At 40.6% G+C, this 243,793-nt stretch overlaps 3 protein-coding genes and 1 long non-coding RNA gene across 18 annotated transcripts in view; 2 read left to right on the forward strand and 2 right to left on the reverse strand.

The window, feature by feature from the left end:
- Window positions 1-16,559, forward strand: part of LOC138745913 (proline-rich protein 5-like) — a 362,551-nt gene extending 345,992 nt beyond the window's left edge. For all 6 annotated transcript variants that reach the window (XM_069903427.1, XM_069903428.1, XM_069903429.1 and 3 more), the window contains 2 exons: window positions 11,384-11,522; window positions 15,125-16,559. In XM_069903427.1, coding sequence (XP_069759528.1) covers window positions 11,384-11,522; window positions 15,125-15,684 — 699 coding nt within the window. In that variant the 3' untranslated portion in view covers window positions 15,685-16,559. The remainder of the gene's footprint in view (window positions 1-11,383; window positions 11,523-15,124) is intronic.
- Window positions 16,560-28,771: 12,212 nt separating this feature from the next.
- LOC138745922 (uncharacterized) lies at window positions 28,772-54,689 on the reverse strand. Of its 2 annotated transcripts, none has more exons than XR_011346589.1 (3): window positions 54,008-54,689; window positions 35,184-35,275; window positions 28,772-29,090 (listed from the first exon to the last, which is right to left on the reverse strand). It is a non-coding gene; the product is annotated as an uncharacterized lncRNA (long non-coding RNA). The 2 variants fall into 2 exon arrangements; XR_011346590.1 differs by lacking the exon at window positions 54,008-54,689 and adding an exon at window positions 44,277-44,343.
- A 4,750-nt stretch (window positions 54,690-59,439) lies between these two features.
- Window positions 59,440-131,422, forward strand: LOC138745914 (rho GTPase-activating protein 8-like). 3 transcript variants are annotated; one of them, XR_011346581.1, is made up of 15 exons: window positions 59,440-59,528; window positions 78,704-78,801; window positions 79,776-79,847; window positions 84,605-84,692; window positions 91,647-91,778; window positions 92,951-93,037; window positions 94,036-94,134; window positions 104,060-104,170; window positions 107,894-107,967; window positions 110,053-110,130; window positions 110,956-111,084; window positions 123,624-123,727; window positions 130,012-130,238; window positions 130,332-130,406; window positions 131,260-131,422. XR_011346581.1 is itself a non-coding variant. In XM_069903432.1 (14 exons), the coding sequence occupies exons 2-13, from the start codon at window positions 78,774-78,776 to the stop codon at window positions 130,207-130,209; spliced, it is 1,200 nt and encodes a 399-aa protein (XP_069759533.1). In that variant the 5' UTR covers window positions 59,440-59,528; window positions 78,704-78,773; the 3' UTR covers window positions 130,210-130,238; window positions 130,332-131,422. The 3 variants fall into 3 exon arrangements, 2 of the variants coding, with proteins under 2 accessions (XP_069759533.1, XP_069759535.1); XM_069903432.1 differs by having other exon boundaries at window positions 130,332-131,422; XM_069903434.1 differs by lacking the exon at window positions 91,647-91,778 and having other exon boundaries at window positions 130,332-131,422.
- A 596-nt stretch (window positions 131,423-132,018) lies between these two features.
- On the reverse strand, window positions 132,019-242,831 carry phf21b (PHD finger protein 21B). Of its 7 annotated transcripts, none has more exons than XM_069903423.1 (15): window positions 242,531-242,831; window positions 241,344-241,376; window positions 241,067-241,132; window positions 206,260-206,517; window positions 189,296-189,388; window positions 182,313-182,657; window positions 177,469-177,591; window positions 166,326-166,377; window positions 162,147-162,223; window positions 156,059-156,113; window positions 151,908-151,930; window positions 145,089-145,244; window positions 141,090-141,165; window positions 139,785-139,888; window positions 132,019-137,376 (listed from the first exon to the last, which is right to left on the reverse strand). In XM_069903423.1, the coding sequence occupies exons 2-15, from the start codon at window positions 241,359-241,361 to the stop codon at window positions 137,137-137,139; spliced, it is 1,686 nt and encodes a 561-aa protein (XP_069759524.1). In that variant the 5' UTR covers window positions 241,362-241,376; window positions 242,531-242,831; the 3' UTR covers window positions 132,019-137,136. The 7 variants fall into 7 exon arrangements, with proteins under 7 accessions (XP_069759524.1, XP_069759520.1, XP_069759523.1 ...); XM_069903419.1 differs by lacking the exon at window positions 242,531-242,831 and adding an exon at window positions 241,769-242,361 and having other exon boundaries at window positions 206,260-206,514; XM_069903422.1 differs by lacking the exon at window positions 242,531-242,831 and adding an exon at window positions 242,099-242,358.
- Between the last annotated feature and the right edge of the window lie 962 nt (window positions 242,832-243,793).

A 243,793-nucleotide genomic window follows, 5' to 3' on the forward strand; every position in this document is an offset into this window, starting at 1 on the left:
CATTTGGGTGAAATTCTATGCATGAAGCATAGATCAGAACCTTTAGAGAATAAACAAAACTGCAATGGTAAGGAATAAAGGATTGTGTATAATGGCAAATCCATGCCCAGCTAAAATGGAGACGATTGGGTAAATGTTATATAAACATGCCTGAGGCCACCTCACTGTTGGTGACGGGGATTTATCTTCACACACTATACTTCTCCACATAATGTCCAGCTTTTCTCTGAAGATTTTGCCCAGAGTTTTAGTGAGAATTCTACTTGTTATAGCTCAGCGAATCAAATTCTGTGCAGAATGTTTAATAGTGTGTGCTATTTGATCATACTTTGACTCAGCAATCTAATGAGTGTGATGGATGGTCACACATCAACAAATTTCTTCTTAGGTCAAGCTGGAAATAGTCTGTGCCCGTACTTACAGCAATCTCATCAAACTCATTCCCTCACTTATTTCCCTGAAGCCTGGTCTTTCATGCAAGTCTATGAACATCCCTTTAATTCTCCCAGTTGTCACCCATGCTTGAGGTAATCTGAAGTGGCCAATTAACTCTCTGGGCCACCATGTCTTTGGAATAGGGTGGAAACTGGAGCTCCGAGAGAGCATGCAAACTCCACACAGTCAGAAGCCCGAATCGAGCCTGGAGCTCTGGAGTTCTTAAGACATCTGCAAAATCTGCAGTGTCATGTTTGGACATGGGCAGCTCCCTGCAAACTTCAGTAGCATGGTGCGTAGGACCAAAAGGGCAGCATTGTGATGCTGCAGGTGGTATTTTGTTCAAAGATCTTTCTCCCTGGTCTGAAGCCAGTGTTCAGAAAGGGCCAGCAGATTTGGATCCAGTTGAAGCCTTGTGATAGTTAAGTGAAAAGAAAGAAGAGAAAGAAAGAATGCAATTTGTCTCAGTAATATGTTTGTAGAAGGCGCAAACAATTGAAGTCGGCACAGACGACATCGCAGTTGGCATAGGCGAGGAGGGCCAAGGAGAGTGCTATTGGCCAAGGGTAGCCTTAATACTGGTGGAGTTATGAGAGGATGGGTTGAAAGAGCAGCAGTGTGTATCAAGTGGGGGGTTAGTGAAAAAAATCAAGGGAAAATGAAGATTTGGGGAGATGCTTTGGAAGATGATTAAATGGAGGGAGTTCATTAGATAAAGTAGAATAATAAAGTATGGAGCTAGGATTGAAGAGAGCTGATTTTTGTCTTGGGAATGAGCAACATTTTCTAATTATGGTGCTCCAAAATGGCACTGAACGTGAAATAACATTAATGTGTGTCAGGCACAAGAAACACAATTCAATGCGTGGAAATATCCTACGGATTTTCTGAAGTGACACAGTGACCAAAAATGGTAATTATCATATTACATTTTCTAGTAACTATTTTAAATAATATAACAGTTTTTTAAAAAAAGCTGTTAATCCAATTATGAGCACATCTTTTTTTTTAATCCTTCCACATTAGCTTGCACAATGCAACTCGCTAGTCACCACAACCAGGTCAATGGACACTCTGGGAATAAATGTAGTTTCTTAAGGAAACTTTCTCTGTTCTCATAGAGTATTGATGATTGACATTCACACCTGAATTGATACTGTTCAATCTAATTACACATTCACTGACTGCAAGGTTTGTCTTAATTTTGGATTAATCAAAAGGCTTTATAAATAATGTTTCTCATTAGACAGCATATCGAAGTAACTGCTCTGCTCAGTGCCAGACCATCTACTTCACAGACAGCTATGCCCAGAGAAACACTTCTTATTATTGGAATCCCTTCTGTAAAGTTACACTGCACAACATGAACACCCACGTGTACAGCTGTGCAGTTAGCAATAAATGTTCACAGTTCTAAAAAATCAACATAAAGCAGTGAGTTAAGAAAGGATCAATTAAATAGCTTTGTTGTGGGCTTCAATTTACACCCAACATGCTGATTTCAATGTGCTGAGTTCAGGCCGAAACCATATTTTGCTTTGGTGTTGCAATTCTGCATTACCTACAATTTAGTTCAAAGCTAACTGATAATTATTTATGTGCAGCAAGTTCCCAGGTTTATTCTTGAGAGCTGTTACCTGAGATGTTTGTAAGGAGGAAATGAATCATAGCCATGCTTGGGAGAGCTTCACAGGAACAACTGTGAGGGGAGAGCAAGCAGGGATGGGAAGAGTGACCACCAGCCAGGCTCACTGACTCAGTGAGTGAGTCTACTGACTTGCTGACGTATTATGGCCCAGATTGCCTTGACTTGGGCAGCCCAAGCCCATGAATGTTGTGGGCAGGTGTGCAGTACTGCCAGAGCTCACCAGAGCGCCGCTCTAGGCAACTCATGGGGCGGCTCCAGTACCCCCCCCCCCCCCCGTCGTAGTTTTTGATGAACTCCGGCACCTAAAAATTTAGCACTACACCCCAGATTGTGGGGGAGAGAAGGAGTACAAAAATGCTCCATTCCCACCCAGAAGAAGATCCCACCAGCAGCTGGAAAGTCCATCCCTGTCCATTCATCCTGATGGTCTCTTAAATGTTCATACATATGCATAGGCACTGGGGAGCTGCATAAACATGGATGGTACATGCTGCACTTTTATTGGATTATGATGAGAATGAAATGGGCAATCATATTGTCATCCAATGACTGCAGATCATTAATCACGTGTGAATTCTTCCCCTGACCTTTCTTTTATACGTATCACATTTGGAACTCTGAGGCTACCATGACCTCTGGTGCAGTTTGGACATTCTCCATGTGATCCCACTGATTCCCTCCCACATCTCAAACACCAAGGTTCATAGATAATTTGGCCACTGTAAGTTGCCCCAATGTGTAGATGAGTGGTGGAATCTGGGAGTAATTGATGGGAATGTGGAAAGAATAGAGTATGAGGGACAAAGGACTTTCACGCTGCATGAATCTGTCCATGAAATTTTGGTGATCGGCATGGCATTAACTCTGTGCTAATCCATGTGAATTTACTCACCAAGTCATCTGGGTGCAGACTTCTTTCAACAAAAGAGGGAGGGAGATGAATTTTTTATTTCTCATTCCTGTCATAAGAATTAGCTGCTCCGATTCTGCTTGTATGTTATTGTTTCATTCCAACTTGCACTGTTCTCAGGAGACCCTTCCATCATTGTTCTCACACAGGTGTCCCTGTAGTCCAAGCTGGGCAGCAAAAACTGAATCAAACTCCAAATTGCACTTGTGCTCCGGAGTTTCCATTAGTTTTCAGTGAATGCAGTTCTTTGTTCCCCTGGCACAGTTTGCTAGCTTGCATCACGATCTGCAGGAACTGGTTTTGTATGCCCGATGCACTGTTCACATTGGGATTCTGATGCCCCTCCCTAGTCAACAGTACTGAGAACAGCACATAGAGTGAAGCAGGCAAAAGAGGCAGCCTTTAACAATAGCTATAAGTTAGACTTTATTTTACTGCTGCTAATCAGTATCGGAAGTGTTGACTCGGGTTGAGGGAAAGTTTTCAGGCCCCTGCCTGTTCTGTCACATGAGGTTCACATTGCCTATGGACAGCTCAGGAAATTGGGCTCTTTAATGCTTCCTCTTCTCTCCAGTTCAGTTTTTTATTCTTTATGTGCAAAGGCTTTATGTGCAAATGAGATTTGCTACTGTTTCTATGGTGAAATTGTCTTGACTGAAAGGAATGAAGCTATAAAGGCCATGTACACTCAATATCTATTTAATCTCAACACAGAGTGACTGCACTTCTCACAACTGTGATCAAAAGCAGGACAGTGCATGCATCAGATCAAATCTGTGATGTTTGGAAGAAGCAGATGTATTTCTTTATCCTACATTTTCTGTCCTGCTGGTTAGTATTGGTTTTATTGAAGCTGGATATCAAGTGAAGCATTTGTGAATATGTTGAGGATATGCTAGAAATTTTAACATGAGTTTATTGTTATATATGTACAATGTACAGTTGTCAGCCACAAACGAGCCTGCAGCTGACGTGGACATTTACCCCCTCCATAAATCTTCGTCCGCGAAGCCAAGCCAAAGAAGACAGTTGCATAGAAAAATCTTTTATTTACTGCAGCCACACAGGAACATGAAAGAGAGAGAGAGAGAGAGAGAGAGAGAGAGAGAGAATAAGCAGTTGATGTTCATGCAAAGAAAAAAAATTCAGTTGTGTAGACAGATAATTTAAGTTCAGTGTAGTCACTGGGTAGTTTGTGGTTAGGATTAGGAGCGTATGGGAGGAGTGGGAGTTGGTGAGGAGTTCAAGAGCCTGAAAGTTGTTCGATTAAGAACAGTTCTTGAACCTGGAGGTGCTGGATTTCAGGCTTCTGTACTTTCTGCATGAAGGGAGCAGCAATAAGAGGTTGTGACCAGGGTGATGGGGGTCCTTTATGATGTTGGGTGCCTTCTTGAGCCAGTGCCTCACATACATGTCTGCAATGGATGGGAAGTTGGTGCCCATGATGGACTTGGCTGGGTTTGGCATATTCTGCAGCTTCTGTGTTCCTGGGTACGCAAGTTTCCAACCAGGATGTGATTCAAACAATCGGTATACTTTCCACCGTACACCAGTAAATGTTCGAGATTTTTATTAAAGTGCGAAATCTCCTCAGAAAGTAGAGAGTTGTGCTCCTCGCCATTCTCCCTCCCTTCCCTTTCCCCTTGTCTTCTTTCCCTTAGCTCTCCACCCCTTCCCTCTCTATTCACTGAGCCATCTCCCCTCCCCCTGCTTGCAGCTGTGCCCTCCCTTCCTTATCTATTACCTCTTGCCTCTGGGAGCGTGGTCCTCCTCCTCCCCCCCCCCCCCCACCATTTTGTTCAGACAACTGCTGATATTTTTCCATATCTTGATGAAGGGCTCAAGCCCAAAACATTGGTTATGTATCTTTATCTTTACTACATAAATTACACTGTTTGACGAGCTGTGTTTCTCCAGCATTGTTTTTACTTAAGCCACGGTGTCTGCAGACTTTTACTGTTGTGCCTTCTTCATAGTTGCCTCAATGTGATGGCTCCAGGACACAGTTCTTGCAACGTCTGGCCTTCCAGGAACATTTGAAGATACTAACCATCTGTGGAGACGAGTGTGCAGTCCCTCAGCTTCCCCTTCATAAACTCAACAATAAGCTCCTAGGTCTTGATGACATTGAGAGCAAGATATTTGTTCTGCCACCACACATTCTGCTTCTCTATCAATATACTATACTGTGACTCATCACTTCCTGTCCAACAGTAGTGGTGTAGTCAGCGAATTTAAAGATTGCATAATGATGAGTGCATGGGGAATAGAGCAGGAAACTAAGCATGCAGCCTTGCGTTGTTGGTGGTCAGTGAGGAAGAGCTGCAGAGGCTGTGGGAGTGCTGGAAACAAATCCACAGGCACTCAGTGCATCTGAAGGGAATCTCTTTTGCTTCTCTTTCTTATTGTTCAGGGTGCTGGGCTATCGTCATGATGACTCTTTGCCTTGCAGCAGACAAATGTTAAAGTATATCATGTATATTGTTACATGACAATAAAAAGGGATCCAATCCAGGAAAGTGTGAAGTAATGCACTTTTGAAGGTTAAACTTGAACGTGGTGTACATGGTCAATGGCAGGATTTTTAACCGTGAGGAAGAGGGGAATCTTGGGGTTCAATGCCACACATCGATCCCTCAAAGTTGCCGGGCAAGTTATTAGGATGGTTAGGAAGGCGAATGGTGGGCTGGCCTTCATGAGTTGGGGGATTGAGGTCATGAGCTGTGAGGTAATGATGCAGCACTGTACAACTCTGGTTAGTCCACGTGTTCAGTCTGGTCACCTCATTATAAAGAAGATGTGTATGTAAACTTTAGAGAGCGCGCAGAGGAGAATTACCAGAATGTTGCCTGGTTTGGAGAAAATGCCTTATGAAACAAGATTGACAGAGCAAGGGTTTTTCTTTTTGGAGTGATGGAGGATGAGAAGTGATTTAATAGAGGAATATAAGATTATGAGAGGCATAGACAAGGCAGACAGCCAGCACCATTTTCCCAGAGTGCTAATAGCAAGTTCCAGAGGACACCAGTTTAAGGTGAGTGGAGGGGTTTAGGGGAAACATTAGAGGTATTTTTTTTTTAAACAGAGCGGTGGATGCCTGGAATGCATTGTTGTGGGGTGGCGGAAGCAAGTACGTAGGGGCTTTTAAAAGACACTTAGGATGTACAAAAAATTAGGGTTATGGGTGTGAAGTGGGGAAAGATTAGGTTGGAGTGGAGTAGGTTTATATAGGTCAGCATAACAATGAGGGCTGAAGGGCCCCATAGTTTGCTGTACTATTCTACAGTCTATGGGGTAGTTCATAAATGTCTGGCAAGATATTTAACCTTTCGCCAGAATGTTGAAATATGGATGGCTACTTGGGTAGGGTGGGGAGGAATTTAGAGAAATGGAGTAGGCAGATATAGCTGTTATTGTAGATTATATTAATAATCTATAAAAATCTAACAGGAAATGCCATCCTTGCTGGGGACATGGGAAATAATGCTTTAATTTTGTGGAAACGCGTTTTAATAGCAGATGGAACAGAGTGCATGCATCACATCCAGTTGTAACCTGCTCAATGTCTATATATGGGATCGTTTGGAATACAGAGGGCTTTCACCCAACAAAGGATTAGACAGCTGATGTCACAAGAGTGACCGACTCTTGTCAAGTATAAATTCCACACTGCTGCTGATATGGATGTAAAGCAGGATGGAGTTATGACCACTGGATACCAGGAACCCCTCTGACAAGAGGAAGGGAAGCAATTTCAGAGAATCTTAGGATATTGCGCTGTGATAAGTCTGAAGAAATATTGGCCGCCTTTGAATCTAATGGAAACCCCAGAACAGAAACTTTATTGGAAGTTTGATTTGCTCTTTCATTACAGCAACTCATCTCACCCAACTGAAATGACGTGTGTGATTGAAAAGGGTCTCCTACGAACCATGTGACTTGTCTTGAGACAGTACTGTATATGCAGAGGTGGAGAAGCTAAATGATACTTTTTTTTAATTGCAAATAGAAAGCAAGAGCTTGTGCAAGCTGATCATTGATCTGAAACATAATAGAGTGGAGTAAGGCTGTAACAGTAAAAGTGTGGTGGGGAGGGGCCTTTTTGGTTGGGAAAGGTGCAAGCACTCGGAAATATTTTACTCAACTGTTTGAGGAGCCCATGATGAATTAACAGAAAAATAAATAAACAGTATTTGCACTATATACTGATTATTATTAGTGGTTAAACTTTGTTATCTCCAATCATGGGAGTTTTCTTGGCTTGTGTAATATTCTGAGTCAATATTATTTTACAAATATTTGTAATAAAGCACATTTAAAGTGTATCCATTGATACCATGTGAAGATCATTTAAAGCAGCACTTTCATTTTTAATTGGAGTTCAAATTTCTCTCTCGCTGTAAAATTTATTTATCTCTGAATATGTTCTCCTTGAGGATTGTCCCAGTTGTTTTCAGAATATCCCTTAATGCCACGGTTTCAGTAGCTATCTTCTTTTTGCTCTGCACAGGCTTCTATTTTAACCATTGCCTAAAAACATATGGTTAATGTTCCTTCACTGTTTTCAAGATACAGGGGTAGCAGCATTTTTATTTAATTTTGCTTCTAATATTACATGTTAAATACTCTTCTTCCCATTCAAAGTTCCAAGTTTTCAGCTACTGTGTTCTGGTAGGATAGTTTACAGTACCTCACAAGCATTTATTTGATCCATAAAGTGCAATGTCATATTTTAATTACCAAGTTATTGCAAATGCTGTCATTGCTCCCAATAATGAACAGAATTTGCTTAGAATAAAATTGAAATATTGCAGTAACACCACCGTTTACATTACAGTAAGGTTCCGATTAACCGAAAACCGATCAACCAAAATTCCGAATTTCCAAAAGTTTTTCGGGTGATGTATCACAATTTGAAAAAAAAATGTTGGGGTTTACAGGGAATCAGTTTTATAAAAGGAGGCAATTTGTCCACAGGTCACAATGTTGGAGGAAAGGATTATTTATAAATTGTCTTTTTTTTTGCCATGAGTCATTGCAACTTTGCGATAAATTGCATTGTGGCATTCGCTATGCTCTCTTTCTCCCGCTTGTCTGCCCAAGCTGCGTTGCTGCTCTCTCCCCGCTCACCCTCTCCGCTCCCTCTCCGCTCGCCCGAGCTGCTCCCTCGTCAAATCCCCTTTCAGCAGGGGTTGTTGAAATTCTGCTAGAGGACAATCCCTGTGCAATTTCCTACCACTTACAGGTGAGGTGAGACCTCGGGCTTCCGGGCAGGAGTGGGGACCTTAGGCTCCTGGGCAGGATTTGCGATGGTGGTGAGGTGGTGCCAGAGATTGATGACTGTGGGGGGGTGTCTGGGATCAAGTATTATCCTGATGCTACTGGGTTGCTTTAGAAAAAATTCCCGAATATCCGAAAAATTGCTTAACTGAGACATTTCGGATAATCGGAAACTTAAATATAAGCATTCTTCAAATACAGTACTTGTACATGGTGTTCTGTTCTTTCACTCATCTGTCTTTGAACTTGATCACAAAATATTTACAGTAAAATCCCCATTATCTGTCAACTACGGGATCACAGATGCTGGAAATGTGATTTATCTAGTTGACTGAGACTTGCTCTTACAATACCTAACTAATACATCTGCATTAAGAATACATCGGTTAAAAGACAAAAGATGATACAAAATGGAAAAGTAACTTGAAAAAAAAATTAGGATTGTAGTCTTTAATTGTGTAAAGTTCACTTTAATCAAGTAATTCCCGTAACCTACAAAATTTAAATTCGAACCCCAGTCACTGGTGTTGCAACAGTGTTGTGGTAGCCGCTTGCCACTCTCTTAATTAACCCACTCCCCCAAGTTTACAGATAAAGCCTTACTAATAATATACAATACTAATAAAAATAAAGACACATGGCAGGGATAGGCTGCCATTTTGGGAGAGTCGCCCAGCAACGAGCAGCATTGACTGGCTCTTCATCCTGGGTATGGCCATTTCATTCCAACGCAACTTTATTCAAACAGCTGCTGCAGGCAGGGCACGGCCGGATTGCTCCACTGGCTGAATGTTTGTTCCCATCATCACCAAGGCAACCTGGTCAGGCCCTCAGCGCAACCCAACACACCTCCACGCAATGGCGACAGCAAAAAAGATGCACGTGCATTGAGGGGCATTGCTAGTTCAGTGGGGGCAAACCTGCGCGTGTCCAATAAAATCTTAGCGCTCCCCTGCGGGGTCCATCCGCCCAGTCGTATTGATCAGACTTATTTGCCGGTTGTTTTAATTTCTGTTTGATTGAATTCCAGGTAGTTTGAAATGTAGTTATGTAGCCATTTCCAAGTGCATGCACGAGGACGTAGTAATTGCTTTGAGCAGCAAGCAAAGTGATGAAGGTTCGAGTTAGCAGTTAACAATCGTTCATATTTTGTAACATATTTTCATTTGTCAGTGATTACAGAGATCTACTGAGAATTTTTTGCTGTGACCTTTGCAATGTTGAGAACAAAAAGATAATGTATTGCAAAGTATATTTTAACTTTTGTGATTTTGCAGCAAGATTCTTCAAATGTTTGTGGAATCAGAGCTAATTTTTAGAAATACTAGCTTAAAAATACTAATGCCTTATGTCATCTTTGCCTCTGGTATCAGGCCATGGATGGGAGAAAGTCAAAAGGACTGAGGTCCACGGTGTCATTCCTCGCCTGTAACACTTTGAAGAGACTGATCTTTCACATACTCTCTGAGCAGGTGTTTGGCCAATTAGAAAAAATGCTGCAAGGAACTGTGTGACTGAGATGGAACTCCACCCATCGTTTCAAGAGAACTTAATTTTGTTTGAAATGTTCCTCGGTAGTTGAAGTCCACAATGAAAGTTCCTTATTGTTCAGTGGTAATACTCTTTAAACTACAAAGAGCCGAAATCTAAGGTTGGCCACTGTGGAAAAGTTACAGTCATTTAGTACTGTGTACATTCGTAACTCAGGATGTTGCATGTTGGAGTAGAACTTCCAGAGTCTCGTTCAACGGAATGTCAGTTTTGAAGAATTGATATAAAAGAGAATTATTTCACAAATACAAAAAAAAAGCCCTATCACTTAATCAGATGTTGCCTTGAGGGACATTTTTGTTTTTTCAACTTTATTTAAGATCATAACTTGACAACTATTTCTTTGAGTATGTTTGGAACAGACTACTAATGGTGCATTTGAAGGAGATGTTGAAAGCATATGAAATGGAAAGCTAAGATGATAGATTTACACAAGGAAAGATGGGAGCGGGGCAGAGTGGAGCATAAACACCTACATGGGGCTTGGATGGCTTGTTTTTATATCACGTGTTGTCTTTTTTGACGAAACAAACAGTCAACAATTCGGGCTTACGTTGATCACGAGATGTTGCCGATGATTACACTTTGTTGCACATTTATAATCAGCCTTAACTTTCTTCAGCACATGAAAGATGTTATAAGGCTGAAGAGATGAACCACAAAGTGAGTACAATGCTGTAAACACTGATGGGAGTAAAGAAATATAATTTGGTTTCAGCAGTGAAAGGTGTAGTTTATCATCTACGTTTCTAGCAGAAGAAAAGGGGCAAGGACAGGTGAGAGGCTCTTTTATCTGTCGTGAGCACTTCAAATAGTGAACAATTGTTCTTAAATCCAAAGTGGAAACCTTACTCTAACCCAGTCGGATTCAGATGGAATTCTTCCTACAAAATTGGAATCTGTTGAAGCATCCAGGCATTCTGGATTTTGTATGTCAGGCGAGTATACGCCATCGCGGTGATTGACTGTTGAAATCAAAGGAGTTTTGGTTTTTCAGTAACCTCGGTTTTCTTAGTTGGGTAGAGTAGATAACTTAATTTGATTTTTTTCATCTTCTCTCGAATCCTGAGAATGTTCTTCTTTGATACAAACCATCCCAAGTTTTGTCTGATCATTCAGGATATAAACATATAGTCAAAAGGTGGAATCAATTTCCACCATCCCAACAATGTGCATAAGCATTGAAAAGAACTAATACAAGCTAGACCTTCATCCATTCCAGTCATTCACTCCAGAATGTATTGTCCTTGGTTGAAATGAATTCAACATTCACTACTGGTTTCAATGAGCTATTCATAAACTCCACAAACCAGATTACATTCTACATTCTTGTATGTCTGTATTGCTTACCCACAAACTAGGATGAAGTTAAGAGTGACTTTTGTGAAAGTTAATGATTTTGAATGGAACAGGAACCCAGGACATTGGTCTTCAAAAATGAATGTTCCAGACTTGACAATGAAAGTTAGTTCATTTACGCTCATTGGAAAGCCTACTATTCAAGTAGCAATCTTCAGTTTACGACCAAGCCAGTGAACTGACTTCTGTTTAAATTTCAGGGAGTTCATGAATCGAAGGGTGTGTCAGGGGATTACCTGCGGTTAGAGTTGCTGATACAGAAGGTGGTGTCTCCATACCTGGGAACATATGGACTGCACATGGGAAATGAACAAGTAACACATTCAGCATGTTTTCTGGGTAAGAACAAGTAACCAGGTCTCAATTGTTAACTATAAATCATTGAGAAATTAAGCCAGCTTTGGTAAAGTTGATATCTTAATGCCCAAGGTCCTAACACCACTGGAAATTAAAATTTTTGAAAATCACCCCAAATGTATTCTTTCTTCTTATTTGGCTTCTGTCGGTCGTGGTCGACCATGGGTACCGTGCCTCTGGTAGTCACTGTGGAGTGGCACAAGCCAGGGCAGAGTTGATATGGAGATCTGTCTGTTACACATGCAGTAGGACCCCGCTTCTCCATGCTAATAACAGGTCCAAAGGAACGACGAAGGGTGGTGCCAGCAGCATCACAGAAGTTGCTGAGCTGATGCCAAGTACAGCATTCAGCCGCCTTCGACTCCAGATTCCCCCCCCCCCCCCAACCCCCCGGGATTCACTCCCAAAGCAGGCATAGCCACAGCAGCAGAGGGTTGAAATCAGAGTTTCCCCGCTCATAGATGAGTTACCATCCATGGTTAACGATCCGCATCTCCCCGGTGCAACTGGTTACAAGGCACCAATGGTCCGCCTTTGCCCCTTCTCCTGTCAGTGACAACAGCTCTGCCGGGCATAAAAACTATGCCAGGAGTTTGACTTGGTTGACAGGCTGTTTGAGTCACATGCTGTGAAGAGCATTTGTGCAGCAGTGGGAGCTCGTCCCCACTACCACCCTTCGGTTATAACAACCTTTAGAGCCAAAGTTTACGCAAATGTGTACAATGCTGAATTATATTCATGGCTCTTTTTAGTAGGCTGCAATAGAGCAACTCACTTTAGACTTGAAGCCATTTGTTGTATGAACAAATGTAACAGTACGAGTATGATAAGCTTGTCAACTTTAACCACTTTGCTGCTAACTTTCACCTGACCTCAAATTCACTTGGTCCATCTCAGGAGACAAACTCTCTACAGATATTTTCTACAAACCTACTAATTCCTAGGTACCTCGACTACACTTCTTCACATCCTTGGTCTCTGTTGCATTTGCTCTCAGGATTAAGTCTTCTATTTCACATCATCCGAGAAGTCCTCCTTCAAAAAAAAAGTGGGTTCCCCTCTACCACCATCAACTCAGCACTTACCCACATCTCCTCTGTTTCACACACATCTGCCGTGGCCCCCACTGCCCCCAAGTGCAATGACAGGATTCCTCTGGTCTTCACCTAATAACCCACCCATCTCCACATCCAACATGTTATCCTCCACAACTTCTGCCACTCACCATCCCACACCAGACATCTTCCCCTCACCTCCTTCCACAGGAAACCCTCTCCCCATTCCTCCCTCATTCACTCGTTCTTTCCCACTAATCACCTCCTTGGTACCTACTAGTCAGTTCATGAAAGAATCATTATGTGGTGCTCTGATTTCCTCAAAAATAAAGTGAACCAATGCCTTGTATCATCTTGTGCTATACTAACTTCCAAAAAGAATCGGTTATTTTCTTTCCTCTTACATTGAACTTAACTGTTCAAAAGGAGCTGGACATCACTGACTGAGTTTCCCCAAAAGACATTAGATTAGGAATGTATGCAGTTTTGGGAATGACTATGTGTCAAATGTGCAGTTGTTACAGGAGATGGAACATTACCACACAGTACAGACACTTCAGCCTACAATATTGTGCCAACCAATGTAAACCTACTTCAAAACAATCCAATTTTTTCCTACCTCACATCAATAACCCTTCATTTTTCCTACATGCATGTAATTACCTTAGAATCATTTGAATGTCCTTATTGTACCAGACTCCACCATCTCCCTTGGCAATGCATTCCAGGCACCACCACAGCTCCCTAAACTTTCCTCCACTCACTTTAAACAGATGTCTTCTAATATTTGCTACGGCTGTGCACCCCAATTAAGAACAATGGCCTTCATCAGTCTGAGTATCAAAGTTAGGAAGTAGTGTTGCAGTTGTACAAGGCCATAGTGAGGCCCAATTTGTGTTCAGTTTTGCTCAGGGAAAGGTGTCAACAAGCTGGAGAGGCTGCAGAAAAAAAATTGAGAATGTAGCTAGGACTCGGGGTGGGGGGCTGTGCTATAGGGAGAGGTTGAACAGATGGGGCTTTATTCCTTGGAGGGGTGATCTCAAAATCATGAGAGAAATAGATTGGGTGAACTTGTACCTGGAGTCTTTTACCCAGAGTAACCAGAGGACATAAATGAGCAGGAGAGATTTATCAGGAATTTGAAGGGTAACTTTTCTTACACACAGTGTGGTGGGCATAAGGAATGGGCTGCCAGAGGAGGTGGTTGAAACAGGTGCTATTGCAATGGCAAGTTGAGCCAAAGCACGCTGTATGACTGAGCTCCTCAGAGGTCTTGACAGGATGGAGGTGGAGAGAATATTTCATCTTGGGGGAGAATGTAGAATGAAAGTCACTGCTTCAAACAAATGAATTAAGACAACAAAAATTATTTCAGAGGGTGATGAGTATTTGGATCTCTCTCTTTCTCTAAGACACAGATGTCTATAGATACGTGGTCTTTATCAGGCAGACAGTTGTGTGCACAGACATGCATATACTGTCTCACAGGCACATTCATGAAGATGCACACTTGCAGTCACCCAACAGTTATGTACAAACTCACGTGAAGACAGGCTGAAATATGCACAGAGATACAGGAAGGCTGATAATACTGTCATTCATACAGACAAATACAAAGACACGCACATGCAGGTGTACAGATGCACAGTTGCACATACACACATGTAAACACCAACAATGATGCACATACACAAATGCAAGAACACACATGCATAGAAGCACAGGTACCAATGCATAGGCACCAATGCAGATGTGCACAGATATAGATAGACACAAATGCATGGAATGGACATGTAGATCAACACGAACATGCTCAAAGACACGAGCATGCTAAAGTTGCACACAAAAACTGACAGGCACATGTTTGACTGTGCATTCACACATTTTAAGCTTCCTCCATCCCTTGAGGAAGACTCATCAGGCCACTTGGTCCCTCAAGCCCACTTTACCATTTACTTTACATACTCGTGTAATAGTCAATCCCATGTAAAAATCAACCACCCTTTTTTCTGTATACCCCATGCAAAGGTTGACCACCCCCCCTCCATTTTTTGGGCCCAGCTACAACTTCGAACTTCCGATGCCCCGACCATGGACCCTCACCTCAGCCACCCGCCCATATGAGCTCCCAATGCCCTAACCCAGATCCTTGCTTTGACCACCCATCCACCGGAGCTCCAAATGCCCTGACTGTGGATCCTCGCCGTGCCCACCAGCCCACCCTAGCTCCCAATGCCCCAAATGCAGACTTACCACCCAGTCCTGCCCATCCAAGCTCCTGACGCCTTGAACGATGCAGGTACTTACCAGTCAAAAATAGTATCCTTGTAAAAGTCTACACCCCCAAATTTGAACCAAAACATTGGTCCCCAAAGCTCAACTGTTACACAAGTATATACAGTAAATTTTGGTTGTCAGAAGTGACCTCTTCCAGTGGATGTAACTGTGTGAATTTGCCAGCAGGTCACAACCTCAGTCTTGGCCTTGTTGTGACATTATTTCTTACAATAATTTTTTTTTCTTTTTTAGAAAAAAAGTTACTTCCACGTTGCTCCAAGTCAAGTGAACTTTTGACCAAAAATCCTGTTGTGCGCTCGAAGAGCTACAACAATCCAATGCTAACACCTGTTGCAGAATACGAGTGTGAAGGAACTCTGGTCAACGGCACAGGCATCAGAAGGCATTCTGTATCAGAAATGACAACTTGCAATGAGCCTGAAGGCTTCTTAAATCTTAGTCCCTGTGCTACAACTCCCACTTTAGATTCCATGGCTAGCACAGCAACAAGAAATCACTCTCCAGGAGAGCAAGAGCGGACCAGCACAAAAGCCATAAGTGAACTTCTACAGTGCAAGACTTTGAGTGAACCAATCATCAGCCAACCGCAGGACCTGTTCCATGTTGAGGATCCAAGTGATGCCCAAGATAATGACTTATCAAACAGCTCCTCAATGATGCCGGCAACACCCAGTCCCGAAAGCACAGTGGACAACATGTTGGAATCAGAGGGCATTTTTCTCAACTTTGGTCATAGATGTTCAGAGACACCAACATACAGCAGAGAGATGAGCAGACAAAGTGTGGTGTGAAAGCAAGACCAGGCAAAGCCAGGAACATAATAATGCAATAAATAAAAGAATCGACAATTGCAGTCACTGTTGCACTTCTGGTTATTTCATGGTCAACTGTTATTTAGTTCGTTAAATAGAAGAGGAAGAAAGCACTTAGAATAGCTCATCGGAATTTGAAATAGGATTCCTAGAATCCATTGCGAAGTCCAGTGACACATATGACCTGAAACAAATTCATTTGAGCCTGAGACACTAGTTACATTTATACTCAACATCATCATCATCTCCAGCCCGGACGGACCAAGACAGACCATGTCTGTGTGTGCAAAGTTCTTGCTTCCTCCCTACACCATTAGCTTGTCTTCACTGCAAAGGCAGATTAATCAATGGGAACTGTAGATGCATTTCTCTAGTGTACAAACTCCAAAGGTATTGTTTTAGTTTATTCTGAGTTAATACTCACATACAATTTGTTCCTTGCTCCAATTCCAGTTGATGGCAGAGTTGTGGAGAATACGTTTGGTAGCACTAAGTGCCAGAAATAGATTATTTTAATGAAATTGTTTTTAAAATAATTAGGATTTGGTGTTTAGTTTCAAACTCCACAATATTGTTAGCAATATTGAGTAGGACATCAAGCTCATCTTTTGATTTAAAAGCCAGATGCTGTTAACCAGTTTAGACATAAGGTGCATGCACTAATCACCAATCTTTACCTACTGTAAAGAACAAAATATCATCAAATCATTTCAGTCTGATAACTGATCATGTCTAATATTTGTATCTTTTTTAATTCCTCATGTTAAATTTAAACAGTCTCACATATCTAATTTGTATCTTTTGAAAAGAATAATTTTTGTGATAAAATTTATTGAACTACTGATTTACCAGAACTTGGGATAATATAGTTATTGTATTTCTTTACCTTTGAATGGAACCCAACAGAAGTTACCTACAGAGAATTCCATTCCGTTACAAAGCCAATTGAATATTGGCATGTGCACATATATTTCTCTTTAAAAGACAAATCAGTAGAATTATTTTTTTTAGTAATGCTGCTTGGTGGAACTACAGAATAATTTCTAAGGCATCCATTATAGAATACCCCAGGAAAATGCATTTTGTCATTCATGTAACTTAAGGGTAGGAAAAGTGAATCTTACCACAGATTTTACCCAAGGTATTTTGAAATAAATTAAAAATTAATCCTCTCAGACAATAAAATTGCTCAATGCAAATTTGAAACCACTGCTAAAGATAGAATCTGTGTACCTTTTACTTAAGGAGAACAACAGAGAAGAGCCTGGTTAACAGCCAAGATAGTCGAGTCAGTGGTCAGGAAATTTATTGGAAAATGTTTTAAGGTACAGGACTAATTAAACTTAAACAGGCAGAGATTGATTGGGGGTAATCAACATGGATTTTTTTCATGGTGGAAGATCCTTTATTTAAAAAAAAGGGCATGGACAGGATCTCGCACGGAAATGTTGGACCAAAGGTTTAGAGCATGGAATCAAGGCAAAATTTAAAAATGGTCTTGGTGATAGATGAAAGGGTGATCATGGGCGACTCATTTTTGTGATAGAATGCCTGTGACTAGAGGTATAACCAGAGGATCATTGTCATGGTGCCTGCTGTTTGCCATGTGCTTGGATGTCAACGTCAGAGGTACGAATAGGACCTTTTCCAGTTGACACGAATTGATGGTGTTGTTGATAGTGAGGAGGGCAAGCTTAGGCTACAGAATGGCAATGATCAGCAGGAAAATTTGACAGAGCAATGACAGATGTAATCCTGTAAGTGTGAGAGGATGCACTTGGTTGGTGGGGGGGACGACAACAAATGAAGTTAGAACAAAGACCATGAATTGTAGGGCTATAGGGATTGTTGGGGGAACAAAGGGACTTTCTTGAACAAGTCCAAAGAGTTCTAATAGTGGTGGCATAGTTAGATAGGGTAGTGAGGAAGCCATACAGGATGTTTGCCTTCATAGAAAATAGAGCAAAATTTTGATATAACTGTTGGTTTATAACGGTGGTTGTAACACCATAGGAAAAGCACATCTCTACTCAATTGGATGCAGAGGAAAATGTTGCCTAGATTGAGGATAGGCAGAGATTCTTGATCTTGGAGCAGAGGAGGCTGAGGGGGAATCTGATGCAAGTATACAGAACTGAGAATGCAAGTGGAAAGAAACTTTCTCCCATGCCAGCCAGTGCTGTCCAAGATCAGAAGACATAGGTTTAAGGTGAGGAGTAGAAGGTTTAGGGGGGATTTGAGGATGGGGATTGCAACCTGGAACACTGCCTGAGAGGATACTCTCAAAACCTTTAAGATACATCTAGATGAGCATTTAAAATGCCAGTGTACAATGGATGGGCTACAGCTCAAGTGTTAATAAATGCAATTAATACATTTCTGTCAAACAAAGTTTGCAGATGCTGTGATTCTAATTTAATACAGAAAAGTGCTGGAGAAACTCAGCAGATCATACAGCGTTTTTCTATGTACCGAAGATTCACAATCAATGTTTTGAGCACGAGAGAAAAACAGGTAGGCTCAGGCCTGAAATTTTGGTTTGTAATGTAAAGATGCTGCACGACCTGCCGAGCTTCTCCAGCACTTTTGTGTATTAGAGTATATTTCAGTGTGCTTGGCTCTGTGACAATGAGCAGTTATTAAAACAGTAACTGGATTCTGCACAAGGGGGGGGGGGGGGGAATGATTTGATGTGGAGATAAAGCAATTTAACATCTCATCCTTTCTTTTGAAGATTCTGTATTCAGAATTATTGTGAAGCAAGCCGAATTGTCACTTTTGTTTGCTGATACATGAATATAATTCTTTGAGATTTCTGTTATATCCTTTACAGTTTCATTCTTTGTTAATCACTTTTGTTCGATGAACAAACAAAAGGGCAGAACGGTCAGCGCAATGCTATTACAGCGCCAGCCACCTGGATTTGAATCTGGCGCTGTCTGTAAGGAGTTTGTGTGTTCTCCCTTGGTCTGCGAGGGTCCATCCGGGTGCTCCGGTTTCCTCCCACCCTTCAAAACAAAGGGGTGGGGGGGGTAGGTCTGTCGGTTGATTAGGGTATTTGGGCGGCACAGGCTCGTGGGCCAAAAGGGCCTGTTACTTGCTGTAGGTCTAAATTTAAATTTTATTTGACAATGGAAGCATTTCCACCAATTCTACTAGGAGTAGCTGGCAATCCAGATTGAGAACTACTAACCCCAATTACAATAACCTCATCATCGCTGATTAAAACAACGTAGACTGGAATTCAAATTAGAAACAAATTTGACTAAACCACATGGGTCAAAACGGCTTCAGTCCATTACTGTCACTACTGAGCCCAGATTGTATTGGTGTACAGCCAGATGCTGGGATTCCAGCCTGTCATTATTTTACTGTATTAAAAATGCATAAACATCACGCACCAGGGTAGAGATATGGTAAAATAAATAAGTGTGAGCGACTAGTCAACAGATATTATTAATGAAAAGGTTATTTTGGAAAAAAAAGAAAAATAAATTACATCGCAGGCTGCATTATTTGCTTATTGGAATCCTGGGCTCTGCACTCTCTGCTTTTCTTACGACAAATGTTCTCCTTTCTGTGACTGACAATTTACAATTGTAAACTACTGTGCAAAATTGGTAAAATATCACAATAATTGATGAACAGTAAATCTCAACTGTGTTGATTTAACAACTGTCTAGTTCATAAATTGATGAACAGATGATCATTTGAAATGCAGTGGAAAACTACCTGCATTATTTATGTTGTTTCTTCATTACAAGAATGAGAGCTTGATTTCAATTGTTATATTTAACAATGCTTGCACTGATTGCTGCACTAATTTGGTGTCATGTAATTTTTATCCTCCATGGCAGTCCACGCAAGTGCATACATTTCTGTTGACATATGTTTCTCGCTGCCATTAACTCAAGTGATCATTCTTCAGAGTGAAGTTTTGCAGTTGAGGAATCCTCATGTAGAACTTAGAACATTACAGCAAAGTACAGGCCCTTCAGCCCATGATGTTCTGGCGACCTATTTCAACATAATAATCTAAGCCTTCTCTATCTCACACCCATAATCCTTTATTTTCTTGCATCCATGTGCCTATTTAAAATACTTCTAATTATCTCTATTGTACCAACCTTCACTAGTACCCCTAGCAATGTCTTCCCTACAATTTCCTTCCCTCACCTTGTACAGATGTCCTCTTACTCTCGCCCCAGGAAAAAGGTGCTGGCTGTCCACCCTATCTAGGCTTCTCATAATCTTGTAGACCCCCAAGTCACCTCTCATCCTTTCTTGCCCTAGCCACATTACCCTTGCCTCCCAAGACAATGTATGCCGATAATTTCCTGCATAGCAAGAAAATAACACATAATAGGAACAGGAGCAGGCCCAGGTCCACACACTAACAGTTCCATTTCACAAGGCCAAGGCTATTGTCACGATATCACTTTGATCTTCAATCTTCATATACTCAGTCGGCCTAGAAACTAAAAACTCAATTTAATTCTCAAATCTGCTCAATAACTAAACATTCAGTTTCTAACTTACACATAGTAATTAAAACTGAATTAGGCACATCACTTCATTCTCCAGTTTTCGATTGTTCCTGATTGCATGTTTCTGGATGCAGCCATTCTAACCAGGCACATACACAGTTAAATGTGGTATCAATTTACTATTTGCAAAAATGGACCGTCCTTTCCACGAAGAATTGTTTCTCAACTTAATCTTTTAAAGTCAGACTCTAATGTTTAGACTGTGTACTGGACCCAAACTGCCTAACCTTTGAAAACACACAGCAAGTATAAAGGATGTCTCAGTTGAATACCAATGAGGAGTGGGAACACTGAACATTTCTGAGCACAAGGGAACTGGAATTAATTAATGAATCAGCATGACAGAGAAGGTGTTAATTAAACACTCCAAGAATTCTTAGCGACTTCTACTTAATGCATGTTTTGTTGATTTTAATTTTTGATTTTGTGAAGACTGATGAATAATAGCCTGGAAAAATGTGATCATGGGGTAGGGGTGGGAGTGGGGGGTGGGTGGTAGAGGGAAGTAGTTAATCAGTTTGAAATACCATTTATTCTTAAAGCACTCTTGAAAGGGGTTTAGTAATCACAGCACATTTGTGTGTGCAGCACAAATAGACCAGTGAAAAGTTCAGGAATTGTATAAAGTCTGGGATGAACGTACAGAGGACTGAGGCTGACTGACAGCTCAATGCAAACAACACAGGCTTCAATGGATGACGTGCCAATAATTTCCACTGCACCCATGAGACCTACCTTGTCTTTATTTGGACCTCCTGGCCAGTCATTCAACTTGGGCAAGTCTCCTTTGAGTTCTGTGCTGAATTTTTTTTCCCGCTCTGGTTTCCCCAATTTCTTTGAACTTTGACAATCATCTCAGGACCTTGGCTAACCTCCTCCTCAATTGTCAGTCTTACCAAATGCCAACCTCATTATTCCCTCTCCCATCTACCAATACAATTTTGAATTCTGGAGTAGTTTCTTTAATATCTAACTTTTATCACCTTGATTAGTTTCCACAAAATCACCCATTTCTCATAACAAGAACATGCCATTTGATGCCCCGTGCATGTAGCCACTTCAAAAGAACAATCAGATTTGTCTCCTTTCCCAGCTCTTTCCTCTCTAGATTGTAACATTTTCCTTTTCATTAGATATGCCATTCTGCTCTGGGCCATCTGGTTACCAGTTCTCGCATCACTTCAAATAATTTCTCACCCCAGATTGAGATTGCTGCAAAGACCTTTCACTGCATGTGATGACTTCTTCACAGACAAACACATTTCTATAAATTACAGAATAGCAGTGCACTCTTAGTGCAGCCCAATGACATGGTTTTATCATGGACTAAGGCAGACTTTAAATATACTATTTTTTTTCAAATGAGCATTCATTTATTTTAAATTGGCTAATATGGTTTTGACAAGTGAAAAAGAAACTGGAGGAACTCAGTAGGTCAGGCAGCATTCATGGATACCAATGGCCTGGCAACATTGCAAATTGGGCCTCTTATCAGGAAGAAAGTAATAACAGCAAGTTGGGGGTGGGGGTGAGAGAGAGAGAAGATGGTGAAGGAAGAAGCTAGGGAGGGCTAAGAGATAACAGGGTATTGGATAGAAGGTGGGAGGGTAGAAGTAGGCATCTGCCTAAATTGATCACTCTAGTTGAGTGTACACTGGGCAGATCTTTACTTCCATAGGAGAGGTTAAGAGACAGTAGAGGGAGAGAACACTGGGAGGGGGTAAGGGTTAGCAAGAAAAAGAAGAACAAGAGTAGGTAAAGAAGAAAATGGGAACAGTGGAACTAGCTAGATGTGGGGGTAACCTAAAATTGGAAATATCAATGTTCAAGGCTGTCCAAGAGGAATATGATGCATTGTTTAAGCTTACATTTAACCTCATGAGGGCCATAGATAAGGCAGAAGACAGGCGTGTTGGTGTGGGAATGGCAGGGGGAATTAAATTGTTTAGCCACAGACTGAGCACACGTGTTGAGTGAAGTGGTTGCCCATTGAAGGTTCTAATCAGATAAATCTCGATCTTATTAAATTATGAAATAGACTCAAGTGACCTACTTCTGATCTGTATTTGTATGTGCCTGCTTGGAATAGCTGCATCCAGAAACATGCAATCAGGAACAATCGAAAACTGGAGAATGAAGTGATGTGCCTAATTCAGTTTTCATCAAAGCTCTTTAATCATTGCCATTCATATACAGATCATCACACATCTCAAAACTGGAAAATTCACACCAATACCCAGGTTGTAAACACGAAGATCCTGCAACTATATAGACAAACAGAGGGACCACAGATGTGAGAACCTGAGGCTAAAGACGATCTTCAAGAAGAAGATCAGTGGGTCGAATGAACAGGTGGGAGAAAAAGAATGATTGACATTTCGGGCAGAAGACTGGATGTGGAGAAGAGAAGCTCATGTGAAAAGGACACAATGGGAAGGATAGGACGTACAACTGCATGGTGATGGAATTTCATTTGTATTGAAACTTGATTTTTAAAAATTATCCTTATTACCTGGACCTGCACTGTATTTTCTGAATACTTAACTAGGTTTTTAAAATGATGTTGTTCCTATTGTATATGAATGACAATTAAGCCAGTTAAGAATCGATACTAGTATTCTTGGGTTAGGTGATTTTCCCTTGCCTGTTCGAATATTCATCACTGAGCAACCATGTTATTAGTCTGGGGAACATATTGGGAAACTTAACACTAGAGTCTTGAAATTAGAGTCACATTAGAGGAAACCGCAGCTCTTTCAAAGCAATGTTTTGCACAGGTGTCTCAACCACTGAAGTTTGTAAATCTGCATGCTAAACCGAATCCCTATAAATAAAGAACCATGAAACAACCAATAAAAACCAAGCTATCTGTATAAAGTCAGCCTGCTGTCATTTTTTTTTCATCTCATGCACACTGTTCAGCATTTTCCATTTAGAACTCCAAACCTATAAACATGCATACTCTTCTGACACCTGAGGCTTACCTCTCTCATTGCCATAAATGTATGTTGAAATGACCTGTCAGATGGTCTCACCACCAAGGAGTTGAATTTCTGACCAGGATATTACTTAAATTTTTTTGTGCCATCACTTATTTACATGAAGCAGCAATGTCGAAGAAGTCAGGCAGAGATGATTTAGCAGGAGGGTAAGAACAAAGAGCACAAGATGGAAGGGAGACTGAAGGTTCCCTTTCAGAAAGCAGGATGGACAGATGGAATTCAGTGTAATGAGGCAGTATACCCTACTGCTCTGTGAAAACCAGCAGCCATACCCTTGGAGTGATGCACTGCATTGTTGCCAGGGTCTTGGTGACCAAATGGCCAGTGCCTTTCACAGACTTAAGTCAGAAGATACTGCAGTTGCTGGAAGCTGAGATACAAAACTGAACATTGGAACAAGCAGTATCTACTGAGTTAAAGGGTACAAGTCCAAGTTTCAAGTTGAGACTCTGCAGGAGTCCTACATTGCTGTTCTCAGTATCAAATATCATCAACTTTTCACTACATCTGAAGGATTTGGAATCCCAATCATATCATTCAAATTCTTAATGCAAAGCTCCTAGAAAACCATGAACACTAAATTACTGGAGAAAAATCAGCATCCACAGCCATAAAGTGCTCAGGCCCGAAACATCAACTGCCTTTTGCTTTCCATGGATGCTGCATGACCTGCTGAGTTTCTTCAGCACTTTTGTGTACTGCACTGGACCCCAATGTCTGCAGATTTTTCATTTACCTGAAAAATGCTGAATCTGGCTAATAGGAGAATTGGGTTTAAACAAATGCACAATGTAATATATACAATCTGAAAAGCATTTGCAAGGTATTGAATTCCCCTTTGTTTAAATGCAGATTATATCTATAAACCTATGTCTTAATGTTGTTATCTTGCTACAGGAAACCACAATCTTTGCATTTTGTAAGAGCCTGACTTCACACTTAAATTCCATTTAAACTACCAGAATTTTCTGAACTTTGCATTCCGAGTAGGTTCTTCACTATTCCCCCTTGCAGCTCTCAGGTTGCTGAGATGCAGTCCCACCCTACTCTACTCATATCTCCAACAGATTGTTTGAGGGAAATTATTAGAGTCCAAGTGCTACATTGCACCAGGCTGCTCTAGACTTTATTATTAAAAATTAAAAATACAGGTATCCCCCACCCCTTTTTGAAAGTTTGCTTTACGCCACTTTGCTTTTACAAAAGACCTACATTAGTACCTGTTTTTGCTAAAGGAAAGAAATATAAAGAGGATTTTCGCTTTTACGAAAAAAAGGCTGAAAGCGAAAATAGCATTCCACGTTTATTTTGCAGCAAGCCGGTTATAGAGGGAGAGCGCACCCCGAGAATTGAGAGTGACGCCACCAAGCTCCTTCCCCAGGAACTACACCCAGCCTTCCAGTGTGCTTGCTGTCTTCCCATTTCTGGTAAGTGAATTATTTCTACTTTATATAGGGTATGGTACACCATTTCATCAGATGCAAGGATCGACAACGAGATAGACAACAGACTCGCCAAGGCAAATAGCGCCTTTGGAAGACTACACAAAAGAGTCTGGAAAAACAACCAACTGAAAAACCTCACAAAGATAAGCGTATACAAAGACGTCGTCATATCCACACTCCTGTTCGGCTCCGAATCATGGGTCCTCTACCAGCATTACCTACGGCTCCTAGAACGCTTCCACCAGCGTTGTCTCCGCTCCATCCTCAACATTCATTGGAGCGCTTTCATCCCTAACGTCGAAGTACTCGAGATGGCAGAGGTCGACAGCATCGAGTCCACGCTGCTGAAGATCCAGCTGCGCTGGGTGGGTCACGTCTCCAGAATGGAGGACCATCGCCTTCCCAAGATCGTATTATATGGTGAGCTCTCCACTGGCCACCATGACAGAGGTGCACCAAAGAAAAGGTACAAGGACTGCCTAAAGAAATCTCTTGGTGCCTGCCACATTGACCACCGCCAGTGGGCTGATATCGCCTCAAACCGTGCATCTTGGCGCCTCACAGTTTGACGGGCAGCAACCTCCTTTGAAGAAGACCGCAGAGCCCACCTCACTGACAAAAAGCAAAGGAGGAAAAACCCAACAGCCCACCCCAACCAACCAATTTTCCCCTGCAACCGCTGCAACCGTGTCTGCCTGTCCCGCATCGGACTTGTCAGCCACAAACGAGCCTGCAGCTGACGAGGACATTTACCCCCTCCATAAATCTTCGTCCGCGAAGCCAAGCCAAAGAGAAAGAAAAAGATATAGGGTATGTACTTATTATATAATTCCTACTTTTACTACATTAATGTTATTTTATTTTTGTGTGTTATTTAGTATGATTTGGTAGGCTTTGGGAACCCTCAAACATGTTTCCCATATAAATTAATGATGATTGCTTCTTTACTTTATGCCATTTCAGCTTACAGAAGGTTTCATAGGAACGCTCTACTTTTGGATAGTGAGGGGAACCTGTATAAATTTCACTGAAATACAGAATGAGTAATGTATCGTCCTGCTCCAATGCTGATCAAATAGTTAGAATAATATTCACATGGGTCAGAGACAAATAATTTTGGCTTTCAGCCAGGGTTTCTTCACAAGTTGATGGAAGTTTAAGCTACGAAGGCCATCTAGTGCAAATCGAAATTTTCTTCCACTGAAGCAGGACCACAAAAGTGATGGCCAAGCCTGACATCTAGCGTTCAGCATTGGTATTGTTATCGACCTTTGAGAGAGAGGATCCTATTTTTAAAAAGTGGTCTTAAGCACCCCCCCCCCCCCCACCAAAAAAAAAGATTCATCATTCTGCTATCATCACTCACACAGAAAGTGTTCCATGCACACTGGATATCCTCTGGCACCATATTGAAATAATCATCATTCATATGCCAATCTTCATTCTCTGTGCTGGAAACTGTGAATGTATTTAGAGGTGGTTTGGGAGGAATTGTTAGAGCAGCTTGTGCACACACACATTTTAAAACCGAATATTTGCAGGACTTTTGCAGAATGCTTTTAGCAGGAAGCAACAAAGTATTGACAGCAGCTTGCCTGGGAGAGCATGTGATCTTTGCAGGCAGAGTTTTGCTCTCAGAGAGGGAGGGTGTGAAACAGAGAGGAGAGAGACAGAATCTGTTCCAGAGGGACAAGCTGGCAAAGTTTGGAAGGCTGCCTGGTCAAAGGAGAAGACTGGCGATGTGAAAGGTGACCTGAAAGAAAGAGGATCATCTGAAGAGGGCAAGTTTCGTCAGCAAGACTGATTGAGAAGGAATCAGTTGTGGATGTCCTAGAAAAGGAATCTCTCTCTGAATCTCTCTGAAAACTAGCAAGAACCCTCCTGAGTGGTAATCATTTGCCTGTTAAGCACCAAAGACTGGTGAACTTTGTTCATGGTAACTTCTGTCCACAGTACAAGAATTGCCTGCAACCAGTGAGATTGGAGTGTGATCCAAAGAACTTTTCTAATCTTAAATATACATTACACACAAAATCCTGCGCTTAGTATTAGAGGGGGGATTAGGTAGTTAAGTAGGTTAAGTAATAAGTTAAAGTTTAATTCTGTTTTCTTGTTCAAATATAATTAAAAACAACTTTTGTTTAAGTAACCCTGTGTTGTGGTGCATATCTATTACTGCTGGTTTTTGGGGTCCTCTGGACTCCGTAACAAAATCAATTCAACTGGGAGGGTATCAAAGCCACATCCACATGTATCTACACAGGTGTTATCCACATGTATATATTTTTAAATTACCCACTACTATTGGAAAAAAATGGCAGCCCTGCTATAACAGCAGCACTGCCGCTGGAGCAAACATGGGAGAGCAGAGACACAGCGCTACACCTAAAGGTTCAACTGGTCCGTACAGACGCCAAACAGCCTGCTAAAGGAGCTGATGGTGTAAGTAAAATCATGCAACCACAGGATCTGTGCCCAAGACTGCGCCGCCTGTGCTCAGCAGTGGCCACAAAGGGTTGCAGACACCAGGGAAGCAGCAGACAGGTACAGAGCACCAGAAATAGGAAGAGCACCCTCCCCCCACCCACCCCCACATTGAGGAGGAGAAGCAGAGGTGATGACCCTACAGAACGGTGACTGCAGCAGTGAACTAGAGAGGAGCTCAGCAGCTGAAGGGCCCACACAAGATATGGCGACGTATAGTTGGGGGAGCTGCATGGGTTGCGCAAGACTGGCTCACTGGAATTAGGTATTGGAGCTGGGATCTGAGAAGTCAATAAGGAGTCCTGAAGGGCCTTGGCCACTGAAGGCTTCTTGATTTTGTCAGATGTTTGAATCTGGAGCTGAGGTTGCCGTTAGATGTGTGTGCCTGCAGATTGTGGGAGCACTGGAGACAAATTCATGGAAACTCAGTGACTCTAAATTAGTGATTCCCACAGTTGGCAGTGTCACCCCTAGGGCCGGTGGAAAGGTCCAAGGGGGCAATGAGGAACAAAAGGGCAGTCTGAACATTTCCAGCAAACTCAGACCACAACACTCATCATGCACTGTCAGGTGAGGAGGGGGTGGGGGTGACTGATTGACTGGCATGGGACCACTCGGGATGGCAACCTCTCGGGGCAGGACTACTTGGGATGGGACTGATTGGGAAGGGACCACACGAGACAGACCGCTTGGACAGTGACCACTCGGGATGATGACTGACCAGGACAGGACCACTTGAATAGTGACTGCCCACGTTATTTCAGGTGAGATGATGACTGATCCTCGTGTTGAAAAACAGCAACTACAAACTCCAACTGTGATCAAAAGCTTAGAAGCAAGCCTAGCTCTCTTCGATCTGCACCAATTAAACAGACCAGAGTAAACACAAACACCCATGAAGCCAATGTCCCAAACATTATGATGCCCTGAAATGGGGGAACTATGTACAAAAAGTGCTGTTATTTCTACATTATCAAACAAAATACAAATAACCCTGAATAAAATCTAGAATGTGTACTTTAATCAAGTGAATTTGTTAAAATTATAAATTAAAACTGTGGAGCACAAGGGCAAATAAAGGGGGGGGAAGTTTCTTAGTTTCTCTTTGGAGTGTAGAAGGATGAGAAGAGTTTTGGTAGATGTCTACAAGATTAAGAGAGGCATAGATAGGGTGGACAGCCAGCACCTGTTTCAGAATAAAATCACCAAACACTAGAGGACATATTGTTATATCATGGACCAGTACCAATAGAAATTCACCAATGCTATCTTCAAATCAATATTTTTATTAATAACTATTAATGATACAATATCTTAAATCTAAACTTAACCCTAACTATGCACAAATGTATATGTATGTGTGTGGACTACCCATACCATTACAGCTTAGGCACAATTCTGAAAAGTTATTTTCAAAGTTCAGTCTTAGAAATCTTGTGTTGAAACTCAGAATCTTTAAACTGATGTTCAGAAGTGATTATGCAGTAGGAGAGACACCAAGTCAGATTTCTCAAAACTCATGAATTCTTGATGAGTTTATTTCAGAGAAATGTTTCTTCATACAAATGATTTTTTTCACAATTCCCCTCTTCCTTGTGTAGAGCTTACACAACTTGTGATGCCCAATGTTTCCACGAACCCAGACAAGGGTTCAACAAAATAACCATCAAAATGATCACAATCCAAATGCTTTCAAAAGTGAGCATGACAATGGCCACAGCAAGTCATGGTCTCCTCTGAGAAGAAGTAGTAGAAGTGATCATCTTCCAAAGTCACTTAATTCTGTCTCTCCAAATGACTTTTTGATTAAAACTGCTTTTCAAGTGTCTCAAATCATCTGACTTGCTTCATCAACACTGGTTTCCAGTTTCAATTTCCCAAAAGCCACTCATTTAGCAGATGGCCTCCTGTTTGCAAAGATATTGTCTTGAGTAAACATTCATTGTTCAAGTATTTCATTTGAAAACAATAAAAAAGTTGTTATCTGTGAGTGTCTTTTCCTGATCCAACCCCCAAAGTAACCTTACTTAAAAAAACATGACAGAAGCCTGCAACATTATGTACAAAGTTAAGGGAGGGAAGTTTAAGGGAGACATCAGGGGCAAGTTTTTTTTTAAAAAATACACAGACAGTTGTAGGTGCCTGGAATGCCTTGCCAGGGAAGGTGGTGGAGGCTGCAATACTGGGGCATTTAAAAGACTCTTCGACAGACACATGGATGAAAGAAAAAGAGGGTTATGAGGTAGGGGAGGATTAGTGCTTTTTTTTAAATAAGGAAGAAATATATGGTTGGCACAACAGAGGGCTGAAGGGTCTGTACTGTATTGTTCTATGTTCTATTATGGAGGGCACTGTAAACACTTCCTCTCATCTGGTTACACCTGCTCCGCCTCCTTGCTCTTGACCAGAGCCTGCATTTTTCCTCATTATCCAAGCTTCCTTGCATGTCTGACCCTTCACTCTCGCAGCACTCTTGTCACTTGTACTCATCTTTGTCTGCCTTCAAAATTTATTCTATTGCCTCTGCTGTGACCCATATTTAATAGCCAATAGAGATAAATTTTCAGACAGAGACTAAAGGCGTTCAGATAATTATGAATGTCAATAACTGTAGATTATTTATCACATTAAAACTCCATTTTTGAGTACGAGTTTCCACTAACATAAGAGAAACCTCAGGGAACTCCAGACAGTGGAAATCTGCTAGAGGAAAATAATATCACATTTGAGAGGACAAGAAGCAGCAGCACCAAGGAGATCGTGATGATTAGATCAGTAGTTCTCAACCTTTTTCTTTCCACCCACATATCATTAAGCAATCCCTGTGCCATTGGTGCTCTGTAAGGGATTGCTTAAGGTGGTATGTGGGTGGAAAGAAAAAGTTCGAAAGCCACTGTTTTACCCAATTGACTCGTTGTGCGCACGGCTTCATAACTCCAAAGGAAATGGGCAAAATGACAATTTTTCTCAAGCAAAATATTTCAGTAACAGTAACTGCATCAAATTCTACTCTCTGAAACATGTCTGCCATCTCTTTTTCACTCGTTATAATTTCCCCAGCTTCAATTTCAATCGGTCCTATGCGTGTCTCTTTTACTCTTTATATATTTTTTAAAACTCTTAGTATCTTTTTTTTATATTGTTTTCCAATTTCTTTTCATAATTCATCTTTTCTCTCCTAATGACTTTCTTTGTCTCCTTCTGCACATTTCTAAAAGATCCTCAGTCTGATTTTCCCACTAAATTTAGCTTCCTTGTTTACCCTACCCTTTTATCTTAGTCTTCACCTCTTTTGTTAGCCACATTAGTGCTATCTTTCCATTGACAAATTTCCTTTTCCTTGGTATACATCTATCCTACATATTTTTAATTGCAAAAATAGCTTCCAATTCTGCTCTGCCATCCCTCCAAATAGTTTGCTTTTCCAGTCAACTTGAGCCAGATCCTTTCTCATGCCACCGTAATTTCCTTTATTCCACTGATAACATCTTTTCCTTTTCAAATTTTTGTAAATATTTTTTTATTTTTCACACTGTGAACCACATCAACTAAAATATGTACAAACGTATCTCATTAAATTTACACAGTGGTCTTTTCTCCCCTTTTTTCCCCCCTCTCCCTCCCTCCCCTCTACCCACCCCCCTCCAATACCCATAAATATTCAACATATACAATACAATAAAACCATAAAACAATATTTTCACACAAAGGAAAACAACAAGAAAAATGTGTCATCTATTCATTACACACTGAATCCAGTCATTTTGTCTTCTTATCATTTTCATTCTCATTTTAGGGGATGGAGGTTGTAGGCAAGCTCTCTCTGATATGTTCCATGTATGGTTCCCAAATTTGTTCAAACATTGTGACATTATTTCTTAAATTATATGTTATTTTTTCCAATGGAATACATTTATTCATTTCCATGTACCATTGCTGTATACTCATGTTCTCTTCCATTTTCTAAGTTGACATTATACATTTTTTTGCTATCGCTAAGGCTATCATAATTAATTTTTTTTTGCACTTTATCCAATTTGAGGCCTAATTCTCTACTTCTTATGTTACTTAAAAGAAATATCTCTTTTTTTGTATGTTATTTTTTGTAATTTTATTTAGTATCTGATTTAATTCTTCCCATAAAGTTCTTGCATACATCTCTTTTCCACTTCTTTACCACCTCCATCCCCCTTTTCATCTTAGTTTTCTCTTATTACACTTAATATACGACAACACATTTAAGACATAAAGTACCCCCGCTGTTCCCACATCCACTAATACCTTAACCCCAAAGTTCCCCCCCTCTCTGAGTTGCCCTACACCTCTTGCTGGGCAACCACAACTCCCCTTTTCATTTGGGTTGCAATCTTGTTCGCAACCTCAACTGATTTTGCAGTGACGGTTATTTCCCCCTCCACTCAGCCCTCTCCAGAAAACACAAAAAAAACATATAATAAAGCTCTCTCTCTTCTTTTTTCCCCCCTTACTCCCTTCCTTCCCTTCTCTTTTCTCTCTTGAGTTCTTTACATATAAATTGTTTTTACATCTTTATAAATACTTTACCGCCGTTCTTCATTCTTTTTTAAAAATTTTTATTTTTCACACTATGAACCATACTGACCAAAATACGCACAAACATTTCCCTCTTGAATATACAGTGTCATTTTCTCCCCTTCCCCCCCTCCCTCCTTCACCCCCCTCCCCACCCACTCAACGTTCAACATATATGATATATTAAACCCATTAAATAATGTCATCACACAATGGCCGTTTTTCATTCTTGTTACATCTCTTCCCCTGTCCTGCAAACATTCTGCGAATTCTTGCACTTTCTCTGGATCCTAGAATAGTCTGTTTTGCTCCCCGGGTATAAATATTTTAAGCACAGCTGGATGTCTTAATATGAATTTGTAACCTTTTTTCCATAAAATTGATTTCGCTGTATTAAATTCCTTCCTCCTCTAAGAGTTCAAACCTCATCTCTGGGTAAAAAAAATATTTTTTTGACCCTTGTATTCCAATGGTTCATTATTTTCTCTAATTTTATTCCTTGCCCGTTCCAGTATATTTTCTCTTGTCATATATCTCAAGAATTTTATTAAGATGGATTTTGGTTTTTGCTTTGCCTGTGGTTTTGGAGCTAATGCTCTGTGTGCCCTTTCTATTTCCATTTCTTCCTGCATTTCTGTCGTTCCCAGGACTTTCGGGATCCATCCTTCGATAAATTCCTTCATATCTGTGCCTTCTACACCCTACTTCAGGACCACTATTTTTATGTTGTTTTGCCTACTATAATTTTCCAACATATCAATTTTCTGAGATAACAACTCATGTCTCTAATTTTTTTTGTCACTTTCTTCCAATTTTTCTCTTAAGTCATTTACTTCCATTTCTACAGCCGTTTCCCACTCGTCCACCCTCTCTACTCTTTTCTCTATTTCTGTCATTACCAGTTCTAACCTTTGCATTTTATCTTCTGCTCTTTTCATTTTCCTTTTAATTGCATTAAACTCTAATGGTAACCATTCTTTTAGTGATCTCATTTGTTATTCAAAAAAGTCTATCTATATTCTGTTTATCAGTTTTATCTTTTATTTCTCTGTGAAGATCTTAGTCTTCTTCTTCCTCTTCTTCTGTCTGTATCTGTGTTTGTGTCTTCTTCTCTTTGTGTCTGTGTCTCTTCTGTTTTTCCTGATGAGCTGCTTGTATCTTTGTCGGGCCTCTTGTTCCTGGGCCTCCCCTCTTGGGCTGCTCGTCTGTTGTGCTTCTTGACGTTGGTCTTCTTGTCAATCTTTCCTCCGTCTGTCTTCGACATCTGTTTCGTCTCACCCTCTTCTGCTGCCTTCCTTGTCCTCCAGCTGAGCGCCCAGGTGTCGGGCGTCCCTCAACTGTTCGCTCTGTGACAGCCCGCTTCTCTGCTGAGCCCCCCTCCCATCGGTGTCCTCTTTCTCCTTTGATTGTGCTCTTTTGTTTGGCTCCGAGAACCATTTTTGTATGTACCGGCTGGTGGGTTTCGACTCTGTAGGGCAGATACTGACCTCGAGGGTCGGGCGCTCCTCGTCACCACAGCGTCCTGATCCTTCCTGCAGGTAAGGCCTTCTTCCTTCTTCTCCGGCGACTTTTTTTACTTCTTTTTTCCAGCAGTTCTTACTTTCTCCTTCTGGGAAGCCATCTTCTTTCTCTTCTCTGTATCTTTATCTTCTATTTCTTGTACTTTATTTCTGATATGCTTTGCTTTTTCCTGACTTTTTTTTCTATTTTCATGGAGAGGGCTGGTTTTCCCGACAGGCCACTACTCCATCACGTGATTCCCCCCTCCTTTTCAAATTTGAAACTAAATTCAACCATGTTATGATCGCTACTTCCTCGAAGCTCTAATACCTTTAATTCCCCAATGACCTCAGGTTCATTGCACATCACTTAATCCAGAACTGCAGATCCCCTGGTGGACTTAACAACAAGCTGTTCAAAAAAGCCATCCTTTAAGCTTTCTGCAAACTCTCTCCTGTCCTGCCCTTCCCGATCCCATCGTGTTAAAATCTCCCTTAATTATTTTGACATTATTGTTGTAACATGCGCTTTCTATTTCCAGCTGTAACTCTTAGTCCACTTCCCGACTGCTGTTTGGGGACCTGTATATAACTGCTAATATGGTCTCTTTACCCAATTCATCCCATAATGATTATACAGCTGCTGACCCTATGTCCCTTCTTTCTAATTATTTAATGTCTTTACTTATATCAGAGCCATGCCTCCACCTCTGCCTACCTTTCCTATACCCCGTGTACCCTTGGATATGGAGCTCCCAATTGTATGCCTCATTGAGCCATGTTTCACTAATGGCCACAATGTCATATTTTCTAAGCTAAATCTATGCAATCAGGTCATCTACTTTCTTTCTAATGCTACATACATTTAAGTTCAGTGCCCTTAGACCTGCTACTGATATCATTTTTTACTGTATTCCTGTTGAACAGCACTTTCTCCTACCTGCACTTTCTTTTCGTTATCATTGACTCTTTTCTATTTTCCTCTTTCTCTGTCGTAGCTCCCTGTCTCCCTACTCCCCTAATCTCTTCACTCTCAACTAGTTTGCCAAACTAGTTTAAACCTTCCCCAACTGCTTTAGCAAACCCTCCTGCCAGGATATTGGTCCCCTTCCAGTTCAGGTGCAGCCCATCCCTTTTATAGGTCTGACTTCCCCACAAATGATCCCAATGATCAAAGAATCTGAAGTCCTGCTCCCTGCACCAACTTGTCAGCCACAACTTCCTATTTGTACCCTGTCTAGCGCATGGCACTGGCAGCAAACCCGAGATAACCACCTTTGAGGTCCTACCTTTTAACTTCCTTCCTAACTCTCCAAAATTCTCTCGAAGACCTCATCTCTACTCCTATCTATGTCATTGGTCCCCACGTGGACCACGACATCCAGTTGCTTTCCCTGTCCCTTCCAGAATGCTGTGGAGTCTAACCCTGGCCCTGGTACCTAGGAGGAAACATACCAACCTGGAGTCTCAATACATTCCAACAAACCCTGTCTGCCTTCCTCACCAATATCCCCTATTACTAAGGCTTTCCTCTTCTCAGCCCTTCTCTTCTGAGCCAAGGTGCCAGCCTCTGTGCCAGAGACTTGACAACCTTGACTTGTCCTTGGTAGATTGTCACCACCAACAATATCCAAAACAGCATACCTATTGTCAGTGGGATCATCCATGGGGGTACTCTGCACTACCTGTGTCTTCCTTTTTCCTTTCCGGATAGTCACCCAGCTATCTGTGTCCTGTCTGTTTGGGGTGACTATCTCCCTGTAATTCTTCTCTCATCCTCCTGAATGATCCACAGTTCATCCAACTCCGGCTCCAGTTGCTGAACTTGGTCTGTAAGTAGCCAGAGCTGAATGCACGTTCTGCAGCTGTAGTTGTGTGGGACATTTATACCATCCCAGATCTCCCACATCCCAAGCTGACTCCATTAACTTGTACGACAAACTTCCTTACCTGGTCTTACCTCCCCAGTTTGAAGCAAGCAGATCTCCTCAGGCGCCGAGAGACAAAGGCCCTTTCATGCCAGGCCTCCACCTGGGGGCCAGCTACAAGTGTGGAGGAAAAACATAAAACTTTCATTTCCGTATTCATGTCAAGCAGTACCTCATAGCGCCGCTCCGTCATAAATATGCAAGCAGATCAATGGCCATCTTCCCTACCCATAATCCCTCAAGCAGGTGGAACCACTCTGTGTTTCCCAGAACAGTTCCAGCTGGGTGGGGGATTATGGGTAGGGAAGACAGTCATTGCTCTATTATGTTTTGAGCTCCAGAGAGCAGCCCAAAGCCAGAAGCAGCTCGGTGAGGTGTCGGAGCGACTGGCGGGGATGTCACAGCCCGCACCTGCCGCCCCCCGCCTCGACAGCTCCCGCCGGCCGCCCCTCCCCGCCCCGACAGCTCCCGCCGGCCGCCCCTCCCCGCCCCGACAGCTCCCGCCGGCCACCCCTCCCCGCCCCGACAGCTCCCGCCGGCCGCCCCTCCCCGCCCCGACAGCTCCCGCCGGCCGCCCCTCCCCGCCCCGACAGCTCCCGCCGGCCGCCCCTCCCCGCCCCGACAGCTCCCGCCGGCCGCCCCTCCCCGCCCCGACAGCTCCCGCCGGCCGCCCCTCCCCGCCCCGACAGCCGCCCCTCCCCGCTCCGACAGCTCCCGCCGGCTGCCCCTCCCCGCCCCGACAGCTCCCGCCGGCTGCCCCTGCCTTGAGGGGTCATGGAGGGAGTCAAGGGTGAGTGGGGTCACAGGTTGATGGTGGGCAGTGCTCAAAAATTATCCTTCCCAGAGAGGGATTGCAGTGAGCACCTTGCACCCAGTTACGCCTCATTCATAGAGATAAATCTCCCAACGTAAGGGCAGAGAATCTGCACCTTTACAGTCAGGCTTTTTTTTTTGCATGAAAGGACCTAAAGGCACAACTTCAATGTCCCTGCACCTCTCTAGCCACTACCAGGTCTGTTCCTCCTTTTCTGTCACCTTAAGTTTATCCACACAACTACTGTGCAGCCATAAACAATTGTCACAATTTCTCACACCTGTATTCAACTATCCAATCACAGCCTCAACACGTAACAGCAATAAGTCACTTAACTGTTTTAATTGTTCCAAAACCAGCTGAAAATGTCAGCTGCCCTACCTTTTTAAATCTGCTGCCTGACTGACATCATGCACCTGTGCAGTAGTCCCCAACCTTAGCCTTGACAATTTAAAATAAAAAATCAAACACTTCACTACTTAACAGTTTTCGCAGTGACTGTCCCTTCATTCTCCTTGGTCCACACCAGAAACTCTGGAGAATCAATAGGCTTTAATTCATTTGAGAACATAGCACATCCTTACTGTTCAGTTGTCCTGCACTGAGTAACAGGGGGCTATGGAACAGTCACTTTTATACAGGAGCCTGTGAGGAGGGGCCACAGGTTCAACCAGCCAATAGGGATGCTTGACCAGATAATTATACATTATAGTCACCCCTTGTTTTTAAAAAGAGTCCTGCAGCGTGAAATGGAACTGACAAAGTTACATGTCACAATTTAAAAGTCATCAGTTCAACCTATCAGGCAGACTGGTCGTTTGCTGGGACCGGTGTAGAACCTGTTGCGGTGCAACAGCGAAGTCTTGGACAGTCTGGGGTGCCTGTTCGTATCCATGCTGACAGGTAGGCGCCATGCCTGGTGTACTCTCCCTCAGGACGGAGACAGGATACAAAAGGTCGGTGCATCGTGTGCGTTCAATGGTGAAGAGAGTGTGGGGTGATTAGCAGCAGTCTCCAGGGCCCCAGGGCCCCAGAGGGAGCCAAGTCCCTGATGGAAATGGTGTGTCCATCCAGATATGCTATGAAGGCATATTTGGGGTTGACATGGAGGAAGTGGACCCTTTTGACCAATGGATCAGACTTGTGGTTCCTCACAAGCCTCTGGAGAAGGATGGGCCCCAGGGACATCAGCCATACCAGTAGTGTGGTCCCTGTTGCAGATTTCCTGGGGAAGAAAAACATACATTTGTATGGCGTAGCGTTAGTGGCGGTTCACAGCAGGGACCTGATAGAGTGGAGGGCCTCTGGGAGAACGTCCTGCCAACAGGAGACTGGGAGGACCTTTGGCCGCAAGGCCAGGAGGACTGTCTTCCAGACCATAACATTCTCCCTCTCCACTTGCCCGTTACCTGGGAGTTGTAACCAGTGGTCCTGCTCGTGGCAATGCCTCTGGCCAACAGGTACTGGCGCAGCTCATCACTCATAAAGGAAGGCACCCAGTTGCTGTGGATATAACTGGGGAAGCCAAATAGAATGAAAAGGTTACGCAGGGCCTTGATGACTGGCAGCAGTCATGTCTGAGCAGAGGGTGGCAAATGGAAAGCGGGAGTATTTGTCAATGATGTTCATAAAATTCCTTAAAATTTTCATTAATCTCTGTTGGATTATATGTAATTTGTTTGTCCTTTTTCCTTGATGCCAGTATCATTCTTTTAGCTTGTTCTGTTTTGTTGCCAGGCTAATATTTTATGTGTTTTTTCTCCCAGTTCGTAATACTTTTGCCTTGTTTTCATTATTTTCTTCTCCACCTTGTACGTTTGTAATGTTTCGTATTTTATTTTTTTGTCCAATTCTCTCCTTTTCGTTATATTATCCCTTTTTACTAATTCCTTTTCTGTATTTACTATCTCCCTTTCCAACTCCTCTATTTCCCGATTGTAATCCTTTTTCATCTTAGTCACAAAACTTATTATCTGCCCTCTACTGAAGGCTTTCATTGCGACCCATAATATAAATTTGTCTTTCACTGATCCTGAATTTATTTCAAAATTTGTTTTAATTTGGCGTTCAAGAAACTCCCTAAATTCCTGTCTTTTAAGTAGCATGGAGTTTAACCTCCATCTATGTGTTCTTGGTGGGATGTCCTCCAGTTCTATTGCTAATAATAGGGGTGAATGATCTGAGTCTAGCTTTATACTCAGTTTTCCTAACTCTCCCATGAATATGGGCTGACAACAAAAACATATCAATCCTTGAGTGTAAGTTTTGTGCTTACTCGAATAATATGAAAATTCCTTCTCTCTTGGGTGTTGCCTCCTCCATATATCCATAAGTTTCATTTCCTGCACTGATTTAACCATAAATTTAGCTACTTTATTCTTTTTACTTGTCTTTTGTCCAGTTTTATCCAACATTGGGTCCAAATTAAGGTTAAAATCCCCTCCTATCAATATATTTCCTTGTGTGTCTGCAATCTTCAAAAAAATATCCTCTTTTGATCCTCCTCGTGAGGCGCATATATATTGAGCAAATTCCAAAATTCTAAGATTATCTGACACTTTATCATTGCATACCTCCCTGCCAGATCTATTATTTCCTCCTCTATTTTGATAGGTACATTTTTGTTAACTAGTATGGCTACACCTCTAGCTTTTGAATTATAGGATGCTGCCGTTACGTGTCCTACCCAGTCTCTCTTTAATTTGTTATGTTTCGCTTCAGTTAGATGAGTTTCTTACACAAATGCTATATCTATTTTTTCCTTCTTCAATAAATTTAGTAGCCTCTTCCTTTTAATTTGGTTATGTATTCCATTAATGTTTATAGTAATATAGTTCAACATGGTCATCTTATATCTTGCATACACCTCTTTTCCACCTCTTCACCATCTCCATCCCCCTTTTCCCCATTTTCATCTCTTAGTTTTCTCTTATTGCACTTAATGTACGACAACACATTTAAGACATAAAGTACCCCCGCAGGTCCCACATCCACTAATACCTTAACCCCAAAAGTTCGCCCCCTCTCTGAGTTGCCCCATATCCCTTGCCGGGCAACAACAACTCCCCTTTTCATTTGGATTGCGATCTTGTTCGCAGCGTCAACTTATTTTGTAGTGACGGTTATTCCCCCTCTTCCCAGCCCTCTCCAGAAAACACTTTTTTTTAAACACCGATAACAAAGCTCTCTCTCTTCTTTCCCCCGCATTCCCTTCCTTCCCTTCTCAGGGTCCTGCAGGGTGCGTTTAAAAAATAAAAAAAATTTAAAAAAAATTTTAAAAAAAAAGTGACAGGCTGATTAAGGGTGGCTTCCGGGGTGAAGTCTGATGTATCGCTTTCCACCCAAAAAGGGTTGTATTCGCCCACAGCATGCATCGTGGCCTTGGCGATGTCAGACGATGCAGTTGAAGGTTGCACAAGCCATCTCTGCTAGAGGGAAGGACGTAGATTTGATAAGGGGGCGGGCCTTGTCTCCATAATTGGAGACTCACTGAGCATAATAGGAGAAAAACCCAAGGCACCTCTTCAGGCCCTTGAGGCTGTGTGGGAGGGGAAATTCCAGGAGTGGTCGCATATGGTCTGGGTTCGGGCCAATAATGCCATTCTCCACGACACAGCCAAGGATGCAAAACACACATTTGGCCTTGTTGTACATCAGATTAAGGAGCTTGGTTGTCTCGAGAAGTCTCTGGAGATTAGCATCATCATCCTGCAGGTCGTGGCCACAGATGGTGATGTTGTCAAGATATGGGAAAGTGGCCTCCAACTCGTACTGATCCACCAAATGGTCCATCTCCTGCTGGAAAACCGAGACGCCCTTTGGGACACCAAAGGGGATCCACAGGAAATGATAGAGGCAGCCATCCGCCTCGAATGCCAATATACTGGCAGTCCTCTGGGTAAATATGTAGTTGGTGATATGCCAACTTTAGGTCGATGGTCGAGAAAACATGATACTTGCCAATTTGGTTGACCATGTCGGTGATTCATGGAAGGGGGTGTGTGTCCAGTTGAGTGTATCTATTGATGGTCTGACTGTATTCGATAACCATTCTATTCTTTTCACCGTTCTGCACTACCACTACTGCATTCTCCAAGGGATATTGCTGGCTTCAATAACCCCTTCTTTAAGTAAGCACTGTACCTCCGCCCGGATCAAGGCCCTGTCCCCGGAGCTGTACCATGTGCTTTTAGTGGCGATGGATTTTCAGTCAGGGGTGAGGATGGTGAATAGTGACAGAGGGGAGCTTTAAGTGTGGAGAGCCCGCAAGTCATGCATGGTGAGTAGTTAGGTTGTTGGACGTATACGGCAGGGGGTTGCTGGCTATCGAATTGCTGATTATGAGTGGTGAGGGGTGGATGGGGCCCAATCATCATACTTTTAAGTTGATATTGAAAATCAAGCCCCAACAGTACAGCAACGCAGAGCTGCGACATTACCACCAGTCTAAAGTTGGTCATATACAGTACCCCGCACCATTAAAGTCACAATACAGAAACCCCGAACAACCTCTGTAAATGACTTAGATGCTAGGGAGACCTTCTGGTTCACTGGCAATACTGTGAGGGAGAGGCATCGCACTATGCCAGATGTATAAAACTCTCCGTGCTCCCGCTAACGATCAAGTAAACGTGGCCATTTACCTTGATGTCCATCATCGACCTGGCGAGTTGGTGCGGACTGTCCTGGTTGAGGGTGATGGAGACTAGGGTCGGGTCGCTGCACATCGCTGCAGTAGAAGTGGCGGCATCCAAGACAGCAGCCCCCAGGGCCTGCACGTGGTGTTGCCAGATCCATAAGATGGCGGCCTTCGCAGCCTGCATGCAGTACAGCTGTCTTGAAGGTGGTGTCCAAGATAGCAGCTGCCACAGATTGTACATGGCGCTGCTGGCCCCACATGATGGCAATGTTGCAGAAGACAGTCCCCATGATACACATGTGGCGCTGCTAGGAATGGGTTTGGACTTGCACACTTTGGTGTAGTGATCCTTCTTTCCACAGCTGGAGCAGATTGAATCCTTTGCTGGGCAGTGTTTCCTCTGATGCTTGCCCAGACCGCAGAAGTAGTACTTTGGGGGTTCCCGGAACGCCGCAGCTATGGTTGGGTTGTTATCGGAGCCGGTCGAGAGCGTCGGGAGGGTTTCACAGAGCACTGCTGTTTTAGTCTGGTTGTTATTGGAGCAGAGGGATGGTAGGGCATCCCAGGATGGCTGCAACCAGGGTAACCATGAGGTGGCTGCGTTATTGGTCGAGTAGGTCTCCATGTTCTGGAGAGCTGGCATACCTGCCAGCTCGACTGCTCTCTACAGGCTGAGTTCCCCTGGCTCCAAAAGTCTCTGTCTTATGTAATTTGACCTGATTCCTGCAAAATAGTGTCCCAGATCAGGTCCTCTGTATACTCTGTGGCAGAAATGGCTTTGCATTCAAAGGCCACAGGAAACTGAAACCTTCAAAGTCCTAACACTTCCCTAATATCCCTTGTTACAGCTCTAAAGAATTTCTCAGGTGGATGCAAATCAAAAATGCAAATACTAGAAACTGGTTTTATTCTTTCCACAGTTCTGACAAAGGGCCTTTGACTTGAAACAGTTTTATTTCTCCACAGATGATGGCTGACATGCATTGTATTTCCAGCATTTTCTGATTTTGTTAAATAGTTTGTAAGCCACAGAGAAAGCATTTACAAGGACACGGGAATTAAAAAGAAATATTGAGCAAGCTATGTATTTACTCCTCTCTAAAAAAAGCAATTTGAATTTTTTTAAATAATTATGAAGGGCCGATTTGGAGAAAAGATGCAGAATCCAGAATATATATAAATAGATCAAATTAAGGATTCAGGTGATTGTTCTGTGTTCATCGTTAGTACTGTCTCCAAGGGTGGTCAGAGGAAAAGTGTGGTGATATGTAAATTACACCACTAGAGGTCATCCCAGTGACCTTGTATATAAAGCAGTCCAGAGCTACAGTCTAGCCTTCCAGTTTCATCTTGCAGAGAGACAAGACCTCTTAGTGTACATATTAGTTTATTAAAGCTGTCTTATACTCGCACTGCTGGTGTGGTTATTGTCAGTACAATTTAATAAACTAATATCATGGCTATTAGGATGGAAGCTGCTTTTGCTTCAACGCGCATTCCCGACCACCTGGAGACTCTTCTTGAGGAATGGAATCCAGGGACGACCAGCATGCACGTGCATCTGAGGACAGAAATGGCGAGGGACCACTGTACTGGAATCATGATGGAATGCGGGGAGGACCACAGAAGTACGATAGGGCAGGTAAGAAATGGCCAAGAGCCCTGCCTGCCCGTGGGTTCGCTAGTACAGGTGCCGCCGACCCTAAACCCCGGTCTGATCAGAAAGGGACCACTACAAGTGCAGGTGGAAGGATCTCCACAAGTCGTGGTCCCGATTGCCACATATGTGCAGAATTTCCGACCACTCCAGAGCCAGGGAAAGCAGACACCCCTACCGTCACTCCTGCAGCAGCAGTTTCCCCAGTACCACTGGGATTCCCCCTAAGCCCGCTGCAAATTTCCCAAAGCCAGAGACTCAGCCAACAGCCCCAAGCACCCAGGTTACTCCTCCAGCAGACACAGGCCCTACAGAGGCTCTACCAGCAGCTCCCAGTACCCCAAGGTCCACCCTTGCTACACCTAAGGGACGAAAGACTGCGGCTTAGCCATGTGCTGCGACCAGACAGGCTGGAGCTCGACCCCAGAAATCCTGGAACCAGCACGCACTTCGGCCGCTGGCAGAGATGCTTTCTGAATTACGTGGAGGGTGCTGAGGATTCGGATAAAGAGCTATTAATGCTGCTGTTAGCTGAGCTGGGAGACTACCCTTAGTCCCTTATACAGGATGCCAGGTCCTACCAAGAGGCAATGAGCATTTTACAGAGGCATTACAGTGAGGGGCATAGTGAACTCCACTCCCGGTACAGACTCATGACCAGGTCACAACAAGTAGGGGAGTCTGCCAGAGACTTTATACTCTCTCTGAAAGACCTGGCGAGAGGCTGCAACTTTAAAGCAGTATCAGCTCAGGAGTATGCGGAGGACCTTATTAGAGACAGAATTGTTGTGGGCATATGGTCCACTGAGATGAGACATCGATTGCTGGAGAAAGGAATGGCGGGGCTAGATGAGGCAGAGACTATTGCAGAAGCTTGAGAAAGCACCAGGAAAGAATTGGAGGAGTACTCACAGGACCCTGGGGCTGGGACAAACATCACACTGCTGGACTCTCTAGCCCCACGATAAGAAAAGTATGGTGCCTCACAGGAATCCACAGCAGCAGCAGCACAACTTGAGGGTCCCAAGTGCTTTTTCTGTGGACAAAGAAAGGACCCCCAGAGCCCTCTGCCCTGCCAGAGAAAATGTCTGTTCCAACTGTGGAAAATGTGGGCATTATGCAAAAGTCTGCTGAAGCCACAAGGCCACAGCCAAGGCCCATTCTCATGCTAATGAGAGGCAGGAAAGCTCTTCTTTCTCCACAGACAAACAGAAGAAGAATAATGCCATGTGCAGCTGGCCATGTTGGACAAATGGTACAAAGCAGAGGACACAGTCTTCAGGAGATGAATATGACGCCGAGTACTATCGGATCGAAGGACACCCCAGATTTGTTTCCGTATGCATGGATCAGGCGAGACCACACAATTTATCTGATGCCACTGTGTGCATCAAAATTAATGATGTTAGGGTAAATTGCTTAATAGATAGTGGAAGACCTGAAAGTTTTATTGACCAGGGGTTAGTCAACCGCCTTGCCCTCCCCACACACCCAAGTGAGCACCAGATCCTGTTAGCAGCCAGCAGCCAGCAGCCTTGAGGCTGAGGTAAAACAGTTTTGCAGAGTTACTCTAGAAATCTAGGGCACAAAATACAAAGGGTTCAAATTACTAGTACTCCCTCACCTCTGTGCCCCGGTACTATTGGGGTTAGATTTTCAGTGCCAGTTAGAAAGCATTACAATAGTGCACAACGGGCCTCACCCCCCGCTACACCTTACGAAGAAACAACACTGCAGCCTGTCTGTCCTGAACATAGAACCCCCTCCGCTGTTCACGCACCTGACCCCAGAATGCACACCAATAGCCACAAAGAGCAGGAGGTACAGTCCGTGGGACAGAGACTTCATTAGGACAGAGGTCCGCAGGCTACTACAAGAGGGCATCATTGAGCAGACCACCAGCCCCTGGAGAGCCCAGGTAGATGTAGTAAAGTCAGGAGAAAAACTGCACATGGTAGTTGATTACAGCCAGACAATCAACAAATTTACACAATGAGATACCTACCCACTGCCACGCACAGCAGACATGGTCAACAATATTGCGCAGTATAGTGTGTTCTCCACCATAGACTGAAGGCAGCATACCACCAACTGCCCATTAGAAACAGCGATCGCATTTACACGGCATTTGAGGCAGATGGCAGGCTGTATCAATTTCTGCGACTCCCCTTCAGTGTCACCAATGCAGTGTCCCTGTTTCAGAGAAAAATGGACCGAATAGTAGATGAGTTCCAACTGAAAGTGGTGTTCCCATACTTAGACAACGTGACAATCTGTGGCCACACTCAGCAGGATCATGACACGAATTTAAAACACTTCTTCCAGGCAGCCGAGGAAAGGAACCTAACATACAACAGGGACAAATGCGTCTTTAGCGCCAGGAAGTTGCCAATCCTAGGCTACATAGTGCAGAATGAGGAAATCAACCCAGACCCAGTCTGTATGTGCCCTCTCCTAGACCTCCCAGTGCCACACACGCTGAAAGCACTAAAAAGGTGTTTGGGACTGTTCACTTAAACCCAACACCCAACCCCAACCAACCAATTTTCCCCTGCAGCCTCTGCAACCGTGTCTGCCTGTCCCGCATCGGACTTGTCAGCCACAAACGAGCCTGCAGCTGACGTGGACTTTTACCCCCTCCATAAATCTTCGTCCGCGAAGCCAAGCCAAAGAAAGAAGAGACTTACTATGCCCAATGGGTCCTCAACTACGCCAACAGGGCCCGCCCTGTTAGTTTTCCCACTGTGCCCAGCAGCCACCAGAACATTTAGGGACATTAGGGACCATACTGCTAAAGCTACCATGCGGTCCATGAGTTGATCTCGTTTCAAGTAGAAACGGATGCATCCGATGTGGCTCTGGCAGCCACCCTAAACCAAGACGGTCGTCTTTTTCTTGCGAACCCTACAGGGGTCAGAAGTAAGACACTCAGCAGTAGAGAAGGAGGCCCTAGCTATTGTGGAAGCACTGGCGACATTATCTGGTGTGCAAACACTTCACCCTCGTCACAGACCAACAGTCTGTGGCTTTTATATTCGATAACCAGAACAGGGGGAGAATTAAGAACAACAAAATCCTGCGCTGGCAGATAGAATGTCTACATTTAACTACAACATTCTATACCACCCCGGGAGGCTCAGCGAGCCCCCGGACGCGCTGTCCAGAGGTACTTGTGCCATCTTTAATCACATGTTCCAGTTGCAGAACTTGCACAATGAGCTGGGTCACCCGGGGGTTGCTAGACTGTTTCACTTCATTAAAACCCAAAACCTCCCATTTTCGGTCGAGGAAGTGAGGTCAGTGATCAAGAGCTGCCCCATCTGTGCGGAATGCAAACCACAATTTTACCAGCCAGACAAAGCCACCCTGATAAAAGTTACCAAACCTTTTGAGTGCCTCAGCTTTGATTTTAAAGGCCCGCTCCCGTCCAATAATAGAAATGTCTAATTCCTAAACGTAATAGATGAATATTCCCGTTTCCCCTTCGCAATCCCGTGTTCTGATGTATCAGCAGCCACTGTTATAAAATGCCTCCAACCCATCTTCAGCATATTTGGGTACCCGAACTACATACACACAGACAGGGGTGCTGCATTCATGAGCACAAAAGTACAGCAGTACCTGCACGAGAGAGGGATTGCTACCAGCCGCACTACAAGTTACAATCCCAGGGGGAATGGACAAGTCAAAAGGGAAAACGCCACTATCTGGAAAATGGTCCTCTTGACCTAAAAAGCAAAAGACCTGCCTGTTACTAGATGGCAAGAAGTGTTGCCAGAAGCCCTACACTCTATATGTTCTTTGTTGTGTACTCCCACTAACATGACCCCACATGACCGTATCTTTTCTTTCACAAGAAAAGCCACGACGGGCACAGTGCTGCCTAAATGGATGATGACACCGGGACTTGTTCTCCTCCAGAAGCACTGTAGACCCCACAAAGTGGACCCGCTGGTGGATCAAGTGGAGTTGAGGCACGTGAACCCTCAGTACACCTTCGTCACATTCCCAGATGGAAGAGAAGACTCGGTGGCCACCAGGAACTCGCGCCGGCTGGATGTGTGAACAACGCGAGGAAACACAGATGTCTACGGATCAGCAAGGAGCATAGCAGCAGTCACTAGAACAGTCGTCCATCGAGTCACCCCAGAGGACTAAACCACCCACCCCGGAAATCAGGACCCTGTGTATGCCCGCCCCACAAAATATCACCACCTTAGACTTGATGGCAGGATCTCATCCCATACAAGAGGATCCCCAGCCCACACAGCCACATGACCAACCAGTACTTCCCTGTCCCACACCTCCACCAAGAAAGGCCGAAAGGCAGACCGCACTCCCCATCTCTATACCACTACCGAGGAGGTCCAGAAGGCAACAGAAGCCACGAAAAATTTTGGACTCATGAACTTACAATCAAGGGAAGGAGGGCGGGGGGGGGGGGGGGGAAATAACAATTTTTTAAAGGGGGGGTGAATGTGATGATATGTAATTACACCACTAGGTCACCAGGGGTCATCCTGGTGACCTTGTATATAAAGCAGTCCAGAGCTACAGTCTTGCCTTCCAGGATGGTCTTGCAGAGAGACAAGACCTCTTAGTGTACATATTAGTTTATTAAAGCTGTCTTAGACTCGCACTGCTGGTGTGGTTATTGTCAGTACAAAAAGTACTGGCACATTTAATGGGAAACTGCATGTAGGAAGAGGTCTTTATTGAATATTAATGTCAGAATAGATCACCAGCTGGGTGGCCTATTTTTTGTTGTGGAGTCAATACAAATACGTAATGTTGAAATGGATAGAGAAAGTGAAAGATTTCACTGAACCATTTTTGTTTCCTTTACAACATTTTATATGCTGCATTGATCATGGACACTAACTAATGAACTGGATCGCAACCCACATACATTGCTTTTATTTTTCTTATTTCTACCTAACCAATAAGCTCCAAATGCACAGCTTTATAATATTTAAAGATATTAAGCATCTAAATGGCTCAAAATTTAACACCAGAATCATAAAATATTATGTTAATCATGTCCAAATTGTGATAATCTGAGCCTAAATACAATGCATTGAATACTTTTAGTAAAGGAAGGAATTTTGTTCCTTCACCCATTAGAGGGAAAAAGGTACAAATATTGGAGGTTGAATCAGGAGAGAAAATTATTAAAACATCAAGTGTCAAATCAAATCTGAGTATTGGGGGGGGGGGGTGGCAGTTCCATAAACAGAATGAAAATAATCAATCCAAAATCCCAAGGAGGCTCAGACTTTAAGTCACAGTTGCGGACTCACAGGTAGAATGGCTCTTTGGGGGGAAGATGTTGCCTTACAGATGAATGGTTCTTATTTCCAAGCATTTGGAAATGATTCCCAGTCAGATGAATGCCACTCTCTTGCATTTCAAATGTAGGTCACATCCTCCATGAAAATTCAGGCTCCAGCCTGATGAGATCACGTTTTATAGCCATTATCATAATTTACAGATGTGTAACAATGAAGTCTTGGGGGCAGTTTGTTCATCCAGGTTCATTTAATGAAGAGTGGGCAGGGGACCCGAGGGTGAATACTGTGAATCCAGAGGTTCCCAGCTTTGTTGCGATTTGCACAGATCTCAGCTGGACCTGCAGCAAGGCACCAGGATCAAAGGGTGGGAAAATCAATCAGCCAGTGTTTCTGCTCCAGCCTGCTCTGAAAAGTGATGTGCTGATGTCATGGAAATGGACTAAAGACAGGATGAGGCTTTGGTTATTATAAACTGCAGCCCGCAAACACCATCTGAACTTGAAAATGAAGAAAAACAACTTGCTTGCTGGTGCCCATGGAAACTATACCCCCCAACTGTGATTTCTTGACACAGGAATTGAAAATTTGAAAGAATAAAAAGAATGTTCATGTTTTAAGCAGTTCCAAATTGAAGTCTGTCCTTGTCGCAGACTATTTTTTAGTCATTTGTTCCTGAGGCAAGAAGTAGTGTATTGCTTCTGCACACAAAAACAAAAGAATATATTTATGGCATTTCATTATAATGCCTGATAAATACCTACTAACTGAGGCAGCATTGCAATTTTACAGACCATAAGTTAAAATGAATGTGTAACTGGGATTGCAATTACATTCTGGGAAGGGAGCCAATATCTAACTGCACAAATATTTTACTCCATGAATATTTAATTAGAATGTTTTTAGACAGCATTAAAAGTGTCTTAATGTTTCTACAAAATAAAACTATGCTTGATGGGAAAGTGCACTGTTTGACTCTACACTTCGTACAGTGCACAATCTAGACAATCTTGCTAGGTGAGTCATCAAGTCCATGAACCAGAAATTCCAGGTAAAATTTTTAAACTAAAGCTTGCTTGTTGATGTTAACTAGGGCAAAACTTCATTTTAAGAAAACATCCTCAGTCACTTTAGGCTGGTAAAGGGGGAAATCATACTCTCTTCTAATTTAAGAGCCCATTTCAGTCCATTGAGTCTACAATGGCTTGTAGGGCAGCCTCCTCATCTTTCAGCTGCTCCCATCGAGGAAGAGATACAGGATTTTCAGAGCCGGCACCTCCAGGCTGAGGAACAGCTTGCTCCCACGGACTGCGAGAATGCTGAACGACCAAAGGAACTGCTCACACTAACCGTATGAGAGTCTGGGATTCTTGAAACAATATTTATTTGTATATATGAATGCATATCCTGAATATGTACTGTTCGTCTGCAGGTGTGCTATGTCTGGCTATGCGCCTCCATGTTTTGCACACTGGAGAACACTGTTTAAATCGGGTTGTAATTGTGCAATCAGATGACAGTAAACTTGACTTGACTCATCTTCCATCAATTCTCCTTACTATCTTGTTTCCCCACAGGTCTATCCCTCAGGTTCCAACACTAATACAAAGAAGAATTTACAGAGGCTATAGTAATTAACCAACTCACACATCTTTGGAAGGCAGGGTGAAATTTGAGCCACTGCTGCAAGCCTAAGTAGTCACAGGAAGAATGTACAAAATCCACACAGAGAGCAGAAGTCAGGAACGAAACTGGGGTTCTGGGGGTGTAAGACACTCTACTAGCTGCACCACTCTGCTGCTTTTTACTCCTTAATTAGGCTCAGGTCATGCTCAATTTCCTTCTCGAACCCTGCTGAAAGGTTCTGGAAGGATTAAAGCTGCTCAGCCAGAGCTGAAAATGCTAGCGGCTCTCACCACTTGTTTGATAGGCTTCAAGCAACAATTTAGATGAGCTACTTTTACAGGAGTTGGTATCTTTCAAAAATGAGGGCAGAAGCTCTAAAAGAAAAAAATTCAAATCCAGTTAACAGAAGTTATAGAATTCTCCAAATGATTATCTGCATTTCTCATCTTAAATGCTTGCAGTTTCAGGGCCAAGGTTCTACAGTATCTTTGATATCTCCTCAATGTAACATGGTGTGGGCTATCAGAAATAGAGTGGAACCATACTTCCACAGATTTAGCAATTTAAGCTTCCCAAGGATAAACCATTGACACTGAGAACTCATCACCAACCAAGAATAATAATATGTAAATATTTGAATTGGGGACTTAGTCTGACAATTCCAGGCCCAGGTCATATCTGAGGGGAGCACCTGCTGGCTATTCACTTGAAGAGTAGACTACATTATAATTATTTCCGGGGCCTCTGTTAAATTCTGTAAAGAATTTGTTTTAAATGAGATTTCCTCCCAGAAGGGGGAAAAAAACAAATCAGCCCAAGTGAAACAATAGCCCCTTTTACATTGGCAATCTGCTAAATTGACGTGTGAACACCCCATTTTGAAATACCAGTAGGGCCATTCACACTGGACCGAGAAAACCCGGTTCCATGTGCTGTTTCATATTGCCTACCCAGTATCGCGGATCTAAGGGGGGGGACCCAGCCTCCAGCGGTGATGTCCTGAGTGACATATTACATTCTCACAAGCAGTGAATGCTTTATTCTATAGACCTCACTCCAGCCTTTCAATCTCGAGGGTTGGAAACAGAGGAGTGGAAATACAGGGGTGGAAACACAGGGGAGTAATCAGAGGAGTGGTAACCAAGGGATGGACACAGAGGTGGGGGAAACAGAGGGTGGGAAACAGAAGGGTGGAAACAGGGGGGGGGAGAAACAGAAGGGTAGAAACATAGAAGGGGGTACTAGATATCAGAACCAAGAAATGAGAGGGTTCCGAGGGCTTCTTGATCGTAAGAAGTTTGGATCTGGAGATTGGGTTGTCAATGGTTCAGACTGAAGGCTGTGTGGCTGTGAAGGATTTGTGAGTGCTGAAGGCAAATGCATGGACTCTGGATAGGGGGGGTGTAGAGGAGGGGGTGGAGATGGGTCTTTTTTGCTTCTTTTTCCCTGACTGTAAAGAGCGGTGGGAAATTTCTGCTGCTGATTAATCTTTGTCTGCCCTATGGTAGTCAAAAGGAAATTTCATGCAATATTATATTTTCTGTTATTATTACATGATAATAAAAGAATTTATATGCCCAGTCAGCTTATCTTTCTCATCCTGCCATCCCAGGAGTCAGTAACTTCATTAACTCTTCTTTGATTGAAAGTTTCTTTCCTAAGGAAGATCATATTGGTGCAAATATTCCAACTGTAGCATTGCCAGGACTCTATCTTAAGATGGTTTGAGTTCACTGCTGCAACAGGACTCTGCAAAGAGTCTAGACAGTGGAGGAGAGAACAGCCTATTATTGCCAGTGGCATTGTCAGTACTGTGCTACAAGGATGCCATGGCTCTGGATCTCACCTTCCAAGATAAGGGGCACATTCCTACCCAAAAGTAATGGTGAGAGGGGATTGGCAGGGGAGTGGCCTGATCTGCCAGCCTTGATCCCTTCCCCCCCTTTCGCTTTTCCAAAAAATATGAAATTGTTATTCCTATTAGGGAAACACTTTGTCCCCAATGCTGCAGATGTATCAAGAAATAAAAGTGCCAAAATACTTGGCACAATGTTTCCCAAACAACTAAGTGGAAACAAGAAGATGTAATGAAAGCAAATCATAGCAGACAGTTTACATGTGAAGGTAAAAAAAATTGTATTGTGTTGGCAGAAACTCAAATTTGAGGGCATATTCCAAGCCTAACTTTATCTCTATATAAAAGCAAAACCAGACCATAAGTTTGGATAGTGCAAGAAGTAGAAAGAAACTTAGGCAAGATATTCTGCCTTTTCAAAAATAAACTATTGTGACAACTTCATGGACAAAATAAGCAGGAAATTTAGATTTGTAGAAACAATTTTTGGAAGGGTTAGGTTCAGTTCATGTTGAAATTGTTTTCTTTAGCTCGCTAAATAAATATTGCCTTCCTGCATGTAATTGTTTGAGCTTATAAACCATTTATGGATTTTTTTTGGAACAAAATGTTCCCTTATTTATGCCCAAATTTAAAGAGTGCAACTGTAAAGTTTTTACCGCAAAAGGACTTTCTTTGGATGACTTTGTGGTTAAATAGATGTATTGCTCTCTGTGCACAAACCTAGAGAAATGGGAGTTTGTCAATCTGCTTTGACCTCAGCCAGAGTGACAGCACAATTCTCATGCATGTCCTTGGCCTTGCTTCCAACAAATGTTTATGGCATGTTTTCAGGGTGGTTCATTCATCCCCTCAAAGTTGCTTCACCATTCACTTGGGTCACAACTAGTCTAGATGTGACTTCAGAAATCATAGTACAAAGGAAGGGGAAGCTATTCAGCCAATTATGTCAGGGGGGGAAAAAAATCCACCTAACCCCACCATCTGGGCATGAGATCTTTACCTCTGCCAGTCACAGTTCAAGTACACAGTCATGCACATTTTAAACATTATAAGAGTTTTTGCCTCAAACTCCTCTTAAGTAGCAAGTTCCAAACTAGGACAACCTACTGGGTAAAAATGGTTTTCTTTATTTCCCTTGATTCCTTAATAATCTTTGTTCCAATTCACTGACATGTGGAAGAATTTTATTTTCACGTTCCCAAAAATAAGTGGCACTCCTGTTGTTGAATATCAATTGCATTTGGTGAGATGAATTTTGAAGTTACATTTGCTCCCCCCACTGTGTTTGTTTTTGTTCTGACACAGGTGTGAGTTAGCCACCAATGGAGATCTCTAGTATTAAATATTGCCTCACGCGGTTTAGCAAACACCTTCTTTTGGTCAACATGGATATCGATTTTGGAAATCCAAAATTAAATAGGCATCGAACAAACAAGGTTCAGTTTGGAAGTTTCAAGCAAGACAACTGGTCACTCCACCTTCACCAGATCTGCATCAGTTCATCCACCAATTAACTTGCAATAAGCCAGAAACTATAAATCAGAACCAATTCCATTCACTTGCCTGATATACACATGCTAAACTGATTTATCTACAAATATACTTTCAAACAAAAGTATATTTTGGGAATATGATGATTCTTAATCACCAAAAACAAACTACTTGGCAATGAAAATATAATAAATATGGAGATTCAGTCCTTCAGATTATTAGTGACGGTAATAAAAAAAAACATTTTTTAAATCTTTCTCTTAATCCATTCCTCCTTTCCTTCGAGCCTAGACTTTGTTTTCTGCACACAATTTGACAATTGAATTAAATGGATTTAATAGTTCCTAGTTCGGATTCATCAATCTGATTGAGTAATAATATTATAGCAGTTTTCTCACATAAAAGGTCCCAGAAAGCCTTTGGGCAAACAACTGTAGAGCATGGATAATGTGTTTCATTCTCTGCTCATAGAAAAAGTCTGACTCTTCACCTTTTATTTTTCATTAGCAGATAAAGTATTACTTTTTTTTGTAAAGGATATGCTTTGTAATAACAATTTTCTTTTATAGCAGTTGAAGTAACATCATTATTCTTAATTTTAAAAAAATGTATTTCATATTAAAAAATATCTGGGCAATTATTTTTACTGATCATTTGGCATTGAATACAGCCACTGTCTACTATTCTATGCAAAATAATAAAGCCATAATTAATTTTATGTACTTGCCTTTTGGTTATAAAAGTGAAGGACTACAAGATGGTATGCAAGATATACAAGATGGACTGATATTTTGTAAAGTGGCGAAAGAATGGATTTCAAAGACATCTCAGCTTTAAGGTAATGATCCAAATGGATCATTCAAAATAAACAAATAGCAAAACAATTTTACTGATCGAAAATGAAGTTTGTTTGAACTTTTAAGTGTTTGTGCCATGACACTTTAATTCCACAACTACATAGAACTGATCAGCACAGTTTTATTTAATTATCTTCACTGTTATTCCTGAATTTATAATTTGTAAATATCATTTCACCTGCACACTTCACATCATCACTGGACCCTAAATTCTCCTTTTAGTTTTCTCTATTGCCTCTAGATCCCAACTTTAAAACAAAATCTGATTCCCTCCACATTTCATTTCTCTCCAGAATTTTTTTCCCTAATGTTGTCATATCTTGGGCCACCTACTTTTATCACACATTTTTCTCAAGTTCTCCTTTTAGATTTGGCTTCTTCCTAATGCACCCTTTTAACAAAGATTCTTTATATTTGATCTCTGTTCAGATCCATTGTTCCTGTTCCAATTTATTTGCAAAAGTTATTGATCATCAATATAATTACCCTTTTGATTAACATTTGCTCTTTTAACTAATTTGATGCTAATTGTTCATGAGATTTCTCAAGTTTTGGAGAGTGGAACTGTTTATTCTGTTCCTTTGACTGTTAGTTTTCAATGAAGTGTTTTACCCACCTTTATTTACTCTTCTGTGTTCAACAGATGGTTTGGATCTTTTATTAGAATTGTCGTCTTCTTTATTATTCCCTTTGGATTGAGATGGCTTCCATTCTGGATTTTGAGTTGTGATGGGACAGCAGGTAACTGTCAGGGTCAGTGGGTGGTTGGTTTCTAAGATGATGCACTCCATCTGCCATTCATTCAGGTCTTCGGTGTGCTCAACATATGACCTCAGGTTCTCAATAACATCACAAATGCTCTTTCTCCACTTTGAATGCTCATGAGTGAGGGCGTTTCCAACAGACAGTGAGGACTTTGAACTTCTTTGAGGAAATCTTCATCATTTATTTGGGTTTTTTTTTGCTCTCACCAAGACTTCAGTTTCAGGAGTTTGGCGTCACGCTGCACAAGGCAGACTGAAGATAACTTTCGGTCTCGTGAAGGAGAATTTAGGAAATGACATTGACACATGTTCATTACTTCTTCTAGTAAGCTCAGAGGATTTTGTAGTGAGGATATAAATGGTATCTTTCTAATCCCATAAAATACCAATTGTAAGCAGTTCCAGTCTAAGAGACACATAAGCAAGGATAGTTACTGCCAGGTATTCCTTCAAATACTCTTTTCTTTAATTGAACAAAGGCAGCACCGGCACATTGAAAGCTGTAGCAAATATATGAAAAGTGATCCTGGTCTTTTCAAGCATTTTTGTTCAGCATGAACTCTTTATCGTTCAAGGGAACATGGGTGGGAACGTTGGTGAAGAATTTTGTGGATGCTGTGCACAAACCCAATCCTCTTTTACGCTTCATTGAACAAGTTGATAATTTCTCTGAACTCAACTTGTTCAAATGCAAACATCATCTGCAAACTTCAACTCGTGAAGACTCCAGAGTGGAGTCCCCACTTACTGAACAGATTTCCATTGATTCTGGAGATCTGATCTATGACCACAGAATATGCATTAGAGATTAAGTGAAATGTTGCAGCACAAATAGTGTGAAAAGAGTTGGAGCAGCCTTGTTTGATAGCTGTCTTCAGCAAGATTGGTTCTCTTGTAAACCTGTGGATCAGTATTCTGTCTTGCATATCAAAATGAAGCAAACAATGAAGCATGAATTCCTGTGGCTGCTGAAATTGTGGATGTTCCCCAATCCCTCTTAACTGATGGTGTCAAAGATTTGGAGAGGGAGTAGGTCACATATCATGGATGGTGTTGCTTCCGACATTTTTCACCGAGTTATTGCACAGTGAAGATCTCATCCACCATATCTGTAGGATGGACAGAATACAGGAGAAGATCTTTGGCCACTAACGAGGATACAGCCAAGCAGCAGAAAGATTGCCTGTAGTTAACACAGTTGGACTTGCCTTCTTTCTTGAAGATGTTTTGAGTTGCCAGGGCCTTTCTGAAACCCCCAACAGCACATCTGTAAAATAAAATTTAGGGCTTTTAAAATTAGGCTCTAATTACATCACAAAGATAGACAAGTTATTTTTAGGCTTTGCCTGCAGTGAAATCAAACTTTTGCCTCGAGTAAATATAATCACTAAAACTGCATCATCTCCTCCAATCAAAATAATTTTAATGGTAGTCTAAAAACAGAAAAAAAATTCTGATCTCATCAGAAGGGGAATTCTCTCAAATCTCGTTCTTTCCTTAGCTGCGTGGAACGAGTTCCACTGCAAGAATCAAATGATCAGGACTAGGACAAGATCAAACTAGGTTCCCAATTATAGAATATATTTGTTGCTGTTGTGATTAGGCGTTTTGCCTGCCTCCTTGTTCCCAAGGAAGGCTACGATTATATACCCTATGTCAACATCATTTTACATATTACATGAACTAAATTATATCTTTCCTCTTTGATACTGAGGAGAACTTCTATTTCCAGTAAGTCCCTTAATTCCAATGTTATTAAAATTCTTCAGTCGACTCTAGCATTACGCTATATGGATACATTCATTGCAAGAAGATACAAAACTTAATAGCTCAATGTTATTTCTTTCTTCACTGTTTTATGCTTTTGAAAGTTTTCATCTGCCATCAAGTCTCCATGATCATACAGAGTAACCCACGAGCAAAAGTGAGGTTTACAGCAGGAATTACAGTCCTGAAGGATGAGATCAAAGTCATTTCCTTGTTTAACAAATTGAAAAGTCTTCTATTATCACCAAAGAATTGATAACTAATGAAATGTTGAGAAAACTATAACAAAACCCATTAAAATTCCAAACCTCATATGCTGGAGTTTATATTCACTTAAAGGAAGCAACATTTCCTGTGCATAGCATCTTTAAACACTTATCACAACTTGCATCTTGCTTGCACATATAACCAGCCAAATTCACAGCATGAAAATATATTGCTTAATACTCAATGGCATGCCTTGTTCTCAGAACAGGGCAGGGCAGATTTACCTCTGGGACTTGCAAACAAAATGAAAGCAGGCTTCCACAGCATCTTCACCTCTTCATTCCCAGCAGAAATGAAGCTGGGCATAATTGCAATAGCCATTACACAGTCTCTGACCACTGGCTTGGGGCAGAGCTGAGACCATTGAAGTTGTCAGCTCTTAAAGGAGAAAACTGATGGGAATACACGACTGAATTGTCAGAAAGCTCAAGATCAACAACAAGCATCAAGGAGAAGCCTAGCAGCAACATTGCATTAGACTTTGCAGAGTTTCATGACCATCTTTCTCTACAGGGAACTGATAACCAACTGGCAGGTCCAAAATGTTATGTAGCATCTTATGGCTGATCTCTGTTTCTCTTTCAGTGGAAAGTTCAGAAGAGTAGAGTGCCAGCTCAAATTTCTATCCTGCAAGTTCATCTTGATGCCATGTGAAGGATCTGTCATACGTAGCATATACTGTGGAGGCAGAAACCGAGAAAGGGGAATGTTGCTCGAGATGGACAAAGTGATCTAAAGTTTCTTCTGTTAGACATCCCCCTGCCCCCACTCTCCCCATGCCTATTTCTCATTTTAATTAGTTCTCTCTCTCTTTCCTTTTCTCCTCTAGCTCTGCCATCCCTCTCCTGACCCTGTTCTATCCATGCCCAATTATCACCTGTCGGCTTGTGCTCTTTCTCCTGCCCTTTCTTCACATATCGAAGGCCTTTTTTACTAAGGCACCTGCCTACTTTTTGCTTCTATCCTGAAGGGCTCAGGCCTGAAATATTGGTTACATATCTTTACCTCCTTTGGACGCTGTGAAACCTGCTGACTTCCTCCAGCATTTTTGTGTTTTTACATTCAAGGACAGTTCCATTCTTGTTGTTATTAGACTCTTATATGGCCCTCTGAAAGATGATGCCCTTGTACTTTCCTCTATACCCTGCTCTCTGATTTACTGCAACATGTCATACTGCACTTTTAATTATTGCTCACCTGCCATACTCAAGAATGGTCTGAATTGTCTGGATACCATACAAAACAAAGCTTCTCACTGTATCTCAGTATACATGATCATAAACAATTCACATTTGTAGATCAAAACCAATTTCAATATTTAATGCAGTGTTTTTAAAATATTTATATTACACGTGATATTTTGTATACCAGACGAGGTCAAAACTGACTATTTAACTGGTTTTCAGATTTCAGATTTATTGTCAGAGTACATACATGACATCACATACAACCCTGCGATTCCTTTCTCCTGCAGGCACAATTACCCCTAAGTGGTAGTGCGAAAATTAACTGCACACCTTGTGTATATGTAAACAATCAAAAGGACTGTAAACAGGTAACAAATGCAAAGAAACTGACTGTGCAATAGAGGGAGAGCAAAGAAAATCAATAAAGTGCACAAGTAAAAGACCCTAAATTAGATTCTGATTGAGTTTGTTGTTGAGGACTCTGGTGGTAGAGGGGAAGCAGTTGTTCCTGGACCTGGTGGTGTGAGTCTTGTGGTGCCTATCTTTTTCCTGATGGCAGCAGCAGGAACAGAGTGTGTGCTGGATGGTGAGGGTCTTTGATGATTGCTGCTGCTCTCTGATGGCAGCATTCCCTGTAGATGTACTCAATAGTGGGGAGGGTTTCACCTGTAATGTCCTGGGCTGTGTCCACTACCTTTTGTAGGGCTTTATGCTCAGGGGTATTGGTGTCCCCATACTAGACAGTGATGCACCACTCATCCGTAGAAATTTTCCAGTGTTTCTGATGTCTTGTGAAACCTCTGCAAATTCCTGAGGAAGTAGAGGCTCGTCATGCTTTCTTCACGATGCTATTTGAGTGTTGTGTCCATGAAAGATCCTCTGAGATAGTGACTACCAAGAACATAACTGTGTTCACCCTCTCCACCTTTGATTTCCCCCAGTGATCACTGGATTGTATACCTCTGGCTTTCCTTTCCAGAAGCTCCTTAATTTTGGTGACATTTTGAGTGCAAGGTTGTTTTTGGTGCACCCATTCAGCTAAGTTTTCAATCTCCATCCTGTACACTGACTCACCCCCTTCCTTGATACAACCCACCATCGTGGCATTGTTGGCAAATTTCTAAATGGTGTTATTGTGGTACCGAGCATCACAGTCGTAGGTGTATAGTGAATAGAGCAGGGGGCCCTGTGTGGTGATCCCATACTGATGGAGATGGTGGAGGATAAGTTCTGACCAAGCTTCACTGGTTGTGGTCTATGGTTCAATCATGACTTTTGTATTTTCAGTGTGCATTTCAGAGCTTGAACCAAATCTACTTTTGAAGTGAAATTCTACCTAATTTTACGTAGAAATAAAAAAACGAAAACAGGAACGATCATTTCACTATGTGAACGTAATTATTCACATTATGCAAACATGCATGACAAATCATCCTTCAAAACGTGCATCACATTAGAAGAAACTGTGCAATCATGCACTCCAGTGTAACTAACTTTACTACACATGCATAAACAAAATGCTTCATCGGTTTTAAATGGATTCATACCATTTCATGCATTTCAAGAAACAAAGGTCCATAACCGGCACTTTACTAAATTGTGTATGAAGTGCAAACAAGATAAAATCGAGTCCCAACAGACACAGGGAGGTGCAAGTCGCCGAGTTTCTTTTCACACAATAGTCAGTAAATCAGATTTCGTTCCCTCTTGTACTTAACTTCAAATCGATTTTTTTAAAATCCTTGCAATGATTGCAGACGGAAACCAATCAATTCTGCACGACTGAGAGGGGAAAACAATCTTGCAGAGGGACCTGATTTGTGGAGTCTGGGTGAACACTGTGCAACGGCATCCCTTCTGTCCAGCTCCAACGGGCGGGCGGGCGGGCGCGCGCTTCGCCCACTTCCCCACGCGCTCATTGAGGAAGACCTCCTTCGCGAAAGGGGTGGGGAGGGCGCATGCGTTGGTCCGAGCTGCTCCTGAGCCGAAGTTTTGGTTGGAGTCACCTGGAGAGAGCGAGCGCGCGCGGACCAGGGCGAGCGTCCCTCACGCGACAGGAGCCAAGGGCGAGGCGCCCTCTGTCGGGAAGGTGACCGGCCCTTGGAGTCGGTGGTTGTTCGCCGGTCAAGGGAAGGAACGAAGCGGAATCCAGGTGAGTTGCGAGCAGAACGGCAACTCTCTCCCCAACCCCCCCCCCCCCCCCCACTCTCTCTTACAGGTGCTTTCTCGGCATTTTCTCTTTGATTCAGCAGAATGGGGGGGGGGGGGGGGGGAGAGACAGAGCCGGTTCCAAGTTCGGGGACACAGTCTTGCAGTGGCGACGAGTGATGGGAGACCCAGGCCCGTGAACGGAGGCGGGCGGGCGACCTTCCTTGGCACGGGCATCTTGTCATCCCACCCTCTCCCTCCGCCCGGGGCCCATCAGGGGCAGCCTATTCCCAACCAAGAACGTCCGCAGAGTCCGGGGCGAGGGGCAAACGTGCCCGAGCAACTCGGCGGCGTCAATGGGAATGAAGGCGTTAAAGCGACGTTTCCAAAGAAATGTTATGGGGGGGGGGGTTGGGGAGGGGGGGGGAGGGAGGGGGAAGGGGGGAGGTTTAAAAAAAAGGCGAACTGAAAACTTTGCAAGTGGGACGGCAATGTGAACACGACAGAAGTTGAGCAGCCGCCGAGGTCGGGCTAAATACTGTATTCTGTGTGATCTTTTATTTTTGTTGCACGCATTGCTTTCTCTTTCCGTTTCTGAGAAGGCTGGCTGGAAAGATCAGGTACCGACCCCTAAACTGCATCACCTCTCCCCCCCCCCAAAAAAAAAACAACCCTCTCCCTCGCAACCCTCCGCTGCTCTTTGCTGTGTCAGCGGCCTGAGAGTTAGCTGGTTCAATGCAAAGGGAAGGATTCAGCTGGGTGTGTGAAACACCTATCCGTGGAATTTCTGAGTGGCGTGATCCGCCCGCCTGCCAGTCTAGACGTTTTGTCCGAATAATGGCCAACTTATTTAAATTGGACAAGGAAAGATGTTCTCCTCTTGTTTGCACTCTTTGTTTCTTTATCTCTGCATTGCAAGTCAGTTTATTAGCATTTCTTTCTTGGTTCGCACTTTTCTCTTTTGTGTGCATCTCTTCCTGAGTACAGTTTGGCCCTCCAGGTACTGACTGATCAGTCGATATTCTGCCTGGCCCGCAGGGAAAAAAAAGTATCTCCGGGTTGTATGTTACGTCATGAATGTCCTCTGACAATAAATCTGAACTTTGAACTTCCAAAATACTTGCCAGTTCCAGAAAGTTTTGGGAGCAAAATCACAATGAAATCGTTTTACAATTGTTGCAATACAAATAAGATGATTAAGCAAGAAACCAGTGGCTTGACTCGATTAGGTTTTGAAATATTACTTACAAATAAGATTAGTTTCATATTGGCTGGTAGGAATTTATGTCCCTCTCCCTTGCAGATAAAAGGATAGGAAATTGGTCCTCCAAATGTTAAGGGGGGGGGGGGCACAGTTGTTGTCACGGTTAGCACAATGCCTTTACAGCTCCAGCAATCGGGACCTGGGTTTGAATCCTGTGCTGTCTGTCAGGGATTCTCCCTGTACCTGTGTGGGGGTTCTTCGGGGGGGCTCCTGTTTCCCACCGTTCCAAATGTGCTGGGGGTAGAGGTTAATTGGATGTAAATTGGGTGGCACGGACTCATGGGCCGGAATGGCCTGTTATCGTGCTGCATTCTAAATTTCTAAAAAAAAATTTAAATGTTTGCACATTTAAATCCGGGAATAAGCATGTATTTTTTTGGTCATTTGTAAAACTGTTTATGGAAACAGTTGACATTTCAAGTAATTTTGCAATAGCTAAACAATATCCATAAATCAGAATGATATGACACTGCTCGTATTAAACTGTTTTCTAAATAAAAAATTGGTTGACTATGACCTATTTTTGCCTAATTTAATTAATATTGTTGCCAAGTTGTAACAAGTCTGTGAATAATAAAGAAACCAAGCCCTTCCCTCTTGATTCCTCCTAACCAACAAAAAGTATGAGGAATTCCTGGTTTTCCATGTCTGCAAGACTGAATTCAAGGGATGACTTGCTTTTGCCACTCCCTCCCTTTTTCCACCCTATTAGATCAAATCTTTAAAGAATATTCCACTCTCTGTTCCAGCCCTGAACTCTCACTTGTCTCTCTTCATTTGTTTGCCCTTTCTGCTCATTTTGACAAGCCACCTGCTTCTCTTTTTGGCCCTATGACACTCTTAGTGGTTCTTTTCTCCACCCTGCTGTAAATCACCACTCCTCCTAGAAAGAGTAGCCATTGATTCTCTCCATCTTTACAAATATCTGCCCTATCTCGAACCTACCTTTCCACGTTCCTTCCACTTGCTGCAGTCTCCTGGGTTTTGAAACGGAATCCGAATGTATTGTCACAAACATGTTACAAAGTTCGTTGTTTTGCAGCAGCATCATGGATGCAAATTTTACAATAAATGGCATCTTTTTAAAATAGTGGAAAAGGTGACGCAATTAACATGCCGGTTAGCGCAATGCTATTACAGTGCCAGTGATACAGGTTCGAATCCAGCACTGTCTGTAAGGAGTTTGTAAGCTCTCTCTGTGTCTGTGTGGGTTTGTCTGGGTGCTCTGGTTTTTTTCCCGCCCTTCAAAACATACTGGGGTCATAAAGTTAATTGGTGTATTTCGGAGCCACAGGCTTGTGGTCCAGAAAGGCCTGTTACCGTGCTATATGTCTACATTTTTTTTAAACTAAAAAAAAATGTAAGCTAGTGTCTATGGTTCATTGCCCATTCAGAAATCTGATGGCTGAGGGGAATAAGCTGCTTTTGTACCGTTGGGTGTTCGTCTTCAGGCTCCTGTACTTCCTTCCTGATGGTAGCAGTGAGAAGAGGGTATGGCCTGGGTGGTGATAGTCCTTGAGGTTAGAGGCTGCTTTCTTAAGACACAGCCTCTTACCAAATTCAGGTTGTGAAGGTTGCCTTGATGGTAACCAGGAAATGTATGGCGGTCACGTGGAAGTCCGACCCCCAACTAAATATGGCATGGTGGAATATGGAAGAGCAGAGTTGCATTCCCTTGGAGAAGGCCACATACGATTTTTAAGGACAAAATATGACACTATAGCAGCAGCCCCCATGGAGGTCTGGCACTGCGTGCAGCTCCTCACCATTTGCGCTACCTCCTTCCTGAGCCTGTGCCACACAAACCGCTCTGCCACCATGTGCACTGATGTCTTGACCGAGGGATGTGCTAGATTGTGAACCATGCTGAAGGCTTGCGACCTCCATGTGCCTGGACTACCAGGCGCAGCGATCCGATGGAAACATCGCAGAGCAGCATGTCTGGGCTGCCCGGCAAACGGATGTTTCGGAGGCAGAGCTCTGTAATGGCGGTGTGGAGTACCTGTGTCTCTGTGTCCTCCCTCTGGGTCTGCACCAGCTGGGTGTAGTTTAGGCCGGGGGCGAGGCTGTGGATTGCGGGTCATGAAAGCGCGTCCACGACATTGTCTCTACGTGCCCTTTGCCAGATGTCTGTGGTGAACTCTGACACATAGGATAGGTGCCGCTGCTGGCGAGCCGACCAGGGATCTTTGGCCATCACAAGGGCCTGCGTGAGCAGCTTGTGAACGGCCTGCTCTCCAGGAAGTAACAGGTGTTTGATAGCTAGATACAGGGCCAGGAGCTCCCTGGCGAACGCGCTGTACTTGAGTTCTGGGGGTCGGAGGTGCCTGCTGAAGAAGGCCAGCGGGCGCCACTGGCCAGCGCATCCTTTGTTGCTGCTAAGGCACCCTCCGCCTCTTCCGAACAAACCAGGACCTTGTTCTTCGAGGCGATCATTGAGAATAACGGCCACATGATGCGGGCCACCTCAGGAATGAAGCGATGGTAAAAATTCACCATGCCGACAATCTCTTGCAGGTCTTTGAGGGTGGTGGGTTTCGGGAACTGACGCACGGTGGCGACCTTCTCTGGTGCTGGAGCGGCTCCGGCTGCTGAGATGGTGTGTCCCAGGAATTGCAGCGTCTGCTTGCCGAATTGGCACTTGGCCAAATTGACCGTGAGGCCAAATGGACAAACAGGGTGCGGAGATGGACCTTGTGCTTATCATAGTCCCAGCTGGGAATGAGAATGTCATCGAGGTATATGAACACAAAGTCCAGGTCCTTGCTCACTGCATCCATCAGGCACTGGAATGTCTGGGCCGTGTTTTTTAGTCTGAAAATCAACCGCAAGAATTCAAACAGCCCGAACAGGGTGACGATTGCTGTCTTACCGATGTCGTTGTCAGGGTGGACCGGGATCTGACGGTAGCCCTGAACCAGGACGACTTTCAAGAAGACCTGGGCGTCGTGCAAGTTTGCTGTGAAGTCTTGAATATGCGGGATGGGATATTCATCCGGCGTAGTCGCATCGTTCAGGCGCCGATAATTCCCTCAGGGTTGCCAGGCCCCGGAAGTCTTGGGGACCATGTGGAGAGGGGAGGCCCAGGGACTATCGGACCTGTGGACAATACCTAACTCCTGTAGGCGGGAGAACTCTTCCTTGGCCAGCTGTAGCTTCTCGGGAGGTAGTCGCCTGGCCTTGGCGTGCAGCAGGGGGCCCTGAGTGGAGATGTGGTGATAGACCCCGTGCTGGGGCATTGCAGCGGTGAACTGCGGCTGCAGGATGGTGTGGAACTCATCAAGTATTCTGGAATACTCGTCCCTGGGAGTGGTGATGGAGGCTATCTCAGGCTTACAGGCTTTGGCATTGAGGGGGACGGACTGAAAAGTGTGAGTGTTGACTAGTCATTTGCCCTTAACATCCACCAGCAGGCCATGCGCTCTGAGGAAATCGGCACCCAACAGTGCAGTGCCCACTGATGCTAGCACGAACCACCAGCGGAACTTGTCCTTCCCGATCTCAGCTGGCCAAGTCGTTACCCTGAAAGGAACAGGGCTGCCTGCACTTATGGGCTTGAGCCCCCAGCGTTGGTGGTAGAAGCACCAGGTGGAGTTGTGTTCTTCCGGCTTGTGCCGGGGTGGGGGGCGGGCCTGGGGCCGACTCGGTCCTGGTTGAGTGACCTGGCTGAGGGCGGCTTCGTTCTCCCACTTGGTTCGCCAGAGGGTGTCTGCACGGGTCGTAACTTGCCTTGGATCAGAGAAGTCTTGTCTGCCAGCAGGAGCTGAATGTCTTCAGGCATCTGCTCAAGGAAGATCTGGCGGAACAAGAAGCAGGGCTTGTGATCGTCCACCAGCGCCAGCATGTCGTCCATCAGGGCCAACGGTGTTCTGTCTCCTATCCCATCCACATGCAGGAGTCTGGAGGCATGTTGTTGTGAGGAGAGACCGGAAGTGCCGAGGAGGAGGTTCTTGAGGGCAGGGTATTTACCATCGTCCACTGGGTTGTGGATGAGGTCGTCCACCCTGGCCGCGGTCTCCTTGTCGAGTACGCTCATGACATGGTAAAACATCGTGGTGCCTGAAGAAATGTTTGAGGCGAAACTGCGCTTCCGCCTTCTGCCCGAACCACGCATGTGGGCAATGTGTCCAGAAGGGGGCCAGTTTCACTGCGTCAGCTTTGATCTCTGCGGGACCCGTGCTGGGAGTCCAGAAAAATGTCTGGACTTGTCAGCAACAATGAAGAAGACTCACAACCACCATGTTGGAGGTTCTCAAAAACCGTTTATTTCAAAACTCACGCGCTCCCCTTTAAGGGCAGCATGAGCAACGCCCCCGCGCGGATGATGATGTCATCATGTCTGCCTGAGGCACGTGCTGGAATAAAGCCACGAGGCAAGGAGGTCCCCTGACGGCGCCATCTTCACGTGGCTGCCCCGCCATGTGGCAGTACAAGCGGGGCTGGTTCACCACAACACATTTGTAGAGTGCAGACACCTTATCTGAAGTATATTGGTATGCAGATATCACTACTCCCCTTCAGAACAAGGGTATTGAAAAAATCTATCCCAACAGAGAAACAATTAGGATCAAGGAACTAGGATGTGGCGCAGTCGATGTGCTCTGTTAGTCATTTTTTCTTTCTATTCCTTTCCTTTGGTACTGTTTTTTCTCTTAGGCTTTTTGCTACTTTTCTGTAGGGGTCGTTGATCCCACTGGTATTTGTGTTTTTTCCATATCTGTACAATTTATGACTTTATTTGTATCAGGGCAAGGGGTAGGTGTGGTGGGAAAGGGGTAAGTTAGGAAGTGGGGGGATAAAAATGCACCTGTATGTTATATTGATGTTGGAAGAGATTGTATTGTGTATTTGAATTTGAGTTGGTGAAAAGCAAAAATAAAATGTTCAAAAAAAGACACCGCCTCTTGTAGGTATCCTTGATGGAGAGAAGACTGATGCCCATGATGGCACTGGCTGAGTTCTCAACTGTCTTTAATCTTTTCTGTCCTGTGCATTTGCAACTCCATACTGGACAGTAATGCAACCAGTCAGAATGCACAAGCGGTTAGCGCCGCGCTGTTACAGCCGCAGCGAACCAGTTTCAAATCTGGCGCTATCAATAAGGAGTTTGTACATTCTCTACGTTTCTGCGTGGGTTTCCTCTGGGAGCTCGGGCTTCAAAATGAATCAGAGATTGTAAGTTAATTGGGCAGCATGGGCCGAAAGGGCTTATAATTGAGCTGTATGTCTAAATTAAATTAAAATGAAAATGCTCTCCATGGTAAACCTGTAGAAATTTGCAAATGTCTTTAGTGATGTACCAAATGTCCTCAGACTCCAAATAGTATAGCCATTGGTGAGCTGCCTTCATGATTGCATCAACATGGAGGCCCCAGGATAGATGTTCAGAGATGTTGACACCCAGGAATTTGAAGTTATTAACCCTTTCCACAGCTGACCCCTTGATGAGAACTGTTTGTGTTTTCCTGATTTCCCTCTCCTGAAGTCCACAATCAGTTCCTTAATTTTGCTCCATCTTTCCCAGAACTCTGTTCAGTTCTCCCTGTCAAAGTTTTGGACCTAATTCAATCCTGAAACAATTATCAAAATCTCTATCAACTTTCATTAAACTTTTTCTTCTGCTAGACCTGTCGGTAGCTTTTGATGTGCTCAATGTTTCTTGGTATCTCGTAGGATAATACAGCTCAAAGAAATCACTGAAATAGAATGGTGGAAGTCCTCCAGTTAATTTGGTTTAATATTTATTTGTCCAAGCAAAGCCGGTGCTTTCATTTCCTGCACCTCCACAAATTATTCTGATATTCCCCTACTGGGTATATCCCTACCTCAACATTATGGAGAAACCCGGTGTCTGCTTCCATGGGTACATTGAAAACATTCAGCTCTTCCTACCTAACCATTTCCTTTCTTGAACCAGTGTATCATGCAAATAGTATGCTTTTTTTTCCCACAAAGTCCCAGGATTTTGACCCATCAATAATGAAGACACACCTATTTGCCAAGTTAAAAAAAGTGTGCGATTTGAACTTGGCAATGTCCACTTGCACTTTCTTTCCAGATGGATGAGATTGTGGGTTTGTGAGACAGCTGGGTGAGTTGCTACAATGCATTAAAGCACTGTTAAATCAAGTGTTGTTGATTAAGTTTTTAAGTCTTCACCGTTGAAGAAGGGTGACGGGTACGCGACATAATTGGCTGATGTTGATCTTCTGGAATTGTATTCGATGTATCTGTTTAAACCAGTGAAGTGAATTCCTGATTTGTGCCAAGTAGATGGTGCAAAAGCTTTGGGAGGTCACAAAATTGTACAAGGTAGGCAGGAACTCCAGTAGGTAGTGGATTGTTGAAAGGCAATTGCCTACCATCTATAGGGAATGATGTTTGGGCAGCTAATACTTTTCTCATTGTGTCTGATATCATTCATCCTGCTTCTTTGTATTGCACGTTGGTGTGCTTTTCCTTTGTGAATTTGACTATACTAAGTGCAAATAGTTGTGATTTTTTTTAAGCATCATCTTGAATAAAAAAACTTCAGGCGGTCGTTGGCAGCTTTGCTGATGCGACAGTGTCCCTGGTCTCCACTAAGTTGTATTTTGTTTCTGTTAGATGCTGGGAAACGGGATCTAAAACCAACATGATCCTCCAGTTTTATTCCCAATGGAAAACCTGCATAAAAATTGGTCGATGATCTGCCTTGCAAAAAATGTTCAAATCTGGATTAAGGGGGAGGGGGGTTTATAATGTGCATTAATTGGTCCAAAAATTTGGGTTTTAAAAGGAGAGGGAAAGGTGTGGGATTGTGGGGACCTTTGGTTGGCGTGGGGAGGTTGAGTTTGTTTCACACTCTGTGAATGGAGGATGGGACAGTTTCGCAGTGATCCTTTCAAAGAAGGTTTTAAAGTTAACACATTCATGAGAACTAGATAATTAATGAGGATGATTCATGAACCATCCAAAACATCTGTGTGTTGTCCCACCTCCAACTATAGTACAAACTTTACATTTAAAAGAGCTCAATTCTCCAGGCGTGAAATCAATTTTCTAAAAAAAATGCGCAAAGGAGTAGTACATAGATATTAAAACTTGATAAACTTTCCTGAGAATGGCGCATTATTTTTGCCTAGAAACAGTAATTGTATGAATGTAATGTAATTTTATGGAGAAAACTGCCGTGGAAATTGCTGCCATCCATTGAACTGCGAATTGAGATTGCTTTTTGTCTTTTGAATGCTTAAGCTAGGGATCAATCAGTGCTGGTTTTCGATTTTATCCTGAGTTTTTAAGGGTGAAATGTTTGGTTTTCTCCTCTTTCAGGCTACCCTGAGCATTGTTGCCTCATTATTAACTTTTTGTTGGAGTCTTATAACTCTGCTTTATACCCTGCAGTATTTATCTTACACTCTTTAATATCTGGGGAAATAAGGACCCCACATTATCAATACCTGCAAATGAATGAGTGAAAAAGAAAGATGACAGCTTCTTGTAGTTACTAATCTTGATGCTGCATTTCATGTCACTTATGCTCCATTGCATTGAGTAATACCATTATAAGAACTGGGAATTGGTAGCATTGCTTATATGGAAATAAGCATCTCAAAAAAAAAATTGTAGGCCTGGAAAAATGTCGTCTTTGTTGATTATGTAAGAGTTATAAAATGGGTAAAATGAGTCTGGTTGATTTATTGGCAAGACTGTTTAGATCAGAATATGGCGTTATGAAGTGCATGAAATTGAGCTATCATGTCCAACCTAAGAATGTTTGTAATGTATTACTTGCAATTTTTAAAAATCTTATTGTGAACTGTAGTTTCAATGAAAACTAAGAATTTGACAAGATATCACAAGGCACATTCAACTCATAAAAGGCAAATTTCACAAAATGAAATGTCTATTTTTTAGTGGGACAAAATATTAAATCAATTTTCCCTTTTACTTACAATTCAGTTAGTACACCTGTATTAAAAACAATGCTAGAAATACTCAACAACTCAAAGTTCAGATGTATTGTCAGATTACATACATGACATCATATTCAACCCTGAGATTCTTTATTCTGCAGGCCAGGCAAAATTTCTACTTTCCGGTAGTGTAAATGTACTCATGAAAAGATGTGTACACAAGAAAGAGAAATGTGAATTGTGCAATTTAGAAGTAAATATTCAGTAATAACTCAAAGGAAAAGTCCCTAAATTAGTCTCTGAGCTTGTTGCTTCGGAGTCTGAGTTTGTTGTTCCTGGCGAAAAATTAACTCACGACTCCCTGGTTTACAAGACAAGTGCTCTAACCGCTGAGTTATTGAAGCCTCTTGTACACCAACATCCCTGTGCTTACAAGACTGCCCCCTGCCTCCACCTTGGATAATTGCTGGCAAAACCAACTATGCCAGTTGCAGGGTGATCAGGACATGGCTTGGGGAGGTGGGGGGGGGGGGGGGCACCAAACCAGCTTTACAGTGCTGTTTTGAAACCACAGACTGGAGATGTTTCAGGGAGGGTCCACCTACACAGTCATACAAATATAGAGGAGTACATGAGCTCAGTGGCTACATCAGCGAGTGCATCGAGGGTGTCACCAGACCAAGTCCTTCACAATCAGGGGCTAAGGAGAAACCATAGTTGGATGAAAATATCCTGGGACTTCTCAGAGCTCCTGATGCTGCATTTAGGACAAGAGTCAAGATGGACTAAGATTAGCCAGGTCTGAACTCTCCTGTGCAATCTGGAAGGCAAAGTGTGGGTACATACCAAAGATCCATAGACAGCTGTGCAACACCAGTGATATGAAGCGCATGTGGCAAAGGATCAAGAATATAATGGATCACAAGACAACCTTGCAAGTTAAGGATAACGCCTCCCTTCCAGATGGACTGAACATCTATGCACAGTCGATGAGGAATAGACTGACACTAAAGAAAGCTCTTTTCTCTTCCCCACCCCCCCACACCCCAAACGCGATGAACGGGGTCCCTGCATAGCCGCAGCTGAGGTGACGAGGTCATGAGGTGAACTCACATGAAGCAGCAGATCCAGACAATATATGGAACCTAGTTGGGTACTGAAGGACTTTTCAGACCAATTAGGAGATCTTCACAGACAGCGGATGCAATTTGAGAAGACTGAGGCAGACAAGAGAAAACCAAAAAATGAGGGAGATGATTCAAACCAGGGCAAAGAGTGAAGGTGGGGTGTTGCAGTATCAACCAGCACCAAAACCGCCACACAGACCCCTGTCGCTGGGTTTTCCACGAAGACTCCTGCATCCTGGCAAGGCCTCAGGGAAGTGACTGCCATCCTATGTAAACACTGTTGGGACTAACTCTGCCCCGGGGCATTGGCAAGTGAACTGGCGTGGACTTGAAGGGCCGACATGGCCTGTTTCCACGCCGTAAACAGTTATATGGTTATAAGGCTACTGACCCCCATTCTGACAACTTTACAAAGAGTGCCTGGGCAACTGTACAGTTTAGTAAAGTTTCAGTAGGGCATTGGGTCGGAGGTCAATCCACAGGACCATAAAAGTGGAAAAGATGATAACTTGGATCTCCCTCCTCACCATTGCCCCCCCACCTCCCCCCACCGATGTGATCTACTGGGATTGTTGTGTGAAGAGGGCACACAAAATCATTGAGGACCCCTACCACCCCGCACACAGCTATTTTCATCAGGAAAGAGACACAGGAGTATCAGAGCCAGAAGCACCAGGCTGAGAAACAGGATCTTCCCCCTAGCAGTGAGACTGCCAAGTGACTGAATGAACTGCTCAGACTAACCTTCTGACATTCTACTATTTATTCAACAATATCTATTTATTTTTGTGTATAAATGTACTGCATATGTATCATTTGTATGTGTGGTTGTGTGTTTGCATGTTTTTACATTGAGGACTGGAGAACGCTATTTTGCGTGTTATACTTGAACAGTTTGATGATGATGAACTTTAACTTGAAGTCTTGAAACAGCTGGGAACCAGACCTACTGGAGTGAGATGTTGATCCGTGAATATATTGGCAAGTTTTCAGTACAGCCTTTCAGTACTCTGCCGGGTACTCCAGCTAGACCGGATGCTTTCCTTTGATTCACTCTCCTAAAGTCAGCTCCCTTGTCATCCTCTAATACTGACTGTAGAGCAGTGGTTCTCAACCTTTTTCTTTCCACTCACATACCACTTTAAGTAATCCCTATGCCATAAGTGCTCTGTGATTAGCAAGGGATTGCTTAAGGTGGTATGTGAGTGGGAAGGGAAGGTTGCCAACCACTGCTCTAGACCCAATTGTTACTGAAATATTTTGCTTGAGAAAAATTGTCATTGATCCATTTCCTTTTGGAGATATGAAACCGTGCACATAACGAGTCAATTAGGTACAATTAAAACAGTAAGTTTCCGGGAATGTGGTGGTGCTCAGTGGTACTTTCTTGTTCTGGTGGACAAATAGGATGTAACTCCGGTCATAACTTGGCAGAGAGAAATAGATAATATTTGAAGTTGGCGACCATTCAATCGATCTTGCATGTCCAAGCCATTGTTTTCTGGAAGCTTCCACTGGGGCTCCCTATTGTGCAGGATCATAGAAAGCTGTGGTTTACACTGCAGTCAATTTTGTATATATGTAAAACATCAAGTAAATATAAAAGAAGACCAAATTCAACATGGAACTTTTGAAATGGTGCAAGTAGGAGAGGGGAAAGTAGAATTGAATCTGGCCTTTATTGACTCATTAACCACTGATTTTTGTTTTTTTTTAGGGGGGGGATTTATTGAAGATGGTAATATTCATTTGGTTTTATTATCCCACTATTCAGAACATTTTTAACTGCTAAATAAGTAGATCATTAAAAAAAAATGAGTATTGCATAATTAGTTACAAAATATATATTTTTCAGTGCATTTATTTAATGCCAAACATGTGGTTCTATTTCTGATTTTTTTTTTCCATTTCAATATTAATGCTGTAGTTTTCTCTTATTTAGTGGTATACAATTTATTTATCTTCCGTGTTTCATAAAATTCATTTAAGGAGTGATTAATTTGTAAGCTAACTGTATTTTATTTCTGACAGTCTAGTTTTAAAAGAAATACTTCAAGGTAAATATCAAAAGGCTCAATTCTGTGGAACATTGCACTTTCATTCTGTTCAGGCAAGATAATTTAATGAAAGGCTTGTGATCGGGTATGTATATTATAAGTAAAATGTAGCATTATTAGTGAGCATCAGAAATTTTTGAAGAGGCTGTGGCGGCACGCCGTTAGGCAGGTGAACCGGCCCCGCTTGTAACACACGCGGCGAGGCAGCCAGCCAAAATGGCAAAGTCGGGGGTTTCCCCTTCAACCTTGGCACCGGGCTCAGAAGCCCGCTTTTGGGGACCCACATGACACCCTGGTGACATCAGCGCCCCCAGCGCGGTTCTCAGCCAGGTCTGGGCTGGGAATACAAGGCCAGCCAGGCAGCCTGCAATAAATCAGTTCTGCTCACTGAGCTTAACCCGTCTGGTTGTGAATTATTTCAGTTAGCAGTGTAGCTGCCGCTACAAGGCAATCGATTTGTTATGTCAGTTGAAGTAAAATCTTTTCTTGGCTTTAACTTTCTGGATATTCTTAATATTATTCTCCATATCTTGCATACCAGACAATGTCTTTGGTTCTGTCAAGATACTGGAGAATCTATAATAAATTTGCTGCTGTTTTGAGGAGTATTTTTTTTATTTCTACTATTACCCAGTATCAAGGATGATATCATAATTCAATTTTTCTTTTATTATTACGTGCCTAACCTTTCATCCGGGATCATCGGGACCAGACACCTGCCATTGTTCGGAATCTTCCGGATTTCGGAATCATTTTAAAAGGGGTGTAAAGCTCCCTTTAAACATGGTTTCAAAATTGCACAGAACATGGGGTGTGAGGTGTAAAATAAATATAGATAAATAAAGACCATAAAATACCATAATATTACTAGCGACGGATGGACAGCTGGGGAGGGGAAGAGAGCAACGAATGAATGGCTGGGGTGGGGGGGGGGGGGAGAAGGCAACTGATGGACCCAGCTGGGTGGGGGGAGGAGGAATGGTACTAGGAACGGGGCCATCAGGCATTTTCTTTACTGAAAAAGTGCTTGTTTTTGGAATTTGCAGGTGTTCGGAATCCCGGATAAAAGGATAGACACCTGTATTACAATGGAACCCCATTATAATGTGATATTTTGGGTCCAGAAAATTGCATCATGATAAAAGCAGGGTCGTGCTAAATTGGGGTTTCAATAAATCTTTGTAGTTAAGTTGAAATTAAAACAAATTAATTTTTAGTAAACTGACTATCCCTGCTGCTCGCGGCAGCCCTGGGCCCCCATGAGTCCCAAGCACCTGTACTCCAAGCGGCAGTCGGACGCCTGTGTCCAATAAACAATTCCTTGTGTTATATCTGAACTCACATTAAATCGGGTCGCGTTAAATTGGGGATCTGCTGTACTTGGATCCAATTATGTTTTTAATCTCGTCACAATGCTGAGTTAGTGGGTTAGTGACGGAGCTGTAATATTGCCTCCATAATTAAATCTGCCACAACACCTCCAACATCCAGGTTGTTGTTACTCAATGGTAATGCATTCTTCATAATATTACTGTTGAGTTAGGAGATTGGGACCAGTTTCAGAGGCTGAAGGGAGTTGAAGGCTTTCATGATTCAGCAATAATAGGAATGAAAGTGTTTAGAAGAACCAGATAGATGTACCTGTACCACATGTATATAGGTGAATTACTGAATCAAGGCTCTGAAAATGCAGATTGATGGGCACTGGGGGTAAGCTTGTTTATAATGAGATGGTAGAAGCAGAGTATGTGAAAGAGGTAGACCGATAAGAACAAGAAACCAGTTTTGGAAAAAGATCTTCAAAACAGAAGCCCTGAGGATAAACAGGCAGTTAATTAAAAAAACCTTCAATACAATATATTACAAACTTGCTGAATGGAAAAGGCGACTATGAGAACTAAACAAAGATATTATGAGTTGGGTGAGCATTCTCACAAAGTTTTAGCATGGCAATTGAAAGCCGAATAGATATCAAGAACAATTAATACAATTAAAAATGATTCTATTGTTTTCAGTTAAAAGCCCCAAGAAATAAATGAATCCTTTATGAAATTCTATTACAAATTATATAGGTCAGAGTTTTTAAAAGATGAGAACAAAATAGATAGATATTTGCTTCTGATTCACTTACCCTGATTCAGTATGATAGAACAAATGCTAATTTTGCACAATTAGAAGGAGGTAATTAATTCATTTCAAAGAATCAGAGTACCAAGAGAAGATGGTTTTCCACCTGAATTTTATAAAGAATTTAAATATTTGTTGATCCCTCTTTATGTAAATGCTTCATAAGCATTAACAACCTATACTCTCCCAGAATCATTTTCAACAGCAATAATTAGCATGATATCAAAAAAGATAGTGATCCTTTGAAACCTTCATCATACAGACCTATTTCATAATTGAATGTAGATTACAAGATTCTTGCTAAAATACTGGCAAATAGGATGACTAAATTATTACCAAAATTAATAAATAAGGACCAGACAGGCTTTGTTTAAAAAGAGATAATCAGTGGATAACATGGCTAGACTACTCAGTATTCTACATTTGGCACAAAAAAAAGAAAAGATTTAAGTGTTACTGTGGCCTTAGATGCAGAAAAAGCTTTTGATCGATTGGAATGGGATTTTTTTTTATTTAAGGTCCTGGACAAATTTGGATTTGGTCAAACTTTTATAAACAGGATCAAGGCCTTGTATAATAATCCCAAAGATAAAATAGTAACTAATGGACATATATCTGCTTCATTCCAGATGATGAGATCAAGCAGATAAGGATGTCCTTTATCTCTATCCTTGTTTACATTAACTCTATAGCCACTAGCAGAAATAATTAGAAGCGATTTGGAAATTAAGGGATTTAAGTTGGCCAAGAAGAGCACAAAATTAGTTTATTTGCACATGATGTTTTAATATACTTGAGGGAATATGAGACTTCCCTGCGGAAATTACACCTCATTTTGGAGGAATGTGGTAAGGTTTCTGGGTACAAAATAAATTGGGATAAAAGTGAAATTATGCCTCTTACAGAAGGAGATTATAGCTAATGTCAAATAAATACTCAATTTAAATGGCCAAAAAATGGGATTAAATATTTGGGTATTTGCGTAGATAACAATTTTAAAACATTTATATGTTTAATTATTTGCCATTACTTGAAGATTTAAAAAGATGGATGACTTTACCCATAACATTAATAGGAAGGGTTAACTGTGTTAAGATGCATATATTGCCAAGAATTCAGTATATTTTTTCAAACTTTATCCATACTATTGCCACAAAAGATTTTTTTCAAGAATTAAATAATTAAGTAAGGAGATCCCTTTGGAAAGGTAAAATATCAGGAGTTACTATTGAAAGATTAATGTGGAAGTCTGATCTGGGAGGCTTACAACTTCCTCATTTTAATTATTACCAAGCCACTCAAATGAGATTTCTTACTTCGCTTTATGAAGGAGTAGAAAAACCAGCATGAGCTAGAATAGAGCTGCATAAAATAGCAGGAGAATTTGTATATAAATGGGATTCAAAATTGATGGTTGGTGTTAAAGGAACATTATTTTTGAAACATTTAATTAAATAAGATTAATGATGAAATTTGAATAAAGAGAAGTATATCATCTAAGATCCCTTCAACTCAAAATCAACTTGAGCCTTTTTCAAAGAACAATTGGTTTTTAATTATCTGGTTTAGTAAGGTTATTAAAGATATTGACAATTTTTACAAACAATTGATGTAATTTGAACAATTGAGGAATAAATATGGAATACCTAGTAATACTCTTGGTATTTTCAATTGAGGGCAAAAATTGAATAGAATGAAATCAGACATGTCTAACCAATGTTTCAGGTGTGGTGAGGAGATGGGTACTTTTCTGCAATGAACTTGGTCATGCTCCAAAGTAAGGCCTTTTTGGGAGGATTTAATGTTTTTTAGAACAGGTATTTTTTTTACAGGTATTGTATTTCCTCTAAATCCAGATATACTTATTGGGGAATATTTCCTCTAAATCCAGATATACATTGGGGAATATAGAAGACCTAAGTTGAAATTATCAATATATCAAATGAATTTTTAAAAATAGCATAAAGCAGTACCAAGAAAATGTATTACAGTGACTTTGAAATCAGATTCGTGTTTAGGCATGTGCAGATGGATTGCAGAAACTCAAAGCTGCATCACTTTAGAGAAATTTATATATAATTTGAGAAATAAATACTCTGTATTTTTTGCAAATTTGGAACTCGTATATGCAAATTTCATGTATAAATACATAGAAATACTCTTCCAACCTCTTAAGACCTGTGTTAACCATCTTTTGCCTTAAAATTACTACATAAACTCTTGTTGAATTCCAGTCTGTTGAGGGGTGATACTCCTCAATGTTTTTGGCCATGATGTTTTTCTTTCCTATTTTATATTGCTAGATACATCTTTATACAGTGTAAGAGAAGATTTATATAAATAGAAAATCTTGAGGGTGAGGGGTTATAACCATGTAATGGTTGAAATTCTATTCAGCTTATACTTTTATTGTATTGCATAATGGTTTTATTAGTTACATGTATGGAAAAAAAATTAAATTAAATATTAAAAGAGATGGTAGAAGCAAATAGCACTATCTACACTTTCCATAAACAATCGTGGTGCAAGAGTAAGTTAAGAAATCAGCAAGAGTGCTCCTGATACATCTTTCCAGTAAGTGTCTCTTAATGCTTAGTCTTGAGGCAGAGTTTTGAGCTGAAATATTGATTGTCCATTTCCCTTCAAGAATTTGCCTAAACTGCTGAGTTCAACTAACAGTTTCTGTCTTTTTTCTATGGTGTAGATACCAGCATCTGCAGGAATCTTGTCCCCTGTTGTTCAATGAATATTTAGTTGCACATGTCTGATAAAATGCCAGTTGCTGATGTAGTAACTTTCAATGCAGCAAGAAGAATCCAGTAATTTGTGTTAAATGAGGCACAAGTGGTCGTGAACGAAGTGGGGTGGGGGGGGGGAGTGGTGTGGTGAAAGGGAGGGGTGGGGGGGGAGAGAGTGAATCATCTCATCCATAAAGGTAGAGATGGGTGAAAGAAATATCTTGTGGCAGCATCTATATCTCAAGGCTCCTTTTTTCCAAAGGTCTATGAACTTGTGTTCAAATGGTGAAGGGATTTTCCAAGCATAAAAATAGCATGTGGGGTTGAGACGCACTTGAGCTCTACATTGTAATCTGTAGGAAAATTAAACAAATGATAATCCAGTTGGTTGTACTGCATTTAAGAAACTAAAAGAGGATTCGTATAAACCAGAAGTTAAAATAAGGTTGATAAAAGGGGAGCAGCAAAGACTTTACTGAATTGAGTATACCACCTATGAGATGATCACCAGTGTTATTTTGCCTTTAGAAAGTAGTGGGACCATAAATGGCTTCTTCACCCATGGCAATATAAAATCAATGTGAAAGTGAGCTGATAAAATGTTTTGAAGGATTGACAATCTGTCCTGTTCCAAACTTTAAAACTCTTCATATTCCTTAATGGTTCGATTCATCTGGCAAGTCCTAATTATAGTTGTATGGGAATTTATGGAGAACTGAAGCAAACACATCTTTTTAAAAGTCTGAGTCTTGAATTTTTGCTCTATTATGAAGGTGGATTTGAAACTAAAGACATTGTGTCTCATTTGGGAATGAGATAAGAAGAAATTCCTTGTCATCTAATTTCAGGCAACTGCTATTGAGAAAAGTTTCCTGCTACACATTTTATATGAGCCTCTCATAATCTTGAAATCATTTATCAGGTTTCCCTTCGGCCCTTTCCATGGAAAACCTCGTCTGTTTGCACTTGCTCATAAATTATAATTCAGTGCACATTGCCAGTGTAATCACACGTTTTCTGCAGTGAGGCAACCAGAACTGTCCACAGTTCTGGAGCGGCAGCTGAACCCATGTTTTATGAAGTTCTGCCATACCCTCACTGTTCTTGCATTCCATATTCTGGCCAATAGAAGCAAGTCTCTCCTAATCTGCCTTCACCACATTAACTAGTTGTGTAGCTACCGTCAGGGATCCTTTGACTTGTTCACCGAGTTAGCTCAGTTCCTCCATATTCCCTTAGTCCAATCATTCATTGTGTATGTCCTAGCCTTGTTTGTCCTCACAATGTATATGCCCCTTGCACTTGTCGGGATTAAATTGCATTCACTATTTTTCTGACCATTTTAACAATTGATTAATGTTGTCTTTTTGCCTAATTTTTAATCTTCCTTTCTCTCAACAACATGACCAACTTGTGTATCATCTGCCCACTAATTATACTCTGGCATTTAAATCCAAGTCCTTGACGTACATAACAAACAAAAAGGGTCCTGGCATCAATCCCTGCTTCTGATCATAAACCTCTTTTTCTCCTATTACCAAAAATATTTTGGATCAATTTTGCCAAATCAAAGGCCTTACTGAAGTCTCTACAAGCTACGTCAACTGGATTACCTTCTTACCTTTCCTAGATTAACCTGTTTTGTGTGTTAATTTCTTTCCCACTGATGTTGGACTTGCAGATCCGAAATTATTGGTTTATCTCTCTGCTGCCCTTGAATAGGTACCACCTTTGTTGTACTCCTGCCATTGGCACCTCACCAGTGGCCAGTGAAGTTTTAAAATCTCTTGTCAGTTTCCGCTTGAAGCAACTCATAAGCAATGATGAGATGAGTTTGTTGCAACTGACTCCCTACTTGCGAGTCAAGGTTTCTGAATTGTGACTCGGCATGTGTCTGCTGTAGGAAAGGGGGTGGGGGGGGGGGTGGAAATCACTGCTAATAATAATTTTAAAATGCATTCTTTTCAGTTTTTAATTTAGCCAAAAGTGTGGCCCTTCCTTGGAGGAAAATATCTGAACAATATTCCAAGAATCTGACATGAATTTGGAGAAGCTAGCTGACCGGGGTAAATGTACATTTTGAAAACTATATCCAATTGTGATTGCTGGAATTTGACAGGAGCTTTAGAAAACTTTTCTGTAAATGTACAAGTTGCAAAACAATTTAATAATTTTTGGAAGCAGGCAGTTTTGCCATTAGAAAGTACACAGCTTTCAGAATAAGTGGTCCTAGTATTTATGATGTATGTTTTTATGGAGATGCTGGGGTATCAAGCCTTTTTCTTTGGTGTTGTGTTAAAGTCATATTAAAGGATATAAAGCTCTGCACAAGATGAATTCCCTCATTTACTTTGTTTCCCCTCACTTGCCTGCCATCACATTTTTTTAATTGTTAGAGAAAACTTGTTATAGTCGGATTGAAACATTTGCTCAATTCTAGCTACCTTTATGTATTGTTCTGCTATTTGTAAACCTAAAAGGTTTACTCATAAGAGTAATTTCACTTCGTGCGATGGGGGTGGGGGGGGATAAAAAATTCTTGGTAGCATCCTGTCCTAATTTCCAAAGGTGTAATATCTCTGCCTTTGAAACAAAGAAGCAGCTGCAGAAAATGCATGCCTATTCACTTCTAAAAAATTTTTTTGAGGTACAGCATCGTAACCGGGCTTTTCCAGTTAAATACTCCCATATGATCAATTACTCTAATAACCCCATATACCTTTGGAATGTGAGAGGAAACACAACACAGGGAAAACATACAAACTCCTTACAGACGGTGCCATATTTGAACCTGAGTTGCTCGTGCTGTATTGCGCTAACCACTACTCTCCCCCTGCTGACTCTTCTAGTAGATGGGGACTTGCGTATATGCAGTCTGATAAATGTTGCACCAGAATCTTTTCACAAGGAACAGAACATGCGTGGAGTGTGAATGAGACTTTAAAACAAAAATTAACAGGTGGGTTTTTTTACTGAAATGATAGGAAAGAGGATTTTGGGTGATGAAAGGTTTTTTTTGTCTCTTTCTTTACTCCATCAGATGATGAAGTTCCTTTGGATCTCAATCATCCATTTTACGATGTGGCAAGGCATGGAATAGTCCAAGTAGCAGGTGAGAAATAAAGCTTTAAGCTGTCCAAACTCCTTCAATCGCATTATTTCTACGAAACAGTTATTGCAGTCACCTTGATGAGATAAAATGTAAACTAGCAGATGGATAACGGGATTATATATTCATAAAACAAAAAAATACGTTACAAGCGAACTCCCTTTGAGATGGTCAGTGATCCTGTTATCTAGCAGCGAATTGTTAAGATCAACTTCTGGATTTCCTTGGAGGACATTATACACGGGAGTTGCTGCCAGTTCTGCAAGATAATGACAGCAAATACAACAAGCTTCACTGATGATGGCCTGAATTTTGTGTACCAAGAATTGTCCTCACTGTTCTATTCAATAGTAATGAGCTTGGAAATTACTCAGACAACTTGTGTATTAGTAGTTCCCAATTTGCGACCATCCGGACATACGACTGAAATTTTAAAAAATATATATAGAATTTACAGTTTACATTGTATTTGACAAACTATAGCAGGGATACAGGGCATGTAAGAGCTAAAATGTTCATACTTACCTTGTTAGTTGGGATTCCGGGATCCTTAGGCTGGGCACGGCCATCTTGAATCCTGTGCGCATGTGAGAGTCTCCGGTTAGTGCATGCACGTCTAAAAGTTTGGTTGGCGCATGTGCGAGTGTTAAGTGCCCTAACAGAACTCCACTCTGTGACCCACTGCGCACGTGCCAACCGAAGACTTGCACATGCGCACAGGAATCAAGCTGGCCGCCCCCCAGCGGATGGACCCCAGGACACTGACTAACAAGGTAAGTATGCACATTTTGGCTCTTAAAATACCAGTCCCAAGTGTCACCAGTAAAGAGCCTCACCAAGTCTCCAAATGGCTTTTGTGGATAATAGTCCCTACAGGGCAAATCTGACATGCATCCATTCCGAGATACAACCGGGAGTTGGAGGGAGTTAGCTAATGAATACTATTCTTTAAGTAAAAAGGCATCCCCAACAAATTCCATTTTAATCATAAGGGAGCATTTTAAGCTTTTTTTTCTTATCAGCGTGATGCTTGATCTTGAAACAAATCAAAATGCTCATTGAACAGCCAGCTGTGAAGCTTCTAGTGGGGACTGCAGCAGAGTGAAAAATTTTTAAAAATAGAGACCGAGAAAACACCTTGTCTACTTTTGAACCACCAGCTGAATTGAAACAATTTCAATCAAAAAAGAGCCTGCAACCATGGATTGACCCCAAGATTGGATAAATAGTCGGAACCTATGCCATAAGTAAAATGAATCTCAAAGGTGACATTATCAATTTGTTTTGCCTTGGTTTTGATAACTTATTTTGGAATACAATATGTTAACTCTTATCTCTACATTTCCTGACCTGACTGGCTTCATCCATTATAAATTCCTTGCCCGTATTTATAAAGGGCATCGCCGTTGAAATCTTGACACCCGGAACTTGCCGCATTATGAAGGGAAGCTATTAATGTGGTGTGAGATTTGTGGGAAGTTTTATTTGAGTTGTAAGCACAAGAACCTGGAATGGAAGGAAGACCAATGCAGCATGTATACAATTCTGACAGCCCAAGAAATCAGGTCCATCTGTTGTTTTGAATTGCTTTGTACATATAATCCTAATGATGTTGCTCAAGGTGAGAGAGAAAAGGTGTAGTATCTACTGCGTGGCATCAGGGATCTACTTGAGCACCAGACCTCCCCTTCAATAAGATTTGAAAGCAATCAGAATGCAACCAATTCAGGTGCTTCATTCAATAAAGAGGGAACAAATGGATTGAATGATGTATTTTGCCATTTTCCAGAAACTTGAAGGTAATTAAAAATCAGAATGCAAAAATTTCATGATATGAATGTTCAGTTTTTAATACCAAAGAGCTTGGTTGGATATGAAAAGAGATGAGGGATAAATGTGTCCACACAGATGATGGTGAATATTTTAAACATGCTAGCTACCAGAGGTGGTAGTGGAGGTAGATGCTTGTTTTAAAAAAAATTCCAAAGTGATTTGAACTGGTACTTGGATAGGAAAGAAGTAGAGGTATAAGAGCCTAATGCTGGAAAATAGGATTAATAAATATAGACCTCATGGTTGGCAAGGACATGGTGGACTATAAGAGTTTATTTCTGTGCTGTATATTTTTAATGATTCAATGACAATTTAAACTTCCATGGAATTTTATTTGTCCTGAAGACCCAAACTACAGTAACTACATATGTCAAAAAATTTGGAGATAGACAGTAGGAAACTTTTGCAATGAGTAAGAGAGTATCTGACAGTAAATTTTGAATTCCTACATGGAAGAATAAATATAAAATTTTGTAAAATGCCAGCCTTTAGATGTGATATTGAACCAATTTACTCACTCAAAATTTCAGAATAAGTCTTATGACTTTGAAAAAGAGGAGGGGAACTGTGAAACTGATTATTTATCCATCTTCAGCATATTAGAATAATGAATAATTCACTGTCTTTTTGTTTTACTGGGGACTGAATTCATTTATATGAGTGGTTCCATAAACTGCGGCCAGCCTTCCATTACTTAAAATAATGTAAGAGAAGTGTTTCAGTCAGCACTGACCTAACGGGCAGTGAGAGGATATTTTGTGGAATTCCACAAAATCAACAGCATGTCGAACTAAATGTTCTTGTTTTCATCATTTAAAATTATTCGGATATGTATGTTCATTCATATATGTTTCTTGTCACATAATAATACAAATGTAAAATTTTGTCTACCATAAGGCAAAAAAGGGGTTGCCATGAGGTTTCAAGTTTTACTGGTGTAGTCCTTTCCATTTTTTGTTGGGATTGTCAATGTGAAGTTCACCAAAGGTCAAGGAATGGAATTTGTGGTGAGAATATTTTCTGAAGAAGATAGTATAATTTTGATTGTTCTTGGAACTCTCTCACTTAGTGCTGTTTATTGGTAGTTGCCCTATTTTTATGCTAACACTACAGTACAACAAATTTTTTTCAAAGTGTTTGCTTCTTGAAAAAAAATGGGGATTATGATAGACAACTTCAAGCTGAATACAAAGATAGTTTCAAGTTTGCTGTACCATGCAAGAAGTTGGAGAAACATTAAATTAACTTTTATTAAATTTAGCATGTTTAATCCAATAATGAGGTTAGTTCAACTGACCTAAAAATGTTTTGCCACTGATTTTCATTTGTACTTAACATCTGATGTCTCTTGTGCCAGTGTCCAACAATAGTCAGCCAGTATTCATGGATTTCAGTTGTCCTGACACCGTTTTTCCATGGTCACAATATCCTAGTGAAAGCTTTCACCCTGTTTGTCACTGACTGCACCAAGATCAGCAGGGAAGAAGTCCAAGTGCGAATGCAGAAAATGAATTTTCAATGACATTGCACCATGGTTTTATATGCTTCAACTCGACTTAAAATATGACAGGGAATCACAAAAATGGCTTAGGGTACAGTACATGATAGGAAATTTTTAAGGCAACCTTAGTGATTGGCAGCCCAAAATCCATAAAATATACCCAAAAGCGTTCTGGAGGTAAAATTTTTGTTGTCCAGTGCAATAGATGGTCTGGATATGTTTTACTTTTGTAATCTTCTGAAGATTAAGAGCATCTCATTTTTGTCATGGCTACACTCTTCTGCTTTTTTTTTAAATAAAACTGACAACATTAAAAATAGGAAATTATTTTTTTGTATCAGTAAGTCATTTATTTTAAATGTTAATGGAATGTGGCAGTAAGAGGCCCAAGAGGGCCCTAATCAATTAATTGTTTTGGTGTACTGAAGAGTGGAGTGTTTCATTTTACTGTGAGTATTTGGCTGGGTGAGTTGAAGTGTTTACAATGGGAATTCTTCCTCCATTCACCACTTTCTAAACTCGTTATTTTTTTTGTCAAGTTTGGCAGTCAGCACTTTATAAATGAGTTCATGATAAAAGCGCTAGAACTACAAGGAGTACTATTCCTTTTTTTCTTTATAGCGACTACCACCACCACAGAAATACCTTTATATAATAGAGTGGCATGGTTAGCACAACGCTATTACAGTGCCAGCGACCTGGGTTCGAATCTGGTGCAGTCTGTAAGGAATTTGTACATTCTCCCTATATTTGTGTGGGAAAAGGTAGGGGAGGAGAAGGAGCAGTTGGGGGGGGTGGTGGCACAGGCCAGCAGCCAAGAGGCCCTAGGTGGACAAGGATAGGAGAGCAGGAGAGAAAAGCTGAGAATTGATTGGGGGAGGGGAGTTGGAGGAAAGGAGACTGGGAGAAGAAAAGAGAGAGCCATTGAGAATGGCTGATCTAGAGTACCACGACACCCCATTCCAGCTGATCAATGTGTACTCCTCACCCCTGTGGAGGGAGAGGTTTGTAGTGGGCAGCACAGGTTTAAATGTCTGGGATCGTCTTCTACTGTGCTGTAAATTTTTTTAGATTTTTTTTGTCTGTTGCTGAGGAAGTCGTCTATGAATAATCAATGAAATAATAAATTTGTTCAAATTCCCTCAGAAACCATGATTTTTCACTTGAGCTTGCTTCACAAAGTTGTAGTTTTTATCTTAAACCTGCTCAGTGGTGGGTTGTCGTAGCACCAAATTATTTCTCATCCTACTGTCGCCAGCACTGGTATATTTAGCATTAAAGCAAAGTTCTTCATGGCTCAGGAATTTTAAGTGGCATTATATTCTGATGACCTAATGCATCTGAGCTAAAATCTTCCTTTTGGATGTTGGGGTATGTATCCATTGTTTATATTTAAGTATGAAAATTGTTTTATCTTTCCAATCAGGTGATGATAATTGTGGAAGGAAACTGGTTATTTTTAGCTGCTGTCGAATGCCTCCTTCCCATCAACTAAACCACCAGAAGTTGCTTGAGTAAGTTCATTTATTTTTTGTTACAAAATCATTCATGGGTGACAATTCTGCACTCTCCTTATCAATCTATGTCATTCATAGTAAATTTTGACTTGAAATGTAAAATTTTAACCATAGAGATAATTTCATGCTGGATTTTAAATTCTGTATATACTGAAGTTATGGACGTGTCTGCACATGTTCACCCCAAAACCATTAAAAGTGCATGTGGAAATTTAAATTGTGTGAAATAACGCCAGCAGGTGCTGTGAAGGTAATAAGCAGCAGAAACAGGTCCTGCAGCATGCATAGGAGGCAAAGATGTATATAGAACCAATTTTTGGCCCTGAGCCCTTCATCAAGGTATGAGCGAGGCAGGCAACTGAATAAAAAGATAGGGAGGAGGAGGGAAGAGGGTGGGGGGTGGGCACAGGCAGCAGGCAAGAGGCCCTAGGTGGACATGTATAGAAGAACAGGAGAGAAATGCTGAGAATTGATTGGGGGAGGGGAGTTGGTTATGTCAATACCAAGCTGGAAGAAAGGAGAGTGGGAGAAGAAAAGAGAGAGCCATTAAGAATGGCTGATCTAAAGTACCACGACAGCCCCGTTCCAGCAAATCAGTGTGAATGCCTCACCCCTGTGGAGGGAGAGGGTGGTCATCTTTCAGCAGCTCCCACTCCTGCTGGTGATGTCCAGGCCAGTGACTTCAACCGCATCATCGATACGATCTGGTGGGCCTGACAGTGGATTAGACAGCCCCTTCGGACTCCTGATGGGTACTGTAAAGGACACACAGCTGTGTGAAGCCTTCAGCAACCCTGCAGGTGGAGCATAGCCAGAGCCCTCCTGGTCAAGATCTGATTGCTCAATCTGGTCACGGATAAACTTTGTCTTTTGTGTTGAAGCTCATCGCGGTCAGAACTACTGCCTGCTTTGCGCCCTCTGTCATCTGCAGGAGGACCAGAAGGTAGGCAGGGGAACGTGGAAGCTAAATTTAAAGTTGCTAAGTCCAGAGAATGGAGAAAAACTAAAGGAGTACTCTGGTTGGAGAACCATGAAATGCTTCTTTGACTCCTCAGTGAACTGGTGGGAATGACCAAGGAGAACATCAAAAGTTTCAGTATCCTCAAGGGTGTTCGGAGTGCAAGACTGCAGCAGAGGGAACTGAGTTATCTTCAGACTGACCTGCAGTAAATCATCCTTCTGGAGTCAAGAGAGGTGGAGCCGGTAAGCTATGCTATTCACCTCTAAGTCCTCCAAGATAATTTTCCAGTCCAGAGTCCACACAGTGGAGCAGGAATAGACGTGCTTACATTTCTTCAAAGAAATCTCTGTGATCCACAGCCTTGAGGAAGGGAACTGTTCAATCACATCCTTGCATATAGAGGATCAGCAGATACTTTTGTGCCGAACTGTAGGATTCTAAGGCTACCGTAAAATGGCCTCCCAAAACTTCCTATCCTCTATCATGTAGGTTTTGCACGACAGCAAGTGGGAGAGTCTGGACCAGCCAATTACTCTGGTGGAATTAATGGACTCCATCTGTTCCTTTGGATTGTATAAATCTCCTGGAAGCGATGGCTTACCAGCTGAGTTGTTCGTGGCTCTGTGGGACTGTGTGGGTCTGAACCTGGTAAAAGTGTACAACGCTATGCTTCTGGCAGGCACCTTGTCAGACTCCATAAGGAAGGATGTCATCTTCAAGAAGAAGGGGGAGAAGGAGGATATCAGGAATTGGAGACCCATACTGTCGTTAAAGGTTGACTACAAAATCGTGTCCAAATCCATTTGGATTTGAAATGACACAGAGTCTGCTGTGGGACAGGTGATCCACCTTGACCAAACCTACAGTTTCTGGCAGGCAAATCTCTGGCAGTCTCTCAGTGCTCAGAGATACCACTGCCAGGTTGGAGGTGGTGGGGGGGCGGGGGGGGCGGGGAGGCGCGGGCGGGGTGAGGTGGACACCAGCCTAATATTGCAAACATATATGATGGATGTGCTCTCCAAAATAGAGTTATGGGAAAGAATTCTAAATTGGATTAAACTGCTCAAGAATTATAGAACACTACAGCACAGAAACAGGCCCCTTCAGCCCTTCTTAGTCTGTGCCGAACCTTTTTTTTGCCTAGTCCCACTGACCAATCCATAGTACTCAATATCTTCCATGTACCTGTCAAAATTCTTCATAAAAGTTAAAATTGAGCCTGCATTCACCACTCCCACCATTCTGTGTGAAGAAGTTCCCCCTAAACCTTTCCACTTTCACTCCTAAACCATGTCCTCTGGTTTGTATCTCACCTACCCTCAGTGAGCCTATCTACATTTACTTTGTCTAATCCCCTCATAATTATAAATACCTCTATCAAATCTCCCCTCATTCTTCTTTGCTCCAGGGAATAAAGTCTTAACATTTCCTTGGAACTCAGTGCCTGAAGTCCAGACAACATCCTAGTAAATCTTCTCTGCACTTTTTCTATCTTGATATCTTTCCTGTAGCTTTGTGTCGAAAACTGCACACAGTTTTACCATAACATCCCAGATTCTATATTCAATACTTTGATTTAGAATCAGAATCAGGATTTATTGTCATGAACAAGTCATGAAGTGCGGTGTTTTACAACAGCGTCATAGAGCAAACATTCGTATTATAACCATTTTGCGTTACTATAATAATAATGGTACTGCATAAAAAGTAAGGCAGTGTCTTTGGTTCATTGATTATTTAGGAATCTGATAACAGTGGGGAAGGAGCTGACCTTGTGCTGCTAAGTGCTCAACTTTCCCGATAGTAGCAGAGTGAAGAAGGCATAATCTGGGTGATGGGGGTCTTTGGAGATAGAGGCTGCTTTTTTAAGACACACCTCATGTAGGTGTCCTCGATGGAATGACGTCTGGTGCCTGTGATGTTGCAGGCTGAGTTAACAACCCTCTGGAGTTTATTCTTGTCCTGAGAGTTGGGGCCTCCATACCAGGCAGTGATGCAACCAGCCAGAATGCTGTCCATGGTACACCTGTATAAGCTTACGAGAGTCTTCGGTGACGTACTGAATCTCCTCAGACACTTCATAAAGTATTAGCCGTTGGCGAGCCGCCTTTGTGATTGCATCAATGTGCATCAGTTGTCTGCCTTTCCTGCATTTCTCCTTGCATTGAAATAGAGGCACCTGAGAATATTTCCACCATGTACAGCCCACTGACTTGTAACAATCCATGCAATTTTGACATCATATTTTCCCTCCACTCTTTTATCTGCACTGGCACTCTGGTTCCCATCCCCCTACAAATCTAGCTTAAACCTACAGCTGAAGCACTAGCAAATCTTAAGATAGTAGTTCCCCTCCAGTTCAGATGCAAACTGTCCTGTTGGAACAGGTCTCACCTTCCCTGGAAGAGCCCAATGATCCCGAAACCTGAAGCCCTACAGCACAGAAACAGGCCCCTTCGGCACCATGTCTTTAGCCATGTGTTAAGCTGCATCATCCTCCTATTTATAAGCTCACTAGCACGTGGCACGGGTAGAAATCCGGAGAGCACCACCCTGGAGGTCCTGTCCTTCAACTTAGCACTTAACTCCCTGAACTCTCCTTTCAGGACCTCCTCACCTTTCCTACCCACATCATTGGTCTTTGAATGGACCATGACATCTGTCTGTTCACCCTCCCTCTTGATAATGCCGTGAATGCGATCTGAGATATATCAGACCCTGGCACCAGGGAGGCAACATACCAGCCAGGATACTCGATCGCTTCCACAAAACCTCTTATCTGTCCCCTAACTATGGAATCCCCTATCACTACAGCTCTCCTCTTCCCTTCTTAGCTACAGGACCAGACTTGATGCCAGAGACCTGATCGCTATGGCTTGAGCCTGGTAGGTTGTTTCACCTCAAACCCCCCACCCCCCTTCAAATGGTATCCAAAATGGTATACTTTTTATTGAGGGGAACAGCCACAGCGATGCCCTGCACTGCCTACCTGTTCCCTTTCCCTTATGGACATCCATAGTGCAATCCAAATTAGTGGTTGGGAAATGAATAGCTTCCACCTCAAGTCTGGAGTTGGACAGTGTTGCCTGCTCTCTCCAGTATTATTTGTGGGCTGCATAGAGCCGATGTTGCCAGACAGTGGATGCCCTCGGGTCAAGGCCTCCCTATTACTGGTCGACATCACCGATCAGTCCACAGACTGATCAGCATCTGTGGCCATTTTTGAGACTGCATCAGACCCTGGGATTAACTGGAAGAAGAGCGAGGCAATGCTCTTCAGTAACTGGTCTGGCTGGTCTGCCATCTCCTTCAGTCAGATCTGATTACATTAAGCTGTTGGAGATCTGGTTCGAAGAGACCGAGGTGTGCTACAAATATTGGTCGCAGTGGAACACAAAGATCCACCAGAAATTTGGTCTGTGGTTGCAACAGTCCCTTTCAATAACAGAAGAATATGATCATCAGGTGCAATGTTCTTTGTACTGCTGTATATGGTCCAGGTCTGGCCCATCCCCACAATACCGCTCTGGAAGTCACAAAAGTAGTCTTCCATGTCATTTTGGGATCCAAGTTGGAACAAGTACCAAGGGTCACCATGTTCAAGTCACCAGAAAACCAGGAGCAAGGGCAATCTCAATGTGGTCCTCATCCTGATGACCACCTTCGTATGTGGAGGCATCAGGCCAGGCATGGAATCAAAGTACAAAGTATCTCTGAGCTGTGGTTCTACCTGTCCCAGCTGTTATGAAGGATGGGCCTGGCCCCCATTGCCCAGACAGTTGGACTTTTCCACAGTAGACCAATACCTTTGAGCACAAGTTCATCAGACTGTGTTCAGTATAGAACTTCCTGCAGACGCTGAGAGATGAGGAACTCAATGGACACTGGAGTGGTTTTCAGAGCAGACCGTCCAGGTCTCATCACCAGTCCTCACAAACAAGCACCAGGACTTGGCCTGGATGGCAGTGAGAGGAGGTCTCCCAGTAAGATTGTTCCCATATATCCGGAAAATCGCCCACAACACACGTTGTCCCCAAGGTGACCGCAGCAGAGTGGAGAAAGTCGCCTACCTCTTTGCAGAATGCAGATTTGCTCTGTGTGTGGAGAAGTATGCAAGGGGTCTTTGTCTCTGTTCATCCCCAGCAGCAGTGTTACAGAAGATTCTTTGATTTAAGGGCGGTTCCTGGAAACACACCCAGTCAGATGACCAGAAATGTTAGAAGATCATCAACCTGCTTGAAACCTTTTGGTCTTTCAGAACGTGGTGAGGGAGGGTTGCCGACTGGCACATTCCAAGCTGCACATGTACGTGCTGAGAGACGCAATGGGGCTTGGTGCAGTGGGGAAGGTCAATGAGGGGCTGAGACTGAGGGGAAGGCCCTCAAACGACAGAGGGTGGAGTAACAACAAGATGCCTCATTGGTAGTAATGGTGTAAATCGAAATGTAACAACATACAGTGATGGAAATGTACAGGTATAAAACTGAGAGTGGGAGAGCTTTTGAATGGTTTTCCTCTTGGAAATAATTAATTGTGAATAAAGTATTTTTGGTTTTTAAAAAAAAGTTGTTTATATATTTTTTGCCTCCTATGGACGCTGCAGGGTCTGCTGTTTTTTTTCCAACACTTTTGTGCAAATTTAAATTCCTAGACACAGTCCTGCATCACTGCAATGCACTGATTCATGTGATTATCACTGTTCCAATTGTGAGGAATTGAACTATTGACCAAGTTCTTTATTGTTAAGGTTGCAAAGTTAAAGACTGGTCTGACAGTGCCATCTTGTGGAATGTTACAAATGAGATATCAGTGTTCTCATAATATTTAATCCTCATTGATTGATTGTAATTGGTAGTTTTCCTCCTTTTGTCCACCAGGTGGCATTTTTTTTTCCCCTTTCAATTAGACTGATGGACAGATTTGACCATTTGCGGCCTTTTGAACCCAAGTGCACGTTTAGGTGTCCAGGTTGTCCATTCACTCAGACCAGATTAGTGTAGCCATGTTAGTTTCTGCTCAGAGGAAATTTCCATGAGATTTTTCATTGGCTAATCTGTACAGTATTATAAATGCTTCTCAAGAATAATGAAGGTAAGATCCCTTTTCCTTCAGACTTGTTTCATCAATAGGTTATCCACAGTTTGATTAACTTTGCTCTAAAGTTGGTTACTTGAATTTCACCATGCAAAACATTCAACAGCTTTGCCACATTTAGTGCTGGGGAAGTCGGTGGCATTTTTGCAGAATTTGTTTTTAAATTCAAGATCTTTGCATATGTATTTACTTGAAATCAGTGATTATCTGTGGCTTTTATTGAAATTGGCAGATGGAGATTGTTGGCTGTGGACAAGTGGGTGGGTATAAGCTGGCCAGGTAGTGGACCTCATCAATTTTGTACTGTTCCTTAATGATGTACAGCTATTGAATAAAGAGAAGCTTCAGCGCTGCAATAAATCTGCTCCCCCTTGTCCTCATGGGTAAATAAGCATGGTGTCAAGGCTCAAGGTTTTGATTGTCCATTAGATTGAATATCCCCAACATATCCCAAATGCAGGCATTTGTGGCTAGCACACTATGCCAACTTGGTTGGCATGGGTGAGTTGGGCTGATGGGCCTGTTCTATGCTGCATTACTCTTATCTCACATCAAGAGAAAATATAATCTGAATTCTGCAGGTATTATTGCCAACTGTTTGTATCAGAGATTCAAGCAACATGCCTAACCATTCCCAATATATTCAACTGTGATTGAAATCTTACCAATTTCCCCCCCCCCCCCCCCCACCACCTCTTGGTAAATTCTTTCTAAGTTGATCCTTGTCATATTTTGTCAAGGTGTCTGATACTGTATGTGCTCTATTCTGATCAATATAAATTTCTGCCTGTAATCATAATGGGCTTTGGACAAGTTTAAGAAAACTTGTGCTTCAGAAATCACCCAATTTCATAGGAAATAATTTTGTAATAACTTTACTTCTCTACCCCGTCTAGATATTTGAAGTACACACTGGATCAGTATGTTGAGAGTGATTATATTCTAGTTTACTTTCACTACGGCCTGAAGAGCAGCAACAAGCCATCTTTAAGCTGGTTACAGAAAGCCTACAAGGAATTTGACAGAAAGTAAGGCAAATTCATCCAAGTCTGTCAACCTGTGCTTGCTAGCAAATGACTTATTAAGAATCCAGCTGATTTCTATGTACATTAAAATGTGCACCATTTCCCCTTGGACAATGAGAAAGACTTAATAAAGTTATACAGAAGGGAAATGGGAACTTTGCCCCAACTTGCCAAGTCATTCAAGTTCCCCATCTAAGCTAAATGCAGTGTGCTGAAGGAACTCAGCAGATCGAGTAGCATCAGTGGGAGAAAAGGAATTATCGATGCTTCAAACTGGAGCCTTTCATCAAGACTGTAGATTTCTGGATATGCAGTCTCCTGTATGCCCCATCTGAGCTTGTTCCATTCGCCTGCACTTGATGCACACACCTCTAATCCTTTCCTATCCGTGTGCCTGACCAAATGTTTTTAAATGTTATAATTGCACCCACCTGTACTGCTTCCCCTGATAGCTTGTAAGAATTGGAGCAGAAACAATCTTCTATTCTGTTGAACTACCCAATAAGAGGATTTGGTGATGCCAAAGTTTGTCTGTAGTGGCAATTTGTTAAATTGTGTGACTTCCCAAGCTTATTTGGCAAATTAACTCTAATAATTAAGGGGCCCATATAGCCAAGTAAAGTGTCTGGTTTTACTTGTGGCTAAATTACTAGGAATGAACACTCTTTAGGTAACTGAAAACAGGTTTTAAGGTGAAAGAGATTAAATAGGAAAGGAGTGGAGCATGGGGCAATGAAGAACATTAAAGACTAATCTGGAGGGGAAGAAAATTACAACCAAGTGTTGGAAAAGGGAAGTTCTGGAATTTGTAGTTGCCAAATCATTGTTGAATCCAAGTTTGTAAAGCATTCAGTCAGATGAGTTTTTTTTCCATTGAGGTGGTATTTTGTGTCCTTGAAAGTATAAGGAGAGCAAAGACAGGAATGAAATTGTAATAACAGGATTAGATAAGATTGGGATGCTTGTGGACAAACAGATGTTTCTCAAAGTGATCACTCAGTCTGCATTTGGGCACTCTTGTTGAGGGACTCCACACAGTGAGGTGTAAATATTGTGCACAATATTGGAAGAAGTGCAAGTAAATCATTGCATCACCACAAAAGTGCTTAATAAGAAGCAGCTCATAAGGTAGACATTTTCAACATCTTTTCTTGAAGATTTTTTTTCTTTTCTAGATACAAGAAAAATCTCAAAGCTCTTTTTGTTGTACATCCAACAAACTTTATCAGAGTTCTCTGGAATATTTTTAAGCCAATTATAAGGTATGTTTTGTGAAATGGCATGTAACTGCATTACTCAAAGCCATAAGAGCAAAGTGAAAAATGTAATGGTGAGATACTTTGGCTTGGACATTTTGACTCAAAGGATATGCCCCCCTTTCTCTGCAATATCTACTTTGGGTTACTGAAATGGCTAGATTGCTTTGGCTTTGAATACATTCTGGTGCTTCTCTGTGTCTTTTTTGAAATGGGAAGCAGAAAAACCATTGGAAAATTTTACATGACTGTGTGGTTGATGCTCTTTTGGCCTTCACAATTAGTTCTGAATGGGATATTATAAGTTTGACAAACTTGGGTGGTTTTCTCTGAAGGATATAGGCTGAGGGGAGATCTGAAAGAAGTTTATAAAAATTGTAAGAGGCATTGATAAAGTGGACAGTCAAATTTTTTTTTTTCCCCAGGATAAAAATGTTACATAATAGTGATCATTCATTCAAAGTGAGGGGGGTGGGGGGCGTGATGTACAGGGCAAGTTTTACTTTATAGAGAGATTGCATGGTAGGTGCCTAGAACAGACTGCCAGGAGTAGCAGTGGAAACTGCCACAATGGTGGCATTTGGAGGCTTCTACATCAATCATTCTCAATGGGAGCCATATAGCCACCACCCCCCCCCCCCCCAACCACTGCCCCATGTTGAGGCAACGGCACATTAAAGGGGGGAACAGACTGAAATCATAAAGTACTTTTTATGTAATCAGTGGGAGAGAAGTACAGAAGAAACAAACTAAACTTGACTGCTTCACAGGGAAGAGGTCTGTAAACTTTGAGCAGACTCCTAAGGGGGCCATAGCCAAAAAAAGGTTGAGAATGGCTGCTCTAGATATTCAGGGAATTGAAGGATGTGGAAAAAATGTGCAAACAGTAGAATTTTAATGTTGTTATCCTGTTTGGCACAGATATTATGGGCAAAAAGGTTTTTTCTTGTGCTCTATTGTGCTATGCTGTGTTTACATTCGTCTGTTGTTGAATTTTCTTTCAGTCATAAATTTGGAAAGAAGGTCATTTATGTAAATTATTTAAGTGAACTAAGGGAACATCTTAACTATGATCAACTTATCATTGCCCCAGAAGTGATCAGGTATGTTTTAAGATTATTTTTAGCTCTAGATTTTCTTTGGTTGTATGTGGAAATCTTTTGGTTTTTCCTCGTGTATATCTTGTAAGGATAAACAATTGATTTTTGTCACGGTTGCTACATTTTGGATAATCAGGAATGCTCTATGCTGCTATCATCTGTTCAGAATTGCTGGGGTGCAATTCGGTTTATGTTGAACCAAGACTGGGCTAAAATTTAAGACTATCAAGTTCAAAGTGATAGGATTCCCAATCTGTGTGGTGTCCTGTGGCAACTCGTTTGTTGATAGGGATGAAATGCAGAAAATCAGCATTATTCTGATCATTTTTTTTCTCTCTTCTCACAGTTAGTCATAGAGATCCAACAGGTTCTATGACCCAGCAAATCCATGCCAAACATCAACCATCCTTTCATGTTAATCCTATATTAATCCCATTCTCCCTGCATTCTATCAACTTCTCCCCCTTGCTGACACAAGGATAGTTTACAACATCCATTTAACAGAGCCTCATATCTTTAGGTCATGGGATGAAACCAGAGCACTGGGGGGGGGGGCGGGGGAGGGGAGGGGGGGTCACAGCGAACATACAAACTCTATGGACAGCACACGAGGTGAGGATTAAGGCTGAATCTCTGCAGTGAAGCGCCAGAGTCTCTACTAGCTGCAATACTGTACCATCAATGTTTTCCAGTGATTAAACTAATTCATATGAATGTTTAATTACCGTGACCTTTCCTTCACTGTTTCTGCATTTCTCATGAGGCATCCTATGATGTCCAGGTCATTTCTTCAGAGTTCTCCAGTAGTAAACTAATTTTTATACACTTATGTAATTACTCTGATCCTTCCTTCATTATATTTTCATTCCCCTTCAAGCACGCAATAATGTCCAGGTCACTACTTCAGGTCATGTGAAACAGTCTTATTTTTCTTGGAATAAATTGTGATATGGTGAGCTGATGACAGGTTCATAAATTCTTGATCTTGCCAGAGCATGTGGCCCTTCTTTCACTGTCACTACCACAGAGGACCTGTCTGTTTGAAACACCATTAAAAATGGCTTGTTGGCCCATCATGTTTTTACCAACCATCATTCCTGTCTATTCTAATCCCACATGTCTGCGTTAATTCAAATCTCTCTGTCTTGTTTATTTAAGCTACCATTCTCTCGCGCTGCCCCTCCCCCTGCGCTGCCCCTCCCCCTGCGCTGCCCCTCCCCCTGCGCTGCCCCTCCCCCTGCGCTGCCCCTCCCCCTGCGCTGCCCCTCCCCCTGCGCTGCCCCTCCCCCTGCGCTGCCCCTCCCCCTGCGCTGCCCCTCCCCCTGCGCTGCCCCTCCCCCTGCGCTGCCCCTCCCCCTGCGCTGCCCCTCCCCCTGCGCTGCCCCTCCCCCTGCGCTGCCCCTCCCCCTGCGCTGCCCCTCCCCCTGCGCTGCCCCTCCCCCTGCGCTGCCCCTCCCCCTGCGCTGCCCCTCCCCCTGCGCTGCCCCTCCCCCTGCGCTGCCCCTCCCCCTGCGCTGCCCCTCCCCCTGCGCTGCCCCTCCCCCTGCGCTGCCCCTCCCCCTGCGCTGCCCCTCCCCCTGCGCTGCAGATGCAATTAAATATAGAGGTGTCAGATATCTGAACGAGTTATTTGAACAGCTAAGAAAAACCTGGGATTGTCATCTTTGAAGTTCAATGAAGAATGTTAAAAGGGTTTTTGGTGAAAATAGTCAGAAATTGTGGGGGGGGCTTCAATAGAATGGCAGAAGCATCAGTAATAAGATTATATATACATTTAATTGGGAGAAAAAAAGAGGGGGCCAATGAGAACATCTCTTTTTCAACCATAAAATTCTGACTGGTCTGTACTGCCTGAAGGAGAGGTGGAAGTGGATCCAATAACAATAAACCTCAACAAAATTTAATAACCTCTTACTCTCATATTCTGATTTTTCTTTGCTCTCCCTGTATTGCACAGTTAGTTTGTTTGCATTTGTTATCTGTTTACAGTTCTTTTGATTGTTTACATGTTCATGTTGTGTTCAGTGAATTTTTGCACTACCAATTAGTGGTAATTCTGCTGTGACAGAATTTTAAGTGATGTCAAGTATGTACTCTGAAATAATACCTTTCAAAAAATGTATGGGTTAAACACTTGCAGAGGTTAGGGGGAGGGAGGATCCAGGGCTATAATGTGTTCTCTCTTATAAGTGTAGACTATTGATTTCTTTTTAAAATATTTTTATTGATATTCATACAATAGATTAAAAAATGAACTATTTGTGCTACAGACTAGTAAAAAAAGTTACAATAATGAACATATGTTTAAAAAAAATTAGAAGCACAAACTTAAAGTTGCAATGGAACCTAACATAAAAGAAATTCTAAACCCTTCCTCTAAACAAGGTTGAAGGTTGACATTTTTAAAAAAAATCCAAGTGGCATAATCTTGGAGAGAGAGAGCTCCAGGCCAAAATTCACTAACTCTTAAGGATATGATGGTAGTCCATAAACGAGTTCCATATCATTTGGAATTTGATATTTGAATTAATGACAGCATATCTAATTTTTTTTCCATTTAAACGAGACATAATATCCCTTAGCTATTGTGCATTTGTAGGTGAAATGTTGCCGTTCCAGTTAATCAAAATTGCACGTCTGGCCATGAATGAAGAAAAGGATAAAATGTAACATTGAATTGGTTAATATAACATCATCATCACACAGTATCCCAAAAAGTGCTATTAAAGGGCTAGGTTCCCATTTTAATTTAGAAATAACTGATAAGAGTTTGAAAAAACCTCTAAAAAATTTTTCTAAGCTCGGGCAGGTCCAGAAAATGTGAATTAAGGAGGTATCACCTGTTTTACATTTGTCACGTTGGGGATTTGTGTCCAAATAAAAATGAGACAGTTTAACTTTAAATGTATGGTCTATGAACCATGCAGCAGACAAAGATGTGCACAAAAGGAGGTAGTGATAATCAATTTAAGAAAAGCATTCCACACCTCATTGGACATTAAAAAGTTCAAATCTTGCTCGCAGGTGTTCTTGATTTTAATTAATGAGGCCTTTCTTAAATTAGCCACTTCGTTGTAAATAAGAGATATTAAGCCTTGATAGGGAGGTTGTGGTTCAAAAAAATTATTCAAGAATGTTCACCTTGGGAATTCCAGGAAAATTAGAAATTTGGATTGAACAAAATGCCTAAAGTCTACAAGAATAATCTTTAAATAAATTGAAGTTCGCAACCAATTGTTCAAAGGATGCAAAATTGTTGTCAGTAAAAACATGTGGTCTTTAAAAGATTTAATACCCAATCAATGCCACTCATTAAAAGCTGCATCTTGCAAAGAAGGTTGGAAAAGATTATTGGGTGTAATTGGGCTAATAAGAGAAAAACTATGTGTAGACTATTGAAAAGGGAATGTTATAATTTGATTTAAATGTGCTCTTCCTGAAACTGTACCTTGTTTATAGTCAGTGCAGTATGGAATTGGCAAGCACAACAAGAAGGACATCAAACAATGTAAAACTAAATTGCTGAATTCTATTACGAAATATGACTAACGTTAATAAACTAGACCCTATTATTTCAGCGTACAAGTTGAGTCTTGAAACCCTCAAAAATTAGGGGTCAACTTGTAAGTCAGATTTTTAAAAAAGCAACCTTAAATTCAATTTAAAAAAAACACTCAATGTAGATTTGGCATACAAGACTACCCCACCGTCGGGCGCCGCTATAACCAACCCAGGCATTTTGCAGTTGTAGAGCCCAAGGTCCCTGCTTCTGCCTGGAGCTAACATGTAGCTGTGGTTCCTGCACCAAGCGCGCTGGACAATGAGGAGACTTCTTCAATGCAGACGGCACCCTACCCGAAGTTGAAAAGGGAGTCGCCAGCTCCAGCTGCAGCCAAAGCTGACCCAGCACTGTTTGGCATCTTCCCAGTCAGAAGCAAAGTTTTTGTTTTAAAACTTTTTTAAATTTGCTTAATTACAGAGTTTTTTTACTTGGTGATTAGTGTTATAACAAAGTTTGGGTTGCTGCTGGGAGGCCCAGTCTCTGGCATATTCCTTGCAGAAAATTGGGTTGGGGGGGGTGGTCAACTTTATATGCCTGATATATGATTAAAACCATGAAAATGGGGACTCAACTTGTCTGAAGGTTGACTTAAATGCCAAAATATACAGTCTATAAACTTGCACTGCATTTTATTGCTCTTTCTACTGGGCCTTGAAATAAACACCAAAAGGCAATAATATATTGTATGCACAAATAGAAATTATTTGTTAGTACTGATTTTGGAATAATGAAATCTTAATTTTTAATTCCATTCCATTAATGTAGCCACATGGTCACAGCTCTCATTGAGCCTGCTGTTGAAATAAATGCACTTTTTAAAATTTAGTGTTTTGAAGATAACTATAGAAGCCGCCATCTGTATAATCAAATTACAGCTCATAATTGTGGCTGTAATACTATTCTTTGGTTTGCTTTTATAAATTCAAACATCATTTCAGATTGCATCAGTATTGGTGCCTATTGAACAAAATTGTATATTTAACATTTGGAAAAGAGATGTGTACATAAAATAATCCTACAGGCTTTGACCTCCAACTTTCTTGCATGGTTCTTGGTCTGAGGCTATAGGCCATTTCAGATAGCCCAAAAGTCGGGATGTAAAGGCGGGGAAACTCCCTCAAAATCCATAATCACCTACCTTTCTGAATGTGTGGAGGCAGTCTCCAAGCCGCATATTCCAACCCCTTGCTGAGAGGGATAATCTCCACAGCGCAGCCCTCCTCCGATCAATCTGAATGTACAGCCGCGCTAAGTGGTTAATTAGGGGCGGGCTGATGATGCCATCAGCCTGCGACCCATACCCCCACTCACCCCTCTGCCTCAAGTCTGGGGCAGTGGGGAGCCCTTGGGGCAGCGGGAGATGGCAGTGTGGACTGTCGGGGCAGTGGAGACTGTCAGGGGGTAGCTGGTGTGGGCTGGGACAGCCACACTGGGCTGCTTCGGCCTTCGGGGCTGCTCTCTGTGGCTCAAAATGTGGCAGAGCAATGGTCGCCTTCCCTACCCATAATCCCCCTACGCAGCTGGAACAGTTCTGGGAACCATAGAGTGGTTTCAGCTGCATGGGGGATTATGGGTAGGGAATATGGCCATTGCTCTGTCACGTATATTATGATGGGTAGCCCTATGGCACCAGTTGTCACACCTCTGTCAGATCTGGAGGATGCTATGAGGCACCTCTGGATAAGAATGGGATGCTATCTGAAAGTTCCCATTTTTTCATCCGCTCCAAAGCCAGACTCAAGGCGGAGGCCTTATGTGAGAGTTGGAAATGTGGTAGAGAACTTTTTCTTCCAACCTGCTAATTCCTTTATTATACATGGAAAATTTTTTTTCTCATTCACCGCATTTTGAAAGTTCTACTGTTTTGCACCTAGCCGTCAGAGTATTTACTCGCTGATGCCCACCCAGAGCATGTGGTTTGTGAACTGTTGATGAACAGGCAAAGGAGAATCAATCCAAACTTGTATTCATTTCGTTAAAAGACCAGGTTTGGAGAATAAGGAATGGTCCTGGGCGCCCAACAAGAAGGATGCCAATACTGTGGATATAAGGCAGAAAGAAGTGGCAGAGAAGAGTGGATTGTAGTGTCATGTATCATGGAAACAGCCTCTTTTTATGATTACAAGGGCATTTGAGAACTTCAATGTTTTTTTACCCCAATAAAGAAGCAGAGATCAGGGAGAAAGTAAGGATGGATAATCACTTCTGCTGGTTGGCCATTTGTGTGTGTGAAAGTGCAGAGTTGAGAATGTCATTGAAATGTAGATACCATTTGAAGAATGGAACAGCAGATTAGAAGAACCCTTTCTTCTGCCACCCTCCCCCAGCACACATGATACCACAAGACATCCTCCCCCAGCACACATGATACCACAAGACATCCTCCCCCAGCACACATGATACCACAAGACATCCTCCCCCAGCACACATGATACCACAAGACATCCTCCCCAGCACACATGATACCACAAGACATCCTCCCCCAGCACACATGATACCACAAGACATGATACCACAAGACATCCTCCCCCAGCACACATGATACCACAAGACATCCTCCCCCAGCACACATGATACCACAAGACATCCTCCCCCAGCACACATGATACCACAAGACATCCTCCCCAGCACACATGATACCACAAGACATCCTCCCCCAGCACACATGATACCACAAGACATCCTCCCCCAGCACACATGATACCACAAGACATCCTCCCCCAGCACACATGATACCACAAGACATCCTCCCCCAGCACACATGATACCACAAGACATCCTCCCCCAGCACACATGATACCACAAGACATCCTCCACCAGCACACATGATACCACAAGACATCCTCCCCAGCACACATGATACCACAAGACATCCTCCCCCAGCACACATGATACCACAAGACATCCTCCCCCAGCACACATGATACCACAAGACATCCTCCCCAGCACACATGATACCACAAGACATCCTCCCCCAGCACACATGATACCACAAGACATCCTCCCCCAGCACACATGATACCACAAGACATCCTCCCCAGCACACATGATACCACAAGACATCCTCCCCCAGCACACATGATACCACAAGACATCCTCCCCCAGCACACATGATACCACAAGACATCCTCCCCCAGCACACATGATACCACAAGACATCCTCCCCCAGCACACGATACCACAAGACATCCTCCCCCAGCACACATGATACCACAAGACATCCTCCCCAGCGCACATGATACCACAAGACATCCTCCCCAGCGCACATGATACCACAAGACATCCTCCCCAGCGCACATGATACCACAAGACATCCTCCCCAGCGCACATGATACCACAAGACATCCTCCCCAGCGCACATGATACCACAAGACATCCTCCCCAGCGCACATGATACCACAAGACATCCTACCCAGCGCACATGATACCACAAGACATCCTCCCCAGCGCACATGATACCACAAGACATCCTCCCCAGCGCACATGATACCACAAGACATCCTCCCCAGCACACATGATACCACAAGACATCCTCCCCCAGCACACATGATACCACAAGACATCCTCCCCCAGCACACATGATACCACAAGACATCCTCCCCCAGCACACATGATACCACAAGACATCCTCCCCAGCACACATGATACCACAAGACATCCTCCCCAGCACACATGATACCACAAGACATCCTCCCCCAGCACACATGATACCACAAGACATCCTCCCCCAGCACACATGATACCACAAGACATCCTCCCCCAGCACACATGATACCACAAGACATCCTCCACCAGCACACATGATACCACAAGACATCCTCCCCAGCACACATGATACCACAAGACATCCTCCCCCAGCACACATGATACCACAAGACATCCTCCCCCAGCACACATGATACCACAAGACATCCTCCCCAGCACACATGATACCACAAGACATCCTCCCCCAGCACACATGATACCACAAGACATCCTCCCCCAGCACACATGATACCACAAGACATCCTCCCCAGCACACATGATACCACAAGACATCCTCCCCCAGCACACATGATACCACAAGACATCCTCCCCCAGCACACATGATACCACAGGACATCCTCCCCCAGCACACATGATACCACAAGACATCCTCCCCCAGCACACGATACCACAAGACATCCTCCCCCAGCACACATGATACCACAAGACATCCTCCCCAGCGCACATGATACCACAAGACATCCTCCCCAGCGCACATGATACCACAAGACATCCTCCCCAGCGCACATGATACCACAAGACATCCTCCCCAGCGCACATGATACCACAAGACATCCTCCCCAGCGCACATGATACCACAAGACATCCTCCCCAGCGCACATGATACCACAAGACATCCTCCCCAGCGCACATGATACCACAAGACATCCTCCCCAGCGCACATGATACCACAAGACATCCTCCCCAGCGCACATGATACCACAAGACATCCTCCCCAGCGCACATGATACCACAAGACATCCTCCCCAGCGCACATGATACCACAAGACATCCTCCCCAGCGCACATGATACCACAAGACATCCTCCCCCAGCGCACATGATACCACAAGACATCCTCCCCCGGCGCACATGATACCACAAGACATCCTCCCCCGGCACACATGATACCACAAGACATCCTCCCCCGGCACACATGATACCACAAGACATCCTCCCCCGGCACACATGATACCACAAGACATCCTCCCCCGGCACACATGATACCACAAGACATCCTCCCCCGGCACACATGATACCACAAGACATCCTCCCCCGGCACACATGATACCACAAGACATCCTCCCCCGGCACACATGATACCACAAGACATCCTCCCCCGGCACACATGATACCACAAGACATCCTCCCCCGGCACACATGATACCACAAGACATCCTCCCCCGGCACACATGATACCACAAGACATCCTCCCCCGGCACACATGATACCACAAGACATCCTCCCCCGGCACACATGATACCACAAGACATCCTCCCCCGGCACACATGATACCACAAGACATCCTCCCCCGGCACACATGATACCACAAGACATCCTCCCCCGGCACACATGATACCACAAGACATCCTCCCCCGGCACACATGATACCACAAGACATCCTCCCCCGGCACACATGATACCACAAGACATCCTCCCCCGGCACACATGATACCACAAGACATGGGTGCAGAAATTCAGCCCTTCGAGTCTACCCTGAGCTGATTCATTTTCCCACTCAGTCCCACTGCCCGGCCTTTTCCCCATAACCTCTGATGCCCTGGCTAATCAAGAACTTCTCAATCTCTGCCTTAAATACACCCAATTACCTTGACCATGAAATATTATCATAAGTTCAAAAAGAGGTTGGAACATTTTAAGTGTGTTTCCATTTCCTTTTATAAATGTAGAATACAAAGAAAGATGGTCAGGTGACTACAGTGAGAGTGAGGCTGGATACAGTAAAAAGACTGTTATTGAGTGGGGATGATTGAAATATTTTTCATTGTTTTAACAAGATTAGATTTATGCACATAATCTATCTGCAACTTTTCTCCATTTACCATGGATTTTTGCTAAAGTTAAATTGTTTTTATTTGGAGGCTCAACAGTTATTTCTACCATAATCTCTGTTAACTACTAATAAAAATACTCTCTTCTGAGTAAATTAACTTTGCTTGGTGTTCAATTTGACTCTTCTCTCTAAGCCCAACCTGCCTCTAAATAATAATTGGAATTGTTAATAGCTATCCTGTTTAACTGCTCCAGTTGAGTTAACATTGCCACAAGCATGATGAGTTTTATGTTGCCAGTAATTTCCCACCATTTAAAACACAAGCGACATGAAAATTCATTCCAAAGAATGAATCCCTGTCATATCATGGTTTTTTTTTGTCTTGAAGCACTGTTTCTTTTCCCCAGCTGTGCCAACAGAAGTATAATTTATTGTATTTAATGTACCCACTGTGCTTTGCAATGCTCCCTAAGGCATTAATTCCTAAGGTTTGTGCTTTCAGTCCTTTTTTTAAAATTACCCGGCAGTTCATAGATTATTGCCTTTATGCAGTTCACTGGAAATTTTGAGGTTAATTTCAAAACATAAAATATTCTGGAAAATTGTTACGATATTGTGATATCCCACTGACCTTATTTGGTAATAATGCCCATCACATTGCTTCTGGACTTATTAAGATTGTTTGTTTAATGGCAATATATTGGTGTTCTCCATCACCAAAGAAGTTGAATGGCCATAGGAGTATGCTATTCAGAGAGTGATCAAATAGCATGTTTAGCATTGTCCTTGAGTACATTTGTTTAAAGTGATAATGATATCTTTCTGTCAGATATGATGAAAAACTGACAGCTTCCCAAAAGGAAGGACTGCCCCAACCAAAAAGGATTCCTCCACCCCGACCTCCCCTTCCACAACAGCAGTTTGGAGTTAGTCTGCAGTAGTAAGTATCTACATTTTTTTGTCCTAGATTTATTAGAATTACTTCTTTGTAATTTCATATTTAACATAATACTCAGCTTGGGTAAATTGCTGAGATTATTTATTAAGCAGTGAATTTCAAGTCAGATCCAGTAAGTGTACATTTTGATGCCTCTAGTGTACATTTTGATGCCTCTAAATATTATTAAGAATTCTGTCACTCCCACTTTGGAATGGTCAGCTCCTCTGTTACCTGCTGAAAATTGATGGCATGTATGTGCACTCCCACCTTGGAATTTGCCATTGATACCAAAATTCATGGTGCAGAGAACAGTGAGGAATATTGTGTTAAGTTAAGACACCATATTGATCAGCTGGAAAAGGAAGATTAAATTTGAATTAGACAAGAGCGAAGGGTTGCATTTTGGGAGGTCAAACCTGGGCATGGCATATACAGTGAATGGCAGAGGCCAGGGGAGTATGATTGAACAGAGAGAGACCTTGGGGTGCAAGAGCAGAGTTCCCTGCAAATAGGAACAGAGAAAATCTGGTTGATGAAGAAGACAGATGATATCCTTGCCTTTGTCGGCCAAGAGTTATAATAGTTGAGATCTCGTGTTGCAAACAGTGGAACACACGGGGAGTATGTGCGCAGTCCTCATTACCACATTGTAGGAAGAGTGTGGATAAATTGGAGGACGCAGAAAGATTCTCAAGGATATTGGACGGTTTGAGTTATCAGCAGAGAGTGGATGGGGTCGGGTGGGGTTTCCCTGGAACAAAGGAGATTTTGTTCCTTAAAGGTGACACAACAGAGATGTATAAAACTATCAGCGGCATGGACAAGAGAGAAAGCCAGAGTCTGTTTCCATGGCAATAATATTGAAACCTAGAGGGCACAGGTTTAAGAAGTAGTTTGTGTATGGAATGAGCTATCAGTGGAGGTAGCAACTACATTTAAGTGGGCAGGGCATAAAAGAATATGGAATTAATGCAAGCATGATGGGTGGCATAGAAAAGGCGGGCTGAAAGTCCTGTAATATTATGACTATGAATTTCATATTTTAAGTCTGATTTTTTTTGGTGAGAATTCAGGATACGTGTTGAATTCCTAACTTCTTAAAAGATCCCATTTTCCTCTCAAATCTATAATTGAATACTAGTTTGCTCGTGGGAGTTTGAGCTGGCTATTGTTCTCTCTGATGCAAGGTGCATAGGATATCTGCAGTATTTCTTTAATGAGCTAATTCAGGACCGATCTGAGATGGATTGGATTATTTGGTAACTTTTCAGTTTCAAAGGGGCAGAGAAAATAACTTCTGGCCTCTTGGAATGTCTGTTTAAAGGAAGGGTACAGAAAAGTTCACTAACCGATACACATGAAGTACGATCAGTAATCCTGAACTGTGAAATCTGGCCGTGATGATTTGTTGTTTGTATTTGCTGTATTTCCTTTCATCGAAGAAGCTGCCATTTGTCCCAGTTCTTTCTAGCAATCCCATCAATTCCACTCCCCCACCTATTTCCCTGAAATATGTTTTTTTTCCAAATACCTACAATCTCTCCTCCCTGATTCTCCTACAGTATATCACACCAACACCAAGGGCTGTTTTCGCTATCCTATTAGCCTACCAGTGTGTCCTTGGGAAATGAGAGTAAACCAATGCAGTCAAGCATAGAACCAGCAGACTCCACATGCACCACTCCTCATTTGGGATCAAAGCTGGAGCTGTGAACCAACATGCAATATGTTGTGTGCCTGTCTATGTGCAATCTCTTTAGTGCATCAGATTGAGGGATGTTTCAGCAAAAAACAATCTTCTTTGGAGCTTAATTCCATGAAAATTGTTTAATTTTTCAGTATCCTTGGTGTACATGCATTGCACAATAATGAACCTTAATGGATAGAATGTTTTCTTGCTTTCAGAGTGTAGTTACTCTGTGAATGTTAAAGATGACAGACTTCTGATGCAAATAAATGCCTGTCACATTGGAGCCATTACTTCAATAGCACAGTGAGTTTTTTTAAAGAAAGAAAATACATTAAAAAATCCTTATTCACTAAGACAGGGCCATTGTACCTTAGTGAATGGCTTTTGATAATATTCCTCCTCAAGATTTTCGCCACATTTACACATTGTCCTTTGCATCAGCCATTTTCTGGAAAAGAGGATTTTGCATGTAATTAGAGGTCCCCAGCTCTATTTCACCACCTGAATCCACTGCCTTGTTGCAACTTGTTAGCCATCCAGCTGCAAATGAGCTAAAAATTTCCATGATCTCTAGACCAATTTTAGAGATTCAAGGTGAATTCTCATTGCTGTCACCTTTTAGGAGATTGTAATGGGAAGTAAATGCTTGACAGCAACACACTTGTGCAATAGAAGACAGAAAATTGGGATAAATGGGTTCTTCTCTGTTTGACAATCAGTAGTGAGCAGAATGTGGCAGGAATTGCTACTGATCCTGCAACTGGTCATGATGTACATTAACAATTTGAAAGAGGGAGCTAAGTGTAGTGTATCAAAGTTTGCTGATGGCACCAGATTGAGAGGAAATTTAAATTACATAGAGGATGAAGAGAGTTTGCAGAGAGATAGAGATAAGTTAAATGAGTGGGTAATGGACTGGGGAGTACATGTTGGTAAATGTGAGGTCATCCACTTTGGTAGGAAAAACAAGATCAGATTTTTAAATTTAAATGGTGAAAGATTGCAATGCACTATTGTGCAGGGGGACTTGGGAATGTGCAAGACAACTGAATGTTGGCCTTCATTACAAGAAGGATTGCATTTAAGAGCAGGGAGGTTCTGCTGCTACCCTGCAGGGTACTGGCAAGGTCACGCCTGGAATACTGCATCACTTCTTCTCTCCTTATTTGAGGAAAGATTTACTGGCTTAGGAGGCTTTGGAGAGGAGGCTCACTAGGTTGAATCCAGAATTGAGGGGGTTAACCTATGAGGAGAGGTTAATTTCTTTGGTCTATACTTACTGAAATTCAGAAGAATGAGTGGGGATCTTCTAGAAACATTAGAAATAATGAAAGAGATAGGTGAGATAGAGGCAACTAGAACTAGGGGACATAACCTCAAGATTCAGAGGAGTAGATTTTTAAATTTAGACATAGAGCACTGTAACAAGAAATTCGGCCTACGAGTCTGTACCACCCAATTAACACCCAATTAATCAATACCCAGGTACATTTTTGAAGGGTGGGAGGAAACCGGAGCTGCTGGAGAAAACCCATGCAGACATGGGAAGAGCGTGCAAACTCCTTATGGATGGCGCAGGATTAGAACCCAGGTCCAATCCCAATCGCTGTAAAGACGTTGCGCTAACTGAGAGAACAGCCTTTCCCAGAGAGTAGTGAATCTCTGGAATTCTCTACCCAAGGAAGCAATAGAGGCAGCCTTATTAAATGTTTTTAAGACAGAGTTAAATAGTTTTTTGCATAATAGAGGAATCATGGGTTATGGGGAAAAGACAGGTAGGTGGAGCCCATTCCACAGCTCAGTGATTATCTTATTGAATGGCAAAGCAGGCTCTGAGTGAGATGGTCTACTTCCTTGACAAAGATTTTGTTCATCAAACATCTTGTTGGTTTGATGTCAGTGCTTAAAAACACTCTTGCAAAGTTCCGTCAGATATTTTATAAAATAGTGTGTGTAGTTTTTTTTTAAACTTTCATTTTGAGGCAGCAAAGTTCCTGAATTATCAAAATCTATTCTTTTTTTGAAAACCCTAGTCTCCGAGAAAAAGGGAATGGAGAATTTATTCCTCTGGTGATGAGACAGACAGTGCAATTCCTGAAACAAAATGGTATGTTGTATTCTCTCTGTGTTAAGAATGTTTACATCTCAAATAACTATCTGTGGAAAGTTGTAACACTTTCAGTGGTGTAATTAAAGCCATCTACTTGTTTTTTCTAATTTTGAACAAAAGTTTCCAGCTCTTTGAATTGCTCTTTATCCTTTAGTCACAAATTTTCTTGGCCTTTTCCTGTGGCCTCGAGTGGAATTTGTATATTCTCCACTACTCCTGCCACAAATAAGCTCTTTTGTACATCCTGCACCTGGGGAGATTCCCACATTGCGAACCGTATTGCAGAAGAAAAATTGTAATCTCATGTATAGTTGTGTGTCTTGCACATGGCCACTATTCATGTCTCTGGTTTGTTGATAGTATAATGGATATTGTACCTCTGTACCTTGATCTTTTATTCCTTCTATACCAAATTAAAGTCTTCTTTTTCCTCTGTTGGTCATTGACATGGCTTTAAGTTTCTGCTCTGGCACCTCAAGATTGTAAAGCTTATTATCTCATTTAATCTTCCTTCTAGGGCTTTAACTTTGAAGCCATAGTTTTAGATCACTTAATTGTTATTTTGTCATTTACTGATTACATTAATCTCTTGCTTGCAGCTTTATATTCATCATAAGTTTGAAGTTTAAGCGATCATGGCCAATGTGATTTTAGACCAGCTGTGCTGTGTAACTCTTCTGCACAGATGAGTGGGTTATCCTGTGAGGGGAGGTTAGGTATGTACCCACTTTGAAGCAGTGAAAGGAGACTTGAGTGAGATGTGCAAGAAAGATATCAAAGCATCTTAATAGTGTAGATGTGATGTTTCTTCTTGTGGAAGAATCCAAATTAAGGCCAATGTTTCAAACTAAGACATTGCCCATGTAAAACAGATTTTAGGCACTTTTCTGTTCTGAGGGATGTGTGTCTTTGGAACTTTGTTCCTTAAAACGTGGTGGCATGGGAAGTGGATGGAGCCTTGTTAAGAATGGGGATGAAGTCTTCCCATGGGTAGATGGGAACATGGATTGCAGTCAGATCACTCATCATTAGCGGGCTTGAAGATCCAAAGTAGCCTCTACCTCCTGCTCATTTGTTTGTACAACGTACCAAGGAAGAAATTAATCTTTGTAGGAGGCCCATTGTACCCTCTTTCCAGAATTCATTTCCATCAATTTCAGTGGAACAAGATGCCGAGGGGAGTTCAAAGGCAGCCTGATATTACAGTACTATGTTTACCTGACTCGAGTAGGAAAGATGACATGTGCACAAGCACGCATCCACTATGGCTGCAAGTTCAGTGAAATGCTACTCCAAATGCTTTTGGGGATACAGTTTAAACATTTTTAATATTTAAATGACATTTTACACCATTTTCAGCCTGTCATGGTTCATGCATCTAAAATGCTGGAAGGCACGAACAGAATAGATGTAGAAAAGTTGTTTCCCATGGTAGGAGAGTCCAGGGCAAGAGGGCACCACCTCAGGGAACAGAGATGCTTAAGAATTTCTTAAGCCGGAGGTGGAATTGGTTGTCAGAGGCAGTTGTGGAGGTCAGGTCATTGAGTGTATTTAAGGCCAGTTCTTGATTAGCCAGGGCATCAAAGGTTACGGGGAGAAGGCTGGTCAGTGGGACTAGTTGGAGAAATGATGGGGTAGACTCAATGGGCTGAATAGCCTATTTCTGCTCCTATGTCTTGGCTTTGTGACATTTTTCAGCATCAGTTGTTCTCATTTTGAAAGGATACTGTTTTTAACAAAAAAATATTTTAAGGACTTGCACTCTTGAATACAGTATTAGTAAAATGAATCGACCAGTACCATCCTATCTGATGATCTGCTGTTTCAGTCCTGAGACCTTTGAGCATACTTTCAAGTATGAAATAGCTTTACATGTGCTAAATTTATGCTAATAGAAAAATAAATATCTGTTATCCATGACTTTCTAACTTTTTAAAAAAAAAAGTTTTGAAGTATAATCAAGAGATTCTCGTTGTGGGCCCCGCTGATTAAAATACCTTGATTTGAATTTGGGAATTCCAAAGCACAGCAGCAACAGCGAAAACAGTTTGCTTGAAACTTTCGGCGTTCTTTTCTTTGTAGCGCTTCAAACAGAAGGATTATTTAGACGATCAGCAAATGTCCAGATCATAAAGGAAATCCAGAAACAATATAATCTGGGTAAGTGTCCAACTGATCAACAAACCACTTGTTTATAATGTGGTAATACAAAGAATTAAAGATCCGCCCCCATGACCTTTTCAGGTGCCAGACATTTTGATAATTTCCCAGCACTAGTGATAAATTGCAGTTCAATATTATTTGTTTGTTTTGTATTTGAGGTGCTTATGTGAGTGAAAAGGGATTTTAGTTGTTAATGAAATGGGGTAAATTTTTCATACAGGTACCAATTTTTCTGTTGGACTTGCTCACAATTCTTTGCCAGCAGTGGCATTTCCATTCTAGTTCATGTACTGCTGGCTTGCCCCATGCTCCACCACTATAGACTCACAAGAGTCCAGTGGTACAAAGCAAGCTTCCATAGACTTCCCAGCTGGAAACCTTCCCACTGAACCTGTTGCAGGACTGGAATCCAGAAGGATGATCCTAATATTTGGGAGTATTATGAAGAATATAAATATATTGAAGTAATGCAGTAAGAGGGTGTTGGGATATCAATAGAAGAGGATTGTATGGGAGTGGGGAAGCTGGGTGCGCTCCCGCTGGGGAAGCTGGGTTGAAGGTTATAGTTTTGCTTTTATTGAGAATGGGTCATTTGAGGCAGGTCATTATTGAAATTCCTGGGGTGAGACTGTGCAGCAGAAAGGTGACAATAAAAGCAATAATTGTCAGTGCTTTCTGGAAAATTCTGTTATTTGACAAATATGGGGAGATTAGTGTATTTGCTAGTGTGATTATTTGTGTATGTAGCAGAATGTGTGTTCCATATGCAAGAATGTGGATGCATCTTGTAGAGAGTAATAATATATTTAACTCCAAATGTAGGAAAACCAATTAGATTTGAGGAGTATGGAGATGAGCACATTCCTGCTGTTATCTTAAAAACTTTTCTCCGGGAGCTTCCACAGCCACTTCTCACCCCTCAGATTTATGATCAGGTCCAAAACATTGGAAGTAAGTAAAAGTTTTTATTTTTTTAATCTCCCAACACCTCTCAACTGCTTGTGACCTAATGCAAGTGTGCACCCCAAACAAGGGAGTGCTGTGTTTTATCTGTTTAAATACTGTAGATGTTTTTATTTCAGAATAAACTTTATTTCCACCCAAAAAATGGTGAATGCAAAATAGCATATGGTTTTCTTTACATTCGTAGTGTTATAACATCAGAACATTCTATGTACAAAGCACCAGTTGAATAGAATTGTGGAGCTGTGAGAGCACAGATCCGAGATTTTATGTTCTTGTTTGAAATCTGATGCCAAGGAAGCATTACAGCCCAGGATCCTCTGCATCTTGTGATGTTCTAATCTTTGCTGTTCTGCTACCATATTTATTTAATAAATCAAAACCTACCCATGCACAGCAGGCCTCTAGATGTCAAATATGCATTAATGACTTGATCCTTCTAAGCTGTGAAACAATGATATGAACAAATGGGCAGAATGTCTGTTTGCAGTGCTTACCCGTTCTAGGTTTTAGAACAGCCCCTACCCAGCCAACCAAGTAGCAGTCAGACAAAAATGTCATCTTGGTTTGCTTCAGGATAAGAAAACTCTGGCACAAATTTTGTTGCTTTGGTTCTCATCAAGAGGTGATTGGAGTTTGGAATGCACTGCTGGAGGTTGTGGTGGTGGTGGAGGAGGTGACTGCCACAACATTTAAGTATCTAGATGAACACTTAAATTGTTAGCACCAACCTATACTTGTCTCATTTACCAGCACTTGAAGGCTATAGACCAGTAGACTCGATGGTTGATATGGGTGGGTGATTCACATCACCCGTTTCGGTATCGTATGACTCTACATGAAACAAAGGATGGATTTCTTCTCACTGTAAAGTCTCTTGTCTGAAGAATCAATCAAATTAATCTATGTTCACATGGTTGAAGATGAGTTCCTACTTGGATTATTGCACCTTTACAATGAAGACTAAACTAGTTTGTCTGATAACCTGTAATTTGTGAATAAGGAGCTTAAATCCCTCTACCAATATTGCCGTTTTCTTGCCTATTTTCTAAATCTACTTTTCTATTCTTCTTACCGATGGCTAATTTCCCATTTCCTTTATATGTCCCATCTGTTGTTTTCTCTCCCAATCACTCAAACAGCTTGTTTATGGCCAGGTTGTATCATCTTTGCATCTTATTTTCCCTCCTACGTGAGTCTGTGGCATATTGTTCCTTCAAATAAAGTCTCTTCATTGGGGGGAAGGGGGGAAATAAAATATTTATTTGAGCTCACGCTTTTCCTTTTTCTTCATTATAATTTCTCCTACTGCACTTTTCTGTTTTATCAGTTACAAAATTGCATGCATTTAGTTTTCATTTTTTGCTAGTTTACTTGCAATGTGTTATATCCCTCTTTAATATACAGTGCTGTTCCATATCTACTCGTATTGTTTTAGTCGATCATGAGCTCCCGCTTTTGACCCAAAAATCACCTATTTTCTCTATGACCCGTGTAAAAGTTGACTCCCTTTATTTTTGGCACTGGCATTTTGGCCCAGTGCCCCGACTGCAGACCCTCACCCCATCCACCAGAGCTCCTGACACCTCGCCCACTCACTGAAATTCCCGACCACAGACCCTCACCCCATCCACCAGAGCTCCTGACACCTTGCTCACTCACTGAAATTCCCAACCACAGACCCTCACCCCAACCACCCGTCCAGTGGTGCTCCCAATGCCCCAACCATGGACCCTCACCCCATCTGCCCACCGGAGCTTCTGACTCCCTGGGTCCTAATGCCCTGGCCACAGACCCTCTCCTAGCCCGGCCACCTGACACCCTGAATGCTGACTTACCACCCAGTCCTGGCCATTCGAGCTCCTGATGCCATGAACGATGCAGGTACTTTCTATGGTCAAAGTATGACCCATGTAAAAGTCAATGACCCACCCCACCCCCCCCCAAATTTGACAAGAAAAATTGGTCCAAAAAAAAGCCAACTATTACACAAGTGTATATATAGTAGTTTATTTAAAACAATTCCTGATGTTACCATTATTTTTGGGGTTAACCGTAGTTTGATCATAGTTTTGGTCAGTTATTCCATGAGAATATATTTTAAATGAATTGCTTAAATGCCTAGTCATTTTTAATCCAAATTTCTGTTCTCTCTCTCTTTGCCCCTTGTTTGTTTAAATTTAAGACTCAAGTTTTTGACAACTGCATCACTCTCAAAATTAACTTGAATTTCTCTTGTTACTTTCCCAAATATTTTCCCAAGAAACTTTTCAACCCTGTCTTGTACAGTGTTTAGCTGTAAAATAGCTTATTCCTTTGTGGTCTCTTTGACACATTGTTCAATAAACTACCATGATTGAATTCCATGACCTGTCCTCGAGTATTTCAGCTGAGGCTTACTTGCGAGCATTGTTGTGTCTGAGTCAGATAATTGGGTGCTCCAGCCCCACTCCATCGACCTGGAAGTTCTGTGAAAGTGAGACATTAAAACTCTTCTGCCTTGTATCTTTGATATCAACCAAACCAAGAACAGCAGAGGAGTTGGTGCTTGATGTCCTGGTTAATCAGCAACAGTAAAAAGAATGTTTTGTAGTGAGTGGCGCTGTAATTTTTTAAAGAAAAAGCACGTGACAGAAGTCATTTGAAAAATAACTCCTGCCCAGCCTCTCTTTCGTTTCTCCTTTCAATGATGTCTTAAATGCTAAATGTCAGCTCATTGGTGTTTTGGCTCCACTCACACAAGAGCCTGAATGACGGTTCGAGAACTAAGTGGTGCGATCTGCCACATGACCCCCCCCCCCCCCACCACCACCAAAGAACAGGAGTATTGGAGGTGGTTAGGTTATTGAGGTGAGGAGTGGATTTGGTCGCGATGTTGGATGCCCTCTGCGGCGGGGTTGTGCACTGGTTGGTCAATGTCCCAAGTGTGCCAGCTTGAGACGGTCCATGGAGACAGTCTGCTACCCGTGTCAATAAACTTGGAGCCGTCATTCCGTACCACCTTGAACGGGCTTTCATATGGCAGATGGCAGGGCATCCTGTGCGCATTCCTGTGGAGGAATATATAAAGGCAGTCCTTGAGATTAGGTGGAATGTATGAAGTCGTAGGGCCATGCCGGGTGGCCAGGATAGACACCAGTGTACCCACCTTTTTCCTTAAGGGTATGAGTACCAAAGCGGGAGATCCCTGCTGCTGGAATGAAATCTGAGATCATTGAAGGGGCTCTCTCCATCAATTCTGTAGCCAGATCTTCCTTCGGTGCAATACAAATACTTAAAAGTACTCAAGGCAGTTCATCTTTCCAATCCGGTCCCTTAAAACGTGCCATGAGAGTCATTTTCATAGGACAGTGAAAACTTTCCATTTGACTGGGGATGATCGGCTGTCGACCAATCTGTGCGATTGTGAACCATAACCTGGACATAAACTGAGCTCCTCTGTCAGAGAAGATGTCCGTGGGTAGTCCAAAACCTGCTATCAAATTAGCAATGAGGGCTTTCGCACAAGCTGAGAGAGAGAGGTGTCGGAGAGCGGGACAACCTCTGGCCATCTTGTATCTTGGCCAGGGAGGTGAGTGGTGCCTTGAATGGGGGCAATGGGCTAATGATATCCACATGGGTGTGAACAAACCTGTGCTGCGTGGGTGCAAAAACCTGTAGTGGGGCTTTGTTGTGGCGCTGAAATGTTGAGGGATGTCCTTGCCTAAGCGCCGACTTGCTTCTGCAGACCGTGCCACATGAATTTGTCCGCTACAAGCCTTCTTGTCATCACCACACATCAGGTAGAGTAGGCCTTGGCTGACTAGTGGATATATCACAAAGTAGGTTGGCATTTGCTGAACCAAAACATCTACATCCTCCAATTTCAATCCTGATATGGCAGTGCGATACGTGGCCATCTCCTCCTCTTCCTGCTGTGCTGCTGCCAAAGCCGTGTAGTTTTTACCGGGAGTAGGAGAGAAGCGATGGTGGTGCAGGAGAGTGTGTTGGTAACTAGATTGTTCTTCCCAGCAATGTTTTATTGTAGTCATAAACTCTGAAATGTAGGAGAGTTGTTGTACTGACCAATGATCTGACATCTTGGCAAAGGCGAAGATCAATGGCTTGTGATCCGTGTAGACCGTGAACCTTTTGCCTCCTAGGAAACAGTGAAAATGCCATATGTCCAAATAGAGGGCAAGGAGCTCTCTGTCAAAAGCACTACTTTTCCTCCAGTGGGCTCAAATGATGTCTGAAGAAAGCTAGGGGGTTTGCAGGTGCTGTTGGTGAGCTGCTCCAGGTCCCCACTTACCGCAGTACCTGAAGCATCCACCATCAGAGCCGTTGGTACATCACCTTCAGGTACATGAGCACAATGGCTCTCGCTCGCGCTCCTTTGGCAGTCTCGATCGTGGTCGTGGCCGTGTCATTCCATTTCAGATCTTTGGGATGTCCAGACAAGAGTTTGAAAAGTGGCTGCATAACTTTGGCTGCAGCTGGCCTGAAACGATGGTAAAAGTTAATCATGCCAACCAACTCCTGCAGGCCTTTAAAGGTGGAGGGTTTTGGAAATTTGCAAATGGCCTAGACCTTGGAAGGTAGTGGAACTGCTTCGTGCTGACAGATGTGAGGCCAAACTGACATTTGACCAGGTTGATCGCTATCACACAGTCATCTAGCCACTGACCTAGATGAGGGAGATGGGCCCAGTGGTGCTGCTGTGAGAGGCTGGCAATAAGGATGTCATCCAAAGAAACTAATACGAAATCCAGGCCCAGGGTCATTGTGTCCATTAGGCGTTAAAATGTCTGGGTTGCGCGTTTTAAACTGAAAGGCAAACAGAGAAATTCAAATAGCCTAAATGGGATAATCAAGGCAGTCTTGGGAATGTCACCCAGGTGAACTGGGATCCAATGTACCTGCACACCAGGTCTAATTTAAGAAAATTTTAGTAACGCTGTGAAGGATTACAGAGAAATCCTGTATATGTCACAGACACCAATAGTACCCACAAGGTCTCCACTCTCCAGATGCCTTAGGTACCATACGCAGTGGTGATGCCCAAGGGCTGTTGGAGCAGCAAACAATTCCATTTCCACCATGTGTCGGAATTCGTCTTTAGCCAACCGCAATCTATCACGAGGTAGCCTGTGAACTCATGCATGCAGGTGGCATCCATCAGTCGGAATATGGTGCTGTTCTTCATGTTTCAGTTGGGCCATTGTGAACTGTGGAGTAATGCTGCTGGGGAATTCTGCTAGAATTCTGGCATATTCACTGAGTTGAGGTGAGGTGCGGGCAATGCCGCAGGGTGCAAGGCGAGGGACTCTAAAGTCTTTGAATTCACTAGATAGCATCCTTTGAGATCTACTAGAAGGGTGTGTTCTTAATACATCAGAAATGATAAAGGACCAGCTGAACTGTGATGAGCCGAAATTGAGTGGAGCGTCCAGATGCTGCTGTTGTTGGTGGCCACAAGAGGCAGCCCCTTCTTTCCTGAACATGTGTCTGGGCCAGAGGAGGGTAACACATTAACCTCTGCTCCTGTATAGATCAAGATCCGACAGCCTGAGTGTTGATCCCAGAGGAAATCCCAGAGGTTGTTCTTGTGACCGGCCGTCACTGCCACTAATGTGGAATTTCCCGATGCGTGCAGGGGTGATAGCAGCGGTGGGTTGCAGCTCCCATTCTCTGATGGTCATAGCGCCACTGTCCTGTCGTCGCTGCATCCAGTCAAGTTTGACGCCACACCACTATCCAGAGTGGGCAGGGTTCATGTCCTTTGCTGAGGCACTGCTATGCGACCAACCGAAAGTCTACCATGCTGCTTTGCTTGTCACAATTCATCAGCACAGGCTGCTAAAACAACTGGGGTCATTAAAGTCTTCGTCTGCAAACATCAAACAGTTGTCTTCTGGCATTTTCTCGAGGGGAAAAAGTAACTCAAAAAGCAGAGAGGGGTTGTGTCCATCCATGAGTTCCAGCATCTCATTCATTAGTTCGGAAGGAGTCCAGGACGTCCATATGGAGAAGCCGTACTGCCCTGTTGCGTCTTACATAATAGAAATTCTGCTTCAAGTGGATGTTTCAGTGGCTTTGTACTTTCGAATCTCCTGAGATTTTGAAAGATTTTATAGTCCCCTCCATGATGTTTGGAACAAAGACATTTTTTTTCTTCCTTTATTTGTCCCTGAGCTCCACAGTTTTAAATATTTAATTAAACAATTCATGTGATTAAAATCTGGAATATGTACTTTCATTCAAGGTTATTTGTATACATTTTGGTTTGACCATGTAGTAATTACAACACTTTTATACATAGTCCCCTCATTTCAGGGCACCATAATATTTGGGTCACATCAATGCTATGTATATTAAAGTAGTCAAGTTCAGTACTTCTTTGCATATCTCTTGCATCCAATGGCTGCTTTAAATCTGTGATTCATCGACATCACCAGGTGCAGAGTATCTTTGGTCTCTGCCAAGCTTCTACTGCAGCCGTCCTTAGCTCCTGCTTGTTTCAGGGACTTGTCTCCTTAAGTTTTATATTCAGCACATGGAAGGCCATGCTCAGTTGGAATTAGATCAAGTGACTGACTTGGCCATTCAAGAATTTTCCAATTTTTAGCTTTGGTAAAACTCCTTTATTTCTTTAGCAGCATGTTTGGGATCATTGTCTTGCTGTAGGATGAAGCTCTGCCCAATGTGTTTTGAGGCATTTGGTCAAACTTGAGCTGATAAAATGTTTCTGTACACCTCAGAATTCATTTGTTACTCCCATCAGCAGCTGCATCATCGATGAAGATAAGTGTGTCTGTACCTGTGGCAGCCACACGTCCCCAGGCCGTAACACCCCCACCACCATGTTTCACAGATGAGGTGGTATGGTTTGAATCTTAGGCAGTTCCTTTATGCCTCCACACTTTGCTCTTGCCATCACTCTGATACTGGTTAATCTTGGTCTCATCTGTCCACAAGATCTTTTTCCAGAACTCTACAGGCTTTTCAAATACTTCTTGGCAAACTGTAATCAGGCCACCCTGTTTCGGAGGCTAACTAGTGGTTTGTATCTTGCAGTGTAGCATCTCTATTTCTGTTCATGAAGTCTTCTGTAAACATTTGCTATTGACACATGCGCATCTGGCTGCTGAAGAGTGTTTCTGATCTGTTGGACAGGAGTTTGGGGATTTTCCTTCATTATGATGAGAATTCTTCTGTTATCAACAGTGGAGGTCTTATAAAGAGTTGAAAATAAGAAAACAGAAATGGAAAAGGAGGAAAGGAAAAACGGAAAGAGGAGATAAACAAAATATAAAAAGGCTACGCTGAACTATATGTCTTTAAATATTAATGGAATACATAACCAAATTAAAAGGAAGAAACTACCAAATTTAAATGAATAAATGTATTCCATTAGAAAAAATAACATATAGGTTAAGAAATAATATTGAAATATTCAAACAAGTATAGGAGCCTTACATTAAATACAATAGCGAAAACCTACCGGGGACAAACATTACCTAAGTTGATGGAAGGAGAAGGAAAGAAAAGAATGGACTCAGTAGAATTTCTGGTGTAATTTTGTTGAATGACAACATTGTCTGACTGGCTTAATGCAACCTAGATTGTATACCTAAAATGGATGAGAGGGGGGGGTGGGGGTGTGGTTTGGGAGGAAAGGGGGGGGGGAGAAAATGTCACTGTATATGTGTGAAAAAGAAATAGTGTATATCATGGCTAATGTGATTTATGGTGTGAAAAATAAAAAATTTAAAAAAAAACAAAAAAAAAAAAACAGTGGAGGTCTTCCTTGGCCTACCAGTTCCTTTGCAATTACTAAGCTCACCTGTATGCTCCTTCTTAATGATCTTCCAACCAGCTGATTTTGGTAATCCTAAGGTTTGGGTGATGTCTCTTCCAGTTTTATTGGTGTTTTTCAGCCTCATAATGGCTCTTTGACTTTCATTGACACAACTCTAAACTTCCTGTTGAAAAATGTCAACTAGACTTCAAAAATGATCAAAAGTTTAGAAGCAAGCCTAGCTCTCTTATATCTGCACCATTGAATCAATTAAACAAAACTGAGTAATTAGACACCTGTGAAGCCAAATGTCCCAAACATTATGGTGCCCTGAAATAGGGCTGTAATTTTTGTGGTCAAACTAAATTGTATACAAATAACCTTGGGGGGAAAAAATCAAGAATGTGCAGTTTAATCAAATATGAATTGTTTGATTACAAATTTTAAACTGGAACACAGCGGCAATTAAAAGAAAAAATGTTTTTGCCCTCAACATTATAGAGGGCACTATATTTAAATGCAGTTCTTTATTTTTCCATATTTGTCTTTTCAAGTCTACATTAATATTATTTCACTCCTATCATCTTTGAAATGATCTACAGTTTTCTGGCCAAGACAGAGATCGACATCAGCAAATTTAAAAATTAGTCCCATTGATTTTTTTGTTACCCTATGTGATTTATGTACTAATTCTCTCTTGATTTTTTTTCTATATTACAACCCTATCTAATTCTACCTAATTGAGTTTCTCTTTTCCAAGAAGCTTGAATTAATCAGTTTGCAACTTTTCATTCCTGACCCTGAATAAGAGAAAAGTCAGTATATTAAATCCTTTATTGTTTGTGTATTGTTAATTTGTCTGTCAACTCTGCATTTGGATGTAGCACTTTTTATTTGAACATTTCACTATTTCCCCCCTCCCCCCCCCACCCAAATGGGCCATGGTCCCTGATGTCCTAATACCATTTTTAACTTTGCTGTTCCTTCTTAACAAAATCTGTTTTAATTTTTCAAATTGGTTCTTTTTTTCTTTTAGTTTCTACTACACTTTCTGATTGGTATCTTTACCTTGAACAGAACTATCTCTTTGTTGGAAGTTCTGCCTAATCTTAATCATGCCATTCACCAAGATGTTGGTCCCAGACCGGTTGGAGTCCAAGTGGAAACCGTCACCCAGTTTTCCTTTGAGGCAGGTTGTAATTCAGAAATTTCCTTTTGTAGTCCCCATTTTAATTTGTACTCTTGTTCTTCAAACTCCCTTAGAACAAACTCATGCCACAATTCCTATAAGCACCATCACAACTAGATCCTACCTGTCCTTCCGCATGTTAATTTTCCAGTATTGAAGGACTGCCCTTAATTCGAATAGCAGGAAATAATGTTGGTTTAGAGGAATCCTGACAATGATTGTGGATGTATATCCATGTGAAGGTGTTGTCCTCAGAAGAGGTGGTATAAATTAAGAATTAACAGTTAAGGTATTTTCCGTGCTGTTGCCTTTGGAATGTCTGCACTTGTATCCATTGATCCACAGTGAGATCCTGAAAATGAATGTTTTTTTTCTTGATGAGGAAAGAGCTTTCACTTAAGCAACATAAAACACAACAGATTAAGATTGCTGTGAGGTAATCTAAGAATTGAGCCTTGTCTATTTTTAATTAATGTTTTGATTGCTATTGTTGATGATGCCTGATCTATAAATTAATCATGATCTTGAGTGTTGCACAAACTTCTGTTAACAGATGGAGACTCAGAAGACAGGTCTGTCCAAATGATCAAAAAAGCAATTAACCGTTTAGCTTTTTTGTTCTAATTTTCCTGGCATTTATAAAATTATGGATCATCTCCCACCCTGAAACCATAGCTGATTCTCTAAGCCAATGAATATTTATTTTGCCTGTAGCATTTTATACTTGCTTTGTTTACATATGTGAACATTGGCTTTCTGCAGAACTGTTGAAAGAGAGCATGGGCAAAATGCCGTATATTTCAGCGTACAAGTCGAGCCGTAAAGCCCTAAAAAAAATTCTCTAAATTGTGGGGGGGGGGGGGGGGGTGTCTGGGGGTCTACTTATAAACCAGATATACTTTGGAGACCTTAAATTCACTGGGGAAAAAAAAAAACAGCTTGATGTCGATTCAGTGTACAAGTCAATGCTGGAAGCATCTCCCCACTGCTGGTCGCTGCCATAACCACTCCTACACTGAGGTGACCGTCACCGCTACTGCCTTGTAGGCTGAGGTTTCTACTCCTACCAGGAGCATAATGTCAGCGCTCCAGCTTCATGGGCCATTGCCGTTGCTGCTTGGTGGGCCAAGGTTTTATTTTGTTACTTACTTAACATACAGCTTTGTTACTTGTGAATGGGGTGTTTTAAAAATATATGGTATATTTAGATATCTTTTAGGTGAATACTTCTATGTGATTGTTGACTTCAGGAAGGGAAAACCAGAGGTGTATGATCCAGTGATCATTGGGGTACTAGAGGTGGAGAGGTGATCAAATATAAATTCCTGGGAGTTACAATCTCAGAGGATCGTTTCTGGACCCAACTCAGTAATGACGTTATGAAGAAAGGATGTCAGCACCTCAGGAGTTTGTGGAGATTTGGTATGACCTTGGCAAATTTCTACATGTGTGTGTTGGCAAATATGCTAACCAGCTGCAACACAGTCTGCTATACCCCTGACCGTAGAGCCCTACAAAAGGTAGTTGACTCAGCCCAAGACATCACAGTTGAGAACATCTACAGGGAACACTGCCGTCGGCAAGCAGCAGCAATCATCAAGGATCCACACCACCCAGCACATGCTCTGTTCTCCCTGCTACCATCAGGAAAGAGGTTTAGTTACCACAAGACTCACAGGAACATGTTCAAGAATAGCTGCTACTCCTCTACCATTGGACTTCTCAACAATAAACTCCATCATGGACTCATTTAAGGACTTGCACTTTTGCTCTTTATTGATTTTTTTTCCCCACTTCTGTTGTACAATTTAGTTTGTTTACATTTCTTGTTTTCATGTGTACAATGAGTACAGTTTTTTGCACTGCTAATATAAGGTAATTCTGCCTCGCCTGCAGGAAAGACAATCTTGGGGTTTTATATGATGTCATGTATGTACTCACAATAAATCTGAGATCTGAAAATCTCCTACAGATGCATAGCAAGAGATTTTTTTTTTGCCTTGAGTGCATTTTAATATGAATGGTCTTCATCCATAACATCCTGAAATTATCTGTACAGTTTACTCAAGGCAATTTTGAATTTAAAATTTGTTTTATTTTAGGCTACAGTGGATTTTGTCCAGCTTGTTTTTTTTTCTCGTTAAGAATTTGCTAGAAACCTCTTTAGATCAGTCATTTTAAGCCTGCTGGATTTGATGATGTCAGCTAACATGTCTTTTCCAATTGTCTGAAATTCCTTTTGGGATATTATTCCCCATGATTCACTCTCAGTTCAAACATCCAGGGTAGGTACTCAAATGAGATATCAGAAGTGTACCGGTGCCCGTTAGGTGGGGTAATAAGTTATAATGAAGAAAATAAAGGCAAAGCATCTTTTAAAATTATTTTTGAAAATGTACTTTTAAAAGGTAGGTGACCTTCAGAAACTGAAAGAGAAATAAAATGCAAAAATCTGCTTTGATTCAAGCATCCATTTCTTGCATCTCTCCTTCATTCAGATTTTTTATTAAATACTCGGCAATAGGTCTTCAAAAAAATTGCTATATGATGAAACTGCAAACACAGGGGAATAAAACAGTCAGAAATTGTGGCAATTTCTTAATTTAAATATTTGCATGCCTAGGGCGCTTGTAAGATAATGTTGTTTTTAAAATGGAAGATTAGCTTTGTGTTGAATTGCCTGTTGTAAACCTCAGCATTTCAGTGCAGCACTGAATGAGTGCTGTATCGTAAACAGAAAAATGTCTTCTTAAATTGAGACTGGGGCTATTTCCAAGGAAGGGAATACAGTTCTTTCTGGTGCCTTGGGCCATAATTCAGTCAATAGAGTTAAAGTAAGAATCTGGTCAATATCACATTACTCTTTGTGCGAAATTGCTCTACACAAATTGATTGACATAGTTGCTGCATTCCAGCCAATGAAGTATTTCAGATGTCCTGAAAGGTGCTAACCATGGCTGGCCAACTTTTTAATTTAGACTTGCAGCACGGTAACAGACCATTTTAGCCCATGAGTCCGTGCTGCCAATTAACATGCAATCCTTGGTACATACTCGTGGGTTGAAATGGCCTATTACTGTTGTGTTAAAATTAAAAGGTTGGCCATCCCTGTGTTAGGCAAATGCAATGGCTTGCTAAAAAGGTGGGTTGTTTTGCATCATTCAAATTTGCACGTCATCCAGAAATATTTGATCATATCGTGAATGTGGTGAACTGAGGGAGAGGGATTTGTGCTGGTGAGAATGAAATGTTACATTTCAATAACCAGTCCATTTGCCAAAAGAATTCCTGAGACTATCTAGAGATATTGAAGTGCTTTGCTGGGCAGAGGTAAGAAAGTAATGAATCAGAACATGTCAGACTCCACTATCTTGATGGAGAGAGTGATCCAGGATAATGGAATCAACTTGCTAAAGAAATAATGTTAGTTCTTCACTGAAGAACTTATGCAGGCCGGGAGAAAATGTTACACCGCATATTTTCATCGATGTTGACGTATCTGCCACAAATAACTCCAGATTTAAATAAAGTCTAACAGATGTGTACTTTGACTTCTAGTTGTTGAAAGCAGTCTGCGAGTAACACGCTGCAAGCAAATCATGCAGAGACTTCCGGAACATAACTACATTGTTGTGAAGTACTTGATCTGCTTTCTTAACATGGTGAGTTTTGTATCATTTAGAGTGTAAAGCATATAATCAAACCAATGTCCATGTTCTGTGTTTCAGAGATGCAGTGTCAGCTCTTGGACAAAAAGGACAGGTTAATTAGCCTTTATTAATATGGAGATCCCTGTCCTGGAAGTGCTTCCTTTTGCCTATCATTCCTGTGAAATCGATGACCACCTCACCACAAAAAAGAATTAGTTATTTCTCATTGAGGTTCATTATTAGGATTTTGTTTTGTAAACAGAAAGCTAAGGCTGGGGGGGGGGGGGGGGGGTGGTAGGAGGAGATCTAAAATGATTTTTTTTCTCCTCACCTGAGATGTCCCTTTTCCTTCTCTTTCGCGCCCCCCCCCCCCTACTATAAATAGATGATGTCCTGGGCCATGGAACTTCACACAATGTCCGAGGCCCAACCATCTTCATCAGCTTCACCAATGTCCATTCTTCTGTCCCAAGGTCAGAAGTGTGGACTTTGGCTAATGACCAATCAAGTTTCCATTCTTTTCACTACTCCAGAGAAAAAGAAGCAATCCATGCTTACGTGCAATAAGATCTGGAAAGCATTCAGCAAACTAAGCTGTATGGAGGTGTAAGATGACCGATCTTTTAATCTGATGGACTTCGACCCAAAGAAGTGATGGTGATGCATTGATTTTAATTTTCCAAAATTCTCTACATTCAAGGGAAGTCCCTTTAGCCTGGAAAATACCCTCTGAAGAAGCAAAATATACTGTTGAGCTAGTGGTTGTACTGTACTTGGATTTTCTGAAGGTATTTGAGAAGTAGCTGCATCAAAAATTATTATGGAAAATAAAAGCTCGGTGTAGAAGGTGTTGGGATAGGAAATAAGCAGGGATAAATCAATTGTTTTATGGTTGGTAAGCTGCAATGAACGGACTGATGATGCGGCCTCTACATGTTACAATTCATATAATTCAGGGGTTCCAAACCTTTTTGTTCCTTGGGCATTTTTATAGGTTTCCGTGTACCCCTAAAAATTAAAGATTAAAAAAACCCGACATGTGCAATCTGACGGCAGATTCCAACACCATGTATTGTTCAATAGTGGTTATTCTCTCAGTCCCAATGTACCCCCTGAAAAGTGCAAATGTACCACTGGGGGTACATGTACCCCAAGTTGGGAACCCCTGATATAATGACTTGAATGAAGCTGTGGATGGTGGCTCTGGCACAAAGATTACAAATAAGTTGCAAAGAGGACATAAGATGCCTACAAAGGGATTTAAAATGTTTTGAACAAGAGAGAAAGATTGGGTTAAGCTATAACATAGATAATGTAAAATTGTTCCTTTTATCAGGAGACATTTAATTGCCAAAGGATTGCAGAGCCCTGAGAAGGAGGGAACTGGGTGTCTTGGTCCTGGTTCAGAGAGCAATTATAAAAGAAGAATGTTGCTGTTTCTCACTCAGGAAACGAAAACACTTTGTGTTTCAGTTGCGTTGGGTGCTAATGAGACCATATCTGAAGTATTGTGTAGTACATTGGTTATTTTACAGTCTCTTTGGACTTTGGCTATTTTTAACCTTTCATAATATATATGCCAGACTGGGTCCATGGATAAACTACAATATGAGCCAGCTGGTGGTTGGGTATAAAACCAGTCACAAAAAACAGGGACACAGTCTATGTGCTTGTTGATAGTCCCCTGAAAACAGGGATACAGAGTCCAAAGGGTTAAGGCAAGAAGTTAATATACAGTAAAAGTCCTAAAATCTGGACTGCTCTGAAATTGGGTCGGTCTGGATTCTTGGACAGTACTTTTAAAATTCAAATTTAAGGAGGAACAAGGAAGAGGTGAACAGATAAAATAAACAGATAGTTTATTCATTAGCAAATACAGCATGCTTCACATATCAAAATGAGCAGTTTTAAAGAAAAATAAACACTTTACAAAAATATAAATATTTTTTCACTACAAAAAAAAGCATTTAATGCTTGAAATTATGTTTGAAAACGAACCTTGTAAAAGAAAAATACAGCATACAAATGAATTTATTTGTGATTAAAATTACCTGTATGAAGCGTGGTGGCTTGCTGTTGCACAACAGCCCGCTAAATTTTTTTTTAAAGTTTGAGAGTCCAGATTCTCAGGTGCTCCTGTATTCTGGCATCCAGATTTTTGGACTTTTAGTATATTGGAAATTGGATAGAGGTGATTTGCAAGATTAATAAATGGGCTATAGAGAATAATGAGGAAAGATTGGATCGGCTAGACCTGTCGCCACTCGAGTTTAGAAGTGTAAATGGAGACTTGGATAAAACACACAGGATTCTGAAGGACCTTTATTGGGTGGGTGAGGGAGAATCTAGAACCAGTGGAGGGTCACCTTTTTTAAAAGTGCCTTGGTCTTAAATGGACAATTTCATGAGGTTGAGATCTCTCTTCTGTAGGTGGTGGAATTAGGGTCTTTGAATAATTTCAATTAATGTAGCAGTGTCCAGATGCTTGAGAAGCAAGGAAGTTGAAACACATCCATGAATTCACCAGAATTCAGAGCTGAGGTTGAAATCAGAGCATCCAGAATTTTATTAGCACAGGACAAGTGTTCTGTGTATTAAGAGTTTTAAAAAAAATAGATAGGTCTGGTAGAAAATGATGTTGGAAACATTGTAAAGGGAGATGAGATGGCAGTAGAACTGAATGAGTATTTTGCATCAGACATTAGCAGTATAACTGATATTTGCAATCACTAGGATTGCAATCACTAGGATTGCAAATAGGTGCTTGGGAAGTGGAGAGGTCTCAGGGTAGACAAGTCTCTCGGATCAGATGGAATGTGCCCTGAAAAAAGTAGTTGGCGATGGTGGAGGCATTCGTAATGATCTTCCAAGAATCGATAGATATGATTCACCTGGCACAGTTCTGGAAAGCTAGAAAAATCTAAAGGTCACTCTGCTATTTATAAGGAGAGGGAGGAAGCAGAAAGGAAATTGCAGACCTGGTAGCTGAAACATTGGGAGTTGGGAAGTTGGAGTTGATTGTCAAGGAAGAGATTGCAGAGTACATGACCAAAAAAATGGCAGTGCTGCTGCGGACCTAGGGGAGTGCACTCCTCTGCAGGGTTCTACATCTAGTCCTACGACTTTCAGCTCTGCTCAGGCTTTAAACAGCCTGTTAAAGGAGCCAACAATGTTTGATTTTAAAATCTTATGAATGGGCCCAAGCGGGCTGGCTGTGACCTCAGAGTTGCAGACTCTAGAGAAGCAGAGGACTGGTACAGGGCACCAGAAAACAGGGAGAACAACCCCAATTTGAGAAGGAGAAGCAAATGAGATGAACCTTATGGGGTCTGTGACCATGGTGGCGGACCAGTGAGGGGCTCTGAGGCTGAAGAACACATAGGCTGGATGGGTCACGTCTCCAGAATGGAGGACCATTGCCTTCCCAAGATCGTGTTATATGGCGAGCTCTCCACTGGCCACCGTGACAGAGGTGCACCAAAGAAAAGGTACAAGGACTGCCTAAAGAAATCTCTTGGTGCCTGCCACATTGACCACCGCCAGTGGGCTGCTATCGCCTCAAACCGTGCATCTTGGCGCCTCACAGTTTGGCGGGCAGCAACCTCCTTTGAAGAAGACCGCAGAGCCCACCTCACTGACAAAAGGCAAAGGAGGAAAAACCCAACACCCAACCCCAACCAACCAATTTTCCCCTGCAACCGCTGCAACCGTGTCTGCCTGTCCCGCATCGGACTTGTCAGCCACAAACGAGCCTGCAGCTGACGTGGACTTTTTGCCCCCTCCATAAATCTTCGTCCGCGAAGCCAAGCCAAAGAGAAGAAAGACAGTCAAAGGACACTCACCTGGCTGCGGACTGCTCAAGCCTAGTGGAAGGGATACCAGGTATCCGAATCGGGATGCGGAAGGGTGCCGAGTTTCGGAAGGGCTCCTGAGAGGTCTTGGGCACAGAAAGCTTCCTGATGGTGTCAGAGATGTGGAGATTGAGGTGCCGATGGTTTGAATTGAAGTCTTGTGTCTGCAGAGGCTACAGGAGTGCTGGAGGCAAATCCAGACACTCCATGGCTTTGAAGGTCCTCTTTTGCTTCTCTTTCTCTGACTACAAGGGGCACCAGACAATTTCTGCTGATGGCATATCTTTGTCTTATGCAGACCAAATGCAATTTCATGTCATATTACATCTGTTTTATCACGTGATAATAAAGGAATCATGAAGGTAACCTAAAGTCAGCAATGGTTTCCTTCAGGTATAGGCAGCTAGACAAATAAGATGCAGTGGATGTTGTATATTTGGACTTTCAAAATGCCTTTGATTGGATGCCACACATAAGGCTGCTTAACAAGATGAGAGCCCATGGAATTACACTTACAGGAACAATGCTAGCATGGGTATTGCATTGGCTGAGCAGTAGGAAATAAAGGGATCCTATTCTGATTCAGAGACTGTGATGGATGGAGAGATATGATCTCCCACGCCGAATGGCAAGGCACCTGAACAAACGATTCTGATCAACCAGATCCTATTCTGGTTAGCTATCAGTTACCAGTGGTCTTTCGCAGGGTTTAGTGTTGGTGCCATTTCTTTCTGTGTTGTATGTTAATTATTTGGATTGTGGAATAAATGGATTTGTGGCTAAGTTTGCAGATGATAAAAGGGTAGGTGGAGGGGCAGGTAGTAATGTGGAAATAAAGAGACTGCAGAGAGACTTATTTTGGGAGAATGGGCAAAGAAGTGGCAAATAAAACAATGTTGTAAAGCAGTGGTTTACAACCTTTTTTCTTTTCACTCACCACTTTAAGTAATCCCTATGCCATCGATGCTTTGTGATTAGTATGGGATTGCTTAAGGTGGGATGTGAGTGGGAAGGGAAGGTTGAAAATCACTGCTCTAGACCCAATTGTTAATGAAATATTTTGCTTGAGAAAAATTGACATTGGCCCTTTTCCTTTTGGAGTTATGAAACCTTGCACATAATGAGTGAATCAGGTACGATTAAAACAGTGGTTTTCAGACTTTTTATTTCCACTCACATCCCACCTTAAGCAATCCCTTACTAATAACAGAGCACCTATGGCATAGGGATTAAATAAAGTGGAAAGAGAAAGGTTGAAAACTACTGTTGTGAAGTATAAAGTCCTGCATTTTAGTAGAAAGAATAAGAGCAGACTATTATTTGGTTGGGGATATAATTCAAAATTCTAATGGGAAAAGGACTTGGGAGTCCTCACACAGGATACATTAAAGGTTAATCTTCAAGTTGAGTTGGTGGTGAAGAACGTGAATGCAATGTTGGCATTTGTATCTAGAGGAATAGGATAAAAGAGCAGGGGCCTTATGGCAGTGGTGAGCTTCACTTGAGAGTACAGGGCACAGTTTTGGCCTCCTTATTTAAGAATGGATGTGCTGACATTGGAGATGGTTCAGAGAAGATGCACAAGAATGACTCCTGGAATGAAGGGATCAGCGTATGAGGAACATTTTACAGCTCTTAGACTGAACTCCTTGGAGTTCAGAAGCAACGTTTTGAATGTTGAAAGGCCTGGACAGTGGAGATGTGGCAAATTTGTTTCCCATGGTAGGGGAGTCTAGAACAGGATGGCACAACTTCATGATTGAAGGGCATCCATTTCAAATCAAGATGCAGAGGGATTTCTTCATCCAGAGAGTGGTGAATTTGCTATCTTGGGCAATTGTGCAGGCCAGGTCATTAGGTATTTAAGTCAGAGATTGATAGATATCTGAATAGTCAGGGTATCAAAAGTTATGGGCATATGACAAGTAAGTGGGACTGAGTGGCAGAATGGATCAGCTCATAATAGAATGGTGGAGTGGACTCGATCAGCCGAATGACCTACTTCTGTTCCTATAATCTTATGGTCTTAGCTGGGTCCATGTCCTAGAAGTCATCACAATTGTGCTATCCTGTTTGATTCATAATTGCTCAAATCATGTTTACTCTCGGAAGCCTTTAAGATGTGACCGTAAAACTGTGTGAAACAGGAATAAGTATTTAGTGCAGTTCAGATCGGGGAACAATGAAACGATGTACATTTGGATTTTTAAATATCCTTAATTCCTCTTCCATTTCATGAGAATAACCAATCCACTGAGTTTCAAACAAGATTAAAGGTCTGACTATGTTCAAGGTACATACTGAGCTCAGTGAATGCTTTTGCTCTGTATTCTGCATCAGTGTAATGGCCAGATTAATTTTGAGATGGAAACTTTTAAATTGCTTTAGAAATAACTACTGATCTTCACTTATTGTTAAAATATAATTATGCTTATTTCATGATAGGTATCCCAGGAGAGCATTTTTAATAAAATGAACCCTTCGAATTTGGCATGCGTCTTTGGAGTGAACCTTATCTGGCCCCCAAAAGGACCTGCTACACTGCACGCCCTTCCCCCAATAAACATGTTTGCCGAGCTCCTTATTGAGTACTATAGTCAAGTCTTCAGCTCCAGATTTCTACCCAATGAGGAATTGCCATAAATGTACCTCGATCTCTGCATTTAACCTTGGTAAGTGAACTGAATGAAATGGAAATGTTATTATTAGTACTGTACAGCTGAATCCATAGTTGACATTATTATTTTAACTAAATACCCTGGCAGATGGATCTCCTAAAGGTGGCTTGAACTTCATGATATAAAGGAACAGCTGCTGAGAAGCTCATCGGTTTTAATCAGGTAGTTAAATGTAACTTGATTCCTTTTCCCAACTAGTGCCCATAATGTTGGGACAAAGACACTTTGCTCTGTTCCAGTTATGATGCCCTGAATTGAGGGGGAGTCTATATAAAAAGTACTGTAATTCTACATGGTCAAATCAAAATGTATGCAAACAACCTTGAATAAAAACTGGAATGTGCATTTTAATCATGTGAATTGTTTGACTACAACTTTAAAATTGTGGAGCACAAGGGCAAATAGAGGGAAACTACTTTGTCCCAAACATTAATAGGGGCACTGTACAAAACTAGATAAATGATGTGGAAAGACATTATTTGCTTTTGCAACACTAGCGACATGAAATGTAAAGATCAGATCTGGGATGCTACTTTTGTCCCCAAGTTCTGGTTTGGTGACGTAATAGGAGATATACAAACTGAATGGGCTGGTTTTTCCTCTTGCATCATTGCTGTATATGGTATAAAGACCGAAACGTTAGAAAATGAAAAATCTGAGGCTAATTGATTTCTAGTGCATGTGGATCACGATTGTTGCATCTGTGCCTTTTTTTGTTGTAAATGTCATAATTGTATGTTTCTTCAGCCTCTGAAAGAGAGCTAATCAGAATAAATTCCGCGTGCAAATTACTTGCTAATAAAGACATTCAGCAAGAATATTTTGTACTTTGGATGAGCAATTGGTGATCATTTTTGTTACTTGTGGGGGGGGCAGGATGTTTTAAAGTAAACAAAACTTGTGTATTTTACACATTGATTCTGTTTTGGGGCATCCTAGCCATTAATACTGAAAGATTTAATTTTATGATCAAATGTTGGTTTGGTTGAGGTTACCCATGTTTATTTCACTTTAGATTATCATAGGTGTTAAATGGAAGACTTTCAATTCTCCATACTGGGCTTCATTGTTAAGAGCAGCTGGTGAAGGAAATCAGTCAACTTGAAACAATTACAATTTGTCTAATAGAGAAAAAGTGAAATTTTCATCCATTTTTAAAAATAAAATGTTGCCTACTTGCTGGTTTTATTATTTTTAAACATCCATACATTCCCATACATAAATTTGAATGGGAAGTTCTGTTCAAGTCCCAGACAGGAAAAGCACAAAAAAGTAAACAATACTTTTCAGCATTTTTAAGGGAGAATTTGCACAATACAAAAAAAACCATAAATCCCCCTTCCTGAGGAGAAAACACTTTGATTATACTAGCTGATTTATTAATCAGAAACAATTATGGAAGTCATAGGAGCAACCTGCAAAAAATATTCCATTTTACCAGTCTCCAGAAAAAAGCGCTGAGATATATGGTTTTAAAGAATTAAATGCTTTTGATCCACAGACTAACACAACAGGTAATGCAGCTATCTCAACTCAAGGTTTGATTCTGCCCTCCAGTGTTGTCTACTTAGAGACTGCATCTTTTCACTTCTATCAGTTTCTTTCCTACCCCACCTCCCAAAAGTCCATTTGGTTGTCAGGTCAATTGACTCCTCTGCAAGAGTGTTACTGGGAAATGGGATTGTTCTGACAACTTGGAAAGATTCCGGAGTGTAGTTAATATAATAAATGTAAGAGTCCAAGATAATTTCAAACAAAACTACACAAACTGGGCTTTGAAATTAAATAATTTTATTGAGTGAATGACATGATCAGACAGACTTTTTTGCTAAATAATGATAATGGGAGATGGAAATTCTATAATCAAACAATTAACACAACTCCTAACAAGGATAAAAGTCCTGGGAGGAGGCTGCTCTTAACTTCAAATATCAAGCACCTCCCTCCTCAGGATGTAATAATCTAACCCTGGTCCTGGAGTGGCATTGTAATTTCAGGGGCATTTTCCTTCAGTTAAGTTTCTAAACGCAGGTATGCACATTGAATCCAAGGATTCTGCTCACAAACCACTCCAAAATGATAGTTGTAGTGTTTGTATCTGGCAGGATATTGCTGGTGCCAAAGGCATTTGACCTGATTGATTATTATTCTACATTTGTGTATCACCAAAGAGAAGTATTTGGGCAAATGAGATTCCCGACATTGTTCGAAAGGGAGCCAGAGGTGTGGATGCTAGTGATTGGCAAGAACTAGCAAGTAACCACAGGTGAGGGCCACCACTAAAGCTGGGGAACTAGTGTCAGAGAAAACTATTCTACTGTCCAGTGATGATCTTGAACAAGAATCCTAACTCAGTCATTTAACCTGAGAATGAGCTGGAAATGCTGATATAATAAACGTGAAAATGGGTGAAAGAATAAAAGAAAAATAACAGCACCAATGTTATTTTCATTTGATTTTTTTTGCCTTTACACAAAGCATTTATAAATACGTGTTGCAATAAGAAAGTGTAGTTTATTTACAAATGTATTTTTGAACACTTCCTGCATCTGGTGTGAGGCTTTAAAAAAATGATTAAGTATTTTTTTTATTGCTGCAGTACCATATCTTAACAAAATGCTCAAATTCTTTTGACATTTTTGTACTTTTACCTTCCACATTCCATGAACAGTGTCACAAATATCAAAGTAGAACAGTACAATACTGATCAACTTTCTTACAAATCTCTAAATGTTTTCATTCAATAGTATGTATCTATATTTTGAAAACATTTTGCTTTAAATAAATCACCTATCCAGTGATTAGTGTGCAACCACATTGCATTTTTAAGAGGAAAAAGTAAAGCACATACCATCTAAATCTTCCATGCAAGCAAGCAAAATGTTCAAAACTGGTCTTTCAATTTGGATTGAATTAGAAAAGACCAAGTAAACAAAAAAGTATACCACAAAGAAGTGACATAGCTTGGCTTGAAGGGAGTTATTTGAGATTGTGCCAGGAAATGGTGGAAGAATACATCTGTTGTGTTCAAACGATTTAGGGATTAAGAGGCAAGTATTATCATAAATCAAACCAGGAGGCAATTTGTTGCCCAGGCTAGATCATCCAATTGTTTGAAGAAACTCAAGTGAAAACAATAAAAAAGTCAATTGTAAGATGATGCAACAAAAATTTAAATATTTTCCATTAAAAATCTATTTTAATAATTTTTTCTACACAAGCAATTGTGACATTTTTGAAGATTGTTAATTTGCTTCATTCTGCTGATAAGGGAACCTTAAATTAGCAGACATCTTACTCTATTGTATTTTCCATAAATTAATTAACCTGGTCACCAATTCTAGTATATCAAAAATTCTACCATACCTTAAAAGTGTATCTACAATGTTCAACAATTTCATACAAAGTTTAAAAAAAAAATGAAAGTAGGTGATTTGGCTCTGCTTTTTCCCCTTTTTTTTAAAATTTGCCTTTAAAGGCACTCTGCATGTTTGTTGGCTAGATTTTGAAAGGCCCACGTAGAAGGGAAAAACAACAAATACAACACAAACAGTTTATTTTGCATTTCTTAAAATAAATCTGTTGTCCATATATATCTGCATAATTTGTGGATTACTTACTCAAGTAAATCACATCCACAGAACAAAACCAAATTATACACCATGGAAGTTTTTGCAGAAGAGTGAATATACCACGAAAACAATAAATGAACAATAAATACAACTGTTCCTTCCAGTGTATTTTCTTATATAATCTTTGTTTAGCAACATAATATAAAGCATGAATAAAATAATTTCAACGAGATCCTTGATCGTTCAAATATACATGATAATGTAATGAGATTTTAAAATAACTGCAAAATAATTTTGTTACTTAAGGCTCTTATATGTATGGCACCTAAGGATAGTTAGTGCAAGATTATTCCTCTGTTGTGGTAACAGATCATGCATTCAATACACAACAACATATTTGGAATGCTGTCAAAATCTTTGCACTGAACGCAATGTGCTTTTGAGAAGCCTGAGTGTTTTTTGTGCATGCTTGCACCGTTATAAAAATCATGCAACAGATTTTTTTTTAAACATCATCTGTAATTGATTTATCTTAGCAAATTTTCTTCAAGGAACATTTGACTAAAAACTGAAAAATTCCAAAACCTTATCTGCACTTAACCACAGCTTTTAATAATTTGGAATCCAATCATGATACTTGTACATCAGATTTCTGCACAAAAAAAAACCCTTTCCACCTTGTTCCTCCATAGTAGCCATCTATTTAAAAATAAAAACTATGCAGTAAAACTAACAAAATGAAAGTGGCACTTGCTAGAGACCTACTGTCAAATCACAACTGTCTAGAATACAATTACACAGTGTTCTTTTAAAATTTTAAATTGTCATTTTTTGTACCATTGGGGCTAAACTGATCATGCACTCCAATCATCTATTTTGGTTTGCCTCTACCTGAGAAAGGTTTCTTTTTTAATTTCTAAAATGAGAGGACATGGGCATAGCCCTACATGTAAATATCCAGAGTTTTAGGTGAGAAAATTGAACTATTGTATATTTTTGGCTTTTCTACTTTCATGTGGCTGGGTAACCCACAAGGGATTAAAAATAACTCACAATGGATACTGTATACTTTGTCCACAGGATCCCTGTTTGCACTTCACTGAAAATAAAGAAATGCACCATGATATTTTAAAATTAAAAGTCGTAATAATTTGTGAATGGATCCAAAATCTTGAATTTTCAAAATGACACAGAAATTCCTGTGTGTGGTTTCACACCTCATACACATCAAAAAGCAATGTGCAGTTCCAAATGTCAATGTATTGGGGCTTGAAGAATTCTACATGGGGCACATTCAGCCAACAATCACATATTTTACTTATCCTTCATTTGGGACAACATAAAGCTTGCCTTAAATAGATATAGCACACCAAACATTTTATTTGCAGATTCTATACAAAGTGTTAATGGAATCAGAAGAGGAATTTTTAATAGAAAAGTCCTGTTTGGCTAACATTTATGTTACTGTGTATTTTACTACAATAAATAATTAGAATTCAGAAAAACAAGACATGAAAAAAGAATCATGTTACTGATGACTGGTACATCTTTTTTTGAAGCCATACCATGTGTAAGTTAACACGTCCCTTCCACTGATGTATGGGATGTGGTTAACTAATAGCAAATAGTTTCATCAAGCATGTACAAGCAGATTTCACAATTCATTTTTAATTTTTTTTTAAAAAGAACTACATTGGCAGAATTAAGATTAATTCACTTTGATGCACACTATCCACTGGACAGTCTTTTTGAACTAAACTAGCAGGCCAAGACTTCTTCACCATCCACCATACCACCCTCCAAAATAAAAATTAACTGTTTAACATTTTAGAATTGAACAATTTGTATTTCTCTTTAGTCATCAAAAAACATTGAACCTGATACATTTACATTGCAAGCCACATCAAAATGCATGTTGGCCTTAAACCAAAAGCATTGTTGATCTTTGTTGTTTCCCAGTAAAAGAATATAAAATCTTGTTCATTGAAGTGTTGACTGTAATAAAATAGATTTGCATTGTACTGCACAGTTTTTCCCGGAATTGTGAAAATGGTTGAAGGGACCATGCACTGCCAGAGCAGGCCTAAAGCTTCCCCTGCCAAACTGCTGTGGCCTCCCAAGGTGCAGACCCTTTTTTAAAAAATATCAGGAAGACTAGCCAGTGAATTAAATAGCTGTCTACATTAGTCAATGCTATTGGAGTATGATTTACAAACCAGGTCAGGTCTAACCTTTGTTAAACCTTGGTTATAATTTGTAATATTTGACTCCAGCAGCAACATTTTCAGTGCCAATTATTTGTTACAAGTCTTGAGGCAGTTACATGTACCAAGAAGCAGATATCCCCCCTCCTTCCCCAACACCCCTCAACTTTATCACTATCCCAGGGTTTCTTTATATTGTCACTTTTCTGTGATACAAATACAGTACTGGAGGAGGAAACATATTTTTGGCATTTTTTAAATATAAATCTGGCAAACAAATACAGTACTTTAAAAAGCAAGGAAAGAAAACACAGCATTCCTAAAATACCCACTATACTTTTTAAAGATTGGTCTGCACAAAAATGTCAACAGTAAGATAAGTTGCAAAATAGGTTTAGCAGTTGTACCCTTTAAATACTTGATAAAACATGTTTCATGGGCATCAGCAGGAAAATACTGTACTTATTAACCCACTTTAAATACTAACCTCATACTTTATTTTATATGTTTCTTACCTATATTAATACTGAAAAATTAAACTTTGTTTGAATGCTCTGAAGACCCATACATACACAATAAAACCGTTTTTTGCGCGTCACCTGAATAAATATGTCAGACATAGTCTTAACAGAGTATTTGCATGTTTGAATTTAGTTACACTAATGTACAGTCCTAAAAACAGATCCCCATTTCAATGGAAAATTCTTTATATATTACAGCTTTGTTGCAGTTATTCTCATTCCACTGCAGTGCATTCCAATGCTTATGGTTTTGTTTCCTTCCCTCTCCCATGAGGCAAACTAGTGTTCAAAACACCTGCTGTGGACAAGTGAAAAATTGATATTTTTTTTTTATAAATCGGCCATTTTCTGGTTCCAGAAACTGAGTTAAGGCCAACATAAAAAAATAAAAAAAATAAGATTTCTTTAGCTTTCAAAGTAGTGGCTTAAAGGACTGCAATCACAGTACAAACTGCCTGCATGGTGCATTTTTGCTCCAACATTGTCTGCATAGCGTACTGCATTGATCAGTTATCATACCCCTCTGTTCCTGCACATAAAAAGTGTGTAAATATTCCCAAAACACAACAATTAAATTTGGATTTTCCCAGTTCCTTTAGTTCTTTCCTTGTGACTGCTGCTTCAAAGGGGCTGGAGGGGTCCCTGCAGCAGCTGAAGGTTTGATCCACGGGAGGGAAACCAATGGGGATGCTCGAGAGGTGGCTGTGGTTGTCATCATTGTAACCTGGATCACTTGTTCACTCTGCATCAGTCTAATCAGAGTTTTCACACGTTCCAGGGAGGCCCGAGTTCCTTTCTGTTTAGCTATGAGATTGGTTTTCAATTCTAGACATTTCTGTTAAATAAATAAAAATTAGACATCTTTAAGTTCAATCTGTTGTCATGCTTGTGTGATTGCTGATGAGCTGTTTAGAACTTGAACAATCAGAGTGAGTTTGTATTCTACATCAATGCAATGTCATTACAGAATTATATCTATGTACATGACTACTCAAAATACAATACACCCCCCCTCCAATTATAAACTTATGAAAATAAGATTTTATTTTAAATCATATAATGATCTTTGTCTCAATAACTCTAAAGCATTTCCTGTCCCTCATTGTAAATAATATTAAACACTTCCATTTATTTCTCCTAAGGTAATCCCAAATTTACCATCTCCATCCTAATTTGTCAAATGGCAGAAGGTTCCCCCCCCCCCACCCCCCACTGTTTACCTTGCTCAGAAAACTCAAAACCAAAACAATTTCCAAGGCTTTAAAAGGTACCTCTCTCGTATACTGTTAATCATCTTCTAAATTTTGTAATGTTTACTATTTCCTTTCTATAGCATTAATATTCTTACAACCAAAAATTGCACGGTATTCCAACTGCAAACATCTTGGACACACGACCTCATTGATTTTACTTATTTTGCTTGCATGCTCTCAAAAAAGACTAAAGCTCAATTTCATTACAATGACTAAAACGTTTCGTGACAGTTTTTTGGGGGCAAATACAATATATTTGAAATATTTCAGTGACAATTAATTTTTAAAATCATTTTCCATGAACATGGCTTAATGGTTAAAAGCCATCTGTTAAAATTGAATGGAAATTATAACAACATGGGAATATAACATAACAATTACAGCACGGAAACAGGCCATTAGGCCCTTCTAGTCCGCATCGAACCAAACACCCCTTTCTAGTCCCACCTCCCTGCACAATGCCCATAACCCTCCATCTTCTTCTCATCCATATACCTGTCCAACCTTTTCTTAAATAATACAATTGACTCTGCCGCCACTATTTCTCCCAGAAGATCATTCCACACGGCTACCACTCTCTGAGTAAAGAAGTTCCCCCTCATGTTACCTCTAAACCTCTGCCCCTTAATTCTTAACTCATGTCCTCTTGTTTTAATCTTTCCTCCTCTTAACGGAAATAGTCTATCCACATCCATTCTGTCTATCCCTTTCATAATCTTAAATACTTCTATCAAATCCCCTCTCAACCTTCTACGCTCCAAAGAATAAAGACCCAATCTGTCCAATCTCTCCCCATACTCCAGATGCTTAAACCCAGGCAACATTCTGGTAAACCTTCTCTGCACTCTCTCCACTCTGTTTATATCCTTCCTATAATTAGGCGACCAGAACTGCACACAGAACAAATTAGGCCGCACCAACGTCTTATACAATCTCAGCATCATTGCTTTTTTGAACGTTTGTACAAAACATTCTGCCTCCCCATTAGTACTTGGGTGATAGGGTATGCAATGATTATAGACAGGACTGTGCACTGCAATAATTTAATGAATAGTCCACACCACTGAACAGGAGTACATGCGTTGTTCTGCACCCATACTATTTAAATACTCTCAGTTGGCTTTATAACCCTCAAGTCTAAACTATCGTCTTCTGTGCCATTTGGAAAACAGAAATGCTTCTACAAAATACTGCAAATGGGAGTCAAACAAAAACAGAACTACTGTACTGGAAATTCTTTGCAGGTCATGTGTGTAAGAGTCCTGATGAAAGATCATCAGCCCCAAGTGTTTAACTTTGTAGCTGCCTGAATTGCCTTTATTTGTTTTAAGTACATCCATTTTATTAGATCAGTCCTTAATTTATGCTGTTCTGAAATTTAAAGCAGCATTAGTTTAATTCTGCTCCACTACATTTCCCAGCAGCTCGTCCCAATGGGAAACAAGCAGGGCACAGGCACATTCAAAATCTTTTCAATTAGAATGAAGTTTTTCAAAAAAACTATCTAATAATTTGTAAATATGTTGCAATACATTTTCTTTCTGCCAGTATCTCTTGAACCATATATGAGATGTCTGCATGTAACAAAGTGAAAATTCAGATCATAAATAAGTAGGCCCAATTCAGCCCCATTTTATTAACTTTTCAAACTCTTAAGTTGATTGTAATTGTGAAAATCCAGGAGCAAACATCCAATAAATCTGCCTGAACTTTCAACTGTTACAGATTTAGTGAACAATAAACATGATGCTACTGTGCTGCTAGGCTACTGCATGTAAAAGCCAGAGAGGTATTAAGTAAGTTAATGGTACAAAAAAATGACAACTACCATCCCTTTATAGAAACACAGACTTCTTGCATTGTTCTATAGTAAATGACAAAAGATAAGTATACAAAAAGGAAGTGGAAGGAAATTAAGGTTCATAATGGATTTGTCAATCATCTGACCACAACTAATATATCAAAGACCGTTTTCAGCATACAGTCTCACCGTGACAGCATTACTGAGCAATCTGTCCTCTTCCTCCAGCTGTTCATGTTCACTCTTTAACTCGGTACCTCGTTTCAACAATTTCCTTTTCTCTTCCTCTTTCACTGTGGAAATAATAACCATCAGTTTATAATCTTAGTCATTTTAATGCCCATTTTTAAAAAAGTACTATCTGTTTTACTGGAATTTAATTTGTTGTGGAATGCAAAAATCTAAATATCAGGTAGCAGTCTAACAAACTGGTTTTTAATCATTTGTATTTCTAGCAGCTGAATTATTTTTAATCTTTTATCGGTACGTTAAAATTTAGAAGTTCCGCAGAATGACCTGGGCTACATTAATTATGAATAAGCATTATTTTGTTATTACATACATTTCTATTAATATTTGCAAATGTTTGAACATTACTGAGGTTCTTTTCTGAGTGATTTATTAGACTTCATTGTGGGAAGAAGCCAAGTATTTGAACAGCATAGGTTAATTAAGCCAACACTGTCCTGATTTCAGTTGTTGATGTTAATTAAATTTCTTTGTACCAGCAAGCTCAGAAACTAATTCAGACAATTTCCACCCAAATTCAGATGCCATACTTCACAGGCATTCAACTCCACTTACTTTCCTGGAAGACAGCACCATGAGAGAGTGGACTTGTTAATCAGAGGAGGAGGAACCAAAATGAAATATTACCATTCATAGAAATTTCCCTGATCAATCATAAAATGACTATAATAGAGGTTTGACAGCTTTTCTGAAAGCAAAGGAAACAATAGGTGATATTCAGTGGTTGAAAATCCAACTGGTACATTTCTTTCCTTTTTAACTAGTTTTTCTTCATATTTATTTATTTTTCCCTTGCCACATCAGCCATGCTTCCTCTGGTTACAAACTTAGACCATTCATGAGCTTTTAGCTGTGTTTTCAGTTGTGCCTTCAGATGCCAAAACAAAATACTAGATTCTGTCTTTACAATGCCCCTTGGTATCTACTTCTTTGACCAACCTTTTGATAACTTGGACTCTTATCATTTTAAATCACACTGTATTGGTTTTGAGTTGATGGAGGACCTGCCTTGCGTTCTGCTGAACTAAAATGAACAGGGATTCTTGTAAAGCTACTGTTAATGATACTGTTAAAGGAGTGCTCAATATTTAATTGTAAAAATTTAAATGTAAATGGGATAACTATAAGAATTATCAATGTTAAGAGCTTCATTTGCAAACTGAAATCTGAATCCACTCCCTGGAAAAACCATGCAAATATGTTACTTGGCTACAAGTCAGCGATTTATAATGCCCATTTTCATACCTGCTTTATGTGCAAGATAAGAATGAACAATAGCCAGAGTTCCAGGCCATGATACATTATCTTCTTTCTTTAAGACCTGCACAGACAAAATAAAACATTTCCCAAAGATATGAATGAATTTATTATTAAATAGTAGGCCAGGGATTAGTGATTGAATTAAGAAATGTATGCAAAAGATCATTTGGCACTAAATTGCATTACATATTTAAATAGCACAAAATTGCTTTCACAATTCATAAATATCTCAAACATTACAAATACAGTTAGGATTGATTTGTGTTATGGAGTCAAACATGGTAGCCCTTTTATAAAAGGAATTTAATACTGATGGAATTCAATGAGAAAGAAATGTAGTGTTCAGTGTACAGCTATGTGCTGCTTAACGTCCATGATACGTTCTGTGAATTGGCCATTATGCAATCTGGATGTTGTGCGAACACCATATTATATACTTTGCAAAGCTATATGGGATGCTGTAGTGTATCTGTAAGCTTTTTAATTGTAAGGATCAGTGAGCGGACCAACATGCGGCTGTGGGGAGCGAGCAGGGCAGTGGGACCAGTGTGGGGAATGACACGGCACTGTGGGGAGAGAGCGGGGCAGTGGGATCAGTGTGGGAACCGACAAGGGGATGTGGGGAGAGCACGGGACAGTGGGATCAATTTGGGTATACAGTACACAATTTCCTATACCTGTCAATCACTTTTTATAAATTGCCGTGGACTTGCTCGCGATAACTGTATAAGTATTCGACCACGGTCGTATGCAAGTCGGACGTTGTCCAAATGGATGTTAAGCACCACATAACTGAACAAGGTAACAAGCTCATGATTTTTCAGCTTTATTAATAGAAGCTTTAAGCAATGTGTGAGCTGAAATCAACTTCAGATTTCCAAGCTTTTCTGGCTTGATTCAATGGTTTTCTTGGAATTCCCCCGTTGTTCCTTGATTATTTTAAACAACATTCATTCCAGTAGATCTTTCTAGCACCACATTAGTGTTTTAAGTACTGATGACAGGTTGTATTTTAGAAAAAATCTTGCTATTTAGTCAGATGGAGATTTTGTATCAGGTCAGATATAGCAGCTTGTTTTGTGATTTCTCTGCATTACACTAAGTATTTGGTCAGTGAAAGGAAGCAATGAAAGAGCAGATATGACATCTTTCTATTAAACTCCTCTTTCTCCTCCTGTTATGTCATTATCCAGGAGCCAAAATACTTTCCTACAAAGTAATAATTTACCTGGATTTTCCACACTGGAAAGACCAAATGTAAATTAGGTGACAGCTAATTTCAAACTTGCTTTTGCACAAAAGCTCTTCATGATATGCTACATTCATTCCATGACTATGGGCACTCTACTGTCCACCAAACTAAATGCAGTCTTCACTAATACCCTGAGCTCCCAATTTCCAAACAAGACAATGTTGACAAAGTGGGAACGTTGGATGCATGGGTATGATGAAAAAGGAAAGCTGATTGGCATAGATTGGGAAGACTTGTCAAAATGTCACTTTGGCAAGCGTATTTTCTCTTTGTATTGTATATTTGTTTTCTCCTCAGGTTTCAGTCTCTTCAACTATCACAGTTGTATCAGTGTCAAAGCCTATTTACCATCGACATGTCACACATACTCTGCCCACTTGCGTGGATGAGTTTAGCTATGAAAACTTTGACACTTCACACATCTCGGCCACTACCAGCCCACTTGATTGGTAATCTATTTTCATCACCATTTTTTCCATTGCTTGTGCATAGTTGCACTCTAACAATACTTGCAACCTCGACCACCAATGAGAAAGGGATCCAGGTGAATGGGAATCTCACTGCTTACATGATCCTCTCCAAGTCGCTGACTGTCATTGCCTGTGTCAAAATCCTGGATTTTCTTTCTCCAGCACTGTGGGAGTACCTTCTCCACAAGTATGGCAGCAGTTCAAGAAACTGGCCATCACACTCAGTTACCAAATATAAATTAAAACATCTCAATTGCCCTTGTTTACTTGATTTTTTTGCTCCCACTGCCCATCTTTTCACACATTATTTCTCAATGATGTACGACACACTTCACATCAATTGATGGAAGTATTCAACTATGCTTTTAATACATAATACTTTTCCACAAACCTATTCCTTGAATATTTCTTTGCTTTTTAATTTTTTCACTTTGATAGAAGAATCAAACGTAAAGCACCAACCTGTCTACTCTTCACAAATACCAACTGGCCTGTTGCATTATCATTTCAGATTTTTTAATGTAAAAAAAATTAATAAATCAAAAAAACATGAAGGGTTTGAAGTCTCCAATTCCACCTGTACAGCTAGTTACAATCCTCACATCTCCCAGATTAATGTGGCCTCCTTTCTGTAATTCTCGATTAAGATGTGCTATTCTGAGAAATGGGATCTAAATTGTCACTGATTGGATTCACTCCTATGATTTATAGAAATATTTAGTTTCAAATATCCGCGCTGAGGGAATGGATACACAGCGCTGCTCCAAAAGATTCCACTGCCTGGTCCATTCAGGCTTTAAATGGCCTGTTAAAGGAACAGATGGGCTTTATCAGTAAAATCCTGCAACCACAGAGGTCTGCGCCCAAGATGGTTGCGCCTGTGCTCAGCAGCGGCCATGGGGAGTTGCAAACTCCATTGGAACGGCAGACCGGCAAAGGACACCAGAAACAGTAAGAACACCCATACCCCGCCCGCTGAGAAAGAGAAGCATGGGAGACTATAGGACATGACCATGGCAGCAGACAAACAAGGGGCTCAGTGGCAGAAGGATCCACACAGCTGATAAGAGACTGCCTTATGGGAACCAAGTATCAGAACTGGAATTAGTGAGGGTGCTGAGGGCAAGCAGGGCTCCCAAAGGGCCTCGGGTACTGAAGGCTTCCTGATCGTGTCGGAGTTTTGGGTCTAGAGCTCAGGTCACCAATGGATTCAACAGGAATTTGTGTGGCTGTCAAGGCTGTGGGCGCGCTGGAGGCAAATCCAGTCACAGTGACTGAAAGAACCATGCTTCTCTTTGTGTCTAACTGCAAGGGGCTCTGGGCAACACTAATGGTGACATTACAGCAGCAGTGGTAATTTTATGTAATATTACACATTCTATGAACATCACCACAAATTAATCTTGAATCTAGAACTGCTAATGGTACACAATTCTGACCTGTAGACTTCAAAATAATACAGTCGAGAAGTTCTGCAGGTTTGCAATGGAGGATTTGTAACTGGATCCAACAGTGTTAAAACAATATTGGCAGTGATTGGGGGTTTAAATCTATTTTTAAACACAATTTACTAAGGTGGCTTAAATGCACACAAGGTCCAAAGGTGTGTTAAAATTAAATGTGTTAATGCGTACAATCAAGTAAAAAGATTTTAAGAGTTAACTTGGATATAGTTTTAAACAGAACTTCAAGAAAGTGAATGAGTGGAAGGATGGACTAATTGAACCACAAAGTCACTGGCATAAAGAATTTTTAATTTACCAGACAACAGAATCGGCAGCAAGAACAAAATAAGTAATGCATAATTTTGGATGTTTGAAAAATATCTTGGAAAAGATTGTAAAGGTACCTAAAGGGAAAGGATTTACCGCATCTGAGATAACATTCTCAAGTGCGGGAAGCTGAACTGTTGGGAGCTTCAACTTTTTGCGAGTCTATCCATCCATCAGCAGCCTATTTAAGAATGCAGATTGGATTAGAGTCCAATCTCATCCTCAAATAAAATGCAGAAGCATTTAATACCAGAGAATAAGCAAGATTAGAAGCAGAAACCATAGTCAATTTGTTCAGTCTTCAATGAAATAGGACCAAGACTGACTTGAAATTCCATCTGAAAGTAGCTAATTCAACACAAACCAATTCCTAGACCACCCACATTTACATGTCTGAGTTAATCAGGATGGCAGCAATAGTTTGTAACAAAATGTTATCCAATTATCAGTGCAAACAAATTGACTCAATGAGAAAATATAGGACCTGTACCTTTTCTTGGCATCTGGGGCAGACCCATACACCTTTAGGAATAGTCTTAAGGGGAGGTTCCAAGCATTCCAGATGATAAACGCGAGAACAAGTGTCACACAGAAGTAGTTGACCACTTCGCTTGCAAACTGTACAGTAATCTTCATGAATGTCATCCTATAATACACAGTAAAAACAAATCAGATTAATTTAAACAAGTTTTGACAAATATCATGTGTGGCATCTGTCAAACAAGTTGTAAATACTTCTAATAAAGATGCTTGTAAAAATTTAAAATCATTCATAACACATCAGCATATTGTCAAGCAACTTGGGTCCTCGCAAACCTACTTTACCTGCCCTTAATTTCAGATTTACCATATATATTCAGTGTATTTCAAATAACATGAATTTAAGAATTGTTTGTTGGTTAATTAATACAACTAGTTGAATTTACTTTGAACTGAAATTGTTTTTGTAGTTTTGCACTTTGTAAGTGCATAGTACCAAACAAAAATAGCAACCAATTAAATTGCTTTCCCTACTGAATAGAGACCTGAGCCCATTCCCACTTCTAAGGATAAAGAGTGCAAGTGCAAGAGCAAGAGAATATCATCACTTGCAAGTCCCCCTCCAAATCGTTTACCATTCTGACTTGGAAATTTCTTCCAAATCCTGAAGTTTCCAATCCAGCAGTACTGTGAAATGTTTTCATCATGTGGACTGCAAAGGTTCAGTGGCACTTCGTTTAGAGTTTAAAAAAGGCTAGTCTTGCTGGAGACGTCCACATATATCTAATTAATTTTTAAAAATTAGACAAGTTTTCCCTCATTTTGTGTTTTTGTTTTAAACAAAAAGTTAAATATAGAAAATACATATGGTATATCCACCCTCCCCTTCCTTTCCCCAACACCCCATCGAAGAAGAAATAAATTATCAATGAATATGTAAATTCTTCTTTAATGTTATTGATACAAGTACCATTCAGGACGAGTTATTGAGAGTTTAAATTTTTAAACCCACTTGTTGGAAATATGGACTCCATATTTTCAAAAGCAAATGATATTTATCACAGATTATAAGTGATTTTTTTCAAGAGGAATACAAGATCTCATTTCAGTATGCCATTTTTGCATCCCTAAATCTATATCGGATTTCCAAGTAATGGCTACCCATTTCTTCACAAAAGCCAATCATATCCCTCATTTTGTTACAAGGTGCAGAGCTGAGCAACACTGAAAGGGATTCAATGTTATGCTGCATTCCTGACTATTTATGCTTGTGTATTACCTTCTGTTGATGTCACTTTATAGAACCGTGAAACAAGCGAGACCATTCTTCGCCTGTCAATGCCAGCTCTCTACTCAAGCAATCCCAAATTAATTTTGCCAGTTCTCTACTCAAGCAATCCCAAATTAATTTTGATTCCCCGTCTGCTCCCTCAAAATTGTAGTACATAAAATTACTTGAGAAGCTCAGCAGGTCACACAGCACCCATAGAAAGTAAAAGGCAATCACCCCTTCTGCAGGAATGTTGTATTCCTCCCCCTTCCCACCAACTTTTTATTCAGGTGCATGCCTTATTTTCAACACTCCTGAAGACCAAGACCAAAACAGTGTTACTTGCTGAATTTCTCCAGTACTTTTTCATACTGCACTAGAGCCCCAGAATCTGCAGATTTTCTAGTTTTTCTCCCCAATTTCACGTTCATTTAATTTTTTTCTTTAAAATAAATAGTTTTTAACATTTACTATCCTGACAAATTTAATTTCCTCTAACTTGAAGATTTGAAATGGTGACCTGTTGCCACTAACCTTGATAAATTGGGTTGCCCATAATTTAAAAAAATACGAGTCCTCTTTAGTCTTGCTAAAATAAATCTCAACTCCTTCCTCTTATCTAGAAGCACCTTTCCCTGATTCTATTATACGTTTGCCTTAACTTAATAGCCTTTTCAAAGTAGAAAATGACTGAAGAGCGACACAATAATACTACTAATATCTTTAATCAGTATCGCCAATTTATGAACATGTTATTTTACAACTAAACTGCATTTGTAACAAGAAAAACAAATCGCTGACCCAAGAGATACCTTAGCTAAACATGTTTAAAATATCTATACACTTCTATAAATTTTTGCTGACAATTCATAACCTAATATACATTTATTAAGCTAAACTTGCCATGAACCTCTGGTTTACTTCAATTATTCATAAATGCTCACTAATATGAACTCAAATTATGCGTTCTGAAGGTCAATCCAGACTTTTTATATTTAAATTTAGAAACAGCACGGTAATAGGCCATTTCGGCCCAAAGCCCAATTAACAACACCCATGGTACATTTGGAACAGTGGGAGGAAACCCTGCACTCATAGGAATCCCAAACATGGGGAGAACGTACAAACTCCTTACAGAGAGCACCGGATTCGAACCCCGGTCATTGCCACTGTAACAGCATTGGGCTAACCGCTACTTACCAAGGTAACACATTATCTAGCTTAGCGTCATCCAGCTCCCTTTTGAAAAAAATATTTGATTCACTGCCTCCAGTCTTTTAACACAATTTGTACCTCAGAGGACGGTGGTCAGAATTGGTCTATCTCTTGCTGACTTCAGCTTGAGAAGCATGACATCACGACAACTGACCAAACATTTAGACCTGCATTTTAATGTCAGAACCATTTTTATTTATTTCATGCAATTATTTTTAACGATAATCAAATATTCTTATTTAATCATTAATATTCTGGTAATGGACTACAGCTTGCAGAACACAAAATCAAAATGGAAAATAAATTGACATTAAAGCTAGATATTTCAGATATCTAACGTCTCCAGCTTTTTTTTTAAATTTTAGTTTTATTAGTCAGCAGGAGTAACTATTTTATCATGAAGGCTTCCTGCTCTTTTAACAGCTTGTATCTAAATCAACTGCGTGATTCCCTGAACTCTACATTCAAAAGCAGCGTTTCCAAAGAGACGAGGCAGCCAAATTCAATTCCTGTAGTACAATGCAATGCACACAACAATATTTCAGTACAGATGGATTAGAGCAATGGCAATCAGAGTGAGAAGCCTGATGGAATACTTTTCCCAGCTCTCCTCCTCAGCCTGAATCAAATGTAAAAATCCAAATGCAGCATCAGATTAAAACAGTAAACTAGGTTTCAATTCAATAGTCTTTCATAATTAAGCAGTGTTACATAAAAAAAATAACTTAAGCAAATACAGAAAAAGAAAAAAGAGCAAAGTTGGTTTGGAAGAGCAAGTTCCACTCTTTGTACATAATCAGAACTAATACATGTTCCTATATAATGACTTATTTGAAGGGAGAAAAAGGAGTTGATTTCAGCTGTGTTGATATACAAGAATAAAAAGAGAAATTCATGATACTGTCTTTAACACCTGCACTACCAAGATCACAGTCATGTTTCTCACATTTTTGTGACTACTTGAATTAAAAAAGATTACAAAATGATTTTAAAACGTCTATTGAACTCAGCCTTGAATATATTTGACCCTTTGGAGTAGATCAGTACTCCATTCAGAGGGTACCCAGGTATCCTGGTGGAAACGAGTTCACAGTGAAAAGGTTTTTATTCTAGACCAAGCTTTGTTCCCAGTTTTGTTTTGCATGTGAACCAATGACTATAGAGGTGCCATTGCGTGTGTTTGCACCAAATTGAAAACTTACCACATTTGCATCATGCCTTGACATAGTTCATCTTTAACCTTTCCTCTTTTTTAAAAATCTCTGAGATGGACTGTCAACCTATTACTATGAGCTACTTGGTCCCTCATAAATACAATTGCATCTTCTTCTCACAAACTATTTACTTGTATTCTATTCTCAGACTCTCTGATCCATCCCAGAACCACAACAAGGTTTTCATTAACCTGACAAAAGCCATATTCCTAAGGGATCTTGGAAGCACTGACAAACAGAGAGCTTTGGATGCAAGTTCAAAGCTCTCTGAAAGTGGCTGCATAGGTGGATAGGGTAGCACAGGCATCATTTAAGCATTTTTGCCTTCATGGCAAGGCTATCAAGTTGGGACATCACGCTGCAACTGTATGAGACATTGGTTAGGCCATACATAGAAAATTGTGTGACATTCTGGTCACCACACTATAGAAATAATGTGGGAGCTCTAAAAAGAGTGCACAGAAATTCATTAGGCTATTGCCCAGAATAAGAGGACTTCAGTTAAGAGATGGGATAAGACAGGACTGTTTTTGCGGGAGTCCAATATCATTTTAAACATTATATGCAGACATGTTCATTTTGTATCATCACCCTTTTCAGGATTTAAATCACACCTCCCTTCCATACTATTAAATTAAAACCCAGTGCTGCATAATATTACAGACCTATTATTCACGTAGACCTAGAATTTCAGTGGAATAAATCCCATTTCACTATTATTTTGAAGGAACTACAATGGGGGAAATCCATTTGTTTACCTCCATTGAATTTTACAGCCATAAAGTCTTTTACAATGAAGTAACTAACCAGAATCACTGGTTGATATTAAACATATAAAATGTAAATTTCCCAGCACATCAAAATTAGTACTCGATTCACAAATTACAAAAGGTTTGAATGATACAAGTGAATGAAAATATTTTAATAATTAGATTAAATTACTGGTATGTTAAAACAGCCATTTGTTAAGACAAGAGTTAGAGAAAAGATTGGAGTGGCGGGGGAAGAGATGGGGGTGGGGAAAAGAGTTTTCTTCAACAATCAAAATAGTTATGCTCACTGCAGATTCAGATACTTCTCAACAGCAGCACAGATACTTTTCATCTGTATGTGCCAAGGAAAAGGATGCAGTAGAGCAAGTTCACAAAGGGGTGAGCAGATAATATGGAGCAGGGCAGTATTAAGGGCATGTTAGATATCCTGGGATAGATAAAGTGGAATATATCTGTAGGGTTAGACAAGATCTATCCCAGATTGCTATGGAAACCAAAGGAGACAAGTTGGAGAAATTTGCAATATTGTTACCTTGAGGCAAGGTGCCAGAAAACCTAAGGATAGTTAATGCTGTTTTTTTTTTTATTCAAGAAGGGCACAAGGATAAGCCAGGTAACTGCAGGCCAGTGAGCAATAGAGCAGTGGTTGAATAACTTTCCTAAAGATCAAGATTTGTGTGCATTTGGAAAGGCAAGGCCTGATCAGAGATAGCGTGGCTTTGTGCAATGAAATCCCACCTCATTAACTTTGTTTTTTGAAGTAGTTAAGAAGATTCGTGAAAGAAGTGTAGTAGAATAATATATGCAGGGCATTTGGTCCAGAAAGTTAAGGAACAAGATGAGCTGGTTAATTGGATCCAACATTAACTTGGTGATGGGAGGCAGAGGGGAATGGTGGTTAGGCATAGCACAGGGATCTGGTTATGAATATAGGCAGAATGATAAGTGGATGACAAAAATAAGCATTTTAGATATTACACAAGTTATTGTTATGATTAGCAATGTTAGTAATCTAAGACTACACATGACAAGTTGATTGGAGTGTTGACAGATGGAATTTAATCCCAACAATTGCAAGGTGATGCATTTTGGAGTAGAGCATATACATTGAATGACAGGGCATTAAGGAATGTTAATGAACAGAGGGATCAGCCGCTAAAATCCATTGTTCCCTGAAAGTGGCAACAAGTTGACAGGGTTTTAAAGAAGGCAAATGGCATTCTGTGCTGGTCAGGGCACAGTATTTAAGAATTGTATGTAAGAGAAGGGTTAAAAACAAACAAAATGCTCACGACACCAAGGCATGCAAAAATGCAAATGAACCATAAGACCTTGGGTCATGCAGATGTAAAAACTAAATATAATTTCTAACTGTTTGTGGAGACTTGGAAAGAAGTGCGTACTTGTTAACTATATAAATGTGGATGGGCTATTATGTCTGGTTTAATGACTTCTCCACGGACCAGGATCGCAAATGGTAGTGGGAACCTTGAGACTCCAGACCAAGTGGAGTCCCCAGTGAGCTGAAAGGGGAGAGATTCCCGATTTTAATAGTGTACTTCATTTTAGTAGTGCTTTATTAAATTTTATTTGAACTTTAAACCTGAAGTGCTCTTTCTTTGTACTGTTACTTTGGGGCATTGTGACAAAACTTTGCAAAGCGCTGGTTGGACAGAACTTTTCAGTATTATGTGCAGTTCTGGTCTCCACAACATAGGAAGGACATTGTGCTCAAGAGTGCAGAGGGGCATCGTCAGAATCTTTGTCCCATGTTAGGAATATCAAAAACAAGCAGAGATTTGATGTAAGGGGAAAGATTTTCTTTCCACAGGGAGTAGTTGATGTCTGTAATTCATTACCAGAGAGGTAATAGAATACAATCTCCATACTTAAGTGATATTTGGACTGGCACTTGAACAGCCAAGACATGGAAAGCATGAAACAATGTGGGGCAAATGGGATTAGTGTAGTAAATGAGCAAAAAGATCAGCAGGGACATTACAGACTGAGGGGTCAGTTTCTGACTGTACAACTCCATAACTCTGACAACCACCAGATTAAAAATGTCACAAATGCATCCTTTTTGCCAATTATAACTACAAGTTTTAGAATTTCTCTTCAATAAAAAATTCTAATAACTTGCTGCTCAATTCATGTCCTGCTGCATTCTCATCCCAAATTGATGATGTCCCAAATATATCTAGCATCTTACAAGAATTTTTTAAAATAAATCAGTCATCCCAAGATAAATTGACAGGATTTGCACAGTTCTCATGATGGGCATGGTAAAAAATCTCTTGGCTTTGAGCATCAAGAGATTCACATAGATATAAAACTATAGAATGGAGGAGACATACCTTCCAACAAAGTTCCTCATTGGCTTGCATGTCAAGGAAAGAGGCAAAAACACATTAGCAAGAGCTGGTTTATAGAATATAAACCAGTTCAGTAGCATGGATTTAGTGATAAGACTAAGTAACAGAAGAAATGAGAGCACGATTTGGCCACTGACCTCTCCCCACCCCCCCCCCCCCCCCCCCCGAGACACCTTTGCTATTCAATATCTTGGTCAATTTACCTCAGCATAATTTCTTGTCTTTTCCCATATTCTTCTAATGCACACAAAAATTATCAATTTCAATTATGAGGCTGATCAATGACTGGACTTCTCCAACCCTTCACGATAGAGAATTCTTTCTGACTGAAGAGGTTTCTGCTCACTTCTGTCCTAAATTTAACCTTTATTTTTGAGAATGTGACCCCTACTAAGCTAAGAAAATTGTGACCCCTACTAAGCTAAGAAAATTGCAACCCCCATATCTCCTCCAGAGAACAGAGGCTAGCCTACTCACTCAATCTCTTATGCCACCACTAACCCCGTTCCATAAACCCAAGATTCTCATTATGATAGAGCAGATATGGCAGTGATATTCCCTGGCTTAAGGAACCCAGAACCGGGAGTTAAATTTTCAAAGGGATAAGCCATTAATGACTGAAATGAGGAAAAATTTCTTCTGGCAAATCTTTGTAACAGTCCCTCCATCGTAAATACATATTTTTTGTAAATATTACATTATATTCCACAACCGGTCTCATCAAACCCTTAAAGAATAGTTAGTGTTCTTGTACTTAAATTCTCCAGCAATAAAAGCCAATATTCCAATTGTAGTCCTAACTGCCCACTGTACCTGCATGTAGGCTTCCAGTTACTTGTATACAATAGCACCCAGTACTTTTAAACATCAACCCTTCCTACCATCTCACCGTTTAAAAAATTACAATGGCCATTTTGTTTTTTACTATTGGTGGTTGGAGCCACCTTGAACACTGAAATCACATCACACTACCACACTCCATAGTGCATGCAAAAGACAAAAAAAAACTCTATTTAAGTCCCTTAAAGGGAAAGACAGATAGGAAAAATTATACAGGAAATATAGAAAAGATTTAGAAATTTAACAAATATTTAGTGCCCATCATCACAAAAGCTTCCAAAAAAAAGTGATCAACAGGTCAACCATGAAGATCTAAAAGAAGTTAGCTCAAATGAAAAATAGTATTGGAAAAATTAGTGGGACTGAAAACTGGTTAATCCCAAAGATCTCTCCAAATCCTTTGACGGTGGTAGCTATAAATGGATACACTAGAATCATTTTCCAAAATTTAAGGTTCCAGAACAGTTACGAAAAGATGGAAGGTAACAAATATAATGCCATTATTCACGAAGCCCAGATGCACAAACCTGACCAGTTGAAATAAGGCTACAATTGATAAGAAACAAGATGCCTGGTAATTATAGAAATAAACAGAGGTGACAAATTTCTGAAAAATGTCATCTTACATTTTACAATCTGTTCATTGCTTTGAGTTTGTAATAAGTATTAGATGGGGTAAATCAGAACTTTCTAAAGGCACTCTAGGCCTGTGTGATCAAGATCAGAAGAATAAGTTAATGAGCTGAATTAGACAATTTTTTGGGGCTTTGATAAGGTAGATTCCCATGCTGTTGTAAAATATCAGCTATAATCTTAATCAATGATCAATCAAATAGGCAAAAAAAGTTAAATAACAGCTGCCTTTTTTCCCCCATAAACAACTAAACTAGGAGGCTGCCAGAAGATACTAGCAACTGTAAATAACAGTCACTTTAGCGAACAACCTCAGACTCAAAAACTGATTGATGGTGATTGATATGCAGCATATTATATTTCAAAGTTTGTATACATTAATGGTAGGGTTTCATGACAACTTTCATTTGGCCTGAAGCTTTAAGCCCATTCTTAAAATGGAAGTAGACCTAACACCCATGTTTATACCTGCTATTTACTATAGTTATTTTGTGATAGCAGTGTTTTCCCATGTGTCTTCATTACAAAGCTTAGGATTTAACAGCCAAAACTAGAAACTACGAAGTTTACTAAGCTGCTGCTCAGAACGATGCAGAAATTATTTGGAATATCTTAAACCCAAAAAATATTGAGAAATACTGCTTGGAAACAGGACCTGTGCTCTACACAAAATATCTTGGAAGGAAGAAAATTCAAGGGAAACTATTTTTTTGTTGACCATTACATTTAATGGCACTAATTCAAATGTAGCAAATTTTAAAACTGTAATAGAAAAATCTTAGTTATTGATAGACATGCACCAGAGAATAACCACAAAAGTTGCCAATCTTAAAATTCAACAATAAGTTTTGTAAGTTTCGGCCTTTGAAAATCTTGAGCAAGTCAAAGCTAAGTAACCTAAATGAATTTGTAAGATACATGAATGAAGCAGCACAAAGGTGGTAAGTGCTGTGGACAACAAAGATGCTTCAAAGGGAAAGTTAAACGAGATGGAAAAAATATAGAAAAATATATGAACTAGGGTAGATGGAAAGTTACAAGAATACTTGCAGATAATTAAGATCATCATGGGTCAAATGAATTGAATGATCTTGCTCTGTATATTATTGTATTTTCACCCTTGTATGGCCTCTGTACCGTTCATTTTTAAAAATTGCAAAAATAAAAATAAGTGATGGAGATACTCTGCACTTCCTGCAGTATAAAAATATTATCAAATAACAGGTCATTGACCTGAAATATTAAGAGTTACCCGGTTCACAGATAGTGCTAACTCTACAGCAATTCTGTAACTTGCAATTTCCAAAATTTGCAGTTTTTTTTCCCAATTACTGGTACATTATTACTCTATGTTTGTCAAAGAATTATATTGTTATAAGTACTACATTAGTTAACATGGAAGAATAAAATATAACATTAGAGAAACAAAATGAGAGGAAATGGTAATGGGGTTAACAAATTTGAACTGCCAAACCCAGATGCCAATGTTATCATGGACAGATGCACCTTGCACAGGTAGTTCAGCAGGGATAAGACTAGATAAGCTTAACCCTCACATTGGTTTACTCACTGCTGGCAGCTGCATCTTTCAGGATTTAACCAGCTTGAGTCAATATTGCAGCTGTAAATCCACTCGTAGTAATGGATACTAAAATTTCCCACTTATAGAACATTCGGTGCCTTTACTATTTCAAAATGATATTCAACATGAAGGAGCACTGATGCTGTATTATTTACTTTACTCCTGTTATTATTTCTGTCATAAAAATGAATTCATCAAAATAGAGAACTAATTTTAGCTGGTGTTAGTTGAGGAAAAGGCCAAAATGTTTTCAATCTGCAAAAGCATTGTACCATGCCAAACTGTGAACGCAAGTATTATTTAACAAGCTTAACATAGGACAGTTATCATCACAAGTCCAGTAATTAAAATAATGAATTTCACTCCCTTACCTGTTTCTATTAGAATTATAATGACCTAGGAGGAGGCATTTGGCTTAGTGGTTCCCAAAGGAGTAATCCTATTAGTCCCCTTCCCCTTCATATTTCGCTCCACCCCTGCAATATATTATTTCTTGCTCTTGCTCATCAACTCACAATTTGGTTCCCGTAGCTACTGACTACAATAATGGCAATACACAGTTGTAATTAACCCAAGAAAATATTTTTTCCAATGTTGCAAGAAACAAGACCATCCAGAGGAGACCCAGATGGTTAAAGAGAGAATGTAGAAACTCCACACAAACTGCACTCAATGTCAGCATTGAATTCAGCTTCTTGAAATTGTGTGGCAGTACCACAACCTACAGTAAACAAAGTGAAGCTGGAGGGAGTCCGCAACCAGGCAGCATCCATAGATAGAAATGGTTAGTCAACAGTTCGGATTGAGATCTTTCATTGTGACTTGATTTCTATCTATGCACACCACCAGGCTCAAGGTTCCAGAACCCACAGTTTATGTGTTTCTCTATTGCACAGATACATACTACCTTAACATCACTTACTACCTTAAGAATGCGAGTATAAAGCTTTTATTAAAGATTTATCTAAAAAATGTTTAAATTCTCTACACCTTGCATTCAAACTTTTCCCAAGAAATACTTCATTGACAGACATTTGCAAAATGAAAAAATTGGAGGAACTTAGAAATACATACATACCTCTTGTTGAAATATACAAAGAACCATTTAGGTAGCTTGTTGCAATTCGTTTACGCTGGGGGAAATATTAAAAAAAATAGATCATCAAGACAGTATTTTTTTAAAACTAGTTTTTGTTATAAATTAAAACATTTTCATTTCTGTGGTATCTTATGACAAAAATGTTTTAAGGTGCATTTCTATTAGCAAAGATAACTGCAATGCCTCCTTCAAGTCAGTTTTAGAATGATCGAAATGGGAACAATTTTTGACAGACAGATAATTTCTTCACTCCTCTGGCAGTGCCTAGGGATATTAAAAATGTCATGCTACATAATCTTTGTTTAATCATTTTTACAAGTACAATCTTACAGTAACAAACTGCAATATCAATCTGTATTGTGAGAAACAATCTACGATCAACCAGAGAGCAAGGTTGTTATCAACTGGAGCAGACACTTGTCTGCCATATGTAATTAAATGCTTTTATTGTAGTAGTACTATCATATGACATGCCCAATCTGGTCATTAATTTTCGAGGTAACAACCATTTAAATCCCCAATCTGATGAGATAAGCTACAAAACTTTCTGCAGTAATTTATAGAACAGAGAAATCCACAGAAAAGGACAGGCCCTTCAGCTTACAATAATGGGCTGACCTAATAACCGACTCTAACAACTGCCAAGAATTTTCCTACTGCATAACCCTTCATTTTTATCAGCTCCTATGCAAGAGTCCCTTAAAAGATTCTATTGTACCTGCCTCCAGCATATTCCGTGCAACCACCACTGTGTGAAAAATGTACCTCTTATATCCTTCTCTGTACTTATTCCCAAGAATTTTAAATCTATGCCCCTCATGTTTGCATTTCATCCCTAGGTAAAAGCCTCTGCCCATCCATACAATCAATGTCTCTCATCATCCTCCATCGCCCCAAAGAAAAAGGATTAAGTTTATTCAACCTGTCCTTCCAGATTTTGGATTTTATTACTAGTCAATTAATATACGTAATTTATTTTTATTATTACATTTGGATAAATCAGTGAATTGCCCTCTTGGGTAGAAATTGAACTAAAGTTTTCCAGAAATATTTCTATGTTGACAAATTATGGGATCCTTTTTTATCATTTTCCTTTTCTAAATTGACACATATTCATTAATGAGAAATAGGTTGAAAATATATTGATCCATTATATGAGAAGTGTAAAATTTTTGAAACTTCACTGATCCATGTGTTGGGCGGCCCAAACTAGTGAGATTTTTGGAAAGGTAATTTCCAAACTTTATCAATAATTTTAAAGATCAAAATAGAACCTTGTCCATTAATTGTTTCCTTTTACACGTGAACCAGATATACTTCTGTCTGCAACTCAGGAGAAATTTTAGCCTTTACCATGCTGATAGCCAGAAATGGAAAGACGATTCTTCTCCTACCATACTCAGTGGTTTCATGAGGTAATGCCCTATTTAAGCTTGGAAAAAAATTAGATACTACATTAAAGATAGAAAGTTTCAATTTCTAAATGTGGGGCATATTCATAGAATATTACTATGACTGGAAGAATTAAGAGTTGTGAATATTCCAGAGATTTTCTGTCCAATGTCTGGAGGTCACGATCCATTCCATAAATTCCATTTTCTTTTATTTTCATTTACCATGATTATAGGGAGGGGGTAGATTAGATTTAGGTTTTTTTTGTTTGTTTTCATTTTTTTTCTTTTTTTATCTAATTAATTTGCAAAAATGAGTTTAACATGGTTATAGATCAATTCAAAAACTTGTTTCATATCTGGTTTAAGGAACAGTTTAATGTAGTTCCATGCATTTTTTGTGTACAGTATTTCTACCTATACAAGATGACTTGTGTATTTTTCTTTAAATTTTGTATCCAAGTTTGTATGTTAAACTCAATTTAAAAATATCCAATCCAGGCAGCATCCTTGTAAATCTTCTCTGTGCCATATCTATAGGATTTCCACATCTTTCCTGTAGTGAGGTAACCAGAACTGAACACAATATTCCAAATAGGATCTATGGCCTTGTATAGCTGCAACATTATCTCACAGCTCAAAACTCAATCATACGGTTGATGAAGGCCAACACATCATATGCCTTCTTAAAAATTCTATTAAACTATACAGTTGCTTTGATTGTCCTGTGAACATGGACCTCAAGAACTCCCAGTTCTTCCACACTGCTGAGTATCCCATAAACATTGCATTCTGCCTTCAAATTTGACCTACCAACATGAGCCACTTCACATTTTTCTGGGTTAAACTCTGTCACTTCTTAGCCCAGCTCTAATTAACATCCCACTATAAACTTTGGCAACCCTCCAGACTACACCACCACCAACCATCATGTCATTCATAAACTTACTAACCCACCCTCCACTTCCTCATCCAGGTCATTTACATATAGAAAAAATCAAATAGGAGTGATCCCAGGACAAATCACCAGAGAACACCACCAGTCAATGATCTCCATGCAGAAAACAAATCATCTACAACCACCCTCTGCCTTCTCTGGGCAAGCCAATTCTGTATGTACATAGTAAGGCCTCCCTGGATTTCATGCCTCCTTACTTTTTACAGGAATCTTGCATGTGGAACCTTATCTGAGATTGATATAATCTACAGCCACTGCTCCATGAAGTCATGCTGACTACCCCAACCAAATGATGCCTCTCCAAATGAGTGTAGATCCAGTCTGAGGACCTTTACCAACAGTTTGCCCACTGCCCCCCCCCCCCTCCATTGAAGTGTGACAAACTTCCTGGGTCATCTCTATTCCCGTTCTTGAAAAAGAGAACAACACTTACAACTCCAATCCTCCAGTAGTTCTGTCCCAAATGACATGCAAAGATCCACACCAGTGGTTTAGCAATCTGCTCACTTGCTTCCCACAGTAAGCTTGGGTAAATCTCATCTGGTCCTGATGACTTATTTAACTTCATGTTTCTTAGAACCCCTAATACATCCCCTTTTTTTAAAAAAAAAATGTCATATGCTCAGCGTTCCAATCTGCTTTAAGTCACTCTCACAATTGCCACAGTCCTTTTATCTGGTGAATACTGAAGCAAATAATTTATTAAGGACTTGTACAGCTCCTGTGATTCCATGCATCCATTTCCACTATTCCCCTGATTGGTCCTTCCCTAACACGACACGTCCTCTTGTTCACGTACTTGTAAAATACCTTGGGTGTTTCCTAAATCCTGCTTGCCAAGACCTTCTCATGGCCCCTTCTAGCTCTCTTAAGTCCTTTAAGCTCTTCTTTGACAATCTTGTAATTCTCTGGAGTTCGATCAGCTTCTCTCTTAAACCTCTCAAGCTTTCTCCTTAGAGATTTTTCTACTTCCCTTGTACACTGTGCTTCTTTCACCTTACCATCTTTTCCCTGTCTCAATGGTATATACTTGTGCAGAGCACATTGGCCACTTTTCTGCTGTACATTCTCCCACAGTACATCTGTGCACAATTTATGCTCCCAAGCATAACAGCATCATAACCCAATTAACTATTTTCCAAAATTGTCCATTCCTATCCTTATTCAGCACAATATTAAAGGAGAAAGCGTCAAGATAGTTCTCTTCAAAATTTTCTGAAACCTGACCTAATCACAGGGTCAAGTATGGACTCTCCTCCAGTTGGCCTACCTATATATTGTGCCAGGAAACCTTCTTGAACACACCTTACAAATTCCACTGCATCCAAACCCTTCACTCCAAGATGGTTCCAAGCAATATTAGCAAAGTTAAAATCTCCCATCACACAACCTCATTATTGCACCTTTGTACAAGAAGTTTTTAAAAAAAAAAAAATGCACAGGATTTGAGGCTAAGAAAATTCCCCCCCAATTAGAGCTAATTTTCCACAACTTGAAAAGGAAATTAATTGTCTAATTATTTAATCAAAGGGACAAGTATTTTAAAAATCTGAGTATATACAAACTAAATAATTCAAAATCAACAGTCTCATATCTTAGTCCCATACAATTTAATTTGTGAAAGCATTGGTAATTTTTTTTTAAAGAATCAATAGATTATGGAATGATCCTGAAAGATTTGAAAATTGCAAATGTCACCTCTCTCTTCAAGAAAGCGGAGGGGAAACAGCAGAAAGGAGATTATAGACTGGTGAGCCATTGGATTCTATTATCAAGGATGATGTTATGAAGTACTTGCAGGCACATGACAAGACAAGCCAAAGCATTCATGGTTCCTCAAGGAAAAATCTTACTTGACAAACCTATTGGAATTCTTTGAAATAACAAGCAGGATAGATAAAGGAGGTGCAATGGGCGTTGTATTTCGATTTTCAGAAGACCTTTGACATGGTGGTGCACACGAGGCTACTCAACAAGAACCCACGGCATAACAGGAAACATACTAGTGTGCGTAGAGGATTGGCTAATTGACAAGAAGCAGAGAGTCGGAATACAGAGATTATATTCTGGTTGTGAATATTCATCGACACTTTTTTCTTTTCCTCTAAAAACAGATTATGGGAATTTATACTATTCCTATCTTTCGTACCTGTGTGGATGCAACAAGAATTCCCATGCATTTCCACATTGTACTTGCATGAAACTGTCATATAGCACAATCAAACTGAAGCACAATGCACTTATCAATGGGTTCATCATTCACAATTATCAAATACTGTTCCTAATAAAATAATTGCTCAAAGATATGCTGGGATAAGATTAGTCCACTAAGCAATAGCTTTATGAAGTTTTCAGGAAGAAATGTTGCTATACTCTTTTCTTTGGCTTGGCTTCGCGGACGAAGATTTATGGAGGGGGTAAAAAGTCCACGTCAGCTGCAGGCTCGTTGGTGGCTGACAAGTCCGATGCGGGACAGGCAGACACGGTTGCAGCGGTTGCAGGGGAAAATTGGTTGGTTGGGGTTGGGTGTTGGGTTTTTCCTCCTTTGCCTTTTGTCAGTGAGGTGGGCTGTACTGATGTCACTGTAAATACCCAATTTATCTGAACAAACCCATGAATTTTAGAGGATTCAACTACTTCTGTACATGTCAATGGTTGCACGTTCTAGGAATATTTTCCTTAATGATTGGGTTTTATACAAGGATTTAACATCACTGATTCTGGCAAACCCCAAATACAAAAAAAGTGAATTAAACTCTGAAATTGTATCTTAATAATTTATTTTTTATTATCAACAAATTAAACTACCTAAGCAAAACAACTACAGCACAGTTTAGCTCAAAAAAAAGTTTGGATCAACCACTTTTTAAAGCAGCATTTAAAAAAAATTGCATAGTACAAGTTAGTGGGTAAGTAGTAATCATGGGAGTAGCTTACAGAAAACAACAATTACTTCCAATCTGTGTGAAACACGCATTTTTCAGTATTAGGTTTGCAAAGGAGACAATAACAACTTTAGCAAAACCAAGGAGATGATTGTGGACTTCAGGAGGAAGTCAGGGGAACACCACCCAGCCCTCAACAAGGGCTCAGTAGTGGAGAGGATCGAGAACTTCAAATTCCTGTGTCTGAGGAGATTCAGTCTGTCACCGAAAACACTAGTAAACATACAGGTGTACGGTGGAGGGTATTCTGGCTGGCTGCATCACTGCCTGGTTTGGAGGCACAAACTCTCGGGACAAGAAAAACCTCCAGAGGGTTGTTTAACTCTGCTTGCAACATCACAGGCACCAGACTTGATCAGGGACCTTTACATGAGGTGGTGTCTTAAAGACCCTCACTACTCAGGCCATGCCCTCTTCACTCTGCTACCATCTGGGAAAAGGTACAGGAGCCTAAAGATGAGCACTCAGTGGCACAAGGACAAATTCTTCCCTGCTGCCCTCAGATTCCTGAATAATCAATGGACCAAAGACGGTTTTATTTTTCGTGCACTTATTATTATTTTATTTTTGTTATAGTAAAGTCGCAAGAAGGTTATGATATGTACGTTTACACTACGACGCTGCTGCAAAACACCGAATTTCATGACTTGTTCGTGACCATCAATCCTGATTCTGAGAAGTAATTTCCAAGAACATCTTGACAAACTGTATTCTGGGCTAACGTTTGGGCCAGGACTCATTCGATTTGGAGACGCACCATGAGAATAATTTACCTCTGGTTCAAACATTCCACTGTAGGTTGGATTGGCTGTACTTCTTCTCTTTCTCTCCTGGCGTCTGCTTTGGATTTCTGTAACCACGAGAGAATTTCCTTCATTACCAAATGTTTTGCTTTCAACTAAATCCAAGCAAAATAGTGGCTCTAAATCTCATACATACTTTTTTTTTGGAAGCCCCTATTAAAGTTAGCTGCAGTAACATGCAAAGACTTGTTTTTTTAATAGAACCATCAGAACACAATTCACAATGACTAGAGTATGTATACATTATGGTCATCATATAATGACACAAGTGGAAGATTTACTGATATTTTTATTTTCAAAAATGTGTATTCAACAGAATGTACAATTGGTTTAATTTATAGTTCTTGTGAGAAACAGAAGTACCTTCACAGATTTCGCTTGAGACAAAAATTGAGAACAAAGGACATTTATTGTACAACAGTGCAAAGTTGGGTGCTTCCCCTTACCATGGGAATACACACACATACTGGGGCTCACCAAACTTTTATACAGTTCATTTCAGTGTAGAGATACCCCCACCCCCCCTTTAACATTCTTCTGCCTCCTGGATTGGTTTGGCATTTGGTAATTCTGTCTGCCTCCGTGCAGTTTCTGTCAACTTGAAAGACCATGGAGTATCCTGTCTGGGTCCCATCAAGTCATTGTCCTTATTCATGAATCTGCCTTTGTTCTTATTCAAACATCTCAACCCTCAGGACTTACTAATTCTATATGCAGAATTTGCTAATTCTTTCTATCACTATAAGACCTTTCTTCTATTATACTTGCATAACCCTTCCTCACACTCTTATCTGAATTCATCCCTATTCAGCACTTACTTAACTTCCTCTAGTCTAGTCTATTATTCTTTATTTCATTCATATTAACTTTACTTCCTATAATCTAATATCTCACATTCTTAATCTTAAAAAAAATCAAACAGCAGAACTAAGAGAAGTGGGGGGGAGGGGGTGGGGGAGAGTCACATGGTCATGATTAGTGGTCCAGGTTAAAATCCAGTGCTGTAAGAAATTTGCATATTCTCCCCATGCCTGTGTGCGTTTCCTCACACCCTTCAGAACATTCAAGGGTTGGAGGTCAATTGGGGTATTTGGGTGGCACAGGCTTGTGGGCCAGAAAGGCCTAAATTTTTAAAAATCGTAAGAATCAAGCAAGAAAATAAATAAATTGCCACAAATTTAATGCATCCCAACATACCTAGAAATATGTGTTGGAAAATCACTTTCATTACAAGCAAGTTTTGTCTTAATTGAGTTTGCAGATAATTCTCAATACAGGCTCAGTACCTCTCCCCAGGGACAAAAAAAAGTTGATGGATCTGCCTCTACAATTTTTTTTCAAAAAACAAGACAAATCATTTGGTAATGAAAACATTTGACTTTACAATAGGTGTCCAATTAATGTCCTGTTATAACTAGTAGTTTTACATTTAGGCTGATATTATTTCAATGTTGTTTTAGAATACCTGACAGCTCAAAAGACAGTCTGCTACACTGACACCAACTATTAGAAAGAGGTCTACAATTGACCTACAAATGAAGACGCTGTTTACATCCGGTACCGCACGGATGGCAGTCTCTTCAATCTGAGGCGCCTGCAAGCTCACACCAAGACACAAGAGAAACTTGTCCGTGAACTACTCATTGCAGATGATGCCGCTTTAGTTGCCCATTCAGAGCCAGCTCTTCAGCGCTTGACGTCCTGCTTTGCGGAAACTGCCAAAATGTTTGGCCTGGAAGTCAGCCTGAAGAAAACTGAGGTCCTCCATCAGCCAGCTCCCCACCATGACTACCAGCCCCCCCACATCTCCATCGGGCACACAAAACTCAAAACGGTCAACCAGTTTACCTATCTCGGTTGCACCATTTCATCAGATGCAAGGATCGACAATGAGATAGACAACAGACTCGCCAAGGCAAATAGCGCCTTTGGAAGACTACACAAAAGAGTCTGGAAAAACAACCAACTGAAAAACCTCACAAAGATAAGCGTATACAGAGCCGTTGTCATACCCACACTCCTGTTCGGCTCCGAATCATGGGTCCTCTACCGGCACCACCTACGGCTCCTAGAACGCTTCCACCAGCGTTGTCTCCGCTCCATCCTCAACATCCATTGGAGCGCTTACATCCCTAACGTCGAAGTACTCGAGATGGCAGAGGTCGACAGCATCGAGTCCACGCTGCTGAAGATCCAGCTGCGCTGGATGGGTCACGTCTCCAGAATGGAGGACCATCGCCTTCCCAAGATCGTGTTATATGGCGAGCTCTCCACTGGCCACCGTGACAGAGGTGCACCAAAGAAAAGGTACAAGGACTGCCTAAAGAAATCTCTTGGTGCCTGCCACATTGACCACCGCCAGTGGGCTGATAACGCCTCAAACCGTGCATATTGGCGCCTCACAGTTTGGCGGGCAGCAACCTCCTTTGAAGAAGACCGCAGAGCCCACCTCACTGACAAAAGGCAAAGGAGGAAAAACCCAACACCCAACCCCAACCAACCAATTTTCCCTTGCAACCGCTGCAATCGTGTCTGCCTGTCCCGCATCGGACTTGTCAGCCACAAACGAGCCTGCAGCTGACGTGGACTTTTTACCCCCTCCATAAATCTTCGTCCGCGAAGCCAAGCCAAAGAACAATTGACCTCACAGCCCAGCCTTTTGTTAGTTTGCATTTCAGTTTTTTTCCCCTCAAATATTCAATGCATTTTGAAAGCTCTTAAGGAATCTAATTTACTCTTATATTGCCATGGTGGCCTTCTAACAGTTCATAATATCAAAAGGTATTTGACTTTTCCAAACATTACTGATGACCAGACATTTATAAATAGGTGAAATAAATTTATAGTTAAGTATGAATGATCAATGCAATGAATTAACATTTTAATGTTGTTTTAATGAAAGAAAACAAGCCATTTATCGAATGAAGATAAGTTGCATCACTCTACAGTTCGAGTCACCAGATATACGAACTCCATGAACCTTGTGTAACAATCCTTGATGGGGTATCATTCTTTCAAAAATCTTCCCAAATTATTACATTCCCCATCGAAAAGTTATTCCCAATATCTCATGTACGGCTCCTATGATTCCATGCATCCATTTCCACTATTCCCCCGATTGGTCCTTCCCTAACACGACACGTCCTCTTGTTCATGTACTTGTAAAATACCTTGGGTGTTTCCTTAATCCTGCTTGCCAAGACCTTCTCATGGCACCACTTGCCTAGCCATCTTTCCTCTGGCCAATGGAAATAATTTAGATATTTTTACCTTTGAGGTCTTCTGACAGAAGCACTAAAGAAGTCCAATTTTTCCAAAGCCATCTCTTGTAAAGTAGGTCACAATTTCTGCCTTGTCCCCTTCAATTTTCAGACTCAGGTATGTGATTTTTTTTTAAAAACACACACCGACATCAGTGGGGAGTAAAGTGAATTTTGGATCATTGTCTGCAGTTGAAGCAATTAAATTTTGTGGTTTTTCATGCTATCTGTACAATCAAGTCTAGCACAATATCCCAAGGATTTGCTGCAGATGCCACTCCCCAGATTTGTCACCTTTATGGAATTCAACAATCATTACCACTCTCAGGAGATTCACGGTCTTTCTGACAAATCCTCTAAATCTGCCTGGTTGTCATTCACTTGCCCATTTCCCATACGCTTTGTCTCTTTTCACATCCGTACTGTGATCCAGTTGTGCCTCAGCTTTTAAAAACTCAGATTTTGTACCGTTGGCGGCATTCCTATCTGTGCATTTTTCCAGGATACAGAAAACATTCTGGGGGTTCCAAATGATACAGTGGACCCTAATCTATCCTGACACTTCATACTAAAAAAGATTTCACTGAGCCTTTTGGCTACCATTGAAAAACCAGTGATGACAATAATTTGTTGATTCAACTAATAAACAAAAAAATGGTACATTAATGATCAATTGCTTTCCTGTTCTTTTACATGAAAAAAAGTTATGAAGGGAAAAGTCAAAATTCTGAAGCAAAAATATATACTGTTCATCAAAATTTGAGAATTTAACTTGTTCTGAAAGAACATCTGCCTTAGAGGTCAAGTATTAAAATCTTTTAATTGGCCTCACTCATCCATTATCCTTTACGTAAAAGACACTATTTCAAAAATTTCACATTTGACTTACCTTCCAAATGCTCAGTAGTAACTAGGCCAAGGGACACCATAAAGGCAAGTTTCTGCAAATATAAAAGTATATAATTATAGGCAGTCTCCATTAAGTGAGTCTCATTAAATGTCAATAATGCAAGAATTTAAAAATAAACAGAAGAATACATGGACCCTCAAACCTTCTCAGCCAGCCAATAAAATATGCTTTTTTAAAAGCAAACAATTTAAAGCCTCAAACTCTGACCTTTCTTTGGCCTGGTACCTTGACCCTTTTGTGTCTCAGTTGTGAATTCAATATTCAGAATACCTGTCATGCTAGAATAACCTGTTTTGATGAAGATGAGCCCCCTTAAATGGTTTCCCTCTCCACAGATGCCTGATCTGTTGGGTATTTCCAGCTGTCTCTTTGATTCAGATTTCCAGCAACTACTATGTTGTGCCTTATTTTCTAAGTAATCCTCTTCATCTGTTCACTATTCAATTCAGGAAGTATTGGGTCATTGGGAAAACAGTGGTTCCCACTCCATCATAAACATTCACTTTGTTCTCTGCTCCCCTCTCCCACATTTGTTCTCTCATTTGTCCAACTCTGATGAAAGGTCAGACCTGAAATATTAAACTGCTTCACTTTCTACCAATACTGCCTAATTTCCAGAATTTTATTGGCCAATCTAACATTGATCTCAACTCCATTTTTCTTCTCCCCCACCCCTTGAACTCTCAACTCCCTAACAGACCAAAACTGTTCCCATCAAAGCTTTGATAATCTTCAGTAATTCACTTTATGCAATATAGAATTCTATAAAATCTTGACTCGAGAAGAAATTCCTCCCACCTCTGTGGTCACCCAGCAGCTTTTTACTTTTAAACAACATCTCTGTATTCACAAGTTTAGCAACATATTCAGAACCAGATCCTTTGTCAGGTTCCTTCCCAAGGTTCTCAGGGATAATCAGCATAGCTTTGTGTGGAAAAGGTCATGCCACACATGCCTAATTATGTTCTTTGAGGTAACAAAAGAAATTGATGAAGGTAGAGCAGTAGATGTGGTCTTTATGGATTTCATTAAGGCATTTGACAAGGTCCCCCGTGAGAGACTTGTTCAGAAAGTCATGAGGCATGGGATTCAGAATTGGTGCCTGGAGAAAGCAGAGAGTAGTAGTGGGTAGAAAGTATTTTGCCTGGTGATCAGCGACCAGTGAAGTTCCTCAGGAATATATGTTCTGGGATCCCTGGTCTTTGTAATTTTATAAATGACCTAGATGAAATGGATGGATAGGCCAGTAAGTTTGCAGATGATACAATGGTTGAAAGTTGTGGATAATGTTGATGGTTGTCATAGGTTACAAAAGGATATAGACAGGATGCAGAGTTGGGTGGAAAAGTGGCAGACGGAGCTCAATTCAGATAAGTATGAGGTGATGCATTTTGGAAGGTCAAACCTGAAGGCTGAAGGGTGAAGGGTTAATGGTCAGATACATTACAGCATGGAAGATTTGGAGTCCAACTCCATAGATCTCTCAAAGATGCCATGCAGGTTGATAGGAATAGTTTAAATGGCCTATGGGATGCTGAGCTTAATTAGTCAGAGGATAGAGTTCAAGGTCATGTTTCAGCTCTACAAATCTCTGGTGAGACCACATTGAATATTTTTAATTCTGGTCACCTCATAAGAAGGATGGGGAAGCTATGGAGAGGGTGCAAAGGAGATTTATCAGGATGTTACCTGGATTGGAAAATAAGTCATCAGGCAAGGTTAGTAGGGCTAGGTCTTTTCTCATTGGAGCGAAGAGGATGAGAAGTGATGAAAGAGACCTACAAGATTCTGAGAGGCATAGATAAGGTAGACAGCTAGCACCTTTTCCCTAGAGCAGGAATAGCAAACACCAGAGAACAGAGTAAAGGGAGGAAAGTTTAGGGAAGACATCATGAAAAGTTTGTTTTTTTAAAAAACACAATTGTGGGTGCCTAGAATGTTTTGCCAGGGGTGGTGGTGGAGGCTGAAACATTAGGGATATTTAAGAGAAATAGACAGGCATATGGATGTAAAAAAGGTTATGAGGTGGGAAGGGTTGGATTTTTTTTGGTAGGTATAGATCAGCACAACATCAAGGGCTGAAGGGCCTGTACTGTGCTGCAGTTTTCTATATTCTATGCACTCCATCCCGGTCAATTCTTGTGCATTGTGTCAAAGCCTCCACATTTCCTTCCTGTGATGACCAAAACGACACAATATTCCAAATATAGCATGACCCAAGTTTTATATAATTGCAACAAGACCTTCTAACTTCTAAAAGCAAGGCCTATCCACACTATGCACAGATCCACCAGTTTTTGTTTTATCTGCAAATGTAGTCTACAACATTTTTATCCAAAATCATTTGAATTAGAGACCCTTGCATTCATCCATCCATGCAAAACACCTGGTCACAGGCCTCCAGTCAGGGAAACACTCCTCCACCAATACTTTCCACTTCTATGACAAGTTATATCGAGCTTACCAACTTGGTGTGGATCCACCTCTTAACCAGCCTATAAACAAGGCACTTTGTCAAAAGCTTAGTAAAGACCATGTAGACAACTTCCACTGCCTGACCTTCATAACCAAATTGGTCATTTCCTGTAAAAATTTAAATCATATATGTGAATAGGACCTCCCCCTCACAAAGCCAGGCTACCTATCCTCAACTAGCCCATGTTTTTTTTCTAAATGCAACCAAATTTCCTAAAAAAACCTTTTCCAATAACTTCCTGTTGCCTTTCTGAAACAAAGTAAAACAATAGCTACAAGTTTTTTGGACTTCACCTATGTCTAAAGAGAATACAGAGTTTTTAGTCAAGGCCTCCGCAATCTCCTTTCATGCCTCCCACAGTATCCTGGGATAGATTCCACTTATCCACCACAAATGTTCAAAAGACTCAACACTTCCTCCTCTAAGCTACAGACTATCTACACATATTCCCTAATCTCACCATCATCCATGTTCTTCTCCTTGGTTAATGTGTTCAACAAAAGGCTGACTCATCCTTCAATGCACTTTTAAACTTTTGCTTAGTGTTTGAATTGTAAACAAAACTTGTAAAACTCAATTTGCTAATGCCACCCCTATTTCTAATAAGTAACTGAGGGCAGCCAAGTCTTTGTAATTTCCACTTCCCTCAATTATCCATAGTATATCCATCTATACCAGGTGATTTTCTTCCCCCCTCATGTACTTTCAGCCTTTCAAATTCCTCCTCTTCATCCAATTTCACTTCACCATACTGGTGATTCCTTCCATTTGGTTTGCCCTCTATATTGAATACTAATTTGTTTTCAAAGATCATCCATTTTTTTTTTAAACACATTAATATGTATATTTGTGCATACATGTCTTTGTTTTCCATGCAAATCAATATAGAGCACTCAAGTAATGTTTAAGGAGGTTCAGTAGGGGTAACATTTGATGCTGAATGTCATGGCCACATTGAAGATCATATGAAGTTTAAAAATTGAACTTGCACCAGGGACACCTCTCAATTAGTTAGAGTGTAGTGCATCAATGTACATTTTCTGGATGCGGCAAGGGGGAAGATGTACTTATTTCAAGAATTCACACTGATATGCCATTTGAGTTCAAGAGATTTCAATTTTCCACATGCTTGAGCTTCCCCATGTCCATCAACAAATACCAAGGTCAGATGCTGAAGGTAACTGGACTGCAATTAGAAGAGCCCTGCTTTTCCCATGGCCAGCTTCATGTTAGATGTCCACATGTTGGAAGCCCAGTCTTTATGTAAATGCTCCAGGTGAAAAAACTAAAAACATTGTTTATTATGAAGCCCTTAGCTGAGAATTGTTTGTCTGGGTTTTGCCATCTCTGTTAAGAAGAATACATATGATGTGTTTGCAAACATATATTTATGCAGAATTACCATGAAGCCTATGGGGTATTTTATTTCAACCATGTAGTCAACAATTGAGTATTTCCTGGAACTTCATATTTTTTGTCATTAATTAGTGAGCCTGCAATAAGACTTCAATTTAAAGATTCAACCTGTATTACCTCTTATTGTCAGTAAAATATTGAATTACAAGTCCATAGTCTTGCAGCAAAATCAGATGAGACAACCATTTACAACACAGGAATTAAAGTCACAGTGCAGTAGCTTGCTAAGAGATGTGACCCAGTACACGAGATGGCTGACAAACATGGCAACCACATAGACCCTGCTGGGGGCAAATGACCTTCATCCCAGGTGACAACCTGCATGGCAGAAAGCAACGACGGAAACGCTGACCAATCCGAGGCCAGTGCTGCTATGATGTCACTCCTGTCATCAGCGGCGGGGAAATATAAGCCAGTGCAATAAACCAGTCTTTTGGGTGCATGTCATTCCTCCCACACTTCATAGTAGCACACGTGCTACTTTGGTGACCCCGACAGGTCCAACCAACAGACTCAAATATGACAGACCAGGCAGCTCTTCACGCAGTTTCATTGAAGATGCCATCATCTCTAGGAGTTGCAGCCACATGTAGTTCAAATAGGCTGAAGCCCAGTTTCACCTGACAGATCACCACCAATGCCACATGTTACTACTATGCAGTGAGCTCGCTCGACCAGGACATGGCAGTAAGGGTCATCGATTTCCTGCTGCAGTGTCTGGAACATGGCAAATATGATCCCCTCAAGGAGCTATTAACCTGCACCTTCAGCTCTCATTGTTACATATGGATGGATTGGGGGACATGGTCCCATCCACCCTCATGACCAAGATGCTCACCCTTGCTGAGCGACACAGGCCTGGTCTTCTCTTCAAGTAGATTTTCGTAGTGCAGCTGCCTGAGGTTATCAGACTCTTGCTTGTTGATGAGAACTTCTGCGACCCCAGGAAAGTTGCAGCCCAGGCGGACATGCTCTATTGAGCAAAGAAGGAAAGCGACGCCTCAGTGGAGCTGATCACTGGGCCCCGCGCACAACCAGCAACAAGTAGAGAGGCAAGTGTACCCCCTACCCATCAGTACAGTTACCATTAACAATGGGGTGCAGAGGACTGTCGATGCCGCCCACCCTGAGCGTTTCAGGGAAAAGCCATGGCCAATTGTTGTTAATGACCACGGTGGTTGGCCAACGTGACAGCCTGCTCCACGTCTGGGACTCTGTCCAGAAGGTGCTTCTTTGTTGACAGCAGTGCCAAAATAAGCATCCTTCTCCCTTGGCCTACGACACCTAGTTTAGCAAGCCAGGCGCAGCACTGAGGATAGCTAACAGCGCTACCACAAGAACTTTCGACCTGTACCATCCCTCTCCGCTTCAGCAGCAATCAGTTCACATGGACATTCATAAATGCTGCGGTGGCACAACCGCTCCAGGAGCAGATTTTCTGTGAGCTCATTGCCTGCTAGTGGACTTTAAAGGGCAGTGTTTGGTACACACCAGGACTTGTCAAACATTGCCCTGGGGGAAGCCAAGTTCCCAACCGCTCCCCCCCCAAAACTCAACTCCGTTACATTGTCCAACAACACATTCACACGTACCCTGGTAAAGTTCCTTTTCATCAGGGCACCTTTTTCCCTCAGCCAAACCAAAGCATGGGGTAATGCACCACATTCTCACCAAGGGCCCTGCTGCTCCACATTAGGGTGAGCCACCTTTCCTCCCCCACCTTGCTGAGGAGTTTAAAGTAATGGAAGACCTGGGGTGGCGCTCTGACATCCCCTGGGCCTCCTACCTGCACATGTACTGAAGGTGGAGGCCATTGCTGCCTCAATGAGCCCTACACACTGAACATATCCCATTCCCAACACTTTACTGCTAACTTACAAGGAGCACAGGTATTTTCAAGTCAGTCTCATCAGGGGTTATCATCCTATCCCAGTCCATCCCAGTGACATCCCTAAAACTGCCATCATTATCCCTCTTGGACTAGAGTTCCTGAGAATGCCCTTCAGACTTAAAATGCAGCCCAGACCTTCCAGAGACTGATGGATGTGGTGGGCTGGGATCTCACATTTGTATTCATCTATTTGGATGATTTTCTCATTGACAGCTGCAATCACACGGAACAGTCTAAAGCGACTGTGTGCTCAGCTGCAGGAATTTGAACTATAAACCGTGCTAAGTAACAGTTGGGCTAGAAACAAGATTGACTGGGGCACAGACTTAAGCCCCTGCCTGAAAAGGTAGGGGCTGTTCTACACTTCGCTATGCCCCATTCAGTGAAGGGGCTGCAAGAATTTGCCAGTATAAATTTTTATCACCGTTTCATACCGGCAGCAGCATGCATCATACACCCCCTGTTCACACTCATGGCAGGGAAAAATAAAGACGTTACCTGGGACAATGAGGCTTCAAAGGCATTCCAGAAGATTAAGGATGCACTGGTCTAGTACACCCATTCTGCATTCACAGTAGACACCACCAGCACAGCAGTAGGTGGCGTACTGCAGCAATTGATTGAAGGGCAAAGGCAGCCCCAGTCCTCCTTTAGCAGACACCTCTGGCCACCTGAACTTGAATACTGCACCTTTGACTGTGAACCTGGCAATCAGGCACTTCAGATTTTTTTTTGGTAGGTAGAAAATTCAGGGTCTTCTCAGACCAAACTGTTAACATTTGCCTTCCATAAAGAATTGGACCTGTGGTTGGACAGGCAGCAGAGACACCTCTTATATGTGTCTTGAGTTCACCATGGACATTCAACACGTCGCAGGAAAAACTAACGTGGTGGCTGATGTGCTGTCGAGCCCTGTGATAGAGTCTGTCCAGGCCCTGTCCCAGGGAATAAACTCTACAGTCCTAGCCAAGGCACAGCAGGAAGACCCTGAGATCCCAGCATACAGGACGGCAATGTCTGGGATCAGGCTGGAGGACATCACCATCGGCCCTGATAACCAGATGCTCCTCAGGGATGTTTAACCAGACACTCTTCTGCGACATCTCCACCGACAAACCCTGCCCCATTGTTCCAGCAGTGAGAAGACGGGAGATTTTCGATTACGGTGCACAACCTAGCACACCCAGCCTTCAGAACTACTATCAAAATGGTGGCCAGTAAATTCATCTGGCATGGCTTTTGGAAACCGGTCAGAGGGCCATGACTAGCATACTCTGCCAGATGTCCAAAGTGCAGAGACATATCAAGGCACCGTCCCCGACTTTCATAGGTTTAGTTATGTTTACATCAACATAGTACAGCTGCTACCAGTCTCCCGTGGGGCGAGATACCTCCTCACTACGTTTGACCGCTCCACAACCACCGAGACCTGCGCCAGGGCACTGATTAACACTTGGGTGTTGAGATTGGTAGTCCCTGAGCATACAACTTCTGATATAGGTACACAATTCACTTCAGGACTCTGGGTGGCCCTGGCCAACTTGTTGGGAATCCATCTTCACCCTCAAGCCTCACCCTCAAGATAGGTGGAGTGGTTCCACAAGCACCTAAAGGTGGCCTTGATGGCTTGGTTCAAGGAACGAAACTGGGCAGAAAATCTACCATGGGTTCTTCTTTCGAATTGAAAGAAGATTTCAACACCTCAGCAGCTAAGATTGTGTACAGCACACCTTTGGTTATACCAGGAGTTGTTCTTGGCTGTCACCAAGGACCCAACAATCTCATTGATGAGGGAAAGACTGGGTACTCTAGCCTCTCGCAGCACAGCCAGGCCAACTGCTACGTCCCCAAAAACCTAGAGCCCTGAGAGTACATTTTCATACCGCGGGGGAGGGGGAAGGGGGGGGGCACACCAGACACCTCTCCAACGGCCATACGAGGGGCCATATGAAGTAGTCAGACACAATGGGTCAACATGTGTGCAGGACAGCGGCGATAAGGAAAACTTTCTCCATCAACTGCCTCAAGCTAGCACATCTGGACATTAGTCAACGGTCTCCAGCCCCACGACGCAGAGGTAGGCCACCAAAAGCGGCGGAAAGCACTGATCGCCAGTTCAGGGGTCGTGTAGCAGCCCGCTAACCAAGACATGGCCCTGTACACAAGATGGCTGACAAATGCAGCAACTGCAGACCCCGCAGGGGCCAACAACTTTCGTTCCAGGTGACAACCCACATGGAGGGAAACAACGAGCAACGGAGAGAACACTGACCAATCTGAGGCTGGCATCGCCATGATATCAATCATGTCGTCAGTGGCAGGGAGAAAATACAAGCCCAGGTTTCCAGTGCAGTAAACCAGTCTGATTTCTTAGTTGTGTGTCATTCTTCCCACACTTGGAAGAAGCACACAAGCTACAACAGGAAATTTTAAAAGTTCAATTGTCACTCAAAGACTTGTGATGAGTCAATGTCCTTTCTTCCCTCTCAACTTCCCCATCCAAACTTTCTGTAAAACTCTTCTCTTTAACGGTCTTTTGTTAATATATAGTGAGTATTTGGCAAATTCTGGATCATTAAATGACAGTAAAATTCCAAATATCCAAAATCAGATTCTGCAAACTCCAAAACAAATCAGAAATCCTCATTTATCCAAACTTTTTTTGGAGCCTAACTGACCAGGGACGTCAGGCTCCCAGCACCAGCAGCGGCAGACCTTAAGCTCCCAGGCAGGAGTGAGACCCTCTGGCTCCTAGCATAAGCAGGGCCTCTGTGGGGGAAATGTCAGTGATCACATGGCCAGCATTTTATTGGGTGAGAATTAAACATTTAAATGCTTAAAATCCCTTGCTTTGTTATTTGTTGTAGTTTAAACACTGTTACAAGTGATTTGCTGTTGCTACGGCACTGCTTTTAAAAAAATAAGTTCTCCAAAAAACTTTTATCCAAAATAGGCCCAGTCCCAACCATTTTGGATAGTCGGAGTTGTTCTGTATTTTAAATTATATTCACCATCCCTGCTGTCTAATCACAGAAGGATACATGTACAAGATGTAGGTTACTCCTATGTCACATGCCAGCTTTGAGAAAATTCCTTCCCACATCACCTATATGCACATTTTGCAGGTTTCACAGTTGACTCAACAGGCTGAAGGTTGTTTATCATTCTCAAATTCTTATCACATGTAATCGTTACTACACAGGGGCTTATTTCCGGCCAACTAAACAAGGCACTCTTAGCAATTAATGTTAAATTATGCTCTCGTCAAAACTTATTTCCAATTCATTTGAGAGAATTGGCCTTTTCAGGCCAAGCCAGCATTTATCAAGCACGCTGTATGGTTCAAGGATTTCTTTATCATCACGTCCAAAATATGTTTACTTTTGTTTGCCTGTAAAAACACGAAGAGACAGCAAGTGTCTGTGCATCTTGTCATCACCTTCTGTGATGTCATAACCTCCATAGTTGCATCGGTTCACTTCTGGAACAGATGGGGGGCAGAGTTCCAGGCATCCAAATCACCCTTCCTTGGCTCCAGGTTCCATTCAAACTTAAGAGTATTGTTAAAGATGCACCCATCCAGATTAAATGGAGAGGACTGCATCACACTCAGGGGTTGACAACTGGATTTTCTTTTGGAGATTGCACCACACTAGCACCAGGCAAAGACAAAGTTTACTTGCCACCTATCAGCCCAAGCCTGAATGTTGCTACACTTCATTGTGGACAACTTCATTGTCAGAGGATTTGCAAATGGTGATGAACATTTGTGCTACTCTGATAATAATCTCATTTTCTCTCATCACTTGAGATGTATCCCAAGAATGGCAAACCTTCCCAGATAGATAATCACATCTCTCAAAATTTAGCAGTGTTTGTATTGAAGTCTCACGTAACTTCCTCAAAATTTTGAAATAGGTCCCCATAAAGCTAAAGGTTTTTTTATTATTATACAATACTTAAAACAATCTTACTAACTTATTCGGTCACATTTAAAGATTTTACAAATGCATTCCAGGATCTTTGTTTCTTCTCCTCTGCTCCTTCACCCTTCAAAATTGTATCACATAAATATCCTTTATTTAAAACCCCCATCAAACTGGATCATTTGAAGTGCCAAATTTCACCAAACTGCAAACATATTTACACTGATCTACCAACATCAATGTTAAATCAGCTCCATTCTTCATTGTTGTTTCATACATTTGTGTTTCTTATCACCTACAAGCCTTGAAATTAAGTTCTAGTATGTGATTCCTTATCAAAGACTTTCAAAATCCAAAGATCACATCATTTGGTCTATTCTCTAAGAAGGCCTCTACAATTTAAGAACTCAACTAAGTTAGCTTTCATGTATTTTTCCAAGAGTGAATTTATTTTCAACAGGACAATGTTTTGAAAATAATTTCAGTACCTTGAAAACAAAATACTGACCTACAGTTACAATTATTTTCTTTTGAACAGGGGTGTGAAATCTTCCAGTCTTCTTGAATCATTTCTATACCTTATGAAAATGTGATAGGGTGGGAACACCTTCGCTCAAAAATTTGGGTTCTGTTCCACTTGGATCAATTGACTTCTACTTTTGAGGGCCGCTAACTGCCAGAAAGCAGGGAGTGGAGACAGCACTACCATGGGTCCAACTGCCCAGTCTGACTGCTGCCGTCAGTTCCATACAGGCTTCGAACATGGGATCCAAGTTGGCTTGGGGTCTGTGCCCAAGATGGAGGCACCTATGATTGGAAGCAGCCAAGAGGAGTTGCAGACTCCAGGGAAGCAGAGGAGTACACCAAAAGATGGGGAGACTACCCTCCCGTCTGAGAAGAAGTAGAGGAGACAACTCATGGGACAGTGACCACAGCAGCAGACTGGTGAGGGGTTGTGCGACTGAAGGACCCACACAGGCAGCCAGCTGCTGGTGACTGTGGTTGAGGGACTCATGCCAGGTTGCAGACTACTGGAAACTGGCTGATGGGTTACCAGGTATCAGAACCGGGATGCTAGAGGCTGCCAAGGATGTAGAAGGGTTCCTAATTGTATTGGAGATTTGGATCTGGAGCTCAGCTTGCAAATAGCTTAGAATGGACTGTGTGGCTGCAGGAGTACTGGAGGCGAATCTACAGACACTCAGTGACTCTGGGAGAGGTCTCTTTTGCTTCTCTTTCTCTGAATGTAAAAGGCGCTTCAAGCAATTTCTGCCTGCCTTACAGCAGACAAAAGGAAACTTCATGTACTATAACACTGTTTTTATTACATGACATTAAATTGAATCTTGATCTTGAAGTAGTTCCTCCATTTTACTTCATCTCCTCTTCTGTTAGATTAACAACATACTTTACCTCAGGATTTTCTTCTTTCTTTGATTTTGCAGAGAGATAGCCCTGTGGTTGTTCCACTGAGGATTTTCTTTTTTCTGTCAGATGTTCTGTTTGTGTCTGACTTTGTGGCTGAATGATTAATACCTGTGAAAATGATAATGAGAATGATCAAAAATGTTTCAAGTTACAGAGCTTTTGGGGAACTTTGAGTGAAGTCAAAAACTGCTTTCTAATAGTTGAAGGGGCAAGGGCAGATCAGAATAAATCATACCACACCATAATAAACCCTTCAGCCAACTCATCCATGTTAATCAAGATAGCTAAATATCTTAGTGATTTTCTTTATATATGGTCCATAATCCCTCTATTCCTTTTCCTAGACATGTACCTGGTTTCTGAACACTAATTATACCTGCCTCTACCACTTCCTCTGGTAGATTGCTCCATATACACAATACCCTCTGTTGAAAAAAAATGCCTACCAGGTTCCTTTTAAATATTTCCTCTCTCACCTTAAATCTGAATCCTCTAGTTTTACACTTCCCCACCAAGGACCATCAATCCAATCTGTTCCCTTATAATTTTATAAACCCCTACAAGGTTATCCCTGAACATCAAAGCACTCCATTAAGGGTAATACAAGCCTATCCAGTCTCTCCTTGCAAATAAATTTCAGGGAACTATGAACTTGCATCTCAACTTCCCTCTGCACATTTACTCTTTGCAAGTCCCTGCCATTAACTGTAGATGTTTCGCCAATATTTGACAACCCAAAATCAATTACCTCACATCTGTCTGGTTTAAATTCCATCTCATACAATTACATCTCTACACCATCCCTGCAGTACACTAGCATTTACAAACATCTACTCAGTAAAAGAACCACCCTCCACTACCCAATGTCTCCTACTATCAAGCCAATTTGGATCCCATGTGCCCTAACATTTTGGACCAGGTTATCTTGTGGAACCTTCTCAAAAACCTTGCTAATTTTTATACATGCCATGTCTACCTCCTTGCCTTTATTTGCTTTCTTAGTAATCTCCTCAAATACTCAAATTTGCGAGGTAGGATTTTTTTTCCACATGCACAAACATGCTGACTCCCTTAGTCAGTCTCTGACTTTCCACAAGATCTCAAATCCAATCCCTGAGAATTTGTTCTAACATGTTATCCTATAACACAATGCTCATCAACCAAGCGGCGTATCCTTCATGCCCTTCTTAAATGTAGAGTCAATATTAATGCACCTCCATTCCACATGATTAAAAAGCCCCAGCTATCTCCTCTTCTGCTTTCCATAACAACCTGCAAGAGACTTCTTCACACCCTGGAGTTCTGTCCACCTTGATACGCAGCAATATCTCTAATCTTTCCTAATATGTACATGTTTGAGAATCTCCATGCATACCTCCACTGATCCTTCTCCCAGGTAAACATTGATAGAAAGAGTTCATTCATGACTCCACACAAGGATTGTTTGGTCCCAATGGAACCCTTTTCTTAGCAACCTTCTTGCTTCTAATCAGAATCAGGATTTAATGTCTTGAACAGTCATGAAATTTGGTGTTTTGTGGCAGCATCATAGTGAAAACATACATATTATAACCATCTTACAACATTCATATAAAAAATTAAATAATAACAATAATCGAGCACAAAAAGTAAGGCCGTGTCTTTACTTCATTGATTATTCAGGAATCTGATGACAGCAGTGAAGAAGTTGTCCTTGTACCGCTAAGTGCTCATTTTTAAGCTCCTGTGCCTTTTCCCCCCCCAATGGTAGTAGAGTGAAGAGGGCATGGCCTGGGTGGTGGGGGTCTTTGAAGATACTTTTTTTTAATATAAAGACATTGCCTCATGTAGATGCCCTTGATGGAGTGATGTCATAGGCTCAGTTAACAACTCTCTGGAGTTTATTCTTGACCTGAGAGTTGATTCCTCCATACCAGCCAGAACACTCTCCACATTACACCTGTAGAAGTTTACGAGACTGCAGTGATATACTGAACTGCCTGAGGCACCTCACAAAGCATAGCTGCTGGCGAGCCTTCTTTGTGATTGCATCAATGTGGAGGCTCCAAGACAGATCTTGATATGATGACACCCAGGAATCCAAAGTTCTTGACCCTCTCCACCACTGAGCCCTCGATGAGGACTGGGTCGTGTTCCCAACTTCCTCCTGAAGTCAACAATCATCTCTTGGTTTTGCTGATGTTGAGCACAAGGTTGTTGGCGTCACACCATTCAACGAGCTGGTTTATCTCCCTCCTTATACCCCTCTTCCTCGCTGCTTGTGATTCTGCCGACAACTGTGGTGTCATCGGCAAACTTCTGCATAGAATTGAAACTGTGCCTGGCCACACAGTCATGGGTGTACAACGAGTAGAGTAGTGGGCTGAGCACATTTATTTGGGTGCATCTGTGTTGTTGATTAATGAGGAGACAGATTTCCAATTTATACTGACTATGGTCTTCCAATGAGAAATGCAAGGATCCAGTTGCACGGTGGTTTTAGAATCATCTTTTAAATTCTATTGGTCAAGGTTATGTCACATTTTCACCCTCCTAATTGCATTAAGATCTTTCCTATATTCTCAATAAACTTTAAAAGAACTCACTTGTTGAGTCCTAAATCTAACAAGCACTTCCTTATTTAAACTTCAATTTCTCTAACCTGAAGTAGCAAAGATAGTAAGATTGGGGAACCTTGATTAATTAGAGTATGGAATATTAACTTCTTTCAGAACATTACAAGATGAATATATTAGCATTAATACCAGGCTGAATTAACCTCAGGTATTCATCAATATCTATGAATTCCCCATCCATTACCACTTGAAAATCTCTCCCACCTTTGATCACCACCCATCTCAGACAGGCCATACATGGGGAATAGTAGGGGACCTTGAGAAGTTGAGTGCTGTCACGAACCCTCACTGATTGTGACCTACAGGATGTGAAATCTGATCAAGATTATCAAAATTCTGCTGCTTAGGTGTCTCATCTTTTGTCAATCAACTGTATTCATTGATCATGTTCCAAGACATCAATACTTTCATTTTCACAAGCCACCCAACTCCAAACCTCTTTGAAATCTTTGTACACTTCAACACACCATACAATTACACATGAACAATGTACATAGAGCCATAGAACATTACAGCACAGAACTAAGCCCTTCTAGTCTGTGCCAAACTTTTTTTGCCTAGTAACATTGGCCTGCACCCAGTTCATAGCCCTCCATACCTTTTTCATCCATGCACCCATCCAAATCTTTAAATATTAAAACTGAGCCTGTATTTCCAACAATCAGTTTCTACCCTCAGTGGAAAAAGCCTATTTACATTTACTGCATTCCCCTCAATTTTAAATCCCTCTATCAAATCTCCCCTCATTCTTCTATGCTCCAAGGAATGGTCCTAACCGGTTTAACCTTTCCCTGTAACTCAGTTCAAGTCCCTGCAACATCCCAGGAAATATCCTCTGCACATTTTCAACCTTATTGATATCTTTCCTGTAGTTAGGTGGCTAAAACTGCACACAATACTCCAAATTTGGCCTCACTAGTCTTATACAAGATACAGCAACATTATCACAAATGGAAGAAATATAGGTAATAAATATCAAAGGACACCAAAAAAAAACGTTTCAGACCGATCTTTTGGTCCTGGGATAGTTTATTATTAGGTTCAGAGTAGTATGGGGAGGTTCAGGAACCTAATAGATGTTGGATAAAAACTATTCTTATTTGTGGAGATGCTGGGCTTCAGGCTTCTGCATCTTCTGTATGAATGCAACAGCAAGAGGTTGTGACATCAGTTTCTTTATAATGCTGGCAGCCTCATGACGCAGGGCCTCACATGGATATCTTCAATAGACAGAAGGTCAGTGCCTGTGATAGACATGGGTAATGTTGCCACTTTTTGCAGCCTTCTGCATCTTTGACACTCAAGTTTCCAAACCAGGCAGTAATGCAATCCATCAGTATACATTCCAATTCAGCTGCACAAGCTCAATTGATATTCAATAACAAGCCAAATCTCCCAAGGCTTCTTAGAAATTCAGGTGATGATGTGCATTCTTCATAGTTGCCTTGAAGTCTGGATCCAGATGAGATTCTCTGATGTGCAGTGTCAAAAACCAGAAGGTACTCGCCCTCTCCACCACCACCCTGTCAATAAAGGTGCGTGGTCCCTCACCCTCTGCTTTCTAAAGTCCACAAAGTGCTCCTTGATCTAGCCAATGTTGACAACAAGATTATTATTCTGGCAACACACAACCAGATTCTAGATCTCTAACCAATATTCTGATTCACAATTTTGCATTATTCAGCCAACAATGGTGATGTCGCCACTGAATTCATTGATTGTATCGGAGCCAAATATTTATGCAATTGAGTGTAGAAGGAACAGAACAAGGGATTAAGCATGCAGCCTTCCAATTCTAGTCCTAGTCCATTAGATCAACATTCTGCACTTCACAGCTCTGAAGTTCCCACATCAGACTTCTTGGTTCAATTATCATTCAAAATGTCTGAGTTTTAGGTGATGAAAAATTTGTTCAGACATCAATTTTCATTAATAATGCTGCTGTGAAATGCCTTAGGAACTTCTATTACCTTTAAAGTGCTATTATAGTCAAGAATTTTTCATGAATTATTCTCCATGATGCCATCAAAATAAATACCATGTTTCTGCAATTGGAAATAGATCATGATTTAAAAGTGTTCTGATTGGCAATGGGAAGCAATAAGACAGACTAAAGATAAACAAAGGGAATGCAGGGTTTCATCGGCTTCAGGGTTAAAATATAATCACATTTTATTGTTGTCTCAGTCAGCATATTCTTCAAACTTTCCTTACCTTATCTGTGCTGAGCAGAAGAGGTTGGACACTGATGGTGTCGCTGGTCAGGGAGACTGTACTGCTGCTCATGGAACTACCATTGTTGGGAGAGGCAGAGATGATTGCAAAAGCCACACCAGCACTGCTAATTGGTGTGGTAACCAATGGTGACTCTGTAAAGTTTTGAGTTTGGCTAGTCGATGTCTGCACATGATTGATAGTGTTGTTGGCAGTAGGAAGAGCAGGACTTGGGTTCTTGATGCTAACGATAGTGCTCTTTTGAAGAGATTGAGACTGACTGGAAGTCTGGTCACGGCACAGAGTGACTGAGAGGCTGTCTGGAATTAGGGTCTTTGGCCTAACCTGGTTAAACACAACATATTACAAGAGAATTTAAAGAAATATTAAACAGATTAGATCTCTCACTATGGTTTATCAAAGTATATATTCTAATGAGCCTTCATCAGCATGAACAATGCTTCCAATAAATTCCCACATTTTTCTGAATGGCCAAATAATAAACCTATAGTTAGAGCTTACCAGAAGTTTATTGCCAAGTTATACCTTACAGAAATGGACCCTTTGGCCCACAATGCCCATGCCATTTGTATTGTGTTATTGCAATATTTTATTTAATTACTTGCAACTGTGAATGAACTTCCACACAAATAGCAAAAACTACCATTTTTGAATGCGAATATATCATAGTTGACATAGTAAACACACCAAATGCTGGAGGAACCCTTCTTCAGGGTGGGGAAATCAGAAAGCCTCAGAATTCAAACAAAAGGTGTTAATTGGATATGATAAGGGACTGGGTAGAATTTATGATGTCTGTGTGAAAGGAGACAGGGAAGGAGAAACAACAGGGGAAGGGGTGGGGGGTCAATAAAATCCAGAGAAGTCTATATTAATGCTATCCAACTGGAAGGTGCCCCGTCAGAAAATGAGGTGTGTTCCTCCAATTTACGGGTGGTCTCAGCCTGGCAGTACATGAGACCATGGACAGACATGTCAGCAAGGGAATGGGAAAGGAGAATGGAAATGGGTGGCCACTGGGAGATCAGACAGAGCTGAAGTGCTCAACAAAGCCATCTCCTAGTCTGTGTCCAGTCTCTCCAATGTAGGAGCATGGGATGCAGTAGATGACCCCTGCAGATTCACAAGTCAAATGTTGCTTCACTTGGAAGGACTGTTTGGGGCCCCGAAAGGTGCTGAGGGAGGTGGTGTAGGCACAAGTGGAGCATTTCCTGCTGTCACAGGCTAGGTCCCAAGGGGATGATTGGTGGGGAGGCAGGAGCGGACAAGGGAGTCATGGAGCGTGCGGTCCCTGCAGGAGGCAGAGAGGGGGATTCATCTCGTGGTGGGATCACACAGTAGATGACAGATTTCTAATACATGTATACTGTGTACAGGCTAGAAGACTATAATTAGCTAGAAATATGCACTTGATTTTAATCTTAAGAGTATGAAGTGAGGTTATGCAAATAAATGTGGTAAAAATTGGTGTAAAAGGACAGTATGGTAAACAATATCAAACCTGAGACAAGATGAATAATGGTGTGCTATTACAGACATTACCACAGCCAGCCGCAGACTAATCAAAATGGGATTTTCCTCAACTTGTTCAACAGAATTAATAATCATTTTTAAAGATTTTCTTGGGGAAAAATACAATGCCATTTTATATTCAGATCATTTTGAGCAATTCATTCATAACAGGCCTCAACTTAAATAAAGCCAATTACATGGATGTGAGAAGCACAGTGGCAGAGGCTCAGAAAATTAGATTTAAAAAATTCTTAAGAACTTTTAAATTCTCAACTTTCCATTGTGGGAAACAAAAAAATTCACAAGAATGGTAATCCATTCATGAATATTTAGAGCCCAAGCATACTATTAGATTAAAAGAGCTTATAATGCTACAAAGGGAAGTATCAAACTGAAGAGTTCAGAAAGGAGAAATGGATGGGCAAAAATTGATTACATGCAGAAGAATACAAATTGGCAAGAAATCAAAGACTAAGTTTTCGCAGCATAGTAAAAAAGATCCTTGGAGAAAATAGAAGGAATTCAGAAGTTGTGGAGAAAGTTTACAAAAAATAATTTTTACACCGAACACAAAATTATTAATTGGTATGGATAGAGTAAAAGCATATAAAAGCAGGCTTTTTCACTAATGCAAGGAGAGATTTAAAAAAACTAGAGGACATAAGTTAGCAGTGAAAGGGGAAAGTTTAAAGGTACCATTAGGGGGCACTTTACAGAAAGCAATGACAGTGTAGAACAAGCTACCAGCTGAATTGGTAAATGCAGGCTCAATTTTGACTTCTAAGAAAAATATAGACAGGTAAACGGATGGGAGGGGTATGGTCCAGGTCAGTGGGACTAGGCAGAGTAATAATTCAGCACAGGCCAGAAGGGCCAGTTTCTATGCCATAGTCTAACACGATGCAGAAACGTACCAGAAATTGTGAGGGAATCAAGACTGAAATAACAGATACATTTCAAGTAATTTGTGTTAAGAAACAAAGTACCGTAGAAGTCAAGACAACTCCCTGATAAATTTCCCAAGCATGAAAAATTATTGTATGTCTCAATTTTTTCAAAAATTGATAGAAAGGGATAGTGCATGTATCAGTGCTGATCAAATAAAATTCTCTTAATTCTACAACAGATGTGGGAGAAATGTTATACCACTATTCAATAATCTAGGAACAATTAATTAGTTAACCTGACATTAATTTCTGGAAAATTGCTGAAATTCATCATTTAAGAATAAAAGGCACTTTAAAATCTTAATTAGGCAGACAATATGATTTTATGAAATAAATTGTTTTCTTCTTTGGCTTGGCTTCGCGGACGAAGATTTATGGAGGGGGTAAAAAGTCCACGTCAGCTGCAGGCTCGTTTGTGGCTGACAAGTCCGATGCGGGACAGGCAGACACGATTGCAGCGGTTGCAGGGGAAAATTGGTGGGTTGGGGTTGGGTGTTGGGTTTTTCCTCCTTTGCCTTTTGTCAGTGAGGTGGGCTCTGCGGTCTTCTTCAAAGGAGCTTGCTGCCCGCCAAACTGTGAGGCGCCAAGATGCACGGTTTGAGGCGATATCAGCCCACTGGCGGTGGTCAATGTGGCAGGCACCAAGAGATTTCTTTAGGCAGTCCTTGTACCTTTTCTTTGGTGCACCTCTGTCACGGTGGCCAGTGGAGAGCTCGCCATATAACACATAATAAATTGTTTAAAAATGTAATTTTTAATGTTAGTAGGGCAGACAAGGAGAGTAAATGGCTGCAGCTCATCTGGATATTCTAAAGGCATTTGCTAAGATACACAAAATATAGTTAAATTATGGTTCATATTGTAAGGTAATTCCTTACATTATACATTCCAGTTCACCCATTGTTGTAATAGGTCTATGCAGGTCCCATCATACTGGCTCTACACAAAGCCTGGAAAACCTGGACAGCAAAGATACATACATCAAGGTGCTCTTTGTTGACTACAGTTCGGCATTTAACACCATCATTCCCTCAAAACTGTCAGCAAACTCCAAAACCTGGGAGTTAACACCCCACTGTGTAATTGGATCATGGATTTCCTCACCTCCTGACCACAATCAGTAAAGATTGTTTAGAACATCTCCTCCACAATCTCCATCAATACTGGGGCACTACAGGGCTGTGTTTTTAGTCCCCTGCTCTACTCACTTTACACTGACAAATGTGTGGCTCGGTACAACACCACCATCAACAAATTTTCAAACGATACTATGATACTGGGTTGTATAAAGGAAGAGGATATCAGCATATAGGATGGAGATTGAAAACTTGGCTGAATGGTACAAAAACCTTGCACTCAATGTCACCAAAACTAAGGAGCTGATCATTGACTTCAGGAAAGACAAAAGTATACAATCAGTGACCAATGGGGGAAAAAAAAGAGGTGGAGAGGGTGAGCAAATTAAGTTCTTGGGAGTCACCATCTCAGAAGATCTTTCCTGGACCCTACACACCAATGACATCGTGAACAAAGCTTGTCAGTGCCTCTACTTCCTCAGGAGTTGGTGTAAGTTTGGTATGTCACTAGAAACCGTCACAAATTTCTACATAGGTGTGGTGGAATGTGGGCTGACTGACTGCATCATTGTCTGGTATGGGGACACTAATACCCTGAGAACACGGATTAAGAATAAAAGGGGAACGTTTAGGAGGAACTTCTTCACAGAAAGTGGTGGGAGTGTGGAACAAGCTGACAACTGAAATGGTGATTGCGGGCTCAATGTTCACATTTAAGTACAAATATTTGGACAGTTACACGGATGGGAGGGCCACCAACTGGGTGCAGGTTAGTGGAACTAGGCAGAATAATACTTCGTCACAGAACTGAAAGACCGAAGAGCCGGTTTTCTGTGCTGTCATGTTCTCTTACTCCAGTTTATGAAACTTGTAATATAAACCATACATGTCCATCCAGCATTGGACAACCAGCTGTTGCAAGTAAATAACTGGAAATAAACCCTGGTGAATCAGAGGCAGTAGATCCCTGACATTCACGACATTTGTGGTATGAATTGCAGATTCACTGTATACCTCTCTAAAGCTTATACATGACTCTCACAGTGGTGACACGTATGGTATGGTCTGCAGCATTCAAAATATTCAAGATTCACTGAGGGAATTAACTAACAATAACAGATAATTGACAACAGCCAATCAACCTACCAGCAATGACAACAGCCAATCAACCTACCAGCACATCTTTACAGCAAGGGAGGAAACTGAAGAACCCAACAAGAAGCCACATGGTCAATGCGAGAATTTTCAAACTGCATAGACAGCGAGATCAGGGCAGAAACTCGAAGTCATTAAGCAACAGAGCTAACTGCTGCAACATTATGCATGGAGTCCAATGTCAAAGATAGAAGATACCTCAGAAAAATGAGATGAATTATTTTCTTATCATTTCTGGCTGACAATAAATGCAACTGTTTTAACCTTAAGACTCGTGTTGTATACTGCCATTTTCAATGTATGGGATGATCTGGGTACAATTCATAGCAGGATGAGGTAAGTCTGCAAAGTTTTCATCTGATCCAATGGAGATGCCTTTAAGAATTATCAACAGAAGAGCCACAGATTATAGACACAGACACCTCTCCAAGAAATATCCTGGAGCTGAGGTGACTGGCATCATAAGATACCCATCCTCCCATTTGTATTTGTGGCTCGTAGGAAGCAAAATGTAAAATTTGCAGATGATACAAAAAATAGACTCAAGGACATGTGAATGAGGACAGTAATTTTGCAACGTGAATATAGATAGATTGGGTGACATGGCAAATGAGTTTCATGTGGGGAAGGATGACAACACTTGGTTAAGTGGAATCAGACAATTTTCAGCCAAGTGCAAAGAGACTGCAAATGAGGGATCCAGGTGTTCTCGTTCATCACAAAAAACAATTAGCAGGCAGATCCAACGAATAGTTAAGGTAGCAAGTGGCACATTGGCCTTTACTACAGAGGGTTGAGTTGAGTTTAAGAATAAATAGGTTTTATTAGATATACAAAGGCCACAAATGAAATACTGTGCACACTTTTAATGCCCTTATCATAAAAGGATATTGTAATATTGCAGTCAAAAGGAGATTCATTTGGTTAGTTGCTGGAATTAGGGAATTAACCTATCAAGAGAGATAGGACAATTCAAGTTAATATTCTTTAGAGTTAAGAATAAGGGGTGATCTTCTTCAAATAACATTCTGAAGGATCATGATGGATCACATATTGAGATGTTTCCACTCATGGTAGTCATGAACAAGAGGGGACATGGCTACAAAACAAGAGGCCAATCCTTTAAAACCAAAATTTCTTCTCAGTAAATTCTCTGCCCAAGGGTAGTGAAGCCAGATCATTAGGTACTGTCAAGGTAGAGGTAGACAAATATTTGGAAGATCGTGCCATTGAGGGTATGGGGAAGTGACAGAAGAAATGTTCAGGCCAGCAAATATCAGGCATAATTATATTGAATGGTGAAGTAGGTTTAAGCAGAGGGTTTTATTCCTGGTCTTATTTTCCTTTGCTTTGTGTGCTAATTTTGCTGAAGAACACATATCCAGCCCTTTGTTGTGACATCAACAAACTGGCATCCAATTTATAGATACATGTGCTGCACTTAGACGATCTTTTTTAAATTATTCATCTAGCATCAGGTTAATGGTCAAGTGAAGTATGTGGGTGAACCAATGATTTACAGACCGTGATGGAATACAATTCTGCTGTTGAAGATAACAATTTCATAGATTCCCACGAGTGAGTTACTTCATCTGTTCAAAATGTAATCCATTTTGCACAACATCCCCACAACACAGAACTTACTCATACCAATAATCATGAGAAACAAAATTATGGGGAAAATGATGGAATTAACACAAACGAGGATACTGGACTAGGGGACATTTGCGTGTTTTCATGAGCCTGTCTTAATATCCACAACAGAGTAGGAGACAATCGCACATTCGAAAACCTCGTTATGAAATGCTGGAGTAGAAGGGTCAGGACTCTCGTGAAAACCCATTAACATCCAACATTATCAGATGGACAGAGGAAACAATTCAATGGTATTTGCAAAGCTTCCCTGAAGAAATGCAATATCCCCGCTGACTTGTGGGAATCTCTACACCATGACTGCTCAAAATGGAAAAGATTAGGGATGGCATTCAATTTGTCATTCACACACAAATAATGTGTAAGCAGTAAAAGGAGTGCACTACATCAGAAGCTATTCACCCCTTATCCTTACCACATCAAATATCTGCCTCACCTGTGACAAATTCTGCAGTTCCCTCATTAGCCTCAGGAGTTACTCAAGGACACACAAAACTGAAGTGGAAGCAAGTCATACTCGACCACCTCTCACCCTCCCAAGAAATGCTTAAGAATGTTGTCTGATGAAGGTTTCAGTACAGGGGAATCATTCACTATTCAAAAAGATGACTATTTTTACCTGAGGTAGCACTGCTGGTCCTTGGCCTGCCAATCTCTGCAATGAGCTGACCTGGGGGACCTTAATGGGCACTGCAGTAATAGTTCCCAGTGTCTGTGGAAGGAAAAAAATGGTAACACAACTTCAAGATCCATATTTATTTGTAGGTGCCTTCTAAATATAGAAATGATTCTGACAAAATCTGAAACACAAGAGTGGTACATCAAGAATTCTTGCTTGAATGAAAAAATCTTATTCTTACGAAACAAATGAAATTATTACATTAAATACATAATTTCTAATTATTTCATTATACAGGAATTTTTACTGTTATTGGCTTTTCAATATATTCAACCTTAGATGTGGCAAAATATACATTTCATTTATACGTTTACTTGGATTAAATGAACAGTTGATCTATTGTAATGTTAGCATCAATTGTGAACCCACAGAAAGCCACTGGCCCAGTTGGAGCTCCAGGCCATGTCCCAAGAACCAGAGTGGACCTGTTAACAGGACGATCATTGACATCTTTAATCTCTCCTTAGTACAAACTAAAATTCTCAACTGTTTTAAGATCATAATTATTCCAAGGCCAAAGAAAAACAAGACAACACGCTTTAATGACTACTACCAAACAGTGGCTCTGACATCCATCATCGTGAAGTGTTTTGAGAGGTTGGTAATGGCTCACACCAACTCCAGGCTCCCTGACATCAATCTACTACAATTTGCCCTCCATCACAACAGATCCCAAGCAGCCACCATCCCTCCCTGGCCCTATGCTCAACCCTGGAATACCAGGATACAAAAGCACCATTTCAGATCAGATTTTTATTTATTGATTATGACTGAACACCATTGCCTCCAAACTCAGACTTCAGAACTTCTTTTGCAACTGAATCCTGGACTTCCTGATCTGTACAGTCAGTGTGCAATCAGTGAAGATTGGCATATTAATCCTCAACACTAATGCCCTACAAGGTACATACTCAGCCCCTTATTCCACACTTTCAATTCTCATGATTGCACGCCCAAACTCTACCTACAAATTTGCAGACAACACCACAGTTGTAGACAGTTCTCAAATAACAATGAAACCCAGTACAGGAAGGAGATAGAGAATCTCATGGTGAAGTGTCAGTACACTAATCTCTCCCTTAATGCCAGTGGAGGATCCACCCCACCCGTCACATTATTTTTACCTCACTCACTTCAGGCAGAAAACAACAGGTTTGAAAATGTGTCTCACAAATTCGAACAGTTTTCCCTCTATCAGACTTCTGAACAAACCTATTATTGGTAAAATTGTGATATACTTCCACTGTTTTAATTAAACATTTTCTCTGTAACACCATACTCTGCACTTTTATTTCATTTTGCATTACCCATTGTTCTTAAATAAGGTTGACTTGCCTGGATAGTACACAAACTAAAGTTTTTCCACTCTTTCTTGTACACAAGACAATAAAGTGCCATTTGTTCAAATTGCTTTGGCAATAGCTAGAAAATGTATTGCTATAAATTTGAAGTCAGATATTGATTTGGGAATGGACAGATGGCATGCAGAAGTTCGGAGCTGTATTCCACTTGAGAAAATTACTTTTAATTTAAGAGAAATAATCACCTTTTTGAGAAATATGTAGCCCATATTAACATATTAAAATGTAAAAATTTGAATGAATTTCCAACATTGCCTTTCTCTTATTGGTCTCTATGAATATACACAAGTTTAAACGTATTGGAGAGTGAAGTGCTCCTGTTGTTTTCTTGTCTTTCATGATTTTTGTTTATAGGGGGTTGGGGGATTTAAGGTTTTTCTTTTGTTTTTTGTTTAAATAACACATATTTGGATTAAGTTTAAAATATTGTGATATGCTTGTTAAGTGGTTTTATATTAATTGTTTTTTAAAAAGACAAAGTGCCAATTAAATTTTGAACAAGGTGGATTGCAAGCAAATTATTACCTATTTACTCAAGTTACTTCAACAATCATGTGGCGATATGGTCACAAAGCAGTAAAGAGAGCAAAGCTAATACAGCGCCAGTGACCTGGGTTCAAATCTGACATTGTACTGTTTTAACATTCTCACAGTTTACTCAGTGCTCAAATTTCCTCCCAAGTTCAAAGCCTTAGGAAGTTAATTGGTCACATGGATGTGATTGAGCTGCAAATGTTCATGGGTAGAAGGGTCCATTAGCATGCTGTATCACTAAATTAAAATTAAACCTCCATTAGAACTTGAACAGCACTTCAAAGTAATTAGTGATTTTTGTCATCTACAAAATTTAATCCTTTTTGAAATTCCTGTCAAAATATTTTACGTTAATTGGGAACATACACTTAATTTACCTTGACATGGCTCTTGACTCAGTGCTGCACTGTGACCTCAAGGTCAGAAAGCTGTTGGTTAAAGCTTTCTCCTTGCATGTATAAAAAAATTTTGCTTCTTACTTCATTACAGCATTCAAGGTATGCTGCAGATGAGGTGATGACAGTCTCTTCAATCTGAGGCGCCTGCAAGCTCACACCAAGACACAAGAGCAACTTGTCCGTGAACTACTCTTTGCAGACGATGCCGCTTTAGTTGCCCATTCAGAGCCAGCTCTTCAGCGCTTGACGTCCTGCTTTGCGGAAACTGCCAAAATGTTTGGCCTGGAAGTCAGCCTGAAGAAAACTGAGGTCCTCCATCAGCCATCTCCCCACCATGACTACCAGCCCCCCCACATCTCCATCGGGCACACAAAACTCAAAACGGTCAACCAGTTTACCTATCTCGGCTGCACCATTTCATCGGATGCAAGGATCGACAACGAGATAGACAACAGACTCGCCAAGGCAAATAGCGCCTTTGGAAAACTACACAAAAGAGTCTGGAAAAACAACCAACTGAAAAACCTCACAAAGATAAGCGTATACAGAGCCGTTGTCATACCCACACTCCTGTTCGGCTCCGAATCATGGGTCCTCTACTGGCATCACCTACGGCTCCTAGAACGCTTCCACCAGCGTTGTCTCCACTCCATCCTCAACATTCATTGGAGCGACTTCATCCCTAACATCGAAGTACTCGAGATGGCTGAGGCCGACAGCATCGAATCCACGCTGCTGAAGATCCAACTGCGCTGGGTAGGTCACGTCTCCAGAATGGAGGACCATCGCCTCCCCAAGATCGTGTTATATGGCGAGCTCTCCACTGGCCATCATGTCAGAGGTGCACCAAAGAAGAGGTACAAGGACTGCCTAAAGAAATCTCTTGGTGCCTGCCACATTGACCACCGCCAGTGGGCTGCTATCACCTCAAACCGTGCATCTTGGCGCCTCACAGTTTAGTGGGCAGCAACCTCCTTTGAAGAAGACCGCAGAGCCCACCTCACTGACAAAAGACAAAGGAGGAAAAACCCAACACCCAACCCCAACCAACCAATTTTCCCCTGCAACCGCTGCAAACGTGTCTGCCTGTCCCGCATCGGACTTGTCAGCCACAAACGAGCCTGCAGCTGACGTGGATATTTACCCCTCCGTAAATCTTCGTCCGCGAAGACAAGCCAAAGAAGAGATTTGCAACAAGAATCTCCTCTCAGGTGGAGGCAAATACTTAAAGCAGGAGAGTTAACACTATTGTAGCTGATATCTACCCAAGTAATATCATTAAAAGAATGTCATGTTATAACCATATCACTTTTCACAGCTGAATGCATTCTAAATGACAATGGTTTTAAAAGTATTTGATATGCTGTGAATCAAAGATCATGAACAATGACCATTATATATCTTAAAATTAAAGTGACAAAGCTTGTCAGAGTGGAAAAAGATCCAGCCATCTAACCACAATTTTATATAATTTAAACATGAAAATGTTTTTATTTTATTCCAGTACACAACTCATTTCAATCATAGACAGCAAAATCATCTTCAGCAAACAATATACTGCCCATACCCATGTGAACACAACTTCACTGCAAGATTAGTATGCCAGAGACATTTCAAGTGGAAGATCGCTACCCCTAACTCAAGACAGGGAAAATATTTTAGCGAATTCCATTGATTTTAGCAGATTAACAAAATGCTGGAAAACTGCAAATGCGAAGGCCAAATTAAGATTTTGACCAAATAGTCCCCCAAATCTCTCTTTTTGCACACCCAAACCTGAACAATTCTAACACATCCGTGACTGAGTAGGCATGACAATGGCTGCGTGCCATTCTCGGTCATCTTGTTACGCGATGCTGTTGTTGGGAAATTATTTGGGATATGGAAGTGAGCTGTGAGACACAGTTGATTCTCATTCTCTTGTTACACTTATTGCTTCAGTTCCTCTGTGACCGTTTAGTGCATCATTTCTATCAACCTCGGTCAATCCATTTAACTATTCGACCCAACAACATACAGAATGTTATGGACTAACTCCTAGTAAATGAGATTCGTATAAAAAGGTGCCTGATGGCTGACATGGACATGGTGGAATGAAAGGACCATTCGTCTCTAATAACAATCTCCAGATCATCTAATTTTACTTCAAAATTTTGTCTAGACACTTCCTGAAGTGATTTCCATTGCAAAATTTCCTAGAAAACAGTCAGCAACTTTCAGAAAAGTAGGACATTCAATTCTTCAAACCGGCTCCACTACTGTGATTATGACTGGTACAGGGAAGGAAAATAGATCATGTTATCCCAGGTTGGCTGGTCCTGTGACATCACCCACAAATAAAAAGCAACACTGGATTGAAACCCCTAAAAGCAACTTACCCTTGATACTTCAGCACTCCCCCAATGACCCTCAAATTATTAAAAGTCCCAACCAAATTTTCCTCCAATCCAGCTCAACTCTAATGCCCCCATCCCCTCATCGTTTCTCCAATGACCCATTCCTTGCCACTCGTCTCTAGCCTAACACAGCATTTTCTATTAGAAACCATCTAAAGGCGCAATTCCACCCTGAACCCACAAACACCCACCTACCCAAGCCCCTCTGCCTTTAACTGTTATCATCTGACCAATCAATTTTTTAAATTTAGACATACAGCATGGTAAAAGGCCATTTCAAGCCACAAGCCCATGCCGCCTAATTATACCCGATTAATCTACAAATTTTTCTATAAAATGACGGAACACCCACTTGCCTTGGTTTCAAGAAGTTAACTCTTTCCCCACCTAGCTCATCCACGAGTACAGCACACCTGATAGTCTGAACACTTCCTCTACTCACAAGGGAGCACTAGATTGGAGGTAACCAGGTACCAGCTTATGAAAAGATCCAAGTAAAAAGAAATGCATTTCCCTCAGAGTGACTAGGCTAATGTTTGCTGATAGATTTCATTGTTTAAATTTACATTACATTACTTCATTTCCAAACTAACTGATCATTTACAATTTTTTTTCATTTAAATTAAATGGATCGGTAAAAATACATTTAGATCCTCATCTACAAAATATAAAATGTAATAAATTTCAATATAATGATGGGTCAATTTACTATTTTTTTCCCCCAATGGTACAAACTGTTAATGTACAAACTATATATGACACCAACCCTCTTTTCAATCTTCTTCAGCATGATGCTGAACCAAGCCATGAAAGACCCTAACAATGAAGACGCTGTTTACATCCGGTACCGCACGGATGGCAGTCTCTTCAATCTGAGGCGCCTGCAAGCTCACACCAAGACACAAGAGAAACTTGTCCGTGAACTACTCTTTGCAGACGATGCCGCTTTAGTTGCCCATTCAGAGCCAGCTCTTCAGCGCTTAACGTCCTGCTTTGCGGAAACTGCCAAAATGTTTGGCCTGGAAGTCAGCCTGAAGAAAACTGAGGTCCTCCATCAGCCAGCTCCCCACCATGATTACCAGCCCCCCCACATCTCCATCGGGCACACAAAACTCAAAACGGTCAACCAGTTTACCTATCTCGGCTGCACCATTTCATCAGATGCAAGGATCGACAATGAGATAGACAACAGACTCGCCAAGGCAAATAGCGCCTTTGGAAGACTACACAAAAGAGTCTGGAAAAACAACCAACTGAAAAACCTCACAAAGATAAGCGTATACAGAGCCGTTGTCATACCCACACTCCTGTTCGGCTCCGAATCATGGGTCCACTACCGGCACCACCTACGGCTCCTAGAACGCTTCCACCAGCGTTGTCTCCGCTCCATCCTCAACATCCATTGGAGCGCTTACATCCCTAACGTCGAAGTACTCAAGATGGCAGAGGTGACAGCATCGAGTCCACGCTGCTGAAGATCCAGCTGCGCTGGATGGGTCACGTCTCCAGAATGGAGGACCATCGCCTTCCCAAGATCGTGTTATATGGCGAGCTCTCCACTGGCCACCGTGACAGAGGTGCACCAAAGAAAAGGTACAAGGACTGCCTAAAGAAATCTCTTGGTGCCTGCCACATTGACCACCGCCAGTGGGCTGATAACGCCTCAAACCGTGCATCTTGGCGCCTCACAGTTTGGCGGGCAGCAACCTCCTTTGAAGAAGACCGCAGAGCCCACCTCACTGACAAAAGGCAAAGGAGGAAAAACCCAACACCCAACCCCAACCAACCAATTTTCCCCTGCAACCGCTGCAATCGTGTCTGCCTGTCCCGCATCGGACTTGTCAGCCACAAACGAGCCTGCAGCTGACGTGGACTTTTTACCCCCTCCATAAATCTTCGTCCGCAAAGCCAAGCCAAAGAAAGAAAGAAGATATGAGAATACAGATTTAAGAGTACCAGTCTGGATCAAACAACCACATTCCTCCTTTATGAAGCCAATTTATACAAAAATGGATTTTGAATTTTGTTAATGGTCAAGGCTCAAGCCAAATGATGCAACAAAAAAGAGAATCTAATCAGAATGCTGTCAATTTTATAGCACTGCATAATTCAGAGAGAAACAGACATGTCAAATAATTAAAATGTGAATATCACAAACAATTTTACACAAAATTTAATTCTTGCTCTCAAGGAAGGAATACATGAGCAAAAAAGAATGGGGTTCTCCAATTCTCCTTTAAGTTAAAAAAAATTTTTATTTTTTTTTTTAAATGCTGGCCACTGCCAATCCCTGACATTTCCTCACTGAGGGATCCCTACGCTGCTGCCGGCTAAATGAGGATTTCAGAGAATCGGAGTTGCACTGTATAACCAACTTTTTTGATTTAAAACTAAGACTTCACAAATTATTTACAAATAGAAACCCGTTCAGTCTCTTCACACCTATACATTTCCATCACTATACACATTCATTTCTATTTAACCCAAAAAAAAAACATTTAGGCTTAAACTAAAATCTGACTTTGCTGAATTTTTTGAATTGAGTTGTTAAATGAAAAGATAAAGGTTCAAATTAGATGACAAACTTCAAGAAATTAAGTTGAATGTGTCCAAGGTGGCAGAATAAAAAAAATGCTGAACAAGGGTAAAGAAACATCCACACAGGGGGAAAAAAAAACTCAAAGGCAAGAGTATTCAGAGGTTCAGTTTGGGAATCTTAAACCTTTAAGGATTGATCAGAGTTTGGAGAAGTATTAAAATTTAATTGAAAAAAATGCATCCAATTTCTGGCACGTACAAAAAATTCAGTCTGTGCAAAGAGAAATGATGTTAAGGAGAAGAATGAATGGTAAAACAAGATTAGGAGGTAGCGAAAGGAAATAAAAACCTTCCATAAATAAGTTAAAAGCTGGGGAAAGGAATGATGAGGGGAATCCAGATTTATTTTCTTGCAAAGCCATTGTGTGACTATCATTTCAGATTAATTTGGTGGATCATGAGTGATTTTATTTAATGTGCAGGCATCTCAGAGAGTGATTCTAGGTTCTGCAAGTTAATGAATTCTGTAAAACAAATGTTCCTTAAATTCTCCTGTCAATTATATTATTACTCAACGCTGCACCAATGACACATGATCTCAGTATATTTTCCACAACTCTTATCCTGCTATAGTTCTGTCCAAAGAACTGTTGCCTGCTTCACATAATTTCCAAACCAAGTTCCATTATACTCTTAATTCCTGCACAACCTGTGGGTGCCACATTATATTTACAGCAGTCCAGAATTTTCTAGAAAAATACCATGTAAAACTACTAGCATTAAACTTCTGTAATTCACTGATGTGCATGCAAACTGAAATCCTAAAGTTAAAGCTGTACAAAGTTTGTTTCCCTATTGCACTTCATTCTGGTCTGCTTATGTACAGCAATAAAGTCTTATGTGATTTAGCCCATCTTTCAGTAGAAGCTCTGAAGTCTGAAGTAATAATTCAACACCAAAAGCTAGAGAACTAACGTTACTTTCATTTCCACTTGTTAACAGCTTTTTGGGGTAAGCAAGCTGTCACCAAATGAAATTATTACGAGCTCCCATTTCATTTAAAGTAAGGGTTAGTACAGGCTGCAGTCATTCATAGTTGTGGCGAGACTGGATAGCACCATTAAGTACAGATTATAAATAAGGTTGATGTTCTGGAAGAGAAAGAACAATGGTTGTTCATCCAGAAAAACAAGTGGTGAGAAAGTCATGCGAGTGGGACACAAAAACAGGATTTCATGACTGACCACCAACCATCTAATGAACATGGAGGTGGAGTGAATGTGAAATGGACAATTTGGCTAATTCTCCCTGCCAGGGGAATTATTGAACTTTTGTGACCAAAGGAAAGGTCACCTTGATTGACCAATATCTGTGTAAAGGAAGCAGGTGTATTGCTGCATTGAATAGTGACCAAGGCAATGGTCATTTCAAATGACCTGTGCCTGGTTTTTTGGAAGCATCATGGATGTCACTCGTTTCGTTTCCCCAACAGAAGGAAAATAGGAGTTGTGACAACCGTTTGTCTGAAAGGATATTTCTTAGCAAGAAGCTCGACAAGGATTTGAGTTTTCAACAGTCTAGTCACTTAGCATCTCCCACCTCCTCCGTGATTACACACACAAACAATATATTGTTTTAAAAGAAATATGTCTGCGACATAAAATTAATTCTTTGCTTAGTTTGGATGAACCGAAGGATATTGAAAATTTTCTTTCTAAAGAACAATACCTAAATAACATTGTCTTTAATAGAATGACAGGACTGTAAAACTAACAGTACATTTGTGTATATGAACATCCAAAAAGTACTTTGATTTAAAAAAACGAGAACATTAGAAAATGAAAGCATGTGAATTAAAGGGAACCAAATCAAAACAGAAGTTGAGAATCCCACATGGCATTGAATATTGGCAGAAATGTAGAAAATTATATACTTATGGAATTCAACAGCAAATGCCAATAATTATTGGCATCATTGCAAACAAAATCTGACCAAATAACTCTAGTTAATGAAAATTCCAAAGTAACATCAGACCACCAATAATTACTGCTTACTAATAGCTGAAGTGCTTCCTAATCTCACTTCAATAAGTTTGACTCCAACATTCAGTCCCAAGAGTTCCCAATCAGTTGGAATACAAATGGAGAGAAAATATTTTCCTGCAAAACTACAAACAAAATCACTTTTTAAATCTTTGAAAGTCCAAGAAATGTCATCCTTGCTTGAATGATCTTTCCTTACAAGTTGCTATGGAGTTCAGGTTTTATGTTTAATAAGCAAAATGTGAACTATTCTGGGTTAAAAAATAAATTATATCTAAAATAGAGATAATAGATGTAGTCCTCAACTTCCAAAAATCTATTGTACCCACAGACCAGATGTCAACGGAACAGGCAATGTCTGGAATCCCTTCCCTGGAAAGGAAATGCTTGCCATAAGAGGGCAAAGAAGGTTAACCAGACTAGGTAGTTTTGAGGGTACAAAAACAAAATGCTGGAGGAACTCAGCAGATCTCACAGAATCCATAAAAGGTAAAGATATACAGTACAAATCTGATTATCCAAAATCGTCGAGACCGGACCCTTTTCAGATAAACTTTTTGATGAGAACCGGCCTTTTTCTTAAAAAACACCCCAGTAGCAACAGCAAATCACTTGTAACAGTGTTTATGTAACAACCAAACAAGTGAGGCTTTTAATGGATTAAAATAAAGTTTAATTCTCATCAAAAAGAATCATAAAGAATGAAACATGGGAAAAGTTATGCTCCGGAACCATGAGAAATACAATAAACACGAGGTTACGCATGATACAATATAATTGGTCACACAGGCTATACACCACGCCCAAAAGTTAAATAAATGGGACCCAACAGTTTCAGACAGATGTTTTCGCTGTAAGAAGGAAACGGGAACAACAGTACATGCAATTTGGGCATGTGAGAAAGTGGAAAAGTTTTGGGAAGATCTAAATCAGAAATTAAATTAAAAAAATCACAAAAAGCAACACACCAAAAAATCCAGAGATATTTCTTCTAAGTAATATAAATAAAGAACTTGGACTCGATTTGGATGGAGCACAAAAAAAAGATTTATTATGATTGCCTTAGCTGTAGCAAAAAATTGTATTATGTCAACCTGGAAATCAGAAGATAGCCTGAGAATATAGCAATGGTACATAGAAATGAATAAATGTATTCCATTGGAAAAAATAACATATAATCTAAGAAATAACATCACAGTATTCGAACAAATTTGGGAACCGTACATGGAACACAGAGAAGTCCTACCGCGGATCCCCACCACCTAAAATGACAGGAGAAGACGACGAAATGAACTGACCCAGTATGTAAAAGTAGATGACACAATTTTCTTGCTTATTTTCATTGTGTGAGGACATTGTTTAATGCATCATATATGTTGAACGTTGAGTTGTTGGGGAGGGGGGAAAAGGGGAAAAATGACCATGTATATTCAAGAGGTAAATGTTTATGTGTATTTTGGTCAGTATGGTTCATAGTGTGAAAAAATAATTTTTTTTTTAAATGCTGGCCACTGCCAATCACTGACATTTCCTCTCTGAGGGGTCCCTATGTTGCTGCCGGCTAAATGAGGATTTTAGAGAATCAGAGTTGCAGTGTATAACCAACTTTTTTGATTCAAAACTAAGACTTCACAAATTATTTACAAATAGAAACCCGTTCAGTCTCTTCACACCTATACATTTCCATCACTATACACATTCATTTCTATTTAGCAGCATTGCCACCACTGTGGCACCTTGTCGCAACATAGAACAGAACTTTAGCCCACAATGTTGTGCCAACCTCTAGATCCTGTCTCCCACATAGCCCTCCACATGCTGATCTAGTAGTCTCTTGAAATTCATTAATGTACTTGCCTCCACCACTGACCCAGTTAGTGCATTCCATGCACCAACCACTCTGGGTAAATCTCTCGAACTCCCCACCCATTACCTTATAGCTATGCTCTCTTGTATTGAGCAGTGGTGCTCTGGGAAAGAGGCACTGGCTATCCACTAGCACACTATTCCCCTCAATATCTTGTTTTCCACCATCATGTCACCTCTCATCCTCCTCCTTCTCTCCAAAGAGAAAAGCACCAGCTCCCTTAATCTCTGCTCATAATGCATACGCTCCAAGCCAGGTATCATCCTGGTAAATCTCTTCTGCACCCTTTTCAATGCCTTTCCAAAAGTGAGTAACTCCCACTTGTTTGAGGGACTTCCCTTCAGTCTCAGCCCCTCATTGCCTGGTGACAGAGGACTCCAGTCTACGATGCTTCCCCAGTTCTCACGCATTGGCAGCACCAAGCCTCAGTGCATCCCTCAGTAAATATTCCTGCAGCCTGAAATGTGCAAGTGAGCAACATTCCAGCAGTGACATCTGAATACTGAAATACCAACAGGTTTTAGGCAGACCAAAGTGTGCCTTTCACCAAGTTGACGGTCTTCCAGCAGTTCTGGACATCTCTATGCGCAATACCAGGAATAGCCCATAAATCAAGAGTCCTTTGTCATGCTTCTGCTGTGGATGAACCATAATTAGGTCTCTTGCATCCTTCTCCACACACATTCTGAGCAGATATGCATTCTGCAGAGGTGGGAGATTGTGTCACTCCACCACAGTCATCTCAGGGACAACATGGATATGGCTGGGAAGGCTCCTCTCACCAGCAGCCAAGCTCAGAGCAATTAAATATTCCTCCAGATGACTCAGGATGGTCTGCTCAGGGAACCACCCCATCATGTCCATTGAGTCCTCTTTTCTCAGAATCTGCAGAGCGTTATGTTGTCCACAACTCAGTGGTTTTATGGTCAATGGTGATCGCCTGGAAAAACTTTTCCACGAAGGATAGGTGGAGTGGCAAAGTCCAGTTGACTGAAACATTGAACAGCAAAGGGGCCAGGCCTATCTATCTTAACAGCTGGGACAGGTAGAACCTCAGCACACAGCTGCACTTGGTACCCTTGTACTTTGCACAGCCACATGCAGCACACGAAGGTGGTCATCAAGAGGAGGGCCATGTTGGAAACAACCTTGCCCTATTGACTGCCAACTTGTACATAGCGACCTTTTGGACCTTTCCATCTTGGATCCCCATATGAACCAGAAGACTGCTATGGTGACCGCCAGGGTGGAGATGGGCCACATTTAGCAGTATCGAAAGCACCTCACACCTGATGACTTCCCCATTGTCGAGAGGGACCACAAACCCAATTTCTGATGGATCTTTAAGATCTACTCCAACCAATTTGTTGCATGCCTAGACCTTTCCAAACTCGATCCCCAACACCTTCAGTCTGCAGACCGATCAGGTGCCTGAACAGAAGATGGCGACCTCATTCAAGTGAGGCCTTGACCAGAGTGTTCCACTGCCTGGCAACTTCACTTCTCTTATTCCTACGTCCTTCCTGATGGTTTCAGCAAATGGTTCAATGCAGCACACAAACAAGCCTGGAGAGATCAAGGAGCCCTGCCTGACTTCAGACTTGATTGGAAAGCTATCCGTTTCCCACATATGTATTTGGATGACACTATGGATGTCCACAGAGAAGTTTAATCCAGTTTCATATTCCCTGCCCAAAGCCCTTTGTGAAGCACATGTCCACATTGTATCTGGTCTAAAGCCTTCTACTGGTCTAAGCTGACCAGGCATGTATCTAGCTCGCAGTTCTGCAAGTAGGCAATGGCATCTTTGAGCAGCAAAGCTGTCAAGAGATTTTCCAGCCCAGAACATGTAGGTCTGGTCTGTGTGGATCACCTGTCCCAGGACAAATTTGACAATGGACAGGATTTTGCATTTAACAAGGGTGACCACTTCCTCCTTCTCCCCCTTCTGTTTCTAGAGAAGGGTGATGATGCACTATGGAGTTTGACATACTGCCAGAAGCATGTCCAGGCTCACCTAGTCCCACAGAGACCTGTACAACTCAGCCACCAAGCCATCACTTCTGAGAGTTTTACTCTACACAAGAGAAAGGATGAAGTCAGACAACTCCCCAATTAGCTGGTCCTAATCCAGGTTCTCCCACTTGCTGTTGTTCAGTAACTCCACGATAGGAAGTTCTAGGAGGCCATTCTGTCTATAGCCTTAGTGTTACAGTTCAACAGACAAGGATCTGCTGATCCTCTATGTCTATCTGAGAGGATGCGACTAAGTAGTCTTCTTCAACAATCTATGGATCAGAGCTCCTATGAACTTTTTGGAAGCGTGAGCAAGTCTCATCCTGCTCCACTGTAGACTCTGGATCAGAAGATGATCTTGAAGGACTGAGCTTTTCACCTCTCAGGTCAGTCTGGAGTTGGCACAGTTCTCTCTCCCGCTGTCTTTCTCTCAAAACTCTTTGGAGGATAAAGAACCACGATGTTCTCCTTGGTCACTTTCTACTAGTTCAATGGGAGAATGCAAAGAAGGGCTTCAGGATTCTCCAACCAGTATATTCCTTCTTTACTCTCTAGGTTTAGCAACATCATGTTCAGCTTCCGCGTTTCTTTACCTGTCTTCTGGTCCTCCTGTTGGTGACAGGAGGCACGAAAGAGTCAGTGGTCAGAGAACACCGATTTGACATTATTGCTTCTGACCACGATGTCCTTGGGTTGTCCGATCTCAACCAGATGGGCTGCAGCTGTGCTCCACTTACAGGGTTGCTAAAGGCATCGCACAGTTAGGTGTCCTTTTCCATCTCCATCAGAAGTCCAGAGGAGCTATCCAGTATGCTGTCAACACTACCAGTTTGTCCAGCAACATAGATGATGCAGTTGAAGATATTGCCCAGAACAACTAGCCTGGATATCACCAGAAATGGTGCGAGCTGATAGCCAGCCTCTCACTCTGGGTGAGGCATACACCTTAATCAGCAGGAGCAGGGTGCTGTGGTACCGTCATGAGGACCTCCCCATACCCAACCTCAGTAATTACAAAAGTTGCCACATGGTACAAGATATCCAGACCAGATGCACAAGTTACCTGCTCCTCCCCCCACCCCCAACCATACAGACAATCCATGGGGTCACCATCACTTAGATCTCTAATAGTTCCCGAGGTGCATCAGCTTACACTCCTGTATCAAAGTCACGATTGCCTTGACTTTAGCAAGGTATTACACATCAAGTAGTGTGTTTGAGACTGTGCACATTAGTGGTTCACAATCTCTAGTTCACAATCCTTGCAGTCCAATGTCAATCATCCGGAGCCCTCACCCACTGCTTTGTGAACTGCAGCACCATTTCGGGCACAGATCTTCCTTTGGCAAAGCTGGTGGTATCGCTGGTGGGAGATCTGGTTGTGCACCTGTTTTCTCAGACTACTGACTTGCTTGTATTCTTCTCTACGGTTGGGGGCGCAGCCTCTGCATTCCACCCAGTGTCCTGGAGCAGGAGTGGGGGTTGGGTGACTGACTCTGCATTCCTCCCAGTCTCCCAGAGCTGAAGGATGCTGGGTGCTGTATTCAGGTGCTCCTCTACTTAGGATGCTCAACTTATGATTTTTTGAAGTTACAATGGAACGCTGGCATTATATTTTATGATTAGAGATTGTTTTTCCAGTGTGGGGAAAAAAAAGGTATTCAACATTATAAAATAGTTTTTGTTATAGACAAATTTCCCCAGCTGTAGGCTAAGTGGTCTGAGCATATTTAAGCCAGGCAATGATGTTTGGTAGGTACTTTATTCTTTTTCGGCAAATGATTTTTCCACCTTCAATAGATTTATTGGAACGTAACCCCATCGTAAGTGGAGGAGTGTGTGTATCCTATAGTTGGATTACTTGTAACCAGTTGTCCTTCTTTCTTTCAATTCAGTCTTGGTGCTTACTCTGCCTTCGGCCAGCACTCATGTCATCCTATACCTTTCCATTCACCACTTGTTCTTTAATCCCAGATCTTCTATTGGACCTCTACAAGTAGGTTAATCTAAAACCATATTTCCCCCCTTGAGCAAAGATGGAGATTCCAGTCCAGGAATGCAGCTTTAATGATTTTCTCCTTGATCTGCTAGTCATTAAAAAACAATTTCTAAATCATAAAATATAGCGCCAGCATACCATAACTTCAAAATATCTTCAGTCAAGACATTGTAAGTAGATGAGCACCTGAATACAGCATCCAGTAGCCTCCAGCTCTGGAAGACTGGGAGGAGTAGAGTCAGTCACCACACCCCCACCAGGTGCAGTGCAGAGGCTGTGTCCCCAAACTTAAAGAATACAAGCAAGCCAGGAGTCAGAGAAACAGGAGCACATCCATTAAACCTGCCTTAGTTCTCCTTCAAAGTCTCTTTAGAGATCAGTTATGGTGAACTTCAAGGACACCATAATAACCACAAAAGCAGGTCATAGGCTAGGAGGCCTGCAAAAAGTAACTCACTTGTCCCAACAAGTGCAACTCTATAAACAAGCTTGAAAACACCACGATCAAACCAGCCCATTTAACTGGTACCATATCCACACTCTAAACATTCACTCCTCCTACTGATCCTGTCACTGCATTGTCTACAAATGTCAAAATGCACAGTACCTTAACAACCTTACAACCATGCAGCTGTCACCATGGAGAACAGGGGCATCAGGGTCAATGAATTAACTGTCCATAGTCTGTATTTGAAACAAGCACCTGGAATAAACTACAGAGTCAGTACAATTATGTGGTTGAAAAGATATCTGAATAGTAGGGTTTTGGAAAGGATAGGAACAAATGCAGGTAAATGGATTAGTCCAGATTGCCAACATGGTCAGCACAGACAAGTTAAGCAGAAGAGCCTGTCCTGTGCTATACGAGTCTTTTAATCAATTCTCTTTCAGGTTCACCTTCAGTCACATACCATTCGGATTCTTGTTAAGTTTTAAATCTGAAAAGGTTAAGAAATAATACCCTGGAATATTATTCTCTCTCGAATCAAAAAGCTGTCATACCTTTGGAATAATACAATGTACTGCATTTTATTACATGCTAAAGCTTAATTGCAGCAACAATTTCTCATTGTAATTAAAAGAGGTACTAAACCAAAACATTTGTCTGAACAGAGAGTGCTGTATAGGATTAGGCCCTTTGGCCTACCATGTTTGTACCAACCATGCTATCAATCATAAACAAATCTAATTGGCATGCACATGATCCATATCCCTTTGTTCCTGACTGCTAATTTATTGTTATGAAGCAGTTATACATTTTGCTATCATCTTCTTGGCGGCAAATTCCAGGCAACTTCCACGCTCCAAAATAGACTCGCCTCACATTTTTAATGTATCTTCCACACAAAGTCAAATATAATTTATAAATCGCATTTCTCAAATGCAAATCCAGAAAACACTTCAAGGTGAAACTGCTATTCTAAAAATTATTTTAATGCTTCAATCATGGATTCAATAGAATGCTCTATTAACTTATTAGAGAGGAAACCTAAGTTTCCTCTTCTTAATATGTAACTTACAAAAAAAGGATTAGTAAAAACTGTATTAGCCCTTCTGAAATGTTATGAAAAATCTTTCATCAGATGCAGAAAAACAGGCAATAGTTTTTTAAAAAACACAAAATCTACTTTTCTGGCAACAAAGTATATTTTTACAAACATGATATTTTCTCAATGAAAGAGCCCTGATGTATCACCCTATGACCAGTTTGTACCACTTGATGTATTTTCTGGGTATATCTATCAGCATCTACCTGTGAATTTGATGTTTCTGGAACCCTCCTTCCAGTGGAATTCAAATTGCTCCCTGCCAGTTTACTTGTGGTTTGGAGGTTGATTGGAGCCATCTGTGGAGGATCCGTATTAGCTGTCTTCTGTCCATTAATGTGTGCAGTAACCATAGTGATGGGATTCTTAGATGGCACCACTGAAATCGCTATGCTCTGATTAGGTGCCTTGATGAGTGAAATAGGTTTAGTACTCCCCACGGGACAACTTCTTACTGCAAGCTTCTGAAAAAGAACACAAAGTTTCAGTTTTTCTTGTATTGTACATTCAGCTGATGACAATTGAGGGAAAGAAAATGTTTGTTAACAAGATTACATGAAATACAACAACTGGATTTATAACAGCCAAATAAAAGTAACACTAACAGAATTTATTAGGAGCCATTGAAACAATTTGACCCAATTTTAAGGCAATACAGTTATGACTTCTCTGTCCCTTTAATTTTGTGACAATCAGCAATCACATCAGGTTGCAGGTTGATGACAGAAGGCATCTGGGAAGAAAGAATCAGTAACGGACTCACGTAGGCATGATGGCAAGCAGGCCTTCTGATGGGTCTTGGGTGTTGACAAGTTCTTAACAATTTGGGGATTTAGATCAAAAAGGTGTGATTGGATATAGGACTTTCAGCTCTGGTTCACTGCTGAATGATATACAACAGCTATAGAGGCTACAAGGGTTGTGGCAGCAGATCAACAACCAGTTGATATCTCTGAAGGGACTGGGACTCTTTTTGGACTTAATGGTACCAGATCACTTGCCTTTGCAAGGCAAGCAAAAGAAAAGTTTTCAATGCACAATATCTTGTGTACATGATAATAACTTGAATCTTGAAATTCCTCTGGTTTCCTCTTGTATCTCGAAAGTGGCTACTGTGATTTCCCTCGACACAAGTAGATGGGAGAATTGGGGAGATTTGATGGGCACACCAGGGGGAAAAAAGATTGTTAGGAAATGAGCAGCAGAACAGACCTGAGGAATGTTCAGAACTGGCATTGGCTTGTTGGGTCAAAAGGCCTTCTATAAGGAAATAGGAAAAAATATTTCCAAACAATTACAAAAGGAAGCAATGGTTAAAACAAATTAAACTGATTAACCAACTCCTTTTAACCTTCCTAACAAAAAGGCCTAGAATTTAGCAAAAATTTTAAAATTCACAAAGTTCTGGTAAGAGGACAACAATCCCATGAAGAAGGCGAGGCCCTGCAGCCAAGATAGACAAAAGGCTTTACTGTGGCTTCAATAATCAGGATATTAAGAGACTTTAATACTTGTCTATTCTCTGGAATATCTTAAGCTGGGATGATTTGAATTTTATGTTTTCATAAAAAGTATTTTTGAAGGAGCTGAGACTGGCGCTGATGGACGAGAGCTGAACGTCCCTTGCAGACCCCCACAGCTGGCTCCGGAGCCGCATTGTCCAGGCGATTCCACCTGAGAGCGGCTTTTGGGGTCCACAGACACCCGCGCTATAAGCGATTCCGCGGATTAACGAATCACATTCTAACAAGGTTTCAGTGTACTTGTGGTTTTTTTTAAAAAATATTTTATGTTTTCCATCAATAAACAAGGAGATAACATCATATACTGTTTCAAAATACACAGATATCCCCCACCAATCTACAGACATGAGATGTTTCTCTCCCCCCCCCCCTTAAAAAAGGGAAAGAGACTGGGTGAGGTGTCAGTGCTTCTGATGAGTAACCATGGAGACACCCCCTTATATAATTTCTTTTGTTAATCCATTTATTTGTAATTTATGTTGGGATGTGGCAACAGTTGTGTTGAGGTGTACGTCAGATACGGCTGCCATATTTTATCAAATGTGTCTTGTGGTGGTTTTTTTTCATATTCTCCTTTACCTTTTCTGCCCTCTTTTGCCCTCCTTTCAAGTGTTCTCCATCTCTTATTCCTCTTCCTAATATGCAAGACAGTACAGGCCCTTCTGCTGAACTTGTCTGTGCTGACCATGTTGGCAATCTGGACTAATCCATTTACCTGCATTTGTTCCTATCCTTTCCAAAACCCTACTATTCAGATATCTTTTCAACCACATAATTGTACTGGCTCTGTAGTTTATTCCAGGTGCTTGTTTCAAAGCCATTACTTTCAAGAGGACTCATGACCCAAGAGGTTCTGGATTCTCCAATAATAAATATCCTTTCTACATTAATCCTGTTAAAATAGCCCTGAATATTGTACATTTCAAATATGTTTCCATCCAACTCTCCTATAAACACTTCGGACAAATCTACCTTATCCAAACTTTCCAGATGTGAAATTAGTGGCCCGTGTAACTGACATAACCTCACTGCTTTCTGTTCAATAGACAAATAACAAAATCAGATGAAAAATTGGGTGGAAGCTTGATAATAAATGCAAGTTGACATTTTGAGAAGTCAAATGGGGGCAAGGACATGCACAGTAATTTTGATAATGTGATTTCATGTATGCATCGACAATAAATCTGAAACATGAATTTGATTTCGACACCCAGGGATCGGAAAGGTGATGAAGGCAGCATTTGCCACATTTGTCTTGATAGGGCGATGCATAGAAAACAGCTGGGACATAATGCTGCAACTTTACAAAAAACTGCTTGGAGGTCAAATCAAGTATTGAGAGCAGTTCTGGTCACACACTGTTGGAAGCAAGTGACTTAACTGGACAGAGTGCAAAAAAGATTCACCAGGATGCTGCTTGGGCTGGTGCACTTTAATTCTTGAGAGATTGGATTGGCTGAGCTCATTTTCCTGGAGTGAAGAGGATGTGGGTGACCTGATAGAATACAAGGTAATGAGATGCAAACGTACATAGAACAATCATTTTCCAGTGGAAGGGATATCAAGATCAAGAGGAATTGGGTTTGAAAAAGGTAGGCACAGAGTGGTTGATATCTGCAATGTACTCTCAAAGATGATGGTGGAATTAGATACAATTACTGAGGCATGCAGACAGACAATTAAAATAGGCAAGGCGTGGAAAGAACCACATCTAATGCACAAAAAATGGGACTAGCGTAGACAGGCAAAAAACGTCAGCATGAATGTGTTGGATCAAAGAGCTAACTTTTGTGCTGTATAACTCTATAAACATTGTCAACTTTCCTAATTACCTGCTGATTCAGCATTATAATCATCCTTATACGAATCATTCATTTGGATATCCAGGTAGTTCTGCAATCTTTTCCCCCCTACTTTTTTGATTAACATTTAATATTTTATGACAGTGCAATCCATTTGTCAAATCTTTATATCCTTATCACCTCTTGACAATTTCCCATCTACCTTTACCTCATCATCATATCACACAAAACATTCTCTGCCAGTGTCAACCAAATAATTGATACAAAATGGTAATAATTTGAGATCTCAGCATTAATTCTTGTGACATGCCATTTGTTGCACTTTACCCAACAGTAAACAAACACGTCTTCCTTCCAAAAAATGAATAAATTCACTCCAAATCTATTCCACCACTATGGAATTAGCAAAATGTGCCAGGTTATTTGGCAGAAACATTATCAAACTACATTTGACAGACCGAACTGATATCAAACAGTTGAGAGGTTTTAAGCAAGCCTGTGAATAAAATACACGCGAAGCAACATGTGCAGACACGTTTGCGTATGTCAGCATACATTCCAAGAAACTTGTACATCCATGGCAACAGATGGTCATCAGATTACAATCAGAAAGTATCAGAATCTGTAGTAGGTCAGGCAGTAGTCATGAAGACAGAAACAAAGTCCATTTTCCAGGACAATGATTTTTCATGAGCAATTGACTGGAAGTATTAACTATTTGGATAATTAAAAAAGATTTTGTTTATTTTTATATTTTCAGATTATTTACAACAGTAAAAGCCAATCCTGGCCAATGAAGCCCATGCCACCTTATTATACCCAATTAACCTACAAACCCTGCACGATTTTGAAAGGTAGGAGGAATCTAGAGCACCCAGGGAAAACCCACACAGATCATGGGAAGAATGTATTAAACTTCTCACAGAAAGCTCCAGATACAAACCTAGTCCCTGGCACTATAATGGAGTTGCGCCAAGTGCTACACTAACCATTCTGCCCTGGTATTTTGTCAACTTATCTTGAATACAAATTAGGGCGGCAGTCTGGTAATTAACTGAAAATTTCTGATCAGAAGGGTTCCCTCCATGGGAAGATGAGCAGCACATTCAAAGCAGCGAAGTTATGTGATTCTCACTGCAAGAAATAAATATTTGCAATACACGGTCAGTTATACTGACATTTTTTGCACTTTCCTGTTCTAGTCAAGCTCTAAACAAAAGCTCAAAGGATAAATTTTCACCTAAAGGCTAACCAATCTCTGCTGCTACTAGAAATAAAAATGTGGCAAGATTTACTTTGGTTCCTTTCTGCAAGATTGTTGACAGCAGACAATATACCCTATGTAAAATTTTTAATGTTAACACATCCAGCATAGACAAGTTGTTAATAGAGGGCAAAAATTCATAATATTTTAAAGGCAAGAAATGCAGCATTCTTAAACAGAAATATAGCTAAATTAAACTGATGGTGTATCATGTTATTGACTTAGTTACACAATTGAGTACCATGGAACAATTGAAAAGACATTACCTGAGTGATGCAGTTTGTTATTCTGCAAATAAAGATTAAGGAGTTCATGGCAAAATAATACCAAGTGGTAAACTGGTTTTAGGCTCAATGAAGAGAACAGACCAGAGAATATTCTTTCCAGAATTAACAATTATCATCAAGATAATAGACAGCACTAAGTGATCAGCAGCTGATAAACTGTCCAGAAGCAAAGGACAAGAGTGATTCAGCACAACATGTTAACAACCCTGGTGTTACATGTTTTTCTAGGAAAATATACCAATCATTTGCCTCCCAGGATTTCACAAAAAAAGTTATGATATGAACAGTTAAAATGTTATTTTTACAAACATGCTTGTAAATTCACTTGAAACATTCTTTCAGTGATGAGGTAAATGAGACCAGACAAATTCTGGACTGAAAATAGGATCTAAATGTTATCAAGTCAGATAGTACAATGACTTTCTCCCATTGTCATCTGAATATTAAGTATCCTAGATTCTGAGATGGCCATGCTGAGTGGATGACCAAACGTTTTTCCAAGCTCTCTGAGAAAGTGCTAAAATATGATCAGAAAGTGTTTTCTAATAAAATTTTTTGCTTGAAAAAGTGTGTATTCAACATTTGAATAAGAAATGTCGAAGACAACTGGAAGATCGCGTGCAAAAAAAGCCAAGACCAACAACAAAAGAAGCTCCGGCTTCACCAGCAACCTCAACAGACAGTGTGGGAGGAGCCGTCTCAACTTCTAAACAAACGCGAGAGATGGAAATGCTTTTGGAAGAATTTGAAGGACTGAGACAATGTTCTCATGTGTGAAAAATGCTATGAAAGAGCTCACTACTTCAGTGAAATATATGGGTGAAGCAATAAACAATCTATCCAAAAGAGTGGATAGCTCGGAGAGAGATCTCGGTAAACATGATAAATAGATTGAGACCTGAAAAAACAAGCCGAACAAGACAAGCAACTTCTTTTAAATAAAATTGATCATATGGAAAACTTCAGTTGGAGAAACAATGTGAGAATAGTTGGCCCAAGAGAAGTTATAGAAGGCAGAGATGCTATGAAATTTTTCGAGCCTTGGATTCCTCAAGTCCTTCACACTGATAAACTCAGCGATCATGTCCACATTGAATGTGCTCACTGAATGCTTGGACCAAGGAGAATGGGTGAAACCTGCACTCGACCCATTCTGGTAAGGCTACTAAGCTTCAAAGTCAGAGACAATCTTGAGAGTTGCATTTGAACATTCACAAAATACCCACTCTCCAATAAAGTGGAACAATAGAGATTATGTTATTTTTCAGGACTTCAGCAATGGGGTAATCTAAAAGAGGAGAAAGTTCGACATGGTCAAGAGGAAACTCTATGAAAAGAACTTCAGATATACGATGTTGTACCCAGCAACTTTGAGAGTGGAAATCTCAGAAGGCAATAGAAGATTCTTTAAAATGAAAGAAGAGGTAGAAGACTTCACTCAACAACTATGAAGATGAAGAGAAAAGAAAGCAGATACAAAAAAGTTGACTGTGGAAAACTACCATAAATAAGATATTTTAAGAACCCAGTAAGGTTTTATTTTTTGTGAAGGTCGTCTTAATTATATTTAGAAATGTCAAAGTTTCATCCAATCTACAGCTCCTGGGGAGCTCGGAAAGTGGAAAAAAGGTAATAGCCTGGTTCAAACTCTGGCTTAAGGGTGGGGGGTAAAGTCATCAGCAGGGGAGTTTAGTTTTAAGGATGGAGCTTTAGGGTGGGGTTACTCTTCATCCCTGGAGGTTTCAGCGGGTTATTTTTGTCCGTGGGCCTCAGCGACTTGCTGTCTATGTCACTGTTGGAGCAGAGGTTGCACAATTTTTCAAGAGAGGGCACAGATCATGAAACTGTTTACATATTTATTTGCACAGAATTTACAAAAAGACTGCTAAGGATAAGACATTGAAATTTATAAGTTTTAATGTTAATGGTTTGAACAGAATGGTCAAGAGGAAAAGAATACTTACATATATAAAAAAGCTGATTTATTTCTCCAAGAAACATCTCACAAAAGTAGAACATGATAAACTAAAACGATTATGGGGGGGGGGGGGGCAAGAGACAGGGCTTTCCTTCATTTAATTCAAAAGCAGGGGGAGAAGCTATTTTAATCAAATAAAAAAGTTCCACGTTATAGAAAATATTTCAAGATCAAGCGGTCAGATATATAATGATAAAGGGCAAAATTTATTCAGAACCATGGACATTGATGAATATTTACATTCCAAATTATGATGACGAGGTCTTTATGAAGAATGTGTTTTTAAAAACTATAGTGGGAGGGCAAAATATACTGATTGGAGGGGAATTTAATTTTTGTCTAGACCCCATATTTGACAAGTCAGCAAGAGCTAAGCTAACTCTTTCAAATATGAAAAATTTAAATCTGATGGATGTATGGAGGCAATCCAATCCCATGGAAAGGGACTACTCATTTTATTCTAAAATGCATGATTTACATACAAGAATAGAATTGTTTTTGTTATCATTGAATCCGAAGGATAGAGTAGAAAAAACAGAATACCTACGCAGATTATACTTGGATGATTCACCGCTTACCTTAAAAATACAAATACCACAGACACAAGAAAGTATGCAGAGGTGGCGATTGATAAAAAGGGAGGATTTTAAAAAATTTAAAAGACAACAGACTGAAGTTTTTTGTGAAATAAATTTAGTATCAACTGACAATTGCTTTTTGATATGGGATACTTTAAAGGCAAACCTACGAGGTCAAATCATTTCATTCACAAAAAAGATTAGAAGTGTTTAGTGCCTAAGTGAATAAATTGAAGAAATAGGAGAATTAGAAAAAATATAAAAGAATGGGGAAACAAGACAAATATAGAACAATGGCAAATAAGAAAATTCAGTATAACACTTTACAAACACAAAACAGAAATATTACGAATTAGGAGAGAGGGCACACAAAATATTGGCATGGAAATTGAAGACTGCAGAATCAGCAAGAGCAATAAATGCTATACAGAGGAAAACAATACAGTCACATATAACCAGAAAGGAATAAACGAAACATTCAGACAATATTATAAAAATTTATACAAGTCCAACTCGCCAGGAGATGAGACTGAAATAGAGGAATTTCTAGATCGTGTGGAACTCCCGAAACTGAATAATGATAGGCAAGAACTGGATTTAAGTTTCACTGGGGAGAAAATTGAGAAAAAATAAGAAACTCTTCAAGCCAGTAAAGCCCTGGGCGAAGATGGATTTCCACTCTAGTTTTACAAAGAATTTAAGGATTTACTAATGCTGTCATTCATGGACATAACGGGGTGAGTAGTAGAAACACAGGCATCACCTGACTCTCTATCAATGGCAATAATTACTGTTACCAAAAAATAAAGATCCACTTAAAACTTCTTCCTATTAACCAATATCTCTATTAAACACAGATTATAAAATAATAGCAAAAGCACTGGTCAACAGAGATCAAGTGGAATTTGTTAAAGGTAGACAAGCATCAGATTGTTTGACATAATACATTTAGCCCAATCAAGACAGGATCCTAATATAGTAGTAACATTAGATGCAGAAAAAGCATTCAATTGAGTGGTCTTTTCTGTATAAAACATTGAAAAAGTTGGGAATAGGATGGGGATTTATTAATTGGATTAGGGCATTATATCAAAAACCACAAGCAAAAATAATAACCAACAGCCATCAATGTCCCCATTAAGCTGATCAAGTAGACAAGGTTGCCCTCTGTTCATGGCTCTATCTGTTACGACGATAGAACCACTAGCAGAAATAATCAGAAGCAATCCTGAAATTAAAGGCTTCGAAGTTGGTCAAGGTCAACACAAAATAAATTTGTTTGCCGATAATATATTAATGTACATATCTGAACGCAGGAGATCGCTGGAAAAATTGCAGGAAACTTTAACAAAGTATGGAAGAGTATCAGGGTATACAATAAATATGGACAAAAGTGAAATTCTACCTTTAACAAATCATGATTATGAACAATATAAAGCAATCCACTCAAGTGGAAAACAATATAAAGCAATTCCACTCAAGTGGAAAAATCAAAGGATCAAATATCTGGGAATTATGCATGATAACAATTTGTGTAATTGGTACAAACTGAACTACTCTCCCCACTGGTGAAAATAGAACAAGACCTACAAAAATGGAAGGACATGCCCCTAATGTTAGAGAGAGTAAATTGTATCAAAGTGAAGATAAGGCCAAAAATCCAATATTGTTCAATTCGATACCAATAAATTTACCAAAAATTTTTTTAAAGACAATAACTAATTTAGTCAGACAATTCCTATGAAATAATAAAATACCAAGAATAGCATTAGAAAAATTGACATGGGATCATAATCCAGGGGGACTGCAACTCCCAGATTTAAAAAAATATTACTTAGCTGCACAGTTAAGATTTTTGGCATCTTTCTTCGATACAAACCCACTAAAATGAATGGATATGGGATGACAATGAATGAATAAAACAGTGATTAAGGATTTTATTTATAAATGAAATTTAAAATAAATTAGGAAAAAGACCAAACCCTATATTGATTCATATGGTAAAAATCTGGCAGGTTATTAATAATATAGGAAGGAAAACTGGAATTTTGTTAAGATTCCAATTATGTAACAACCCTATGCTACCCATGATAATTGGAAATAGGATTCTAAATATATGGGTACTAAGGGGATCGGTCAAAAATACAGTGTCTTAATGACACTTGAACAAATGAAGCAAACCTATGGAATTCCAAATGGTACTTTCCTTTGTTATCTGCAATTAAGGGCTTTTCTAAGAGAAATTTGGAGAAATGACATGACTCCTTGAGGAGTAAGTGAATTAGAAAACACATTATGGATGTATAATATATCCAAATTTATTACCCGAATATATTATGTCCTACAAATGAAAAGGAAAAAGCCTGGATTACAAAGATCAAGAGAAAGATGAGAAGCAGATATGGCAGGAAGTATAGCAGAACAATCTTGGTCTGAATGGTGCAAAGATGGGGTAACCTCAATTATTAATGCACTGTATGGATTGGTGCAATACAACTTTTTGCATCAATTATATCTGACTCCACAAAGACTACACAAATTAAAACCAGAAGTATCAGATAGATGCTTTTGATATGAAATAGAGAAAGGAACATTTCTCCACTCTGTGTGGTCATGTACAAAAGTTAATTCTTTCTAACAAGAAATATCAGAAGACTTAACAATGATAACTGGAGTTAACTTTCCAGGAAACCTAGAACTATATTTACTGAAAAATTTTATAGATATTAGCAATAACCTCAGAGTTTCAAAATCTTTTAAGATTGCATTGGCCGTAGCCAAGAAATATGTAACTACACACTTCCATGTAGTTACATGGAAGTCAGATACACCAACTGCTCTGGCATGATGGATATCAGAAAAGACCTATGGAAAAGATCACATGAAATAAGAAACAAACATGATGTATTCCTCAAGATCTGGCAACCATACTTGAATTATGTGGGTGCACAAGCACAATAATGCTCCTGTAAGTTCATTGTCTTCCCTCGATTATAAATGTTTTAATAGAATGAAGATTGTAAGCTCCAAAAGACGGAAAGACACAATATTCGTCAATTTTTTGTGTTAAAGGGAAGGGAAAGTTGGGGGGAGGGGGTAGAATGTTTATTGTTTGAAAATTTTGTTTTATTCGACAAGTTTAATATGTTTAAATAGCATTTGTTATTTTAATATAACTATTTATGAAAAATTTGTATTTTTTAAGAAAAACTCATTTTACATGTAAGGAGACTTTTTTTATGCAAAAGATGCATATTTGATATATGTTTGTAAACCAAACAAAATATTTTTAAAATATATCCTAGATTCTGTTTACGGAAGAGCTAGGATCAATTCAGTGGTTTTCGAACCAGTTGAAGTGGTGTGTCTGGACCCACAGATGATCTTCAATAAAATATCAAACAAAACAGATAAATTTAAGAGCACATGAACAATGCACTGACTGAACTGAGATTTGATGAACAGACAAAGCAGCAAGAATAAACTGGCAATTTTCAGGTTGGGAAGCTGGGACCTGTAGGCATTTGTACTGGATCAATTATTTGGATCAGCAGATCAAGTGTAGACAGTCTGAGACTGTCAAAGATAGATACAAAGCTGGTTGGCAAAATTGGTTATGAGGAAGTCACAGAAAAGCTATTGGGCTAAACAGCCTAAATAAATGAGCAAGGACAGAGATTCAATACAATCAGGAAAAATGCAAGATCATCCACTTCAGTTTTTTTTAAAAAAGCATTTTTTCTGGTTAAAAGACAAAAGGTTCAGATGGTATAGGTGTCCTTGCATTTTAACTTGCATGTAATCTATTATAATACATGTTAAGACAAACAAGCAATTGGGAAGTCAAATAAAATGCTGAATCCCATTTCAAAGAATACAAGTGTAAGAGTCAAGATGTCTCACTCCAATTCTGTACAAAACCTTGGTGAAACAGAATTAGAATATTATGTTTAGTTCCGATCTCCAAAACCTTGGAAGGGTTTTTTTGGGTAAATGGCAGTTTAACAAATATTCACCAGGTCGATCCCTGAGCATTCTTGAGATTAGAAGCATGAATCAGGGATGTTGTTGAAATACAATTATGCTTGATCAAGTAGAAGCCAGTTGATGCTGCCCTGGTTGAAATGTCTAAATTTCAAAATAGATACCCCTCAACTTGCAACCTATGCAACTATCCACATACAAGACCAAAAATTTGCTTCAAAAAATTAAGAAAAAAATATAAAATTTATGTTACATTTGACGAACTACAACAGGGATACAAGGCATGCAAGAGCCAAAATGTGCATACTTACCTTGTTGGTCAGCGTCCTGGGGTCTGTAGGCTGGGTGTAGACATCTTGATTCCCATGAGTCTTCAGTTGGTGCATGCTTAGTTCATGATTGGAATTTGGTTGGAATGTGCACAAGAGTTAAAGGCGCAAATTCATTATCATTAAGACGCTCAACTCCTGTACATGCGCCAACCGAAGACTCGCACGTGGAAGTCAAGATGGCCACATCTAGCCTACAGACCCTGGAGAAAGGCTGTTTGCAGGTAAAAGAAGATCAGGCAAGTGTGAGACATTTAAAAAAGAGATAGGGTGTGAAGGGCAAAGTTGCAAGATTAGGTGGCCCTAGATGACCAGATATTGATGATTCAGTCAAAAAAATACTTTTTGATAGGCGAGATGTGAATCTTGAGTGAATAGCAGCATTTCTTAACATATGTCCCCCAATAGGACTCTGCTTTAAGCAGTCAAATTTAGTTGATTTCTTACATACTTTCCTTCTAAAGACTACATTAACAAAATATAATATCAGTCTGTGTTTCCCCCCCCCACCACCTAAAATGTGAGAATGACTGGTCTACAGAGGAAGCCAGAGTTCAGTTGAGGGAAATCAAAAAGGTAAAGAGAAGACAAGACAGCTCAACCAATTAAGATTAAAGAGAATCCACTTTCTTTTTTTAAATCCTTCAGGAAAAAAAATTAAGGGAAAGAACAATAAAGTAGTCTTTGGTCCTAAATAATCAATAGAGGAAAGGGAACTTGGGAGTCATTAGATAGTCTACATTAAAGGTGGTGCTGGAGGTCTTAAAATGCATAAAGATAGACGAATCTCCAGGCCTTAACACTTATATCCAGAGGCATTGAGGAAAGCCAAGAGGAAACTCTGGCAGGGCTATTTGCATCATCATTAGATATGGGTGACATGTCAGAAGATTGGAGAGTGACTAATGTGCCTACAGTTCAAAAATCTGGAAGGACAATTGAGGGAAGCCCATTCCAGTGAACATCAGTCATTGATGTTCTTTTTTACACTATGTCCCCCGGGGGGAGGGAAGAATTTTATTACTGCCTGTGTGGTTGTTCACACTGGACACCTTTTTAGACTGCAAGTACCTGAGTGGAACAGTCTGGGGGGGGGGGGGGGGGGGGGGTAAAGGAGGGAGGGAAGGGAGGGGGGGAAAAGGGGAGAAAATGACTGTATATTCAAGAAGGAAATGTTTGTGTGTATTTTGGTCAGTATAATTTTTTTTTTAATTCCTGCACATTCCTTTTCAGACTGCCCCTGTAGCAGCAAAATTCCTTGATCATGCCATTACCTGCCTGCAGTCTAAAAACCCTAATTGGCACGTTACTGTCAAAGAATCTGAGGGACAGAATCTACATTTATTTGGTATGGCAATGACTGTTTGGGGTAGTAAGCATGACTATGTGTGTTGGAAATTATGATTCACAAATTCAACAGAGTTATTTTGGAGATGACATCGTCAACATTCTCCTGAATCTTGTCCTGCTCTTTTCAACTTCATGATAACTTTCTTCTTGCTGGGTGACCAGTCTGTACCCAACAAGTGGGGTCTCAATGCCTTGTACATCTGTAACATTACATCACTGCTCCTGTGCCTAATACACTGGGCATTGAAAGTTGGTACAGTTTTAGAAAATCATGATCCATAGATAAAGTCAGTCTTTGTCCCAGGAGAGGGGAATCTGAAATTAGAGGGCAGAGATTTCAGATGAGAGCGAAAAGATTTAAAAGATACCTTATTCACAAAACACAAAGTGGGTATATGAAATGATCTGCTGGAGAAATTGGTTAAGATGGGTACTATAATAATGTTTAAAAGGCATTTTGGCAGGCACATGGAAAAGTTAGAGGAATGAGCTTAACACAGGCAAATAAGATTAGCCCAAACAATTTAAAAATCCAAGAGCAATCCAGTACTTCCACTTTCCAGACTTCTTTCCATAGTTCTGAAATCATCTTTAAAAAATAGCATCAGCTTGAAGTTATCAACTCATTGCAAATTACAAGAGTAGTCCCATAATAAATAGCAAACATACATCCAAATGAACATTTTACAAGCATGAAAGTAAATGGAAGTGAGTTTGCATGCCTCCAAGGTAAGAGGATCAGTTTAATTCAATGAAAAGACGAATGATACTGGCTACGTGATATTTATGCTTTCCATTGTTAATTGCAAAAGACATTAGATGTTCCCCATCACTGAGATGCTGTTCAGTAACAGGTAATCAAATAATCAGAATTGTTTGTCATGCTGTTTTGCAGTTTATATTTGAAGCCTGACATTAAAAATTTATTTTTACGATGCATTTCAGCATTTTTAAAATTTCAGCCAATTCAACACCTGAATCAAAAATTGTATTTTGAAATGAAGCAATAAGTCATTATAAAAAAATTCTAGTATCCATAATACAAGTCAGTTTACACAAGCTAACTTTGACAACTTCCTGGTCCACATGGTTTGGCCTTTTGACATCTTAGCCACCTGAAATATTAAATGGATCCAAAGAATAGCTTATGTTTATCCTTGCAAGCTTGACTGGCAACCAAAGGTTTTTTTTTTAAAAAAGAAAAAGACATGGTGTAAGTTCCAATTCTAAAACAATTCAGTAGATTAATATTAAAGAAACTAACAAATTAACTTGGCATACTGTCCAGCAAAATGACATTCAAATTAATCCTGCTTCCTTGAAAGAAATCTTTTTTGGGGGTCATTGGGCATGTTTGCAAGAAGCAATGAATGGTGACTGCGACTCCAAATTGATCAAAACTGGTAACTTTACACATGTGGGCCAATGTTAAATTTTAACATTGATGATAACTTTAACTTAAAATTTCAAATGGAATGGAACATTGTCAGAACAAAACACATTCAAAGAGTTTGTGCTAAGACATATTAATGTATGTGTTTGGAGGATGCACTTCTGTAACATTTAAACAGACACTGATTATCAATAAATACAGTCGAGTACCCCTTATCTGAAGTTCCAAAATACTTAAAATCCAAAACTGGGTGCCAACATGATGCCACAAGTGGGCGCCACTGTAACCAACCACTGTTACTGCCAGATATATATGCATTACTCAGTGTTTTATGCTATCCAGCAGAATTTCTAGTATAGGTACACAATCTTTTATCCTAAACCCTTGGGACCAGGCACTTCAGAATTTTTTGGATAATAGAATAGTAATGGCCTTATGTTAACTAAATGCACTGATTTTAGATTACAGAAAATAAAGACATTCCAACTAGAAGGTTCCCTGGATAGGATGGAAGTGCTGGAGCTGGGGGAAGGATATTTCTGGTCATTTGTCACTAAAACTTCAACATCTTTCTGCTTCTTAAAGTCACATCTGGTGGTAGTTCTCACCTCATAATCTTCAGTAAGATGCCGCACAGGTACACCACGATCAAGTTTCTGCCGTAACTACTTTCTGGGCTATCAATATTGACACACGTCTTTTACTGCTTCTCTCTATTACCCAGAGGTAATTTTTTTTTGACATTTTCAAAGTTCGTGATCAGCAGAGACACTTTTGACTGGTAGGAGCACAGAGACAGCACTGGACGGGGTGGGTCACATCGGATCAGGTTTGGCACCAAAAGCAAGCTTTGGTGTGCAGACGACATCCATGGAAAAAAATGGAATTTCCAGAATTTTGGATAAAAGATTATAGACCTGAATTTGGTGCTGCAGTTATCTTCTTTTGTAAGCAGAGATCAAGCTTTTTTTTGCCAAGTACAAAACATTATTTTCATCTCCACTTAAAATGCCAAGTTTGAGTGTAACATGACCAGCATCAACAATGCATTGAAAAATATGGTGTACTGTAACCTTTTGATCAAAATAGCATCATGGAGACTGAAAGCCTACCATTGTTTGTTGCTGTTTAACAGCTGATATTAGTACAGTTGAAACCAATTATAACGCGATGGTTTGGGTGGCAAAAAATTATTTATTTTTTTAAAAATCAGATCACAAGAAAAGCAGGATCGTGCTAAATCAGGGTCACGAAAACAGCATTTTCAAAAAATATAGAACATGTGCACAATACCTATATATTTGCAATCATCTTTTTTAATTCTTACAATCATCATTTTATTTCTTAAAAAAGCAAATCGAGTTCTTGTTGCCTGAATGCAGCAGGTCGCTGGCGGAAGCGAAATCCAAAATCCTACCAAGCTGGAGGATTTTTACATGGTCCACATCTTGGGTCTCCAGCCAACATAAGCTAGCCTCGAGATACTCAATGGCTTCAGACACTTTGGGGGATGGGAGTGGAGGCTCCTGTGGTTCAGTGCTATAGTGACATTACCAACTATCTTGGAGTCTGTCAGATGCTCATATGTCGGGCACCCACCTCTTCATCTGTGAAGCCCTAGAATTCTTGCTCATCATCTTCTTTGCTGGATTTTCATGATGAAAAAGATGGAACCAGACCCTTCTCCAAGCATTTCCCCCCTCCCCTCCCCAACCCTTCCCGCCCAAGTGGCAAACTTCTTTAACGTTCATGCTTTTCAGATAGTCTTCCAGTGTTGTTGATTCGTCTACAATTCTACTAATTAATTCATGCCTGTAATTCTGCTTGAACACGGAGATGATCCCCTGATCTAGGGGCTGGATCTTAGTTTCAGTGTTCTTTGGGAGGAAAGAAACTAGGATCTTTCCATTGTGGCTTAATAAGTTGGCAGCTGGGTAGGACAGTTGTCTAGCTTTTGCTTAGGCAAATGAGTTTAGACAGTAGGGACAAATATAAAACCAATCCTTAGAGATGACACTGGTCGTCCAAGCATTGCTGCTATGCGTGTACTCAAATGGTAACGACTTCACGTTGACATGGTGGAAACAGTGGGACAAGCGAAATTTTGCCAATTATGAACAGTTTTAACTTACAAAACAATATCATGCTATCTTTGCGTGGTTTGAACCCCTCATGTCGATGGTGTCATCTTTCCTAGACAGTGCGCAGTCTGGGATCATCTTGTAGCAAAGGCCTGTTTTGTCACAGCTGTACACTTGTTCTTCGATGAAGCCACCTTCTTCTAAGAGAATTTTTAGTTCTGCCAGCTATTCGCTGGCAGTGGCATTTTCAGCTGAGCTAATTTTTCCAGACTCTAACACTTGAGAAATTCTGTGATGGTGTTTAAACTGGTCTAACCATCCATTGCTAACTTTGAGCTGTGAGATTTCTCCATTGATCAGCTGGTCAAACTTCTCTGCTTGAGCTTTGAGAATAGGCCTAGAAATTGAAAGGCCTTCTGAGCACACGTGAACGAACCACTCATACAGAGAGTCATCGAGGTTGACATCTTTCACTATCTTTATGCGTTTGGCCTTTAGCCCCACCTCTTCTTCAAATTTCCAAAGCAACGCATGAAACTCATCCACCTGAGAATTCTAGCCATGAAGTGTTGATTCAGATACGTTGAGGTCTCATGCAACTTGGGTTTGACTTTTATCCTTAATTGCATCAAGTGCGTGAAGCTCATCTTTCACTGAAAAAGATTTTCGTCTTCTAACGGTGCGTTCCTTTTTGATCTGAAAATAATTTCAATTCTGGAAAGAGGAAAAAAGGGGTTCACCGACTGATCGTGTTACATTGCATTCACCTTAAATTGGGTTTCCACTGTATTCTGCTGATGCTACTGTGCGGCTTAGTTATCCTGTACACGTTATTCCAAAATCTGAAACATTTCTGGTCCCATGCTTTTCAGATAAGGAATACTCAACCTGTATACATCAGGCAGCATGTATGACTTTAATAAGTACTGCAACCATATCATTAAATCAGGATAGGGAAAAAGGTAAAGCATCCATTATCATCATGTAATACTATATTTAGAATGCAACATACATGAAATTCTTCAACTTTTGTCTACTGCAAGACAGAGAGTTACCACTTTGCCAAGCACCCATCACAGAAATGAGGCCCCAGCAAGGAACAAACTCACAACCCCTGTTTTACAAAGCCAGTGCTCTGAACAAAGCTATCAGAACCTTGGTATAGGATACACAACTGTATAAAAAATACTGTCTTTGGCTTGGCTTGGCTTCGCGGACGAAGATTTATGGAGGGGGTAAAAAGTCCACGTCAGCTGCAGGCTCGTTTGTGGCTGACCAGTCCGATGCGGGACAGGCAGACACGATTGCAGCGGTTGCAAGGGAAAATTGGTTGGTTGGGGTTGGGTGTTGGGTTTTTCCTCCTTTGCCTTTTGTCAGTGAGGTGGGCTCTGCGGTCTTCTTCAAAGGAGGCTGCTGCCCGCCAAACTGTGAGGCGCCAAGATGCACGGTTTGAGGCGTTATCAGCCCACTGGCGGTGGTCAATAAAAAATACACACTACCATTAATACCTCCATAGTGTATTAACTCAAAACATATTGTTTCAGCATCCAACACTGTTAAACAGATGCAATATGCACAGCATGTACCATTGAAACTCACCATTACAACTTTTAATAAAATGAAAGATCAAAAAGTAACAAGAGGTTGCTTTCCATTGCACTACAAAATGCATTCCAAAACTGGAAATTGCCAATGAAAGGACAGATATCACAGAATAAAAAATCATACCAAAATGCTGGAGGAACTCGATCTTTCAGCGTCTATAGGAGACAAAGATACATTGCGACATTTCGAGCCTGTGCCCTTCAAGGAATAATCATGTTATGCCCTTTTAATTTTATTTCTCCACACATCTCCAAACAGTTATGTATGTTTATTTTTCTTGTATTAAACAAAATCCTTTTTTTTACTTTATCAAGAAATCTACAGTACCTGTATTTCAAAGTACAGTACTGCCATTATAGCTGATACATATGGTCTGAATGTATATAAACAATGCCATCTACTGGCATTTCATAGTCACTGCATTATACGCCAAATATTTCATTTAGTTTTGCAAAAATTTGATTGGCTTCATTGTCTACATTATACAAGTGTAAAATTTCCAAAATTTACACGAATGAACAGTCATCTCATTTTCTCACAGATCTTTGTTTGTTCATTGTCAGAGATTTGTTATCCCACTAATAGGTCCTACATCTCATTATGTATTTATCATATATCAGATGGATTTCAGGGAAATTGGTTTAACAACTGCCATATGTTAGAAAAGGTAGTGGTCTCGACTATTTGCTGCAGATTAATTATTTCTTTGCTCAAAACACTGCAAATACAACAATTACACTCAAATGAACTACCATCCTAATTTCATGGATGATTTTTGAAGATATTAAGCAAACAGCGAAGTATCTTGGCAGATTTGTACTTCTAAACTGAAGCTAGTTGAAAGCTATGGAATGACTATATATTCAATATTTGCAAAATTTCAGAGCTGTCTAACTTCAGCTTGAGATGGTGTTTTCCTATAATACTCCTTTGAAGAAGACCGCAGAGTCCACCTCACTGACAAAAGACAAAGGAGGAAAAACCCAACACCCAACCCCAACCAACCAATTTTCCCTTGCAACCGCTGCAACCATGTCTGCCTGTCCCGCATCGGACTTGTCAGCCACAAACGAGCCTGCAGCTGACGTGGACATTACCCCTCCATAAATCTTCGTCCGCGAAGCCAAGCCAAAGAAGAATACTTGTTACTAGATAAACTGAAAATTATTCCAGCTCACGAAAAGTAAATTTGACAGCATTTCAATAGTCATTCCAAAAAATTATTAATTTAAAGTTCTTCAAATCATGGCTTGCATGCTTCATTTTTAGATTTGAATCAGAGTAAAAATGGATTAGAATGTTCCCAAAAATTTCCTGCCACAAAATGAGAAACAGTATTCAGTTACTAAACAATGAAAAAAAAATCAGTTTATCCAGTTGAATCTTGGTCAAATTTGGTTTCAGCAACAAATGCAATATCAAAGGAGAGCTATGTAATGCAAGAAAGCCCAAGTTGTATGCAGTGTTCCATCATGTAGAGGTTAGCCAGTTACATACCAGCTTTGTTTAGTCTTTAAACAGCTGGATACAAATCAACAAGAATAAAGCAGCACAATACAGCAGCTAGATGAACTGTTGCCTCACCACTAGTGAACAAGATTCAATTCTGACCGAGTATGCCACGTGAAGAAACATTCACATTTCCTTGTCTGCTTGGGTTTCCTCCAACCTCCCAAAGAGGTACAAGTTTTTAACGTTACACAGCTACTCTAAATTACCTCCAAGGTATAAATTGCAAAACCTAGGGCATGATGACAGGAGAATAGTTTAAAGGAAAAAATAGCAAGGGAATAGAAACCCACATCATGGACTGAACGGCTGAAGGAAATATGGCTTAACAGATCAAATCAGCATTACTTGCATTACAAACCCTCAATGATTAATCAGGCATTCTTTAAAGATTAAATGCACAAGGCCCATGATCTGTTGCAGGGAACATGCCCAAAAGAATAGAGTGAAACACAGAAGCCTGCAGAAGCCAGTAGTTGAAGTAAAAACACAATGCTAGAGAAACTCAGAATGAATGGAGAGGTACAATGTGTGTGTGTGTGAGAGAGAGATAAAGAGAAAATCCTTTGATTGCTGATATTCCTAAAGTTAATCTCTTAATCTACTTTTTTTCCAGGTATAGGTATCACATGTTTTTTTTTGCAAAGGCCTGAATACATTAGAATCCAGCAAGTGTGTGAAATCTAGGGTAAATCATAATATAGCCCTTTGATATTTCTGTCATTGTTTGTACTAACACTGATAACTTCATGTTCTGCTGCATTAAAGTATTACACAGTTTATTTTCTCAAGTCTTCAAATATTATACACCTGTTGAAAGTTCCCAATTTTTTTTGTCTCTTCTCAGAGTTCACAGTTCTTCTTGGGTTGCAAGTCACAAAACCAATCTAAATTCCAAAAATGTATTCATATTTATGTTAAGACTGATTATTTAACTTTTCATTTTTCCCCAGTAAACAATGGAATGCTGAAGAATACTTTATATATTTTGAAAATTTCATCGAAAACATGACTGCTCATTGTCCATCTGCAGTTGCTGTAGAAAACTGTCAACTTTCAGCTCTTTAAATGTCAACCTATCTGTGACTTGTTCAGTAGAGTTACTGAACAACAGATGGCGCCACATCCATCAATACACTGTCACCACATTCCATGAAGTGCCCAGCAGCAGAGGCCTATTGATCAGATTCTCCTGCATCAATACTGGTGGAATTGACAAAACCAAATTAACATCATTCTCAATTGTAGGACTGCAGTTATGTAGCAATGGGGAAGGCAAGTTCTCCCCCCCCCCCACCCCTTCATTACTTGTTTAATGTTTTCAATAACATTTTAGGATTTTCTAAAAATTGATTTTAGATCAAAATCAAGATTCCTTTTATTGTCATATAATACAAAGATAGGACATACACAAAATTTCTTTTTCTCTGCCATAGGCAAAACAAGCAAGCAAAATATAATTGCTTATTTAAATTTTAATACACTTAAAAGAAATGAATTGTTTGTACATTTATAAAATAATTTTAAACAATTTTGCTTTGACCACTTGTAAAAAGGCAGGGATTTCCTCAATGTAAAATAAAACTTGCAGGGTATTTTGGGAAAGGACTTATTCAGTACACAAGACAAAATTCTTAAAATGCCAAGAGTCCAAGTCTTAGACCACACAGTTAGCATCAAGAATCCTTCAGATGAGCAAGATAGTCTCTCTGCACAAGAACCAGCAACTCCAGACACAAGGAAGTGAAGTGACAACATGGGTCTAGATCAGCAAGATTCATCCATTTTCATCAACAAAAAAGTTTAAAAGTTAGTTTTATGATGAACTCAGTACATTATAAAAATGCTGGGAGACCCAATAATATTTTAAGGGGGAAAACCTCCATAATTAGCAGATCTGTAGAATGTCTTACTGAACAATCATCCAGAAATCAACACTTACATAAAGGAAGCCAACTAGGTTCATTAACAACTTGCATTTTGTAGCACTCATCTTTTTCCACCTAGGTATATTTGGTCTTGCAAAATAATGCTTCCTTCACTCACTTTGCTATAAAACTTGCAGATTCTGCTTTATTTCACACCCCCCAAAAGGTTCAATGTCCCAGATAACATTACAAAATGAAATATCAATGATTGAGCTGATACAAAGATGTTAATGATTGAGCTGTTACAAAGATGTTAAATACTGTATTTAATTAATCTGGGTGGAATATATGAAGGATCAATAATATCAATTCTTTAGTTTTTCTTTGAAGTTTTTTTTTCACTATTTATCCAAATGGATCGTTTAAATTAAATGTTTCCTCAACATAAACCCCTATTTCAATTTTTCTTACATTTTCCTTAGGTTTAAGGTGCTCGTGCCAGACAACTTTCTAGTTGACAGAATAGATATAAATTTAGAGGATCTTATTCCGACCAAAGTAGGGCCTTCTCAACCTCAAATCAATGGTTTGGCTAACACATTATAAAGGGGGAAAGAAACGACCAGAATTCATTCATCCCACCATTTAAAACAATGTTTTCCATCATTTTTTTTAACTTTATTTAAAGATTTTATCACATGAATAAAAGAGAAAAAATTACATTTAAAGAAAATGAAAAATAAAGTAATTATTACAACACAACATTAATGACCTAACTTAGATTAGTCTAACCCCCCCCCATATATACGGCCACTAAAAAAAAATTAATATATAAAAAAAAACCACCCCCCCAAAATAAAGAGTGAAATGTTTTCCATTATTGATCTTAAATATTAAGCCAAATTATTTCCATGAGAACAAAAAAAATTCTCAAAATCTAGAACATTGAAACTATATTTGTTATCTAACACTAACATATTTTCACATTTCTTTCCATATGTTTTCAAGAAATGTGCATTTTTTGTGAATGCTATAGGCTAGGTATCTTCCACAAGGTAAAAGCCCATTCTCAAAGATTATTCAAACAAGACTACCAATTTTTTATGTAAAAGCAGAATGTTAGACTTTAAAACATCTACATATTAAATCTTTAGGCTTATAAAGATGTGACAGGATTTTACAGTATTCTACAAAATGGATGATAAACAAGTTCTTGGTGAAATTTTATGATTCAAGAATATTAATCCACATCTTTTTGCATCATTGAGTTCCACTTTAAACAAATTAGTATATTCTTGAATTGCTAAAATATAAACAGGAAACTAAGTGACTGTAGAGTTCTCTGTAAAATTGAGCCTCCTATTAATAAAATGTGTTACTTTGTTAAAATACAAGCTAATTGGCATGGATTAAACAAACTGCTGAGCAAAAGTAACTTGCAAGACCAGTTTATTCCAAAGCCAGCAACATCAACCAATTATCGGAGTTTTAGTAAGATTAAAAAAAGATAGACATTTTCTCTCAGTCATATGTGCAAAATTCAATGCCATTGTAATTTGTTCACACTTAAAGTCAAAGTGCAAAAATACAACATGCAATTAGTAACACTGACCACAGTTTTGCATCAAGGATCTTCATATGATCCTTACAATGATGGCTGGAAATGGAAATAAAACTGTTTTCTTTTAAAAAAAAACTTCAAAGTAGATCCAAGATTGTATAAACATGTCCATGCAGACATTGTTGTTGGAGGCTTCACTCACATCATCAGTGAGTAATCCACACCACTGATTTCATCATCCTTCACTTTCAGTTTTACTCCAGTTCCAAATTACAAATGTAAAATAGGAATTGTAAATTAAATCTGGGATTCAAGGCCTTTGTACTTCAACAGCCAGATAGACTACATTTTGAATATTTCCTGATTACAACAGAAAACATTCAAAAGGCAAAAATTCAAACTCAAATATAAATTACCAAAAAAAATTACAATTCCCAAACTCCAGTTATACCATAAATTTGCCTCATGTCATCAATACAATTAGAGTCATCAACCCATAGAGTACAGAAACAAGTCCATGCCAACCAGTTGTCCCATTTGCCGGTTTATCCCCCCTTTTAAATCCTTCCCCTCTCACTTTAAACGGATGCTCCTATTTTTGGGCTGCCCTAACCTGGGAACAAAGAATGTTACCATTCAATTTATCCAAGCTCCAGTAATTTTGTATACAGCTGTAACAATTCCCCACTGCCAACATTCCAGGGAAAAGTCCCAGCCTCTCCTTGCAACTCAGGTCCTTCCCTCCTGGAAACACTCACTTGAATCTTTTCTGCACCCTTTCAAGCTCAATGATATCCTTGTAGCTGAGCATCCATAAATGTCCGCAATATTCCAAATGTAGCCTCAGCATGGTGTCGTACAGCTATAATGCAACATCCCAACTCCATTACCCAATAGAGGCAGGCACGATGTTGCAGATCAGCCATTCTCAACCTTTTATTTGGATATGGTCCCCTTAGAACTCTGCTCAAAGTTCATGGGCCACCTTCCCTGTGAAGCAGTCAAGTTTTGATTTCTTCTGTACTTTTCCTACCGACGACATAAAAAACCAAAAAATATTCATGTTACACGGGGCAGAAAGAAATTTAAGACTTTTACTTAAATGTGCTGTGGCTCTGGGAGATGGAGGTGAGGTGGGTAAGACTCCCTTTGAGAATGGTTGCTGTTGACACTAGAATCTGAAGGTTGACAAAAATTTCTGTAGTATCTCAGCAGGTCAAGTTCATCCCTAACATCGACCACTTTTGTATTTTTGCCTTTGCTATATAAAGGACAATGCTTGACCTGCTGAGTTTCTCCAACTTTGTTTTTATTTCAACCACAGTATCTGCAGATTTTCGTGTTTTACTCCTTTCTTCTGCTGATGCTGCTTGACCCTGTTGAAGTAACCCTGCAGACTACTTAGCTTCAAAGCCTAGAGCAATGAAAGCAAGCATGCTAAATGTCTTCTTCACTAACCAGTCTATCCGCATAGCTATTTTCAGAAAACTATAATATTCAGCTCGTTTTCAAAATGTCACTGGAAAGGCCAGTATTTTTTGCCCATCTCCAATTACTCTTGAAGATCCAAAAGCCATAGCGATTCCAGTGGTGGTAGAAATCCTATAATAAAGTTCACTTCAGGGTTTGGGTGAGGGGGAGAGGGCAGGAGAAGAATGACCTTGTGAGAGAAATCAAAAATGATGAAGGGATCAAAATAGACAAGTTGACATCAAGTTTGTGAGAAAAATCTGTGGTTTTTAAATTCAATATAGGAGAAAGAAAGTAGGGGAAGATGGTGATAAGCCAGAGAATGTTGGAACCAATAATAGCATAGATGCATTAAATTGATTCTGCAGATGGATCAATGAAAAGATATTGAGACCTGCCTATACCAATTGGAGTTTGGAAGAATCAGAGGTGATATTGAATCATGCAAGACTACGAGGGGAGTGAACAGGCAGGTGCCAAAAAGACATCTCCTCAGCTTGTTGAGTATAAAGCTATAGGACAGAGCCCAAAAAGAAGTAAACCATTTAAAGTTGGATAAGGAATATCTAGACTCATACAGTTGTCAAGCTTTGGAATTTTCTGTATCAGAGGTATTTGTTGCACAAGTTTATTCAAGGCAGACATTTATTTAAATTATGGAAATGAGGATACAGGAACAGGGCAGGATCAGTCATGAATACTACTGAATGTAGCAGACTCAATATAGTCTACCACTGCTTGGTTTAGAGAAAATAAGAGATTGAATTGCAATAAACTCCTTTAGGAATGGAGAAAGAGGGTGCTTGAAGAGTTCAGGATTGTATGAAAAGTAGAACAACAAGTTGACAAGGCCCATAAATCGAATGAAGATAGGGTACAATACGCAAAAATATAACCAAAACATTGCAGTGAAACCTCAGATTGCAAACAGAAAATTGCTTTTGTATTCAACTGAAGGATATGAATAAAATGCAGGTTCAATGGGAAGCTGACTGAAATGGAATAAAAATATTAGAAAAGTGAAATAGGATGACTTCATTAAACCAAGTTGAGGATAGAACAGAGAAAAGTAAATCATATCTAACCTTAGATGCAAAACAAGTGTTGAAGATTTAGAACAGAACAAGTACAAATAATTTGACATTCAAGTTAAAATACTAGAGTGTGATTAAGTTTTATCTCTTGTTGGCAACTCCAGTTTTATGCCCAATCCCCACAATTTTCCATGGCCAAAGAAATTTCTTCAAGGCTTAAACATGCAATAATTTACTATTCAATGGTCTCTGGTAGAGTGAACTTCAAGTATTCACACCCAAAGAAAATTCCTCTTCTCACTGTTAACATATCCTTGGTCTCTTCTTAATTTTAGGTTAATCCTTCTGCACCTTGAAGAAAATATCTTCATTATTTACACTGTTGAGTAAAAAAAAACTTGGACATATCAAAATAATTTCATTCCGATCATCTTTACCTGTACAGTAACTTTCTTCGGCAAGTTCACACAGATCTCTCAACATCATTACTCAATAGTCCCATTAGTGTCAACTTGCCTTTTTTTTGCCTCTACCAATAAATCTCAAATTATTCTCCATCTATCAACTTTCTTCAACCTACCTATATCCCCCTGGACTGTTCTCCCTGCTGCTCAAATTATCTACCCATCATTTGGTTCATGAGCAAACAGATAATTATACTAACAATCCTCTCAGCAAAATCATTAATATGAATCTGAAATGGCAGAAACCATATAACCGTTTACAGCACGGAAACAGGCCATGTCGGCCCTTCAAGTCCGTACCGGTTCACTTGAACAACTCCACTAGATCCTCCGCAAACTCCTGAGGAAGTAGAGGCTTTCTTCATGATGCTATTGGTGTGTACTTCAGAATTGATTTCACTTTTGGACATAGAGAAATGTAAAGTACATCTATGCTTGTTACTATATTGTAGCCCTTGGCCAGGTGTGGAAAATGGAGTAAAATTTGACATAAGAGACTTAGTGGTTTTATAAGATCCCAGGAAACACCATTCAAGCAGTGAGTTTTCAACCAACTGATTGAACCTGACATGGTGAAGGTGCTGAATAACATTAGAAAAAAATTCAGGCAAATATGAGCCCAATGTTACCACTTTAAACTGAATGAAATAATGACGAGCACATTTTGAAGTAGTATTAACCAACCCAAAAATCTGGTGAAATAGTTGCTCATAATATTTGTGATCATGGAATGTCAAGAGACAAGTCAGTATTGAACTTACTGACCCCAAACATTTATCCCTGTGGCAGCCCACCAATTACACTATGCCAACCCAAAAAGACTCTTTTCTACCAATCTTCAATTCAGGCTAAAAATATTACCCTCAATAATAAATTTTGTGAAGTATCCTTTTATGGCCACCTTATCAAATGCCTTTAGGACATCCAATAATATCTAATGGTTCTCCTTACCTCATTACATCCTTAAAGAATTGTTTGTCAAATATTACTGTCCTTTCAGAAAAATACTTTGAATAACTATATTGTTATTTTTTTTAACTGTTCTGTTTCCACTTCATAACATACTCCCAGCTCTTCGCCAATAAGACATGAAGATTATTGCTCTATATTTCCACATTTTCCTTTTTTTCGCCCCCAGTTTTCCAAACTCTTTTTGAAAACAGGGGATCTTGAAATTTCATAACCTATGTATTTCAGAATCAAAAGGATTCAGGCAATGAGACTGAGGATTTGTCATTCTTGTTCCGTTATGTCTACCCAGTTCCAGTGAAAATGAGTTTCAAGTTTCTCCCACCATAATTTCCTATCAACTTTCATACACCTTTAATGTCTTTCACACTGTCTGGACACTTTGTTTATTCCTATTTTTAATTCTCTCAACTCATCTCAGGGGACATTTAGTTCGGTTACTCTTTTTTTCCCACCTTTATTTCTTGCTAATTTACACTCAATCTATCTCAATTAATCATTTGGTTGTTACTAAAATTCTCTCAATCTTCAGGTAGTCCATTCTGGGCAACTTGACATGTTCTTTGCACCTAATGTCTTTTGACATTCTTTTTGAACGATATGCTGAAAAATCTAAATCCACTGCTAAGAAAAACTACGGTATATTTTGGCATACAACTCAACCCCCTCTTTTTCTGCCTGACTTTAAGGCTTTTATGGTATACCCAGCATACAAGTAGATCCATAGTTTTCTGGCTGCTTGGACTGGCAAGTCGACCAGTGTATAGGTTGACTCCCCCCCCCCCCCCCCCCCCACCGAAAGATCGCGATGCCAGAGATTGGCCGTTGGCTGATGACCAGTGCACAAGTCGATGCCAGAGTGCATGCTCTGTTAGTTGCACATTCTCTTTGCTCTATGCGTGCATGGACCTGCTGGGCATTGGGTGGAGGTGATCACTACCACGGAGTGTTCATCGAAACACGACACAAGTTTGAAGCAAGTTTCAAATCGAAAGTGATCAAAATGCCAAAGAAAATTAACAATTGTACTGCTGCAAGAAAATTGGATGAGAAGTTGGTAAGAGATTGAAGGAAGAAAGAGGAGGCTAAGAAAAATACCAAAAAGGCAATATTCCATGAGAAGTGGAATTAGCCATTGGCCAGAGTTAGAAAAACACTGCAGAATGGGTACATGAACAGGGGCAAGATTACCAGTCACCCAAATTAAAATTAGAGCATTTGCACTGCAGTAGGCAAAGTCGCACCCAGTCCTCAGTAAAGACTTTGAAGCTATATAGTAGGCTAGTGCAACTGTTTCATGAACAGGAAAAAAAAAATCAGGTATTGCAGCAAAAAACAAATCTCTCAGAAATTACCAAAAGATCTTGATCATAAAGTTGTAAATTTTCACCAGTTTATTATTTGCTACTGGCAGAAACACCAGTTTGCACTGGCAAATATTAGGAACATGGATGAAACACCTATGAATTTTGACATGATAGGCAAATAGAAAGATGTTAAAACTGTGCAAACAGAAGTACAGGCCATGAAAGAACCATGCTTACTGTGGTGTTATCATGCATAGCTGACAGAACAAAGTTAAGACCCATTGTGATCTTCAAATGCAAAATTAAATTGAAAATAAAATTCCCTCCAGGTATTTTTGTACATTTTCATGAGAAAAGCTGGATGGATGAAAATGGAGTTAAACTGAAGACAGATAACATATGGAACAGGTGGCCAGGCATTTTACGTAAAGAACAAAGTTTTTGTCTGGGATACGTTTCGTAGCCACTTAAAGAAAAGTAGATTAGCATAACATAACACTAATATGGCAGTTGTCCTAGGTGGTTTGGCATCTCTATTGCAACTTCTCGATGTCTGCTTGAACGAGCCATACAAAGACTACATGCACGATGAATGGAATACAGAGATGAAGAGTGCAGAAATAATTTATAAAAGTCAGGCCAATGAGTGCTCCATCACTCAATAGGTTGTGTGGCTTCGTGCTCAAGGCATGAGACAAAAGTGAAAGGAGACTGATAAAATCGTTCAGAAAGTGCGAGATCTCTTGTGCAATTGATGGCACAGAAGATTATGCCTTATCAGACACTGACGATGAAGCTGAAACCACCTCATCAGATACAGACCAGGACCCATATGATGACTGTTTAAACAGTGAAAGCTTGGACATGCTTGCAGCCATCTTTGCCTCAGATGATGACAGCAAGAGTGATATTGAAGGGTTTTTGGGATTTTTTTTGCAATGATAGTGATCTTAAAAAGTTCTAATTGTGTTGTTTTCAATAAACATTTAAATGAAAATCTGTCGCAGTTAGGTTTCCTTTTAGTTTTTCAGGGATCGACTTGTTCGCCAAATTGAGAGTCAATTTTGAGATGATTTTAAGGTCTCAAAAGTATATCCAGCTTATAAGTCAACCCCCCTTCTTGAGATTTTTTTGGTTTCACGGCTCAACTTAAAATTTTCTTGCATCATTATTTCTAATTTATCCTCAAAATGCTTCATTTTTTACATCAAAATTATTTCAACTACTATCTTATGTCTCCTTTATCAGTGCCACAACCTCCTTTATCCTCTAGTCTATCTTTCCAAAACACCCATGTTCCCAGCCTTGGGTTAACTTGCAGCACATCTCCATTATGACTATAGATCTAACACTTAAATCTCTCTTGCTACAAATGCTTCCTCTCTTAAGTGTAACACTTCCAACTTATATCTTCACAAACATAAAGTTTATCCTTTCCATTAGAGCCCCAGACCCAGCCCAGTTTATATATATTATCCCAATGCTGCATATCACCATATACAGCACAGAACAGGCCAGTGTGGCCCTATGAGCCCATGCCAGAACAAATCCCCACCCTCCTCATCCCACTGACCAGCACCTGGTCCATACTCCTCCAATCCTCTCCCCTCCATGTAATTATCCAGTCTTTCCTTAAATGTAAATAACCTCCCTGTTTCAACCACCTCTGCTGGAAGCTTATTCCACATCCCAACCATCCTTTGCGTGAAGCAGCTCGTTCACAATCATTTAATGAGCAGACACTGAAGGTAGAGAGGTCCTTCCTCTCCCAAACTATTCTTTCAGCCACATGTTAAGCTCCTCGTTTACATATCCTGTGCCACCATCTACCCAGGTAATAAAAACAGGAATTACAATTTTAAAACACCGTACTGTGATGGCTCCAAACAAAACATTGCCTATTTTATCAGCCTTAAATTTCCCACTTTCTCAGACTTTGTCAAAGCTTCCCAAATTTCCGGTCCTCTTTCCCCATCTTCTCTCAAGCAACTTGGGTACTCTCAACCACAAAGGGTTGTTCGTCCAGAATATACACCAAGCAATGAAGAAATTACAAAATATTTCCAACTCAAGGGAAACCTCCAAATGATAATGCTCTGAAGCATCCAATGCACCCATCTTTCTTAGTGATCTGTAGTGCATTTGGAGGTCAAAGTAGCCCCAGTTCGTCACTACAGTGTTGCTAGTAACAACATACACATTGCAAAGAGGATTAAAATTTTCAAGTCAATTTCAAAATTTATTTTTAAAAAGTCTAAAGCATGGTCAGACCAAAGTACAATAGAATGAACTACCATTTAAAGTGAGTGAAAGGCGGTTTAGGAGACATGTCAGAGGTCAGTTTCTTTTTTAAAAATATATACAGAGAGATGGTGAATGCATTGTTGGGGTGGTGGAGGAGATTGGTACAACAGGACATTTAAAAGACTCCTAGATAAGAACAGATTCAAGAGATTATGAATGTGAGGTAGGAAAGGAATGGATTGGTGTGGATGAGGTTTACGGGTTAGCACATCATCATGGGCTGAAGGACCTTTTGTAAGGTTCAGTGTTCTTTTGTGAGCACTAATGCTGTTGTTGGGGGTGGGAAGTGTGGGGGGGGGGGGGAAAGAGTTGCAAGGCTTTAAATCACAAATATACTTTTAAAAAGTAATCACTACAATTACTAATTCGAAAATCAAATTCTTTGTCACCATTCTTAACCAAATTGAATTCTCACAAGAGTACATGCAGTCTTTAAGTTACTTAATCACGAGTGCGTATGTATATCATCAACTACATAAATTAAATTGTATTTCTGAATACATGTTCAGACTTTTGGACTTGGATTTACCTTAGTTTCAGAAAAATAGTTAAACATAGTTAAATAAAATTTTATATTTAATTGAGACAATAATTAGGAAAAAAATCAATTGGTATTGCTCAGTGCTCACATACATATCCATAATTTTCTAATTATTTCACTAATTATCAAATATATCAGTGGGAACCAAAATGTAGCTAATTAGCATAAATTTTATATAACCCAATGAAAAGCAAGTTTTATACCATATTTTTCCACACTGCTGCTATCAAAGGTTAAAGTCAAAACTATATTACTTCAGCATTTTAATACAACATACTAGAAAATTACTCCTTTACAAAAGTAAGCAGGTAAGGGTGGTCAGATTTCATCACCTGAAAAGCTTCAAAATAATAATCAAATGGCAGGAGCAGAGATCAAGCAAAAGATAAACTAAAAACTAAACAAAATGCTGAAAGTGCTCAGTCTATTATGGTGATCCCTAATCCTGCATTCAGCAGAAAAATGTAGCTTGTTTATGCTGATCTATGCAAAACCATTTGCCTGTAACAAGATAGCATTAACCATATTGAAATTGGTCATAGCACCCGAGCAAACATAACAAAAACTTCTATTGGTTGCAATTGCTTTATAGTGACCCCTGCTGGAAAGTGAATACAGACATTAATTATAAAAGTTTGAGACTTGACAATTATGCATCCGCCTCCCCATTCTCAAACAAGAACCATATGAATGAAGGATAATCGTGAATATTAGCCACAAGCACACAAAAGATATCTAATTAAGAATTGTTACCATATGAACAGAGACACCAAGGACAAACAATTACCCACCTTTTGGCTTTCATGCTATCTCTTGCCAAGATTTTTTTTAAATTAATCTCTCGTGAGATACCATAAATTACAACAGTTTAGCTTGCAAAAGTTTTTATATGTACTAAAGTTAGTAATTATCAACCACACTTGTTGATTTGTGTAACATAAATATTTATATTCCTCAAATAAACATTTTGAAATAAAAAACTGAACTAGAAATAAAATGTTCATTCTACTGCTGACCAGTAGTAAATGAACACACAGAATGCAAATACTTTCTGCCAGACAGGTCACAATAACCTCGCAGCTTAAACACAATCATGAAAATGTGATCAACATTAGAAACATTAAAGACAAAATCTAACAATAGAAATTGAAATATTGAAACACCACACCATTAAAAACTGTTCCAAAAATCAGGGCAAAGCATTTTACATGTGCACTAACTTCAAATAGATTCTCGTTATGCAAACACTAATGCCTTTCTGAAACCATAAAGTGATATTAAGTAGCGTTTACTGGGTGCTTTATTACCTGTAAATATTAAACCATTAAAAATTGGACAAGTTTCCCATCATCACGAAAACAACAACTTATTTTAAACCCAGTTCCTCATGTGATAGATGAATGACTTTTATTTTGGTATTCACACCAAAAAGACTTTGCTGTAAATTTTCACCAAAAAAAGTGAATCCTGACTGACAACTTTGCTAACTCTTCTTTGCTCTTTGTTGAACCCTGTGCTCTAACTCATTAATTTTAATGGTTAAGCTTTTTATCTATCCAGAGTGTAAAAAAAGCTAACATTTTAAAGTTTAAAGAGTGCAGTTATATTTTAGCAAAACAATCATTCTACCTAGTTTAACAGCCATTCCTACCACAAATTTAACACCATCTTCATTCAAAAACTTGACCTTTAGTCAGATATTTCTACTGGATTGCAGGATGAGGGAGGTGAGAAAATTTCTCAGTGATACACAAAAGTTAATCTATGTTCTTGTTTTGTGCCTTAAAAATGAATCTAAAAGTATTTTCATTCTCATTCAATTACTTTGACGCATACCAAAATTTACCATCCTGGATTACAATCACATTTAAAAATGCACTGCATCTAGGCATTTCAAAAAGGGAAACCATAATACATCTTTTAAAATACTCAAGAATTTGAGTAACAATTCAACTGATATTTATTTCAAATTGCAAATGAAAAAGAAAATCTGAATCAAAATAAATGTGTTAGTTTCAAAATAAATCTACAAAATATAAAATTAAGAAAAAGCTCTGGCACAGATGCATAAAAAGATAAACACTGAAAAAAGCTCAAGGAATTATATTGATGAAGATTTACTGGAATCTGTGTTTTCCATCGTCTAAATACTTATTTGGATTTAGTGTGAAGAACATCTCACACAGGCTGAAAGATGATGGAGAGTCAAAAGTAGTTTTAAGTGCAGAAAAGTGTTTTATGCTATCCATAACTTTATTGTAATGAAGTAGTTTTATTATCCAAATAGTTACCTCCAGTTACAAGTACCAAATCAAATAATTCAACATTCTTCACATGGACAAAAGTTTGATTATGCAGTGAATAAAGGAGAAATAATAACAGCTTTTGATTATTCTACAGTGGAAAAATGCTGAGTGATCAAATACAAGATGCTTCACCATTGTGTGTGCATGCATGTGAAGTGGGGGGGGGGGGAAGAGAAAGACATTTTTGGCAATTTCAAATGACTTGATTTGACACACACAGCGATCATAACCAGTTGTTCAAACGCTCCCTCCTCGCTGACCCGCAAGTATCAAATCGATTAAAATGGCAATGTTCGGCATACATATGCCCGCCCCCCCCCCCCCTTCCCCTCCAGACGGCGATCCCTTCTTTACATAGTTTTCTCCATGTTCGGAAAACACGCAACACCCCTCATTTACAAAATGGAAGCTTCCACAAAGAAATTGAACGTACGGGCAAAATAAATAAATAAAATAGATGGCTAGCATTCCATCGATTCCCCCCCCCCCCCACCTACACACAGACACAAAAAGGGGGTCATTTCTGTCATCAGTTACCCCGAAAGCGAGATAACACTGTCAGTGAATCGTCTTTAATCTCGGAGCACATTCAAGATGCGATGTTAACTTCGTGCTGCAGATCGCATTCCAAAAGAAACAAAATCGATGAGTTCGGGGGGGGGGGGGGAACTCAATAAGGAGTCTGGATTGAAGTGTCCACAATATTTAATGAGAATTGAGCCGGCGTTTTGGACAATTCCGGGCATTTTTATAAATATATCCTTTGCCAAATAAAACAGCGGAGAAGTTGGGTTCTGAACAGAACCATCGCGTAATTCAATGGCATCTGTTCGTGGTGCTGAATCTTTTTTCCCCTCTATTGTAATAATCAAGGTTCTCCGCTAGAAGCCAAGCTCTATCAACTACTCCCAAGTACACAAAGTCGGCCTTCGCGAATACCAACCTTCAGGCAGTACGGTTATTTTTAAATCTCCACCAAAATAATCAGTCCCTCATTAAAATCACAGAGGAGAGGGAGAGGGGGGAGGAGGACAGAAAAAGGAGAGATGCTGGCCACGGATTCACGTCAATCAGAACGTGGAGAGATCAAGAGCATATTAATTCAAACCCGCATTATTTCAGCGTTCCCCCAAGAATTGGTCCAGTTGAAATTCAGTCCTGGAAACAAGGTCTGATAATAGTTGCTGGGTCTGCCGATCTCTTTCCAGACTTGGGGGAAAAATATGTCGACCTATCCAAAATGGACGCCTCAGAATTTACCAACTTAAATGCACGCCACAAACTTCATCTGGAAGTAAACTCAGTTCAGTATATCGGGCAACATTAAAACTCCCGGAGTTACGCTTTGTCCATGGAGCTCGATTCAGTTGCTTTATCCTGAAAGACTGTTCATTGTTAACGCTCCCCCCCGCCACCCCACCCCCCACACACAGTGAAAGTCATTCCAACATGTTAACTTGCAACTCTCGACATTCATAAACGTGGAAGAACTAAACCATTCCTTACTTGTTTCTCACTAAGAGACGTTATTCGGGATTGTCTTTCGTGCAGCTGTTTCTGAAGTTCACCGTTCTGGAAAAACGTAATTCATTTTAGAAATATTGGCACGCTCCCTTGGAATGCAAGCTTAAACAACAAAAATCAGCTCGCTCCCCAATCCGGCAAAGTTTCACAGTCACTGAGGCAGCGCAGGCAACACTACAGCTATGCCGACTACCAAATGAGATCAGCGCTGATAAAGTTTCGGGTCGCACCGTGCAAGAATGCTCATGTGTTTATTTACCTGTGGATCTTGCTTCATCTGTGCAACTAGTTTCTAATAAACAGAAAGGGAACATTTATGATTTGAGGAGGTCAAAGAGCAAGACAAGTTGTCATGACTGGGAGGAACAAAGAGGCACGCAAACAACTGAGTCAGTTCGAGCAGCCAGCTCATAAATATTCAAGTCTCGTCCTAATCGCAACACACACAACCCGACCGCAATATTACTCTGAGATCCTTGTTGCTCGGAGCTCGACCCCCCACCAACTCGCCCCAAAGTTAAAGCCCCTCGGCTGGGCACTCACTGCCATCAATGCCAAGCCCCGGGAAGAGGGCACAGTTTGCTGCTCCGGCTTTGATGCGCCTTCTCTCCCTCTCACCCGGCCGGGGGGGGGGGTGGGGGGAATAAAGGTTTTTTTTTCTCTCTCTCCCCCTCCCCCTTTTACCTGGTGACACTGGATTTCTACTTTCAGCGCCTCTTGAAGGCTTTGCATCTCCATGACCGGACTTCAAAAGCACTTTTTCCGACTCTTTGAATCCAGACGAAATGAAGTTAGTTGCGTGCGCGCGCGGGGGTCGGGGCCAACCGGGAAAGGAGAGCCCCCGCAATCTTTTTAAAAACTCACCCACCCGGGGGGGGGCGGGTTTTTTTTTAAAACCCCCCCGAAAAATAAACAAGCAGCCGGCAGTAAACAATCGGAAGAACAAGTGGACACCGGCTGCAAAGCAAGTTCTCGCCTCTCTCGCTAGTACGGACCCCAGGACTCATCACTCACTTTACGCCATTTTTTTCAACTAAACTCTCCCGGAGATGAGAAGGGGGGGGGGGGGGAGAGGAAGAGAGGCCGGCGGCCCCGCGCCCAGCGCGCCCGTCGCCCCCGCGCCGGCCGACGGCCCAGCCTCCGAGCACCGAGCTGCCGCCGCCGCTGCCGCGGAGGCGCCGTGAACGGCCGGCGGACGCGGCGAGCCCCGGGAACTATATTCCAGCGGGTGCGAGCGCGCGCCTGGATTTCACTTTGCCTCGAGGAAAAAGTTGTGCCTCGGCTGCCGAATGCTAATGCCGAGTTACCCGGATGGAACAATGGAACCCTGCCAGGGTACGGCGCCGCGCACGCGCGCTGCGAGCAAACCCCCTCTCTCTCTCTCTCAATCCCCCTCTCTCCTCCTCCTCCCTCCCCCGACCACAGCTGCACAAAATTAGAACTTACTTTAGACGACGCTGCGACTGCTGCCCTGACCTTCTGTGGGTTGGAAAGTCTAAACGTGTACTTTGGTCTTGAACCTCTTCAAAAGTTTTATTTTTAATTGATGACTGGGCTTAAAAACAATTCAGTGCCAATATTGCTCTTTGTTTTATTCACGGTGCCATGTCGTTTGTGCCAAAAGTGCATTTCAGCCCTTAATGCAGTAGATTCTGGTGCGATTTTAGTTTGATTCAAAGTTTTAATGAGCAGGTAGACACGGGGACAGCGTAACTAATTCAGAGAAGTGCTGTTGAGCCGATGCACTTTTTTTTAAATTCTATTTATAATTTGGCCCCCACCGAATTTAGTTGGATAATGGTGGAAAAATTTTCCAGCAGACGGGAGAGCAGGGATTGAATGCAGTACATTTTAGGGAGCGAGATGGGAGAAAAGAAATGTTTTCTTCACGACTATTACGTCATCTGCTTCACTCGTCTAAATTTGCAGAGCAGAACCGAAGAATTTGCATAAAGACAACTTAATTAACACTTCAGTATTTTAATCTCGTCCTTCGCTTGACGGGCGGCTCGGCCGCCCAATCAGGAGCCGCCTGCGTCTTCTGGAGGCGGGCGCCTCCTCTTTCGGCTGATTGAATCGCCGGTGTGCGCAAGCGCCTGCCTTTTAATTACATTGTTACGCACCCATTTTTTTCTCCTTTCCCCCCCCCCCCAAAAAATAAAGAAGGAAAATATTGAACACGTTGCAGTTTTTTCCAACGTTTAAGTTTCCAAAAGGATGTTTGGACCAGGTTCCCAGCGCTTTGCCGTCGTCAGCCTGCCTTTGAAGTTTGACTCATGAGTTGCAGTTTTAACAAAGATGTGGGTTGCAGTTAAAAGAACAAAAAAAATAATTAGAATGACAAGAGAGTGAGAGAGGGCTGAGCAAGGGCAACGCTCGCGGCCAATCACAAGTTGCGCCGCAGCTCGGGAACGTTGTGAAATGGAGTGGGCTGTGACGTCACCGGACCAATCACCGCGCGGCGAGGGCGGGACTTGGCGTTAAGTAAAGTAACAGAGTTGCGAGAAAGAGAAATTATGTACGAAAGCAATTGCTTTTTCATCTCTCTCTCTCTCTGCTCATTCGATGGAAATGAGCCAAAGCACCACAAAAACGGCACTCTTGCGAAAATAAACTTGCCTTCCCGTTTACTAATTCAAGATGGAACATTTCAAAGGAAGGGGAGAATCATTTTCACTTTTCAGCACTAATTAATCTTACAATTTAATG

The sequence above is a fragment of the Narcine bancroftii genome, chromosome 11 (assembly GCF_036971445.1).
Source record: "Narcine bancroftii isolate sNarBan1 chromosome 11, sNarBan1.hap1, whole genome shotgun sequence".
In the NCBI taxonomy this organism is placed as follows: Eukaryota; Metazoa; Chordata; class Chondrichthyes; order Torpediniformes; family Narcinidae; genus Narcine; species Narcine bancroftii.

What these genes read in the sequence shown, in the direction of transcription:
- LOC138745914 (XM_069903432.1), top strand. Translation starts at nt 78,774, where the DNA reads ATGAATTTGGAGAAGCTAGCTGACCGGG. An exon ending in ATTGCCCCAGAAGTGATCAG is followed by an intron (nt 94,135 to 104,059) that starts GTATGTTTTAAG and finishes TCTTTCTGTCAG; the next exon opens with ATATGATGAAAAACTGACAG. An exon ending in TCAGGTCCAAAACATTGGAA is followed by an intron (nt 111,085 to 123,623) that starts GTAAGTAAAAGT and finishes TTTGACTTCTAG; the next exon opens with TTGTTGAAAGCAGTCTGCGA.
- phf21b (XM_069903418.1), bottom strand. Translation starts at nt 241,822, where the DNA reads ATGGAGATGCAAAGCCTTCAAGAGGCGCTGAAAGTAGAAATCCAGTGT. An exon ending in AGAAAGAAGAAAATCCTGAG is followed by an intron (nt 166,378 to 177,468) that starts GTAAAGTATGTT and finishes TTATATTTGCAG; the next exon opens with AAACTTGCCTTTATGGTGTC. An exon ending in TTATCTTGCACATAAAGCAG is followed by an intron (nt 139,889 to 141,089) that starts GTATGAAAATGG and finishes TTATTTCCACAG; the next exon opens with TGAAAGAGGAAGAGAAAAGG.